Source organism: Camellia sinensis, chromosome 7 (genome assembly GCF_055761805.1).
Source record: "Camellia sinensis isolate YWXY chromosome 7, ASM5576180v1, whole genome shotgun sequence".
Lineage (NCBI taxonomy): Eukaryota > Viridiplantae > Streptophyta > Magnoliopsida > Ericales > Theaceae > Camellia > Camellia sinensis.
Genome location: NC_138967.1, coordinates 105,690,189 through 105,967,942, shown reverse-complemented (window position 1 = coordinate 105,967,942; position 277,754 = coordinate 105,690,189). Strand labels below are relative to the sequence as shown.

General features: G+C 37.9%; 4 protein-coding genes, 2 long non-coding RNA genes and 1 pseudogene across 7 annotated transcripts; 3 read left to right on the top strand and 4 right to left on the bottom strand.

Annotated features, from left to right (window-relative positions):
• The first annotated feature begins 14,037 nt into the window (after positions 1-14,037).
• LOC145794723 (uncharacterized) lies at positions 14,038-15,415 on the top strand. Its single transcript, XR_014334654.1, has 3 exons — positions 14,038-14,099; positions 14,371-14,418; positions 15,074-15,415. It is a non-coding gene; the product is annotated as an uncharacterized LOC145794723 (long non-coding RNA).
• A 19,125-nt stretch (positions 15,416-34,540) lies between these two features.
• Positions 34,541-35,023, bottom strand: LOC114304539 (uncharacterized). Its single transcript, XM_028249705.1, has one exon. The coding sequence runs from the start codon at positions 35,021-35,023 to the stop codon at positions 34,541-34,543; it is 483 nt and encodes a 160-aa protein (XP_028105506.1).
• On the bottom strand, positions 35,020-39,764 carry LOC114304531 (uncharacterized). The gene is made up of 3 exons (XM_028249698.1): positions 37,597-39,764; positions 37,292-37,455; positions 35,020-35,366 (listed from the first exon to the last, which is right to left on the bottom strand). The coding sequence occupies exons 1-3, from the start codon at positions 39,762-39,764 to the stop codon at positions 35,020-35,022; spliced, it is 2,679 nt and encodes an 892-aa protein (XP_028105499.1).
• A 93-nt stretch (positions 39,765-39,857) lies between these two features.
• On the bottom strand, positions 39,858-40,529 carry LOC114304521 (uncharacterized). Its single transcript, XM_028249688.1, has one exon. It carries the CDS (start codon positions 40,527-40,529, stop codon positions 39,858-39,860), a length of 672 nt encoding a protein of 223 aa, XP_028105489.1.
• A 31,337-nt stretch (positions 40,530-71,866) lies between these two features.
• On the top strand, positions 71,867-183,003 carry LOC114276299 (protein ACCELERATED CELL DEATH 6-like). The gene is made up of 3 exons (XM_082878964.1): positions 71,867-72,821; positions 88,436-88,968; positions 182,225-183,003. The coding sequence occupies exons 1-3, from the start codon at positions 71,960-71,962 to the stop codon at positions 182,819-182,821; spliced, it is 1,992 nt and encodes a 663-aa protein (XP_082735090.1). The 5' UTR covers positions 71,867-71,959; the 3' UTR covers positions 182,822-183,003.
• Positions 183,004-190,514: 7,511 nt separating this feature from the next.
• LOC145795235 (small ribosomal subunit protein uS19 pseudogene) lies at positions 190,515-191,750 on the top strand (annotated as a pseudogene). The gene has a single exon (XR_014335824.1). The product of XR_014335824.1 is annotated as a small ribosomal subunit protein uS19 pseudogene (transcript).
• Positions 191,751-216,856: 25,106 nt separating this feature from the next.
• On the bottom strand, positions 216,857-217,647 carry LOC114276208 (uncharacterized). The gene is made up of 3 exons (XR_014335823.1): positions 217,511-217,647; positions 217,326-217,385; positions 216,857-216,998 (listed from the first exon to the last, which is right to left on the bottom strand). It is a non-coding gene; the product is annotated as an uncharacterized LOC114276208 (long non-coding RNA).
• Positions 217,648-277,754: the final 60,107 nt, after the last annotated feature.

Here is a 277,754-nt window from a genome sequence, read left to right as displayed (position 1 = left end):
AAAATAGAGAGTTTTTTCAATATTATTCGTTCTTAGAGAGAGTATCTCTAGTTCAGATTTGTTCGTAGTTTGATCTTGTTGTTTGCACTTCTTTCCGATATGCTTCTCTGCATCAGTTGATGCAGATTGAAATTTATAAATTATATATTTTATTTTATTATTTTTAGTATTTGATTAAGGTTATTATTTAAGACTAGGATCTTTTAATTTTTTTTTTATTTAACTTTGCTACTTCATCTATTTTTTTTTATTTTACAAGAATATGATTGTTTGATCACAAGAATTATTTTTATTTCTTAAATTGTGTTTTCATTTTAAAGTATTCTCGACTAGTAAGAAACTATTAAGAATATATCTTTTCCTTTTTTAGATTTATTGATCAGCAAGAATTATTTTAGTATAAATAAATATGTAAGCCTTGGGGCAATGCAGTTGATATTTGATTAATAAACATAGAGAGTTTTCTCAATATTATTCGTTTGTAGAGAGAGTATCACTAGTTTAGATTTGTTCGTGGTTTGATCTTATTGTTTGTTTTTCTTTCCGATGCACCTCCTTGCATCAGACTATTTGTACAATTCATTATGCTGATTATTTGAAAAATATGATGCTATTTTAGAATTTCCATACCTTTCAAAAATATTCTTTTACTGTTGCTAAACATCGGCCCAAGCATTAATCATTGCCTTGAGCCATAAATTGAAGAGGCGTAATTTTTTTTTTTTTTTTTTTTTTTTTTTGTAATGCGTATATATTTTTGGATTTTATTAATAAGTATTTTAATATTGAGTAAGAAAATTTAAAAAGATTGTGTATTCTTTACCATACATACTTTTGTAAATAGTGGTACAACCATCTCAAGTTTCTTTAACAATTCTCTTAGGACAACGTTTATATCTGTTCCAACAAAACTAGTTATCCAGAAATTCTATCAAAACACTTAGAATGTAAAGGTGTGGTTAAGATTGAATTGGTAAATTGTGGGAGTCACATATAAAATGAATTAGATCACACATTGATATTTTGATTAAAATTCTCAATAATAATTCAAGGTATATAATATTACTTATGTTTTTTAAATATTTGTTTTGAAAATCTCTAGTCTCTCCCCTGTTTATTCTATCAATTTTAAATTTAGTGTTGAAAATTTAAAATAACTAGAGGATGACAATTTTTACAATATATTAATCTTAGAGTTTTTAAAACATGATAATTTCATTATATTTATAATTTAGATGTTTTTGAATTAATTTTTTTTTTATTTTATAAATAGGAGAATAGATACTTACAAAATATTATTAAGAGTACCTGTAACTATTTTTTTCACATAAAAAAGTTTTTCAAAATTAAAATTAAAATTTTTCTATTTTAATGTTGATTATATCACAAAAAAATATAAGTGGATTACCAATTTTATCAATTGAAAAAGATATGTTAGAAAAATTTGATAATGAAAATTTGATTAGTAATTTTGCATTAAAAAAAAGAAAGAAAATTAATTTAGATGAAAAATAATATTTAAATGTTAAAAAGTGTCATGTTGAAACTTTACCTTAAGTCCGTTTTTACACAAATCTCTGTTATGTTATCCATGTTAAACCATCTTCTTCTTTTTCTTTTTTTTATTTTTTTTTATTTTTATTTTTTATGTCAACATGTAATACTTTTGTAATGAATGCTCTGATAAATAGAAATGTGCTTTATCCTCTTATGTCTATGCATGTCAAGAATGTGGGTTTATATTGTATTATTTTGAGGGCATCACAACTTGGTATCAAAGCGCACCGGGTTTGAATACTTTGGGTACGTGAGAAGTGGTTAGTACCACAATAGGTTTGTCTCGCTTGTTAGAGACTTAGATGTAGTGTTATATGCTTATGTGATAACATGTTTACGTGACTACTTGGGTATGAGATTTAGTTTCTAGGATGTTGATTGAATCCTTGGGTTTCTGTGAGTCTTGTTGGAAAAGCACTTGATCAATGCTGTTTCTAACCGGAACTCTAGCTATGCCACAGGACTGTCATTATCCGGAAATGAAATTCATAAGTACTTATGTGATTATGTGCTTACGTGGAATGAATTATTGTTGTCCAAGTATTAGGACGCGAGGGAAATAGCTTCGACACATTTGTGAATGTGCTATGTCGGGTTTTGATGTAATTTTGGGTATGGACTGGCTATCGTCATACCGGGCTATTATTGATTGTTACCGCCAGAGGGTCACAGTATGTACCTTGAGCAGGGATTGTTTTCATTTCTTGGGGGATCGGGTTGGTAGTGTTTTGCCACCGGTGTATGATCCGTGAGGGTGGAGTGAGCTTAGTGGTCTTCTCGCTAGCCTTATGAGTAGTAAATGTGATGAGATCCAGATTGAGTTGCCGAAAGTGGTTTGTGAGTACTCGAACATCTTTCCTGAGGATTTTGTTAGTTTGCCACCCCATCGAGAGATCGAGTTCTTTATTGACTTAGTGTCTGGCACGACACCGATTTCCATGGCACCTTACCGTTTTGCCCTAGCCGAGTTGAGTGAGTTGAAGATTCAACTCCAAGAGTTGCTAGATAAGGGCTTTATTCGTCCTAGTGTTTCGCAGTGGGGAGCACCGGTCCTCTTTGCTAAAAAGAAAGATGGGGCTTTGAGACTTTGTATCGATTACCGGAAACTGAATCGGGCTACGGTTAAGAACAAGTACCCTATGCCCCGTATAGATGATCTATTTGACCAGTTGAAAGGGTCCCGTTGTTTCTCTAAGATAGACTTGAGATTGGGTTACCATCAGTTGAGGGTCAGGGAGGAGGATATCCTGAAGACGGCATTTCGTACGCGGTATGGCCACTATGAGTTTCTGGTGATGCCTTCCGGGCTCACTAATGAATCGGCAGTGTTTATGGATTTGATAAATTAGATCTTCTGGGAATTCTTAGATCGTTTTGTGGTCGTTTTCGTGGACGATATTCTGATTTATTCACCTTCAGAGGAGGAGCACAAGGAACACTTGAGAGTGGTACTTGAGTTGCTTAGGGCCCATAAGCTATACGCTAAATTTGGGAAGTGTGAGTTTTGGCTAAGAAAGGTCAAGTTCTTAGGCCATGTAGTCGTCGGGGAAGGGGTGTCTGTTGATACATACAAGATAGAGGCAGTGCAAGATTAGGCACAGCCTAAGAGTGTTTTTGAGATCCATAGTTTTCTGGGATTAGCTGGGTATTACCGTCGTTTTGTAAAGGATTTCTCCATGCTAGCTTCGCCGTTGACTAGATTGACGCGGAAAGGGGTCAAATTTGTGTGGAGTGAGACTTGTGAAAAGTCGTTCCAAGAGTTGAAGGATAGACTTACCACTGCTCCAGTTTTGATTATTCCGGAGAGAGGTTTGGGTTATGCGGTTTACTGTGATGCTTCACGAGAGGGTTTGGGTTGTGTGCTGATGCAAGAGGGGAAAGTGGTAACCTATGGCTCGTGGCAGTTGAAAATACACGAGAGGAGTTACCCTGCACATGACCTAGAATTAGCAGCTGTAATTTTTTCCTTGAAGATTTGGAGGCACTACCTGTATGGTGAGAGATTCGAGGTGTTCTCAGATCATAAGAGTCTGAAGTATCTGTTTACACAGAGAGACTTGAACTTGAGGCAGAGGAGGTGGATGGAGTTTATCGAGGATTACGATTTCGAGTTACATTACCATCCGGGGAAAGCCAATGTTGTGGCCGATGCCCTTAGTAGGAAATTCATTAGTGATGTAGCTTGTATAGCCATCCGGGAGTGGGAGATATTGGGTGCACTTGGCGAGTTTGACTTGCTTTTGGGTGAATCTGTTGAGGCTGCAGCCTTGTTTTCTGTAGTTACGCAGCCTACACTTGTGAATCGAGTGTTAGAGGCACAGAGAGATGACTTTGAGGTAGAATCCCTCCTGGAGAATATCTCCAGTGGGAAGGTTGAGAAGGGTTTGACTGCGTATCCCGTCCTGAGTGTGAGATACCGAGATCGTTTGTTTGTGCCGGAGTCTTGCTGAGAGGAAGTACTCCGAGAGTTTCATCATTCACGTCTTGCGGTGCATCCGGGAGGCACTAAGATGTATCGTGATTTGGGTCGCCAATTTTGGTGGCGCGGTATGAGGAAAGATGCGGCAGTTTTTGTATCGAAGTGCCTTACTTGTCAGCAAGTGAAGGCTGAACATCGGAGGCCAGTGGGTTTGTTACAACCCTTCCCTATTGCCGAGTGAAAGTGGGAGCATGTCACGATAGACTTCGTTGTAGGTCTTTCGAGGACTCGGCGAGGTAGTGATGCTATTTGGGTGGTTATAGACCGGTTGACTAAGTCGGCGCACTTTATCCCTATGCGCGTGAGAGATTCAGTAGATCATTTTGCCGATTTGTATATTTGGGACATAGTGAGGTTGCATGGGGTCCCAGTCTCGATCGTCTCAGATAGAGATCCGCGTTTTACTGCTAGGTTGTGGCAGAGTTTGCAGAGTGCCTTGGGCACCAGATTGACCTTTAGCATAGCTTATCATCTTCAGACTGACGGGCAGTCTGAGCGTACTATTCAGATTCTTGAGAATATGCTTCGAGGTTGTGTCCTCGACTTTAGTGGGTCGTGGGAGAGGCACTTGCCCTTGGTAGAGTTTGCCTACAACAACAGTTACCAATCGAGTATCAGTATGGCACCGTTTGAGGCCTTGTATGGCCGACCGTGTAGGTCTTCATTATGTTGGGCCGAGGTGGGTGATGCACCTTTGTTGGGCCCGGAGTTGGTATGGGAAACGACGAAGAAAGTTCAGCTTATCCATAAGAGGCTTGTTACAGCCCAGAGTCGCCAAAAGAGTTATGTCGATCGTAGAAGGAGGCCTTTGGCATTTGAGGTACGTGATCATGTCTTCTTGAAAATATCACCTAGACGGGGTTTGATGAGGTTTGGGAAGAGTGGAAAGTTGTCCTCTCGGTTTATTGGTCCCTTTGAGGTCCTTGAGAGGATTGGGGAGGTTGCATATTGTTTAGCTTTACCACCATAGTTGTCCGGGGTGCATGACGTGTTTCATGTTAGTATGCTTCGGAAGTACGATCCGAATTCGTCGCATGTATTGGATTTGACCGACTTAGAGGTAGATGAGGATGCCTCGTACGAGGAGAGACCGGTTCGGGTCTTGGATAGGCGAGATCAAGTCTTGCGAGGCAAGACGATACCCTTGGTAAAAGTTTTGTGGAAGCATCACGGAGTGGAAAAAGCCACTTGGGAACGTGAGTTAGAAGTCCATGGGAAATACCCGGACTTGTTTGTTAATGATTAACCATGTATTGGGAATTTTGTTTGTGAATGGATTCTGGAAACATTATATATGTTTTAGATTGTGAAAATGTTATAGCCATTGAATATGGTTCGGAAATGGAAGTTTATTTTAACATTGCATATGTTAATTCTATTTTAGAAATGCAAATACATTGTTGGCATTGAATATGTAATTGAACTGTGGAAAACTTGTGTTGAAATTTGTGAATTTCAAGGGAATGCATGTTGATGACGCATGTTGTAACATATGTTGTAATTTGCCTCATAAAAAGAGATGGAACGACCGGTAATGAGTCAAGTCGATAAATATTGAATTGTAATATTGTTGAGAATTGAGAAATCATATTTTTGAAATTTATTTATCTAATTTCGAGGACGAAATTCTTTAAGGAGGGGGGAGGTTATAGCGATCCCGGTTTTTCCTTCATTGTTTAATTGTATTCCGGACTTGGTTCCGTGGATGTATTGTTGTCTTATTCTCGTTTCCATCCTTTACTCTTTGTATATGAGTCTTGGGTCGTGTTGGGCAGGTTTAAAACAGGTTGGTTGTGTTTGGAAACCAAAGGTTGATGTCCAGATTTTGGGTTTCATGCTCAAGCGGGGCTTTTGACGCTCGAGCGGACCTGTTTGCATATCAGTCCGAAAACAGCTTTTTGGATCATTTTTTCGGGCCATTCTCTCTCTCTAACTTTTCAAAGCTTATGTATGATTATACTAGATTCATCTCATTAGTAAGATACATGTACATCAATTAGGTGGTGACTAATTATTGATGAATGCACCTATATATACAATGTATAGAAGACTAATGCTAATACATTGAATGTGATGGATTCATTATGAATGAATCTTAAAGATGCATTATGTATCTATTATGAATATGTAAGATACATTAATCTATCTAATGAATTCATTAATATAGAAGATACATTATGTATCATGAATGTATGAGATACATTAATCTATTTAATGAAGTTCATTGAATGAATAACTTGAGAGCTTCTCACTCTAGACTACAACTTCTCTATAAAATCATCTAGATCAAGTGATCTTCTACCTTGGTCCCTTTATATTAAGTGTGGGGTTTGGCTTGCTCTTCATTTTGATTAGAAAATTATTGGGTTTGGAGCACCTTCGAAATCTTTCATCTTCTTCATTTGGTCTCTCAATTTGAGATAGGGATAACCACTCATTTTTATGATCTTTGATATAAACTTTTGGTTATTTTGATTTAATGTTGAAGTTGAGTAATTTTGGCTGTTAGGGTTTCAAGATGTAAAAGAGGGGTTTTGTTATTATGACTCGTTCATGTGTATTTTGGGTCTTAAAATGATGGTATTGATGATTAGTAATGTTATTTGAGCCTTTGGGTCAATATTGGAAAAGGGGGGGATAAAAGCCCTAATTTTTGATAAATTAATTTATATAATAAATTTTGGAAAGTTATGGAAATATGAAATTGAGTTGGAAATAATGAAATTGGGTAGTTATGAGATGAAATTGTGTAGTTGGATTGATTAATCACTCACCTTTGAAATTATTGATAAATTATCTGTTTAATGCATTTATTATCTGTTTAGAAATAATTGCTTTGGGCTATCGGTGGAGGATAGTCTTGATTGTTGTAGACATTGCATGATGATTAGGTGAATTAAAACTAATCAGTTGAATATGTCATCGAATATGACGGTTGGAATAATACATCTAATTTGTGTATTGATTGATTATGTATATGATAATTGTTTATATACATTGTATTGTGTGGAAGGAGATAGGGGATGTACTCCACAGTTTGGGAGGAGATAGCGGATGAACTCCTAAACCGAATTTTATTTGTGAGGAGATTGGGGATGGATTCCATTAATACAGCAAATCTGTGTATCATTTATGAAGTATGAAGTGTTTTAATATGAGTTGTTATCTCATGTGAATTGTGAAGTATGAAAGTGTTTTATTATGAGTTATAATCTCATTTAAATTGTTGATATTGGAAAGGATCATGGACATACTTGTCATGGATTTGGATTGTGCTGTATGTTGGTTTATATGAGTTAAACATTTATCAAATGCTAATGTTTTAGTTATTGCTCATATTATGTTTAGCATATCTCTACTGGGCATTGGCTCACCCTATATGGGACATCATTTTCAGGTCCAGGTGATATGCCGCCTCCAAGGATGTAGCTTGGGAGGTTGTAGAAGCTGAAGGCTTCCTTTTTGTGATTATTTTGTGTGTTACATGTAAATCAAACCAATGGCTTATTTTGTGTTTTGAGTTAGTACTCTCTTTTTTGTAACCAAGTGTTGGCTTGGAAAGTTGTAAGCCCGTAGAGCATTTACTTTTGATGTCAACATATAATACTTTTGTAATGAATACTCTGGTAAATAGAAATATGATTTATCCTCTTATGTCTATGCATGTCAAGAATGTGGGTTTATATTGTATTATTTTGAGGGCGTTACAAAATTCCTCAAAAAGGGTTGTTTGGGCAGAAACATCCAGCCAAAACAATAGGCTAAAGTAACTCCCAAAATTCCCTCTCGTCGAGCAAATGACAAGTTGGAGTTGGAGGGCGTTGGATGTAATTGACCACAGCCAAGCTGCTCGATCGAGCTAGTAGGCCAGTGACCGAAAAAGTCACGTGGCCAAATGACCAAACAATGCATTCGATATAACTATGGTCGGCTGAAGCGATTTTGAAGGCAGAATATAAATTTTTAAATAGCAGATCAAATCAACCCGTGGTTAGCAGGCAGATCAAAGCAAACTAAAAATTTTAGCGGATTAGACGATATTTTGCACAAACCTACTCTCTAACAGCTAATTCAACTAATACAAGAAGAAAATTTAGCCTAAGGGAAAAAGTACGCAATCTTGAGCATTCATGTTGTTATTTTAAGAGTTTGCACCAATAATTTACTAACTTAAGTATCATAATGCCCCCGATTTGAATACCCTAGTCTGCAAGGACTCACTGTTTTTGTTACAAGTTTAGAAAGTGAGAGATTTCAAGGAGTGGGCTCAATTTATTGTCACTTCGACCAGTGTGACAGATTTTTTCCCTACACATACGCCTTTAACATTTTCTTTCATATAATTTTCTTCTTCTTCTTTTTATTTTTTTGCAAACTTTTATTCAACCTGTTCATTTTGAATTCATCTAAATCTTGTAACCTATATTTCATTAGATAAAGAATGCCTCAAATTTGAAAAACAAATTTAAGTTTTGCCCATGCCCAACCTGGAGATTTTATACTTTCCAAATGCTTCCAAAGTCATATATATTGCGTTTTTCAATATCTTTAATGTTTTTTTTAAGAGAAATTTTTTTTTTAAGGTACCTGATATTAAGATTTTATAAGATAAAAGGTATACAATATTTTCAAAATAGTTAAGGTTCCTCAACGTTTCTACTGACAAAATTTGATTCAGAGAAATTTCGCCCCAACTCAGAGAAATTTCGCTGATTTCACAGAGAAATTTCGAAATTTCTTTGAGTCAAGGCCGAAATTTCTCTGAGTCGGGTGAAATTTCTTTGAGTTAGACATAATTTCTCTGAGTCTAATTTTCTCTAAGAAATTGTTGACGGACATTAAGTAAAAAAAAAATTTATCTTGGACCTCTCGTACTACATAAAATTAGAGAGGGATGTTTCATTAATTTTCTCCGTTTTTAATTAATTTTTCTCTTTTTTTTTATTTATGTCTCTGAAGACTTCTAATACCATAAACCATAAATGGTATACTTATGTGAGTTTCTATTCGAAAATTGAAAATTTAATATGCAATGAATCAATAAAAAGTTATTTTTTCTTTCTCCAGTGTTGCTAGACACAAAATATGGTCACTTGCCCCTTTTTACCCATTCCAAAACATGGTCACAAAATTGAAAATTTAAGTTTTGCTGCCTTTTTATTTCACACTCAATATATGGTCAGAAACACTCTAATACCATGTCGTCTTAATTTCCATATGCTCAGAATTTTATTGTTTAATTTTTGTAACAAGAATTTTTGTTGGGCGGCTTTATACTCTTACGGGCCTTACTTTCCTCATTGTCTCACTTGGGCTTTACATTTTCACATCCTCTTATTTAGGAGCTTTCTCTTTTACACTCACTGATGATCCACTTAAACATCTCAACTCAAGGTTCTTGACTCACGTGAAATTCTATTTCCACTTTAATAACAAACTTTCCATATGATATTGAACTAAATTAATCCTTTTGAATTTTTCATGTTATCATTGTTGAGTGATCGCATGAGTTGAAACTGACCTTCTCCAATGTTGTAGCGGCTAACATGGATAGCCTTGAGAAACAATTAAAAAATTCACACTCTCCTGTTGGTGGCAACAATTATTATCACTATGACCTTTGCGGCTGGTATCACTGTTCCAGGTGGATATGACGACTCTGAAACTCACAAGGGCATGGCACTTATGGTTAAAAAAGTCTGCATTTCAAGTATTCGTGATCGCCAATGCTGTAGCTATGTGTAGTTCCATTATTGTTGCTGTTTTGCTCATATGGGCACAGTTGGGAGATCTTAATCTCGTTCTTGTTTCCTTGAAATTGGCTTCGCCATTGTTCGGAGGAGCTCTTATGATGCTCGCAATATCATTCATGACAGGTGTTTATCTAGTGGTGAGCAACCTTAATTGCCTTTCTTATGTTATTTGATCATGGGCTTAATCTCTGTCCTTGCCCTTTCCACGCTGTTGATTCCACTCTTACTACCAACTTCCGTGAACCATCGCATGCTACGCTACATCTTCTACTATCCATTTTCTCTTTTGCTATTAATCAGCAAAAGTGGTGTTGATGTCTGGTCTGTTGGTATTGGAAAACTCTCTTTTAATATTTTCAAACACGAAAAGTAAGTAAAATTATTGTAACAACCACATCATTCCTTTTGGCAGTCCATTAGAGATATGTGGATTTCGTGTTTGATTTTGTTTTTTGTTTTGTTTTGTTTTGTTTTGTTTTGTTTTTTTTCCTTCTTATTTATGAAATTTATTATGTATTTATTTCAAATATATATGTATTGAAAGTTTATTTGATATACTGTCTACATTTTGTGCTAGAACTATTTGGAGAATTGTGTTGATTTTGATTTTGTTCAAACACTCAACAGAGTGCGTAAACAATACACACTTGTGACTGATAAAAAATTGCACGATATATACATATGGGTGGGGTCATTACACATTTTTGGGTATAGAACTTGATATTTTGCACCAATCAGAATCTATGTATTATTCACAATGGTATCGCAATGGAACATGAATTATCTCAAACCATGTTGTTTAAGCATTCAATTTTGTTGATCAACACTCCCAAAATTATATGATGTATTGGGAGTAGAGTTTCCTCTCCCATGCTTTTAAATCAGTAACCATATAAATTCAGAAATTTATTCAAAATTATCAATTTATGTTCTAATTTTTTTTTTCATATATGACAGCACAATATCATTTCAACCTCAACCATACAATCATCATCTGGCCTAAAATCTAATAAATTTTTCTGGATAAAAGGGATTTCTGCTTTTGAATAGATAGGTAGGACCTTATCGTGCTAACTTGCAAATAATTACCACTAACAAATAACTAGTAGTCAACTTTATCTAAATTACCCCAATTTTAACTGTAAATAAAAATATATAAGTAATATAATTTGGATTGCTGCTATTGCCCCCATCAATAATTTTGGGCCCCTATTTTTTAGTTTTTTTTTTTTTTAATTACAATAATAATCTCATGTGAAATTATTAAAAAATACATTAATAATTTTGGAACATTTCATCTCTTAATTAAGCTCACATACCCATTACATCATGAGTTAGGGTTTATAAAAGTACTCATCTCCATCACCATCCATCTATCTTCTCCAAATCACATTTTCAAAACTTACCCACCCTCAAAACTTTAAAAATCCTTTAATATTCCGGCGACAACAGTGGCAACCATTTGATTAGATACACTTCTCCGACAATAATAATGAGTGAAAGTTTTTCTGGTAACTACAACTCTATGAGACGAGAGCAGTACAACAATAAAAGTTTAGAAGAGATTCATAACTTTGATGGGGTTGTTAGCTCAGATGAGATTAACCTTGTAAGAGTAAGTTTCTTAAAAAAAAAAATGACAAAAATAATAAAAATTGTTCATCCTTTTTTCAGCACTGAACTCCCGAACGTATGACCAAAATTTCGAGAACACGGGCCCGATCATTATTTATTTGTTTAGGAATAGGAAACTGAACATTTCTTATTTGTTCAGGAACAAATAATCGAAGCAGTAGTAGCTGAAGTAGGCAAACAAAGGAGGTCAGACCACCCTTGGCCGATCAACTGGAGGGTAAAATCCTGCCAAATTTTGCTCACACAAATAGCATACAAGTACAGTGAGACCATGGATGAATGACAGAAACCAACCAGAGAATCATGAAAGTAGATTGTGTTGTGTGTGTAAAAAGAGGTAATAGAAAAAAAAAATTAAACAGATTGACAAGCCTCATAATGAAGTAGAGAAGAAATTTCTTAATCACACAAATTTTTTCTACTAATTTTGGGAGGTTCCATCATTGTTGGTTTTGTTAGGGTTTTGAGAGAGGCTTTATGGGGTGTAAGGGTGTGCATTTGAATGGGTGAAATGTTTTTATAAGGATAATTTTAGTATTTTTTGAGGGGAGAAAAGAAATTTTAAGAGTTTTACAATTTATAAGTAGAGATCTAAAAAAACGGGGGTTCAAAATAATTAATAAGGTGTTAATAGTAGACTCATAATTTAATACCGTTGCTTCCAAAATTTTCCCATCTTGGGGGTTGCAACTTTTCCTTTAATTTAATTGATTGCTCAATGTGGATTACATGTAATTTTGGATAAATTTTAACTGTTTTATGTTTGGTCACTTTTCGTATTTTGCCTTTTAAACTTTGTATGTTTTTACTTTGATTCTTTATATTTCAAGTTTATCCCAATTACTCTTAAAAACTAATTTATGTTCAAAATTAAGCAAAAAATGTCATGACAACTGTCACATAATATCAAAAATATTATTATATTAAGATTTGAATTTATGTCAAACGTGCGAGTTATATGTAATAAAATATTTTTATCATTGGGCGAACTTTGACATGGGATAAACTAAAATTAAAAAACTTATAGAACATAATGTATTTTTATTTTATCATTCCTCAGTTCAGCTAATCCAACCTTGACGGTTATTCCACATACATAGCACAAACTTTTGCCACTCCTTTGTCCCTTAAGATTATTAGCATTGGCTTGGTAGTTGTTATTATGGTGTTTGCCATTTTGGCCTCTAGATTTAAACTTAAGGTTGTGTTTGAAAATTTTACCTTAAGGTCGAAAGTTATTCCTATTGTTGAAACTATTCTTGTTCCTATTCTCCACCACATTTACCTTAGGCATTTTCTCTTTTCCAGTTTCTAAATTTGATCTATGCTTCTCTTCCATCGTAAGTATATTGATTAGTTGAGTTAATGACAGATCTCCTTGCACTACAAGAAAATGCATTTTTGCCGACCATTTTTGGCTACCAAAAACAATTTAGTCGCCAAAAGTCACGGAATTGGCTACCAAAAATAATATTAGTCAGCAAAAGTCAACTTTTTAGCTACTAATTTTTTTTAGTAGGGGAATATTGATTATTGGCGACTAAAAAAAATTTAGTAGCTAAAAATATTACAATTGGCGACTAAAAAAACTTTTAGTAGCTAAACATATCCAATTGGCGACTAAAAGGAAATTTAGTAGTCGTAGAGGTACCTTTAGCTACTAAATTATTTGGTAGCCAAATGAAAATAAAAAAAATAATTTTTAATCTTTGCCGACCAAAATTTTGGTCGCCAAATGTTAACTTTCGGCGACAAAATTCCTTTTAGTCGCCAAAGACCTACCTTTAGCTACTAAATTATTTGGTAGCCGCATGAAAATAAAAAAATTAATTTTTAATCTTTGCCGACCAAAATTTTGGTCGCCAAATGTTAACTTTCGGCGACAAAATTCCTTTTAGTCGCCAAAGACCTACCTTTGGCTACTACATTTTTTGGTAGTCGAATGAAAATAAAAAAATTAATTTTTAATCTTTGCCGACCAAAATTTTGGTCCCCAAATGTTAAGTTTCGGCGACAAAATTCCTTTTAGTCGCCAAAGACCTACCTTTGGCTACTACATTTTTTGGTAGTTGAATGAAAATAAAAAAATTAATTTTTAATCTTGCTGACCAAAATTTTGGTCGCCAAATGTTAACTTTCGGCGACAAAATTCCTTTTAGTCGCCAAAGACCTACCTTTGGCTACTACAATTTTTGGTAGCCGAATGAAAATAAAAAAATTAATTTTTAAACTTTGCCGACCAAAATTGTGGTCGCCAAATGTTAAGTTTCGGTGACAAAATTCCTTTCAGTCGCCAAAGACCTACTTTTGGCTACTACATTTTTTGGTAGCCGAATGAAAATAAAAAAATTAACAAAATAGTTATTTTATTTTATTAATAACAATACCATTAGTCTCCACTTGAAAATTTGACAAAACAAAATAGTTATTTTTATTTTTATTTTTATTTTTATTTTTAGGTTGTACACCCACCATCCAAAATTATTAATATCTTATTTTATTTTTTATTATCTCAAAATATTAATTTAAAAAAAAATTAATTATTAAAATAATATGAATTTCTTATTTTGTCCTTTTTTTTAAATCCATTAATAATACAAAAAGTACAATTATGAAGAGGCTCTTTGTTTAGATGCAACACATTATGGAAATGTTGCAAGGTTTATTAATCATAGGTAAGTTCAACAAAACACAGAAGCGCATATGCCCTTGTGGCTTCCTCTTAATTATTAATGTGTTCTGATCCTTGTTGGTTGTTCCTCAGTCATTAACATTTGGTTTTACTCTGAAATTATCATAATTGATGTGTATATGTATATGATGGTAAGTTTTCATTTTCATCCATTAAGTTTTCATCCATTTTCATTTTCATCTACTCTTTTTTTCCCCCTCATTTGGTTGTGTTTGTTTCCTGAGAAATGTGTGATGGTGTTCGGTGTTTTGCAGATACAGGAAGTGATCCGAGGTACCAAGGACGCACTTTCTCTAGCTCAGGTTTGTTTACTCTCTCCAATGTTTGTCAAAATTTACTTACTAATTTTAGTTTTTGGTATGTGGGAAATTGAGAGATGTGAAAAGTTTTTGTTTTGTCCCTTTTAGGTCTCAAATTTGTAATTCACCAATTCATCTTCCACGAGAACATGTTCGGATTGCTGAAATCATGGCCTCAAAAATCTCAATTTTTTGATGATCATTAACAACCAATTACATGTTCCTGATTAAAATCTAATTGAACTCCAACTTAATTAACTTATTTATTTATTTATTTGTTTATAGCCTTGTTGCTTCTACCTAAAGTTTATTACCGGCAAATTGATTTGGGGAACATACAGACTGTGTTGAGATATGAGTTTACAATGAGTTGTGAACATGTGTTATTGTTTTAACTTCAAATGAGGTACTTTGTAAAGGTGGTTGGGAAATGGGAGTGGTGAGTTATATTATAGACCTTGTTTGTGGGTCTGAAAGTATAATTTCAGTGTTTGTATAATACTAACTTATATTAAAAGCATGTAGTGTGCATGTCTTAATTTATCCAAAACAGGTTGTATTGTTGTTCCTGTTGCTTTCTAAACTCCTCAATATGTTGAACAAGCACAATTAGGAACAGGTTGACTATTAACAATATATATTTTGCTTAATACATTAGTGTAGGTATTAGGTATATGTGGTGGTTGGTTGTGGACCTCTGGGAAGATAGCAAACACTTCAATGGCTAAGGATTGCTGGAGGTGGTGGACGAGAAGACCAAGGATTGATTGGTTTAACATGATTGTCAAAAGTCTCATTCATTATGAACTGGAGGAGAAGACCAAGGATTGCTGGAGGTGGTAGTCCCTTTTTATTGATTTTTATCTCATTCATTACAAAGTCTTGCATATAGTTGAAGGGGAGATTGAAATTGATTGATTGGTTTAACATGATTGTCAAAAGTATAGACATATCCTACTTTTATCAAACTCTCTCTTATACATTTAACCAATAGCATTTCTTGTAATATAAATTTTATAAACTAATAACAGGCTAGATAGTAGCCCTGGAAAGGACTCCTAGCTTTACTTAAAATTTAGGGAAATTATAACCAAAGTTGAAACTCCTAAAAATTAAAATTCCTAACAAACATGACTTTCTATGCAAGAGCTCGTTTATTGGCTAATGATGGGCTTTAAGTGGGCTGTTTTTGGAATCCTTGTCTTTCTATCCGTCTATCCTTTATTAACAGTTTGTGCCTGTTCTCAGTGGACAGAAGGAATGAGAGGAGAGAAACATGAAGGGGCATATATAATCAGTTAAAAAACTCATCTTAGGTCAAGGGCTCAAGGAACTGAAATGCATCTTTATGTAAGATGCACCTGTGCTTTATGAACTGTCTGACAGATTTGTGTAAAATGCATGTATTCTAGGAACTTTTTGACAGATTTTCATTTATTTATTTATTATATTACCCTATTTAGGGTTGTTATGTCCATTTTTCTAATGTCAAGAAAGAATGTAATGGGTTTTAAATAATTTATGGTTGGTGGCTTTTAGATATTGTAACCACATCTTTATATAAAAACTATTATATATATAACGTGGTAATATAAATTTATTTAATTCTTTTGCATGGATAAGATTGTTCAACATTATTACTATTTTTTTTTTAATATGTGCCAATTCTCTCTCTCACTCCTTCCTGTTTCTTTTCCTTTCTTTTCTTTTTTTTTTCTTTTTTTAATTTTTATGAATCTCAATAGGAAAATATATGTGTGTGTGAGGGAACTGACCTTGGTTGCTCTTCACTTTTGTTTTGTGTTTTTGATAAGATATATAAGGAGTCAACATGTACTGCTCTTGTAAACGATGCAATTTTTGGAGATCCAGTGCAGAAGGCAGAAGCAATGGCATTTCGTCGAGCTTTTGAGGGTATCTTCTTTTAGGAAAAGTAATTCCCAAAAAAGGAAATACTAACCACCCCATCTAATGGGGTATATGTGTAAAAAGTAGATTCGAATATGTAGAAAGTGTATAGAAATATATGAATTGTGTATTGAAATTCTAACCCTTTTGACATTATATGGTCTTTAACAAAATGCCCAATGGAATCTATCTTTCATGCCATTTCCACCTTTCCTTCTGCTGGGAACAGGGCACAATTCTCAAAATGAGCACAATTCTTTCTTTTGGTTTTGTAGTTAACTGTTAACAAATGTGTGCTAGTAATGGCTGTGTAGCATGCCTTGTATTACTTAGACACGTTGCTATTTAAGTGGATGGTCCAATTTTTGTCACTTTAATGTACATGTATTTTCTAAATGGTCCCTTTGGCCATTATATTGGATTTTACTTTAATTTTTGAGTTATAACTTAGAAATTGTGCTTAATGTGTAATTTTTTTTCTTCTTGCAAATGTGAGATTTGAGCTCCCAATTTGCATAGCTATATCTACCTGAGATTGAATGAAACTTGTAGATTTGAATGTTCAAGGAACTTGTTTGATCTCTCACATTGTACGTTAGACAAACAAATGAAAGTTGTAATATAAATGAATACAAGTTGTTTACAATTTTTTTTTTTTAAAAAAAAAACAAAAAAAAAATTATTTGGCTACCAAATGTTTTGGTAGCCAAATAGGTAATCAAAAGTTTTGGCTACTAATAATTTAGTAGCAAAAACATAACCCAAAACGTTTTTGTCACCAAATAATTAGTAGCTAAAAGATTTGAGAATGAGAGAAAGAAACTATTGGTGACTAATACTTTAGTGGCCAAAACATACCTTTTGCCGACTAAACTAAGATTAGTAGCCAAATGTGTGCTTTCAGCGACCAATTATTTAGTAGCTAAAAGTGATACCTTCCCCGGCCACAACAAATTAGTAGCTAAATGTGTACTTTCGGCGACCAATTATTTAGTAGCTAAAAGTGATACCTTCCCCGACCACAACAAGTTAGTAGCCAAATGTGTACTTTCAGCGACTAATACTTTAGTGGCGGAAACATACCTTTTGCCGACTAAACTAAGATTAGTAGCCAAATGTGTACACTTTTAGCGACTAAACAAATTTTAGTCGCCAATACTATCGCCGACAGGGTAAAGGCGACGAGTTTAGCGACGAAAAATTTTGGTCGCTAAATCGTTTCGGTGACTAAATAAGTGACTTTTGGCTACCAATATTTTGGTAGCCAAAAGTGACATTTCTTGTAGTGTTGTTTGTGCCTCAGACGCGTAGCAAAGTCATTCCAAGATGGAGGTAATTTATCGATAAGGCAAGACACTTTAAACTCCTCACTAAAAGTTGTCCCTTTCTTTTCTACTTTTCTAAGTAGTTCTTGAAACTCATGTATTTGGTCTCTTACAAGTTTGTCATTTTTCATTTTGTACCCATTAAAATTAGAGACAGTAAACCTATTAATACTAGCATCTATGGTTCCATATTCGGCCTCTAAGGTTTTCCATGGTTCTTTTGGAGTCGAGGTGGTTGACTGATACACATCATACAATTGATCAGACAAAACACTAAGGATTCTGTTATAGCAATGAAATTCAATTTGTTAGGGGACAATCAAGATCCAACAAAATCTTGATCTTCTATGGCAGACATAAAACCCAACACGGTCAACCAATATTTTGTTTGTTTTTACCATCTTTCAAAATTTTGTCCATTAAATTTTTCAGGTTTCACACTAATAGTTTTTTCTAAATTAACCATTTTAAATATTTAAAGAACAAGAGGGCAAAAGAGTATCTTAATAAGTAATAACAATAAAACAAATGCTAATGTTATTGAAAGTGTAAATTTAATTACCAACTATTTAAGGATAGATAAAAAGTGACAAGTTTTGATACATCTCAAATTTAAACAAAATAATACTAATCAAATATCATGAATTGTATGAAGTGTTCTATAACTCAGAAAAACTACACACTTTTAAATAATAATGTCGTATTTATCATATAAAAACTTACTTTACAACTTTTCTCTTTTTTTACAATAATAATAATAATAATGATAATAATAATAATAGACACCCAAGTCAAACAAGTTTTGTAACCCCCAAATAAACTAATAGAATAATAATAATAATAATAATAATAATACCACCCAAAACAAAAATATCGACAAGTCAGTAATTTTTCAAGTCAAATACACCAAAACATATTTTTTCCTTAACGCAGTTTCTCGGAAATAAAACAAAACAAGGAAACAATGGGAATGGTATTTGATTACTACGTCATAATTTTTTCCCTTTTTTAATGAAAAACCTATAACGACTTTAGATTGCACGGGAAATTGAACAATAATTATTTTAAATCAATTTTATAGAATAAAAATTTAAAACTAAACAGATTCTGAAATAAGTTTTGACAATTCAATAAAACTATATATACATATATATAATAAAATAAGAAGAAGATGAAGAAAAAAGGGTTTTAAAAATAGCCTGTGTGATTGTAAGAGGGACGTCAAAGATGTTGTCCTAAAGTCGTTATACGCTCTCTCCGTGCAGGTTTTAACGATCACAAACGACTCCAAGATACAACCCAAAACTTTACAAGAACTGACACAATGCACAGTTGGACCAGAAGAATTTGCCAAGAATGTATCGATTGCCCAGAAATATAGAATATTAAAATACAGTAAAGAGCAGAGAGAGAGAGAGAGAAAATAGAGAATGTTATATATCTTTTACTGAGTAAGAGTCCTATTTAAATAGGCTCTTTGATGTCTATTGGGAACAAACACACCATTTGTTTTGAAACCAAATACTTATTTAAAATTCAAACAAATAAGATGTTAAAAGAAATATATAAATAAATAAATACAAATAAAAAATAATGTAAAATAAAATAAAAATAAATACAAATTAGCTTGTTTGGTTTCGTTTTTCTAAAAACAGTTTTTAGAAAATTTTACTTTCTTATTTTTCGTATTTTTTTGTTTTTACTAATTTTTTTTAATATTTTAAGCAATTTTTTAAAAAAATTTTAGACACACTTAACATAAATACACATAAAAAGTATAATTTTTGTGAAAAAGTCTTTTAAAAATTCAATAAATACCAAAAATACAAAAAAAAAAAAAAAAACGAAAATTTAGTATATTTTTCGATATTTGTTAATTTTTAAAAATATTTTTTCACAATTTTTTCACTTTTTAGATACATCTAAGTAAGGTGAATCTAAAAAAGTAAAAAAAATGCTTAAAATTTTAAAAATATTCACTAAAAACAAAAAAAATACGAAAAACAAAAAACTCAGTTTTCAAAAAACTTAATCCAGAAATTCAAACCAAATAAATTTTTGAACCTTTTAGGAAATTTTCAACATGTACACACCCAAAAGAAATCAAACCAACATGAATGTCTAACCAAATTTCTATATTTCCCCCTACTCAAATTTCTTGCTTTTTGGTGCAGATCCTCATGGACAAACAGGCGAAGTGCACGTGTTCAAGTAAGCAGAAACAATTTTGAAATCCTACCTCATGACTTGCTAGTGTACAGATAATAATATGAATTGAAAAAGGTGGAAATGAAAAGGATATAGCAGATCTAACTAATCTTTTTTTTTTCTTTTTTTCTTTTTTTGTGAATGAACGTGTATGTGTAATTCAAATTGTAATAACTCTGTTTAGTTGAAAGAGTTTCAGCCAAGGTTTCCTCAAGCATGCTGTTTCACTCACTGCAGATTCGCAGAGGAGGCGCATTGTGGTTGACGGGTCTTGGATCTCTACGGACGATCGAACTGGTTTGGCGTGGGTCTGTTTTGATGAATGTAATCAGCTGGTCCATCAGAAAGCAGTTACAGGGCCACCAATGCTTTCCCCACAGCAAGCGGAAGCAGCAGCTCTGCTTCATGCACTGCGATGGGCGTTCCAACAAGGCATAAAGCATCTTCATTTGCAAACAGATTGCCAAGTTTTAGTTTTGCTATTACAAAATCAAGACCAGACTAGTGACTGGCATCTTCAATCTATTTTAAGTGATATTATGCATTGTAGTAGAGATTTTGACTACTTGTGTTAGAAAAGGTAGGTAGAGAGGTTTTTCAATCTGCACACTACCTTGCAACTGATGTAAGAAAACATTTTGCAGATTAATCTATTTCATATGTTGCTTCGTCGAAAAAAAAAAGAAGAAGAAAGCGTTTCAGCCAACTTCAGATGATACATACGTTGCCAGACAGAGCCTAGCATAGGTGTTGTGCTGCTGGTTGTACCTTAAGTTGTAAGATTGACCAAATATTTGAATTATGGGAGGAGATAATGACCAGATTTAAAAAACCTGATCTGATATGGGATTAGATGACTTGTGTAAATTAAGGGGAAAATATATAATGTGCACCACATGAGAAGAAATTTATGATTTTTAGCGGTGAATGTTACAAATGTTTGTAATATATGTTACGTCAATTTATAATAAAAGCTACAAATGGTGAATTAATGGTGTGTAAGTTAAAATAAAAGTTATATTTTTATGGTAACCAGTAGGACTCTGATCCTATCCATTTCCTATACGTAATGGAAGATTTCCATTACATGACTAATCACTATAAAATAAGAATGAAAATTTATAATTAATTTTTATTAAAAAAGTGTATTACACTCACCGTTGGATGATAGAATGAAACCTCTCCATTACAAATATGCAATGGAGAGGATCACAATCCTAAGCAGTGAGATATACTTTTTGCCGTGGGCAAAATTATGTAATATTTTTATGGAAAATTTACCTATAAATCCCATCTTGAGAAGTGAAATCCTGATGGTTTCAACCTTTACTGCATTCAGAAGAATTGGGAGGTGATGAGAAGTGAAATCCTCCATTTCATGCATGAGTTCCATAGTAATGGTAAGTTGGCCAAAGGGCTTAATAGTTCATTTATAACATTGATTCCTAAGAAGGACAGTCCAGTAGATTTGGTGGATTACAAGCCAATTAGTTTGGTGGGTTCAATCTACAAAATTCTAGCTAAAGTTCCATCTAGGAGAATTAGGAAGGTTTTGTCTAGGTTGGTTAGTGAGGTTCAGACAACATTTATTGGAGGAAGGTGTATTCTAGATGGAGTTTTGATTGCCAATGAGATCATTGAGTGGTGGAAATCAACAAAGCAAAAAGGGGTGATACTTAAGCTCAATTGCGAGAAGGCATATGATTCGGTCAATTGGGAGTTCTTGCTTTCAATGGTGTCTAATTTTGGGTTTGGAGAGAAATGGTTAGGGTGGATTAAGGAATGTCTATCCTCATCTAGAATATCAGTTTTGGTGAATGGGTCACCCATTGAAGAGTTTTCACTGCAAAGAGGGTTAAGGCAATGTGACCCACTCTCACCTTTCCTATTTTATTTGGTGGCTGAGGGGTTAAATTTGCTTCTAAATAGAGCTAAGATGTTGGGGTTGGTTAAAGGAGATTTGGTTGGGTCTAATGGTATGAGCATCTCATATTTGCAGTTTGCGGACGATACTATAATTTTCTGCGAGGCAGATCTGAAGGAGCTACTATTGATTAAAAGGATATTAAGGTGCTTTGAAGTGATGTCTGGCTTAAAGATAAACTTTCACAAAAGTGTAGTGTGTGGTGTGTGCATTTATGATTCTGAGGTGAATGATTTTGCAAGGGAGTTAAATTGTCAAAGTAAGAAGCTGCCAATTCTGTATTTGGGCATACCTTTAGGAGCCAATCCTAGGAGGAAGTCCACATGGCAGCCCGTGGTTGATAAAGTTAGGAAGAGGCTGTCTCTTTGGAAGAGGAAGGTGTTGTCTTTTGCAGGTTGACTGACTTTGATTAAGTTAGTTGTAGCCTGTTTACCATCATATTATATTTCTATATTTAAGATGCCTAAGGATGTAACGAAGACAATTGATAAGTTGCAGGCTATGTTTCTCTGGGAAGCAGTGAGGTTAAGAGGAAAGTGCATTTGGTGAGATGGTAGGAGCTTATTAAGCCCATAAAGCAAGGGGGTTAGGGGTCAGAAGTCTAAGTGAAATGAATTTTTGTTTATTACTAAAATGGTGGTGGCGATATGGTGTTGAAGACAAAGCCTTGTGGAGGGCTGTGATTTGTAGTAAATATGGGCGATATGGTGGTGGGTGGTGCCCTGATGTTGGTGAAACAGGTAATTTGTCTCCAATTTGGCAGGGTATTCAAGTATTGCAAAGGATTATCCTCAGGTGCTTGATTTTTATTTGGAAAACGCAAAGATGAGGGTTAGGAATGAAACAAGAGTCCATTTCTGGACTGATATTTGGTGGAATAGCTGTAGGCTCCGTGAAAAGTTTTCAAGATTGTTTAGTCTATCTGTCGCAAAGGAAGGCTCTTTGATGCAATACACTTTGTGTAAGAATTTATTTATTATTGATTGATTGTTGTATTGATGTGTTGTATTACAAATCAGAGTGGCATTATATAGGAGAGGGTTTGGGTAGTAGGTGTAGTGTAGTGGAGGTGGTAGGTGAAGTGGGTGCTAGTGGAGATGGTAGGTGGAGGAGTAAATTGGTAAATTCTAACAGCCCGCCGCAAACTCAAGGAGGATAGGAACTAACCAACTTGAGTTTGGAGAGAGTTACAAAACAAGAAAAGACATAAAAATAAAAAAAAAAGATAGGAGACACTGTATGGTCGTGTCAGACCGTTGGTGAAGACACTAAAAGGCGGTGTCATAACGTGGTAGAGGACACTGGATGGTGGGGTCATAACGATGTAGAGGACACTGTATGGTGACCGGAATCAATGTCGGGACAGTTTATGGGGTCTTGTCGGACCGTTGAAAAGGCTAATCGGAATCAAATGTCGGGACAGTTTATGGGGTCATGTCGGACCGTTGTAAAAGTTGCACCCTCAAAAGGTGTGCCCAATTTTTCAAAAGGCGTGCCATCAAAAGGCGAGCCCAATTCATCAAAAGACGTGCCGGACATGATGGCGAGGCACGTGGGCGCCTTGGCTTGCGCGTCCGTGTTGTCGGCTGGTGGGAAGAGGCGCGCGATGCGCGTGGCGGCCTCGGCTATAAGACAGAGGCTGAGGCTGAGGCAAAAAAACCTGCGAGAGAAATTCTGAGAGAGATTTTGGAGAGAGATTCTGTAACACTCTGTTTTCTGAGAGAGAGTTCGGAGAGAGATACTGTGTAACACTCTGTTGCCTAGAAAATGGCTTCATCGTCTTCCCGCGGGCTGCTCACCCTCTTTCCCGACCTCAACGAGTCAACGAGAGAGAGAACTGGTGCGGTGGCACTGGAAACTCAACCAAGCGCCCCGGAGTTTACTCCGTTGAACTTTCCGATGCGGTCTGTGGAACAAAGAATGGCAGGGCAGTCGGATGTGGAGGCCAATCAGTATACTCTGAAGGCATGTGTGGAAAGCATGACGGCGGTCACAAACTTGTCGAACCGGCTGCAGAGTAGGACAAATGAGGTGCAGCATTTAAACTCCCAGTTGGCTCTGCTCCAACGCATGTATAAGGATGCGCGAGCAGAGATAAGCGTGCTAAGGGCAGAAAACAAGGAGCTGAAGCGGAAGGCCACCGTGATGTTCCGATTTGGAGGACCGCCATATGCGGCAGTGGAGGAGCAGGGAGTAAATGTGCTCGGTGGCGTGGGAAACACGGAGGCAACACCGTCAAGGGCCGTCCAAGACGGAGGCAAGAAGAAGAGACCTGCAGTAGAGTAGAGAAGGGAAAAGAAAAAATCCCACTGGGGGTGTGGTTGTTTTGTGGGTGTGTCTCATTTTTTTTTTTTTTTTTTTTTTGTTTTTTTGTTTTTGTGTTGGATGTAAAATGGTGAACGGGGTGAGCCCCGACATGAATAAAAGGAGCGGTGTTTTTGTGTTATGGTTTGGATTTGTTTTTGTTTTTTTTTTTTTTTTTTTTTTTTGCCGTTTTTGGGTGAATAAGAAGAAGAATAGGAGAAGAATAATAATAGGAAAGAATATATATATATGTTGGTATGTGTTCGGGAAGAGAGAAGCCATGGAAAAGTGGTGGGTTGGAAAGTAGAAAAGGAGAGAGAGAATGAGTGGTGGGATGGTGTCAACATAAGCAATGAGCAGTCCATGGAATAAAAAAAAAAGAAAGGCGTGGATGGTGTGAGTGTGGTGTTGGGGTGTGGTAGAATAATAAAAATAAAATAAAACAAAATAAAGGTGAGTGGGTGGATAATCGCAGCTGGGCACCACTGATATCCATTGGGTGCTGTTCTGCATGGGTCAATGGTGCGGGGTGTGTGTGTTTATTCTTTGAAAAAAAAAAAAAAAAAAAAAAAACATGCTGGGTGTCCCCCCGAGAGAGAAGAGGATTTTGGGTTTGTCAATGGAGGTGCTGAGTGAGAGAGAGATGCCGAGAGAGAGGAGAAGGGCCGGTGCTGAGTCTCACTGCCTCTCAAACAATGGATATCGAGGAGGATATCCGGGCTCTGCAGCTTGATTTATCTGATGATGTGACGCCGACTCACGAAGTTGAAATACCCGATAAGATGGAAGAAGATTTGAAGGATGAGGTCAATGCAACCACTCAGCCAGTGCCAGTGGAGGCAAAAGGCATCATGGAAGTGAAATCCAAGGATGTCTCTGCTGCTGAAGGTCGATGACTCCGGCAAGGTTCAGCGGCTGAGGAAGGAGTGCCCCAACGCCGAGTGTGGTGCTGGAACCTTCATGGCCAATCACTTCGACCGTCACTACTGTGGCAAGTGTGGCCTCACCTACGTTTACCAGAAGGCCGGCGGTGACTGACTGACTGAAAGGCTCTGCTTCTGAAGGAGGGAGGCCATCAGGGATGGTTTCGAACTGGAATCTGCCATTGGAGAAGAAATTAAGGAAATTTGGGTTTGTCCGGCGGGCGGTCAAGGCGAGGTTGCCGCCCGCCGGTGAAGCGGAATTACTAAGTTGTTAACCTTGCTCTGATACCATGTAAGAATTTATTTATTATTGATTGATTGTTGTATTGATGTGTTGTATTACAAATCAGAGTGGCATTATATAGGAGAGGGTTTGGGTAGTAGGTGTAGTGTAGTGGAGGTGGTAGGTGAAGTGGGTGCTAGTGGAGATGGTAGGTGGAGGAGTAAATTGGTAAATTCTAACACTTTGAGTAGGGAAAGGACGGGGGAATGGAACCTGGCATTTGGAAGAGGGTTGCGAGCATGGGAAGAAGTGGAGGTTAACAGGCTATGTGAGTGGCTGAGTGCAGTTCCTATAAACAGGGGGACTATGGATGACTGTTTGAGGTGGGAGATTGATCCGTCAGGTCAGTTTTCACTGGCATCAGTTTGGAAATGGTAGCAAGTAGATAAGGGACCGAAGCTGCATGTAACAACTGAGCTGTGGCAAAATGTAGCCCCTCCCAAAATCCAATTTTTTGGCTGGTTAGCGTGGAGGGGAAGGGAGAAAACATCAGAATTCCTGCAGAGAATTGGGGTGTTGGGTGCAAATGCTAGCACACAATGTGTATTCTGTCAAAAGGAATCTGAGAGTGTAAGTCATGTTTTATTGCACTGCCCATTGATTTGGAGAGTCTGGTCTCGAATTATAAGATGGTGGGATATGTGGTGGGTAATCCCTGCGTCTATTAAGGCTTTGTTACATTGGTGGGCAGGGGCTTCGATTGAGAAAAAAGAGGTGGAGGTGTGGAAAATTGTGCCATTAGTCTTATTGTGGTCGATTTGGAGGTTGAGGAATGATGTATTGTTTAATGATGCTCATCCTAATTTTGCTGATTTGAAGGATATGGTGAAGACATGGATAGCGCTTTGGGCTAAGAGTAGGTTACTGGGTGTGAATTACACTGTGCATGATTTTGTTCATAATCTTCAACAGGTTAGACATTGTTTGAGGTGAAGGGTGCATGAATCTGGTTCTGCTGTGGCACTGCTGTGGCCTTTTGCTGGGCAGCATGAGTTGGTTTTTGCTATCAGTCCTGTTGCTACTGTGTAGTCTTGTTTGTGCAGTTGCTGAGTAGTGTACTGCTGTTTCGATTGGTGACTTATCAACCGAGGTTTTGTGCTAGCATTTGTTTATGGCCGTGTGTGAGTGCCAACCTTATTGGGATTTTCACATTGGTTATGATGCTTGAGCACTATTTCCTCTCTTTATTGATGTATCACTTTGTATCACCTTGTTTTACTTTGTGGCCATTAATAAAGTTTTTTTGCTGATAAAAAAAAAAAATAAAAAAATCCTATCTTGAGGATTGGTGATCCATTTAGTCCTAAAGATTTTTTTATAGACCAATTAGTCCCATTGATTTTGGAAAGGTAGATTTAATATATTATTTAAAAATTAGATTTACGGTTATACCCTTATTTCTATAATATTCCTTCTCTTGTTTTCTTTTGTGCTAGAAAGGTAGGTACACAATATATATGAATCAAATTTGGAATGAATTTTTATATAATTTTTTTTTATTGGGAAAACATTTCAAAAGGAATACAAAAATGACTTAAAATATCAGATTATTCAAACATTTCAAAAGGATGTGAGATTTTTCAAATATTTCAAAAGGAGTACAAAACTACTTGGTAAGTTTTGGCCAAATGTGTAATTTCAAACTGTAATACTCCAACGTAACACTCAAACATAATACTCCAATGTAACAAAAAAAAAACAAAAAATTTAGTGTAATACCCTAATGTAACACATAAAAAAACTCCTTACTATACTTTTTTCAAACGTAACACTCCAATATAACACTCTAAAAAAATTCCTTAGTGTAACGCTCTAATGTAGCACACAAAAAATTCTTTATTGTAACAGTCTAATGTAACAAACAAAAAAACTTGTTAGTGTATTTTTTCCAAATGTAACACTCTAATATAACATTACAAAAAAATTTCTTAGTGTAACACTCTAATGTAACACACACAAAAACTCCTTAGTATAACATTCTAATGTAACACACAAAAAAACTTCTTAGTATACTTGTTTCAAATGTAACACTCTAATATAATATCCTAAAAAAACTCCTTAGTGTAATACTCTAATATGACACACAAAAACTCCTCAGTGTAACATTCTAATGTAACACACAAAAACACTCCTTACTGCATTTTTTTCAAACGTAACACATCAATATAACACCCCAAAAAAATTCCTTAGCTTAACACTTTAATGTAACACACCAAAAAAACTCTTTAGTATACTTTTCTCAAACGTAACGCTAATGTAACACAAAACAAAAGTTTCTTAGTATACTTTTTCTAAACGTAATACTCCAATGTAATACTAAAAAAAAAAAAATGTGAGATTCTTCGAACCATTCTAAAAAGAGTACAAATATTCCTTAATAAGTTTGGGCAAATGTATAATTTCAAACTATGAGTGTTATGTTTGAAAAAAGTAAACTAAGAGTTTTTTTAGTGTTTTTGTATGTTACATTGAAGTGTTACATTTGGAATTATACTAATTAGAGTGTTACGTTTGGGAAAAGTACACTAAGGTTTTTTTTTTAATTTTTTTTTGTGTTACATTGGAGCGTTACGTTTGGAAAAAGTATATCAAAAAGTTTTTTTTGAGTGTTACGTTGTTACGTTCGGGAAAAGTACACAAAGAAATTTTTTAGTGTGTTACATTAGAGTGTTAGGTTTTTGTTCATAATGTGGGATTTGTTCTAGAATAAGAGAAGATCCAAAACTTCTATAGGGCAAATTGTCCAACTGTGTAATTTTACATTTTGTGAAACTCACTTTTATCCCTAAAAAATTAAATTCAAACATGAAAATGACTATCATTTTATGTAATTTCTACTTTAATGGGATCTTTGGATTCATAAGAAAAAATGAAAGACTAAATAATTCACAAGATCATATTTTGAGATTTGTTAGTATTTCACCCTATTTTTATTTATGTTACAAGAATTTGAAATGGTATTACGAAATGCATACCATATATACTTTTTTATGATGAGACATAATACCAACTCCCCTCAATTAAACACTAAAATATTTTTGAAGTTTTAAGTCCTTATGTTGTTTTGGGGTAAATTATAATTTGCACCCGTTAAAGTATTACTCAATTTTCACTTTGGTTCTTGTGCTTTAAATTTTTTGAATTTGAATGGTAAACTATTAAAAAAAATTTAATATTGTCAATTGCCATCAAATTTCCTAATGAAAAATGCCATGTTGCTCTAAATTGAATGGTTAGGGTGCCAGAGAAAATTATACCTCAACTCAATAATTAATTATGCTTCACTAATATCTGCATATGTGTCAACTGATCACATCTATGATTCAATTGGAATTGTAGTACACTAAAATACAGATTCTAAAATCTAGAAATCCCCTAAATATTGATTTGTGATTATTTATCAATTTTAATCAGTAAATAGCAATCCCAATCAAACAATTAAAGACAAATCAATACAATGATTTTACGTGGAAAAATCACAATTGGAGCGCCTCCAATTGTGATAAAAAAGCACGGGCAAAAGCCACAAAGCAATCCACTAAAAAGACATAAAGGAATTACACAGGTATACTCTCAATTGCCTAGCGAATCCACGTCCAAATTGAACCAACCCCTATGTGCTTTTTCCAGCCTCGTCTTTACCTCAGAATTGTCTTACCCAACGTTGAATTCACAACGCCGATGTCGAATCACGACAATGAGTCACTCCAGAATCCACCAAAGGTTCAGGCTTGAATTCTCCAGAATCCACCCAAGAACAACTCTCTCTTTTGTATAGAACAAACAAACTCCTTGATGTATGCTTATCAAAAGATGAGTTGAATACTCAATCAAAACATCAAGAAAAACTAGCAACATAGCCCCAGATATAAATTCTAATATCAAAGAAGAAGATCTGAAAGCATAACCCTAAAATCTGACTGAAAAACATATTTATAACAATCTGTTCCGCGATCTCCACTCGACGGCCTAAATGGCCGCTCGAGCGAACCGACACTCGAGTGCAGGAAATTCCGCTCGAGCTGAAAAATGCAACTGCCAGTATTTTTGCAAGCGATCAAACTTCTAGAACCAAGGATTCTCCGCTCGAGTGGGGAAATGTTCGCTCGAGCAGACAAGCAACTTCAAATGCATTTTTGCATTTTGCTTCAGGGGGCGCTGCCCCTCAACTCCGCCGTAGCGCTACCCCAGACCCGCCAAGGGGCGCTGCCCCCTGGACCCCAGCGAGCTGACTAGGCAGCTTGATTCAGCGAAGTGGCAAAAATGAAAGAACTATCTTCTGAAACTTCTCTGCAAAACACAATTAGGGTTGGACTCGCATCTGAGTACTCATAACCTCACTGAAATAAAAAAGCGAATAAAAGTACAATTGAAAGAAATTTTGTCAAACGGGATTGCAAAAAATAAAAACCAAACACATGTATTCGCATCGGTAGCTTTCTTCTTTGATGATGATAATGTTTGTCTGGTGCATTGGTAGCTTTCTTCTTTAATTATGATAATGTTTGTCTGGTGCAGTTATTGTGGTTGTTTGTTCATACCTCACTGTGCATTAGTGTGAATTATTAACTTTTCTTCCAAATTTATATTAAAAAAAAAATTATGGTGTGTAATTTTTCTCAACAGATAAATATAAAATAAATACTAAGATAATTCTTTCATCTAAAAAAACTATTACTAAGATAATTCACTAGACTAATAAAGAAGTAAAAGAAAATACACACACACAGATATATATATATATATAAATAACTAATTTTATTAATACATAAATTATACTCGTATAACAAATGACCAATTCTATTAATAAATAAATTAACAAATTTTAATGATATGAAAAATATTTTTCAGTTAATCATTTTGTTAATAAATAAATCATTAAATTAATCAACAGTTTTTAATGATATGATAAATGTTTTTCGACAAACAATTTTGATAATTTATTATCGCATAGGAGAGTAAGTTTTTTTATTATTATTTTTTTTTTCCATGAGTATTGTGTTAAATGAAAATTTATAATAAACGATCGTTGTAATTTCTAATATTATAGGACCGATTCATATTTTAAACAAACTTTATAGGTGTATTTCTAATTTGTTAAAAAATAAAAAATTTATGTTTCATAATTGACCAAAAATGTTTGCTTAATTACGAAAAAACCTGTTTTATGATTGACCAAAATATTCGCGTAATTACAAAAAAAAAAAATAATTGTTTCATAATTGACCAAGAATGTTTGCATAATTACAAAAAAAAATATTTACTCAACAAATAAGCCACCATTAATAAATTATTTAAAATGAAAGAGCAATGTCAAAAGAGAGAGAGAGAGACAAATCTCAAGCAATTAAGCAATTCTTATATATATATACATGATATGCGATACACTTATATGTATTATCCACACAGAAACACTAACACGGAGGACAACGACCAAACACAAACACAGAGAGAGAGAGAGAGGTGCATGACGTACGTTTGAAAGGGATACAATAATGAAGAATTTGGTTAGATCTCATATACATCGTCAACAGGATTTGTATATTAAAATTTGAAAATCACAAATCATTTTCGCTTAGTATAGATTGTGACCACTAAATTATATTAAATTACAGTTGATGCATGACCTATCTTACTATACACAATAGTAAAAATAATTATATAACATGATTTGAATAAAATATTTATTGCAAAAAAGATTTAAAAATTATATAATTGTTGGCTTATTTTTCCTACGAAGGAAATTATCATAAATGCGAGCGTGCCAATAAGGATTGAAAAATTCTTACGGATTAAATTCAAGCCAATTATCAAGCGATTGCGTTGACGGTTCTTTTGCCTCAACAAAGAGGACTTCAAAATTGCTAAGTGTAGAGAAAAGAAAAATTAAAAGAAGAAAGAGGGAGACGGAGAAAGATGATTGAGTGAACAATCAAAGTAATAATTACTTACTTCTACCCCTATGCTTTGAAAATGAAGTGCATAAAATGTGTTGAAAAAGAAATGTTGAAAATAAATGCTTCGAAAAGGAAGTACATAAAATAAAATATAGGAAATATAAATGACAAGAAAAATAGAAATCAATTATCTTTGATTTGAGTTTTGGATCCTTTACAATGTAGCCATTGATGGCTATTTATAGAGGAAAAAATGCAGCAATAATTACTTAGTAACTACCCATTTCTCCCATCTTCATCATTGTCTTGCCATGTGCTCTTCCACTCATCCACTTTGTTTTTCATGTTCTCCATCATCTCCATAACTTCTTTTAACTTCCAAATGAATAAAAGGATGCCATGTGTCTTGAAAATAATAACAATAATTATACTACTACTACTAATAATAATAATATTTTATGGTGCCAACAATAATTTATTCAAATCAAATGAGAACCAAAAATATTAAATACAATAAAAGTCCAATTATTTGGTCAGAGTTTTATCTCTACCTTAAGATAAAGAAATTAGTTCCTCATATCCATATAACTACCACACTTCAATATGTACAAACTAAACTCTTCCAATTTCCCTTTGTTTCTATTTTCCTCTCCTTTCCTCCTGGCCGAAACCTTCGCCTGCTTGGCCTCAGCTGTTGCCTGAGGGGGAGTGGTTGAGGTTGGGCTGCCGACACTCTTCTTTTTCTTTCATTTCTCTTTGACTTTCGTTGCTCCTCCCTTTCTTTCTCCCCTCCTTTCTTTTTATTTTTTTATTTAAATTATTTTATAATATAATATAATATAATATATGTAAAATATATTATTTATAATAATTTATGTATAAACATCTAAAATATATAAAAACACACAAAATTATAAAATAATACAAATTAATAGACTAATAAAATATATTTTAACGGATCAAATGTATAACATCTAGATTTCGATCATATACCATTGCTCAAATAAATTCATCTGGGAGGAAATTTATTTACTATGAATAATATTTCCAATTTTGTAAATAATTTAAATAAAAATAGGAAAATTATGTAGAAACTCATTTTTTAGACTTATTTTCTAGATTCAATAGTGTATAAATGAGAGATTGATTGAAAATTAGAAAAGACATAAGAGAGAGAGAGAGAGAGAGAGAGAGAGAGAGAGAGAGAGAGAGAGAGATTCTAATAGATTGCCACATCATTAAGTTTGAAAAATGAGTCTAATTTTTTAGCTAAAGTAGCATGACCAGAAAAATATATCTTTGGTATTGTACAATTTGACTTGGCTTCTCTCCAGTTTAATCATGGACTTGGGGTGTTATTTGAGTTCATAGGACCCATCACGAGTCTTGTTTGATTATTTGAATCGTTAGTTTTGTCAAGTCCTTCACGTATGTCATCTAAAAAATTAAATAGGTCGTTCTAATAATCAGAACTTATTTAATTCATTGCATTTGTCATTAAGAAAATAACTAATAAGTGTGATTTTAAAAATAGACCATCTAATATTTTGGTAACAATCATGATAAATTGAATAGGTTACGAAGTCTGATCGATCCAATTTTCTTGTGATATATGTGAAAAGTACAATAAAATCAGTGATTCAATTCATCAAAAAGGAGAGTCGTGGCGACTCTCGGAGGTTCCAACAACAACCTTCAATTCAAATCATGGACAAGAAGGGATCCAATTCCAATACAATTTTATATTGATTAGAAAAGTAATGAATTTCAACTTTAGTAAAATAGTGAGAGTGGGTTAATATTAATTGACATTTTCTAAAATATAAGAACATAGAGAACGTCATATTAGGGTGCACAAAATATTCAGTAATTCGACGAGATGAATCGATCGTTTTTGAATTAGGTTGGTTTAATTTTTGAGTACATTAATTTCCAAATCGTCGACTCGATAGATATCGAGTTAGTATATTAACTTGAGAACATAATTTATTTATCTATATATATATTATATAAAATTTTATTTGTATTGATATGTATTCACCTATACAATTAGAGGTGTGCAGAGATCCGACCCACCTGCCCAACCCGCCCGGACCGTTTGACTTGACCAAAAAAGGGACGGTTTCTACGCACAGTTTGGTCGGCTGCGGTTCTGTAAGTGCTGATTTTTCAATTTTCGGTTCGGGAAATGGGTATGGACATACCAAACCCGTCGAAACCGACCCGACCCATTGTCTTTGCCTTCTAGATTTTTTTATAGCCAGCCACATTGGTTTTGGAGATACAATTATTACCCTATGATAGTTGAACAGTGTATACCCACAATTTGTGTATAGGGTCCCTACCTATTAGAGCATCAGCATCAGAGTCGCTACAATGACTTTGACGCTATTGTAGAGAGCCAAACTATAAATATGTTGATGCATCAGAGTCGTTATAGGCTTCATTCATTTTGACAAAGCTACAGTTCCTCCTCTGATGAAGCGAGGAACTGTTCACAGGGTAATCAATTTTTTATTATATTTTCTGATGAAGCGAGGAACTGTTGTGGGCAGCAAAACTGAGCTGGAGCAAAGCTAGGGTCGTCCCCCCGGATGTCCCATAAGAAGAAGAAAATGCTGAAATTTTGCATAATCGGTCGACCGCCCAATTGACCACCCTAGCTCATGTGTTGCTACTGTTCTGTTGTTGCTTTGGTGCTGTCTTGGGTCTTATTTTATACCTGTTTTACCATCATTTTGCATTCCAAAAATATGGTTAAACACAAGGAGCATTTAAGGATTATAATGATTTAGTTAAACTTTTCCAATTCAATTATAATCCAATTTTCATTACTAAAACAAATAATTAAAAACATAATACATTTATTTGCCACAAAATAATTAAAACATGAAACCTTATTCCTATGACTGGCTATATAGTTGCCACAAGTGCTCAACAAGATCTGATTGGAGTTGAGAATGAATTGCTCTATTTCTGATACGGTGATTTTGTTGAATGAATTCCATAAGCTCGATTGTATGCTCATGTGACACTTGTGCCAAAGGGGTTTCATCGATTTGTTCAAAATCAATGTCTTGTGCTTCATTGTCATCTCGATCATCCTCAATAATCATATTGTGCAATATTATACAAGACTTCATAACAACTTTAATTGACTCAAGATTCCAAGATCGTGTAGGTCCACGCACAATTGCAAAACGTGCTTGAAGCACCCCAAATGCACGCTCCACAATCACATCCTTCCTACATGCCTCTTGGGCCAGAGCGAAATGTTTTTTCTTATTTCCTTGTGGACATGGAATTGTTTTCACAAACGTTGCCCATGATGGGTATATACCATCAGCAAGATATTATCCCATTGTATACTCATTATCGTTGATGGTGTGATTGACTGGAGGAGCACGCCCTTGAGCAAGCTCAGTAAATACAGTAGACCTTTCTAGTACATTGATATCATTATGAGACCCAGGTAGCCCAAAAAATGCATGCCATATCCAAAGATCATATGATGTAACTGCTTCCAAAATAATTGTTGGTTCATGGGTGTGACCAGTATACATACCTTTCCATGCAGCTGGGCAATTCGTCCATGTCCAGTGCATACAATCAATGCTTCCCAGCATTCCAGGAAAGCCACGACTTTTGCCAATTGCTAGTAGTCGAACAATGTCATTGTTGTTTGGTGACCTCAAATACTTATCAGAATAAATTTCAACCACTGCTTTGACAAAATAAAATAGACTCTTCATTGTGGTACTTTCTCCAATCCTCAAGTATTCATCCATAAAATCAGCTGCTACTCCATAAGCGAGCATTCTAAGTGCTGCAGTCATCTTCTGAAGGGAAGATAAACTGAGCACTCCAGCACTAGTTCTTTCTGGACAAAATGTGATTCATGAGCTTCTACCGCAGACTGAATACGGAGAAAAAGAGAACGTTTCATTCGAAACCTCCTCCAAAATACATTGAAAAGATATACTGGTGGATCAGCAAAATAATCTAGAAAGAGTCTTTGGTGACCTTGCAAAGAATTGCACCAAATGAATTTGCGGCGTTGATTAGAATTATGCCGTGATCTTGATAAACTATTGGTTGCTAGTCGTTGCCCTTCCATAACAGCTATCCCAATTGTCTCCAACTCATCGTCAGAGTCAGAGTCATAAAGAATCATATCGTCTAGTGAATGAAGATCCATATGGAGAAAATAAATACAAAATGAAATAGCAAAATTAGGCTGATCTGAATGAAATTTAGATCGTAATTTTTTTTATTTATATTGAAAGAATATGACCGTTGGAATATGACCGTTAGAATAATATGACTGTTAAAATATAGCCGTTGAAATATGACCGTTAGAATATAGCCATTGGAATATGACCGTTGGAATATAGCCGTTTTTAAAATATGACGGTTGGAAAAATATATATTTAAATTGAAAAAGATAAAAGAATAAAAAATAATATTTTAATGAAATAAAATTTTAAAATAGAGAGTTTGATGGAGTGTGTATATAAAAAAGAAGCTAGCTAAAATATAAAAGTAGATTTTGGGTTATAATTTGACTCAAAATTTGCTGAGGCTGATGTGGATTCTCTTACGTACCTAACCCATCTCACAATTCTCAAGAATAGAGAGAGACGTTTTGGCTGCTATACTCCTTCCAAGTTCCAAGTTCCAAGTTCCAACTTCCAAGATACATCCATCTACTATGGCGGTGTTTGGCAAGTTGGTTTTTGGATTTTTTATTTTTTATTTTTTCACTACAAGACAAATGTTTTACAAAACCAAAAAAAACCAATCCAAATAAAATATCACATCAAACCCCATAATCATTTCACTTTTTCTCTCACAAATATCACATCCAACCACAAAAAAACCCAACTATCTTTCCAAACACAATTTTTTTTTTCTCCAATAATATCCTACAACTAAAAAAACCTACAAAAAAATCCACTTCCCAAACACCCACTGTGCCTTTTCTGATTTTTAATCTAACCCAAATTATTATTTTATAGCTGTGTTAAACTCCTCTCATTCGTCATTCTCTACTCTCAATCTCTTCATGTTTTTGTGATCGTGAGTTTTGAAGGGTAAAAACCCTCACAATCTTGTTTTTGGTGGGTGAATGCATTTTTCTTCAAATCAGACTAACAAAAACACTAAGGTAAGGATTATGTATTTTGATTTTAACTCTTTCTTTACAATTCTCTTATCAATCGGTTCTATCACTTTAAACCCTAGACTTCTGTATTTTTATTTTAATTTTTTTCTTAAAATTTCTTTCATCAAGTAGGTCTATGATCCACTCTTGTGTATACTCTTTGTTTCTATTATGTAAGCATGTTCTAATGCTATTGGTTTTTTAATAATAATATTTCCTGTTACATAAGCTTTTGTTATGTCACTAGAAAAACAAAAAAAATGTTATGTTATGTTTCTCTCATACTCTGTTTACATTAATAATATTTACTTTCGTTGAAAAAAAAAATACTCTTTGTTTTTTAATTTTTTTGAAATCAAACTCTTATATTTTTGCTTTTATGCTTGGCCCTTTTTTTTTCTTTTTTTTTTTAGCAAAAATAAATTTATATATATCAGGTTAAAGTCTATTCATTTCTTTATTTAGCTTTTATTTGAATTTGATTATTTTTTTAAGAATACTATTTTTTTTAGCATGATATGTTTTGTGTTCTGGAAATTTTATTTTATTTTATTGTTGTTTAAGCATGCTCTCTCTCTACTTTCTAAAAAATTAAAAAAAAAATATTTGCATGCTCTTTGATCACTTTATTTTTCCAAAAATCTAAAAATGTAATTTTTTCAACCCGTCAAACTGCCCGGACTCACCCACCAACCCGTTTGCCATGAGCAGTCGATTTAAAAAATATGAACAGTCAAGATTGGTTTATTTTTTTATTTTTTATTTTTTTATTTTTTTGATCAGCAAAATGAAAATATATAGATGATAAAGCAATATACAATCAACAAAACAACAACAAAACCGGGGGGGGTCGGGGGTTACAAAGTTTGGCGAGGAGCCAATCAAACACCCGAACTCCAAAACTGAAAAACTGAACAAGAGACAAACAAACAAAACAAACAGCAGCAAGGCGAAATTGCAGCTGAGGGCCTGAGAATTAGCACAGCAACAATCCTAACATCAATCCAAACATCAACACCTGCTGAAGGCCTAACAAGCATAAACCAAACAGAGCAACTCTGCAATGCTGGAGCTTCCTGCGCAACAATTTCTGGGCCTGAGAATCTGCACTAGTGGACAGCGGACAGCCATTACACAGAATCTGCTAACAGATTTACCTGCTAATTGACGCACTGCCTGATCTGACGGAGGTTTTAGACAAGGTCATGGATTGAGTAGTCGACCCTGAAGGACCACTTCACCCACAGAGCGATCTGCAGTTTCAACCTCTCACTTAGACCTGCAAAATCTGGATTAACCCCCTTAAATCTGCACTCGTTTCTTAACTTCCATACAGACCACATCAGTAGTGCTGGAACAGCCTGCCAAGCTTTGTGAACCCAAGACTTCGCTTTACTCCATGACCAGCATTGAAGCAAACCCTCAACAGAACCCGGGATGACCCAATGCTGATCCCACCAACTAGCCATGGCTGCCCAGCACTTCCAAACCTGTGGGCACAACAGCAGCACATGCTCCAACGACTCCACAACAGATTGACAAAAAACACACTGGGTCTCTACATTGGGAGGGAGAACCCCAATCCTCTGAAGGAAGAGAGAAGTCTTAATGCGGCCTCTCCAAGCAAGCCAGCAAAGGAACTGCATCTTGAGAGGTGCCAGGCTTACCCACACCCCAGCTGGCACTCTCAATTCAGGGCCTTTAGTTGCACCCCACCAACTCCACACCGATGATGTTGAGAACTTACCAGATGTTGATGCTAGCCAAGAGCAAGAGTCTTCAGATTCAATTCTAAGATCAGGAGATGAGTCCAGGAATGCAGTCAGCCTCTGCAGCTCCTCTTCCTCCCATGCCAACAACCTCCTTCTGAACTGGAGCTGCCATACCCCAAGTTTCTTCTTGGCACTAATTTGCTGTAATGTTCCATCCTTCTCAGTGGATAGACTGAACAGTCTAGGATACTCCTCATTCAGACTTCTACCATTGAGCCAAGCATCCGACCAAAACTGGATCCTTCTCCCGTTTCCCACTGATAGCTTGAAGTTCTGGGAATAAAACTCACCCAAAGACTGGTTATTTAAATTGAGCTGCACAATATCCTTCCATACAGTAGACGCCCCATCTGTGTTGGACAAAGTTGGTGCCCAATCCCCTCCTGAACGCCCATACCTTGAGCAAACAACTGATTTCCACAAGGTTTTATCCTCTGACCCAAATCTCCACCACCATTTTAACAACAAACAATCGTTCACCTCACCCAAATCTCTCACACCCAAGCCCCCTTGACTTTTATTCTTAGTTACCTCACCCCAATTAACCAAGTGTACACACCTCCCATCCTTTGCTCTTCCCCACAAGAAATTTGATTGAATTTTTGCCAATGCCTTAGCAACCCCCTTAGGCATCTTGAAAATAGAAAGAAAGTAAGTAGGCAAATTGGAAAGGACTGATTTAATTAAAGTCAAACGCCCAGCAAAAGACAGCAGCTTACTCTTCCAAGATGACAACCTCTTGCTCACCTTTTCCAGTATTGGGTTCCAAGTGCACTTCCTCTTTGGGTTAGCCCCTAGAGGCAAACCTAAAAAGTTGAAAGGTAAGTTCTTCAATTGGCAATTCAATCTTAGAGCTAAACCCAACATTTCATCTTCTTGGAAGCCCACACCGCATATAGCGCTTTTGTGATAATTTATTTTTAATCCAGACATCACTTCAAAACACCTCAACACCCTCTTAATATTAAGCACCTCCTCGTGATCACCTTCACAAAACACTATAGTATCATCTGCAAACTGGAGGTGAGAAATACGCAAATCATTACCTCCCACAGAGGCTCCTCTAAACAAGCCCTTCTCTACCGCCCTTGCTAGTAAGAGGTTAAGAGCTTCCGCTGCAATTATAAACAAAAAAGGTGATAGGGGGTCGCCCTGCCTTAGCCCCTTCTGAGGCTGGAATTCCTCTGTAGGAGAGCCATTAACCAACACTGAAACCCTGGCTGTAGCAATCCAACTCCTCATCCAAACTATCCATTTCTCTCCGAAACCCAGATTATTCATCATCGACCACAGAAACTCCCAATTGAGTGAGTCATAAGCTTTTTCAAAGTCCAATTTTAGGATAATGCCTTTCTTCTTCGATCTTTTCCAAGCATCTACAACTTCATTAGCTATTAGCACACCATCTAGGATTTGCCTCCCACACACGAAGGCGGACTGAACCTCGTTGATCACTGCTGGCAACACTCGCTTAAGCCTCCTTGAGAGCACTTTTGCCAAAATTTTATAGACTGAGCTCACCAAACTGATAGGTCTATAATCCCCCAAGCCTATGGGATTAACCTTCTTAGGAATAAGAACTATGAAAGAGCTATTAACCCCTCTCGCTAGCTTACCATTTTGGTGAAATTCATTCACCATACTAATGATCTCCCCTTTCAAGATTGACCAGCAGCTTTTAATGAAATTAAGGTTAAAACCATCTGGGCCTGGGGCTTTGTTCCCATCGCAATCCTACACAGCTTCCCAAACCTCATCTTCTGTGAAAGCAGCTTCCAAACTACCAACATCCGCAGGGCTAATAACAGCAAAAGGGCCAAGAAGTTTTGGCCTTAGCTTCCAATCCTCAGAGAATAGTTGACTGAAATGCCTAACCACTTCCTGCTTGACCTGAACTGGATCCTCCACTCTCCTTCCCTCCACTACAACAGAGTCAAGCAAATTCTTCCTCTGCCTTCTGCTAGCCATAATGTGAAAGTACCTAGTGTTTTTATCACCAGACTGAGCCCACATCTGCCTAGACTTTTGGTGCCATAGCCTCTCCTTGCTTCTACCCAGCTGCCACACCTGGCTCCTTACTTTTCTTCTTCTCATCAGTTCCACTTCCTCTAGAGATCTAGACTCTGCCTTCAAGTCCCATTCATGAAGCTCCTCCTCAGCCTTCTGTAATTGAGTATCAATATTACCAAACACAACCTTGTTCCACATCCTTAAGTGGCTCCTAAGCAGGTTTAGTTTTCTTATCACTCTAAACCCTGCCCACCCTTGAACTTGAGCTTCCTCCCACCTTTTCTTTACCTCTGATATGAAGGATGGATGAGATAACCAGGCATTGATAAATTTAAAAGGCTTTGGTCCCCAATCCCTACCATCTTCCTGTATCAAAATGGGACAGTGATCTATCATGTTCGGTTAGGTTATGAGTAAGGATCAAACCCGACCCGAACTGAACCGTGCACAGCCTAATGAACAGTGCACAGCCTAATTACAATGTTCTTGATTTCATATTGGTCAAGGTGAAGCCAACGAAGTACTGAAAACTAGATTACAATATTATTGATTTCGTATTGGCCAAGGACAAGTGAATGCAGGAAGTATTGAAAATTTAAGTTCAATTCCACAATAGTTGATTTTATGTTATTAACTATGTTACCGAATTTAATTTATATTGATTGCTAGAATTGGAATTTTTTCATCGGTAAAAATAAAATTTATTGTTAAATAAAATTTATAAATAAAATTCTTGTTTTTTTTGTGTGTTGGTTGTGACTCACTTTATATCATAACTCAACTAATATTAGTCAAACACGCCTAACCAAAATTAAAATCACAGTAGGTTATAATTGAATCATAACCAACACCACAACGTATCATAACCAAATACCACTTAAAATATAATCAAAAATCTTTTTGATCATAATCAAAATAACAATCACAATAGATTATAAAGTCATAACCAACATTTCCTATTTTTAATACTAATATATAGGGGAAGGAGGAGGATCCCCTCCAGTCCAGATTTTAGACTGGAGGGCATTATTTGGGCTCATAGGGTCCACTACGGGTCTTGTTTGGATAATCTGAACCATTCATTTTGTTGGACACTTTGTGCATCCCCATAAAAAATTAGGTCAATTTGATAACTGTAATTTGTTCAATTTATCGCGTTTTTAACCAAAAAAATTTGTGTTTTTAAAAATAAATCATAACTTTTTTTTGTTAAAAACGCGATAAATTGAACAAGTTAATCGGATTGATCTAATTTTTTGTGTAGATGAAATACACAAAGTGCCCGATAAAAATAAATAGTTTGGATCATCAAAATGGAGCCCATGATGGGCCCTACGGGCCCAAACAACGCCCTCCAGTTATTAGATTGATTTAATTTATTTTATTATTTATTTTATGAATGAAATGTTCGAAATGCTCAACAAAATAAACAATTTAAATTATTGAAACAAGACTATTGATCCCATGGATGCAAACAGTCTGTGGAGAGAATCCTCCTTCTATATACTAGTTTAAAAAGGTTCGTGCAAAGGCACTGGCTATTATTATAGTATATTTAAGTTTTGTATTTTGATATTTTTTTTAAAATTAAAATTTTAATCTGAGCGGATCGTGTTTTTGTTGCCGTGAATTTTTTTGGCTTTCTCCTTGTTGCTTCAAGAGATAAGGATTTCTTTATTCCTTTTCAATACTTTCCTTATAGATAGACATGTGGTAGATTTATTGCATCAAAATCATGTTCATTATGGATTTCTTTGAAAATCATGAAAGGGGATCTTGGGTTTGAATATTTAGAGTTGAAATTGTTAAATTGATTGTTGTTTGGGTTAATTGGGGAGTAGTTTAACATGTTTATGTTGAAAGAGAGAAAAAGACCTAATTTAATATTTTGATTTAGTGAATTAAAAAGAGATAAAGTTGAATAATGTTGTGTTTTGTTAACATGGATTGTGAAATTGTGTTAATAGCTGAAAGGGAAAATTTACCATGGCATTGGAATTAATTTAATAGTTTAACATGTTTGGTCGGGAAAATATGACTTTTCGCGATTAAAATGTTTTAGCTACTAAATGGATTAGTTGCAGTAATTATATATTTAGCGACCAAAAATTTAGTCAGCAAATAGAGCTTTTTCCCGACTAAGAAACTTTTTAGTCCCTAATTACTTTTCGCGACCCTCAATTGGCGACCAAGGTGGCAACCAAAAAAATTAGTAGCGGATAAATTTTGTCGACTAAAAATGGACTTTTGCCGACTAAATTTTTTGTCAGCAAAAGTGCGAGTTCCTGTAGTGATTATTTTGGATTAATCATGTTAAGTTGCGTAGGGTTATGGCTTTGATATCCATCGATTTAGTTTTGTGAAATAAAGAGAATGGATTTTGGATAAAGATTGGAGTATGTGAACTTGGAAAATTAGAGAATTGATTTTCGAAAAGAGAAAGAAACCATGATGTTTTGTAAATTCAGAAATGAACTTGAGGTTGGATTTTGAGCACTTAAATTATTGTTACTATTGTTGGACTTAAGGTCTTGTGAGAATTGGATCATGGTTTTACGGGCATTAACTACATATGCTTAGATGTTTTGTCCTTGGTCATCGGTGGAGGATGACATTGTGATGTTGAATAGATTTTGTGTATGTAATACACTCGAGTTATCTATGCTTGTTGTATATTGTGATAGTTGGAAATGTGCACACGCTGAGAATAAGAGGTACCATTACCTTCTGAGTAGCGCTTGGAGAATTGGCTGCGCTTACAGTGAGAGGTACCTTTATCTTCCAACTAGCACTTAGAGAATTGGCTGTGCTTAGCATGAGAGATACCAGTACCTTCTAACTAGCGCCTGGAGAAATTGGCAGAGGTGCCATTACCTTCCAACGGGTGTCTGGTAAATTGGTAGAGGTCTCATTCCCTTCCAGGTAGTGATTGATAAATTGGCTTATGTTATGAAATGTGTATCATTGGCTTACCATGCTTAAGGCAGGTAGAGCAGAGTTTTGTTTATCATATTTGTCTTAGTGTATCTATGTGTATCATGTGTTATGATGGTTATGGTTCAGAAAGGTCGGGTTGTCTTATATGTTGAGTAAGTAGTCATTGGGTGTCTGTTGTACTCATCTTCGTGTTAGATGTTTATGTGTACTATGAGCATATCAAATTGATTGTTGAAAGTATCTCTTTAACTTGGGCTTTAGGCCGGAAAATGTGGGGAAATGTGTTGGAGACGGACATAGGTTATGTATTGAGTTTGTAAGTAATATAAGGAAATCGGATTTTGTGAGTATATATATTTTGAAAACAAACGACTGTTACATGATATACATATATATATATATATATATATTATGGAAAAACGAGAAGGAAATGTGAACGGTCTGTATTGTTGAACGAAATAGATGATTTTGGGAAAAGTACTTATGTAAATATATACTTTGGTACAAACCATCACATTATTTAAATAGTATGAGTTGGAGTATTCATGATCATAGCTATCTGTAAGTTGTTATTGTTTAGGATCATGTTGGGATCCCTCCTGGACTTTATGCTCATCCCTAGTAGCTAATCCTTTTCTGGTGAATGTTGAGAAGTAGTTCAAGATCGAGGATCTTTTTTATCTGGTGGCCACGGGGCATTTTATTTGTTTTCGGAATGCTATTGTTGTAAAAGGGTTGAACCCTTCCGTTTGTATGTAATGATGTAGGTCTACAGGCAACTTATTTACTTATACCTCTTTTTGCATTCATTGTGTATTCGAATGAGAGAACTTTATTTTATTTCTTCTTATAAATGTATAAAACCTTCATTCGTTATCTCTAAAATTGTATTATACTAATGGTTTTGGTAATGTTATCTGTGAAATAAAAGTGGGGCGTTACATTTTCTCAATAGACAAATATAAGACAAATAGTAAAATAATTCTCCAATCTAAAAAAAACTACTAAGATAATTTACTGAACTAATAAAGCAACAAAAAAAATTAAAAAATACACATATATATACAGATGACTAATTTTATTAATACATAAATCATACTCGCATAACAAATAACCAATTTTATTAATAAGTAAATCATTAAGTAAATTAACAATTTTTAATGATATGAAAAATATTTTTCAATCAACCATTTTGTTAATAAATAAATCATTAAATCAATTAACAGTTTTTAATGATATGAGAAATATTTTTCAATAAATAATTTTGATAATTTATTATTGCATAGGAGAATAGTTTTTTTTTTTCCCATGAGTATTGTGTTAAATTAAAATTTATAACAAATGATAATTGTAATTTCTAATATTATATGACTGATTTGTAACGCTCTCAAAATAAACCCATTAATCAACCAACAATAGCATGCTTAGACATAAGAAGGTAAAGCATAATTGTATTCCATCAGAGTAATCCTTACAAAATGTATTACATGTTGACAACAAAAGTAAATGCCCTAAAGGCTTACAACTTTCCAAGTCAACACTTGGTCACAAAAAGGAGCACTAGCCCTAAACAAAGAAAGCCCTTGGCTTGATATACATGTAATACAACCAAAACACAAAATGGTCCAACAGTCCCAAGCCTCCCAAGCTACGTCCTTGGAGGTGGCATGCTACCTGTACCTGAAAGTGATGTCCCATCTAGGGTGAACCAAAGCCTAGTAGAGATATGCTAAACACAATATGAGCAATAACTAAGACATTAGCAATTTATAAATGTTTGACTCTCTCAAACCAATTCATACACCACTTTCATTACATGACACATGTGTCCGTGTTTCATTTCATTTTCCATTTCTTATCAAGTTCACAACTCACAACTACGGCTCAGAACCTGGCCAACAATTTACATGAGATAGTGACTCATATTAAACATTTCCCATTTCACAATAGATAAGCATACTAGCCATATCAACATTTCAACAGATAAGCATATGAACTGTATCTACACTTCCACAGATAAGCATATGAGCTATATCAACACTTCCATAGATAAGCATATGAGCTGTATCAACACATTAACTGATAAGCATATGAGCTGTATCAGCGGAGTCCATCCTCTATCTCCTCCCAAACAATATCCGGTTTAGAGGTCCATTCCTTATCTTTCCCTAAACCGTGGAGTACATCCCCTATCTCCTCCCACACACACAACGTATATACACAAAGGTCATATATATAATCAATCAATACATAACGTTAATGTATTCTTTCAACCGTCATACTCTATGACACATCCAATTGATTAGTTTTAGCTTGCCTAATCATCATGCATTGTCTACAACAATCAAAACTACCCTCCACCGGTAGTCCAAAGCAATTATTTCTAAACAGATAATAAAAGCACCAACAGATAAAATATCCATATTTCCAAAAGTTAGCGATCAATAAATCCAACTTCACTAATCCATCTCATAATGAGCCAATTTCATTATATTCAACTCAATTCCACAATTTCTCAACAAATGTCATTAATTACACTAATGACCCAAATATACCCAACATGGCATAATTCCCCTTATTCTCAATATTGACTCCAAGAGTCCACATATTACCAACAACATCAACATACGCATTTTGAAACCCAAATACATGTTTATGGTCCAAAATAATCAAAACCCTCTTTTCAAAAATATACATTTGAAACCCTAGTTTCCAAAACCCAAACCATTTATACAAAAACTCAATATCTAGGTCAAAACCCATAAGAGTGAGTAGGAATCCCTACCTCAAATTCAGAGCCCAAGGAAAGAAGATGAAGAAAACCAAAATGCTCCAAATTCCAAGATCCACGGATCAAAACGAAGGCCTCGACAAAGGAAAGGAAAGCACTCTAACTAGATTAAACCCTAGAGAGAAGGGAGTTTCTAGAGAGAGAGACTCTCAAAAACGTTTTTGGGAAAGTAAGAGAGAGAGAGGAAGTGTAGAAAATGATTAAAAAATGCCCAGCTGCCCTCTGTTATACGACATTCCCGCTCGAGTGGAAAACACAATGCTCGAGCGTCAAGAACAAAAAACTAGGTCCGCTCGAGCGCAAGAAGGCCCGCTCAAGCACCAAGACACAAGAATAAAGTACATCCGCTCGAGCGCGAAAACCAGTCCACTCGAGCGTAGATTTCCCCCTCCTAGAACTTACACCAAAAATGTACTACCCGCTCGAGCTCCAACAAGCCCGCTCGAGCGCAGGAAATCCGCTCGAGTATAGAAATCACACTTGCAGAAGTTTTGCAGTGCACGAAAATACTGGGAGTGTGCAATCTCCGCTCGAGCGCTATATGACCCGCTCGAGCAGAACGACCAAAAACCTGGCAACTAGATTTTAGACCAAGGCTCAACCCACCTGCTCGAAACGTACCCAACACATCCTAAAACTCGAACATAAGGAATTAAAGGATGACAACAAGGTATGCAACCACCAACTCCACGGAACCAAAGTCCGGAGTACAACAAACACAGAAAGGGAAAACCGGGATCGCTATAACCTTCCCCCCTTAAAGAATTTCGTCCCCGAAATTAAATACAAGTTTTTCAAAAATAAGATTTTCTCAATTCCCAGCATATTTAAAATGTGAAATTTAACAACTCGATCCATTACCGGTCATTCCATTTCTATTCAAGAGGCAATTCACCACATATCTCAATATGTATTAACAACATGCTTTCCTCGAAATTCAACAATTTCTACATACATGTTTCACAATTCTATATCATATTCAATATTCATGATATATCTCCATTTCTACAATACATTCAACATATACAATGTTATAACAAACTTCCATTTCAAGGCAAGTTCTACGATACTTCCAAAAATCAAAACATTCACAACGTTTTACAACTTAAGACATATATAATGCTCTTAAAGTTCAATGATATTACAAAATTACCAATGCATGGTTACACATCAACAAACAAGTTCAGATATTTCTCGCGGACCTCCAACTCACGTTCCCAAGTTGCTTCCTCCACTCCGTGATGTCTCCACAAAACCTTCACCAAGGGAATGGTCTTGCCACGCAGGACTTGATCTCTCCTATCCAAGACCCGAACTGGTCTCTCCTCATACGAGGCATCCTCATCTACCTCTAAGTCAGTCCAATCTAACACATGGGACGGATCCGGCTCATACTTCCGAAGCATACTCACATGAAACATGTCATGCACTCCGGACAACTGCGGTGGCAAAGCTAAACGATAAGCAACCTCCCCAATCCTCTCAAGGATCTCAAAGGGACCGATAAACCCAGGGGATAACTTTCCACTCTTCCCAAACCTCATCAAACCTCGTTTAGGTGATATTTTCAAGAAAACATGATCACCTACCTCAAACGCCAAAGGCCTCCTCCTACGGTCGGCATAACTCATTTGGCGACTCTGGGCTGTAACAAGCCTCTTACAGATAAGCTCAACCTTCTCCGTCGTCTCCCTAACCAACTCCGGACCCAACAAAGGTGCATCACCCACCTCGGCCCAACAAACTGGAGACCTACACGATCGGCCATACAAGGCCTCAAACGGTGCCATACCGATACTCGACTGAAAGCTGTTGTTGTAGGCAAACTCCACTAAGGGCAAGTGCCTCTCCCATGTCTTGCAAAAGTCAAGGACACAACCTCAAAGCATATCCTCAAGGATCTGAATAGTACGCTCGGACTGCCCGTCAGTCTGAGGGTGATAAGCTGTATTAAAGGTCAACTTAGTGCCCAAGGCACTCTGCAAACTCTGCCACAACCTAGCAGTAAAACGAGGATCTCTATCTGAGATGATCGTCACTGGGACCCCGTGCAACCTCACTATGTCCCGAATATATAAGTCGGCAAGATGATCTACCGAATCTCTCACGCGCATAGGGATAAAGTGCGTCGACTTAGTCAACCGGTCTACAACCACCCAAATAGCATCACTACCCCGCTGAGTCCTCGGAAGACCTGCAATGAAGTCCATAGTGACATGCTCCCACTTTCACTCGGCAATAGGCAAGGGTTGCAACAAACTCGCTGGCCTCTGATGCTCGGCCTTCACTTGCTGACAAGTAAGGCACTTTGTCACGAAAACCGCCACATCTCTCTTCATTCCCCGCCACCAGAACTGCGACCCAAATCACGATACATCTTAGTGCCTCCCGAGTGCACCGCAAGACGTGAATGGTGAAACTCTCGGAGTACCTCCTCTCGGCAAGACTCCGGCACAAACAAACGGTCTTGGTATCTCACACTCAAGTCGGGATACACCGTCAAACCCTTTTCAACCTTTCCACTAGAGATCTTCTCTCGGAGGGATTCTACCTCAAGGTCACCTCTCTGTGCCTCTAACACTCGAGTCACAAGTGTAGGCTGCGCAACAACAGAAAACAAGGCCGCAGCCTCAACAGATTCGCTCAGAAGCAAATCAAACTCGCCAAGTGCCCCCAACATCTCTCACTCCCGGATGGCTATACAAGCTACATCACTAATGGACTTTCTGCTAAGGGCATCGGCCACTACATTGGCCTTTCCCGGGTGATAATGCAACTCAAAATCATAGTCCTCAATGAACTCCATCCACCTTCTCTGCCTCAAATTCAAGTCCCTCTATGTAAACAGGTACTTCAAACTCTTATGGTCCGAGAACACCTCGAACCTCTCACCATAAAGGTAGTGCCACCAAATCTTCAAGGAAAAAATCACAGCTGCTAGTTCTAGGTCATGTGTAGGGTAATTCTTCTCATGAATTTTCAGCTGACGTGAGCCATAGGCAACCACTTTCCCCTCTTGCATCAACACACAACCCAAACCCTCTCGTGAGGCATCACAATAGACTGCATAATCCAACCCTCTCTCCGGAATAATCAAGACTGGAGCGGTGGTCAATCTAACTTTCAACTCCTGGAACGATTTTTCACAAGTCTCACTCCACACAAACTTGACTTCCTTCCGAGTCAGTCTAGTCAACGGCGAAGCTAGCCTGGAGAAATCTTTCACAAACCGGCAGTAATACCCAGCTAATCCCAGAAAATTGCGGATCTCAAAAACACTCTTAGGCTGTGCCCAATCCTGCACTGCCTCAACCTTGGATGTATCAACAGACACCTCTTCCCCGGATACCACATGGCCTAAGAACTTGACTTCTCCTAGCCAGAACTCACATTTCCCAAACTTGGCATATAGCCTATGGGCTCTAAGCAACTCAAGCACCACTCTCAAGTGTTCTTCGTGCTCCTCCTCAGAAGGCAAATAGATAAGAATGTCGTCCACGAAAACGACTACAAAGCGATCTAAGAATTCCCAGAAGATCTGGTTCATCAAGTCCATAAAGACTGCCGGTGCATTGGTAAGCCCAAATGGCATCACCAGAAACTCATAATGGCCATACCGTGTACGGAATGCCGTCTTCGGAATATCCTTCTCTCTGACCCTCAACTGGTGCTAACCCGATCTCAAGTCTATCTTAGAGAAACAACGGGAACCCTTCAACTGGTCAAACAAATCATCGATGCGGGGCATAGGGTACTTATTCTTAACCGTAGCCCGATTCAACTTCTGGTAGTCGATACAAAGTCTCAAGGCACCATCTTTCTTTTTAGCAAAGAGGGCCGGTGCTCCCCACGGCGAAACACTAGGACGAACAAAACCCTTATCTAACAATTCCTGGAGCTGAATCTTTAACTCACTCAACTCGGCTGGGGCAAAACGATAAGGTGCCATAGAAATCGGTGCCGTGCCGGGCACCAAATCCATAGAGAACTCGATCTCTCGGTGAGGTGGCAAACTAACGAGATCCTCGGGAAAAACATCCGAATACTCACAAACCACTCTTGGTAATACAATCTGGGTCTCATCACACTCACTACTCATGAAGCTAGCAAGTAGACCACTAAACTCACTCCGTCCTCGCGGATCATACACCGGTGGCAAAACACTACCAACCAGATCCCCCAAGAAATAGAAACACTCCCCGCTCAAGGTACAAACTGTGACCCTCTGGCGGTAGCAATCAATAACAACCCGGTATGACGATAGCCAGTCCATACCCAAAATAACATTAAAACCCTTCATGGGCATAACAACAAAAGGAAAAGGAAGCCTACGGTCGGCGACCTCTATATCACAACCTCTACATCTGTGTTTCAAAATCAATTCACCCCCAACAGGTGACACTACACAAATAGGATATGCTAATAGTGCCAACTCCAACTCCAAAACAGATGCAAATGTAGCAGATACAAAAGAATGGGACGCACCCGTATCAATCAACACACTAGCAATCGAGTTGCAAAACAGAAAGGTACCTCTCACAACTGATGGAGCCGGTACTAGATCCTGCGCGGTAACAGCATACACGCGCCCTGTAGGCTCCTGATCCACCTGCTCACCTCTAGGAGCAAAAGACTGCTGCACAGACTGGGATGACGAAGCTCCCAGATTGGTCCTCGAGGCCTGCACAGACTGAGCTGGCTGAAAACTCTGCGTCTGCCTAGAACCAGACGCTCCTGATGTGGCACTCAACTGTGGGCAAAACCTCTTCAGGTGCCCAGGCTGACCACACTGATAACAAGACAAAGGCTGGCCCCTACCCTGACTCTGGCCCTGAGGTCGAGCCGAAGAAGAAGCAGCTCGCTGACCCCCTCCCTTCTATAGGCAAACTGAAGACTTGTGACCCAGCTGGCCACATGCGAAACAAGTTAAGCCTCCCTGATTACCTCTCCCAAAGCCTGTACTCGGCACTGGGAAGGTCGATCTAGCCAAACCACCCTGAGACTGCTGAGGGTTAGAACTCCTCTGTCTCCTGCCATCACCCTGACCATCTTGGCTCCTCTTGGAGCCTCTCTGCCCTTCCTCCTCCTCCTGCATCATAATCTCCATATGAGCTGCAGCATCCACCAGACGTCTATACTCTCGAATAAAAGACCCTCCAACCCTCAACTTGAGTCCACACCTCAACTTCTGCTCAAACTCAAAGCAACGGCGTTTCTCAAACGCCACAAGTTCAGGTGCGAACCTGGACAAGCTAGTAAAAGTAGCCTCAAACTCGACCACTGACAAACCCTGCTGTTTAAGTTGGCAAAACTGCTCGCTCAGCTTCTCCCTGGCAGCCGAAGATAAGAATTTCTCCTGGAAAGCACCTACAAAAGCTTCCCACGCACCACCAACACTGCCCTTCTCGTACTTCCACCACTGACCCGCATCTCCCTTCAGTTGGAAGGACGCCAAGGTCACCTTTAAAGCCCCGTCCTCGATGCCAAGCATTTCGAACGTCTTCTCCATCTGTTCCAACGACTCGTCAGCCTTAAGTGGCTCCTTCGGATCCCCAACAAACTCGTCCGGGTTAGACCGGAAGAATTCCCTTTTCAGGAAAAAAGGCCCTGCCTCAGTAACGTGGGCCTGATCCTGATTCCCTGCTCTGAGGATACCCAAAGCTCCTGCTATTTCTCGGGCCAAAGCACTCATAGACTGCTGATCCGCTGGCTCGGCCACATTGGCCTGACCAACTCCCTCCTATTGTGCCGGAATATCATCCGGTAAAGGCATCTCCTGTCTACCACGCCTGCCACGTCTCCCTCCACGTCCTCGTACTTGTCCTGACATCCTAATAAAGGTGACAAGAACATTAGCACATTCATAAATGTGCCGAAACTAAACACCCACGTCCTACTATATGGACAACTGTAATTCACTCCACATAAGCACATAAACACATAAGCACTTACGAATTTCATTTCCGGATAATGATAGTTCCGAGGCGTTACTAGAGTTCCGGTTAGAAACAGCATTGATCAAGTGTTTTTCCAACAAGACTCCCAGAAACCCAAGAATTCAATCAACATCCTAGAAATTACATTCCATACCCACATAGTCACATAAGCATGTTATCAATTAAACACATAGCATACGACACTACATCTAAGTCTCTATCAAGAGAGACAAACCCATTGTGATACTAATCACTTCCCACGTACCCAAAGTATTCGAACCCGGTACACTCTGATACCAAGTTGTAACGCCCTCAAAATAAACCCATAAATCAACCAACAATAGCATGCTTAGACATAAGAAGGTAAAGCATAATTGTATTCCATCAGAGTAATCCTTACAAAATATATTACATGTTGACAACAAAAGTAAATGCCCTAAAGGCTTACAACTTTTCAAGTCAACACTTGGTTACAAAAAGGAGCAGTAGCTCTAAATAAAGAAAGCCCTTGGCTTGATATACATGTAATACAACCAAAACACAAAATGGTCCAACAGTCCCGAGCCTCCCAAGCTACGTCCTTGGAGGTGGCATGCTACCTGTACCTGAAAATGATGTCCCATATAGGGTGAGCCAACGCCCAGTAGAGATATGCTAAACACAATATGAGCAGTAACTAAGACATTAGCAATTTATAAATGTTTGACTCTCTCAAACCAATTCATACACCACTTTCATTACATGACACATGTGTCCATGTTTCATTTCATTTTCCATTTCTTATCAAGTTCACAACTCACAACTACGGCTCAGAACCTGGCCAACAATTTACATGAGATAGTGACTCATATTAAACATTTCCCATTTCACAATAGATAAGCATACTAGCCATATCAACATTTCAACAGATAAGCATATGAGCTGTATCCACACTTCCACAGATAAGCATATGAGCTATATCAACACTTCCATAGATAAGCATATGAGCTGTATCAACACATTAACTGATAAGCATATGAGCTGTATCAGCGGAGTGCATCCTCTATCTCCTCCCAAACAATATCCGGTTTAGAGGTCCATTCCCTATCTTCCCCTAAACCGTGGAGTACATTCCCTATCTCCTCCCACACACACAACGTATATACACAAAGGTTATATATATAATCAATCAATACATAACGTTAATGTATTCTTTCAACCGTCATACTCTATGACACATCCAATTGATTAGTTTTAGCTTGCCTAATCATCATGCATTGTCTACAACAATCAAAACTACCCTCCACCGATAGCCCAAAGCAATTATTTCTAAACAGATAATAAAAGCACCAACAGATAAAATATCCATATTTCCAAAAGTTAGCGATCAATAAATCCAACTTCACTAATCCATCTCATAATGAGCCAATTTCATTATATTCAATTCAATTCCACAATTTCTCAACAAATGTCATTAATTACACTAATGACCCAAATATATCCAAACATGGCATAATTCCCCTTATTCTCAATATTGACTCCAAGAGTCCACATATTACCAACAACATCAACATACGCATTTTGAAACCCAAATACATGTTTATGGTCCAAAATAATCAAAACCCTCTTTTCAAAAATATACATTTGAAACCCTAGTTTCCAAAACCCAAACCATTTATACAAAAACTCAATATCTAGGCCAAAACCCATAAGAGTGAGTAGGAATCCCTACCTCAAATTCGGAACCCAAGGGAAGAAGATGAAGAAAACCAAAATGCTCCAAATTCCAAGATCCACAGATCAAAACGAAGCCCTCGACGATCAACACAACTTTTACAAAGGCCAAAGGAAAGGAAAGCACTCTAACTAGATCAAACCCTAGAGAGAAGGGAGTTTCTAGAGAGAGAGGCTCTCAAAAACGTTTTTGGGAAAGTAAGAGAGAGAGAGAGGAAGTGTAAACAATGATTCAAAAATGCCTAGCTGCCCTCTGTTATACGACATTCCCGCTCGAGCGGAAAACACAACGCTCGAGCGTCAAGAACAAAAAACTAGGTCCGCTCGAGCGCAAGAAGGCCCGCTTGAGCGCCAAGACACAAGAATAAAGTACATCCGCTCGAGCGCGAAAACTAGTCTGCCCGAGCGTAGATTTTTCCCTCTCTGAACTTACACAAAAAATGTACTACCCGCTTGAGCGCAGGAAATCCGCTCGAGTGTAGAAATCACACCTGCAGAAGTTTTGCAGAGCACGAAAATACTGGGAGTGTGCAATCTCCGCTCGAGCGCTATATGACCCGCTCGAGCGGAACGACCAACTCGAGCGGAATGACCAAAAACCTGGCAACTAGATTTTAGACCAAGGCTCAACCTACCTGCTCGAAACATACCCAACACATCCTAAAACTCGAACATAAGGAATTAAAGGATGACAACAAGGTATACAACCACCAACTCCACGGAACCAAAGTCCGGAATACAACAAACACAGAAAGGGAAAACCGGGATCGCTATAGATTCATATTTTAAATAAACCTTATGAATGTATTTGCAATTTGTTAAAAAATAAAAGATTTATGTTTCATAAGTGACCAAGAATATTTGCATAATTACGAAAAAATCTATTTCGTAATTGGCCAAGAATGTTTGCGTAATTACAAAAAAACCTGTTGCATAATTGACCAAAAATGTTTGCTTAATTATGAAAAAACCTTCACTCAACATATAGGTCACTATTAGTAAATTATTCAAAATGAAAGGGAAAAATTGAAAAGAAAAGACGAACCTCAAGTAGCTAAGTGGTTCTTACGAAAAAACTTTCACTCAACATATAGGTTACCATTAATAAATTATTCAAAATAAAATGACAAAATAAAAAAAAAATAAAAAAACAAACCTCAAACAATTAGCGGTTCTTATATAAATACTAGAAACCAAGAGTGTTGAGTACTTCTTTTCATTTCATCCCACCCCCTCTCTTTCTTTTGAGGGCACACATGCCTTCTAACTTGTGAGAGAGAGAGAGAGAGAGAGAGAGCTTCATTACAATGAGTAGAGATCCATTAACAAAGAATCCTCATAAGTCCTTTGCGGGGGCACAGGATTCTCTTTTACCACCTCTAAATTTGCCAGCCTTTCTACGACATGCAAGGTCAACTAGAAAGCTGATGACTTTTTATTTATTTATTTTATTTTATTTTATTTTTTTAACAAGGGAACCTCTCTTCTCTAATGGTGCCCCCCACTTGGATGATTAAGATCATTCATTGTGTTGTCTTGGCATGTAAAAATTACTCGAGAAATGATATTTGTTGTTAGATATATTTAATTTTTTTGAAAATTGTTAATTTTTTTAAGTCTTTTTTTTTTTTTAATACAGAATCATTTAGTACAATGGTATGTGTAGCTGGTTTCTCGTGCTCCTCAGAGGGGTTTAGTCTCCTCGGGTACGATAGCTCTACAGTTCGGACTCCCGTGGTTCTGAATCTGGTTTCACAAGTGTAATGTGAAATAGAAAAACCAAATGAAAGTCCAAATCAGACAAATCTTTGAAAAATCTATTTACAATAAGAAATGCCAAAAATGGATTGTATTGTCAGATTTCAAAGTCGACACCTAAATATTTTTAGAAAATTTAGAAAACTCAGGACTCGTGCCAAAGGCTATTTGTCTATCATAACCAAAGTGTCTCGGTTCGGGAACTTAGGTATGAGAGTGGAAGGTCATGAATTGAGCACCCCATTCATCTGATCAAAGATCGACCTCTACTAATCATGATGTGATTTTTATAGACAGTATGTGCTCATGTTCTGATTATTATTCTAACTTACTATGTGAGGCACTTAAGTATAGATTATGTCATCCACTTTAGAATGTTTTGATTTCATGTTTGTTTAAAAAGAGTTTTGAATATGTGCTACTTGAAAAAGTAAGCTCATATGTACATTAATCAAGATCATCCCAACTTAAGCGAAATAGCCTTCATCCACAGGCATTCAAAGAGGTATTTCAAATAAGCACGTAGCCTCATGGTAGTATACTTGATATGACAACACAAATATACATGCAATATGCTAAAGAAAAAATGCTCACCTAGTACTCAACCGAGGCAAGCAAAAGAGAAGAAAATAATTAGAAAAACGCATGTTCCTAATATGCAAAGTGACTAATGCAACACATACAAAATGCAACTACGAGGTTCGATTATTTAACATGTCATATGGATCAACTCAAAGCATGCGGTAACGCATGTATCTAAGTAAGTAGGAAATGACAACAATGTTAGAATGATGGACCGAACCCAATGCATGCGAAAATGGATACAACACATGGCAATGATATGAAACGAAAAAATATAATGCTACCACGATAAACATGTAAATAAAAGGGAGAAAGAAATGGGGGTTAGAAGACATGCACAATATTATAAGTGTTATAAATTTTCCCAGAAGACATATAATATTACAAGTGTTACAAATTTGCCCTCGTACATGCAGGTCTGAATGAATATCTTAATTAAACTAATTATTACAACACAGAATGAATTAACTAAATTAATTATCTATTACAAGTTCGAATGATGCTAACTAATTAATTACAACATACTAATATTAAAACACTAATTTAAAGGACTTGGATGGGAAACAAGGAGCCGCACGCACACAACCGAGAACATCCTTCTGAAAACCTCTCTATTTGCTGCCAAAATCTGCTCTGTTTGCAATCAGAAATTTATTCTGTTTTTGGCCTAAAATTCTGCTCTATTCTGCTATAAAAATGCCACTGCCTATACAAAATAGGTGGTCAGCTGGCCTTGAAAAGTGGTCGACCGTACAGAGTTGTGGCCGGCCAGCCACTACTTTTGGGAAATGCCCTGATGCCACGGAGTTGAAACAGAGCGAAAACAGAGTGTTTCCAAGTGATGTTTATCCTCTCTGCCCTTCCCTATCATAAAGATGATCAAGGGAGGGGTAGATTCAATTCACAAATCATCAATTATTGCAAATTGGTTGCGTGATGATCTTTAAACCATCAGGACAAAAGCTCAATAAAATGAAATGAAAGATATACCTATCATGGAGTTACCTCAAGGGAAGGGGTAAACATTGCTTCATGAACCATTAAACATCACCAAAGAGTATGTAATAATTCAAGACACAATAGATTCAATATAACGTCCGATTGAACCTAACCCAATTTTATTACCTCTTTTTACCTCTTTTACTCTAATTTTATTAGCTCATTTGACATTACCTTTTCATTTCTTATCTTTTCTTCCTTTTTGTCCAAAAGTGTGATGAATACGTCCACTAAGTCCAAAAGCAAGAAAGAGTATCAAGCATTGACTTAACCTAAGAAATAATCTTTTCAAGCCCTTTTCTATGAGGCAAATTACAAAAGAAGAATCAAACTCATTTACAAGCGATGATGAATTCTAAGTCAAACCCAAAATGAGCGATAATGACTAGTTAAACTCAAAAAGAGAAATAATGACTAATCAAACCCAAAATGAGCTATAATGACTCCAAATCCAAACTTGGTAATAAGCTATAATGACACTTTCCTTTGTGATTTCTAAGGGTCTAACTAGAAAGTTAGTCCCTTAGAAATAATGCACCAACAATAAAGAGAAGTATCAAACGAGAGATCACACTTAGTATAAGAGAGATGTAATGCCCTGGTAATGAACCTCTGAAGAGATTAAACCATTTAGTATAAAGGGTCTCTTTCTTATGCCTTGAGCGATAATCTTTTGTTTGATTCAACTCTCTAATCAAAAGAAACAAAGAATGGAGGGAGATTGTAGAGATGATTATGCAAAGGTGACCACAATGGTATGAACATGTATGAAAGTTATAAAAAAGTGCAAGAAAAGACTATCAACTCAAATGGATTGGAAGCTATGGCCTATACACCAATCCATGAGGACTTACAACAACACAAAGATAATATTCAAAGCATAAATTAAATAAATACTTAAAACAGCCCCTAAATAGCACAAAATAGTGCTGAAAATTATTTTGAAAATGGTAGAAAGCTTGAACAATAATGGAAGGAAACAAGCCTAGTAAGCAAGCCAAAAAAGGGTGACTAGCCCCTCAACCTTTGGAACTCCAAATCACATATTTTAATCCTTTGAAAACAGTCCAAAAAAGTGTATAAACAGAGTAAAAAAGAAAAGAAAAAGTAGTATAAACAAAGGCAAAGGTGGCCAAAACTTATACCTCTTGAAGAGAGGATGCTCTTGGTTAAGCAAACTTGATTCAAAGCACTCTCATGTATCTAAAAGTAGGCTCAAAATCTCAGTAGGAAGCTTCAAGTTTGAGCTCCAAAGGTGTATCTATCTTGTATCTATAATTGAGAGAGTAGAGAAGATGGCTTGGATTTCACTAAGCTCTTGAATGAATTTTTTCAACCCCAAAACCTGAGGGCAGGCCTTCTATTTATAGAATTTAGCCTTCTTACGTCGGAAATAGCTGTATAGGGACAGCTGGTGCAAAGCATAGGCATGGGGACAGTTGGCATCTGTAAAATATTTGTTGTCGCTAAACATGGCCGGTTGGCCATAAAGAGGGATGGCCGACCAATCAAATTTGGCCTGCCGGCCATTTGTCAGCTTGCAGCTGTTTGGTTGGTCAAGCTAAATGAAAAGTGGTTTTGATCAAAAAAATGGTGTAAGGTTTTAGACTTGAAAGGTTTTTGAAGCTCAAAAGCGAATTCCTCTTGCTGAAAATTCGAATGATTGCTCAGTGTAACGTTTCATCATTGAGTACTCAGAACAAAGCGCCCAAGTCTTAAGGGTGTTCAAAATGGGATGTCTACAGTATGTTAATAGGTCATATTATTGTGTATATAGTTTTTAGTTAATACATCATTATTTTTAAACTATTTTATTTCATCTTTTATGCGTATTTACGGGATAAATGTTATGTGTATATATATATATGGATGCCAAATAATTGATCAAAAATTTAAATAAAATATTCTAAGATGGAGTTTGACAATTCATTTTTTAATATATATATATATATATTATTTTTTTAAATCTATAAAAACTAATGAGTTTTGTAATTGTTAAAAAGTTATTTTATTTTATTTTATTTTTATGAATAAAGTTTTGAAATCTTTTCACATTCTTGTTTTTTGGTGAAAAAGATACATGGTGAAAATTTTGAAAGTAAAAAAAATATTTTTTTTAATGAAATCAAATTAAAAAAATTTTGGACTTTTTTTTTAAACTAAACACTGAATATTTAATTTGTGTTTGGATTATAAATTTGAATAAGAATTTGAAAAGAGAAATAAAATAAATAAAGAAAATGTGAATGAATTTATATTTTACTTACTTTTTCTCTTCCTCTTTTAAAATTCTTATTAAAATTTATAACTTAAACACAACTCCAAATATTGACAAATGAAACTTAATATTACATAGTAGCCCTTAAACTATTGTCCGCCATTGCTTATGCTCTTGTCGTTTTCTACTTTACAAGAAGATGAAGTTAAATCATGGCTAGTTTGACTAAAACTTTGGAAAACTCAACACATTAAGGGTTGGTTTGGAAAGTGGGTTGACTTTTTAGCTTTTTGACTTTTTTTTAATTATTTTAACCTAAGGCAAAAAAGTCTCGTTTGGAAAGGGTTTTTGGTTTTTGTTTTTGGGTTTTTTTAGCTTTCTTAGAGAAAGAATGTAATAATTATAAGTTGGATGTAACGTTTTGTCTTATTGAGCTAAAAAATCTTTTTTTTTTTGTGACCAAAATAACCAAAAAAGCCCCAAACTTAGAGCTCGTTTGGGAAGTTGAAATTTGGGCTTTTTTTGGGCTAAAATAGCCCTAAAAAACAAAATAGGTTTTTTAACTCAATAAGACAAAATATTACATTCAACCCATAATCATTATATTCTTTCTCTCACAAAAAAACCAAAAAAAGCTAAAAAAGCCAAAATTCCTTTCCAAACGAAACTAAAAAAATTAAAATAGTCAAAAAGCTAAAAAAACCAATCACATCCTACTTTGTCTTTTTGCTTTTAGCTTGCAAAGGCCCTTTCCAACCTCATCCTACTTTGTCAAAATTGGTCAAAAAATCATTGACAGCTAGTTTCTATGTTTGGGTACAATTTATTATATAAATATAATAAGAAAAATTTTAGGCTGTGTTTGGTGGAGCTCTAGAACGTTGATTTGAACATGATGTTTGTTTATGATTTTTCAAAATTAATTCCACCCTTACTTTTGAAAACGCGGTCGAAAGCGGGAAAATTTGGGCTAATCGGTCGTTCGGCCGGTTGACTGGAACAATGCAAATTTTTTTTTTTTTTTGACACATGTTAATTTTTATATATTCAATAAAAAATATTTTTCGAATTAAATTTTTTTTTATGAGTTTTAATAGAATTTTGAATTGTGTGTTTGGTTATGAGTTATAAATTTTTGTATCAAATATCATATGTCACATCAAAAATTCTCCATTCAATTCAAAATTCTTTTCAAAATTCATTCAGCAAATAAATTTTCCACACTCAAATTAGAATTTCAAAACTCACAAACTCAAAATACAACCCTTTTTTCAAATCATATTTGGAAAACTCTATCAAACGCAACTTTAGTAATCCTGCATGCTCCTAAGCTATTGCTCCAATGGTATCCAATCTTACCTAATAAATATATATATTTGTAACTTGATCAGCATGTGAAAAGATATGATAGAATGAGAGAAATCAATTCTTATATTTTGTTTTCTTTATAAGAAATGAAAATTTTGAATGATATAATAGACCTCTTTGATTTGTTGAGTAAAGAGATCAAGACTTATGATTAAATATAAAAAAGATGATTGTACAATAATAGAAGTTTGTAATATGGCCCCTAAGAAAGTCCTTATAAATTGCACAAAAAAAGAAAAGAAAAATTGGCAGTGAACCTCCACTTGCAGAATGAGAAATATATAATGAGAAATGAAGAGGAAGCTATTAGGGGTTTAGGAAAAAAAAACAAGGTTTTGTGACAACATCTTACCAACCAACTAAAGATAAACATAATTAAAATGTGGTTAGTAAGCTAAAGTGGGATAATAAACAAAAGTGACAAAGCAATTAAAAATAAAATAAAATTTGGGAGTACACGCAAGAACTTTATTCATTGTCGTCTACTTGATTAGTGCAAGTGTCAAGTGATAAAGACCATTTAAGGGTGGTAATTAATGTCGATTATATGTAAAATTTGAAAATAGATAAAGTATATATTAAAATTCGGGTAAATTATACTAGCAGTTCTTATAGTTTGGAGCTTGTGTCACTTTGACCCCTGACTTTTCAATTGTGACACATTTGACCCTCAATTTTAAATCTTGTTTCAAATAAGGACAATTGAAAATACAATTGCTTAATTTCATGGGCAAAATCGTGGATTTGATAAAATATAAATTAATTTGACAAAAATAAATATCAAAAAATATTTTTGAATTTTTAAAAATTATTTCTACCCAACAAAGATAAAATTATCTAAACTTAATAATTTTTTTAGATATTTATTTATTTGCCAAATTAATTTTTATTATGTGTTCGGATGATGATTATGTAATGGGTGGATGTTGGGATTTTAATGTATAATCGATGTATTTAATATATGAAATATTTTTAATTTTGGATTTTTTTTGATTTAATGGATTCGTTTAATAATGATATCAAAGTTGTCGTCGTATTTGACTTTTGAAAAAATAAAAACTAATTTAATGAAATAAAAACAACTACCCATTACATGATCATCATTTAAACACATAATAAAAATTAATTTGGTAAAATAAATAAATAGATGTCTAAAAGATTTATTAATTTTGCATAATTTTATCTTTAGTGGATAGAAATAATCTTTAAAAATTCAAAAATATTTTTTTGACATTTATTTTTGTCAAATTAGTTTATATTTCATCAAATTAACGATTCTGCCTTTGAAATTAAACAATGGTATCTTTAATTGTCCTTATTTGGAATAAGATTCAAAATTCTATGTCAAATGTGTCACAATTGAAAAATCAGAAACCAAAGTGACATAAACCTTAAACTATAGGGACTATTAATGTAAATTGCCATTAAAATTCTAACTATTTTGATATTATTAATAATCAATTCAAATGACATGTTTTGCGACCCTATATACCGCATAATAGCAACACTATGGATGATCAGGAATTTTGAAAGAGAATGAAAAATCGTTTGAAACGAGCTGAAATGAAGAAAGTGATTTTCAATTATCTATTCAAGTTGAAATAACTTTTTCAAACTTAGTAAGGGTATGATCCTTACACTCTCTGATTTGTTGAGTAAAGAGATCAAGACTTATGATTGAATATAAAAAAGATGATCATAGAATAATAGAAGTTCGTAATATGGCCCGTAAGAAAATCCTTATAAATTGCACAAAAAAAGAAAAGAAAAATTGAACCTCCACTTGCAGAATGAGAAATATATAATGAGAAATGAAGAGGAAGCTATTAGGGGTTTAGGAAAAAAAACAAGGTTTTGTGACAACATCTTACCAACCAACTAAAGATAAACATAATTAAAATGTGGTTAGTAAGCTAAAGTGGGATAATAAACAAAAGTGACAAAGCAATTAAAAATAAAATAAAATTTGGGAGCACAAGCAAGAACTTCATTCATTGTCATCTACTTGATTAGTGCAAGTGTCAAGTGATAATGACCATTTAAGGGTGGTAATTAATCTCGATTATATGTAAAATTTGAAAATATATAAAGTATATATTAAAATTCGGGTAAATTGCACTAGCAATTCTTATAGTTTGGGGCTCGTGTCACTTTGACTCCTGACTTTTCAATTGTGATACATTTGACACCGAATTTTAAATCTTGTTCTAAATAAGGACAATTGAAGTTACCATTGCTTAATTTTAAGGGCAAAATCGTGGATTTGATAAAATATAAACTAATTTGACAAAAATAAATGTCAAAAAATATTTTTGAATTTTTAAAAATTATTTCTATCCAACAAAGATAAAATTATGTAAAATTAACAATTTTTTAGATATTTATTTATTTACCAAATTAATTTTTATTATGTGTTCGGATAATGATCATGTAATGGGTGGATGTTGAGATTTTAACATGTAATCGATGTATTTAATATATGAAATATTTTTAGTTTTGGATTTTATTTTTTTTGATTTAATGGATTCGTTTAATAATGATATCAAAGTTGTCGCCATATTTGACTTTTGAAAAAATAAAAACTAATTTAATGAAAATAAAAACAACTACCCATTACATGATCATCATTTAAATACATAATAAAAATTAATTTGGTAAAATAAATAAATAGATGTCTAAAAGATTTATTAATTTTGCATAATTTTATCTTTAGTGGATAGAAATAATCTTTAAAAATTCAAAAATATTTTTTTGACATTTATTTTTGTTAAATTAGTTTATATTTTATCAAATTAACGATTATACCCTTAAAATTAAACAATCACTACAAAAAAAGGCATTTTTTGCGACGGTAAAGAGCCGTCGCAAATGCCCCGGAAGCCGTCGCTAATACTTTTTGCGACGGTAATTTGGCTTTTTGCGACGGTAAGGGGGGGTCGCGACAAAGGGGGTTGCAAAAGAACTTTAGCGACAGTAAGTACCGTCGCTATTAGTTTCTGCGACGGTAAGGTGTGTTTTTTGCGACGGCACTTTTCCTGTCGCCAATAATGGAAAAAAAATCAGTTTTCGCGACGGCACGTAATTCCCGTCGCTAAAAGTGAGTTTTTGAGACGGCAACATTACCGTCGCTAAAACTCTGGCATCTTATAAGTATTGGCGACGACAACGGTTACCGTTGCTAAAGGTGTCTTGTAAATTCCAATTGCACAGCTTTTGCGACTGTGTTGGTGCCGTCGCAAAAGCCTATTATTGTTTTTTGCGACGGGTTCTTCTCCCGTCTCAAAAAAAAAAAAAAAACTGCTGAAAAATTATTAAAAAAATTAAAATAACCTGTATTAGATAAAAAATAACTATAAAAAAATCGAAAAATTACAGAATAATATAAATACGTACATAAACAAAAATTGACAAATAATGAAAATTAATAATATTGTTCCATTCATAGCAATACATAAATAAAAATTCATAACAATAAAAATTATGCCACTACATAACGTCGCATAATACATACATAATGTTGCTCACAAATTTAAATAACATAAATCAAAATCAAAACCAAAAGTTTTCGTCTTCATTCGTTCGTGGGTTACAAAAACAAAAATTGGTCATAATCTTGATACGCCCGCATTCCAGAAGAAGCCAACTGCTACTCAGGAAATATCTGAAAAAAACAAGATAAAAATAATTAAAAACCATATAATGGTGTTAATATTTTAATTATAGAAAAATATAAAAAAAAATTGACTACTATATAATTAGAAAGATAGTTTAGTAAATAATTTTGACTGGACCGAAATCCGGCTCTAACTCCCAAACCGGGAACCCGATTCGAGCCCCGTCTTCTCCCACAAGTCTCTCGTGCCTAGGCGGTCGTGTGTGCCAAGTTTCGTGCTAAACTGATGCGGTTTGGTGATTTTGGGGCATTAACTCTTCGAATTCAAGTTTCTTAAGGAAGTAGTTTGCCTAAAGTGAAATCCGGCTCTAACTCCCAAACCGGGAACCCGATTCGAGCCCCGTTTTCTCCCACAAGTCTCTCATGCCTAGGAGGTCGTGTGTGCCAAGTTTTGTCCTAAACCGACGCCGTTTGGTGATTTTGGGGCGTTAACGCCTTGAATTCAAGTAAAGAATGCAAAGATGCATTTTAGCTTAGAATGCAAAGATACATTTTATACCTGATCTTCTGGTGGTGGTGTATATGGATTCTCGTTTTCTGCAGATTCCCTAAATGCCCGGTGGCCACTCAATGCATCAGGAACCTATGTTAGTCAGTGCATAATGTGTTAATCATATTCGAATTTCATACATAATCTTGAGTGAAAATTGAACTATCAAACAATTGTGATGTTTATATGGAACCTGTCTGTTGGGATCCACACTCGCCCCCTGTGACACAAGGGCCATCATCTCAGCTCTCATCTGCTGCAAATGTGTAGAGAACTCTGCTCGCAGCTCCTCCCTCAACTCATCCCTTAGCTTAGCACGAACCTGCTGCGTGATCTGATCAATAGTCGATGGCTGGGGTGTTGACTGTGATGGCCCAGCACCATCTTTATACACCACTCTCCGAGGCACGATTCTCCCGTATGTGCGACAATATCCATGTCTGTCATGACCTATCAACTCATGGAAAATGGCATTCCTAGCCTCCAAAGTCCGACCATCCTCAGGTAGCATAGAGAGTTGACGATTAAACTCATCCTGTATTGAATAAGACACACAAGTATACGCCAAATTAAGATGGTTGACACACAAAAAATAAACTTTAAATACAATCAAAGGTGTTTGGAAACTACCAAGGTCTGGATAATCTCTGGGTCATCTACTCTACGTGTCATAAGCCAAACATTCATCTTATCAGTAGACTCCCCCTTACTGGTCATCTAAATTTTTTTTAGAAATATGAAAATTAGAATCCAAATAATTTGCAAATATACAATGTTTATTTATATACAAAAATAAAACAATAAAATGTAAACCTTATGCCGTATCTGAGAGAAAGTAGTACGCCCTGTGGTATGAGCTATGCCGTGAGCTCGCCGATTTTTAGCGTTCCTACTTGCAATTTTCTATAACAAGTTCAACAAATGTAAGTATGTAAATATGATTTGTATGTTTACATATCATAAATATAACGTAATTGTATACCTCAGCATCGGAAGTACGCCAATACTCCACAAGTTGTTCCCACTGGCTTGGCACAACGTTCATAGGAACATCATCCTTCAGATTAGGATCAGAGCTTCTAGGCTTGAAATACTTAGCCTTAAGCTTGTTCTTGTGATCCTTCCATATGCTGTTGTAGTTTTTCATGCAGATTGGCTTGTACTCCTCTGGATATATATTCAAATTGTCCTATAAAACACAAAGTTTAAGGCTAAGTATAACACAAATTTGGAATTCGAATTTGTGGACAAAAATATACTTTTACCTTCACATCCTTCCAGATAGCATCAACAATATCATCAGGCACACTGTACCAGTCAACAAAAGTAAGAGGAACAATGTTACCATTCCGGACAATAATGCCAAGTTGAGTAGTTAACTTGGCCACGTTATCCCCTATTGGGCAGTAATTTCAATCAAATTGTATGTGCAGCTTTTTACCAGTACCCCACTCTTTAATGCCCTTGGCACATCCTCTACCACGCCTAGTCGAGGTTGATGAAGAACTAACATGACCTGCGATATACAATAATAATAAACAATATGCAATGGTAACAACCAAATGCAAATTTAAATAATGTGAATACAAATCATATCAAATAAACCTGATGTGGGCTGTGAAGAAGTCGAAGGGTCTGCAAAATACAATGAGAATAAACAAGTTATATATAATGAGCATAAATAAATGTATGTGCAAATAATTTTCATGCAAATCAAAGCAAATTTAAATACTTACGGATGGCTCATAAGCTGATGATGATAGCTGCTGTGGTGCCACTGATGGTGGATGCACCGATGGTAGGCGTGGAGGCTGAGTACATGGTAGCTGTTGTGGTGCCACTGATGGTGGTCGATACGGTGGTAATGGCCCCTCAGATGGTGGTGGCACTAATGGCCCCTCCGATGCTGGCCGATGTGATGCCTCCTCTAATGGTGGTGCTACTGATGTCCTGTTATGTAGCACATCAGACATCATGCGCCGGGGATGATCAGGCTTCCTCTTCCTTTCCATAATAATCTGCAAGCAATATAACATTAATTGACATTAGAAACATAGACAATGGTTTGTCATCAACTATAATATGACATGAATTGAACTAATACAATTACAAAGACAAAGTAAATTAAGAAATTGATGATTAACTACAACCTTGGCCTTAATTGAATTACTAATGTTGATTACATATTAGCCTATTTGAACATCAATTGTTTCCCCTTCTGCGGCTTCCCTCACCCAACCAACTTCTTCATCACGAAGCATTATATTTTCTTCCAATTGTTGGCTCATGTATGGCTCGATTTGTGGATCAGTTGAACTCATATCAAATAAACCTCTTTGAGACATCTTCACCACGACTTGCCAGTCTGGTTGTAACGGGTCTGCAACATACCAAACTTGCTCTGCTTGGGACGCCAAGATGAAAGGTTCATTGGTAATTCGATCATCTCGGTACAACAAATGATTGAAGTTCACCAACGTGAAATTGAAGACATCTTCTTTCTTTCCGTGAATGTTGTCAATCCAATCACACTTAAACAACACATGTTTCTTCTCATTGGAATATCGAATCTCAACAATATCTGTCAATTGTCCATAATAGTACACAGACCCCAGACGAGGATTCTTGTCTTTTCGACTAGCATAACTTATGGTATCTGCCTTCAAAGCTACACCACAATTTTGTGTGGCTCGACGATCATCCATGGCCTTTACTCGATACCGAAACCCATTCAGTATATACCCGTTGAACCTCCTTGCCAGGTTATGAGGAGAATAATCTCTTCAGAAAGTATGACATCAGTAGTCCTTTGCAAAGTTTGGACCTATTTAACACGAAAATGTAAAATTTAAAATGTAGATCGACTTAAGTAACTAGAATCTATAGAGTTAAATACATACATGTTCCTTAAACCAAATGTGAAAAGTTTCAAAATGTTAACGCCGAAGTTGATGACCTATTTAATACTTTGCAGTCTCTGCATTTGGACCGAGCTGGGGTTCAGATGCATGGGGATCAGGCCCCTGTGGTTCATTACCCTCAACACTTGTACCGGCATGTGGATTTCCCATAGCCCCTTGTATCATTCCAATCATATCATCTCCAATGTCTAAATTAGCTAATGTTTCATTCTCTCGATTACTATGCAGAGATATGTAAGATTCCCCATGATTAATCCAATGTTTGTATTTTTTAAAAAAACCATTCAAAATCAGATGCTCCCGTACACCATCTCGTACAAAATAGTATCGATTCTCACACTTCCTACACGGACAACTGATCATCGAACCTTCAACCCTATTGGTGTAGGCAAACACAAGGAATTCATCAATCCCATTAATGTATTCACTCGACATCCTATTTGGCAAATCAATCTAACTCTTATCCATCATCTGTACACATCCACAAGAATATCTCACCAAAGTAACTCTAAATATAATACCTACACATAAATATTCACTCGACATCCTATTTGGCAAATTAACGAAATGTCTAAAATTCCTATTTAAGGTTTAAATTAATTAAATTAAAAATTTAAGATTTATTTTATTATAAGGGTTAAAATCCTGTTTTTTTTTTTTTTGTATTTTTTTTATTTTCTCTTAAATATTTTTATGACTTATTTAAACATTTGCAATTTAAATTTGTAATCGAACCATTACATGTGTATGATATCAAAAATACAAAAAAAAAAAAAAAGAAATTCTATCATAATAAACAGATTTATTATGGTACTGTATTTTAAGATTATTGTATATATAGACAGATTTATATAGACATCTCTGAAATCTGTTTATTGTATTTTAAATAAACCAATAAACAGATATATATAGACATCTCTGAAATCTGATTATTTAAGATTATTTTATATACAATAAACAGATTTATAAACCAATAAAATAGATTTATAAACAGATTTATAAACCATAATAAACAGATATATATAAACCAATAAACCAATAAACAGTTATTTAAGATTATTTTAAATACAATAAACAGATTTATAAAAAAAAATTAAGATTTAAATACAATAAACAGATTTCAGATTAAGATTAACTGATTTATACATATATAGACAGATTTATATATATATAGACAGATTTATATATATATATATATATAGACAGATTTCAGATAAACAGATTTATATATATATATATATATAGACAGATTTCAGATAAACAGATTTATATATATATATATATAGACAGATTTCAGATTTATATATATATATAGATTTATATACATTGCATATATATACAGATTTATATATATAGACATTCATCTATATATAGACATTCATCTATATATATATATATATATATATATACAGAGACCGAGAGAGAGAGAGAGAGAGAGCATACGCAGAGCGAGAGAGAGTCGTCGCCGGAGCACCACTACTTGTCGCCGTCGCCGTCGCACCACCGCTGGCTGGCTCGCCGCACCACCGCTGTCTTGCTCGTAGCCCGTTTGAGAAATTTGGGGGTGAAGTTAGGGATTTGGGGAGGAAGGATCGAGCAGCAACAGGAAAAAGAAGAGGGGGGATTTTTTTATTTTGACTTTTTGCGACGGTATGCTGTAGACCGTCGCAAATAGAAGGCAGTAGTTCGTAAAACGGCGTCGTTTGAATTAATACTTTTTTGCGACGGCAAATTTCCGTCGCAAATGAGATATGCCGTCTCAAAAAAAAGGTGTTTTGCGACGGTTTTCTTTACCGTCGCTAATACTTCCACATTTCCGACCCCTCCGCTTAGTTTCATTACCGACGGGTAAGTGCCGTCGCTAAAGGCTATTATTTGCGACGGGTGACGTTACCGTCGCAAAAAACCGTTTTTTGCAACGGGGGGCGCGGCGTCGCTAAAAGCTCCGTGTTTTTTGCTATGTTTTCCTGTAGTGAATGGTATTTTCAACTGTCCTTATTTGGAACAAGATTCAAAATTCTGTGTCAAATGCGTCACAATTGAGAAATTAGGGACCAAAGTGACACAAGTTTTAAACTATAGGGATTGTTATTATAATTTGTCATTAAAATTCTAACTATTTTGATATTATTAATAATCAATTCAAATGACATATTTTACGACCGTATATACCCCGCATAATAGCAACACGATGGATGATCAAGAGTTTTGAAAGATAATGAAAAATCGTTTGAAACGAGCTGAAATGGAGAAAGTGATTTTTAATTATCTATTCAAGTTGAAATAACTTTTTCAAACTTAATAAGGGTATGATCCTTACACTCTCCATTTTAATGTGAAATATTATTAAGAGTTAAATAAAATAAAAAAAAAAGATGGGTGATTTTTCAGAAAGTCCAATTCCTAATTGTTATATTCCATTTAATCCATCTTCTTTTTTAATATTCCATTAGGTCTTGTTTAGAATAATATAACCAAATCACCCTTCCAACTTTTTGTGCATGTTTTCATTTTGAAATTAATACACAATAAAAAAAAAAAACAAAAGTCGTTCATTCCATGGAAAAAATATATCCTTATTCTAGGGAGAATCTCTACATTTCAGGAATAAAATCTTTCCCTTACTCTATAAAGAAAATATTTCCTTCATTCTATGGAGAAAATCTCCCATTTATTCCATAAAAAAATCTCTTACATTCCTAAAACTATAAATCTTCTACCTTTTGAAAATCTCTCATTAAATGTTAATGTGAACTTTCATATTACAAATGCATACTGATAAATAATATTCCCTCATAGGACCATACGCTGTGAATATTCACATTGTTTATGCTAGTGTATGACTATTTTTTGATGTGAATATTAACATTAATTGTGAATTGTTGTGAGTAATACATGATTAATGTTGTCATGTTATTTTGGTATTATAGAGACATTGTGAATTTTCACATTGTTGGTAATTGTTTGTTATTGTGTGCATATAACCATTCACGAATGTTGATGTGAACATTCACATCTCTATGTTATATTACTAAGATGCACAATATGTTCTGACCAAAATATCACATTGTTATTTATGCTTATATGACTATTTCTAAATGTAAATATTAACACTGATTAAAGATGTGATAATCACAACACCGATGCGAACTTTCACACCATGTAATAATCATGTAAAAATCATGAAAACTCATACAATAATTAGTAATATGTGAATGTGAACATTCATATTATGCAACAATCATACAATCATCAGTTTACATTGCACATCATGCAACTATCACATGTTTCTAATGTTGAGGTTCACATCACCAAATTCAAAACATTAAAATCTAATAGTCCACAATAACAATGACTTTAGTGGATATGCTTGCGTTCACATTCACAAAAATATCTAATTAATAAGCATATATATATATATATATATATACACAGATATATAATACTATATCATTCCATCTCGAAAGAAAAACTCAAATCTAACTTTAATAAATTATTAAACAGTTCTGATCATACATCCTTACCAACACATACCTATATGTAGTTGCAAAACAAAAACAGTGCTAACCTTGCCCCTATGATATCTGGATGGAAGAAAATAGAGTTTCGAACTACAACAATAGAAAAACATAGAGTTTTGAACTATAACAGTGGAAGAACACAGAGTTTTGAACTGAAACAATAGAAGAATGATGATGACGATAATGATGATGATAATGAGTTTCTTCTAGGTTTTTTCTAGTTTGTTTCTTTCTTTGATGATCATCACCTAATTCATCTCTCTCAGTTTTGTTGTTTTGTGATTTTCCCCAATTCTCAAACGAGCAAATTAGAGAGAGAGAGAGAGAGAGAGAGAGAGAGGAAGTTCTTTGTGCTGCAAAATTTTTTTTCAACTATGTTTTCTTTTCAATATTATAATTTAATAATATATATTTAGTTTTTAAAGAAACCTAACCCACTAATAGGCGGTGTTTGGCAAGATTTTGGTTTGGGTTTTTTTTTTTTTTTTTTTTTTCACTAAAAGACAAAGTTTTTACAAAATAAAAAAAAAACAAATCCAAACAAAATATCACATCCAACCCTATAATCATTTTACTTTTTCTCTCACAAACATCACATCCAACCACAAAAAAACTCAATTATCTTTCCAAATACCAAAAATTTTTTATCTAATAATATCCTACAACTTAAAAAACCTACATAAAAACTCACTTTTCAAACACTCACATAGTAAATTATTCAAAATAAAACAACAAAATCAAAAAGAAAAGAGGAATCTCAAGCAATTCTTATATATATAGATATAGATATATATATGATAGGCCGGCAGTTATATGTATTAACCACACAAACACTAATAGAAGGAGGACAACAACCAAACACAAACACACAGAGGGAGCGAGGTGCTAGGCCGTGCGTCTGACTGTATCTGACACACAGATGGAAATAGACAACAGATCAGGTTTTATTAACACAGAGGAGAGAGAGAGAGAGAGTGGTGCAAGCCGTACGTCTGAAAGAGATACGATGGCGACAGGGTCTCCAACGGTGTTTGTAAGGACTTTGCTTGCAGGTGAGATACAGATGCATGCAGACAGGGGAATGGATTTTACAAAAAAAAAGGATCGGTATACACATGACAGATACGAATATAAGGCGTCTGATTTTGGGAGATCTAATTCTATGGATGCTGCAATATACAGGGCAGCTATAGCTGGAGACATCCATGGCCTGACAACAGCACTACAACAAGACCCCGAACTCAATCTTGTCAAACAACTCACCCCGCGAGACGACACGATTCTTCATATCGCCGCAAGACTAGGCCATCACCATCTAGTGAAACCAATCCAAAGTCGCTGCCCAGACCTTTTCAAGAGCAAAAACTGCAACGATGATCATCCTCTACATCTTGCTGCAGCTGGTGGTCATCTGTCTATAGTCGAGTCTTTGATCACTAATGCTTTCCAGTTTGCAATTTCTTCGGGCCGAGCAACTGAAGCAGGGGTGCAGGAGGTTTTAAATGTCATAAAAGGGCAAAATAAACAAGGGAATACTCCATTGCATATGGCCGTAAAGGATCATCGATACGAGGTGGCCTTGTCTTTGTTTTTGCGGGCTGCATCACGTTCATGTTTTCCGAATCTGGAAAAAAAGTCACCCTTGTCTATGGCCGCTGAAGCAGGGTATCAGGAGCTCTTTGAGCTTATGATGCAATACGTTGCTTCGAATGTTGACGCTCAAAATATGCTCAAGGATGGCGAACCACTCCTGCATGTTGCTATTACAGCAAGGAACAAGGGTAATTCAATCTTTTACCACTATTTATTTCTTTATATATAACATGCTGTTTTGTATAACTCAATTTCATTGATTCTAATTAATTTGAATGAGCTTTTCTCCGGTCCACACATAAGGTACTGTTGGGCTTCGTGACTTATTATGACTTCATTTCGATGATTTGAAATATTTGCTTTTCTCTGGTCCACATAAAATCCACATAGGGTACTGTTGGGTTTTGTATGGCTCATTATAAGAGTTATTTTCACGATTTGAACTATTTATTTTGTTAGATTTTATATGTACACAAAAATAATATTGATTCTTTAATTATATTTACTATGTAATTTTATTAGATATAACTTCACAAAAACGAACAACAGTATAATTTTAAAAATTGACCATTCAAATTTTTGATGAAAAATATAAAAAAATTATATAGTTATAATTATTGGATCAATTTTTATTTTTTTTAGAATAATCTACACAAAATCTGACAAAATGAATGATTTAAATTACCGCTTCATGGTGGCTCCCATAAAGCCCAACAACGGAATAAGCTCCCTTCATATCTCATCTCTCCATATCTCTCCATACTCGTTTTGTAAGTTTCAATTTGGACCTGCATCAATGATCCGAATCATCTATCTCGTAGACCCCACAATAAAGGTCATTCATGGACAAACTCAACTATACCAAAAAGTTGTAAATACAAAAATAAATCGCATTTTGTTTTATAAAATGAATGGTTAAATATAATTAAATTTGAACTATCTATTTTATAAAACAAATTGTGATTTGTTTGTAGTTGTTTGATGAAGCTAATTTTTTGCTTGGATGACTTTCATTGTAGGGCCTACAAAATAGACGGTTCGAATAATCAGCACATGTCCTAATTAAAACCCATAAAAAGAATATAGAAAGATATATAAAGATGAGATATGGAGGGAGTTTATAACTCAAAAATGAACTAAAGACAAACTTGAGCCAATTAATTTATAGTTCTATAATTTATTAAAAGTGAGGTTTTCTTCTATACACAATACTTAGCGATGTTGTTGAGGTCCATGACGGAGTAAAACCTTACAACAATACTAAAATTTCAAATTTATCTACTCCGAATTTATTCCAAAACAAAAATTAATGGTTTAAATTCATTTCACTTGTGAACCCCACACTTTATCAATTTAATTTTCATTACATATATCCATTCTAGGACCCTAATTCTGGGATCCCAAACTTTTCCAAAACTTTAATACAATGGTGATATTACGTCATTATTCATACGTTGTATCATCATCCAATAATAATATACCACATAAAAAAAGTAAATCTCACCATGTAATTGTAACCACCTATTCAACTCATCCCACTGATTGACAGATATACATATAGTAGGCCTGAATACACATACATGGGAGGTAATAATTGATTTGACATGGTATAACTGTTTGATTGAATTTTTTCTTGTCCATCACGGGTTTCCTCCGATTTAAACCATTCATTTTTGTTGGGGCAAAGCATCTTCAATGCTTACTCTTTATATCTATATATACTAAATTTGAGTAAAGATTTGCATTAAAAGTTTCATCTGATACCAAGTGTTCCAACGCTAAATTTTCAATTTTCATCAAATAACTAGTTGATCGGGAGAATGTTCGAGCGGTTGACCGACTTAAGTAAATTTCTCTTCATTTTTGCAAGCACAAGGTTGTTTGGGAGAACAACCGATCGGACATCCGGTGTACGGTTACCTGCCACAATAATGGCTACCTTCTCAATTTGATGAAATGCTCAAGTCTCCCTCAATTTGATGGAAGTTTTTGGTTTCTCCTAATTTGATATGGGTTTGAGTTCATGATTAGAGTAGTAAAACTGTACTTATTTCATCAAATTTAAATTTGATAGAAAAAAAAAAAAGAGAGTAAGCGTTAGAAATGCTCTCATGCATGCTAAAATCATATTGATCTACTAATCATAACGAAATTATGAACGAAAAAAAATAATTTTTAAAGTATACCATCTATTTTTTTTTGGGAAAGAAATGTGATGAAATGATAAGCTATGTTTATAAGATACACACATAACTTAGCAAAATGAACTGTGATTGTTGGACTAAGACCCATGGCAATCTCACAAGTCTCAGCCACACCTCCAGTCAAGCCTATGTCAAATTAAAATTGCTCTATATCTCGTATCACTGAGTGCATCATTGAAAAATAATCGGCGATTAAAAAATAAAGGGTGAAATCCGTTTTATCGGATGAGGTCATTTGTACTTTATCCCTTATTATTTAGAAATAATTATTTTAGTTTTGGACTAAAATACAATACTAACACTATTAACAAAAAATGTAAATGACATTAATACCCTTCAATTTATTTATTTATTTATTTATTTTTCCTTTACCTTTATATTTCTCATTCTATCTCTTTTGTTATACAATTAATTTAATTTGATCATATAATTTTTCCAACTTCTTAACTCTATTTCTAATTTAATCTCATAAATTACATTATAATATATATATATATATATATATAATGTAATAAAATATATACAGATATATATAGGGAAATTTTTTTTAAGGTCCCTGATATTAAGAATTTATAGCATAAAGGACACTCAATATTTTCATAATGTCTAAGGTCCCTCAACATCAATCCAGAGAAAATTCGGTCCAGAGAATTTCTCTGGACTTTCCAGAGAAATTCTCTCCAGATATCCAGAGAAATTCTCTTTATCCAGAGAAAATTCAGATAGTCCAGAGAAAATTTAGACATCCAGAGAAAATTCAGATGGTTCAGAGAAAATTCACACAATCTAGGAGACTCTGCATCATCGTGCATTTTATATGTTCTTTTACAAATATCTTTTCATGAAGGGTTGCTATCAAAATTCTGTTTGCTAATCCTAGTGCTCTTTGTAGATCAAGTCCAACAAGATGAGGTGGTTGACAGTAAGATCTTGCCATACCTTAGCATAAACAAGAAAGAGAAGAAGTCATTCCCTAGACTTCTAGAGAAAATTCAACTTCAAAGAGAAAATTGGTCCAGAGAAATTCTGGACTTTCCAATTTCTCTGACATTCCCTAGAATTCCCACTATAAATTTCTCTGGCCTTCCATTCTCTCCAGAAAAATTTCCCTTCTCTCCAGAGAAATTGTAATGTGCTTCATCTTGTTTGAATATGCTGTATTGTTGATATTGATTCAGAATTTCTACAATTGTTTGGGAAATTCCTATCATTTTCTTTGAAAGAATTCAATAAATTTTTGTTGTACTTATCTACATATTTTCCAGGGTATATCTATCCTTACCTAATTCTAATGGAGAGTGGGAAATATACGGAAGGCCAGAGAAAAAAATTTCTCCGGAGAGAAGGGAAGACCAGAGAAATTTGCAATAGAAAGTCTAGGGAAGGTCAGAGAAATTTAAAAATTTCTCTGAAAAGTCCCTGCACCAATTTTCTCTGTGAAGTTGAATTTAGCAAAATCAACAATTATTACCAGCTCTACAACCTGAATTTTGTAGAATCAAATATCAATTATTGAATATAAGTAGTCTCGCTAAGAAGAGTTGGAGAAACTTACTAGTTATGAGATAAAAAAAAGAGGTTCTCCCAAAATCCAAACCAAGTTAGAGGAGATTTCTATTTGCTTGTTTCAGGCCTGTCAAAATGTTCCATTCCGTACATGAGTTTGTCATTGACAATGGATAAATTCTGAAATGCTACTGAAATGATAACAGTAAATCATTTTTTTACAAGAAATCAGTTGGCTCATATATATGCACATTATCACAATTCACAAACACAATAAAAAGAGTGGGATTCTACTGGAGAGAAGGGTACACATCATCAATTTGCTTCTTCCCAAGTCCGACCCCTCTCTCTCTCTCTCTCTCTATATATATATATATATATATTTATACAATCAAAAAATATTTGCCATATTTATGATTTTAACTTTCGAAGCACTCAACACAACTTTCAACTCCCAATCGTCGAGCTCCCAACACAACCTCTACGATGCAGCGTCGATTGGATTGTTCTGAAAAGTTGTCAAGATGTTCCGATTCACCTCTTCGGAAGAAGCAATGATAGATGAGATAGGACGACTGGCTCTGTGAGTGGCTGAGCTGACTTGATGTTCCGCTGGAGATATCGACGGGACGCCGCAAAGATTGTCGTTCACGATGGTGATTCCAACTACCTTCGCTGCTACTCTCATGGCTCCACCCCTTTCCATGGTTGCGATTGATCGAAACCTAGAACAAAAAAATATATGTAACGATTTTATAATATTTCATAGAGTCAAATTTCTCTGTGATATATGAATGTGGGAGTTGAAGGACCTTAGACATTATAAAATAATATTGTGGATCTCTTCCATTACTAAAAATGGGAGAGGGACCTTAGACTAATTTTCCCATATATATATATATATATATATCTAACTCTCTGAATATATGTATATTATAAAATATAAGTATATTATATATATATTTATATGTATGTATATCTAACTCTTTGAATACACACACACACACACACACATATATATATATATATATATATATATGTATATATATATATGAAGGAAAAAGATACGGGTAATCATATTACCTGAAGCGGAAATATTTTGGATTAGATGCTTGAATTACGAGTTTTATCTGGAAAATCCTTCGTCAATTAAGAAGCTACTAGAGTTTCTTAATGTATTATCCACACTCCAAATCTCAAGGTTGACCTAAGAGGGAAGAAAAAAGATGGAAATATCTTGCAGAGATTTTTTTAGTAAACTCCCACAACAATAATACTTATATATATATATATATATATATATATATTCTTCTCTATATCAGATATATAGAGATTCTCTGTTTGCAGAGGTGGAGTTGTAATCTCCCATAACAACTCAAACATCTCTTTAGATAATTTTCTTAATTATCTTATACTCCCTCCGTCCCAAAATATTAGCCCCTTATTCTATTTTTTATTATCCAAAAATATTAATCCATTTTTACAAATCAAGTACAAAAATAATATAAATTTCTCATTTTGCCCTTCTTTTAAATTCATTAACAAAAGTACAATTATGACATTGATATTCTCCAAAAAATGTACTATCAAAGGATCATTTTGGAAAATTAATTTATTTAAAGTGCAGTAATTGTACTACTAAAAAAAGTTGGATTTCCCAAAAGGGACTATTATTTTGGGACTGAGGAAGTATTATAAATCATGTGAATTATCAATAACCCATATGGACACTCCATGGGTTATGCATCGAATCAAATCTAACCCAATTTCCAACATCTCCTACTTGTCCACATCGTTGGTTATATTCACAACCGTCATTTCTCAATCTCTCATTCAGTCCACTCATCATATGGAAAAATGAAGCGTGCGACCTAACGAGAAGGTATAAAGGTATGAGTGCTATATTAAGCCATTATAACCTAACATAACACATCACTCGAAATATCTCGTCCACACCCCATATTCATTGGATCACACCAGATCAAATATTTTAAAAACCCCTCGTAAGTCATAGTTCATAAACATGCTTGACATCAACAATGCATTTGTACTCATGATTATATTGTGATCTCAAATCCGACACAATCGCCTGGGCAATAAGTTACAATACAATGGTATGATTTTCAATAATCTTTCCTAGCCACTCATGTCAATTCACTCAAACTTGGCCCCTTTCCCAAACATGGTCCTTTGGATTGTATTCATCATGACCCTTGGATGCCATGCTAAAGTAATGACATCAAGTCATCACTTCATGACATAGTTCCAGGTTCAAGGGTATAGAGCAGGGATTTGTCTAGTCACTCCCTTAAACATACAGTATGATATGTATGTTATCGCGGAACTCCCACTAGATTGGGTTTGTTACTCTCTAACGTCATACGAATCTTAGTGTAGTTGCTGTACAAGCACCTAACTTGAGTTTCTTAGCATATTCGCTTATCAAGCGCCTATCTAAGACCTTACATTCAGCTATATTTAGGCTTCATGAAGCTGTAGATGACTTTATGTTTGACTTTTTAAAGTCTCATCTTAGCCAATGCTAAGGCGACGTCTAATAATAAATCAGTTTTGTTCACTTCTCAAGTCACAAAATATTTACCTCGCTCGCTCTCTAAGCGCCAAGATAATTAATATCTCATTCCACTCGCTCTACAAGCGCTAGGGTGATCGCTAGTGTGAGAAGGCCGATCTAAGCCTGGTAACATCATATACAATGTGTGCTAATAGTATCAATTAAGCCATAAAACCATATGAATAAATAGTCATGCATTAGATACTCATAAAATATCTAACAATGTCAATGATGTATCCAAAGTATGTCAAATCCCACGAAGTCCTAAACTCTTAACTTGAGTCAGGACAGTATCTCTTGCAGTGGATCAACCACCATCCTGCTAGTGGAGATATATTGTAGGACTACCCTCCCTCATATAATCACACCTTGAATAAAGTGAAAACGAATGTCGATGTGTTTTATCCTACCAAGACGCTTAGGATTCCCTAGAATATGCTAAAGCTGTCATACTATCAGTATGGATCATAACGGCTTCATTTGCAAGAGTCATGATCCCAATGCGTTGTAGAAATCTCCTCAACCAAATAGCCTCTAGCATTATTGCTGAACAAGCAACGCACTCTTACTCTGTCATGGACAAAGATGGTGAAAAAACATGCTCTTCACTGCTTGTCAATGAATAAGTCCTCAGTTAATCTAGTAACGACTGACCACCCACTACAAAACATATGTTTGGTCAAGAACATATCATAACGTATATCAAACTACGAACTGCACTCGCATAGGGAACCTTTGCGATTTGTTTATTTTCCTCATCTATTCTTAGGGCAAGAGTCAATGCTCAGATTACGTCCCTTCTCAATCGGATTGTCAATGGGTTTGGAATAGTGCATCCAAAACTATTCTTAGATCCTCTTAATGTAAGTCTCTTGAGATAAACAGAGAAGTCTCTTAGAGCGAACATTTCTCATAACCTGATTAATTACATAATTTGTGTGATGGCCCCAAATTAATTAAATTACAACATTTCTCATAACCTGATTAATTCGAAATCTTTCCAAGCCAAACAATAACATTAATCTCAAAAGTCCTCTTTTCCATTGAACTACATATCAAATATTACAATTTTCATATTCTTGTCTTACTAATAATATCATTACATAGTTCATGAAAGTAGAGAATAAAAATAATAATGCCTTAATGGCGTACAAACATCAAGGCAAGGCCTTGTTACAATAAAATGGACACGAGGTCCCAAACACATACGCTCGAAGCTTCCACATAATACATCCACGAGCCTTCGTGCCCCAACAAAACGAAGAAGTCCACCTCCTTCTCATAGGGGTGATTGCACAACATTAATTCATGAAATTGTTAGATAGGAATAAGCTAGATGCTCAATAGAAATATTTCTAACAAAGTATTTAATTATTTGAAAATCCATACGGCATTATCACAACCAAAACATTTTCTTGTTTAACTCATGTTAATGGTTTAAGATACAAAACTAAGATATTAAAATTTCCATGAAAATTACACTTCAACACTGTGGGGTAAATACACCATGAAGTCCCTATAGAGAGTCCCAATATATATATATACATAGGTTTATATCCAAAATATCTCCACATTTGCCGGCTATTAATATGGCAAGGAATGGGCACCAAAAGTCATCCGTTTTTTCCATTTTTACCAACTACAATACTGCAGGACCAGTGGACACCCAAAAATATTTTCCCACATTCGTCCAGCGATATGCACAGACAAGGCAATTGGGCACTTTGACTCCCCACGCAAGTACCACATACAACATAACTCAAACCAAACCCGACTCACTACCCAAACTCCCATGTTATTTACCACCCCCTTAAACAACCTTTCCAAGATTTCCACAAATTTCAAGAATTTATACATCCATGAAAAGAAAGGTATATGTCACCATTCAAATAATTGAGCTATTATGTAGACACAATCTTTGTATTTCCAACAAAAATCTCAAAAGCTTTTAATTTCACGAGTCTCAAATCAAACTACATCTCAATCTCATAGTTCAATCATAAATTTAAAGAATTGAAAGTTAATTCCATTTGAGCATATCATTGTTCAATTTCGAGAATTAGGGTTTTTATTAAATTTGGGGCTTTTGCCCCTCCATAATGTAAAATGTTATTTTTTAACTAAGGTTTTCATAATCCACAAACATTAATATAAGTTTTGAGAAAATATAGGAGAAATTCCCTTTTCAAATAAAAACCCAATTTTTGTAAACTCAAACATCAATCATAAAACCAATGTCACAATAATACCAAATAAACATCCTCAAAGTAAAGAGATACAAAGTTAAAAGTAATCCTACCTCCAAGATGAGAGTAGAGATGCCAGATCAAGAGGATTCTTTCGAAAATTCAAAATCCAATCAATTAAAAATGTTGATCTTCATTTGTTCTTCATCTTTTATGTAAGATCCATGGTGGATTATTGGTGAAAAATTGATGAAATCAAGGTTTTGAGGTCTAGGGTTTTGGGTATGAAGGAGAGGGAGAGAAAAGAGGAAGAAAGAATGGAAAATTAGGGCCAAAAACTCACTTTAAAGTGCTTGATATCGGACAGACCACTCGAGCTGTTAAAGCTTGGCTCGACAGTGAAAAGAAGGTCCCAGAATCTTTGAAATTCGTGTAGGCCACTCGAGCAATCAAAAGTTCGCTCGAGCGGACTTGTCTCCAGCATAGGTACCCGAATTTCAAACGGACATAACTCCCTCGTCCAGACTCCGTTTTAGGTCATTCTTGTGTCCAAATCGAAACCCCAGAAACAAGCTTTCCAATCATTCTAGCCTTAAATCCAAATTCAAAGTGTAGAAAGATAAAGGGGAAAAAGAGTGAAGGCTACTCAGGGGACAATTGTCCGAATCAATGTTATTGGTTCAATTTTACTTTACTATTATGATACCACCTCAATTAATATTCCAAAATGAACCAAAGAGGCTCCAAGTACAATAATAAGAGTGTCAAGAGCAATCCCACTAGTCCAAGAAGTACAAAGTGTTACAATTTGCCTCTTTCATGTCCTTCATTTCAAAAATAGAAGACGACCACTTCTGATTGGCGACAATTATATCCATGTGATTTCCAGCTAACAATATGTCATCACCATACAATGATACAATGGTCTTCCTCCATGATCTCAAACCTAGTCGAAATGATGGTTTTTTGGAATCCAAAATACCATTATCTAGACGATCGCTTTAGGTCATAAATGGAATGTTTGAGATGGCATGCTTTGTACTTTTGTCCATTGACCTCAAAGCTTACTAGTTGATCCCTATTGATCTCCTTGTCCAGTTCTCCATTGAGAAATGCAGTCATAATATCCGTTTAGAAAAGTTCCAAAGCCAAATGTGCGACAATAGCTAGAATTAGACGAATGAGGGCAAATCTCACCACTGGAGAGAATGTTTATACCCTGTCTTTGGGTATAGCCCTTCACTATGAGACGAACTTTTGAATCATCATCCTTGTGCTTAACTTTTAAGACCCATTTGCGCCTAGGTAAAAAGTCAACCAACTCCCAAATTTGGTTAGAACTCATTTCATCCTTCATAGCAATCATCCACTCACTAGTATTCAGTGAAACTAATGCTTCCTCATTGGAAGTAGGCTCATTAAGATCCAACAAAGCACACATGAAAGATTTCCCCTCAATATCATAAGATGACGAGGAATGATTCCTCGTTTACCTCTATGTAGTTGGGATCCTTATTGAGTCATTTTCTAGTGAAACACTTCCAGTAGAAGGTAGATCACTCCTACTATCTCTGGCTATTTTAGGATGAGTCTCTAATTCTCCACCCTTGCCAAAAGATGGTGTGGCTTCCTTAGACTCCTGCAACTCAAATAGTACAAGATCTTTCTTTACTTCATCAATACTAGAAAATTCACTCTCAATGAAATTGACATCTCGCGACTCACTTTCAATCATTCCACTACAAGGATGTTCACTATACTTTACATAACCCTTTGAGCATTCTGAGTATCTAACAAACACTTGTTTATTTGCGTTGAGGCCTAACTTCCCATTCTTATAAGAAGTATTATCAACAAAACCCGTACAACTCCAAGGCTTCAAATGCTTCAAATCAGATTTTGCGCCATTTCATAATTCGTATGGAGTCGTTGCAAATGAGTTTGAAGACACATGGTTAAGGATGTAGGCAGGAGTCATAAAAGCATCCCCCAAAAAGATATAGGGATGTTGACTTGTGCCATCATTGATGTAACCATTTCCAGCAAAGTACGATTATGTCTCTTTGCTACACAATTTTGTTACGAAGTGTCTGGAATCATTAACTGCTTATGTATACCCTTTTCCTGACATAGTTGCTATAATTGAAATGATAAATATTCATGCCCTCGATTTGTTCGAAGGATGCTCAATTTCTTGTCTGTCTGATTCTTAACCAATGCAATAAAACACTGAAGCAATCCAATGCCTCAAATCGATGTGTGAGATCAAATAGACATAATTGAACCGTGAATAGTCATTAGCAAATATAAGGAAATAAGAAGCACCATGGCATGTCTTCACATTTATAGGTCCGCAAATGTTAGAGTGGACTAACTCTAGAAGACATAAAGTCCTAGGTGCCTTTCCAGAAGGCTTCCTACAGGCATTTCTTGCAAAACAAGGCTCGCATACAGGAAGACTTACATTAGCAAGATGCCCCAACAGGCCTTCTTTACTTAGTTTAGTCATTCTATCTTTTCCTATGTGATGAAGACTAGTATGCCAATTAACAGGATTTTAATGTATCATTATCACAAGACATACAAGATTATGAGGAAATATCCAAATTCAGCATAAATAAACCATTGGAAAGAAAACCTTGTCCATACAAGCCCTTATTCAAATAGGAATCCAACTAACTAGTATTAAAAACAAATCCTAGCAAAGTAATAACTGATAAAAGATTATAGTAGACACAAAGTGCGTAAAGCACATCATGGTGAAGTAAAGTGCACCTCAGACGCGTATTGAGCTAGTAAGAACCAACCCGAAGGACATCCTCTCGAGTTATATTACCCAAATTAATGTACTACTTGCCCACAAGTATTTTTTTTGTAATCCACGAACTCAACTCTTTCTTTGACTTTGTGGTGGGTTGCTTATGAGTTCTACAATCCAACAATGGAGAGAATTAGCAACACATACATGTGAACAAACACAAGTATTTAAAGAGTTAAGTGAAAGGTCTACATTTTTTGCATCAAGGCATTCTCGAGCAAAATGACCTCGCTTCCCACAGTTATAGCACTTGACTTTGGTCTTGTTTTTATTTCCAATGCGCTTGCCTCAATGGCGCTTCCCCACATTATCTCTCTTAGGACCAAGGCTACTAGCTGCACCATCATGTTTTCCTTGTTTGTTGCGCTTAGGCCTGAATGCCTGATGCAGCCCTGGTTGGGTGACAAGGACAGTGCTATGGTACGACCCAGGCACTTCGCTTCAAGCCCGTATTGTTTAAATTTCAAAATAAGAGCATGCAGCATGGTTGCAGGTGTGGTTTCATATGTAATATTTAGTTGATTCTAAATGTCATGAGCAATGGGGTTTGTCTCAAACTCCCATATGAGATCATTGTGCATGCTGCTAAGCATAGTATAGCGCTTGCATTAATCTCCCTTGACCCAATTCTGATGGGTCTCCATGTCATGGCAATGTTGGGCAGTGGTTCTTTCTTTAGATCAGATCTTAAGAGTAGTCAATTTTTATATGACTTCTTGTTTGTTAAGCGAATATTGGATTTCATCTTTGATGAGGTCAGTAACAACATTCTTAGAGGCCATTTCACTACATTGATTGCACAGGGTTCAACATTAGCACACTTTTAAGAATTTTATTCCCCAAAACACAATTGGCATACAATATTTCCACTGACTACAGAGATAGAATTTCGCTAAGCTCATAATCATCTCCCTCTATGTGAGCTAAAATATGACACCCAATTAATTTTGAATAAAATTATGTAAGAGGCAAAATCATCTCTTAAATCCACAACATTACACCATGCATAATATATATGAGTCCAAAAATGCGCTACACAATTTTGTATGTGGGCTCCACTTGAAGCCCTATTGGTAATATGGTGTAACATGTTAAGGCAACGTTGAAATGTATTGGTGACAATGAAACACTTCCCCTTACATGGCTATGGAAAAATATATCCAAAATAAATAAATAACTACAACACAAAAGAATCATAATATATTGATTCTAATAAAAAAATAATAATAATAACTTGGGGAAGCCACTTCACTAATACATTTGTGGGGCCTACCTTTAACAATACAAAAATAAAATAAATAAACATGTGCACAAAAATTACCAACATTACCTCCATTCATCAAAACATACATCAATAATAAATGAATGACCAAATGATAGAGGTCAAAGTACAATTCCTACTAAGGAAAAGAGTATAGTCATGAAAAATTAGGACTTAAAAAACACATATTAGTTCTCAACTAATATATATTAAAAAATCAATAAATTAATTTCACAATTTAATAGAACAAAAATAAATGTTAAAACAACCAAAAAGGAATTAACAAATTATGCATGATAATTGATAAAACAGAAAAAGAATTTTCAGAATTTTTTAAATCTTTCTGCAATTTTCAGAATTATATTTCTAATTTTTTGTAATTTTCAAAATTAAAAAAATATAAACAAATGAGAATATATGAAGATAATTCAAAAATAAATAATTTGAGGACTCATAGCCAAATAGAAAAATAGAACATGTAGTGAGGATCCCCCACGCGCTGCGAGTGTAATACACACGCCTCAGGACACGTGCCATGCACCTTCACGTGCTTTGGCTGTTGGTCTGCACGTGTGGAACGTGCAGGTGCATCCACGTGCACCACGTGGCAACCTTCACGTGTGCGCTTTTGCATGCTGATTACATCAGTTGCACGTAGTGCACTGGTGTCATCACGCCAACATCTCGCCTTGTTCTAAGGTGCACCGCGCCGGTCCCAGCCGCACGAAGTCAACTTCCACGTTCTGCTGATGTCATGATGACATCAACCTTCGACTTTCAAAATCTCTGTTTTTCTCAAAATTTATCAAAAATAGCGATTTTGGCCAAAAAAATCTTTGAAAAGCCATAACGTTTTTAATTTAACTCTGATTAAAACCCATTTTATATGGATGGAAAGCTTACAAAGAGTACTTTCAAAATATGTAACTTTCAATCACAAAAAACAAATTTTTTTATACTGATTTTTGAGATAAAAATATATGCTCTAATGGAGTTTTAACAAAATTAGGGTTTTCAAAATCTTTTTTAACATGCCAGGATATTCAACAATGTTTAAGCATATAATATTGAATTAAACATGAATAAATCAAATCTATGGCATGCAAATCATGAGGCGAAAACAAGAAATAATGTCTCTGATACCAATGATGGGAAAAGATGCAGGTAATCATATTACCTGAAGCGAAAACAGTTTGGATCGGATGTTTGAATTATGAGCCTCGTCTAGAAAACCCTAGCTACTAGGTTCTATAATAGTGACCTAAGAGGGAAGAATAGAGAGAGAAATATTTTGTACAGATTTTTCAAGTAAACTCCCACAACAATAATACGTATATTATCTTCTCTATATCAGATATATAGAGATTCTCTACTGATAGAGGTGGAGTTGTAGTCTCCCACAACAACTTAAACACCTCTTTAGATAATCCTCTTAATTATAAATCATGTGAATTATCAATAACCCATGTGGACGCACCATGGGTTATGAGTCGGTTCAAATCCAACCCAATTTCCAACAATATACATATAGCCAAAGATCTTATGTGGTTGATTACCTTTTAAGAAAGAACAAACTCATCAACAAACAGAGGAAACAAAAATATAAAATAAAATAAAAAAGAGGAGCATAATGTTTCATTTCTCCTAATAAACTTCATGGGTTTATGAATCAGCATTCAAGAAATCAGGATGAGAACATGTGGGCCTTGAGATACGAAGAATAAAATAGTGACCGCCAACTTCGGCCAGCGGGGATGCCAATGAGCCCCTCCCTTTCACACAGGAGGATTTAGAAACCTCGTGTTTATTTGTGTGTGATGCAGTGATATGCAGCTACTATATATGTTTGGCCCCTGCAAATTTTTTGACCGCAACAAAAACATAATCCTTCCCACATAAAATAGAATTGAGCCTAGTCAAAGCATAACTCAAGACTTATAAAAGTGGGGCCCAGTAAGCAGTAGTTGCTAGTAGTTTTAATGGATTTTATTAATGTGTGTTTTAAAGCACATATTAAAAAGTTTTATAATATTGTATATTTCGAATGAAAGTGTAATAAAAAAAAATGTATAATTTATCTCTTTTAACATTTGTCTTAAAGACATACGTTAACAATGCCTATTTTTATTAAACTAATAAAAAATTTATATAATTTTACAATTTTTATTTTTTTTTTAAATTTGACTACTTGGAGGTATATATTTTATTTTTTTAGTCAATAATGTTTTATTTCAACCATTGTAAAAATTAAGCTTGTTGGCCAGTTGAATTTGTTTTTATAGCACAATGAAATAATCAAATTATTTTAACCAATCTAATGGGATTTGTTTTCAAAATTTTAATGCTTCACTTGCCCATTTTCTTAATAAATTTACACACTCTCTACTTTCTCTTCGCCCTTGTGAAGATCAAGGGATCGAGAAAGAGACCCACTCCTCCGCCACTTCCTTCATCCCCACATTTGATTAGTTTGCTTGTTGCTCCATCTTCGTCACAGACATCGTCGCCGTCCAATCCATCGCCATTGAGTTTGCTTTAGATATGCTTCAAATCTTTTTTCTATTATTATTTTATGGTTTTCGCGACAATCGGAGCAGAGGCGGAGGGAGATAGAGAGGGGAAGGGGGAGGGAAGGGGAACAATTGGGTTTCAAAAGAAGATGGTGAGTTGAGAAACCCCAAACCCAGATGAGAAAGTGGGAGTTTTTCGGGTAAATAAAGATTTTCTAGAGAAAATCTTGAAATGGATCACTAATCTTTCTGGGTTTGGTGATTGAAGATGAAGAGAAGGGTAGAAATGTATTTTAATATTTTCATTTTATCTTAATTTGAAAAGAAAAATAGGCCCACTCTCAAATATGGTGAGTGTATTATAAATAGCTTGGACGAAAAAAGTAATCGTTGCACTTTACTCCCAAACCACAAGAAGGCTAAGTGGTTATTTCTAAATGATAGGGAGTAAAGTATAACTGGTCTAAACCATAGGGATAAGGCGGATGTTGCCCAAACTTAAAAAATAATGATAATGATGATATATAACATAGCTGTTGATTTATGATTGCATGTCACTCCAGTAAAGTGAACTATTCTATGTTAATTTAAATATTATTCAACAATTAACCATAATGCCATTAATTTGGTTCAACTTGAAACTGACTCCTTCTCCTCCTCCTAGTGATGTTGCAATATTTTATTTTATTTTTATTTCCTAATGAATTGGGGTCTTAATCTTTGTTTTAAAAAAAAATTGCAGTTCTTCTTGAGACAGCATTGAAGTATGTTTCATCTCTTTTGGATGCACCTGACATAAGAGGGAAGAAACCTCTCTCATATGCAGCATCCATAGGTTATGTTGATGGGGTTTGCTACATCCTAGACACATTTGTTGATTGCACATACAAAAGAGACGGTGATGGGTCTTATCCCATTCATGAGGCATCGAGCCAAGGCCATATTGCAGTTGTTAAGGAGTTTCTACGACGTTTTCCAGATTCAAGAGAGTTGCTAAATGAACAAGGACAAAATATTCTTCACGTTGCTGCTGAGAGTGGGAAAGCCAACATTGTTAGTTATATGCTTAAAAACCATGAGCTTGAGATGCTTATCAATGACACAGACGAAGATGGAAACACCCCATTGCTTTTGGCCACGAAGAATGCTCATGCTGAGATAGTGAGCATTTTGACATGGGACAAGAGAGTTAGGTTAGAGATAATGGATCGCAATGGCTTTACTGCTTTAGAAGCTGCTCTCAATTACGTGGGGCACACTCCTTCAATTCACCAGGTATTATTATTATTATTATAATTAATGATTCGTCTATACAATTTTTTTCATCTCAATCTGTCTGAATGAGATTCTTACCTGTAAGAATCTCAATTATATAGATTTGAACCGTAAAAATTGTGTAGATGTAGTGGTGCTATATTATTATTATTATTATTATTAAAAGTAGGGCAAAATTAAATATGAAACCAAAAAAAAATATCATCATGAGAAATTGGTAAATTTAACTTGGTTCGGCCAATATAGCCTACGTCCACCGATCTTTCCTGTTTGTTTATTATATTATTCATGTGATTAAGGGTTATTTTGGATATGACTTAGAGCAACTCCAATTATACTCTTCATTTTTCACTAGCTATATATATATATATATTATTTATTTTACCTAATTCCTTTTTTATCTATGCACTCCAACTTTACTTTTTATTTACCTATCTATAGACACAAACTATTTAAAGACCTTCAAAATCTCTTCAAATGTAGTTGGCCTTGAAATTTTTTGTTAATATAGTTATTGTAATAGCTAACATAGTTATTGTAATAGTTAGTTCATTAGAGTGACTAAAATATGCTGATGCTAACTATAATAGCTAACATGTTTCATTTAAAGAGTCCCTTAGAGATACTCTTATAAGCTAATTATTTTACTTATTACGAAAAGATGTGTAGAAAAAAATAGAGGTGATATTAATCAAATAAGCTAATAAACTAATTTTTTTAGATGTTGCCAAAAGAGAATTAAATATTATCTACTATCACTAAAATAATAATGGTTACACAAAATATATCCAAATAGAGGATTTATATAAAACCAACTGATATGAAGTAATGTTTCTTTCTTTAAGAAGATTCTAGTTTTCTACGGCCGGTAATTTTTTGAAGCATCAGATGTAGTATAATATTTCAAATGGCTTGTCTCTCCCAATATATAACAACCTGACTATATGTCGTGTTGATTTAAATTGTTTCTGCATAAGAAGTTAAACCCAAAATTCTGTAGTACAATTGTGTATTTAAATAAAGTAAGTAGATTTATATTTAATTAAATTACAAAATAAGAAATCATGGGACTAAATCATACAACATGATGAATAGAAATATTCAAAAAAAAAAAAAAAAAACACTGAAATAGAATAGTATTGGAAACAAACCAAAACCTGTGTGATACCATAATCTTCTTAAAACAGATTCGTCACCTCATCGTTGGTGCTGGGGATATGTCAGCGTCTGTCACCCAGGATATGACGGTTAGAACCAGCTAACGCAAAAGTACCTTCTGTTTAACTCCGACGAATTGACAATGATAGCACTCTCTTACACAGGAAGAAGAATACAGAAGTACATTGACTGTATAATATGAGAGCCAAAAATTTTGTGCTCCAATCAAAGAGGATGGTCTCCTGTTATACACAATGGGGGAGAGAGGAGAAGCGTTCCAACTATGAAGGCAGGTAACAAATGCAGCCAATTACTCATACAAAACTGATGGAGTAATGCACCAAAACTGATGGGACATATGTGTAAGTTACACACAATATACACATGTATGTATATATATCAGCAGCTACCTAACAGACTTTGCCCAAAAAGATTAGGTTGGTGTACCACCAATTTAGCCCAACTGAAACCTAATCCATTCCAACAAGCCTCAAGCCTTAAACTCAAGCCCAAGTCCCAAGATCCACGATCCACAACCCACAACCCATGGTTCATGAACCACCAACTCGAACTCAGCTCCGGCCCAGTCTAGTCTGGGCGAGCGGTGCGCACTTACGAGCTCGCATGTGGCAATTGTTTCATAACTAACTTGGACCATAGTTTGGCCCAAGCCCATCCTCGAAGCATCCATAACTCCCTTCCTTTAGAAAATTTGGATGCCCTAAAAGGCTCATGCCCTTATCCAAAGTTTGAGATTTAAATACCTATCAATGCTTTCCTCTGCAATCAATGTGGGATAAGTAGTCATACACTATTCCCAATACCTCATTCATGAGGCCAGCTTTATCAGACAATTTCTGATTCAATTCTCAATGATTTTTGGTCATTCTTTTTGTGGTGTAAAGATTTTGTTACAAAAAATCTAAACCCATTTGATCCCACTTCAACTGGTGGTTGGGACCTACTTTAATTTCATATTAAAGTCATCATAAAACTTTTTTTTTTAACAATCCCTCACATGAATAAAATTGACCGAAAAAAAAAAAACAGATAATGTTTAAGAGCAAAGACTTGGAGAGAGAGCACATAGACTAACCCTGTATTAGAAAAGGTAGCTGTTGGCCTTGAACCTTTCATAGTGAAAGCCTATCGGATTTAGTGACTGACCAGTGAATGTGACATCTTGAATTGTTCTGCCGTTCATGTAAACCCAGACACCAGACTTCACATAAGAGTTAGTCCAACCATTATTCTTGTTCTCACTAGTGTGTTTGATATGGCCATGGAATACTAGCCTGGTTCAGTGAGTGCTTTTAAAGAATTCGGCCTTGTCAATTCTTAAAGAACCGACCCCACTTTGCACTCACATAAGTGACCTATATAAGATATCTCACTATACAACGGTTGACTATTCACATCACTTAGGTCATTAAAAGCAATAGCTTAACTGTCCACCCTGTCAAGGTATCACTGTATAAAGGAATGGATAATAAGATTTACCTCTTCAGTGACTCACCGGTTACACGCAGTTAGGTTATCCTTTTGAACCTAGATCTTGGGTTTTCCGTTCCGGCCACATTAACTAAAGGCCTCAACCCCATTTCTCTTTTTTTTTTTTTTTTTGATCAGCAAAAAGAAGCTATATTGATGTAAAATAGCACAAGGTACAAAACAATACACCAATAAAGAGAAGGGGAGAGCAGGAGCATCACAACGAGCTGAATGATCCCAACTAGGTTGGCACCAAAAAACTCGAACTATCATTTGCTAGCACCCCCGAGTTGGAGAGAAACCAACAAGGAAGAAAGAAACCAAAAACAAAGAAAAAGGGACACCAGCTGCAAACTTCACCAGCTAAGCTGAAAACAATTCTCTTTGATCAACATGATAGGAAGCTCCTAGCGATGACTTCTCTCACAAACAAACAGCCCGAAGCACAAGACAGCACAAGACAGCAGGATCACACAGACCAAAGACCAGACCAGCAGCAGACCACTGGCCAATCCAATGCAAATTACACTGGAGAAGCCACTGCCATTGAAGAAACCTTGATCCACATCTTGACAGCCCAAACACCAAACCAGGACAGGTTCATCTTGATCCACTTCTGGTACTGTGACTAATAGTTAACATGACTAGCATATGGTCTGGTCTATCTATGTGATGGTTAGCATTAGCATTAGATGCACCCCCCACAATACATGAACCAGACTATTCATCAAGCATTATTTTCCCCACCAGCAGCCTACAAAGGTTTGAAGCATATCTGAAGGCAATCCATAACAACATAACCCTGCTGCCTAATTTGCACTCCTGATTTGCACCAACTGATTCAGCATCTGATCTGATTCCATTTGAACAAATAATCATCAACTGAGAGAGGAAAGTCCTTTGAAGTAGCTTTAAGCCAAAGAACAGTTCTGGTTTTGATGAGATCATATAGACCGAAGGAATTGGGCTGAGACAAAGAAAAGACACACTCGTTCCTATGTTTCCAGAGAGACCACAGAACCACTAAGGGTATTGCTCTCCAGATTTTCTTCTCGAGCCTCTTTAATTTTCCACCCATCCACCAGTAGAGAAGACCTTCTTGACGACCACTACAAGAAATTTCACTTTTTGTGACTAAAATTTTAGTCGCCAAAAGCCTTATTTTAGTCGCCAATTACTTTTGATGACTAATATATTTGGTCGCCAATAGTTCATCGAAGAAGACAATCTGCGACTAAAATTTTTTTGGTAGCTAAAAGTGACCAATCGGCAACTAAAACTTTAGTCGCCATATATTTTTTAAAAATAATTAAATATATTTATTTTTTACTTTTAGCGACTAAATTATTTAGTAGCCAATTGAGCATGTATGTTTGGCGACTAACTATTTGGTAGCCAAAAGTTTCACTTTTTGAGAATTGATGACTAAAAATTTAGTAGCCAAAAGTTTCCTTTTTACAATTGGCAACTAAAAGTTTAGTAGCCAAAAGCCAACATGTGATATTTGTTTAGTCACCAAAAGATCTCATTTAGTTTTTATAATTTGTTCTGTAATATTTTTTGCATCACCTGTAACCTATGCACGTACAAAATCATTCATCAATTCATCCATTCATTCATTCAATTCTTATCTATTCAATAAAAATATTTCTCCACAACCTGTACCATTCAATTTTCAACCATATACAAAACTTAACTATTAACCGTACATATCAAAGAAAATACGAATCCATAAACATAGTATAATCCACCAAATACATATACTATCCAAACCAACAATTAAAATCCAAATTTAAAAAAATCTTAAGAACAAAACATATCAGGTGTATATGTTTTCCATAAACAAAAATGTAATGTAAATTGCGCCCATGTAAACATCACATTCTCGTCATCTTCATCTAGGAACTTGAACTAATTGCATTGCACATTTGTCTTGTCATCCTGCATTACATGACAATATCAATTAAGATGACATAAAAATTGGTAATGCATGTTATTTGAAATACAATTATAATATTACTTAAAACAAGAAGCCCATACAAACATGAGACAAAACAAAGAAACCGTATGCATCAAGTTGGTCATTGCCCTATGCAATATCCATATACTTCCTGAGCATATCCACAAGCTTATACTCTTTCAAAATAAAAAACCATACCAAATTATGGGACTGTGACCATCTAAACTAAATTATGTTTAATCATATAGTAAATGGAAAGAACTAGAGCAACTACCATTGATGAGAAGAAGCTGACTAACCTCAATTTGATGTCTACCACAATAAGTAAATAAATAAAGAAGAAAAGAAAGAAAATAAACATATTTGATATTTTGTATTCCAACTGCACATATGATCATCAACAGTAAATTACTGAGTTGTTGAGCAAAATCATGTTAAGGACTTGCTTCCAAACTCAAATCAACTCAAACTTTAAAAATAAAAAAAAAAAAAAAAAAAATCACTTCAACTCTAGCATCACTCAAATGAGTGGTGCTTTCTACAAATGTGTGTTTGCAAAAGTCTTATGTCCACACACTAGGCTTGGAAACTGTGCTGAAGCAGTAACCTATACTTATCACAAACCTTCAGGTTGTCCAAACAAACAACACAATCCACTAACTAATTTATAATAATTAAATAAAAAAAAAATCAACTTTCAACAAGAGCATCTAGCAAATTGATACAGAAATGCAATATTAAACTGAAGAACAAGTAAACAAGTGCCTAACAAATCACACCAACTACTCCTATTTCAAGTACCAAAGTCTTATTATTGTAAAAAAAAGCGCTCAATCAAAACACAACTACTAATTTTTTAGGAAAATAAAAACAAAACACTAAACTTTTTTAGGCAAATCAATACAACACCCTAATATATATCAAAATAACCTATTAATGAACACCAACTCAGTTCAAACAACTTAGTACATGTTCGAGCACCAATTACACTGTCAATAAGTTAGGCTGTGGCTTAGAATTTTGAGATGCCTAAGACACATTTTATCAAACAGTTTGAAGGCAAGAAAAAAAAAAGAAAAAAAAAAAAAACAAATCAAGAATAAAAAAGAAAAAAAAAAAACAAGAACAAATTAATGAACCTTCCTTGTAATTGAAGTAGAGGCAAAGAGAGAGGTGGGTTTTGTTAGGGATAATCAATGATTCCTCACAAGTAAATCAATCAATGGGAATAAAAACTAATGCAGAAAAATTAAATCAGAAGCAACACAAGAATTTTTACGTGGTTCCCTCAATGTGAGGTACGTCCACGAGATCGAAATCTGATTCCACTATCAACCAAATAAGTTTCAAACGATTACAAACGAGACACGAATGGTCTCACAAACCACCCTTAGGTGAATTCCAAATAATCACAAATAAACAAAGAGGAAAGACCTCACCAAATAGATGAACCAAAATCTTCAGAACCAGAGTTGAAGAAGACCCAAAAATAACAACCCAAATCAATCAAAAAAAACCTTGGAATTTTCCTTTACACCACTAAATTGACTGCTGCTCCACAAAATAATTCCAAAGCCACGAATTGATTGATTAACTACAGTATAGCAATGGCAGCACTATTCCACTGAATTGATTTTCCAAAAAAACGTTCTGCCATAGCCTCATGGAAACATATAAACAATATTTATATATTGTGAATCTTGGGTTTATTATCAAAACCTTAGTTGTTTCCAAACTGAATTAGGTCTCCACCAAATTAGATATAATATATAAAAATATATTATAACTAATACTAAACCAAATTAAAACTCTTTTAATAAGCCATTGGGTCCCACACTCCAATAAGGAGGTATACCCAACAATTCTCCCCCTACCGACTTAGGTGGAGACATCAACCATACCCGCAAAAGTTCGACACTTCAAATGTTTGTCCCTCAACAAAGTCTTTGTCAACATATCCGAAATATTATCATCTGTGTGAACCTTTTCGAGTTGCAACAATTTCGAATCTAACACATCACGAATCCAATGGTATCTCACATCAATGTGTTTCGATCTCGAATGAAAAGTAGAATTTTTACTCAAATGAATAGCACTTTGACTATCACAATAAAGCACATACTTTTCTTGCTTTAAACCCAACTCTTGCAAAAATTTCTTCAACCATAACTCTTCTTTGCAAGCTTCTGTAATGGCAATAAATTCAGTTTCGGTAGTTGAGAAAGCAACACATTTTTGTAATTTAGATTGTCATGCCACAGCTCCCCCTGCAAAAGTCATCAAATACCCCGAAGTAGATTTCCTAGAATCAATGTCACCGGCCATGTCAGAATCTGTGAACCCATCAAGCATCGACTTACCATCCCCAAAACATAAACACACCTTCGAAGTCCCTCGAAGATACCTTAGAATCCATTTTACCACTGCCCAATGTTCTTTACCCGGATTAGAGAGAAAACGACTCACCACACCAACAGCGTGAGCAATATCTGGCCTTGTACAAACCATGGCGTACATCAAAGAACCAACTGCTGAAGCATAAGGAACTTTCAACATCTCTTCCTTATCTTTCTCACTTGTAGGACATTGATTCGAACTAAGCTTGAAGTGACCCGCAAATGGACAACCAACCGGCTCCGCTTTATCCATATTGAACCTCTCAAGAACTTTCTCAATGTAGCTTTCTTGAGACAACCAAATCAGCCCCTCTTTGCGATCACGAACAATTTTCATACCAAGTATTTGCTTTGCCGGTCCCAAATCTTTCATAACAAAAGATTTACTCAACTCTAACTTCAACTTGTTAATCATGGTAGAATCTTGGCCCACAATTAACATGTCATCAACATAAAGCAAAAGAATAATAAATTTACCATCCGGGAAATTTTTCACAAACACACAATGGTCTGAAGTGGTTTTAGAAAAACGATTATTCATCATGAAAGAGTCAAATTTTTTGTACCATTGCCGCGGGGCTTGCTTGAGGCCATACAAACTTTTTTTCAATTTGCAAATAAATTTCTCTTTCCCTTTCTCCACAAGACCTTCTGGTTACTCCATGTAAATTTCTTCTTCAAGATCACCGTGAAGAAATGCGGTCTTCACATCAAGTTGTTCAACTTCAAGGTTCATACTTGCAGCTATGCCAAGTACAATCCGAATAGAAGACATCTTCACAACTCACGAGAAGATTTCATCAAAATCAATACCTTTCTTTTGCCCAAAGCCTTTCACAACAAGACGTGCCTTGTACCTCAGATTCTTGCCATCGTTCTTCAATTTGAAAACCCACTTATTTTTCAGAATTTTCCTCCCCTTAGGCAACTTCACTAAATCATAAGTGTGATTTTCAAGTAAGGAATTCATCTCCTCTTCCATTGCCTTTTTCCAATCATCTTTCTTTGCATGCTTAATTGCTTCTTGGTAGCTCTCGGGCTCCCCTTGATCAGATATCAATACAAATTCATTGGGAGGATACTTTCTTGAAGGTTGTAGGTCCTTTGTAGATTTCCTCAACTCAAGTTGTGGTGGCAGTTCTTGAGTTGGATGCTCTTCCTCAATTTCTGGCTCAACTTCATTAGGATTAGCATCATCCTCCACATGTTCAATAGGTGGCTGCACATCTCTCCCATTTTTATCATCAACTAAAGATGAAGGAGATGGATCCATGTCAATGACATCACTAGTTTTTGGCTCCGGTTGATCACCTTTGCCAAAGTCTTCAATTGTTTGGTCTTCAAGAAACACAACATCACGGCTTCAAATGATTTTCTTGTCGACCGGATCCCACAATCTATACCTGAATTCATCACACCCATAGCCAAGAAAAATACATTGTCTTGACTTGCTATCAAGCTTGGACCTCTCATCTTTTGGAATGTGAACAAAAGCTTGGCAACCAAACACTCTCAAGTGCTCATAAGATACATCTTTACCGGTCCAAACTCTTTCTGGAACATCACCATTCAAAGGATAGGAAGGAGACAAATTGATCATGTCAACTGTTGTCTTCAATGCCTCACCCCAAAAGGATCTTGGCAATTTAGCTTGTGAAAGCAAACACCTTGTTCTTTCCACAATGGTGCGGTTCATCCTCTTGGCAACTCCATTTTGTTAAGGAGTCTTCTTAACTGTCTTTTGATGCCGAATACCTTGGCTGCGACAATACTCATCAAATGGCCCAATGTATTCACCACCATTGTCTGATCGGATGCACTTCAATTTCTGCCCTGTTTCTCTTTCAACCATGGCCTGAAAATGCTTAAATACTTCTAGAACTTGATCTTTAGTTTTTAGTAGAAAAGGCCAAACTTTCCTTGAATAATCATCAATGAAAGTAACAAAATAAAGTGCACCACCATGTGTTCTAACTTTTAAAGGACCACAAACATCCGAATGAATCAACTCCAAAACATTTTCTTTTCTAGAAACAACATTTTTATGAAAAGAAACTCTGTGATGTTTACCCGCCAAACAATGAACACAAGTTTTGAGATGTGTACATTTCAAACCGGGTAGAAGCTCTTTCTTGAACAATACTTGCAGCCTCTTTTCACTCATGTGGCCAAGCCGCTTGTGCCATAATTCGGTAGAAGTATCATCTTCAAGTGCATTGACAACACCTTTACAAATTTTTCCTTGCATCGAATAAAGTGTATGAGTCTTCTTGCACTTAGCCACCACCAAAGAACCTTTTGTGAGCTTCCATATTCCATCACCAAATTTGTTGTTGAAGCCTTCATCATCTAGCTTCCCAATAGAGATCAAATTGAGGCGAATGTCGGGAACATGCCTCACATCTTTAAGCAACAACTTGCAGCCCAAATTTGTTTCCAAGCAAACATCACCCATACCAATAATCTTGGGCAAACCTTCATTACCCATTCGAACAAAACCATAATCTCCTTCGGTGTAGGTAGTGAAGAAATCAACTCGAGAAGTCACATGAAAAGAAGCACCGGAATCAATCACCCAATTGCTCTCTTGGCCCACAAAATTAATACAATCATCTTCACAAACAACCATGAGATCATCGGTAGTAACTGCCGTTGTGTCTTCTTGCTTCTTATCCACACTTTTGTCACGCCTTTTCTCCTTGTTCTTGAGCTTTCGGCATTCTCGCTTCATGTGCCCTTTCTCATGGAAATAATAACACTCAATGTCTTTCTTTGAAAAAGAACCATCTTTTGATTTGTCACGGCTTTGATCACGACAATGAGGAGTCTTACTCCTCCCCCTTGTTTTGCTTCGGCCTCTCACAACAAATGCTTCCGAATGAGAGGAACCCGCTGATTTTCTTCTAGTTTCTTCATTCAACATGCTACTAGTGACTTGGCTCATTGTGACAACTCCATCAGGTGCCGAATTACTAACCGTCACAACCAAGGTCTCCCAACTTTCGGGCAAAGAACTAAGTAGCATCAAAGCCAGTAACTCATCATCAAAAACAATTTTCATAGAAGCAAGTTGGTTAACAATACTCTTTATTTCATTCAAATGTTCCGGAATAGGGCTTCCCTCTTTATATTTTAAATTAACCAACTTACGAAACATAAAAGCTTTATTTGTGGCTGATTTCCTGTCATAAAGACTCTCTAATTTTTTCCATAAATCATGTGCCGAAGTTTCAGTAGCAACATGATAAAATACACTGTCATCAATCCATTGACGGATAACACCAACGACTTTTCGATTAAGCCTCTTTCACTCATCATCTTTCATACCTTCAGGTTTGCCACTATCACCCTCAATAGGCCCATACAAATCTTTACAAAATAATAGGTCCTCCATTTTAGTTTTTCAAGTTACCCAATTACTTCCATTGAAGCTAGACATGCGACCCACATTCCCCTCCATTGATTTACACAAATAAATATACCAAAATAAACCGTAAGCTCTGATACCAGTTCTTAGGGATAATCAATGATTCCCCACAAGTAAATCAATCAATGAGAATAAAAACTAATGCGGAAAAATTAAATCAGAAGCAACACAAGAATTTTTACGTGGTTGCCTCAATGTGAGGTACGTCCACGGGATCGAAATCCGATTCCACTATCAACCAAATAAGTTCCAAACAATTACAAACGCGACACGAATGGTCTCACAAACCACCCTTAGGTGAATTCCAAATAATCACAAATAAACAAAGAGGAAAGACCTCACCAAATAGATGAACCAAAATCTTCAGAACCAGAGTTGAAGAAGACCCAAAAATAACAACCCAAATCAATCAAAAAAAACCTTGAAATTTTCCTTTACACCACTAAATTGACTGCTGCTCCACAAAATAATTCCAAAGCCACGAATTGATTGATTAACTACAGTATAGCAACGGCAGCACTATTCCACCGAATTGATTTTCCAAAAAAACCTTCTGCCACAGCCTCATGGAAACATATAAACAATATTTATATATTGTGAATCTTGGGTTTATTATCAAAACCTTAGTTGTTTCCAAACTGAATTGGGTCTCCACCAAATTAGATATAATATATAAAAATATATTATAACTAATACTAAACCAAATTAAAACTCTTTTAATAAACCATTGGGTCCCACACTCCAATAAGGAGGTATACCCAATAGGTTTGGATGGACTCGCTATTTTCATAGACTTCACTTGAAAAATTGCAAGCCCCAGAAGTAGAGGTAGAGAGGGAGGTAGGTATGTAAATGAGGAGGCTATCAACTTGTTGCTTCACAGGCTGAGTCTCTAAAACCCATCTCAAGCACAACCTTTCACAGGTACTCTCTTCGATTGCTCTGTTTTTTTTTTTTTCATACGTATCAAAATTTCTGTTCACAGATTCAAACGCTTACACCCAAAATTTTTTTACAGAGAGAGAGAGAGAAAGGAAGAGGAAGAGGAAGGGGAAGGGGAAGGGAAAGAAGAAGAGAAAGAGGAAGAAAAAACACCAACTGTCCTTGGTGTGCGATGTGGTATTGTCGAAAGTTGGAGATGGGTGCTCGTATGCGGCGGTTGCTGGTCAGAGATGGGTGCTCCTTGCGACGGTGGCAGGCAGCTCTATATGGAATGAGAGAAAGAGAGATGAGAGAGGATGAGAGAAAAGAGTGAGAGCGTGAGATATTTTATACAAATGGTTATTAGTGACTAAAATTTTTTAGTCGCTGAAAGTATTTTATAAATCCCTCCAAAATATTTGAAATGTCTCCCTCCAAAAATTTTAGTTCTTTGGCGAGTAAAATTCTTTTTTTGTCGCTAAAAATAAACTTTTGGGGACCAAAATTTTGGTCGCCAAAATTAAAAAGTAATTTTTTATTTTTTATTCGGCGACTAAATGGTTTTAGTAGACAAAACTCAATATACGGCGACTAAAATTTTTGTTTGTCGCTGAAAATAAGATTTTGGTGACCAAAATTTTGGTAGCCAAAGGTAACAAATAATTTTTTATTTTCCATTCGGCGGCTAAATGGTTTTAGTAGCCAAAACTCAATATACGACAACTAAAATTCATTTTGTTGCTGAAAATAAACTTTTGGCAACCAAAATTTTGGTCACCAAAGGTAAAAAATAATTTTTTATTTTCCATTAGGCGACTAAATGATTTTAGTAGGCAAAACTCAATATATGATGAGTAAAATTCTTTTTTGTCGCCAATTTTGGCATTTTTAGCAACTAAATTTTTTTTTAGTCGCCAATAACCAATATATCGCCACTAAAAAAAATTAGTAGCTAAATATTTATTTTTACCAACTAAAAAAATTTTTGGTTGCCAATTCTATAACTTTTGGTGACTAAATTTTTTTTAGTCACCAATTTTGGTCGCCGAAGGTGCATTTTGTTGTAGTAGACGTTTCTACTAACTCTTGAGCTAACCCTTTGGTTAGCAGATCCGCAATGTTATCCTTAGACTTTTCATAGTCTAAAGAGACAATTCCATTAAAGAGCAATTGTTGTATGGAATTATGTTCACGACGGATATGTGTAGAATTTCCTTTATACATGTTACTCTGTGCCTGACCAATTGCCAATTGGCTATTACAATGAATACAAATAGCGGGCATAGGTTTTAGCCATTGTGGAATATCTTCAATGAATTGACGAAGCCATTCAGGTTCTTTAGTTGCTTTATCCAAAGCAATAAACTTACATTCCATCGTTGATCTCAATATACACTTATGCATGGAAGATTTTCAAGACACGGCTGCCCCTCCGAAGGTAAACACATAACCAATAGTGGATTTGGAATCCTTTATCCAATTTGCGTCACTATACCCTTCTAGTACTACTGAGTATCTAGTATATTGTAACCCATAATCTCGGGTGCAGCGGAGATAACCTAATACCTATATAATGCCTTTCTAATAAGTAGTATTAAGATTACTCATGATTTACTAAGCCTGCTAACAGAGTAGACTATATCTGACCTAGTACAACTCATCAGATACATCAAACTCCCAATGACCCAAGAATATTCTAACTGAGAAACACTCTCACTATTATTCTTGGTCAAATGTAGACACAAGTCTATCGGTGTCCTTGATACACTCGTATCTGATTTATCAAATTTCTCAAGTATATTCTCAACATAGTAAGACTGAGAAAGTACAATATCACTAGATGTTCTGTTAATCTTAATACCTAGAATCACACCTGCAAGACACATATCTTTCATGTCAAATTTAGAGTTTAACAATCTCTTAGTAGTTCTAATCATTTTATCATTACTATCAACAATGAGTATGTCATCAATATATAGACACAAAATGACATAACATCTGTTAGTATCTTTCACATATACGCATTTGTCACACTTATTGATTTAAAACCCATTTGACAACATAGCGTTTCTCAATAGTTTTTGGTCATTTTTTTTTTTTTTTTTATGGTAGTGTAAAAATCTTGTTACAAAGAATTTAAATCCATTTGATCTTATCTCAACTGATAGTTGGGACCTAGACCATAAAGCCATTTTTTCCAAGAAATTCCACCATAGAAGTACCCTTACAAATTGCCTAAAATATTTTTGTAAAAAGACACAACACAAAATAACGACAAAACCATATAAATGAGAGACTCTTTCATTGATCACACACACAGCGTTTGGTTCTGAGAATGTTCAACACAAAGAGAGCTAATTTATACAAGATGAGAACAACTCAATTGGAAGTATGATCTACAAAACACTTTCACCCCATGCATTCATTCATGACATGAAATGCACGAACCATGTTTATCAATCTGATATTGATTTTTCTCCTTCACTTTTTTCACCATCCACCCATCTTCAACATATGCAACTATTTGTATTTATAGTTCGCTATTTATGTATTAACTTAACAACCATTTGCTTGCATGTGAATATTGAGAACAATAAATAAGAAAATATTAAGTATATTTTAATATTAAAATACACAAACTTCAACATTATTATCATATGTTCGCCCAGTAGTCATAAATTACAAGAGCCATGATAGAGATCCCCTCCATTCACCACCCCCACAGACACGTGGCGGGTGGTGATTGGAGGAGCAGGAAAAAAAGAAAAAAGAAAAAGAAAATGTAACCAATGAGAGAGAGAGGGGGTCAAAGGGGGTGGGGGGCAAAGGGGGCATGAAATATTTTTGAAATTACAATTCATATACGGTAGGCACAAATCATACTTACACCATGAGGATCTCAATCCCACGAGGATCATCTTCTTGTCATATGTATATTTAGGATAACTCACATAAACATAGTTATTAAAATAAATCATTTATTTCATTTTAGTCCGCAATATTTTATGGAACAATTTGTGAAAAGTTCACTTATAGAACCATAGATTATTTTGTTTAAGATTTAATCTTTTTTGTGATAAAAATTTTTAATAGTGAGAAAGATAAATTATTCATTTGAAGGATTTTTTTTTCCCATTTTTATCCCACCGTCGCCAGATTTCGTCAGCTGATCGCTAAAAATTTTATTATAGCCGAAGGTGGCTGACGGTAGAAAGTGGTGTCTGCTGGCGACAATGGTGGTAGTGGTGATATGAATAGATAAGTAGATTAGGTAGACAATGAAAAGATAAATAAATGTGGAAGGATAATATGGTTAGTTAAATTATTATTATCCTTTTGGCCCGAAAAGAATAGAGTTTGAGGCTATTACATCAGAAGTTTTAAAATTGAACCACTGGCTTGAGTACCTAAATTTAATTTGTCCTTAAACTTTACACAATCCCATCCCTTAACTGATGTCTTAAAAAAAAAAAAAAAAAACGAAAATGCTGAAGTCACAAGTTAATTTTGTATGTATTGTGTTTCTAATTTGCTGAATCATTTCCAAAAGTTTCAATTTTTGCTTGTGTTTCGTTGTGTGAAGACCCTAAAATGGTTGAGAGCCAAATAAAATAACATAAATGTATTTTATTTTATTGTTTTAGTATTTGATTAGGATTATTATTTAAGATTAGGATCTTCTAATATTTTATTTATTTAAGTTTCCTACTTGGTTTATCTTCTTATTTTTTAAGAATAAGATTGTTTGATCACAAGAATTATTTTTATTTCTTAATATTGTATTTTTCTTTTAAAATATTATTGACTAGCAAGAATATATCTTTTCATTTTTTAGATTTCTTGATTACCAAAAATTATTTTAGTATAAATAAAGATATATGCTTTAGGACAATATGGTTGATATTTGATTAATAAAAATAGAGAGTTTTTTCAATATTATTCGTTCATAGAGAGAGTATCTCTAGTTCGGATTTGTTCGTGGTGTGATCTTGTTGTTTGCGCTTCTTTCCGATATGTTTCTCTCCATCAGTTGATGCAAATTGAAATTTATAAATTATATATTTTATTTTATTATTTTTAGTATTTGATTAAGGTTATTATTTAAGACTAGGATCTTTTATTTATTTATTTATTTATTTAAGTTTCCTACTTCGTTTATTTTTTTAGTTTACAAGAATAGGATTGTTTGATCACAAGAATTATTTTTATATCTTAAAAGTATATTTTCATTTTAAAATGTCCTTGACTAGCAAGAATATATCTTTTCCTTTTTTAGATTTCTTGATTAGCAAAAATTATTTTAGTACAAATAAATATGTAAGCCTTAGGGCAATAAAATTGATATTTGATTAATAAAAATAGAGAGTTTTCTCAATATAATTCGTCGGAGAGAGAGTATCTCTAGTTCGAATTTGTTCATCATTTGATCTTATTGTTTACTCTTCTTTTCAATACACCTCCTTGCATCAGGCCGTTTGTACAATTTATTATGCTGACTATTTGAAAACTATGATGCTATTTTAGAATTCCCATACCTTTCAAAAATATTTTTTACTGTAGCTAAACCTCGGCCCAAGTATTAGCCATTGTCTTGAGCCATAAATTGAAGAGGGTAATTTTTTTTTTTTTGGTAATGTGTTTATATTTTTAGATTTTATTAATGAGTATTTTAATATTGAGTAAGAAAATTTAAAAAAAATTGTGTATTCTTTACCATACATACTTTTGTAGATAGTGGTACAACCATCTCTAGTTTCTTTAACAATTCTCTTAGGACAACGTTTATATTTGTTCCAACAAAACTAGTTATCCAGAAATTCTATCAAAAAACCTAGAATGTAAAGGTGTGGTTAAGATTGAATTGGTAAATTGCGGGTGTCACATATAAAATGAATTAGATCACTCATTGATATTTTTGGTTAAAATTCTCAATAATAATTCAAGGTATATAGTATTACTCATGTTTTTTAAATATTTGTCTTGAAAATCTCTAGTCTCGCCCCTGTTTATTCTTTTAATTTTTAATTTAGTTTTGAATATTTAAAATAACTAGAGGATGATAATTTTTGCAATATATTAATGTTAGAGTTTTTAAAACATGATAATTTCATTATATTTATAATTTAGATGTTTTTGAATTAAAATTTTATTTTTTTATTTTATAAAGAGGAGAATAGATACTTACATAATATTATTAACAATATTAACAATACCTGTAACTATTTTTTCTACATAAAATAGTTTTTCAAAATTAAAATTAAAAAAAATTCTATTTTAATGTTGATTATATCAGAAAAAATATAAATGGATTACCAATATTATCAATTGAAAAAGATAAGTTAGAAAAATTTGATAATGAAAATTTAATTAGTAATTTTGCATATAAAAAATAAAAAAATTTAATAATTTTAGATGAAAAATAATATTTAAATGTCAAAAAGTGTCACGTTGAAATTTTACCTTAAGTCCGTTTATACAAATCTTTGTTATGTTATCCATGTTAAACCATCTAATTATTATTTATTATTATTTTTTTTTGATAATTCAAGGTGTCTGGCTTAGTTTACGCGAATCTAGACTAATCTCTGTGTTATCCATGTTAAACCATCTATTTGAAACCCATTGACTATGTTTTGAACTTTAGCTACCTACCTAAATTGCTATTGCAAGATTATTGTGAAAAAACTATTAGAGAGAAATTCAGTTCCTCACTTTGGTTTGGAGCTTCACACCCAATATTATTTTCATTCCAAACATAGTAATTGGTACTGTCACTCTCCGTTAAGGTTAGAAATGGGTAGTGCCAGGTTTATGAACGCCTTTTCATCTTCAGAGTTCAACTCATTTTTTTTCTTTTTCTTTTTTCAACTTTTCCACACAACCACGCTATGGAAGGCAATTCTAAACTGCAGTAGCCAAATAGAAATACGATGGAACGTCCAAGAAGAAAAGAGCCAAAAGTCATAGAAACTTTTGAAATAGACTAAAGAGATAGAATGATTCTAATATGGAAAATTATAGATACTTTCATGAGAGTACCATGTATTCATGCGCCCTAACTAATCATCAATTATTATGTCTCCTCATATTTCTCAATTATTCAATACAATACTACATTTATCCATCTTCTCCATCAATTACAAAACTATAGAATACCACGTGGTCATATTTTAGGATTACTCAATGAACACAAAATTTAGCAGCTCAATTAATGAGATGCATCGTTTTAGGGAAAATGATAGTTGCAAGCCAATGGTGTGTTGCAATGTGGTGAGGAAGTAAAAAGGCATCACTTGAAAGGACAAATATTAAAGAGGCATCTCCAAATGACTCAAAAATATTTGAAGTCCAAGCAAACGCTTGGATGCTTGGTTGTAACATTCGAAGTGCAAACAAAGGCTCGAATGATTAGATATGACACATCACAAAAACTACAATAGTGGCTTAGAAACAAAAGTTCAAAATTCCTTGAAAAGGGCTTGGGCAGAAACATCCAGCCAAAACAATAGGATAAAGTAACTCCCAAAATTCCCTCTCGTTGAGCAAATGGCAAGTCGGAGTTGGAGGGCATTTATGGGATGTAATTGAGCGCAACCACGCTACTTGACGAAGCTAGTAGGCTGTACGGGACATAAATATTCGCCTCGCTCCATACTTCCTTGTTACCAAGTTTGTCACACTTCGTTAGAACTCCATTGCACTGTAAACAAAATGAAGGTGAGCTACCTGGCGGGTGGGTTTTGCCGGAAAACCCCTCCAACGATCCAGTTAGGTTTCTTGGAGAAGAGAGAAGGCAAAACACTGTAGAGAGAGAGAGAGAGAGAGAGAGAGAGAGAGAGAGAGAGAGAGAGAGTTTGAAATTGCTTACCTCTAACGTCTACATGCTCCTCATTTTCAAGGCTGACTATGCAGCCTCAAGGATTGTGGGCGCACTACCCCTGCTGTCCTTTATTGAATAGGCGACTGTGCTCCCCTCTACCTTTCTTACACGTGTAGAGACCAAAACCACCAAACAGTGTTTGTCGCACCACCAAATGGTAGTGACGCATACTAGGAGTAGATTCCTCTCTTCTTGTAATTGGTCCACATGGAATACTAGACTGAACTATTACTTGGCGACAAACAGCACCAACTCTGACTTCCCTAATAGCAGGTTAAGTCTGATCTGTTGTTCCCTCAACGTCAAGGCCGAATTACGTCAATCTTGATCACCCTAACATCGGGTTAAATGCGGGCAACCGATAGCTCGGTCACTACGTAGCTCGCATCCCTTCAGGTTGGTCGAACGAGGGCGTACTGTCTGCCCTTTCGGTTAAGATAATCCCTTTGGCCACGGTGATGAATCTAGCTTGGCCGCACTGAGTGTCAATCTTGTTTGGTGTGGCCCAGAGCGTATGCCGTTCGGCCTTTGCTCGGTCCAACACCATTCACATGTTGATCCAGGACCAACGAACGACGCAACCATGCTATACCTAGACCGGCCCAATGCTCGGCGTAAATCCCCCTCTCAATTGCCCCTTCATTCCATCCCCGCTAAGGATGATTGGGATTACCTTTCATTACCGAGCTATTAATTTTGTTCAGTCTTTGAGACTTGTGTCGGTTCTCTTGTCGTCGATCAGTCAACCGCACTGATTTCCCGTCAGTCGTACTAATAACCAGTCATCTCCTTGCCACGTGGCATTCCCCCATTCACTTCGTGCAACCCCATAGCTGTTATCATTATGTTGAAAATTCAAAAGGTTGTCATCCTTTGTTTTCCCCCATGTATACGCGCAAGAAGCCAAAAAACCCCCCATTACTGTTCATATTCTTTCCTGCTCAAAACCCTAAACCCCTAAGCTTCTGCCACCATCGTTGTCGCTGCCATTGCTCCTGCAAATGCTGTTTCCAGTGTTTTCTATCATCTAGGACATTGCAGCAGCGGACAAGGTTGATTGAACCTCGATTTGGCTCCTGAATTCGTAAGTTTTCCTTGTCCTTTTCTTCTTTGCACCATTGTTCTTCGTGTTCTTCAAGTTTTTTCTTATCTGGGAATGTCAATACCCTGCCAGTGCCCCTTTTTTGGGGTAAAACTAGTAGGTGTTTATAGAAATCAGGCAAAATTGAAACAGAGAGCATGTGTAGGGCCTCCGTGCCCCTTATTTCCTTGAGTTTCATATGCAGCTTTGTGTTTAGGATGAACAACACAAATTCTGGATAAAACCGAGCAAAATTCCACTTTTAGATCTAAAAATAGGATTGAGCCAGGCTAAAACTAGTTTGTGGTCTTGCCAAGAGGCGGTGACCGTGTTAGGAGCTTGTAGGGACACTGAACCGAGATAGGAACCCGAATATTAGAGACTAAGGCCCAAGACCGACCTAACACCCCCAGGTTCTGAACTTAGCTATCAGGCTTCACTCCAATAGCCGAGCTAAAATGCTCTTTAATCTTGGAGCCGTGCGGAATATGCCCGCGCCAACACTTGCACTTGATTTCTATTATACAGATCGAACTAGGGCCAACCAGGCACACATCAATATCATAATCGGTGAAGCTCAAAGACCGAGCAAATAATCACCAGAGTCTATTACCGAGCTATTATCACATAAAAAATAAGACGGGGGTAAATGGGAAAATGCCGATTTATGGTTAGTTCACTAGGCGCCATTGCCGAGTTCTGTAGGGGGTTCAACATTCTAGACAACGTCCACATAGAGCTGGCCAAAAAAAGAGACACTCCCTGGGATAAATTGGATGCCTACCCCTTCACGGTCATGTCCATTGTGAAAGGCGACCTACGATTCCCGGTCCAACCCCTAATCTGCGAATTTTTAAGGCAGACTAGACTGTGTCTGACCCAAGTGTCCAACAATACTTATAAGATAATAAATGGCTTGGCCATGCTGAACCGAATCCTCGGTTTGAACTTTGGAGTTGTCGAGATGTTCCACCAATAAACACTTAGTAAAAATAAAGGAGGCTTTTGATGGTACCTGAAGGTTAGAAAGGGCTGAGCAAAACTCATAGAGGGTAACCTGGACAAAGAGTTGAATGATGAAGACTTCCTGTGGGTGTTTAGAAATTGTGAAGAAACAGGGGCGCCCATACCGGGATGGTATATACGCAAAAATTTTGAAAGCACCGGTGAGCAGGATAGCACAGTTTTCTATTTTTTGTATTTGATTTGTTTTTGCCGATCTAACACTTGCAATTCCATGCAGATTACAAACTGTTGGCAGATAATTATTGTCGTGCCAACCTGGAGGCTCTCGGAGTTGCTCTGCGGTATCCGGCCGAGGAGTGAGAGCCTTAAAAACTATTCGGATGCGAACCAAGCTACCAACACACTACACCGCGCAAAAGCAGGGTCACCGATTTTCTTCATGCCCCCTCTCCAGAGCCGGATCCAACCCTTTCGCCAATCAAACTTGTTTCCCTAACCGCCGAGCAGGAAATGGCCAAAATTCGTGCCATCAAGTCCATGATTACTGGAGGGCTGAGTGATTCCGAACCGGCTGAAGGGGTAGGAGGCCAATCTTCCAAGACAGCTGTGCAGGAGGAAGGACCAGTTGCCAGGGAGCAAGTTGCTGGCCGGTCGAAGAAGAGGCCAATGTGAACTTCAACCAATCAGCGTTTGGTCGATGAGGACTCAACCAAGCTTCCATCTGCTGATCTGGGGGAGCAAACTAAAACACTAGCTGAGCAATCTGCACATCTCACTGCCTTGCCAGTCTGGTCACCTAAGCTAAAATATAAAGGCTGCGTAGTGATCACAATCGACTTCGTCTATGCTGACAAGGAATACTCGCTCGGCTTTAGTATGACCAAGGGTTTGTTCCTTCTAGCCGACATGAAGAGGCATGACGAATTGTCTGATCTGAACGCCTTGAGGTTGGTAGCAAAGTCAATTGTGCTGGTAAGTAAGCGAGCCTCTTTGTTACCAAGTTCTTGTTCGGTAGGTACTGATGTCTTCTTTGTTGCAGGCCGAACAGAAAAATGATCTTGCCCACGAGCGCATGGTCTTTGTGCGGCAAAGTCTGTGGGAGGCCATAACCAATAATAAGGCCAAAACGGCTGAGCTGGACAAACTGAAGGCTGCTCAGGAGGCAGTAGTGACCAAACGGGACCAGCTGGGCGAGCGGTTGGTAAAGGCAACTGAGGAGAAGCAGAAGGCCCTGCAAGCGAGCAAGGCCAGATACATCACCAAGCTACGCAAGCTTCGTAATGCTTACAAAGCCGAACAGCAGAAGCAAGTCGACGATGCTGAAGATCGTAGCTATGTTGAGGATGAAAAAACATATGAGCGGCAAGTTGAAGCAATGAAGGACATATTTTTCCAGTGCAGCTGGAAAGCTGCTGCGGAAAAACTTTGCCTCTTGCAACATTCTGATATGTTCAAGAATCCTCCAGCTGCTTTCATCCCGGCCCACATGCAGCTAATGCCAATGCCATGCAACAGAAGCTCATAGAAGCGGCAAAACTTGTAGCTACGGCTGATGTGTCTACCGCTTAACCAGCCGACCTAAATCCGTCACTGGTGGGGTCTGAGGAAAAGACCAACCCAACCAAGGAGGATCCCGAGCTAGAAGATAATGCCATGCTCGACGCTGAGGAAGAGGCCGAGGAAGAAGTTGTGACCAAGCCAACGCAGTGAATGTGGATTAAGCTCTCTCTTGTTGTTGTTGTTATTTATTTATTTATTTTTTGTAACGGGGCTATGAACCCCACTTTTGTAACCAAACTATTTTATGAATGAAATATTAGCTTCTTTTTGGTTACCATACACATTTGTCTTCTTTAATTTCATTTCCTTGTATGAATGACTATAATGCTACCTTGTATAATGGCTAAGATAAAACTTCTTGGTTTAGGTCGGTCATGTTAAATTTGCACGAATGTGAAGTGTACTTGGACATGCCGAGCTAATTTCTATTTAGACAATACAAACGTGAAATAACTTTTTACTTAATAGACTTAGCCAGTTCAAACATGGGGAAGCATAATGTCTCCCCGAGTAGATATCATCTCAGCAAAAGGAGTAAAAAGTTGGCTTTGAAATTGAGTCAGTTTCCCCTCGATAAGCAAAATTAGCTCGGGGTAACGAGCAAAGTCAGCTCAGTTTCAAATCAGAAGTTGGATAGAACACCAACTTTCTCCTCGGCGAGCAAAATCCACTCGGGGTGACAAGCAAAGTCAGTTCAGTTTGAATCAGAATTTAGGCATAACACCAATTTCCTCCCTGGCAAGCAAAATCAGCTCGGTCTCAAATCAGAAGTTGGGAAAAACACCAACTTCCTCCCTGGTGAGCAAAATCGGCTCGACAAAGAATGAGCAAAATCAGCTTTAAACAAGCGATCTCAATTAGGGATATCACCAAATGTTAGCACGGCGGGCAAAGTCAGCTTGGATTGAGCGAAGTCAGCTCAGTCTTGTGCCCTAAGCTGGTCTTAACTTTCTGCACGGTGCACCATTGCAGCTGAGGCTGAATTACCCCTAGTACTCAGTAGTTTAACACAACACTTTAACACAAAAATGGGGAAGGATAAGCATAAGCACATAATATATGAGAGACATGTGGCTTTTTTCCATTGCTCATCAAACATTACATATAATGCCAGCAAGCCAAGTTTGAATAAGGAAAAAGAATTACATTTCAGAAATAAAATAGCTTGAGGTTGCCCGTATTCTATTGTCTTGGGATAGCTCTATCGTCCAAGTCCTCCAGATGGTGTACCTCTTTTCTAGCCAGGCCAATTATCTTGTATGACCCTTCCCAATTTGCACCCAATTTGCCCTCTCCAGGGACCAGTGTGTTGCCCATTACCTTCCTCAAGACCTAGTCCCCAACTTTGAATAGTCGTGGATGCACGGTCTTGTTGTATTTCTTGGAGAGCTCTTGTTGATAAGCCGCAATGTAAATTCGCACAATTTCCCTTCTTTCTCCAACTAGGTCCAACTCCAGGGCGATAGCTTCACTATTTAAGTCTGGCTCAAACTTTTCAAATCGGATGGTTGGCATGCCAATCTCTAGGGGTATGACCGCCTCCATGCCATAAGCTAGGGTGAATGGAGTTTCCCCGGCTGAACGTCTTGGGGTAGTTCGGTATGCCCAGAGCATGTTGGGGAGTTCCTCAGCCCACCCCCCTTAGGCTTTCTCCAACCATTTCTTTAGCTTGTCCAAGATAGTTTTGTTTGAAGATTCAGCTTGGCCATTTGATTGGGGGTAAGCCGGTGTAGAATTGTTGAACTTAATCTTCAACTCTTCACAAAATTCGTAGAAGAGTTTCACATCAAACTGCGTATTGTTATCAGAGATGAGGGCCTTTGGGATGTTGAACCGGGTAATGACATTCTGCTAGACAAACTTCTTTATATCTTTCTCCTTGATGGTAGCCAACGTCTCAACTTCCACTTATTTAGTGAAGTAATCAGTAGCAGTGATGAAGAATTTGTGGTTGCCTGGAGTGGTTGGAAGCGGTCCCATAATGTCCAGCGCCCAAAGTGCGAATGGCCAAGGACTCGTTAAAGGGAGCAACTCTCTGGCCAGCTAGTGGATCTGGTAAGCAATTTTTTTACATTTTTTTTCATTTGCGAACGTATTTCTGTGTGTCGGACTGCATGCACAGCCACCAATAGCCTTGAGAAATTGCTTGGTATACCAATGATCTGCTCCTAATGTGGCTGTCACATATGCCTTCATGAATTTCAAAGAGGAAAGCTTCAACCTTACTGGAATGGATGCATTTCAGGTACAGCCCAGTAAAGGACTTCCTATATAAGGTGCCAGATAGAGAGAACCAAAACCGCTCTGACTTGGCCCTTATCTTATTGGCTTCCTTCTTTTCGGCAGGCAGGGCTTGATCCTTTAGGAAGACGATGATATGATCCATCCATGATGGTTGCAGGACGGTATAGGGTACTTCAAGCGCTTCTGGTTCTTCGATGCTAGGTCGGGGTAAAAAATCGATCATCAAAGGATTGGGAAAGGAGGTTTGCATAGATACCAGACCAGCTAATTTGTCGACTTGACTATTCTCCTCACGGCCTATTTGCTTCATTCTTATTGCGGCAAATTTTTTAATCTCAATGCATACCAATGTTTGATACTTGGCCATCCTTTCATTCTTAGCCTCATATTCCTCAGAGACCTGATTGACCACCAGTTTGGAGTCATTGAATACCATAATCTTTGATGCCTTCATTCGTAGAGCACTCTTCAGGCCGGCGAGGAGGGCTTCATATTCTGCCTTATTGTTGGATGCTGGGAATCCAAGTGTGATAGCATGCTTTATGGTTAGTCCATCTGGAGAGGTTAATACAACCCCCAGCTCGGCGGCATGTCTATTGGAGGCTCCATCAACGAAGAGCTACCACATCTCGCCAATGAACAATTTCCAACAGTCGGATGGGTTTTGAGAGTTTCTGAAATCTGAGGCACAGGTCGGCTCTGCAAGCTGCTTTCCTGCATACTCATGTATCTTGTCATTTAGTAGGTTAGTTGGCTCTTCCTCTGCTCGCCCAGTACTGTCTTGCCTTTCTATTACTTGTACCTCACCCCTCTTCTGCGGCATTGAAACAACAGGCTGTGCCAAATCCACAGTAGCCAAATCAATAGGACAAACAGGGCGAGTGCTAGGGGCAAATTCCGCCACAAAGTCGGCCAGGGCTTGTGCCTTGATGGCTGTTCACAGATGAAACTTGATGTTGTACTACCCCAGTTTTACCGCCTACTTCAAAATTCTACCTGTAAAATCCACCTTCTTAAAGAGCACCTTGAGTGGAAATTCCGTCAACACTACTATTGTGTGGGCGTGGAAATAGTGCGCCCACTTTCTGGAGGTCATTATGAGAGCTAGATCCAAATTTTCAAGCAACAGATATCTCAATTCGGCTGGGAGCAATGTTTTGCTGACATAGAAAATAGGAAGGTGCAGAATCCCGTTAGTTTGGACGAGCATCACGCTCACCGCGTGCTGAGAAATAGCCAAGTATAGATAGAGCTCTTCACGTGGCTGTGAAGTGACCAGGATTGGGGCAGAAAAGAGATATGTGTTTAGGTCCATTAAAGCGCGGTCGCCGTCGTGGTCGCATTCTGCATCGCAGAAAAACTTGGCTTTTAAAGTCTTGAAAAAGGGCCTGCAATGATTTGATGACCGGTTGATAAATTTATTTAGCGCGACTACCATTCTGGTAAGATGTTGCACGACCTTTGTGGAATTTGGTCGTTCGAGCTCTTGGATTGCCTTGATCTATGAAGGGTCAGCTTCAATTCCTCGTTTGGTGACCAAAAAGCCCAGAAATTTTCCAGTTCCCACTTTGAAAGCACACTTAGAAGCATTCAACTGCAACTTGTGGCGCTTGAGGATGGCAAACGTATCAGCTAGGTCGCCAAGGCGCTAAGATTCTTCCTTACTTTTGACTACCATATCGTCGATGTAGGCCTCTATGGTGCGGCTAAGTAAAGGAGCAAACATTTTGGTCACCATCCTTTGGAATGTTGCCCTAGCATTCTTAAGGCCAAAGGGCATGACCTTATAGCAGTACAGGCCTCTCGGGGAGGTGAAGGATGTGATCTCTCGGTTTGGTTCGTACATGACTATTTGGTGATAGCAGCGGTACGCATCAAGGAAGCTAAACCTTTGGTGTCCAGTGGTAAGATCCACCTGCTGATCAATTCATAGGAAGGGAAAGCTATCTTTGGGGCAGGCGCGGTTGATCGTCTTGTAATCGATGCATACTCGCCATTTCCTATTTTTCTTTGACACCATAACCATGTTAGAGATCCACCTTGGGTATTGCACCTCTTCAATCGCCCCAGCCTCCAGTAAGTTTTTGACTTCCTCCGCCACTACCTTGACATGGTGTAAAGCCGAGTGCCGAGTTCTCTGTATGACTGACCGAGCATTTGGAAAGACATTCAATTGATAGCAAATGAAGCCTGTGTCGACGCTAGGTATATCGTAAGGCATCCACACAAAGATCTCAATATTGGGGACCAGAAAGTTGACATAGCCCATTTGCTCGGTGCTGAACAATGACGAGCCCAAGAGAAAGAACTTGTTCGGATCATTCTCATCGATTCGAACCTCCACTAAGTCTTTAACTGATTTCTCTTCACCTTTTCATCCCACATCTTCCAGGACCTCCTTGCCTTTTGGTTCTTCTATCATCTGGACAAAGCCCTTTACCGTCCAGTTGCCATTGACCGCGACGAAGCATTATTTCGACAGGATTGGTCTCTCTAAACTTCTTCAATTTGCCCTGTTGAGCTAGGGAAGCGCATGACCTGGTGATAAGCTGAAGCCATTACTTGCATGGTGTGTAACCAACCCCTTCCCAAGATTAGATTGTATGTCGATAAGACCTTCAGCACCCAGAACTTCACTTATTTTGTTATTATCCCTGCTTTGACCGACAAAATGATCTTCTCGATCGGCCATTCCAGCTGTGAGTGAAAGCCGACCAAAGGAGACGTTATGGGAGCCAAGTCCTTGTTCACCAACTTCATCTGCTTGAATGCATCATAGTACATGATTTCGACCGAACTGCCCTGGTCGAATAAAATTCGCTTGATAACAAAATCCTTGACATGAAGTGTTACTAACAAGGCATCGTTGTGAGGGGTTTGAATTCTCTTAAATTCTTTACTGGAAAAGGTCATGATGTCTTGTATCTTAGTCTTCCCTTTCTTTACGGTGGGCTGAATGGATAGCACTTCTCTCATGTGCTAGGCCTTCTTAATCATTCCCCTGAGCTCGCATACTCGAGCTGGTTCTATGATACCATGAATAACATTGATAACTCCTTGAGGCACTGTGTCCAAGATGGCTAGCCCATTTGGCTCGGCTTGTCCTTGTGAAGCAACCCTCATACCTTCGTCTATGTACTGGTCCAAGTGTCTAGCCGCAACTAGCTCTTCCAAGTGTTGTTTTAAAGGCACGCAGTCCTCCATGTGGTGTCCCATTTCTTTATGGAAAGTGCAGCGGTACCTTGAGTTGAAACCCCTCTGTGCATCCCCTAATTTTGCTGGCCAACGGACATATGGCTCTCCTCGGATTTCACTGAAGATGCTATAAATTGAAATCTTAAAAACAGTGGTGATACCGGTTTGTGCCTTTAATTTTCTCTTGGCATCTTCCTCTTCGTTATGAGGAGCATTAGCTTGGTCATTCCCACAGCCTTTGTTTCTATCATTGCGACTAACACCACAATGTTGTTCTCTAGCTCGGTTATCCTCCTACCCCCATTGAGTGAACCTTTCCAGCTACTCGTCTGTCTGCTGCAACTGGATTTGCTTTCTCGGTTGTGGTGGCGGTGGCGGTGGCAGTGGCGACATTATCTTCAACTCGGATGTGCTCGTTAATCCACCGTATCAACAATTCCATAAGCGAGTCTCGCAGTTTATGTCCAACTGGTAGGCTTCGCTTATATTGGGACAATTTAGTGGGGCAATCGAGGATCTCATTGTAGGTCTCCCAATAGTTGGCATTGTATGCCTTCAACGAACTACCCAACTCTATCTTGATGCCCAGGAGGTGGTCAACTTCCTTCGGTGTTCGAGTATTGGTCTTGAATCTGGTGATGAAGGCTACCGCTAGCTGCTACCACCCCTTGATACTCCCTTCCGGGAGCCTTTCAAACCACTTCAGGCCCAACTCTCCTAAACTTGCTGGGAATATGTGACACATCGAGGCATCATTGCGCCGATGGCTTGCCATTACTTGCCGGTAATGACTAACGTGCATGTACGGATTCGTCTTTCCATCGTATAACGTGAACTTACGTTAATGGAATCCGACGGGAAGGGGTGTGCTCTCAATCTCAGGAGATAGCGAAGTGGCCATGAGTCTTGCCAAGTGTAGACGTCCCCGAACGCCCCGGGAGGAACGAGCTCCCGTTCCGTTCATTTTTGGGGTCACTACAGCTCAGGACTCTCGAATTTGTCACGGTTCTAAGTCTGAACCAAAGAGTCCAAATCCGGCAAATCGTTTTGAGAAAAACAGATTTTTGAAAGAAGTGCCAAACGTGGACTGCTTTGCCAGATACAGAGTCGCCACCTAAATGTTTTTTATGGGAAATTTAGGAAACCCTGACTCGGTGCCAAAGGCCACGTGTCCGTCATCACCAAAGTTGCCTCGGCTCGGGAACTTGGGTACGATTGGGGAAGGTCACTTCGTGAGCACCCCCGCTCGCCCAGTCATAGACCGGCCTCTACTAACCATGATATCTATTTTTGAAAACTTTGTATGTCCTTATTCCGGTTATTAGCCTAGGTTACTATGTGATGCGCACAGCATACAAGTATGGACTGGGTCGCCCGAATTGGAACAAAACATTTCATGCTTGTTTATTTGAAAGATGGTTTGCTACTCGCAAGTAGGCTTAAAATGCAGATTTTGCCACCCTCGGGTGGGCTTAGAAAAGATGGTTTTGGCACTATCTAGTGGGCTTAAAACAAATATTTGATGAATTGTCCCAATCCAAACGACCCAACCTTCACCCACAGGCATTCAGGCAGTTATATCATATAAGCACATAGCCTCATGGTAAGCATGCTATTCATGGCAGTCACTCACACGCATGCAAGGATGCTAAAGCATAAAGCTTACCGAGTACTCCAAGCCAAAACAGAAACTCATTAGAAATCATGCATGAATCCTAAGTATACAGAAATGCCTAATGTAACACATGCAAAATGCAACTATAGCAGGCTCGGCTACTCTAAGATGGCATATGAAATGCTACAACTATCATGTATTCAATTCGGAATTGAAAATACAATGCAGTTAGTATGATGCGCCGAGCCCGGTGCATGCAATACAGATGAATGATGCAAACATGCTGTCATACTGTATGCTAATTTAAACATGCCCTAATCTAACCATCATAAGCAGGTAAATAAAAGGGAAGAAAGACGTGGGGTTGGAAGACATACATCACACTCACGCACACTTATTACAATTATGCCCTCGCGCAGAGGGTCCAAATAAATATACAGTCCCAAATGAAAGAATATTACAGTCCAAATATTACAGTCCAAATATGTACAAATTCCTAATTAATTAATGAATTAACTAAGAAAGTAAATAAAACTGGCATGCAAGCCAGGGATTGCCTTGCTTCTGATGGATGATGCATGTCCGGGTTGTCTTGTGCGAAAATCTACCGGGATGCCCCAATTAGCCTCTGTTTAGCAGTTATTCTTGAAACGCGTGCCAAGTCCCGAAAAGTTGATGATTCTTCATTTTGCCTTGAAGACCAATGCTTTTGTTGCTTCTTGGACCAACTTTGATGACTTTAAGCTGCTGGAATTCCTCCCCTTGCTGCTGGAATGGAGGGGTGATGGTAGAGCTTGAAGATGATGAAGAAATGGAACCCAAAACTTGAAAGAAATGGGGTGATATGTATGTATATGCTCCAACCAATCCTTCTAACCCCTTTTCTTGAGTTGGGAGGCCAGCAAAAAATGCAAGAGAGGGAGAGAAGACCTTATGCCAAAGTGGAGGGAATTGAGGCTCTTGTTCCCCCACAAAATATCCCCCGGATATAGATATTTTCTGGGGGAAACAACTGTACAGCTGTAAAGTGTGCAGAGAGAGGAACATGGCCGGCCCATTATTTTTGTTTCAGGTGGCCGGCCGGCCACCACCCCTAGCCGGCCGGCTAGGGCTCAAAAAGGCCAAGTGGCTTTAGTGGCCGGCCACCACATATTGGTGGCCTCCCAGGTCCCCTCTTCACAACCCTGTGGTTCGAATTTGGAAACTCTAAAACAGGAGAGAGAACAAGCCATTTTGAGGAGGGGTTCAAAAGGTTCAAATGGAATTAATGACCGGCCATAAACTTTTAGGGTCCTCCCATGTGTGTACATCACAAATATGTGGTTCAAAGTTCAAGAAAGTGGCCCAAGGGTGTTCAACATTGGCTCGGAAGGAGGGGTTCAAAAGGGTCAAGAAATATTAGTGGCCGGCCATGAACTTTTAGGGTCCTCCCATGTGTGTACATCACAAATATGTGGTTTGGGTTTGAAGAAAATGGCTCCAAGGTGTTCAACATTGGCCCGGAAGTGCGAAAAACGGGTGTCGGAGGGCGAAAATGGAACATAACTGGTTGCCAAGATAATTGCTGGCCTCTCACCCTTCTATGGCCTTCCCGGTGATAAAACAGAGGTACCTGCCAAAAATGAACAAAAACCGATACAAAACGAATGCTCGGGGGCCAAAACACGCAGTTCGGGGTCCCGAAAATGGGCTGTTAAGCACCGAAAGTGGTGTTCGGCCACGAAGTGGGTTTCTCAGACCCCAGTGTCCCTCAAAAGGGAGAAAATAAGATGTATGCCAAAATTTAGAGCAAATGCAGATGGTTAAGCGGTCCCGAACCGAGGCACACGGCCAACGGTCCCGAAAAACCGGAAACCGGGCTCCGAAATGGGCAAAATGGCCTGCAGCCACAAAATGTAGCCCACGGCCACTGAGAGATGGTCTATTGGACCTCTCCCTCCCCTCAGGGAAAGAAACAGAGAAAACCGAGTCTGGTTCACAAACCGAGGCAAGGCACAGAAGAGGGTTCGGAAGTCCGGAGGCAGGGCTCGCAGCCAAGACTCTGAAACTTCTAAACGAGCATATTATGCAATATCACCAAGTGCTCAACTGGTGACGTCTGAGTCTCAAGGTCAGTCAAAAATGGGGTGTCTACAGTTGCCCCTCTTTGACAGAACTCGGAAGTCATAAGAATGACGGGAGTGAATGTCAAAGCCCAGAGATGACCCATTTTTGACAAGGCCGAAGACTTAGACAAAGTAGACAAGATAGACAAAGATGTGCCCGCAGGCAGGGGCAAAATGCAAATGATATGCAAGAAGATTTTGAAGATTGGACTTCTACGCTACGCGAGGCCGGTTTTGAAAGTTGGACTTATACGCTACGCGAAGCCGGTTATCACTCATGATCATGCAAAGAGAGCTGTAATGAAGCAATTATGCAAAATAAATGCAACATTTTAAGCGAATGCTAGGCAAGCAAGTAAACTCGAGCCAAACTACACCTCGTGCAGAAAGGATGTAAGAAAATTATGAAATTCTCACTGCAAATACAGTGTGCATGTGTGATAGATACACAGAGCGAACATGTGATTGATACACAAAAAGGTGAACACAAAGTGTGATAGATGCACTAAGTGAACAAGTATGATAGATACACAAAGCGAGAGTGTGCGATTGATACACAAAAAGGTGAGCACAAAGTGTGATAGATGCACTAAGTGAGCAAAGCGAGTGTGTGATAGATACACTATTTGAGCAAAGTGTAATTTATATACAAAGGGTGAAGTGAGCAAAGTGTGATGGATACACACTAAAGATGAACACAAAGTGTGATAGATGCACTTAGTGAATCAAAGTGTGATTGATACACTAAAAGCGAACACAAAGTGTGATAGATGCACTATGTGAACAGAGTGTGATTGATACACTAAAAGTGAACACAAAGAGTGATAGATGCACTATGTGAGCAGAGTATGATTGATATACTAAATGTGAACACAAAGTATGATAGATGCACTATGTGAACAAGTGTGATGGATACACAAAAGGTGAACACAAAGTCTGATAGATGCACTTAGTGAACAAAGTGTGATTGATACACTAGAAGCGAACACAAAGTGTGATAGATGCACTATGTGAACAAGTGTGATGGATACACAAAAGGTGAACACAAAGTGTGATAGATGCACTTAGTGAACAAAGTGTGATTGATACACTAAAAGTGAACACAAAGTGTGATAGATGCACTATGTGAACAGAGTATGATTGATATACTGAAAGTGAACACAAAGTGTGATAGATGCACTTAGTGAACAGAGTATGATTGATATACTGAAAGTGAACACAAAGTGTGATAGATGCACAATGTGAGCAAAGTATGATTGATACACTTAAAAGTGAAAAGTGTGATTGATACACTAGAAGTGAACACAAAGTGTGATAGATGCACTATGTGAACAGAGTATGATTGATATACTGAAAGTGAACACAAAGTGTGATAGATGCACAATGTGAGCAAAGTATGATTGATACACTTAAAAGTGAAAAGTGTGATTGATACACTAGAAGTGAACACAAAGTGTGATAGATGCACTATGTGAACAGAGTATGATTGATATACTGAAAGTGAACACAAAGTGTGATAGATGCACAATGTGAGCAAAGTATGATTGATATACTGAAAGTGAACACAAAGTGTGATAGATGCACAATGTGAGCAAAGTATGATTGATATACTGAAAGTGAACACAAAGTGTGATAGATGCACTTAGTGAACAGAGTATGATTGATATACTGAAAGTGAACACAAAGTGTGATAGATGCACTTAGTGAACAAAGTATGATTGATACACTTAAAAGTGAAAAGTGTGATTGATACACTAGAAGTGAACACAAAGTGTGATAGATGCACTATGTGAACAGAGTATGATTGATATACTGAAAGTGAACACAAAGTGTGATAGATGCACAATGTGAGCAAAGTATGATTGATATACCGAAAGTGAACACAAAGTGTGATAGATGCACAATGTGAGCAAAGTATGATTGATATACTGAAAGTGAACACAAAGTGTGATAGATGCACTTAGTGAACAGAGTATGATTGATATACTGAAAGTGAACACAAAGTGTGATAGATGCACTTAGTGAACAAAGTATGATTGATACACTTAAAAGTGAAAAGTGTGATTGATACACTAGAAGTGAACACAAAGTGTGATAGATGCACTATGTGAACAAAGTATGATTGATATACTGAAAGTGAACACAAAGTGTGATAGATGCACTAAGTGAACAAAGTATGATTGATACACTTAAAAGTGAAAAGTGTGATTGATACACTAGATGAATGAAGTGTGATTGATACACTAAATGTGAGAATGTATGTGATAGATACACAAAATGAAAGAAATGTGATTGATACACAAAACGAGAATGTGTGTGATAGATACACAAAAGTGAATAAAGAAAGTGTGATGGATACACTAAAGAAATGATCTTAAACGAAACTTCTTTGAATGAACCGTACATACAATATCGTGCATGAATGAGAAAGAAACTTGATAGGTACAATGCAATACAATGCATGATGTTTAAGGAACGCAATAAACAAGCATAACGGCGTTTTAGAAAGCACCTCATGGGGTGAGTGGCGATGAACTGCTCTACTCTAACGGGGATCTCCCCTCGTGCTCTTCGAACACTTACCTTCAACTCACAGTACAAAGGCTCTGAAATACTGACAAGGATTCTTCATGTAGAACACTTTGGACTCTGCCTTTCTTCCTGATCATATTCACAACTTTCCCTATTCTCCAACGGGGTGACAGACTAGGTTGGTTCGGTATCCAGAATTGAGGTGTATACAAGCTATCTCAACCTATGGGGCTTCCATACAGATTTCAAGCCGAGGACACGCCTCTGGGTATTTAAACCAGACTTTAGTCCCGGAAATCCCGAACCTTTACGTTCTAGGCATCAGCCATTCGAACTCTAGTTTCCACCGTTGCAGTTGGTCTCCTAGGAACTCATTGCGAACACAGCCAAGATGCCTCTGGCGGGGAATGGTACTCAGGGAGAGCACTTTTGATCGCCATTTTGGCTTGAAGCAGACTTGATCTTGAGCTTAAGGTAGAGGCACACTCATACTTCGGAGCTTTGGCAAGACTTGAAGGGGTACACACGGAATGTAGTCTTGGAACTTACTGAAGTTAAAACAAACTCAGATGCTCGACATTTCCTCTTTTGCTTTTGCTTTGTAGTCTGGAACCCATATAGCTTCAAATAGGTCCTAGTTCTACTGTTCTCACATGACCTGGGTTGAATCCTGCGATTTTATGAAAGAACGAAACTTGTTTTGCACAGATGTGGAGAACGGCACGACACTCAGAGCGCAAAACGATTTTATTTTGGAATTGATAAATGAGCTCTCGACCGGGTATCGAGCCTACGACTGAACACAGCAAAACGACTCAACAAGGAAATAAAAGGCACACAACCTAGACACATCGAGTAACACTCGAAACGACTCAAAACAAGAATCGAGATAAAACAAAAAGACACGACACTCAGACGTGCACAGGGAGCCTGTTTCACCGGGTAGTGTTTCCCATCCTTTCTCATTTGTGGTTCTCACATCACTCGGCCCTCAAGCTCTGTTTTTCTGAAAAAGCCCTCTTCTCACTTTTCCTCTCATCGCACATCTCTCTATTCTTCAATCTCTCATTTTTCATCCCTCCCCTGGGTGGTTGATGGATGAACAGCAAATTGTGGGCTCGTGCCCCTAGCATTCTGCTAGATTCTCTTTCTTCCACTCACAGCTAGTGAATTCCTCCCACGAAAAGGTTGTGCTATAGCTGGGTGTGTAGCAAATCTGCAGCTAACATCAGTTGATGAAGCTTTGTTGGGGAGTTTGGACGTGATAAGATCTGTCCAGATGACGGAGTGGAATATCTTGCCCCATTCTAGTTCATGCTTCGCACTTGGCTTGATACCTCGTTGCTTGGAGGATGTGAAAGCTTTCAGCCATTTTGCTGTTAACTTCAGTTGTGCCCTATTCTGGCAGGTAGAGTGCCCTTCTTGGCAAGTATGTGGACAATGGGAAAGACAGGAAGCCTGACTCAACTGTGCCCCTAGTTCATCATTTTGACCATTTTTTGTTTTAGTTTTCTCCCAAAAAAAAAAATTTGACCAAAATGAGAGTTAGATTAACGCGCTTGTTCGAATTTCTGATTTAAAATCATGCAAGTCAGGCCATGAGCACTGAAAATTTTCCTCTTTTGGGTCCAAGAAATGGTCCAGTTTTAAAAATGGAATACTTTTCGAGAAGATTAGTCAACCTTAGTAAAAATTCTCAAAAACTATTTTTGCAAACGACCGACGCTGAATGAGCACGAAACCTACCCTTGAGACGCACAACCTCGGATCCATAGCAATGGAAAATTGCCCCTTGTCTGAAGGACACTGCATGGCAACGGAAAGTTGCCCCTTGTTTGAAATGACACTGCGGCGTTTTGAATGGCAACGAAAAGTTGCCCCTTGTTTGGATAGCACCGCAGCGCATTGTAGTCCGTCCTCAGAGTGATGAACACAATCCGTCTCTCGGATACAGAGAAGGCAAAGATGATCAAAACCATTACATGGACACAATCGAATTATTTTACGGCTGGACTTCAGAATGAAGTTGCCTACGTATCCCAAAGATGGGAATCAAGCCTCACGTAGTTCGGGGTTAAGGTACACTCGGGTATTAACCTCTCCTTTTTAGGCTCTAACTTTTGCTAAGGCGCCCGTTGCGGGTTTTCGACCTTGCGAGCTTTGTTTTTCTTTTCTTTTTCAATTCTTTTCATTTCTTTTCTTTTGATTTTCTTCTCTTTTTTGCATTTTTCTTCATTTTTCTTCTTTTTTGTTCTTTTTCTTGCTCTAACTTTTGCCTGGGTCGCCCTTCTGGGTTTTCGACCCAGCGAGCCTCTCAAGGGTAAAAGTGTAGCTTTGTCCATGTCAAATGGTTTTGAGATCCTGAAGTCATCTGAATCCAGGAGAATGGCTGTTGTTTTGCTTTGTAAGCTTCTTCTGATGAGATCTGATCTTCTTGACCTGACTTTCCTGGCCTCTTGTTCGAGGGCTGCTTCAAATCCGGCCACACAGGCCTCACATCATAGTTGACCATTGAACATTCTGAATTCAAGTTTCAAGGTTTGGAAGCGAAGGGGTTGAGTCTCGAGGCTGAGAGTGATCCTAGGCTGCACAATCTCAGGAGCGATTCCACACAGGTCTTCGCAGGACCGCGCAAAACATTTTGTTTTTGAAAGTTTTTAAGAAAGCGAAAAATCGCTTGCGCTGAAGATAGTGTAGAACCAATCTGGATCAAGCCAGGATCCTTCTCAGTACTCACGCTAATAAGCATGATTTCATTCATTAAGGGCTTAGCACGCCTCTCTTTCTCTCAAATGATCAAATTTTTGCAAAACCCGAGGAATTACTTCCTCTTCGTTTTCACCGCAGTGTTCAAAAAGTTTTTTTAAAAAACTTAGGTCAATGCAATGATTTTGGGGTGCAGAAGAGTAGGCGGAATGTATTGCCATTTCATTCAAATCCCGGCGCAACTAGCACAGGGCAGAAGCAAACACAAGAGCGTGAAAAACCACTGCTATTTCATTCAGAATCTGTTGGCACAACTGGCTCCCTGGCAGAAACAGACTCAAAACAAAACGAAAAGACAAACACAAAACAAAATGGTGATGCCCGAGGAAACACCCCCTGGAATCACCTGACCCCTATACAACAGGACTGACTCGATACAACAAGACAGACCCAAAACAAAAGAGATTGACTCAAAACAAAACGACAAGACTGACTCAATACCCAAGTCAGAATGTAGCATTCGCCAACTGCTCAAAACGGTGCGTGCCATACGCTATATCTGGAGTAAACTGAACGCCGCCCGTAGGTGGTTCATCCCTCGACCACATCACATTATCCCCTACAAGTTCACTGATCAAGCGCCGATAGACTTTGCAGGATCTGGTGCGGGGATGACCCCATTGTCAAATAGATCTTGTACATCATGGCGCAGACGAAAGCAACTGTCGGTGTCATGACCGGTTTGTTGATGGTAGGCGCAATATTTGGTATGATCATGCTTTGCAGGGATAGGATCGGGTAAGGGCCGTTGTTCCAATGGCTTCAGATGTCCTTTTCGGATTAAGGCCTCTAGAGCTTTTGACAAAGGCATATAAAGCGGGGTGAAAACCCTCTTGACTCGGGGTGGATATTTGGTTCCTTGTGAGCTATTTCCGGACGCACCGGTGAATGGGGTAGCTGTTTTTGATACGGTGGTAGCCACCATGCCCACATCAGAAGATCTTGCAGCTGCATCACCACTGGTGGTCGCATTCGAACTGCGGGAAAACACCCTCCTGGGCTGCTCCTTCTCCTGGTCAAAAAGGCCCTGCTTCATAGCGTCTTCGATCTGTACTCCCATCTCATGCAAATCTGAAAAGGTAGGAAAGGGGATCACAATCATTTTCTGCATTAGCTTGGGTTGGAGATTGCGCACAATCATCCGTATTTGATCCTTATCCGTTGGCCTAATGGTCATCATTGAGGCTTTGGCTCTCCAGCGGGTCACGAATTCTGAGAAGCTCTCCTTCGGCTCCTGCCTCATCATCTCAAGATCACGGGTCATAATCTTGATTTGGGTATTGTATGAATATTGTGCGACGAAGGCCTTGGCCATCTCCTCCCAGCTTTGTTTCACTGAATCCTCTAATTTGGCATACCAGGTGACTGCAATACCCGACAGGGTCCTGCCAAAAAGGGAGAGCTTCTGTAATCTTACCAAGCCCATCGGGCGCAAAACATCTGAAAGCAAGCTCAAGTGGACCATGGGATCTCCTGACCCATCAAAACGGTCGATGTGAGGCATCTTGAACCTGTCCGGCAGAGTTACAGCTGTGTCGGTGTACCCGTCCTCGATGCCCGGGATGGACTTTACCCCTTGGGATTTTTTGAACAACTTTTCAAGCTTGCTCAACTTCAACGCTGTGGGGTCGACCTCGAACTCGGAGGGAGAGTCCGGTAGATTGGTAGGTGTTTTGGATAGTTGAGGTAAAATTGGGGGCAGAGCCGGCCCGCCTGGAATGTCCGTATCATCCTGGACATTTGGCGTCTCCCCAGGTGCTGGAGCTCCTGCTGGGGGAGGAACTTATTGTGAAGCGGATGCACCGCTTTGCTGTTGTAGCTTGGTGATGAGCTCGGCCTGCTGAGTCATGATCGCAGCCTGCTGTTTGGCAAATTCCTCCTGACGGGCAGCATCCTGCTGCATGAGTTTCATACTCTCTTGCATCTGGCGCATCATTGCCTCCATCTCTGATGTGTTCTGCTGATCCATCTGACTGGTTGGTATCTATCCCTGTAGTAGAAACTGAGACCTCAGCCTGACTGTTCACTGGTGGGGTGGATAAGGGCCGCTGACCTGGTAACTGCTGAACCGGTGATTTGTGCCCGACTAGCCCTTTTAGACTGCCTCTGGCAAAGGAACACTGATTGCCCTTGAACTAAATCTCTGACCTGACAAAGTCTATCAGCACAAGTTCGATGAACCTCGGGGGATATCAGAGCCTTCTGAAGCTATGGTTCCCAGACTACCCCTAGCAAAAGAGAAAACAGACAGCATCTTAGCTTGATTCCATCTAAACAGATACGAGCATAGTTGAATGAGTGTGCCCTCTACTGAATTCTGCCCCAAAATTCGGCCTCAAAATCTGAGTCTGATACCGACAGGTAAAGCTGACTCCCAAATATTGATAGTAATGCCCGCAGGCCTGATGCCCAGACTTGCAAACTGATACATGCATTCCTGTAGGGACACACCCTAAAAGCACATAGCAAGCAAGTGAGAGCTAAAACACCCCTATGGTGGGGTAGGGTTTCCCTGTCCTATTTTCTCAGGAGCTAGGGTTTCACTATGCACGCAGCGGTTTCAAACAACCTATACACGGGTAAGCAACCTGTCCTAGTTTGGAATGGTCACTATGGATCCGAATATGCACTAGGTCGAATGGTCAAAGAGGGTGCCCCTGTAAAACCGGGGTTTGTGTTCCCATACTGGCAGAGCCCACAACCGGTCAGCCTTATGGTCATGCCTTGACAAGACAAGCCTCCGGCAAACCGTTCAGGAATAGCAGATGGCAAACATGGTGTCCTAGGCGCACCAATGCAAATGCAATGCAAAGAATCACACAAGTGTAGTCAAAAACAGATATCACGAGTTCGAGTCAAGTTCTCTAAATCCCCAGCAGAGTCGCCAGAAACTGTAGACGTCCCCGAACGCCCCGGGAGGAACGAGCTCCCGTTCCGTTCATTTTTGGGGTCACTGCAGCTCAGGACTCTCGAATTTGTCACGGTTCTAAGTCTGAACCAAAGAGTCCAAATCCGGCAAATCGTTTTGAGAAAAACAGATTTTTGAAAGAAGTGCCAAACATGGACTGCTTTGCCAGATACAGAGTCGCCACCTAAATGTTTTTTATGGGAAATTTAGGAAACCCTGACTTGGTGCCAAAGGCCACGTGTCCGTCATCACCAAAGTTGCCTCGGCTCGGGAACTTGGGTACAATTGGGGAAGGTCACTTCGTGAGCACCCCTGCTCGCCCGGTCATAGACCGGCCTCTACTAACCATGATATCTATTTTTGAAAACTTTGTATGTCCTTATTCCGGTTATTAGCCTAGGTTACTATGTGATGCGCACAGCATACAAGTATAGACTGGGTCGCCCGAATTGGAACAAAACATTTCATGCTTGTTTATTTGAAAGATGGTTTGCTACTCGCAAGTAGGCTTAAAATGTAGATTTTGCCACCCTCGGGTGGGCTTAGAAAAGATGGTTTTGCCACTATCTAGTGGGCTTAAAACAAATATTTGATGAATTGTCCCAATCCAAACGACCCAACCTTCACCCACAGGCATTCAGGCAGTTATATCATATAAGCACATAGCCTCATGGTAAGCATGCTATTCATGGCAGTCACTCACACGCATGCAAGGATGCTAAAGCATAAAGCTTACCGAGTACTCCAAGCCAAAACAGAAACTCATTAGAAATCATACATGAATCCTAAGTATACAGAAATGCCTAATGTAACACATGCAAAATGCAACTATAGCAGGCTCGGCTACTCTAAGATGGCATATGAAATGCTACAACTATCATGTATTCAATTCGGAATTGAAAATACAATGCAGTTAGTATGATGCGCCGAGCCCGGTGCATGCAATACAGATGAATGATGCAAACATGCTGTCATACTGTATGCTAATTTAAACATGCCCTAATCTAACCATCGTAAGTAGGTAAATAAAAGGGAAGAAAGACGTGGGGTTGGAAGATATACATCACACTCACGCACACTTATTACAATTATGCCCTCGCGCAGAGGGTCCAAATAAATATACAGTCCCAAATGAAAGAATATTACAGTCCAAATATTACAGTCCAAATATGTACAAATTCCTAATTAATTAATGAATTAACTAAGAAAGTAAATAAAACTGGCATGCAAGCCAGGGACTGCCTTGCTTCTGATGGATGATGCACGTCCGGGTTGTCTTGTGCGGAAATCCACCGAGATGCCCCAATTAGCCTCTGTTTAGCAGTTATTCTTGAAACGCGTGCCAAGTCCCGAAAAGTTGCTGATTCTTCATTTTGCCTTGAAGACCAATGCTTTTGTTGCTTCTTGGACCAACTTTGATGACTTTAAGCTGCTGGAATTCCTCCCCTTGCTGCTGGAATGGAGGGGTGATGGTAGAGCTTGAAGATGATGAAGAAATGGAACCCAAAACTTGAAAGAAATGGGGTGATATGTATGTATATGCTCCAACCAATCCTTCTAACCCCTTTTCTTGAGTTGGGAGGCCAGCAAAAAATGCAAGAGAGGGAGAGAAGACCTTAGGCCAAAGTGGAGGGAATTGAGGCTCTTGTTCCCCGACAAAATATCTCCCGGGTATAGATATTTTTTGGGGGAAACAGCTGTACAACTGTAAAGTGTGCAGAGAGAGGAACATGGCCGGCCCATTATTTTTGTTTCAGGTGGCCGGCCGGCCACCACCCCTAGCCGGCCGGCTAGGGGTCAAAAAGGCCAAGTGGCTTTAGTGGCCGGCCACCACATATTGGTAGCCTCCCAGGTCCCCTCTTCACAACCCTGTGGTTCGAATTTGGAAACTCTAAAACAGGAGAGAGAACAAGCCATTTTGAGGAGAGGTTCAAAAGGTTCAAATAGAATTAATGACCGGCCATAAACTTTTAGGGTCCTCCCATGTGTGTACATCACAAATATGTGGTTCAAAGTTCAAGAAAGTGGCCCAAGGGTGTTCAACATTGGCTCGGAAGAAGGGGTTCAAAAGGGTCAAGAAACATTAGTGGCCGGCCATGAACTGTTAGGGTCCTCCCATGTGTGTACATCACAAATATGTGGTTTGGGTTTGAAGAAAATGGCTCCAAGGTGTTCAACATTGGCCCGGAAGTGCGAAAAACGGGTGTCGGAGGGCGAAAATGGAACATAACTGGTTGCCAAGATAATTGCTGGCCTCCCACCCTTCTACGGCCTTCCCGGTGATAAAACAGAGGTACCTGCCAAAAATGAACAAAAATCGATGCAAAACGAATGCTCGGGGGCCAAAACACGCAGTTCGGGGTCTCGAAAATGGGTTGTTAAGCACCGAAAGTGGTGTTCGGCCACGAAGTGGGTTTCTCAGACCCCAGTGTCCCTCAAAAGGGAGAAAATAAGATGTATGCCAAAATTTAGAGCAAATGGAGATGGTTAAGCGGTCCCGAACCGAGCACACGGCCAACGGTCCCGAAAAATCGAAAACCGGGCTCCGAAATGGGCAAAATGGCCTGCGGCCACAAAATGTAGCCCACGGCCACTGAGAGATGGTCTACTGGACCTCTCCCTCCCCTCAGGAAAAGAAACAGAGAAAACCGAGTCTGGTTCGCAAACCGAGGCAAGGCACAGAAGAGGGTTCGGAAGTCCGGAGGCAGGGCTCGCAGCCAAGACTCTGAAATTTCTAAACGAGCACATTATGCAATATCACCAAGTGCTCAACTGGTGACGTCTGAGTCTCAAGGTCGGTCAAAAATGGGGTGTCTACACCAAGTCTCTATTTATTGATGCTGGAACCACCATTCTGGGTGGCAGCAAGGCCACTTCCTCACTGCAGCGGATTCTAGAACTTAGCCTTTGTAACGTGTAGCTTACTTTTCGTGCTCCTTTCAGATATGACTAGCCCTACAATTCGGACTCCCGTGGTTCTGAATCTGATTTCACAACTGCAATTTGAAATAGAAAAAACACAAATGAGTTCAATTCCAGCAAATCTTTTGGAAAATCAATGTTTGAATCAAATGCCAAAAATGGACTGCTTTGCCAGATTACAGAGTCACCACCAAAATATTTTTGAGAAATTTAAGAAACCCATGACTGATGTCAAAGGCCATTAATCCGTCATCACCAAAGTGTCTCAGCTCAAGAACTTAGGTATGAGAGGGGAAGGTCATGAATTGAGCACCCCACTCACCTGATCAAAGATCAGCCTCTACTAATCATGATGTGACTTTTTCTTTTTACATTATATGCTCTTGTTCTAATTATCATGCTATTTTTATAGGGTGATGCACACACGTATAGACTAACTTGTAAAAGTTGGAACGCTTTGATTTCATGTCTGTTGAGAATTATTTTGAATACGCATCAATTGAAAAAGCGAGTTTGTATGTACATTAGTCAATTTATCCCAATTTGAACAATTAACGTTCATCCACAGGCATTCAAACAGTTATATCACTTAAGCAATTAGCCTCATGAAAAGCATGCTTGGTATGGCGACAATCACACGCAATGCAAGATACTAAAACAATAAACACTCACCTAGTACTCCAAGGCAAGCCAAACAAAGCAAAATAATTAGAAAACATGCATGCTCCTAAATAATGCAATATGATTAATGTAGCACATACAATCATGCAATTAATAGGCTCGACCACTAGCATGGTATATGAACCAATTTAAGGCATGCGATAAATCACGTATTCAAGCAATGATGAATTTGAAATTGACATTGGTTAGTATGATGAGCCGAACCCTAATGCATGTGAAACGAGTGTATGCAAACATAGGAATGCTAAGTAAACATGATGCTCTACACTACTATTATAAGCAGATAAATAAAAGGGAGAAAGAAATGGGGATGGAAAACATACACGATTATTACATATTTGCCCTCATTCAAGAGGGTCCGAATGAGTGCCCGAGGGTCCGAATTAAACTAACTATTACAAATTCAAATAAATGAATTTCATTAATTAAACTAAGTAACTAGATATCTAAGTTATCAACTAGCTATGCAAGTTATTACAACATGGGCATTATGAGAATAATAATAACTGCATCACGAATATTACAACAATAATAATTACAATAATAAGTTTGCTTCAAGATTACGTACAACAATAATAATTGTAATGAGGAACTTAAACAATAGCAAGGGTGCACAACGACCAGCATGCACAGTGTCTAGAAACTACCCTGTCTACTCAGACTACTTTGTTTCACCCTCAGCCACTGCCCTCTATTTATGCCAAAAGGTCTCTGTTTACCAAGCACTGGGAGCCGGCCGGCCCCAAATGAGATCCGGCCGGGCCCAAAAAGAGCCAGCCGTACCCTAATTTTGTGCCAAAAAAGTTTTTGTGCTCTAAGGTGAGAACAGTGCAGACAAAGCCTTTCTAGGCCCAGTTTGTCCCTTTTGCACTCCTCCGTCATGCAGAACTTAAGAGAAGAATGATTTCGAGTTCAAAACCACCAATAAGCACAATTTGATGGCTTGACGATTTCGAGCACGTTTGGACAAAAAAAATTGATAAATGCAATGAATAATGACCACCCTTCCTTCCTATCATGAAGGCTTAAGGAGGGAAGTAGACACGCTCTAAATCTAATCAACATATCATGGATTGATAAGTGACAATTCTTGGAGCAATGGACTTAGCATAATGTCCGGCCAAATCCAACCAACTCAAAACCTTTTCTTTATGTCGATTTCATTGATTTTAAACCAATTTTATTAGTCCTTTCCATTACATAATCAATTTGCCCAAAGTGATGGTTAAGTCCACTAAATGAGAAGAAATGTCAAATGCGAAGTGACTCATGACATGAAAATGAGGCTACCTTGACGATGAACCTCTGTAGAGATTAAGGAATTGAGTATAGATCTCTTTCTTATGCCTTGAATAACAATCAATCGTTTGAAATAACTCTCAAATAAAAGAAAAGAAGAAAGGAGGGAGGGCACATAAATGATTATGCAAAGTTGATTATTAAAATGAAGCTCTTTACATGAAAACTAGATAAAGAAAGCTATCGACTCGAATGACTCGGTGTCTAAGGCCTAAACAACCGAAGCCATGATGACTTACAACACAACAAGCAAAGTATTCAAAGCATAAACTAATTAAATAAATTAAATAGCCCCTAAAACCAAAAAAGCAGTGACAAAACAGGCCAAAAAATAAGCCGAAAATAGTTTGAAAAGCTAGAAAAAGTAAGCAAAGATTAAAGAGAACAAAGTTAGTAAGCGAGCCTAAGGAAGGGTAGCTAACCTCTCCACCTTTTACAACTTCAATTCACATATTTTAACCTCTGAAAATAGTCCAAAAATAGCCCAAAAACAGTGGCTAAAATCATGTTAAAAGAGCACAAAAGATAGGGAAAAATAAAGAGATACAAAACTAGTAAGCAAGACTAAGGAGAGGTGGCTAACCCCTTCATTTTTGAGACCTCTAAATCATGTTTTTCAGTCCTTTTAATCTCTGAAAATTAGTATATAGAGACAAGAAAAAAAAGAGGAAAAGAGTAGAAGAAAAGTAAGGAAAAAGGTGCAAAGTTGTACCCCTTGAAAAGAGAGGATGCTTGTAGTTAAACAAACTTGATTCTAAACACCCTCAAGTTTCTGAAATTTAGTTTGAAATCTCAACAAAGAACAAGCTCTAACGGTGTATGTATTGTGTATGTATTGTTCAAGAATGTTTGAAGGTCAAAGGAAGCAAGAATGATGGTTTTAGCTCTCAATCTTCTTCAAAGCCTTTAGGAAAATCTTTTGACCTTTAATTCTGATTGCAGGGGGTCTATTTATAGAATTTGAGCCAATTTGGTCAAAAATATCATCAAATAAAGCTAGCTGTTCAATTTCCGACAGCTGTCTGTTTGGTGCTATTGAGAGCCAGCCGGCCCCAAAAACAGCTGGCCGGCTCTAAAAGTCACAAATTCACTATTTTTCATTGAAAGCCGGCCGGCTCTAAATGGACCCGGCTGGCTCCAAAAATTTTCAATTCTGGCCCGACTTCAAATGGCCATACTTCCCTTATCCGGACTCGATTTTGGGTGATTCTTGAGTCTAAATTGAAGCCCCAAAAGTCTACTTTCCAATGGTGGTAGCCTCACATCTAAATTCTAAGTGTGAAAATAGATAGACCTAATTTAGTAAATGCAACTCATTTCTGTCTTAACGATTTGATGCCCAACCTTTTTGCTAAATTAGTTTTCTTTCCTCCCCTCATATTTCCTTCAACTCCAAACCTGTGCATAAGATGTTTTTAAAGATTTTTCAAAGAGTTTACCTCCCTTCCATGTATCTCCACTTTGTCCTTACTTGGCTTACCGAAAAGTGTAATATTTTAATTGAAATGCGAGCCTTGGAACATCGTAGAAATATTTGGAAAAAATATTTTGAAAGGAGGGTTTTAAGGTTTAAAATAGTTTTGGTCGAAAATGGGTTGTAAGGTTTGGGATTAGAGCTTGAATCCAAATTTCTACATTGAGAATTCAAAGGATTGCATAGTGTAACTTTCATCATCAGGAGTTTGGAATAAAGTGCCTAAGTCTTAAGGGCGGTCAAAAATGGGGTGCCTACAGTTGCTCATTTTTGACAGAGCTCAACGTCATGAAATGACGTGAGTGAATGTCAAAGCCCATAGATAACTCATTTTGACAAGGCCGTAAGACTTGGGCAAACAAACAAAATGCTGATGTAGTTGGTTGAACTTGAAGGTTGCTTACATATCCCTTTGCAATGAATCAAACTAGCGTAATTCAAGGACATGATGCAAATAATACACAGCAAAATGCAATAATATAATCAAACCACAAGTAGTGTTTACCACACAAATATCGTAAATGAATAGGGATGCAAAATCAAACTACGTTTTATATAGAAAAGACGTGACGTGGGCACAAGCCAAATGACGCCTAACACAGGCTAAGTGACTATACCCTCAATACTGGTCTCAGCACAGCATGGGTGCTTACACATAACAGAACCATGTTTTAATGTGAAAGGGGTGTGAGCACATGCAAAACTATGTTTTTCGTAGAAAGAGAAAGAGTACAAGTAATTGGGTGGTATGATACAAGTAAGGAATGATCTGCTGGGGAAAGATAATGATCCTAAATGCTGAATGCAACAAGACAAAGTACGATACAATGGATGTCATGGATGAAATGAATAAGAGGCGCAGACGTCTTACCTAGAAAGGGCATGGACACAAAACAAACCATGTCTAACACAAAAAAGGTGCTGACACCCTTAATATTGACCTCAGCGCAACATGGGTACTTACACATGACAGAACCATGTTTCAACGAGGGAAAGGTATGAGCGCATGCCGAACTAAGCTTAATAGGGAAATGATGCAAGCAATAAAATGGTATGATGTAATGGGTGTAATGGATATTGTAGTAGATGTACGTGATAGATGTTTATATGCAATGTGATAAAAGTATGAGATAATAAATATGATGTAGCAACTAGGAAGCAGCGCTTTTAGAAAGTACCTGGTAGGGGCAATTGGCGATGACTTGCCTTATGCTACTGGGGATTTTTTCCTTCTTCTTGCTGAGTTTCCAAACCACAGGTACTACTTTTCCTCCTAGCTATGGTTACAACTTTCCCTATTCTTTATCAGGGTGACAGACTAGGTTGGTTCAGTATCTAGAATTGAGGCGCATACAAGCTACCTCAACCTATGGGGCTGCCATACAGATTTCAAGCCGAGGATACACCCCTGGGTATTCAAACTAGACTTTAGTCTCAGAAATTCCAAACCATTGTATTCTAGGCATCGCCATTCAAACTGTAGTTTCCACCGTCTCAGTTGGTCTCCTAGGAACTCACTACAAACACAATTAAGTGGCTATATCGGATTACCTAAAGCCGTTCGGGAACAACAAACACCAAACGAATTGCACCTTTAGAGGATTTAAGGTCTCCTAGACCCAGTGAGTGCACAAGACAGTGAGAGCGAGGTAAATACACCAAACCATGCTATGTAAGTGCACCAAACAGTGCTATTTGGCTGCACAAGTCAGTGCGATGGGGATGAATGCACAAAATAGTGCTACATGGGTGCACAAGACAATGCGATATGGGTGTACAACATAGTGCAATATAAGATCAATGCACAAAATAGTGCGATGCAAGGTGCACAACATAGTGCAATACAAGGTGAGTGCACAAAACAGTGCGATACAAGGTAAATGCGCAAAACAGTGTAATGTAAGGTGCACAAAACAGTGCGAACTCAAGGTGCACAAAACAATGCGATACAAAGTGTACAAAACAGGATTGTGAGATACAAAGTGCACAAATAGTGCGATACAAGGTGCACAAAACAATGCTATACAAAGTGCACAAAATAGTGCAAACTCAAGGTGCACAAAATAATGCGATACAGAGTGAATGCACAAAATAGTACGATACCAGGTGCACAAAACAGTGCAATACAAAGTGAATGCACAAAGTAGTGAGATGTAAGGTGCATAAAACAGTGCAATCTCAGGGTGCACAAAATAGTGCGATACAGAGTGTACAAAATAGTGTGAACCCAAGGTGCAGAAAACAGTGCGATACAAAGTGAATGCACAAAACAGTGCAATACAAAGTACACAAAACAGTGCGAACTCAAGGTGCACAAAACAATGCAAACTCAAGATAACAGTGCGATACAAGGTGCACAAAACAGTGCAATACAAGATGAATGCACAAAACAGTGCGATGCAAGGTGAATGCACCAAATAGTGCGATGCAAGGTGAATGCACAAAATAGTGTGATGCAAGGTGAATGCACAAAATAGTGTGATGCAAGGTAAAGATGCATTATGTGCAAAGGGAAATGAACAGTACATAGAGTAGTGCATCATGTACCTTATGAAATGTAGGGCAACTTGCTATAATTGATTGAAATGTAATTGAAAAACCCAGTGGAAGGTAACTCAATGCACAGAACAAAGTCAATAGTGAGAGTAACCAACTAGACAATTCAAATCAACTAGAGTGTATAAGCATGCATGCATAATCCAAAACACATGTATTAATCAGAGGGAAGATGGCAATCTTAAGAGAGTTTTGAAATAGTCAAAGACAACTTTCGAAAGCTGAATCATATCAGAATCATCATGGGGGTAAACTACCCTAATCTAGGGGAGAGTGCCCGATGAACGGCTCTGAGCAGATTGAGAGAAAGGTTGGGTTCATGCCCCTTGTTCAATTGATGGCCCGATCAGATGCACTGAAAATTGCCCCAAGTGTCCAGTCATTGGCCACCAGTTGGGTTCATGCCCTTTGTTTGATGGATGGCCCGATCAGATGTATTGAAAATTGCCCCTAGTGTCTAGTCACTAGTCACCTCTTTTAACATGATACAAGCACGTGTAATGGAGATCATCAGATCCTGGAACGGGTGCCAATCAAACTTATGCTTCTCTTTTGTCCTAGAATCTTGAAAACTTACTCCAATCCTCTCCAAAGTAGTGACGGATTCTTCACAAATGTTTTGCAATGAACATGGGCGTGATGCCCCTTTTATAAGCACTTTTATTCTGTTTATGAATTCCACACATGGACTTGTTTTTGAGCTTGGGGCGAGCACGCTTGTATGGAATTTTGGCGATGCCACTCTGTTAGAACTTTGAGTGACAGACATGCTAGGGTGACTCGATGAAGAGCACTTTTGATTGACAAACACGCTATGGTGACTTGATGAAGAGCGCAGACTGAGACAAATATTGGACACGACATAACAGAACTCACAACTGACCCAAAAGCGAAAAAAGACTCATGGTGACTGGTCATTCATAGTGCCCTTAGTATTACTCACGTTCCCTTTAGAACTCAATTTCGCAAAACCCAGGTTGCGTTTGGTTGTGTTTTGTTAATGTGATTTGAGAGTATGAGTTGTATTTTGAGTTTGTGTGTTGTAGAATTATGATTTGAGTGTAGAAAATTTGTTTGGTAAAGAGTTTTGAAAATAGTTTTGGAAAAGATGTTTGATTTGAGTAGGGAATTGTTGATGTGATATTTTATATGTGATACAAAAATTTACAACTCATAACTAAACATACAACTCAAAATTATTTTAAAGCACATTAAAAATTAAAAAAATTTCAGAAAATATTTTTCCCAATTATATAAATCAATTGCAAAAAAAAAAAAAAAAAAATTTGTGCAGCGGAGGACATCCGGGCGGATGTCCCCAAGGACGTTCGGGCGGTCTTCCCCTGGCCAAAATTTTCACAAAAAACGCGGCTGTGATACAAAGCTCTCTGTAGAGGTTTTGAAAGTTGATTCCAAACACACAACCAAACATCATACTGAAACACACCTGTGGAATTACGTTTTGAATTCATAACCAAACAGACCCCCAAGTTTCAATTCCTTTTCGTTTCTCAAGTTAGAGATTCTATTGATAAGTTCAAGTGTTGAAAATTTATCCACTTTTTTATTCGAGCTAGTTCTTCCTTACCCAACGCAAGTATATGATATGCACAACAGTCGATGTAGCTCATGGATTGATGTGAAGCTGGTGACATGAATTAGGCAAGATGATCGGGTTGAGATGAATAAGATGGATATGGTTGAGACCGAACTTTAGGATGAAGTTACCTACGTATCCCAAGAATGGGAATCAGGTCAACAAAGTTCATGGCTGAAGTTCACTTGGGTATTGACACTATCTTTTTGCGCTCTAATTTTTTGCCAAAGTCACCCTTTCGGATTTTCAACCTTCCGAGCACTGTTTGTTTGATTTCTCATTTTTCTTGCTCTAACTTTTGCCTAGGTCACCCTTTGAGGTTTTCGGCCTAGCGAGCCTCTCAAGTATAGCGTTACAACACTTGTGGTGAATTTGATCAATAGTCATCCTTGCCTTAATACTGAAACTGGCTTCAGCTTGATTTGAGCTCGGTTCTCCATTCTTTTATGCATGCCTTCTTCCTTTATTTTGCTTCGTTTTCAAAGTTGGCTCTTCACGCAATGTGGTCTCGCAGTGTGGTACCTGTACGCATTGGCTTCCCCAAATTCAGACAAAAGTTCCCTTCCTCACAGTTGCTTGGATTTCATTCCAATGAATACCCCTGGCTTGGCGGTTAACTTTTTCCTTTTTCCTTTTTTTTTTCTTTTTTTCTTTTTTTCTTTTTTCCTTTTTTCCTTTTCTTTTCTTCTTTTTCCTTTTCTTGTTTTTTCTTTTCTTTTCTTTTCTTTTCTTTTTTGCTTTTTTGCTTTCTCTTTTGGTTTCTTTTATCCATTTCTTTTTGAAGTAATGAAAACACCAGGGAGATAAATTCTATGATTGTAAGGTCTAAAAGCTGTCTGGTGCTTGCCAAAATGATCGCATGATCACCTAAAGGTGAAGGAAACCTCCAGGACAGTGTAGAATACCATGCACAATTCTGAACCTATCTTCGCAATTTTACAAAAGAAACAGTTTAAATTTTTTAAATCATGAAGGGCTTTGCATCGATAAGTCAAAATTCACTCAAACCATATGGGGGATCCTTCTCAACACTCGAGTTTATTAACGGAATCTCATAAAATGTTTTTCTGAAGTTTTTCTATTTTCAAAAGGTCACACATGAATTACTGTAGGCACAATAAAATGATCAAAAACTTGACTCCCGCTTTTCTATTTAAAACATAGACCTAAAGGCACACGAGAGTGACTCGAAGGAAAAGACTCAACTGACACAACGACGCAAGGAAAAATGAAGAAAAAAAAAAAAGAAGCTCCAAACTCAACATACAACTCAACTATTTATAGGACATGACTCAAAACAAAATCAGCATCCTAGACACAAAAGGGGTTTTCACTCTCTAAGTCCATCGGCCGAATTCAAAAACAACTTCAAGTAACCCATGGGAGGGTCCAAACCTGCCTTCAATTCAACAATACTAACATCCGCACACAGTAGGATTGATTTCAGACTTTCAAGCCGAGTCTCAGCGATCGATCCTCATAATTACCCCGGTTGTCCCCACACATCTTCTTGACCATACTGACTGGGGTCAAGGTTAGTTATTGGCAAGCCGTGGATGGGATTTATGTTATGGAGTGGCAATCTATTGCAGTTAGGGAGAGGTTTACTAACAACTTTAGGATTTTCAGGTGAGGTGATGACCTTGTTGTCAATTAAGTCTTGAATTTCATGGCGAATGCCAAAGCAATGATCAGTATGGTGACCATACTACTGATAGAATGTGCAATATTAGGTAGGATCATGTCTAGGTGGGAGAGGGTTAGGGAGAGGTCAAGAATCGAGAGGTTTGAGATACCCTTTCTCCATCAGTACGTTCAATACATAGGTTAGTCTTATATGGAGATGGGCGAAGGTTCGTTTTTTGGAGGAGTAAGTATCAGGTTTAGAAACATTGGCAAATGGGTTAGTGTTGGCTGGGTATTCATGGGCTTGGGACGGGAACCAGGATGGGTGTTTCTAGTAAAGCATCCCTTTTCATTGTTTGCCTCCTCATTCAAAATGCTTTCAACTTGAGCAACAGAAGCGTCATCCGCAGTCTTTGTAACAACTGCAAGCACTTGCTGCTTATTCAACCCTTTGACCTCCAAAGTTTCAATAGCCCACTGAAGATGTGCATAGGGATCAATACTTACCCTGGACTCATTCTTGCTACTTGCTTTGACCTTGGTCGCTTTTGATTGGCCTATTCCACTTTCAGTTTGTCCTAAGATTGAAGAATTCTTTGACAGGGTCAGAACCCTAAAGGTTAAATCTGCCACCATTCCTTGAAGGTCTTCAATCATTCTTAACATCTCAGCAGCAGTGGGCTTGGCCATTTGGCGCTCTTGGTGTGTTCGAACCGAAGTGGGTGTATTCATCATGCACAAATCGGTACTATCAACAACGAACACCTCTAGTTTGGGTAGATGGGATAGAGTGATATATATACTGGGGTCGAAGGAAGGAGGTAGTGTGTGGACGAGGTTAAGTTGAGGAGGAGGTACTTGGTCACAAATGGAAAGTGGGTTGGTAGTAACATTGGGTTCTTGAGATAGAGCTATTGTCTGGTAGTCAATGAGATTCTGAACCTCATAACGAAGGCAGTAGCAACGATTGGTGCCATGACCGCGCTGCTGATGGTACACACAGTATTTAGTGGGGTTATGTCTAGCAGGGAGTGGGTCAGGAAAAGGTTGGGGATAAAGGGGTTTGAGATACCCTCTTTCTATCAGGACTTTTAGTGTGCTAGTTAGGCTCATATAGAGGAGGATGAAAGTTCTGTCTTGAGCTCGAGTTAGGCTGGCTATTTGTGGGTTGGTATTGGCAAAGGGGTCAGTAGTTTTGGGATCAATGGCGACGGTATTGATTTCAATGGGTTTAGGAATAGTGCTGCTGCTAGCATCGGTACTCCTGGAAAACACCCTCCTTGTTGGTTCGTTTGTTCTAGGAATAATCCCTTTGTTAAATGCGCTCTCAATCTGAATCCCTAATTCATGCAAATTTTTGAAAGTGAACAGTGGAGCGACTATTAACTTTTGTAGCATATCAAGCTCAAGGTTCTGTACCACTATCCGCACTTGGTCCCTCTCAAAAAGTCGATATGTCATTTGTGCTACCTTTGCTCTCCACCGTGCAACAAATTCCATAAAAGGTTCTTTAGGATTCTGATGGGTTGCTTCAAGTTCTTGGGCGATCATTTCAATTTGGGTATTATAAGAATACTGATTGACAAATGCCTCAGCCAAATCTTCCCTGTTCTACTTCACTTTATCCTCTAACTTGGCGTACCAAATGGTTGCTATACCCAATAGGGTTCCTCCATATAGCGAGAGTTTCTGAGCCTTAGTCAAACCCATCGGTTTTAGGATGTCCAAGAAAAGCCGGATACGCACCATAAGATCTCCAGACCCGTCAAAACGGTCAATGTGTGGCATTTTGAATCTATCTGGGAGCCATTCAGTAGCCTCGGTGTACCCATCCTCAATGTCGGGTATAGAGCTAATTCCCTGTGCCTTTTTGAATTACTTTTCAAGGTTAGCAATTTTTAACAAGGTCCGGTCAAGATCATTAATATCAAGGGCAAAAAAGGCCCTATTAGGCTGCACTAAGTGTTTGAAAACTCAAGCTTGAGCTAATCCTTGTTGAGGATCTGGACCCTACAAATCTTCAGCTAGCGGAGGTGGTTCAAAGTGCGGCTAGGTACCCAGGACTAGATGTGTGGTAGATGCCCCAAATAGCCATTGCATTTTAGCACTGGTCTCATCCTGCATGGCAATTCCCTGGTTTTGGGCCGTTATCATGGCCACAACTTCTTCTGGACTCTGTGCTATCATGGGTCTACTGAGTTGTCAATTGGGGAAATGGATGGGTATAAGCTGAGATCTAACTAACAAGGATTTTGACCCAGTTATACTGGATATATTTAGACTGGATTAGTCTAGATGGGTTCGACTTGATTGGGTTTTTTTAGAATGGGTCTTTTGGCATTTAGATGGATCTTTTCTGAGTTGGCCTTTGGGGATCAAATGGATTGGACCTTTGCTGAGTAGGGTTGACTGTGATGGGTTAAGACTTTTCGGATCGGATTGCGTTTGGCCTTTGCTGAGTTAGGTATTGCTCCTTCTCTGGCTTAGACAAACCTTACATTTAAAACAAATGCCCCATTAGATCAGGATACTAGCTATGCTGGTCAAAACAAAGCAAGATATAATTTTTGGCCTTGGTTATGGTATTTTTCCACCATATCAAACATAAACCTCTGGATTTTGACCCAAATTTGAAAGGATTCACTTAAATATTAAGGCTCTCCAAGATCACACATTTCCAAAGATTTCACATTGTGCACAAAAGCATTCAAAACACCCCTATGAGAGTTTAGGGTTTCCCTGTCTTAGATTTGGAGTGATCTACAACTTTACTATTTAAACAAATGGTATCACAACAACCTAGTAAATGGGAGGGCATCATGTCCAATGTTTGAAAAGTCACTATGGCCGACTATATGCAGCTAGGCCGATTGGTCCAACAGGGTACCTCAGCAAGATTACCTAATATACCTCTCACACCTAATACTGAGAAGTGAAAGGAGGATCAAGCGGTACGGCGATAATCCAGATCCAAGGGTTGTGTTTCCAACATGGCAGAGCCCATGACTGGTCAGCCTATGACTGGTCAGCCTTTTGGCAAGCTTTTGGGGAAGCCTCCGGCAAGCCGTCCAGGAAAAGCAGATGGGAAACACAGTGACTTAGAGTAACAATGCGAATGAAATGCAAAGAACATATATATGTAGACAAAATTTCACATCATGAATTTCAAGTCAAGTTCTCTAAATCCCCAGCAGAGTCGCCAGAAACTGTAGCTTGTTTTTCGTGGTCCTTTCGGATACGACTAGCCCTACAGTTCGGACTCCTGTGGTTTTGAAGCTGATTTGACAAATGCAATGTGAAAAAGAAAAAACACAAATGATTCCAATTCTGGCAAATCTTTTAGAAAATCGATGTTTGAATCAAATGCCAAAAATGGACTATTTTGCTAGATTATAGAGTCACCACCAAAATATTTTTGGAAAATTTAGGAAACCCGTGACTCATGCACTCATGCCAAAGGCCATTAGTCCGTCATCACCAAAGTGTCTCGGCTCGGGAACTTAGGTATGAAAGGGGGAGGTCATGAATTGAGCACCCCACTCACTCGATCAATGATCAGCCTTTACTAATCATGATGTGACTTTTATTTACATTATACGCTCTTGTTCTAATTATTAGGCTATTTTTACTAGGTGATGCACACACGTATAGACTAATTCGCAAAAGTTGGAACGCTTTGATTTCTGTTCGTTTGAGAATTGTTTTGAATACTCATCACTTGAAAAAGTGAGTTTGTATGTACATTAGTCAATTTATCCCAATTTGAACAATTAGCCTTCACCCACAGCTATTCAAACAATTATATCACTTAAGCAATTAACCTCATGGAAAGCATGCTCGGTATGGCGACAATCACATGCAATGCAAGATGCTAAAACAATAAACACTCACCTAGAACTCCAAGGCAAGCCAAACAAAGCAAAATAATTAAAAAACATGCATGCTCCAAAATAATGCGATATGACTAATGCAACACATACAATCATGCAATTAGTAGGCTCGGCCACTAGCATGACATATGAACCAATTCAAGGCATGCGATAAATCACGTATTCAGGCAATGATGAATTTGAAATTGACATTGGTTAGTATGATGAACCAAACCCTAATGCTTGTGAGACGAGTGTATGCAAACATAGGAATGCAAAGTAAACATGACGCTTTATGCTACCATTATAAGCAGGTAAATAAAAAGGAGAAAAAAATGGAGTTGGAAGACATACACGATTGTTTAATACTTGCCCTTGTTCAATATGGTTCGAATGAGTGTCCAAGTGTCCGAATTATGGTAACTATTATAAATTCAAATAAATGACTTACATTAATTAAACTAACTAACTAGATATCTAAGTTATCAACTAGCTATCAAAGTTAATACAACAAGGGCATTATGAGAATAATAATAACTGCATCACGAATATTACAATAATAAGATTGCTTCAATAATAGGTACACCGATAATAATTACAATGAGGAACTTAAACAATAGCAAGGATGCACAACGACCAGCATGCACAGTGTCTAGAAACTGCTCTGTCTGCTCAGACTGCTCTGTTTCACCCTCAGCCATTGCCCTCTGTTTTGCCAAAAGGTCTCTGTTTACCAAGCATAGGGAACCGGCTGGCCCCAAATGAGATTCGGCCGGGTCCAAAAAGAGCCGGCCGTACCCTAATTTTGTGCCAAAAAAGGTTTTTTTGCTCTGAGGTGAGAACAATGCAGGCAAAGCCTTTTAGGCCCTATTTGTCACTTCTGCACTCCTCTATCATGGGGAACTGAAGAGAAAAACAATTTCGAGTCTGAAACGACCAATAACCACAATTTGATGGCTTGATGATTTCGAGCACGTTTGGACAAAAAAAATGATAAATGCAATGAACGATGACCGCCCTTCCTTCCTATCATAAAGGCTCAAAGAGAGAAGTAGACATGCTTTAAGTCTCATCAACGTATCATGGATTGATAAGTGACAATTCTCGGAGCGATGGACTTGGCATAACGTCTAGCCAAATCCAACCAACTCAAAATCTTTTCTTTATATCGGTTTCATTGATTTTTAAACCAATTTTATTAGTCCTTTCCATTACTTAATCAATTTGTCCAAAGTGATGGTTAAGTCCACTAAATGAGAATAAATGTCAAACAAAAAGTGACTCATGACATGAAAAGGAGACTACGCCGTGACAATGAACCTCTGTAGAGATTAGTCCATTGAGCATAGGTCTCTTTCTCATGCCTTGAATAACAATCAATCGTTTGAAATAACTCTCAAACGAAAGAAAACAAGAAAGGAGGGAGGGCACATAAATGATTATGCGAAGTTGATTATTGAAATGAAGCTCTTTACATGAAAACTAGATAAAGAAAGTTATCTACCCGAATGACTCGATATCTACGGCACAATCGAAGCCTTGAGGACTTACAACACAACAAGCAAAGATTAAAGAGAACAAAGTTAGTAAGCAAGGCTAAGGAAGGGTGGCTAACCCCTCCATGTTTTACAACTTCAAATCATATATTTTAGCCTCTGAAAATAATCCAAAACTAGTCCAAAAACAGCCCAAAAATAGTGGCTAAAATCATGTTAAATGAGCACAAAAGATAGGGAAAAACAAATGGATAGAAAACTAGTAAGCAAGACTAAGGAGAGGTGGCTAACCCCTTCATTTTTGAGACCCCTAAATCATGTTTTTCAGCCCTTTTGAATTCTGAAAATCAGTATATAAAGACAAAAAAAAAAAAAGAGGAAAAGAGTAGAAGAGAAGTAAGGAAAAAGGTGCAAAGTTGTACCTCTTGAAAAGAGAGGATGCTTGTAGTTAAACAAACTTGATTCTAAACACCCTTAAGTTTCTAAAATTTGGTTTGAAATCTCAACAAAAAGCTCCAAGAACAAGCTCTAATGGTGTATGTATTGTTCAAGAATGTTTGAAGATCAAAGGAAGCAAGAAGGATGGTTTTAGCTCTTAATCTCCTTCAAAGCCTTTAGGAAAATCTTCAAACCTTTAATTCTAAGTGCAGGGGGTCTATTTATAGAATTTGAGCCAATTTGGTCAAAAATATCTTCAAACAAATCCAGCTGTTCAATTTCCACCAGCTGTCTGTTTAGCGCTATTGAGAGTCGGCCGACCCTCAAAACAGTTGGCTGGACCCAAAAAAGGCCGGTCAGCTCTAAAAGCTACAAATTCACTATTTTTCATTGAAAGCCAGCCTGCTCTAAATGAATGCCGGCCGCTCAAAATAGACTCGGTCGGCTCAAAAAATCTGCAATTTTGGCGTGACTTCGAACAGCCATATCTCCCTCATCCGGACTATTTTAGGTGCTTCTTGTGTCTAAATTAAAGCTCCAGAAGTCTACTTTCCAATAGTGGCAGCCTCACATCTAAATTATAAGTGTAAAAATAGATAAGCTTAATTTAGTGAAGGCTGCTCATTTCTATCTTAACGGTTTGATGCCCGACCTTTTCCTAAACTAGTTTTCTTCCCTCCCCTCTTATTTCTTTCAACTCCAAACCTATGCATAAGATGTTTTGAAAGATTTTTCAAAGAGTTCACTTCCCTTCCATGTATCTCCACTTTGTCCTTACTCAGTTTACCAAAAAGTGTAATATTTTAATCAAAATGCGACCCTTAGAACATCGTAGAAATATTTGGAAAAATATTTTGAAATGAGGGTTTTAAGGATTAAAATAGTTTTGGTAAAAAATGGGGTGTAAGATTTGGGATTAGAGCTTGAATCCAAATTTCTTCGCTGAGAATTAGAAAGATTGTACAGTGTAACTTTCATCATCGGGTGTTTGAAATAAAGCGCCCAAGTCTTAAGGGCAGTTAAAAATAGGGTGTCTAGACAATGCCAGCACTCTTTAGGCCTCTCTATGGCATGCTCGTTCCTCTAAGATGTCCCTCAAGTCCTCCGAACAGGCGGAGTAAGAGTATCTCGACGTCGTCGACAGACGTGGAGGACGATAGCTGCTGTCATGTGTACATGATTTCTCCATCAGTGGATCGGAATCGCCAATGTCGTAGCTCCTAGTGATGGAGAGCGACGGGGTTGGGTGCGCTGACTGTGGTTTCCCACTCCAGCAACACCCTTCCCTTTGATTTGTCGCTTCAACGTCTCTATCTCAGCCGCCATCTTTCGAATGAGGGCGTCCTAGTCTTTGCGTTTGTGCTTCAGGCATTGAACATATGATTCTCTTCGTCGCCAGTGCCCCTCAGGACTCTGCGAATGCTCAGTGCTCCTCGCACTTTTGTCTCGCACATCTCTAGGTAGCCCTCTAGAGGAGGTCTCCAGGCCCGCCATGGTCGAAATGGCAGGAGGGTCATCTCTTCTCCGGACTGACTCTAGAGTGATACTGTCGACGACGAACAGCTATGTTTCGTTGATGTCCGCCATGGGAAACAGTTAAAAAAGCTTGTAGAACAAGGTTTGTCTGTCAAACAACTTCCCACAGACGGTGCCAATTGTACGAGAGAGAAATATTTGTCTCGCTCTGTACTTCCTTGTTACCAAGCTTGTTACACTCCGTCAGAACTCCATCGGACTGTAAACAAAATGAAGGTAAGCTATCCGACGGGTGGCTTTTGCCAAAAAACCCCTCTGACGGTCAAGTTAGGTTTCTCGAAGAAGAGAGAAGACAAAGCACTATAGAGAGAGAAAGAGAGAGAGAGAGTTTGAAATTTCTTACTTCTAACATCTGCATGCTCCTCCTTTTCAAGGCTGGCCATGCAGCCTCAGAGATTGTGGGTGCACTACCTCTACTGTCCTTTACTGGATAGGTGGTTGTGCTCCCCTCTACATTTCTTACACTTGTAGAGACAAAACCACCAAACAGTGTTTGTCTCACCGCCAGTATTGACGCATACTAGGAGTGGATTCCCCTCTTCTAATTATTGGTCCATGTGGAATACTAGACCGAACTATTACTTGGCGATAAACAGCACCACCTCTAACTTCCCTAATACCGAGTTAAGTCTGATCAGCTGTTCCCTCGGCGTTAAGGCCAAATTACATCTATCCTGATCTCCCTTACACCGAGCTGAATGCGGGCGACCAGTAGCTTGGTCACCACGTAGCTTGCATCCCTTTAAGTTAGTTGAATAAGGGCGTACTGTCCGTCCTTCCGGTTAAGATGATCCCTTCAACCATGGTAATGAATCTAGCTTGGCCACACGGAGTATCAATCTTGTTTGGTGCGGTCCAGAGCGTATGTTGGGTAACCTTTGCTTGGCCCAACACCATTCTCGTGTTGATCCAGGCCTAATGGACGATATAACCGTGCTATACCTAGACCGGCCCAAAGCTCGGCATAAATCTCCCACTCATAGGCCAGTGACCGAAAAAGTCACGTGGCTAAATGACCAAACAATGCATTCGGTTAAGCGTACAAACAAGTATGCTAGTTGAATAGGCAAACCCAAGCAAGGGGTGGACTAAGTCAAAATTGAGCCCACAAAGTGTGGGTTTATAGTCATCTCTTCTAAGAAAATCACTGGATAAAGGACATTGATCTTGTGGGCAAGTGGTTATGAAAAACTCTCAACTATGCGCAGTCCGGTGCGATATGTTTTGAGAAAAAAATTAAAACCAAACCATAGATAATAGATTGACAAATTTGATATTTGTAACCAAATTGTTGTTTGGGAGGTTTAGTAGTTTCAACCTATTAATTAATTGAAGAATAATCTTAAACAATTATCAAGTATTTTGTATAATATATAATACTAATTTACATAATATTTTTCATATATATAATACTAATTGATTTTACATAATATTTTTTGTATATATAACACTAATTTGCACCAAATTTCACATCTCAAATTTCTCTCACACTAATTTTTACTTTAATATTTCATTGAAAGTGTGGGAAAGTATTTTGTGAAAGGGACCACGTGGCTAAGGTGGCACCGAGATGCCAGTCGAGGTGACATGTGGATTGGCCATGTTTTGTCGACGCGATCACAGCATTGTCGAGATGTTCTACAGTAATGTCGGGATCCCGAGATATTCAGATAAGGGACAAGAGTCATATAATAGAAGAGACTCTCGATCTGGATACGAATAAAGCTCTTGAGGAGTTTATTCATATCTAGTTGAGAGTCCGATATGAACATTGAGCTTGAGTTCTGTGATGTGAGACTTCTAGGACACTAGGTCACTGCTGGATATAAAAATGAGGCACCCTCATGGGTCTAAGGTATGCTTTACTTGTGAGTTTAAGTACTGTTTTGATATCTGTGAGAGATAAGATTTACTGACTTTATCGTTAGAGTGCCCTTGGGTGGATGAACCGCTGTGGTACTCACATTGTCTTGTTAGCAGGTTGTTGGTTCAATCTATTCTGTAGGTGCTCTTCGATTAACTTCTCTGTTTGGTTGTGCGGTCAAAAATCAATACCCACAATTTGACACCGCCCGTGGGAACTTAGTAAGGATAGATGGCCAACAACGGATAAGAAGTGAGAATTGGGGACGACATCCATAGTGAGGAGGAGGAACATGTGGATCCTAATGCCAAAGGAGAGAATGATAATGAAAAAGTGCAAGAATGGAATCCTGGGACGAATGATGTCGGCAAGTGGCGCGCAACGGCCCGAAGAAGGGAGGCCAAGATTAGTATTACCATGAAGGCGATCTACAGGTGTGGAAGGATAGGTGCTTGAGAAAAGATGAGGAACTGAAGAGCATGGCGGACAAGTTGACAAACCTACACACGGTAGTCAACTTCATGACACAAAACAACATGATGCAACCATCGTTCCCATTACAGGACACGCCGGCACAAGCAGCCAAAACTGATGTCCAAAAAAAAGGATAGAAGATAGTCCCAGTTGTGCCACAACATGGCAAGGGATATGGAAACCCACATCGACCAACTCACATCGACCATCACGGGATGTCGGGCAAACAGAATTAGTACGAGGCGAGTCACAGAGGACAACATAGACCAAGGGAACCTATGTTAGGGTATCTCGGCAGATCCAAGAGCAAGGCTCAATTTTGAGGATGCAATGAATGAAGGGAAATCCAAGAGAACGCACAATTACACAAGAAGTAGCGCACCGAAAAGGCTGAAGTCTATTGATAGTCGAGCCCCCAGACGAACGAAGGAGGACCTGAGAGATTACCTCTAGAGAAAGAGGCATAACGTCGAGATCACATCCAATGTCGAGTCGAAGACGCCATTCTCGGTGGAGTTGCATGCGTTCGAGGCGCCGAAGAGGTTTAGCATGCCAAGGTTTCAAGTTTATGATGGTAAGTCCAACCAAAACTTTCATGTTTGCTTATATTTAAATTCAATGGCTCTGTGGAGTGGGAATGAGCAACTGTTGCGCAAAGTATTCCTATCGTCGTTTAGGGAAATATCATCAGATTGGTTCCATAAATTGCCTAAAGGGAGTGTAAAGAGTTGGGAAGGCTTGGCTAGGATGTTTGTGGCGAGGTTTGTTACAAACAAGTTGCAGCCACTGAGGGTAGACTCCTTATTGGCTTTGAAGATTAGAGATTACAAAGGCCTCAAGGCGTAGATACTATGAGGTTTACAACTGGATCTCGGCTTATAACTAGAAGCTGGCAGTTGTTTCTTTCAAGAATGGGCTAGATGATGATTCCCTGCTTCAGTAATTACTTGCAAAAACCCTACCGAAGAGCATAGAAGAGCTCATGGCACAGATTGAGAAGTAACAATGATAAAGTAATTATCTTCAATTAATTCCAATTTCTTGTACAAAAGAGTAACATATGCAGATATACATTCAAAAGTCTAATCCTGAATCTATAGCATATGTTACATAGTAGAATGAAAGGTAAATAATTAAGATAATGCCCTAATGGCTTACAACTTTCTAATACAGTACTTGGTTACAACAAAATTGATTTAAATCCAACACATTTTAAGCCATTGGCTTGTTCAAAAATAAATACAACATATATGTAAAATGAAGCTCCTGCTCCAAGTCCTCCCAAGCTATTGCCTTGGCAGAGGCATATCATCAGTACCTGAAAACGGTTTTCCTACATAGGGTGAGCCAAAGCCCAATAGAAACAATCCAACACAGTATATGAATCTTAACAGAGTTATAAGGTGTATGCATATGCGATGCTCGTGCCAAAACATTTTATATCTCTTTCAAACCATGCAATGCATGGTCTATATCACAATTCATAAAACATTTCCTTTCTAATACAAAACAAGATTGTGAATACAACTCTGTGAATCTCTAAGCACGTGTCGGCAAGTAGACTATACAAGTACTACCAATTTGTCATTTTACTGGTATTAACTGGAAGGCTCGACAACTTTCCGCACGGATTTCTGGTCTTTCACCAAGGACATACAGGGAAACTTAACATTTTAACCACACCTCCTACCCAAATTCGCCAAGTATTCACCATTTTTTTGAAACAATATACATTTTCAATGTGATAATATACAACAATGCCCAATGCAAATGGATGAGAAAATAGTTTCAATTCATTTAGTTCTCATGCAATTTCTATAACAATCATAGTTATCCTTCACCGATAGCCTAAAGCAGATATCTCTAAACAGATAAATAAATTTCAAAAAGATAAACTTTCCAAATCACAAGATGTGAATGGTAATACATACTCAACTCCATAGTACGTATCAACACCGACCCAATTTCACAATTTCAACATCAACTCCATTTACCAAAACAAAATCAACATTTAAGATTCTTAGGGCAAAACCTTCTTTTCTTTATAAACCTTTGTCAAGGTAAAAATTTATCTTTTCATCATGTCTCAACAATAATGTCTATCCACAATCATTTTTGATAAACCATTTGAAAACCCTTTTTTTTTGTAATCAAGTCAAAACCCTAGGTTGTTCAAAAATTCATTTTTTCACAATGTTATTTTGTAAAAACGAATAACTAAGTTAAAAATCATAGAGAAGTGCAAAGAAATCCCTACCTCAAGCTTAGAGGGTGGAAAAGAAGAAGTTGGAAAAACTTAATGTCAACAAAATCACGAACCACTTGGATCAAAAGGAAGCCCTTGAGACGATCTACAATCTATCTCAAAGGATTAAGGTGAAAGGATACCTCTAGGTGAGAACATCTAAGGATCTAAGTGGGAAAAAGTTAAGTTTAGAGAGAAAAGAGAGAAATCACAGGTAAAGAGGAAAAAGAGAAACAACTAATGAGGAAAAGTGTCTTTGGGTCTATTTATAGTGACTAGGTATTAATAAAATAATATCTTCAAAGCTAAATGAAATGAACAAGTCAAAAATCCCTAAAAAGTAGCGCCTAATCTGAACAAAAATCTAGAAATGACTCATAGGGGTTGACCCTCGAGACAGTGGTGTCGACCTTTAACAAGAAAAGCCGAGACACTAATGTTTTACCGTAGACAAGGGTCGATCCTCGAAATCAGTGGTGTTGACCCTATTTTTCAACAGACAACCCAAAACAAAACAGCAAGGGAATGGTCGACCCTCAGAACCCGTGGTGTCGACTCTATATTTCAGTAGCGATTTCTAGGGTTGTGCTGTAAACAGTATTGACACCACTTATGGACTCGCCTTTTTCGCGCTCCCTGCCTTTCGGAAAGGGCTTGAAAAGAAGGCCTCACAGTTCGGACTCCCGCGATTTTGAATCTAGTCTCACAAGTATGTGAAACTGATAAACATCAAAGAGTCCAAATCCGACAAACCTTTTTGGAAAATCGATTTTAAATTAAATATTGCCAAAATTGGATTGTTTTTCCAAATACAGAGTCGCCACCTAAATATTTTGTTTTGGGGGAAATTTAGGAAACCCTGACTCGTGCCAAAGGCCACGTGTCTGTCATCACCAAAGTTGCCTCGGCTCGGGAACTTAGGTACGAGAGGGGAAGGTCCTGGAATAAGCACCCCTGCTCGCCCGATCAAAGATCGGCCTCTACTAATCATGATGTGTTCTTTTATAAACATTATGTGTTCTTATTCTGGTTATTAAACTAGCTTTATTATGTGATACACACAAGCAAGTATAGACTAGTCGCAAGACTTGGAACAATTCAACTCATGTTTGTTTTGCGAAAATGGTTTGAATTTGCCACCCTCAAGTGGGCTTAAAAGATGCGGATTTGCCACCAAACATAGTGGGCTTAAAACAGGATTTGCCACTTAACAAAGTGGGCTTAAAACTCACATTCGTTGAATCGTTCCAATTCAAATAACAAGCCTTCATCCACAGCATTCAAACAGTTTAGCATTTAAGCACATAACCTCATGGCAAGCATGCGAAACATAGCAACATGGCAATCACACTCATGCAAGTATGCTAAAGCATAAAACTTACCGAGTACTCCGAGCCAAAACAAAAACTAGTTAGAAATATGCATGATCCTAACTATACAAGATGTCTAATGCAATGCATGCAATGATGTAACTAAATAGGCTCGGCTACTTATATAGCATATGATCGATTTGAACAACATGTGCTTAAACTCGTATTCAAAGAAGTATTGAAACGACAATGCAGTTTGAATAATGCGTCGAGCCTCGGTGCATGCAAGATAAATGAATGGATGCAAACATCCAAGCATAAAGTATGCTAATTGAAAATGTCCCTAATCTAACCATCAAATGCGATTAAATAAAAGGGAGAAAGACGTGGGGTTGGAAAAGATACACACACGCATGCACACTTATTACAACATTATGCCCTCGTGAAGGAGGGTTCGAATGAATAAGAGCTAGCCAACTAGCTACGCTAATTAAGCTAACTATTACAAAACGAAACTACTTAACTAACTTATTCCAAGCTAATTAAATATTACAAACCGAATTAAGCTAATTACTTACAAGACGAATTAATTAACTAAATAGTTACAACACTTGTATGAATGAATTAGGTACAACTAACTAATTAGCAAAACAAGTAAATGGCCTCAAGGGGTGAGGGATGCATGCATGCTCAACTTCTCCACTCGAAAATGCCACCACCTTGCCGTTGTAGCTTCTATTTGCACATGTTTGATCACTGAAAATTGCACCAACTTCCAGAACACTTCTACTCTACCTTAGGAACACACTGAGCAACTTTCTTCATTGATGGCCGGTCGGCTACCAATGGTGGCCGTTGGCTACTGCGGGTGGCCGGTCGGCTACCCCTGTCGTGAATTTCCTTTTTTGCTACAACAGAGAGCAAACAGAGGCCAAGCAATGTATTCTCAAGGAGTGTATGTACTGCTACCCTCCTTATCATCACACAAGCTTAAAGGAGTGTAACTCTTGGCCCTTAAACCATCAACCATGCATTTTCCATGCATGATGGCTAAGGCACCAAGCTTGTATAAGCTTAATGAGTGCAAAACAAGACTCAACAAGACCACCACCCGATCATGCATGATCAAGGGTGATGGTGACCAAGGAAAGTGGCACATTTCATCACTTTGAATATGAAATATCCCATTTTCTTCGTGTTCGAATTAACGTCCGACTCGAACACATGCAATGCAACGCAAAAGATGCTTATCTTGCACACTTTTACATGTCCAATTTTGTTTACTCATTTTAATTATTGAAACCATTCTTTAGTCAATTAGTCCATTGGTGAGTGTCTTCTAAAGTGAAAGAAGTGTCAACCAAGGGGTAGCTCAAGGCATGTGGGAAGCTTCATGCCGTTGGTAATGAACCCTCAAAAGAGGATTAAACCATTAAGCATGAGCCTCAACCTCAAGCCTAAACAACCCTAAGGTTGAAACAACCCTCAAACAAATGAAAAACTGAAGCAAAGAGAAAGGTTGCAGAAATGTTAAGTGCTGGAATTAGGCATGAAAAAACATTAAAACATGCAACCAAGACACACAAATGATGCTCAAAGCCTAGAAACACTAAGCTAGTGCATGGACTTACATTACAACTATGCAATACAAAGCTCAAATCACCCAAACAGCCTAAAATAGAGCTAAAGCAACCCAAAACAGTGGCAAAAACATGTTGAAATAAAGTTAAGTTAAGCTAGAAAAACATGCTAACTCATGAAGCTAACTTGGCATGCCAACAAGACACAAGGAAGGGAGGCTAACCCCTCCAATTTTGGACTTCAAAAGTTGGTTTTTACCACTGAAAAACCTCTGAATTTTAGTGGTTGAAAGGCCCAAAAAAGTTGTTTTCAAAGTGATGAAAAGATGGCACAAAAGCTTAACGAGCAAAGAGACAAGAAGGGTGGATAACCCCCTAACTCAAATGGGGCTCAAACCACCACTTTTAGGTCTCAAAAATAGAGGTTTTTTCATTTGAAAACTAGGCCAAAAATAGTTTGAAAAGATGGCAAAACAAGTGTGGAAATTAAGCTAGCAAAGAGATGTTTCTACCTCTTGAAGGGAAGACACAATTTAGGCAACAATTCAATCCAAATTCAAGCTAAAATCACCTTCTAGAGCTCAAAGAGGGTCTCAAGTAACCTCAACTCAAAGATAAGCAACCTTGTTTAAGGGTTGATAGGCAAACTAGAAGTGTATCTCTACTTAAATGCACAAAAGGGCAAGAGAAAGAGAATTGTAAAGAGACAGGATTGTAGAGAGAGAGGCCCCCAAATCTTTCTAACCTTGAAAAAAATAGAGAAGGGCCGCTATACATAGAAATATATGAGCCTTGGTCAAAAATATCAACAAAAAAGACAGTTGGAGCGTTTGGGAGACAGCTGGAGGAAAATATCTGCAAAATCTGACCTTTTGGACACCTGTGGCCGACCGGCCATCATTGGTGGCCAAAGGCCATCACTGGTGGACATCATCCATCACTGGTGGTTGACAAAATGAACTTCTGGCCAACACATGGGCGACAAGCTCCACTGGTGGCCGACAAGCAAAAACTGGTTTCTGGCCCTAACTTCAAACAGACATATTTCCTTCATATCGACTCCTTTTTAGGTAATTCTTGAGTCTAAATTGTAGCCCTGGAAGTCTTCTTTCAATGGTGGAAGCCTCACATCAAAATTCCAAGTGTAAAAAAAAGATATGCCTCTTTTAGTGAAGACTGCTCAGTTTCGGTCCTAACCAAATTCATGCCCAACTTCTTCTCCAACTTGGTTTCTTCCCTCCTCTCCAATTTTATTCAACTCCATACCTCTAACAAGATGTTTTGAAGATTTTTTTCAAGAGTTCATTTATTTCCACTTTTTCCTTGCTCGGTTTACCGAAAAGCCCAACATTTAACGAAATACGAGCCTCGGAACATCGTAGAAACTTTTTCAAAAATATTTTGAAAGAGAGGATTTTAAGGTCTAAAATCATTTTGGTCAAAAGGCTTTGGTCCAAAAAGGGGTTATAAGATTGGGATTTGAAGCTCCTCTTGCCGAAGAAATCGAACCTTTGCACAACATAGCCTTTGTCCTGTCTTCGTCTTTGAACAATCAACCTAAGGCCCCCAAGTCTTAAGGGCGGTCAAAGATGGGGTGTCTACACCACCCAGGCTGGTATCGACTCGAGAGGCCAATCAACAAGGCAAGTGTCGACACCACCAAGAATGGTGTCGACCCCAAATTTTAGTAGCCACTCCAAAACCATAGCAACAAGGTGGTGTCGACACCACCAAGACTAGTGTTGAGCCTAGGAGTAGAACAAAACAAAGAAAAGAAGGTAGTGTCGACACCACCAAGGATGGTGTCGACCCTCAAAGCCAAAACCCAACAAGGAGAGAGGGATGACGACCGCTACGAATATGGTTTCCCTGATTCAAAAGCAATAAATGGGACGGGTCTAAGCCCGAATCGCTATAACCTCCCCCCCTTAAGAAATTTTGTCCCTGAAATTTTAAATTAATAACCAAAACTATATTTAAACCAATTACAACAATGATAGTAATTACCAGTCATTCATTCTCATGACCATGATAAACACGTTCTTTTTACTGAATATACAATTCACATTTCCAAAACAAATACAATGTTTATATTATGTTAACATAACAAAGCTTCAATACATGTTCAAATATCAACAAATAGGTGCGGATACTTCTCACAGACTTCTACCTCACACTCCCAAGTTGCTTCTTCAATCCTGTGGTGTCTCCACAACACCTTCACCAAAGGAATTGTCTTGCCACGCAAGACTTGGTCTCGAGTATCTAAGACTCTAACCGGTCTCTCCTCATACGAGGTATCCTCATCTACCTTTATCTTGGTCCAATTCAACACGTGTGATGGATCCAGCTTATACTTCCGAAGCATACAAATATGAAACACGTCATGAACCCTAGAAACTTATGGTGACAAGGCCAAACGGTAAGCTACTTTTCCAATCCACTCTAGGTTCTCAAAAGGCCTAATAAACCTAGGAGACAACTTTCCACTCTTCGTAAACCTTATTAAACCTTCTCTAGGTGATTTTTTCAAGAAGACGTGATCTTCTACCTCAAAGGATAACGGTCTCCTCCTACGGTTGGCATAGCTCTTCTGACGACTCTGAGCCGTGACTAACCTCTTACGAATAAGCATAACCTTCTCCATCATTTCCTGGACTAACTCAGGACCTAACATAGGTGCATCACCCACCTCATCACAACACACAGAAGATCTACACGGTTAGCCATACAAGGCCTCGAACGGTGTCATGCCGATACTCGATTGGAAGCTATTGTTATAGGCAAACTCCACTAAAGGAAAATGTCTCTCCCATGACCCCTTGAAGTCAAGAACACAACCCCAAAGCATATCCTCCAAGGTTTGGATGGTACGCTCTGATTGTCTGTCAATCTAAGGATGATAGGCGATACTAAAAGTCAACTTAGTGCCCAAAGCGTTCTGTAGATTCTGCCATAACCGAGCCATAAAACACAGATCTCTATCTGAAACAATAGTCATAGGAACTCCATGAAGCCGAACAATGTCTCTAATATAAAATTTAGCCAGATAATATGCAACAATGCCCAATGCAAATAAATGTGAAAATAGTTTCAATTCACTTAGTTCTCATGCAATTTCTACAACAATCATAGTTATCCTTCACTGATAGCCCAAAGCAAATATATCTAAACAAATAAATAAATTCCAAAAAAAAAAAACTTTCCAAATCACAAGAGTGAGTGATGATACATACTCAACTCCACTTTCCTCATCAACATCAACCCAATTTCACAATTTCAACATCAACTCCATTTACTAAAACAAAATCAACATTTAAGATTCTTAGGGAAAAACCCTCTTTTCCTTATAAACCATTTCCCATGGTAAAAATTCATCTTTTCATCATGTCTCAACAATAAATGTCTATCCACAATCATTTTCGATAAACCATTTGAAAACCCCTCTTTTTGTAATCAAGCAAAAACCCTAGGTTGTTCAAAAATCCATTTTTTCACAATGTTATTTTGTAAAAACAAATAACTAAGTCAAAAATCATAGAGAAGTGTAAAGAAATCCTTATCTCATGCTTAGAAGGTGGAAAAGAAGAACTCGAAAAAACTCAATGTCAATGACATCACGAACCACTCGAATCAAAAGAAAACCCTTGACAAGATCTACAATTTGTCACAAAGGATCAAGGTGAAAGGATACCTCTAGCTGAGTAGATCTAAGGATCTAAATGGAAAAAAGTTAAGTTTAGAGAGAGAAGAGAGAAATCACGGGTAAAGAGGGAAAAGAGAAACCACTAATGAGGAAAAGTGCCTTTGGGTCTATTTATAGTGACTAGTTATCAATAGAATAATAACTCCAAAGTCAAATGAAAAAAACAAGTCAAAAATCCCCAAAAAGCAGGGCTCAAGCCGAACAAAATTCTGGAAATTACTCTTAGGGGTCAACTCTCGGGACAGTGTTGTCGACCCTCAAGAAGAAAAGCAGAGACACTAACGTTTTGCAGCAGACGAGGGTCGACCCTCGAAATCAGTTGTATCGACCCTATTTTTTAGTAAAAAACCCAGAAAAGAAAATAGCAAGGGAAGGGTCAACCCTCCGAACCTGTGGTGTCAACCCTATATTTCAGTAGCGATTTCCAGGGTTGAGCTGTAAGACAATGTCGATGCCACCCAGGCTATTGTCAACCCCAGAGGCTAATCAACAGGGCAATTGTCGACACCACCAGGATTGGTGTCGATCCCAAATTTTAGTAGCCACTCCAAGAGCACAGCAACAAGGTGGTGTCGACACCACCAAAACTGGTGTCGACCCTAGGAGTAGAACAAAACAAAGAAAAGAAGGTAGTGTCAACACCACCAAGGATGGTGTCAACCCTCGAAGACAAAACCCAACAAGGAGAGAGTGAAGGACGACCACTACGGATATGGTTTCCCTGATTCAAAAGCAATAAATGGGCCTGGTTTAAGCCTGGATCACTATAAGGGAAAAACACGCGAGGTTGCCCTAGGTACTGGCAACACCTTCATTACCACCACCACAAAAGGAGGATGGACCTCATGTAATTAATTTGATTCACTCAAAGGTCAATGAGAACGAAGTACGAAGGGAGACTCAAAGGGTAAGGCACCTGCAACATGTCTATCAGGTGCAACAGAAGAAGCCCAAAATGAATGAACATCATAGACTGATGATTTCTTTTACTAAAGAGGACTTAGATATGGTGTAGCATCCAAATAATGATAAATTGGTGGTAACTTTGAAGGTTGGAGATTGCTAGGTGAGGCACATCTTGGTTGATTAGGACAGCTCGTGTGACATTATGCATGTTAGATGTTACAAGGAGCTTGGTCTCTACAAGGATGATTTAGAGCAATCTAACAGCCCTATAGTCGGATTCAATGGGATGCTGACATGCCCCTAGGAGCCATGAGTCTACTAGGATGGTAAGTACAGAGTTACTGTGATAGATACTCCCTCCACATACAATATCATTTTGGGAAGACCTTGGTTGCATGCAATGAGGGCTATTCCCTCAATGTTGCACCAACTGTTATGATTGCTAACTGAATAGGGGATTAAAGAAGTAAGGGCGGACCAAATACAGGTGAAAAATTACTCCATGGCAGCAATGAAGAACACCTGCAATGTAAGAGAAGTAGAGATTACAGAGATTGAAAGCGAAAACCACGAGGTCTTGGATGATGTCGGCAAAAAACCCGCCGACAGGAGCGAAAAACCCTTAAAAAAAGTTCTTATACAAGAAAGAGATGAGGAGAGAATCTTTATACTCAACTCAAGCTTAATCGAGGAAGAAGAAAGGCAAATGGAAGTCTTCTTGAGAGAGAACATAGAGGTGTTTGCATGGACACCCTATGAGATGCCGAGGACCAGCCCCGAGGTCACCTGTCACAGACTTAACGTGGATAGGTTAGCTAAACCTATCATGCAGAGAGCAAAGAAGCCGATATTGATACATGTGGAGGCAATAGAGGAAGAAGTGGACAAACTACTTGAAGCACAGGCAATCTGAGAAGTAAACTACTCTACCTGGCTATCCAACATGGTGGTGGTAAAGAAGAAAAATGACAAATGTAAAGTCTGCGTGGACTTCACATGCCAGCACAAGGCTTGTCCCAAGAATAGCTTCCCTTTGCCCAAAATTGATCAGCTGGTGGATGCCACATCAGGGCATGAGAGGATAAGTTTTCTGGACGCATACAAAGGGTATCACCAGATAGCAATGTCTACCTCAGACGAAGAAAAGACAACATTCATCACCCCCAAAGGACTCTATTGCTAAAGAGTAATGCCCATTGGGCTAAAGAATACAAGAGCGACATATCAAAGATTGGTCACCAAGATGTTCAAACATCTAATTGAGAGGACAGTGGAGGTCTACATTGACGATATGGTTTTCAAAATTAAGGAACCTGAGAATTATTTGGCCGACTTGAAAGAGGTCTTTGACATATTAAGAACATATCAGCTTCGACTCAATTCCTCGAAGTATGCATTTGGAGTTGGATTCGGTAAGTTCCTGGAATACTTGGTAACTAGAAGGGGAATAGAAGCGAGCCCAAATCAAATTAAGGCCATCCTTGATCTGAAGAGCCCGACAATAGTGAAACAAGTTTAGATTTTGACCGGCAGGGCAGCAGCCCTGAACAGGTTCATCAACCGAAGTTCAGATAAATGCAAACCATTTTTTCAATTATTAAAGAATCCCAAAGACTTTCTGTGGAAGGAAGAATGTAAAGTTGCCCTGACCGACTTGAAGAAGTACCTGACAACCCCACCAGTGTTGTCAAACCCGGTACCAGGAGAATAATTGTTCTTGTACTTGGCAGTTTCTGACCACGTCGTGAGTGTCGTGGTCACCCAAGAAGAAGAATGTGAGCAATAGGTAGTGTACTATGTGAGCAAGACACTGGAAAATGCAGAAACCAAGTACCTACCTCTGGAGAAGTTAACACTAGCTTTGGTAATGGCTTCGAAAAATCTAAATCATTATTTTTAACCTTATAGAATTGTGGTGCTAACAGAACATCCCCTAAAGTCTTTGCTGCAACATGGAGACTTCACAGATAGAGTAGCTCAATGGGCTGTAGTTCTAGGTCAATATGACCTAGAATTCAGGCTGCAGACAGCAATCAAGGGCCAAGTTTTGGCCTACTTTTTGGCAAAGTTTACTCCAAGCGCGATCCCAAGACGGGTATCGGTGAGCGCGACCTAGGATGTCCAGGAGAGAAAAAGGAAAACCAATTAGGGCCATGGAACGCTAGGCCGGCAGAACAAAAGAAGAGAGAAGAATGGCTAAAACCCTGCAACATTTACATCGGCGATTCATTTCGCCTATTCGTCGATGGTAGTTCAAACCAACAAGAAGAGGAGACAAGAGTGGTCCTGGTGTCATCGGATTGGCGAATGATAGAACAGTCCATCCGTCTAAGGTTCAAAGACTCAAACAATGAAGTAGAATACGAAGCATTGATTGCTGAACTGAAATTGGCAGCAGCTGTGGAAGCCGACAAGGTGGTCGTTTTCTGTGACTTCCAGCTTATTGTAAAACAAGCGACGAGCGAGTACACAACTCAGGATGAGAGGATAATAACCTATGTTAATGAGTTTGTCAAGTTGTTAACACACTTCCAAAGCTACCGGCTGCAGCTGGTTAGTCGAGATGATAATAGTCATGCTGACGCCTTTGCTAACCTCACCAGTGCGATGAAGTCAGGTGAGGCAAGGACAATAATTATGGATTATTAGTCAGGCCCAAGTGTACAGCCTCTGATAACAGAATATGAAGCAATGTGCATCGAGGTGGGTCTAACCTAGATGGACACCTTAGTAATGTTTCTCAGAGATGGCAAGCTGCCAGCTAACAAAGGGGAAGCATACAAGACTAGGCTGGAGTCGGCCAGGTTATACCTATCGGCAAAAGGCCATCTGTACAGAAAGTCTTTTACTGGCCCTTTATTGCTATGTGTACACCAATTCCAAGTAGAGGACTTTTTGTACGAGATCCATAAGGGAGTATGTGGAAGCCATGTTGAGGGCGGATCACTTGCTCACAGGGTTGTATCACAGGGATACTAGTGGCCTTACATGTAGAAAGCTACTGAAGCTTATGTACAGAAGTGCGAAAAATATCAGAGGTTTGCATCTTTAATACACCAGCCTGTTGGAGATTTAAATCTCGTATCCAGTCGTTGGCCATTTTCCCAATCGGATACGGACCTTGTTGGACAGTTTCCCCAGGCAATTGGACAGAGGAAATTCTTGCTTATAGTAAATGATTACTTCACAAAGTAGGTAGAGGCTGAACCCCTCACCAAAATCCGAGATGTGGATGTGAAAATTTTTATCTAGAAGAATATAATTACCAGATTTGAAATCCCAAGAGCCATAGTAACAAGAAATGGCTGGAAGCTACCAATGGCAAATGGGTGGAAGAATTGCCCAATGTCCTGTGGGCATATCGAACTACGCCGAGAAGATCTACTAGAGAATCTGTTTTTGCCATGGCATATGGCACTGAAGCAGTCATTCCACTGGAGATCGATATCCCAGGAACCAAAACCTAAGGAGTGGAGAATGGAACAAACGAGGTAGTCCTTGCCTGAGATCTTGATCTAATAAAAGAAAAAGAAGAAAGAGCAGCAATTCGGTTGGGGGCATACCAACAACAACTTGCTCGGGCATACAACAAAAAGGTCAATCCCAAGAAGTTTCAGAATAGGGACCTCGTCCTAAGGAAGGTTGTTAGCAATAAGAAAGATCTTGATCTAATAAAAGAAAGAAAAGAAAGAGCAGCAATTCGGTTGAGGGCATACCAACAGCAACTCGCTAGGGCATACAACAAAAAGGTCAATCCCAGGGAGTTTTAGAATATGGACCTCGTCCTAAGGAAGGTTGTCAGCAATAAGAAAGATCCCAGGGAGCGCAAGCTTGGCCCAAACTGGGAAGGACCATATCGCATCATCTCAGTCACAGGTAATGGCGCTTACCGGTTTGAAGACATTAACGGCCAGAGTTGCCAAGACTGTAGAACACCAGCAATTTGAAGTTTTTCTACCATTAATTTCTATTTTTAGAGTTTTCTTTGTGTAATAGATTATTAGTCGAAGTATTAATGAAACCCTAGTTTGATTTTGCTTTACGAAAATGTTGTTGAAATTTTTTACGATAAGACTAAAAACTCTTAAGGCGATGTTCCTATGGTGAACAAGACGATTAACTTAGACTTTCCATGACGATAGAGTTGAACTAAGTCAACGATGTCTGAGCATGAAACATGACGATTAACTTAGACTTGCCATGATGGTGGAGTTGAACTAAGGCTGCGATGTTTCATCATGAAACATGACGATTAACTTAGACTTGCCATGATAGTAGAGTTGAACTAAGTCTGCGATATTTCATAATGAAACATGACGGTTAACTTAGATTTGCCATGACGGTAGACTTAAACTACGTCGAGCATGAAACATGACGATTAACTTAGATTTGCCATGATGGTAGAGTTGAACTAAGTCTACAATGTTTCATCCTGAAACATGACTGAGAGGGAGATTTATGATCTGAGATTGGGCCGTGACTTTAGCCGGATAGATTTGGGCCGAGGTATTGGGCTCCAAGATCAGGCCGTGATATTGCTCGATAATGGCAAAGCCCATGTGGAACCGAGTTATCTGATCTCGGTTCCGCGAAAGCTGGACAGGTGGAGGAACAGCCTAGATAAGGCTCCCCAGCTCATGTGTTGCAAGGTTGTAATGCATGCACCTTAACCCGATAGGAAGGCCTGTGCTTGGAGCTTGGCCGAGAAGGTCTTTGGCTGACCGGCGTTACCAATCTCCAGCTCAGCTTCGTCGGAATACAGTTGAGCACGGCTGGAATTAAGCCCGGTAGTAGGAAACTACGACATCAACTGCACTTGGGCATGTTTAGTATGGCCATTGATAGCCGAGATAATGTTGCCCGGCTACCATGCTCCCAGCAGAGTGGGCAGGCAGTTGGGTTAGGTGATGTATAGCAAGATTTGTGCTGACAGATGGGATAACAGAGCCACGTGTCGAGAGACCAATGGGAGTAGATTTGGGGCGCAGAAGGGTATATAAGCATGTCTGCCCCCCCCATACGCGATACAAGAACACTTTGTAAGGAAATTCTTACACTCAAACACTCCTCTCTCTCTCTCTCTCTCTCTATCCTGAGGTGGGCGCTAACTTGATCGTCGGAGGGTTTTTCCAGCCACACACCGCCGGGTAGCTTACCGTTATTTGCTCACAGGTGACCGAATAGAAGCGGAGCTTGGAAGAAAGGAGTACGGGCTTGCCTGAATATTTGCTCCCCGCACAATTGGCGCCGTCTGTGGGAACCTTGACAGACAAAACCTTGTCTTCCAGGCTCGTCTGATCGCCGTCCATGGCGAACAACGGCGAGTTTCCGTTGTCTGCCATAGACGGAGGCACCCCAGAGTTCACCCGAAGGAGAGAAGGACCTCCCGCCATCCATCCAATGGCGGACTTGGAGACACCCACCGGAGGATAGTCAGGAGACGCGCGGGATAAGCGCGGAAGAAGTTATGGTCATTCACAAAGTCCAGACGGTCATCGGCGGCGGAGAGAATCACATGCCCGACGTCTGGAACACAAGTTGAGGGACCAAGACGCTATCATCCGACGAATGGTGGCGGAGATGGAGGAGCTGAAGCGGCATGTCAAGGGAAAGGGTGTAGATGGAGTGGTAGACCACAGTGAACGCACCCCATCCCGTCATTCAGGCAGTCAGAGTCAGCGATACACTCCATCCATTTCCATTACCAGAAGTTACAAGGTTGGTGATTTAGGTGTGCGCGCAAAAAATTCCAGTGCGCAGGATAGCACCTACCAGCCCTCGCGTCCGGTGACGACGTCGATGTACTCATATTCCGCTCACTCAGAGGATTTGCGAGCAGTCTTGAAGGAACGAGCTCGTCGGCGGGAGGCTCAGAGGGTGCCGGTGTTTCAACGGCTATCCTATGGGGTTCACGCCAGCGAGGAGGTCGAAATGTCTCCATCCCGCCAAGTAACGCCACTCTTTGTAGATACGGACTTGGCCAGGCTGAGCGCCACCCCTTTTTCCCTGGAAATAGAAACAACACCGCTTTCGGCAAGCTTCCACCAGCCTAAGTTTACACTCTACGACAGAAAAACCGATCCTTACGTGCATATAAGCCACTTCCGACAGGTTATGGCCGGACATAGGCGAAATAACGGACTTATGTGCCTAATCTTCCCGTCAAGTTTAGGGAGCTGGGCTTGAAGTGGTTCGAGAGGTTTCCGGAAGGGAGCATACAAAGGTGGCATCAGTTGGTCGAAGCCTTTGTGACGCGCTTCAAAACCAATACAAAAACACCAAAGGAAGTCGATCACTTACTAAGTGTCAAGATAGAACCGAGCGACACACTGAAGGCATACAACTCTAGGTATTGGGAGACCTTCAACGAGATCTTGGATTGCCTAATCAACCTTGCAATCACGCAATACAAGCGTGGTCTCCCGGTCGGACATAGACTGCGGGACTCGCTTACCATGCACCAGCCGGCGTCCATAGGCCAACTCATGCAACGCATCAATGAGCATATTCGAGTTGAGGATGATGCGTCGGCGTCTATCGCGAAGTGAGTTCCGGCAGCGACAGACAAGAAGGCTGGAAAAGTGCATATAGTCAGACAAGAGTCCGGCCGATCTACTGACCGCGCTGAGGAATCGGACCGTGGATCGAATCGGAAAAATCGGGGTAGAGGACGTCAGAATGACCGGGATGACTACCCACGGGATGACGCAGCCGATGCAAACAGGAGATTGAAAGCAAGGACTGGCATCACCACGGTCTTTAAGATTCCAATTTATCGCATACTTAGCGAAATCCGTGCTGAGGAGTATGTCCGGTTTCCCGCTAAGTTGGGCGATAGACAGAAGGGCTTCAATCCGAAATACCGTTGTACATTTCACCAGGAGCGAGGCCACCGAACAGAGGACTGTTTGCCTTTGAGGCAACACTTAGAAGAGCTAGTCGCAGCCGGGCACCTGGATCTTTACATTGATGGGGGCGTTAAGGCAAATCAGGTTCCGGTTAATCCGCGGGGACCGGATGACCGAGATGCACCTCCTCAAGGGGTTGTGAATGTCATCCACGGCATAGTGGAACCGGCGCGTGTTTGCGAGCTCCGTGGTATGATCAAGAAGGCAGAGCACATGAGGGAAGTTTTGTCAGTTCAGCCTGCGCCCAAGAGGGGGAAGACGGAAACGAAAGATGTGATCAGTTTCTCCTCAAGGGACTTGGAGCGCATTCAGACATCGCACAATGACGCCTTAGTAGTTACACACTGCGTCAAAGATTTTGAAGTCAAACGGACTTGATCGATCAGGGAAGCTCGGTCGAGAACATGTACTACGATGCTTTCAAATAGCTCAAGCTCCAAGATATGGATTTGGCCCCGGCGACATCGCCATTGGTTGGTTTCAACTCACAACCGGAGTGGCCTTTGGGAAAGATTATCCTGCCGGTCAAAGCGGGATCCGTGGTCAAACAGGTGGAGTTCTGGGTATTACCGGTGCCATCTACTTACAATTTGATCCTTGAAAGGGGGTGGCTTCACGTTATGCAAGCCGTGGCATCGACTTTTCACCAAGTAATGAGATTCCCCTCGGCTATGGGGGCAATCGAGGAGATTTGGGGCGATCAGGTCATGTCAAAGCAGTGCTTTGTGGCAGTCAACGGAAGCCGGGCTACCAAAGGATTTGTTCAAATGATTGAGGGACCGGAGGACCAGGGTCTCTTGGATGATGTGGGCACCAAGGCCGAGGACAAAGCTGTCGAGGAATTGGTGGAGGTGCGAATTGATACAGAGCGGCCAGACAAATTCTTCTTGCTCGGCTCAAGCCTTACAGCCACAGAACGGACCGAGATGTTTAAGTTTTTGATGGCCAACATCAAAGTTTTTGCATGGTCGCCTTACGACATGCCCGGCCTTGATCCAAGTTTTATTTGCTATCATCTCAATGTCTTCCCCGGAGCCATGCCAGTCATTCAGCGAACAAGAAGATCGGCGCTGCATCACGCCGAGGTAGTTGTGGAGGAAGTCAAGAATTTGCTGGAGGAACGAGCAATTCAAGAAGTGCATTATCCTCGGTGGATCTCAAATACAGTGGTGGTACCGAAGAAGAATGGGAAGTGGCGGGTTTGCATTCATTACAAGACCGTCAACCGAGCTTGTCCGAAAGATAGCTACCCTTTGCCTAGAATTGACCAACTTGTGGATCTGACGGCTGGACATAACAGGCTAAGTTTCTTGGATGCCTACCGCGGCTATCATCAGATTGCCATGCATGGCCCCGACTGAGAAATCACCTCATTTACTACACCAAGGGGACTTTTCTGCTACCGAGTCATACCTTTTGGTTTGAAGAACGCCGGGAAAACTTTTCAGAGGATGGTGACCAAGATGTTTGCTCCTTTGCTGGGCCGGACAATGGAAGCTTACATTGATGATATGGTGGTTAAAAGCCGGCATCAGGCAGATTATTTGTCCGACATGGCCGAGATGTTCACCATTCTTAAAAAGCACAAGCTACGCCTGAATGCGTCTAAGTGTGCCTTCGGCGTGGGATCTAAAAAATTTTTGGGATTCCTAGTCACGAACCGAGGTATCGAAGCAGACCCTACACAAATCCAAGCCGTGCAAGAGTTAAAACAGCCTAGCTCAGCGAAAGACGTGCAGCATCTGGCCGGAATGGCCGCCGCGCTTAATCGATTTATAAGCCGGTCATCAGATCACTGCCGCCCTTTCTTTCAGTCCTTAAAATCAAAGTTCTCCTGGGATGAAAAGTGTGACTGAGCTTTGGCCGAGCTCAAGGCGTATCTGTCTTCAGCGCCACTGTTGGTCACACCGGAGCTTGGAGAAGAACTCTATCTTTATTTGGCTATATCGCAGCATGCAGTCAGTGCGGTGCTTGTCTGGGCTGAAGGAATCAAGCACCTCCCCATCTTTTATGTCAGCAAAACTTTGTTACCGGTAGAGTCGAGATACTTGCCGTTGGATAAGCTTGCTTTGGCATTAATGATGGCTTCAAGAAAGTTGGCGCACTATTTCCATGCACATACCATCATCGTCTTGACCGAGTTCCCCCTCAAAGCTTTATTCGAGCAGGCAGACTTCTCCGGTCAGATTCTTAAGTGGGCGGTCGAGTTGGGACAGTTTGATGTGAAGTTCCAGCCGCGCACTGCCATCAAAGCCCAGACTTTGACCGACTCCGTCGCCGAATTCTCACCTGGAACTCATCCGGTATGCCCGGTCGATATTACCGCAGCAGATGATAAGGTGCATGCAAGACCATCCGAGATACAACCAGTTGGTGGAGGTAGCGACGCGGAGTTTGCGCGCATCACTAAAGCACCCTCTGTTTGTACGGTTTTACCACCCGGTAATGCGATGACGGAGTTGAGTATCACCGACCAACCTGCTCTGTTCGGTCCCATATCACCAAGGGGGGAAGAAATGGAACCACACAGCTTAGAACCTGCGGCCGGCATAATACCGCAACCTGGTGATTCACCTACGGACTTGAGCATTGCAGATCAACTTGCTGAGTCCGGTGCCGAATCATCAAGGGTGACTGAATTGGAACCAATCAACACAGAACTTGAAACCGAACAGCCGATCAGTCGTGACCCCATCAACCTTTAAGCCTCTCAGGACCCCGCAGAATGTTGGAAGCTCTTCGTGGGGGAGATGTGGAAACATTTTGTTGATGGAGCCTCGAACCGTCACGGCGCCGGGCTAGGTATAGTTTTGATATCACCAGACGGATTGACAATTGAACACTCTATCACCCTTGGCTTCCCAGCATCCAACAATGAGGCCGAGTACGAGGCGCTTTTGGCTGGTCTCAAGAGCGCGCTTCAGATGCAGGCATTAGAGTTAATGGTTTACAGTGATTCCCAGCTTGTGATTAACCAAGTTTCTGGGGTCTACCAGGCAAAGGATGACAGAATGATAAAGTACCAAGCTTTGGTCAGGGACCACATCAAGCGATTCCAGGCGATCAGGGTCCAACAGATCGGCCGAGAAGAAAATGACCGGGCAGATGAGCTGGCCGGCCTGGCCTCTATGGTCGACCGCTCATTTCCCAACCCTCTTTTGATTGAATTCCTACCGAGACCCAATATTGAAGAAACCGGGCAGACAGAAGTATTCTACGCAGAGCTAGGTCCTTCCCGGATGGACCCTATCATCGTTTTTCTCGGAGAACGGACTCTTCCAACAGACAAGAAGAAAGCACACAAAGTGCGTGTAAAGTCGGAGCGGTTTTGGCTCTCTCCTTCAGGCGTTTTGTACAAAAAATCTTTCACCAGTCCTTACCTGAAGTGCGTGCACCCGAGTAGCGTGGAAACCTTCCTGTATGAAATTCACGAAGGCATCTGTGGCAGTCACATTGGGGGCAGGTCCTTGGCCTACCGAGCTATTTCACAAGGCTATTGGTGGTCGTGCATGCAAGCCGACGCCCAGAAATATGTTTGCAAGTGTGAAAAGTGCTAGAAGTTTGCACATCAAATCCACCAGCCGGCTAGAGAACTTCTTCCCCTCACCAGCCCTTGGCCTTTTACAATGTGGGGGTTAGATATAGTGGGACTGCTCCCAACAGCACCAAGCAACCGCAAATTCTTCATCGCGGCAACAGACTACTTCACCAAGTGGGTTGAAGCTGAGCCTTTGGCAACAATTAAGGAGAAAGACATGAAGCAGTTTGTCTGGCAGAATGTGGTAACACGGTTCGGCGTCCCCAAAATTTTGATCTCTGATAACGGCACCCAGTTTGACGGTCGTCTATTCAGAGGGTTTTGTGCAAATTTGAAGATTGAATTCTACAACGCCACAACGGCTTACCCACAGTCCGACGGTCGAGTCGAGGCGTCGAACAAGACCATTCTTGACGGGCTGAAGAAACGGCTAGAGAAGGTGAAGGGAAAGTGGGCTAAGGAACTCCCCAGCGTCCTCTGGGCATACCGTACAACCCCTCGGAGGTCGACCGGGGAAACTCCATTTGCTTTGGCTTATGGCGTGGAGGCGGTCATTCCATTGGAAGTTGGCATGCCCACTCTCAAAAGTGAAAGTTTTGAGCCTGAGCTGAACGCCGAGGCCATTGCTCTGGAATTGGATCTGGTGGAAGAGCGCCGGGAACAGGCTCTTATCCATGTGGCCGCCTACCAGCAAGAGCTCTCTAGGACGTACAACAAGACGGTGCACCCCAGACCGTTCAAGGTGGGTGATTGGGTCTTAAGGAAAGTTATGGGCAATACCCTGGTGCCAGTAGAAGGCAAGCTAGGTGCAAATTGGGAAGGACCCTACTAGGTAACCGGTTTGGCGGGCAAGTGGGCGTACCACTTGGAGGATTTGGATGGTAGAGCAATCCCGCGGCCATGGAATGTGGCCAATCTCAAACTGTACTATTTCGAGCTTTTGTTTTCTTTTTGTGCAAAGGAATTTTTTGCCTTACACTTCAGAATGTAATTCTTTTTGTCAATGTATAGAAGTGTCTTCTTTGCCTTAGCATTTTGATTGATTGCTTTGAATACTTGAGATTCTCAACCGAGATGATTTACTCCGGTTGAAGGAGTTGATGGTTTGTTCAACTCAGAGATTCCAACTGAGATGAGTTACTCCGGTTGAAGAAGTTGATGGTTTGTTTGACTCAGGGATTCCAACCGAGATGAGTTACTCCGGTTGAAGGAGTTGATGGTTTGTTCAAATCAGGGATTCCAACCGAGATGAGTTACTCCGGTTGAAAGAGTTGATGGTTTGTTCGACTCAGAGATTCCAACCGAGATGAGTTACACCGGTTGAAGGAGTTGATGGTTTGTTCAATTCTATCAAAATTAAAACCGAGATGGTGTATTCCAGTTATACAAGATGTTTTGTTCAGTTCAGGCACGCTCAACCATGATGGTGTATTCTGGTTATACAAGATGTTTTGTTCAGTTCAGGCATGCTCAACCATGATGGTTTAGTCTGGTTGAAAGAATTAGTGATTTGTTCAACTTTGTTGTTCCCACCGAGATGTTTATTCCGATTGAAGAAGTTCCTCAATTTTACTAAATTTACCGAGATGTTAACTCCGGTCAAGCTAGTTGGTGATTTATGCAACTTAGTGATTTAAACCGAGATGTTTTGCTGAAGATAGAGTTCGAGAAAACCGTGCAAATACTTGATGAAATTAAAGATTTTCATTGATAGAAAGTTAATACGAAAGGAGGGGCAAAGAGCCCGGTTACATGTGCAAAGCAAAAAAAAGCAATAGAAAAAAGAAAACTAAGCTAAGGGGGAGAGATTGGTGAATTCATCATCTGGAGTTGTCTCCAAGTTCACTACTGGAGATCGGTCTTCAACACCGGGCTTAGTTTGGCCGGGCTGCTCCTGTTCTGGTTGCTCCTCTCCGTCAGTATCTTCCCCGGCCTCTTCCTCTTCAAGCCCTTCCTCGGCCTCAGCCTGCAATGCACTGAAGACGTCATTGGCATATGGCACGAGGTAGGCCGGCAGGGAAGCAGGAGGTGGGATGGCAAAGACATCAGTATCAGGACCCTGACCGAGATGCTCACAGGCAGACTTCCAACCCACTTTGAAGTAGATGTCTTGGGTAGCGAAGACCTGCTTCTTGTAGCTTCCCTCGACTTCTAGGAAGCCGGCGTTGTTTGCATCTCGACAGTCCTTCTTCCTTGACTTTTTCAGAGCGTCCAGCTCGGCCTGGAGCTCATCGCGCTTCTTCTCGGCCTCGTCAAGCTGACCGTGCAACCTGTTGTTGTCAGCATTGGCGATTTGGAGAGCTGCTTTTGCCCGGCCAAGCTCGGCTTGGAGGCTCTGGACTTGGCTGGCTGTGTCATTTGCCTTTTGCCGAGGTCTGTGGATGTGTTCCATTACCAGGTGCTGCTTTTGGATAGCCAGCAAGAAACGAATTTGATTAGTGAAGGAACCGGGCAAACACTTGTAAAATTTCAGTGGAAGTTGGATCCTTACCCTGGTCATGGATTTCACTGCTAATTTCACCAACCGGGTGTCAGGGATGTGATCGCTGCTAACCACGTCACATGGTAGCAAAAGAGCTTTCGAGAGGTCAAAGGCCAACAAGTGCTCCTTATCGCCCTTGACAGAAGCATTTGCCGAGATATCTTGGCCCCGGTGCTTGAGCTGTGGCTGCCATGGTGGAATGGGATCAGCAGTGTTGGTGGGCTGCTCGGTTGTTAGCTCGGCAATCAGCTCGACAGTTGGATCTGCGCGAGGTCTTTTGCCTACTTGGCGGGGTTGGCTGGATTGCCCGGCAGCTGGAGATGCCAGGGCAACCACAGGGCTGCTGGATTGACCAGCAGCATGAGACAGGGGAGAAATGCTTGGTATTTCGGCGGATGTGGCTGTGAGGAGATTCTTGATGCGGCTTCTTTTAGCCATCTCTTGTTCCTCGGTCAATCGGATTAGAGGAACGTCTGGCAGATTTGGGTCTAGAGGAGGAGTTGGAGCGCGAAGAAAGTCTGTAACTTTACTTCGGCGTGGAGCTGAGTATCTGTAGGTTGGAATGTAACCGAGCAGCTCGTTGCAATCTCCGTGGCGATAGCGGAGCACGGTCCAAATTGCCTCTACGTTGGGAAATTGGTAGTTGGCTTGCAAGGCTTGGATTGCTGCAAAAGAAACAAGAAAACTAGTTAATTACAGAATAAAGAAGGTAGGCTGACCGAGCAAGTTTGAGCGGCTTACATGAGGAACCGAAGTTCTTGCTTATAAACCAGCCCGGTACGTCGGCTGTTTCGTAATTGCCCGACACTCAGAAAAAATCGTCGTCGTGCAATTCTTTATCCGGGGTGCCAGTTACAATTTTCTCCTTGCCCGGTCTGATTTTCAAATAATAGGTTAGGTCGTCACCGGTGTGACCCATCGTGTATTGCCTTAATATCTCGGCTAAACCTAAGTTGGTGCCTAGCCGGTTGTTTAGTTCATGGACGCCGTTGATAATTCGGTAAGTGTTGGTGGACACTTGTGTGGGTGCCAGCCCGGTGCGGCGGAGGAACTCGGTGATAAGTGGGTTGAGTGGGAAGCGGAGGCCTCCTTCGATGATAGATAGCACAGTGAAGGGGCATTGTTCTGATCTGCCCCAAGGCGTTGTTTGCTCTTCTGCAAGCTCAAGGTGGACGTCGGCCGGGATGCCGTAATCCTTCCTGAACACGGCCAAGGCAGCCGGAGTATCTACGAGGAAGCGGAATTTCCCCATTTACGACCGGCTAAATTAGCTCAACTGTGGTTTGGCACTATCTGGTGATTTGTGGCTGCTCGGTCTTTGGGAGCCTCAAGAATGGTCAGTGGTCCCCTTGGACTCTACAGGAAAAGGAGGGCAAGTGTAAGAGGGAGCGCGGTCGCGCAAAGCGAGCTTGACTTTAGCTCGGTCGTCTAGAGTGCCAAACCACCTCGGTCGTAGAGGCTAACCAAAGAGCTCGGCCGCCGAAATAGACCAGATTTTAGCCCGGTTGAGCGGCCAAGACCTTAATTATCCTGGTTCTTGTTATGGTTAAGTCTAACAGGTTATTTGCTCGGTCGGGATGGTTTTTTGGATCAAACGAAGACCTGGAGCCCGGTCCACCCCAGTTCTTCGAAGTTCATCAGCGAAAATGAAGAACACCATGAACAGTGGGAGGTTTGGGATGATTTCTATGGCCTATGTCCTAAGAACTACATTTTATTGCCCTATTGTGTGAAATATCAAGGAAAATAACAATAACAAGGGTTGGAGGGCTTACCAATATGGAGCAGTGGCTGCTTCTTCTTCGAGCGCGAGTTCAGGAATGGCAGAGGAGAGGCAAGAGCTCTGGGTTGCTTGGAATGGCAGTGAGTCAATAAGAGCTCAAGGAAGATGAGGGGGGAATGTTTATAGAGGAGACGAAACCGCCCAAATTCAAATTCTGGCAAGACGGCGGGTTGGCTGCTCAAGAACCAATGGCAGCCCGCCACGTGTCCCCATTTATGATGACATCAGAACTGAAGAGACATGTTGAAGAGTTGAGTCAACTGGGCTACTTTTGAAGAAGAGGGCGTCAACCGAGGAGTATAACCGAGCAAGTTTGCAGACAGGAATGTCAACTAGCCCGGTCACCATTTCGCATTCTGAGGACCGAGGAAGTGTTATCTCGGTCGACATAAGTAATCCCAGTCACGCTTTTGCGGACAGAATTAAGGGGCAATTGAGAGGGAGATTTATGATCTGAGATTGGGCCGTGACGTTAGCAAGACAGATTTGGGCCGAGGTATTGGGCTCCAAGATCAGGCCGTGATATTGCTCGGTAATGGCAAAGCCCACGTGGAACCAAGTTATCTGATCTCGGTTCCGCGAAAGCCGGACAGGTGGAGGAACAACCTAGATGAGGCTCCCTGGCTCACACGTTGCAAGGTTGTAATGCACGCACCTTAACCCGGTAGGAAGGCCTGTGCTTGGAGCTTGGCCGAGAAGGTCTTTGGCTGACCGGCGTTACCAATCTCCAGCTCAGCTTCGCCGGAATACAGTTAAGCATGGCTGGAATTAAGCCCGGTAGTAGGAAACTACGACATCAACTACACTTGGGCATGTTTAGTATAGCCGTTGATAGCCGAGATAATGTTGCCCGGCTGCCGTGCTCCCAGCAGAGTGGGCTGGCAGTTGGGTTAGGTGATGTATAGCAAGATTTGTGCTGACAGATGGGATAACAGAGCCACATGTCGAGAGACCAACGGGAGTAGATTTGGGGCGCAGAAGGGTATATAAGCATGTCTGCGCCCCCCATACGCGATACAGGAACACTTTGTAAGGAAATTCTTACACTCAAACGCTCCTCTCTCTCTCTCTCTATCCTGAGGTGTGCGCTAACTTGATCGTCAGAGGGTTTTTCCGGCCACACACCGCTGGGTAGCTCACCGTTATTTTCTCGCAGGTGACCGGATAGAAGCGGAGCTTGGAAGAAAAGAGTGCGGGCTTGCCTAAATATTTGCTCCCCGCACAATGACGATTAACTTAGACTTGCCATGATGGTAGAGTTGAACTAAGTCTGCAATGTTTCATCATGAGACATGACGATTAACTTAGACTTGCCATGACGATAGAGTTGAACTAAGTTAGTGATGTTTCAGCACGAAATAAGGCAAAACTGGCCATGATTAGGTCAATTGGTAAGAAAAGTCGAGGTAATTAGTATTCTTGGTGCGCTAAGGTTAAGCCTTAAGGGCTTCATTTGGACGAGCCAAACATGATGAGCTCGGCCAGAAGTGTCTAAGTAAGACTTAGGCGATAATCAAGCGATGCGTCCTTAATGTGAACATAAGTAGTACTTAGGTTCACATTAGGGGTTAGGATGATTTATATTCGAGGTATTCTAATCCGAGGTGATTATTCAAGTAAGTTGCACTTAGAAGTATTTCAAAGAATCTAAGTATGGAAACATATAAGACAAAAAAGATATAGAAAGCATACATGAAAACAACATTCAACACTCAGAAGAAAAGAAAGATTTGCATCTAGAAGAGAAAGGAAACTTGTTTAGTTATATCAAATAGGCACTCAGTAAAAGTATTCAAAAATGGAGAAAAGGGTAAAACTATTTAGCAAAAAGGAAAAACAAAGTCCTAGGAGTTAGGCTCTGGAACATTGATCACTGCCTGATCCATCTCCGCAATTGGTTGTGTTTTGACCTTGATGGAGAAGCTGGCAGGCATTTTGGCTTCAGCATCGGCCTTGGCATCAGCATCGATTTCACGAAGGGTTTTCTCAAGGCCCTTGTCAGCTGCCTCAACCTCGGCTTCAGTGATGGCCTGGTTTGCAGTGAAGCTCTTTGTGATCTCATCATTATCCTTGCCAGTCAGATCTAGGACCTAGTCATTTAGGGTGGGGGACTTGGGCCTAGCAGTATTAACGTATGTTTCTTCTTCCTCATATTCTTCTTCATTCTCCATGAATTAAGCTAGAAAAGGAGGGAAGGGCACTTGGAGCTGGTTGGGATCCCAAAGTGGAGAATCTTTAGGCACCAAAAGCTTATCTAGGGCCGTTGTCTAGCAGAGATAGAAGCCTCAGTTGCAAGCCAGGTTGACCTGCTTCTTGTATTGCTCCTTGACGTTGGCTTGGCCCTCAGCATACGCATTTTCATCAGCTGCCTTGATCTTGGCATCCTTAGAAGCAAGAGCCTTGGCAAGAGTCGTCTCGGCCTTGGCAGCCTTCTCAGCAGATGCTTTGGCTATGGCCTGTACTTTCTACTCAACCCACCTGGCCAAGTTATACCTATCTAGTAGTTTCGTCTTCACCATCTCGGCCTGGTTAAGACGATGAAGGTGGTCAGTGGCTTCCTAGGTCTTTTTGAAGAGATCTTTCTTCATTAACTCAGCCTTGTAGGCAAAGGCTCATGCTGGATGGACTGCAAAATGGAGAAGATATATTAGTAAAACAATGGAAATAATTCTAAGTACAGAAAATATTGAACTGAAAATAAAAGAAACACTTGCCACAATAAAGATCTGCATCATATAGGCAAAATGCTCATACTCGTTGAAATCACCTATTGCCTGCATATCGGCGGGAAGAAGTGCGGTGGAAGACAAAGCAACGACAGCCTCGGGTTGGTAAGCCGCACTCTCACTCAACTTGATAGGGTGACTATCGATGGCGATGTCAGGGATGAATGAATCAGATGAGTATTCAACAGCTGAAGGTCTCGGCCTTTTCAGTTGTAGTTCATCGGCAGAGTTAACAGAGGCTTGCCTCTTATCGGCCTCAGCAAATTTGGATATCAAGACTACATCCTCCCGAGCATTCTCTTCAGAAGGAGTGACAGTGACCTTAGCCTTGGCCTTGGCCTTTTTCATCATTTGGGCTTGTGAACGGATGAATGAGAAGGGGTTGATTGAGCGGTCAACACATCGGGCAGGCCAGAGAGCAGATCGTCGGCAACAGCAAGTTTATGGCCCATTTTCTCTGACGAGACGACGATTGTGACACCGGTGCCGAGTATGTATGTATGAAGGACAATTGATGGGTCAGCAAGATCGTGCGCTGGCTGATTGAGATGCTTTCTACTCCTGGTTCTGCTTGTAAGAGTGTCGTTAGGACGTTGGCATCATTTTCGCTGCGACGGCGAAACGTGATGTGAGGAAGTCGACATTGACAGTTTGTTGGCTGGTTGGGAGCTGGATCCGTGATCCGCATTAGGAGAGACGGTTAGGGTTGATACAGATGGACTCTTACTTCTTCTTGGAATGTTAAAACACAGCAATTTGTAAGTAGCTATGTAGTTTAACAGAAAAAGGGCTCTCCTGATCAGGATGGGCAAATTGAGGAGCCTCTTGAGATCGGCTCTAAGAACGTAGAATTTTTGGAAATCCTTGTCAGGATGAGGAATAGCTGCAGGAAAATCGTATATGATCAGCAAAGCAATGAAACAAAAAGTGTAAAAATGTGCGTTCCAAAGAATGACTTACTTTTGTGATCCCTTTGGATGCTTCTGGGGAGTGGGAAAAGATGGAGATTGTCACCTTGAGCAAACACCCAGTTTCCTGAGACGATAAGGTAGTCCTCTCCAGTGCCCTTATTGGAATCAGGGAGGTTGGCAATCAGCTTGTATTTTGTGGATCTCGGCTTGACGTAGTAGGTAACGTCATTTTTTGACTCAAAGGGGCACATAGTATAGCAAAACTGGACATCTTGGAGGTTAGGTTGGGCTCTATGTCGGCGGTTAAGCTCGACTATCCCATTGATTACACAGAATGTTTTGATGGTTAGCTGCATAGGGTTCAGCTTATAAAAGTGGAGCGTTTCTCTGAATAGGATGTCTAGTGGGAACCTAATTCCCTCTTCAATGATGGACACCATAGGGAAAGACATGTAATTTTCTCCTGGCATTATGGAATCATTTTCTCTATCTAGTCTAATATGGACACCGGCAAGGATGTTGAATTCTCTGTAGAAGACTTCTATCTTCGCAGGGCTATTTACCCTCTATTTGTGCATACCTATGATTTCGGCTTTGGAGGTTTTTTGACTTTTCTGAGAGAAAAAAGGGTTTAGAATGGATTTTTAGGATCCTGGTGAAACTCAAAGGCGAATTCTATTGCAATATTCTTAGTGTATATAGTTCTAACAAATCCCAAGCCTAAATCTAAGGAGCATTGGGAAAAAAAGACAGGGATCTTGAAAGTGTATAATAAGGATTTAGAATTGAAAAACATGAAAGTTGGAGAATAGAAGAAGAATGAGAAGATTCAGTACCAATGTGCAAGAACAAAGGAAGAACAAAGAAACAAACTATAACACATGCAGGCAGGCGTAACAAAAAGAGTTAGATAAAATGTAGGTTTGATTGATCAGATAGTGATACAGATGCAACTACCCATGTAATGAATGCGGAGTGCAACAATCAAAAGCAAAAATATGTTCAAAAACAGTAGGGAAATCAAAACTAAAATGAAGAAAAATTAGGGACTTGTAGAATATGGGCTAGGAAACAGATGCCAGTAACGTACTCGCCAGAGTTGGTGGTTGTGTTTGATCAGAGCCAAATGCTGATTTTGTTACCACAAATTGTGAACGGAAGCAGCCGTAGAAGGGTTTCAAGGTTTGGCTATGGAATCTAGAGAGAGAAGCTCTGAATGAAAAGAGGGAAAGAGAAGAATGCGAAAGTGAAAAGATGGAGGAGAGAGAGAAAGTTTTGTTGAAATTTGAAAAGGCCAAAAAACTTGATTGCTTGGGACGACATGCATGTCAGACGGCGTGGAAAAGGAATGAAAAGACACATCTGATACATGATGGGTACGAACCAATAAGAAGGGGACACGTGGAAGAAACGATTGAAGTAATAATGCGTAACAGCTCATGCGCAGTTGAGACTCTTGAAAGTCATGAAAAGGATATTGACCTCAACTAGCCAAGAGATCTCGATTGAGATAATGATCTCAGTTGAGATGCTTAAAGAACTTGGTTCTTGATTCTTAATGAAGGGGACAACTGAGTCCTGGCTACTTGAAGCCGATGAGTCATGATGGCAGTCGGAGTGGTACCAGCGTTTTGGCCGACATGTTGGGTGGACAAACAATGTAAGTTCTATCACCTCAGATTGTCAAGGTAATAGAACTCAGGGGGCAGTTATAAGGATGTATTTTACGAAAGGCACCACGTGACTAAGGTGGCACCGAGATGCCAGCTGAGGTGATACGTGGACTGGCCATGTTTTGCCAAGGTGATCACGACATTGCTGAGATGTTTTGTTGTAGTGCCGGAATCCTAAGATATTCAGATAAAGGACAAGACTCCTAGATCAGAAAAGGCTTTTGGTTTGGATAAGGATAAACCTCTTGAGGAGTTTATCCCTATCTAGTCAAGAGTCCAAGATAAACATTGAGTTTGAATCCTACGAAGTGAGACTTCTAGGGGACTAGGTCACTGCTGGATATAAAAATGAGGCACCCTCGTGGGTTTGAGGTATGCTTTACTTATGAGTTTAAGTACTGTTTTGATATCTATGAGAAATAAGATTTACTGATTTGATCGTTGGAGTTCCCCCAGGTAGATGAACCACCGTGGTATTCACATTGTCTTGATGGCAGGTTGTTGGTTCAATCTATTCTGCCAATGCTCTCCAACTAAGTTCCCTGTTTGGTTGTGTGGTTGGAAATCAACACCCACAGAAAGTATTATATATATATATATATATATATGTGTAATAACTATGGTGGGACAGGGCATTTTCGACGGCGGCATATAGATTTTAAACAGCGGATCGAATCAACTTGTGGTTAGTGGACAGATCGATGTAGATTAGGAAATTTTAGCGAATTAAACAATATTTTGCACAGACCAGCTCTCAACGGCTAATTCAACTAATACAAGAAGGAAATTCAGTCTAAGGGAAAAAGTATGCAATCTTGAGCATTCATGCTGTTATTTTAAGAGTTTGCACCAATAATCTACTAACTCAAGTATCATAATGCCCCCGATTGAATACCCTCGTCAGCAAGGACTCACTGTTTTTGTTACAAGTTTAGAAAGTGAAGGAGAGTTCAAGGAATGGGTTCCATTTATTGTCATTTTGACTAGTGTGACAGATTTTTTTCCCCACATATGCACCTTCAACATTTTCTTCCATATAATTTTCTTCTTCTTCTTCTTCTTCTTCTTCTTCTTCTTCTTCTTCTTCTTCTTCTTCTTCTTCTTATTTTTTGCAAACTTTTATTCAACCTATTCATTTTGAATTCATCTAAATCTTGTAACCTATATTTTGTTAGATAAAGATTGCCTCAAATTTGAAAAACAAATTTAAGTTTTGTCCATGCCCAACCTGGAGATTTTATACCTTCCAAATGCTTCCAAAGTTATATTTATATATATATTGCCTTCTTCAATATCTTCAATTTTTTTTTTTAAGAGGAATCTTTTTAAGATCCCTAATATTAAGATTTTATAAGATAAAGGACATATAATATTTTCACAGTAGTTAAGGTCTCTCAACATTTCTACTGACAAAATTTGACTTAGAGAAATTTTACCCGACTCAAAGAAATTTCGCTAATTTCACAGAGAAATGTGATCATACCAGAGAAATTTCAAAATTTCTTTGAGTCGGGGCCAAAATTTCTCTGAGTCTAATTTTCTCTATGAAATTGTTAGGGGACCTTAGCTACTAAAAAAATATATCTTGAACCTTTCCTACTACACAAAATTAGAGAGGGATGTTTAATTAATTTTCTCTGTTTTTAATTAATTTTTCTCTTTTTCTTATTTATGTCTCTGGGGATTTCTAATACCATAAAACCACAAATGGTATACTTATGTGAACTTCGACATTCGAAAATTGAAGTTTTAATATGCAATGAATCAATAAAAAGTTATTTTTTTCTTCCTCCAGTGTTGCTAGACACAAAATATGGTCTCTTGCCCCTTTTTTTTTTCCATCCCAAACCTTTCTTCTCTAGGTTTTGCTGCCTTTTTATTTCACACTCCGGCCTCATTTGAGAACATACTATTTTAGTAACTTCTTAGCTTTTTTGTTAAAATATGAGGTAAATTTTTTTTATATGTTTGGAATTACTTTTTGATTTTTGACGAAAATATGTGTAAAAAGTAGAGAGAAAATTAAATCTTTGACTTTTGGTATAAGTTATAGATTTTTTGATTTTTTAATAACTTTAAAATTATTACTTACCAAACGACACCTCAATATATGGTCAGAAACACTCTAATACCATGTTGTCTTAATTTCCATATGCTCAGATTTTTATTGTTTAATTTTTGTGACAAGAATTTTTGTTGGGCGGCATTATACTCTTACGGGCCTTACTTTCCTCATTGTTTCACATGGGCTTTACATTCATTTGCACATCCTCTTATTTAGGAGCTTTCTCTTTTAAACATCTCGAGGTTCTTGACTCACGTGAAATTCTATTTCCACTTTAATAACAAACTTTCCATATGATATTGAACTACATTAATTCTTTTGAATTTTTCATGTTATCATTGTTGAGTGATCACATGAGTTGAAACTGACCCTCTCCAACGTTGCAGCGGCTAACATGGATAGCCTTGAGACATGCTGGTGCACCACGAGGGCAGCCAGAGACCATCGAAACAGAAACAAATTCAAATGTCGAGGCCTACAAGGATAGGATTAACACTCTCCTGTTGGTGGCAACAATTATTATCACTATGACCTTTGCGGCTGGTATCACTGTTCCAGGTGGATATAACGACTCTGAACCTGACAAGGGCATGGCACTCATGGTAAAAAAGTCTGCATTTCAAATATTCATGATTGCTAATACTGTAGCTATGTATAGTTCCATTATTGTTGCTGTTTTGCTCATATGGGCACAGTTGGGAGATCTTAATCTCATACTTATTTCCTTGAAATTGGCTTCACCATTGTTCGGAGGAGCTCTTATGATGGTCGCAATATCATTCATGACAGGTGTTTATCTAGTGGTGAGCAACCTTAATTGGCTTTCTTATGTTATTTTGATCATGGGCTTAATCTTTGTCCTTGCCCTTTCCACGCTGTTGATTCTACTCTTTCTACCAACTTCCTTGAACCATCGCATGCTACGCTACATCTTCTACTATCCATTTTCTCTTTTGCTATTAATCAGCAAAAAGTGGTGTTGATGTCTGGTCTGTTGGTATTGGAAAACTCTCTTTTAATATTTCAAACCAAAAAAGTATGTAAAATTATTGTAACAACCACGTCATTCCTTTTGACACTCCATTAGAGATCTGTGGATTTTGTGTGTGTGTGTATGTTTTTTTTCTCCTCATTTATGAAACTGATTATGTATTTATTTTGAATATATATGTATTGAAATTTTATTTGATATACTGTCTACATTTTGTGCTAGAACTATTGGGAGAATTGTGTTGAGTTCGATTTTGTTCAAATACTCAACAGAATGTGTAAACAATACACACTTGTGACTGATAAAAAATAGCATGATATATACATTTGGGTGGGCTTATTAAATTTTTTTGGGTATAGAACTTGATATTTTGCACCAATTAGAATCTACGTATTATTCACAATTGGTATCGCAATGGAGCATGAATTACCTCAAACCGTGTTGTTTAAGCATTCAATTTTATTGATCAACACTCTCAAAATTATGTGATGTACTGGGAGTAGGGTTTCCTATCCCATGCTTTTAAATCAGTAATCATATAAATTCATAATTTTATTCAAAATTATCAATTTATGTTCTAATTTTTTATTTTTTTTTTCATATATGACACTACACAATATCATTTAACATCAACCATACAATCATCATCTGGCCAAAAATCTAATAAATTTTTCTGGATAAGAGGGATTTCTGCTTTTGAATAGATAGGTAGGACCTTATCGTGGTAACTTCTTTCAAACAATTACCACTAACAAATAACTAGTAGTCAACTTTATCTAAATTACCCAAATTTTGTCTGTAAATAAAAATATATAAGTAACATAATTTGGATTGCCGCTATTAACCCCATCAATAATTTTGGACCCCTATTTTTTAGTTTTTTTTTTATTACAATAATAATCTCAAATGAAATTATTAAAAAATACATCAATAATTTTGGGATATCTCATCTCTTGATTAAGGCCACATATCCATTACATCATAAGTTAGGGTTTATAAGAGCACTCACCTCCATCACCATCGATCCATTTTCTCCATATCACACCTTCAAATATACCCACCCTCAAAACTTTGAAAATTGTTTGGCGGCAATATTTCGGCAGCAACGGTGGCAACCATTTGATTACATACACTTCTCCGACAATGATAATGAGTGAATGTTTTTCCTACAACCACAACTCCATGAGACAAAAGAAGTACAATAATAAAAGTTTAGAAGAGATTCATAGATTTGATGATATTCTTAGTTCAGATGAGATTAGCCTTGTAAGAGTAAGTTTCTTGAAAAAAAAATGACAAAAATAATAAAAATTGTTCGTCATTTTTTCGGGACTGAACTCCCGAACATATGACCAAAATTTCGGGAACACAGGTCCGAACATTGTTTATTTGTTTAGGAAGAGGTAACCAAACATTTATTATTTGTTCAGGAACAAATAACCGAAAACAGGCAAACAAAGGAGGTCAGACCACCCTTGGTTGGTCAATCGGAAAGTGAAATCCTGCCAAATTTTGCTCACACAGATAGCATGCAAGTATAGTGAGACCATGGATGAATGACAAAAACGAACCAGAGAATCATGAGAGAAGATTGTGCTGTGTTGTAAAAAGAGGTAATAGAAAAAAAAATTAAACAAATTGACAAATCTCGTAATGAAGTAGAGAAAAACTTCTTAATCACACAAATTTTTTCTACTAATTTTGAGAGGTTTCATCGTTGTGGGTTTTGTTAGGATTTTGAGAAGAAGGCATTTTGGGGTGTGAGGGTATACATTTGAATGGGTGAAATGTTTCTACAAAGATAATTTTAATATTATTTGAGAGGAAAAAAGAAATTTTAAAGGTTTTACAATTTATAAATAGGGACCCAAAAAAATGGGAGGTCAAAATAATTAATGGGTGCTAATAGCAGACTCATAATTTAATACCGTTGCTTCCCATCTTGGGGGTTACAACTTTTCCTTTAATTGATTGCTCAATGTGGATTACATATAATTTTGGATAAATTTTAGCCGTCTTATGTTTGCTCACTTTTTGTATTTTGCCTCTTAAAGTTTGTAAGTTTTTACTTTCATCATTTATATTTCAAGTTTATCCCAATTAATCTTAAAATTAATTTATGTTCAAAATTAAACAAAAAATGTCGCATAATATCAAAAATATTATTATATTAATATTTGAATTTATGTCAAAGATGTGAGTTATATGTAATAAAATATTTTTATCATTGGGCGAACTTTGACCTAGGATAAACTAAAATCAAAAAACTTATAGAACACAATGTATTTTTATTTTATCATTAATCTAAATTTTTAATTTATTTTATTACATTTATATCTTATTTAAAACTTAGAAGATACAATTAATACCATAAAGAAATTGAAATAGATTTTTGGTCATAACTCCTTCCTAGAGCTTGTTTTTCTTGAAAATGACAAACTCTAATTTTTTTTGGTTCGTAAGCTCCTCAAAAATAAAGAAATCCTCTAAGAAAGACAAAAACTTTCAGATTTATATTTTGTACGAAAAATTTAACCTTCACACACACACACACACACACACACTCTCTCTCTCTCTCTCCTCTCTTTCTTCTCATGATGCTCTATTTTTTAGATAGTAAAATTTTACTCTGATTTTAACCAGATTTGAGGCAATATATGTGATCTATCTATCTATCTCTCTCTCTCTCTCTCTATATATATATATATATATTTATTTTACGGCATTTTTTTTTCCATTATCAGTTTGAATATTGATTTTGAGGTCTTAAATGAAAATGTTATTTTAGTACGTTCAACAGTGAAATAGTAAAATTTTCTTATTAACGTTATTAATTCAATGTTTCAACTGATTTATTAATTAATATCTATATAAATAATGGTAATAATTATAGTAAGGCCTCACTTGGGAACAAGCTATTTTAGTAACTTTTTAACTTTTTACGAAAAGATATGCAGAAAAGTTGAGAGAGTGATGTGACAACCTATAGTGAGTACTTTGCTTTCTAGCTAAAACATGTAATTGTCAAACTAGACCTAAGTGTGGTGGTTAGTGATAACGATTGCAAAAAATCATTATTTATATGTTTAAAGTAAACAGTAAAATTCTACTATTCAAATTAACAGAGTAAAATTTTACTATCTAATAGGGTAAAATTTTATGTCACCGAAGAATCTTGCCAAAAGGACAAACTTTATTGCCAAAAAGAAAAGCTAAAAATATTTAATTCATAAAGGACAAAGTTCAAAATATTTAAAAAATATATGACAATAATACCCTCAACTTCTATCATTTTCTTACATTACCACAACCACCACCAACCATGGTTGTCATCATCGCCAGCCATCATTGATCACCCTCGCTGGAGACAATTTCCTAACGACCACTGTCGATCGAGGAAAATTTTCTGGCAAGATTCTCAAGTGACAATAAAATTTTAGTAAAATTTTACTCTGTTAATCTGGACAATAAAATTTTATGATTTACTTTAAACATATAAATAGTGATTTTTTGCCATTGTTATCACTAACCACCACACTTACTATAATTATTACCATTATTCTCAGTCAGAATATTAGAGTAAAATTTTACTCTAAAATTTTACTATTTTGCTATTAAATGTACTAAAGTAACATTTTCGTTTGAGATCTCAAAATCAATATTCAAACTTATAATGACAAAAAAAATGCACTAAAATAAAAATATATACATATAGAGAGATAGAGAAAAAGATAGAGAAATAGAAAGATAAACAAAGCACATATATTACCTCAGATTTGGTTCAAATCAGAGTAAAATTTTATTGTCTGAAAAATAGAGTATCATGAGGAGACAGAGGAAAGAGGGAGAGAATATAGATATGAGATGATAGATCTTAGATCTGATGTCTTGGAGGCGAAAGATGACGATGGTGGTTGTCGATGATAGTGACATTGAATGGCGTTGATGGTTAAGATGGCGGTGGTGGCAATGGTGGTGACAATGACGAATGGAGCCGGTTATTGAGACAGTGGGGGTGGAGACGATAGAAGAGGTAGAAATGGTGGTAGTGGTGGTGGTGGTATAGACGGTGGTGATGGTGGTAGAGAGAGAGAGAGAGAGAGAGAGTGTGTGTGTGTGTGTGTGTGAAGGGGTAAATTTGTCACACAAAATATAAATCTGAAAATTTTTGTTCTTCTTACAATATTTCTTTATTTTGGATGAGTTTACAAGGCAAAAACTTAGAGTTTGTCATTTTGAAGAAAAACGGGCTCTAAGAAGGAGTTATAGCCAAAAATCCATTTTTATTTATTTATGGATTTAATTGAAGAACGCCAAGATCGAGCCTTTGTGACTAAGGCACGATATCAGCAATAACTTGCTAAGTTATACAATCAACGAGTGCATCTGCGTCGGTATACCCCCAGAGAGTTGGTCCTTAAAAAGGTACTACCCTGCTGCTAAGAATCCTGCAGACAGTAAACTCAGCCCGAATTGGGACTGCACATACTAGATCAATTCTATCGCCGGGGTAGGGGCATATCAACTCCCCGACATGAACGGCAAAAAGTTACCTTGGCCATGGAATGCTACTATCTTCACAAATTTTATCATTAGTATTGATGGTTATGTTAATTTCTTCAATCCTCATAGTAATGTTTGTCAACTTTTGTGTATATTACTACCTTCTATATATACAGTCAATTAATGATACAAGACGTTATTTTACTTTCTTGTTTATTTAATTGTGATAGCCTTACTTTCATTCAGCTATTGAATCTGGAGGGAGATCTCTTCGTGCTCGGCACAACGTGTCATTATTTAAGCCTCTGAATTCGGAGCGGTCTTTGTGCTCGGCACGATGCTCCATCACTTTAGCCTCCGAATTCAAAGCGTTCTTCATGCTCGGTATGAAACGCCATCATTTAAGCCTCTGAATTCAAAGCGCTCTTCATGCTCAGCATGAAGCACCATCACTTAAGCCTCCAAATTCATAGCGCTTTTCATGCTCGACACGAAGCGCCATCATTTAAGCCTCAGAATTCGGAGCGCTCTTCGTGCTCGACACGAAGCGCCATCATCTAAGCCTCTAAATTCGGAGCATCCTATAAAGCATGATTTTTACTTATAGTATGTACTTTAGAGACATAATTGGTTTGACGAATGCAAGCAAACATAATTGAATTTTTATTAAGAAGACATCATTGCATTATGAGTACATTTATCCTAAGGCCGATCGGCGTCCTAGTTACAGAAGTTGAACCCAAGAATCAAATTGGAGTTTATTACGCCGATTATCTTTTCTCAGGGTGCGCGGCCTCCTCCTCACCGCTTGTTTTCTCAGCGTCGTAGGCTTCAAACAACATTGCGTAACTCTGGTATAATGGCAACATAGAATCTACACCCGCCACTTGAAATGCTTTGGTCTATCCATACTTGAAGCCACGATTTTCACATCGGCAAACGTTGTCAGCCAGCTTCTCCATTGTCTTGTCAATACCAATCTTTCTTCATTCAAAGAAGCCCCTATTATAAGCTCAGGTCTCTATTGCAAAAATGCTAGCAATATCATGATCGGCTATCGCACGATCCCTGAGGCGTTGTGTAATTGTGTATTTTGGTGTTGTCCCCGCCAACTTCAACTTAGCCACTCCAACTTTTCGAACCTCGTTCTTTGCCTGCTCTTGGGCTTCCTCAAGTCGGCACTCCACGTTCTAAATCCACCCATCTTTTTGTTTAATCTATTTTTCGAGCGCGATGAAAGGTCATGCCAACTTCATACACACTGTAGAGTCCTTTGATGGCTCCTTGGACCCTTTTTCTAAAGACTTCATAGTCTCCCTCATTGGTCATCTTTAGGGGGCAAGATTTGCTGCGTGAATTCAACTGCCACAGTCGGGTCGTGGATAATCGAATCGGCTTCGGTCATGGGCTTATTTCCAATAAAAAATGAGAAGCTTAATGGATGTGGCAGCCTACTCGGCTCATTCTGAGGTGGGGCATGACCACTGGTGGTTCTATTATTTCCTCTTTTCTGGACCCTACTTCTGGGAGATCTGCTTTATCTTCTAGGCGATCGACGTCTGTTTAGCTCCTCCAGTCCCACGGTCCCCTTGTGAACAAAATCACTGGGCGCTTCTTGGCTCATCTTCGCGTCTAGCTCCGCCAAACTTTTCCCTGTTCTTTGCTATTGAAGAATAGCCTTCCTAACATATATGATCCTGCGAGCTTTGAAGATGAAAAGGGTTTCTTCTGCGTTTGTTGTTGCTCCGGTAAACTGTTCGCGAGACCTGAACCTCTTCGTTGAATGTAATGAATCTATTTAAAGCAACCAGAGTAATTATAGGTTGGCTGAGCATACCGCTTTATATTCATTATAGAGGCACTACTTTCGATGCCACCCAAATGACTCCATGTATGCTCCGTCCCTTTATTCATTAGCACACCGCAGATACGTATCATTCGTGGTCGGTCCATTTTTGGCATACCTTTTTTTCGTTCTCGATTGGGGTTACAGTAGATATATGAACCTACTCAGACTCAGAGAACACGCTGCCTATCACGTTCAATTATTTGGCTTACAGTTTGCCTTCGTTCTCACCGGGGCAGGGGTGGACATATGAATCTACTTGGCATACACATTGCCCTGCCTGTAACTCGGCAGGAGTCATTGTGTCGATCTCAATGCATTCGTTTCCAACCAGGACAGGGGCAAATATATGAATCTGTCTGGCACGTGATATACCCTATTTGAGAAACAGAAACACAATTATTCAGCCTACAGTTTGCCTTCGTTCCCACTGAGGCAGCGGCGGATATATGAATCTACTTAGCATACACCCTAAAAAAATACATATAAGGAACGAGAAGCCAACTATCAGAAATAATTATGGCACACTAACAACATTTACGCAACAACTTGACTGTTGCTGCTGGAAATGGTATTGTTCTCTACATCTTCACCCTCTATTTTTTTTAACTTTAGTAGTTATTCTACTGTTCCTAATTTTGTTGTGTTTACTCGGTTCTGAATGTTTCTGTTCACACTTTTGAATTGGTACTACATAACAAAATAGATTAATTAAGCTAGAAAAAAAAAAAGTATCAAGGATTTTTGGAACTTTTGTTTGGCAAGATGAGTTGACTTTGAGCTTCTGTTTGGATCTGAGGGAAGGAAGCCATGGAACATACTAAATGAAAAATGATTGGGAGCTCTAATAAAGGGGCTCTAATGGGAGTGGACCCCACTATAATGTGATGTTTTGGCCTTGGTTTTATTTGTTTTATTTTTTTTAGAATAATGCTTGGGACCCCCTTTTGGGGGTCATCCCCTCAACCCCCCTTTGCCACGTGGCAGGGGGTGATTGGTGGAGCAGGAAAAAAAAGAAAAAGAAAAAGAAAAGGTAACCAATGAGAGAGAGAGGGGGTCAAAGGGGGTGGGGGAAAAAGAGGGATGAATCATTACTCTTTTTTTTATTCCCTGCCACATCATTAGAGCTCAATTAGAGCTCCAAAATTAGAGGGATGTATCATTGCTCTCCCAAAGCCCACCCATTATACAATGCCTTTGGTAGTGGAAGTGTGTCATGTATAGAGAAGTTTTTAAGTTCATTCAAAATGACATTTAAGGAGCTCTGATTCTGCACTTGCCAAATATGTCTCAAGCAATTCTTTTCCCATCCGGGATTAATTTGAAAATCGATTGTAGTTGTTAATGTACACTAAACCTAACCCACTACCCTAACCCACTACATTCACTCCACTAAACCTAACACACTTACCATCTCCACTACCACCCACCACCTCCACTACCATCCACTACCACCACTCACTTACCTCACACCTCTCCTATATAATAGCTTGTAACATACAAATCAACATACATCAATCAACATATCAATCAATAACAATCAATATTACATAAATTTCAACATGGTATCAGAGCGGGTTTAGAACCTAATATTTTTCGCTTCACCGGCGGACGGCAACCTCACCTTAGCCGTCCGCCGGACCTCAACCTATTCCTCTTATTTTCTATACATACCTTCACTCCGCTGCTCTCTCTCTCGGCAACTCTCTTTTCTGGGCAAAACCCAGCTTGTTTTTTTTTCCTGGTCCGAAACAATCCTGTTCAAGCCTCATATCCACCACATGGAATCAAGCCATAACTTCAGCGAGGAAGAACACGGACAGAACCGAAACTTCACCGCCGCCTTCTCCTCTGGCCAACGCCGACCATGCCACAGACACCACCACTGCCATCACCACAGCAGCCACGGGAAGCACCACATCACAGCCGCGTCTCATCGTTCCTCTTCAGATTAGGGTTTGCCGATTCTTTCTCCAGCCATGGCGGATGTTGAAATGGAGATAGCAGCAGGACAACCGAAGAAGAGGACATTCAAGAAGTTCAGTTTCAGGGGCGTCGATTTGGACGCTTTGCTCGATATGTCCACAGATGAGCTTGTTAAGCTCTTTACCGCTCGAGCTCGCAGAAGGTTTCAGAGAGGTCTGAAGAGGAAGCCCATGGCCTTGATCAAGAAACTCCGCAAAGCGAAACGGGAGGCTCCTCCTGATGAGAAGCCAGATCTTGTCAAAACTCACTTGCGCAATATGATCATCGTGCCCGAGATGATTGGAAGCGTTATTGGTGTGTACAACGGCAAGACCTTCAATCAAATTGAGATCAAGCCTGAAATGATTGGTCATTATCTAGCTGAATTCTCAATCTCATACAAGCCAGTCAAGCATGGAAGACCTGGTATTGGTGCCACACACTCCTCAAGGTTTATTCCTCTGAAGTGAAGCATCTCTCGGCCATCTAGTTATAAAAGCCCGTGGATAGACAATCTATGGCTGCTTTCAAAGATGAAGCACACATACACACACACACTTGCACTACACCAACCTATTTTAATATTTTACCATCCACTTTGCTGAACACTGCGCACTTTCTCATTCTCTTTCTTCTTATTTTTATTATTCTCACATGGCCATCACATGACCAGCTTCACATGGCCATCACACAACAGAACCCCTTTCTTTTCTTTTCTTTTCTTTATTCTCCACTCACCAAACCTTATCATCCCCGTTGCTCCACTTTTTCTCTTTTCTTTTATTTTTTTTTTATTTATTTATTTATTTTATTAAAAAAAAAAAAAAAAAAAAAAAAAAAAAAAAAAAAAACACGGAGGAAGAAGACGAACTGCAAAATTTTATTCATATCGGGCCTCACCCCGATCATCATTTTACACAAAAAAAAAAAAAAAAAAAAAAAAATACAAACAAAACAACCACCGTGGGATTTTTCTTTTCCCTTCTCTATTCTACTGCAGGTCTCTTCTTCTTACTTTTATCTTGGGTGTCCCGTGCCAGTCCGGTCTCCGTGTTTCCTTGTCCACTGGGCACGATCACTACTCCCTGCTCCTCCACTGCAGCATATGGCGGCCCTCCAAATCGGAACATCACGGTGGCCTTCCGCTTCAGCTCCTTGTTTTCTGCCCTTAGCACGCTTATCTCTGCTCGCGCATCCTTATACATGCGTTGGAGCAGAGCCAGCTGGGAGTTTAAATGCTGCACCTCATTTGTCCTACTCTGCAGCCGGTTCGACAAATTTGTGACCGCAGTCATGGTCTCCACACATGACTTCAGAGTGTACTGATTGGCCTCCACATCCGACTGCACCGCCATTTTTTGCTCCACAGACCGCATCGGAAAGTTCAGCGGAGCAAACCCAGCGGTGTTTGGTTGAGGTTCACTGGCCACCGCCCCAGTTCTCTCTCCTGTGGACTCGTTGAGGTCGGGAAAGAGGGTAAGCAGCCCGCGGGAAGACGAAGCCATTTTTTCTGGGCAACAGAGTGTTATAGAGAGTGTTACAGAGTATCTTCTCAGCAAAACCTTCTCAGCAAAACGAAGAGTTTTTCAGAGGATTTTCGCCAATTGTTTGTCTTCGCCTCTGCCTCAGCTCTGTCTTGGTTAAATAGCCGAGGCAGCCACGCGCATCGCGCGCCTCTTCTCGCCGACAAACAGGCACGCCTTTTGATGCATTCGGGCACGCCTTTTGATGGCACGCCTTTTGAGGGTGCGGGCACACCTTTTGAGGGCACGACTTTTGAGGGCTCGATATCTACATCCATGTATATTTTTTGGGCAGCCTATATACACACTCATACAGTGTCTTCTACACCGGTCAGCTTTATCAATCCCTTTGTTTCAACCTCAAATAGGTTTCTATCTTCACACCTATTTGAGTTTGAGGGGGGGTTATACACAGTATCATGTATAAGTCGCTCATGGCGCACTCCCTAAGTCGCCCCCTTGGTGCACCACCACAACCTCTTGCTACATCGGTCCGACATGACCCCGTAAACTGTCTTCTACATCGGTCCGACATGACCCCGTAAACTGTCTTCTACATCGGTCCGACATGACCCCATAAACTGTCTTCTACATCGGTCTGACACGACCACACAGTGTCTGCTACAACGGTCCGACATGACCCCGTAAACTGTCTGCTACAACGGTCCGACATGACCCCATAAACTGTCTGCTACATCGGTCTGACACGACCATACCGTGTCTCCTATCCTGTTTTATTTATCAGTTTATTTTTCTGTTTTGTGACTCTCTCCAAACTCAAGTTGGCTAGTGCCTATCCTCCTTGAGTTTGAGGGGGGCTGTTAATGTACACTAAACCTAACCCACTACCCTAACCCACTACATTCACTCCACTAAACCTAACACACTTACCATCTCCACTACCACCCACCACCTCCACTACCATCCACTACCACCACTCACTTACCTCACACCTCTCCTATATAATAGCTTGTAACATACAAATCAACATACATCAATCAACATATCAATCAATAACAATCAATATTACATAAATTTCAACAGTAGTTTTCAATTCCATTTGCATTTCTGCCTTGATTATTACTTGGGAATCGTTTGCTGAAGACTTTCAATAAATTGCAGGATTTGGTATTGTGAGAGATGTGGGAAATGGAACCGATGGGAAAGAAAGTGCAACAAGTAGGTTGAATAATCATATAAACTTCTCGTCTAGGCCTGCTTCTTGCTCAAGGTTCATGCCTCAAATCACTGAAAATTGAAACGAAAGCATAGAGGCGACTAGTAATAGCAGCAATAGATTTTTTGTACCCAGCTTTGAAAATGAGTCTTGGAATGATTCCAGGTTTACTGGCCTAAAAGGAAGCAGAGATGGTGACGAGGCAAGTTTTCTGGTTTCAATGCATTGGAAAGTCATATGTAATTGTTACTGTTTCCACTTGAGCTTGTTTGTCACTCAAAATTGTTTTTTGTCACTCAATTTCAACAATACTCTGTCCCCTGTAAGATCCGGGCCAAAAGAAGCTGTGCTTGTCACCCACGAAGCATTGCAGAGAGGTTAAAAGGGATTAATTTCTCAAGATGTTCTTGTGTTTCTTTTGGGCGGGCCACGTCACCCAATGTAACAATAATCATTTGTTTGTTATGCCTTTCGGGTTTTGGTTCCAGGTGAGAAGAACAAAAATTAGTGATAGAATGAGGAAACTACAAGAGCTTTTCCCAAACATGGACAAGGTACATAGCAACTTTTTATTGCGCGGGATCCTCTGTCCGAAGATCTGTCTGTCCGTTCCTCTATATCAATGCACTCACACAGCTGCATTATGGTGTTTGGTTGAGTTTTCAGAATCCATTTTCTGAATGTTTGGTGAAAAAATAAATAAATTAATAACTCGTTATTTTTAGTTAGTTTTTTCAGAATCTGATTATTATTTTTTGAAAATTAAAAACTCATGTGTCTGTTTAGTTTGATTTTTCAAAAATTATTTTTAGATAAGTTTTTGTTTACTCTTAGTGAATTTTTTAATTAATTTTTTATATTTTTTATATGTACTTAATCAAGATGTATCTTAAAATTAAAACAAATTGGCTAAACTATTTGAAACAAATCACGAAAAATAAACGAAAAAACAAACAAATAACTGTGTGCATTTTTTTTGGATTTTCGTTTGTTTTTGGTGAATTTTTTTCATAATTTAGTTAAACTTTTTACTTTTTTAGATGCATCTAAAAACTAAAAATAATTGACTAAAATATAAAAAAAGTTCAATAAAGATAAACAAAAATCTGTTTAAAAATAGTTTCTGAAAATATAATTTTGCCAAACTTTTTAATAATTTTTTTTTTTAAATTCCAAAAAAAGAAAATTCTCAAAACTCAACCACACACACTGTCCAGCTGCTGCTTTCTAGATTCAAGTAGCCATGCACATTTCACTTGAAAAGTAGTCCATAATATAATAATAAACTCAAATAATCTTCTTCACTGTCTTTCAATTGGCAGCAAACAAACACAGCTTCGGGAACAGCTTAAGGTATGTACACACCCAAAAGAAATCAAACCAACATGACTGTCTAACCAGCTTTCTATATTTGCCCCTACTCAAATTTCTTGCTTTTTGGTGCAGATACTCACGGACAAACAGGCGAAGTGTACAGATAATAATCTGAATTGAAAAAGGTGGAAATGAAAAGATATAGCAGATCTAACTAATCTTTTTTGTGAATGCACATGTATGTGTAATTCAAATTGTAATAACTCTGTTTAGTTGAGAGAGTTTCAACCAACTTCAGATGATACATGCGTTGCCAGACAGAGCCTAGCATAGGTGTTGTGCTGCTGGTTGTACCTTAAGTTGTAAGATTGACCAAATATTTGAACTATGGGAGGAAATAATGACCAGATTTAAAAAACCTGATCTGATATGGGATTAGATGACTTGCGTAAATTAAGGGGAAAATCTATAATGTGTACCACATGAGAAGAAATTTTTGAATTTTAGCGGTGAATGTTACAAATGTTTGTAATATATGTTATGTCAATTTATAATAAAAGCTACAAATGGTGAATTAATGGTGTGTAAGTTAAAATAAAAGTTATATTTTTTATGGTAACTGTGGAGAAGTGGGTTTGGAAATACTCCAAAATCCAGTTAGACGTTATTGATTCTCTGATTGCTACTTGAAAAAAGAATGAACACTCCGGTCAAGGGTGCCGAAATTAGCACTCCGACGGACAAGTTAGTATGCTCTCTAGTTTACTTCTATCTCAAGTTATTTTATCTATTCTCACATACCTTTCTTTTGTTGATGCTACTCTTTTTATATTACCCTTCGGGCCATGGGTCGGGCCCACCCCTAATCTCTCATTTGATGACTTACTCAGCCTTCTGATTACGTGTTGGTTCCCATTCTGCTCTTCATATGGCCAACTATACTCGACCTTAAATTATAGCCGGACCGACTTCGGCCAGATGTTTTCAAATTCCTTGGCCTTCCTCAACACATCATTATTTGGACCCCACAATTGCCTCCCAAACATCCAACTAAAGCCAATTATTCGGCATATTTGGTTTTAATATATGGAAAGTCAAAAATACGGCGCTTGCACTCCTTCCAATACGAAAGCGTCACATTAACCATGGTTTAGAAATCATTACAATTTCTCACCACTTCATACGCATTGTTCATTTAATGCGATATGCAGCCGCGCTGTCCCTTCGGATATTTTTTGAATTTGCAAAGCTCTTTCGAATTCACCTCTGCAACTTCACGACCTCTGCAACTTCCATCTGCTCCCCATGGTCCTTTCCTCTCTACCTTGTAAGTTCTTCTCTTCCTTGCATTTCTTCCTCATTTCAACTCTCATTTTCCTGTTTGTTTTTAGTTTAGAGTATTTTCCTTTCTGATTCGGATGGCGAAACATTTGAAAGCTCTTCTTTCCACATACCGAGTTTCCGCTTTTCAACGCCATTTTTACATTCCAGATGGTGTCCATCTGTCACTGGTGGCAGATAGCGTACTCGACATGGAGAGGACCGATGAGAGCACGATCATCTTTCCTCTCCTGTTAATCCCTGAGGATGGAGTCTGTTTCCCCCTTCATCCAGTTTTGAGGGTTGTCCTTCGTTACTGGGGTCTACTCCCTTCACAAACCAACGTAAACTTCTACCAAATCATAATGGGAATAGTAGAACTAAACCGCCGACTTAGGATTAATCTAGGAATCCCTGCTATTCGGCATTGTTATGCCTTGGCGAAATCATTTGGTCGGCAGGGACACTACTTTCTCAAGGCCAAGGACACTGATGACCATCTTGTGACTATGCTTGCCAGCTCTAGTAAGCGTGTTGACGATGTAATGGTTGTTGTCCGAGGCAACTAGGAATTCGGCGAAGGCGAAGATCGCCTAGATCCTGTGCCTAGACAAAAAGGCGAACTAGGTGGCCGTATAGTCCCATTTCTATGTGCATTTGTTATACATTTATCTAGCTTAGATTGCATACACTTACCGTTTCATTTGTGCAGGAAACAACTTGAAAAAGGTATTTGTCTCGGCCGACGACCCTGTGCTCCAACAAATCAAAACTGCACTCCAATTCTTCGGCTGTCCAAACCTCCAAAAGCAAGGAAGGGCTGCTCATATCTTATTGTGATACGAGCCGATGTACGTTACTTTTTCGGCCGCTGATCACATTCTGATTCCAAAGGGAGAACAACAGTTCACGGCACTCATTTTCTCAAATTTCAAGAACCTTAGAGAGATTGGTCTTGAAGTTTGGGATTCAGAGCAAGTCGCTGAGCAGGTCGCCGAACAAGTCGTTGAACAGCCAGATCAGTCCAACTTGGACAAATCTGACAGTCTGGGGGAGGAGGTTGATGCGACTCTTAATTTGGCCTTTGAGAAAACCGGCTTCAACTTTCCGTCCACTTTGGGTCGAGTCGACGTATCATTAGAAGACGATATTTTCACTAACTTAGAAGACCTTCCCAGCACAGATCTTGAGAACATGGCTGGGGAGTCGCTCGCGCAAATGGCTAGAAGAACCCCCACCTATTGTGGTTGAGCCTTCAAGATCAATCTTCAAGCCCCCAGGTCTGAACCCCCACCTATTGTGGTTGAGTCTTCGCCGCCTGCTCCTGCTGAAGAAACGGAATAGATTGTTATAGCTGAAATAGAGCAAATTATCATTGATCAATCGGACAATTTAGTGGCCAAACAGAGGGGGGAAAAACGCCCCACCAAGCACAAAGTCGACTTTTCAAAAAATCAAACTGATAAATGGCCGCGCGTAGAAGAGTCGCAGGACTTGGATGCGCCGTTTATCATACAACCAAAAATAAAGAACATGCCAGTTGCTTTAGATGCTTCGGCTTTGAAGGACGCCACCGTGGCCTCATCGATTTCTCTGCTGATTGACAGAGCAGCGTTCCGTGCAGAGCCAGATGTGGTGTCAATAGCATTAGCTACTCAATCGGCGATATTGGTACCTAACTTAGGAAAAATATTATGTTCCTTTTTATGCCAGCTATCTTATTAATCCTTTGTTTACAGGCGGCAGGCAGGATCGCAGAAATAGGTCGTCGTCATTATGACGTTATCAAGCAAATCGGCCTGCTTAAAGCCAAACTCAAAACTGAAAAGGGCAAGGCTGAAGAGGCCTGCCTTAGAGCCAAGTCCGAGGCGGGAAAAGCGGCTGAAGAGTAAGCCAAGGCTAATGCCGAGGAAGAAAAGGCTAAATATTCAGATCAACTCAGGCAGACCGCCGAAGAAAGGGCGAACGCGAGTAAGGCCGTGCTCAAGTTGGCCAAGGAGATGATTACCAAATTGGAAGCCGACTTGGCATAATCGAAGAAGGGAAAAGAAATCACCGACTCCGAGATCTCCAAGGCGTTCCAAGTCGGAGAAAACGCCGCCCTAGAAAAATATGTGAAGAAAGTGCCTAAGTTCGAAAATTAGGGCTTCAAACACGGCTGGCTCAAAGCTCTGGCAGCCACTAATGTGACATTGGAGTAGCCAATTCCATACAAGCAGCTAGAGGTTGAACCACTAGAGTCTGATCCTGAAGAATGAGCCCCATATATCAATATAATTTTGCTTTTTGCTTTTTGTTTGGTGTTTTTCTGTATGTAGTTTTTGTAGATTGTTGCTTATTTATTTTGTTTAGAAGTTAAATATAGGGCAATTTTCATGTGTAAAATGACGACTGTTTGTACTCAATTTATTAATGAAAATCACCTTTTTGTCGGTCTTCTGCATATGCTAACTATTAGCCAAGTATGATGTAACTTTATTCGATAATAACATAATCGGCCATAACATAATCTCTCTGCATGTGCCAATCAATAGCCAAGTATGGTGATGTAACTTAATTCGGCAATAACATAATCGGCTATAACATAATCTTTCTGCATGTGCTAATTAATAACCAAGTATGGTGATGTAATCATATGGACAAGTCGTTCCAAAGACGAATAATCATGTCTTGTATCAATTTGAACATTGAAGATCCAAATAAAACGTACAGCATGTAATGCCATATTGAATATAATATGCCGATCAGAGGAGGCATTGTTAATATGTTTATCAATAGAGGTCGAATATCTTACTGCATTTGCCCTTGCCCTAGCTGATCAATGAACAGAATCGTCGAATACTTGTGGTTCATGGATTGGGTGCGGCACAATAACTTGTTGGCACAATGCATTACAATTAAGCCGAATAGATTTATTAATATGTCCTTGCCCCAGCTGATTAGTGAATAGAATCGTCGAATACTTGTGGTGCATGGATTGGGTTGTGATAACCCTGTTCCGTATTATGTTAATTGGTCCTCATTATGAATGTGATTATGTGTTTGATATGATTTTGAGTGCCATTATGTGAAAATATGTGGTTTTGAATTTCTATCTGTTCACTGTAGGAATATCTGTTTGATTATCTGCTTTGGAATTTAAATTGAAGGCCTTATCGGCCATGGAACCCGAAATTGATTACGTCATTGTGATTAGCGTAATTTTTAGAGCCTACAGTGAAATTTAATTGAAAATTGATTCGGATCAAATTAATCAGATTAAATTAATGGGTAAGTGCTCAATTATTTAACATTAAAATAAAGTATTTGAGAGGGGGCTTTATAAAGGCCATTATATGTTCAATCCTTCTCTTTTGTTCAATATTTGGCTGATTTCAACTCTAAGAAAAGAGATAGGGCCGGCTAGAGAGAGAGAGGGGAAGCAATTGGAGATTTGAGCAAGGAACTTGAATAACTTGGAGATTCAACTAGAAATTGTGAAGAATTGAACCTCTAGGTAAGTAAATTCATGGATGTTTACTTGTAATTTTGTGAATTCAAGGTTGAATAATGATCAAGAGCATGAATTAAATTGATTATGATGAAATTGAGTTGGTTTTGTTGAATTGGAAGTCAATAGATGCATGCATGTAGGAAATTGCTATGAATTTCCATGTTTGAGCATAAAGTGGGTAATCCATGTTGAATTTTGGTTGAAATCCATGTATTTAATCATCTCTTCACCAACTAAGTTGAGAATAATGGGTATCTCCCACATGCATGTGCAAATCATGGAGGTGTGAGTGTTGAATGTTTGAATTTAATATGTTGGTGATGAGTTTGGGTTCATTTGAGTCATGCATGTAAGTAATTCTTGGAATTGAGCTTCATAATGTTGTAATTTGGTGTTTATACCATGTTGGTATATGTATATGTGAAGTGTGAGCCAAAATCATGCATTTAGAGCCTTTGAATATCAAGTTGAAGCTCAAGAACATGTTCTGGATTTTCCAGAAAATTTGATGTCCGCTCGAGCGGGATAACCTCTGCTCGAGCGTGAAATTCGTGCTCCCAGTATATTTTTGCAGACAAGGTGTCCGCTCGAGCGGGGAAGTTCACGCTCGAGCGGGGAGCTATGTAAACAGACCTTCAGCTCGAGCGCCCGACTTCACGCTCGAGCATAATTTTGATGCATTCAGAACTTTTGCAGACCTCATGGGTCCGCTCGAGTGGGGAAGTCCACGCTCGAGTGGGAATCCTGTTTTCTGAAATTTTAAAAAGGGAATTATGTGTTCTGTTTTCTGTTCTCTTCCACTTCTAAGTGCTCTTAGGCATACATTGAGCATTGTAAATGAGTCAGAAAGATAAGAAAGAAGCCTAAAGAGAGATATGTGAATTAAGAACGGATTGGACTGTTTGTGACCCATTGTGTTCATGGAATGTGTAGGGTCGAACTCCAGGGAAAAACACCCAGCCGATCCCTATGAGTAATATCTTGATAAAGATATCTGAAGTATGTTATTGTAACAAGCCCGCGGGGGACCTCGCTACAGTTCGGACTCGATTTGTAGTCACGGTTCTAAGTCTGAACCAAAGAGTCCAAATCCGACAAATCGTTTTGAGAAAACAGATTTTTGAAAGAAGTGCCAAACATGGACTACTTTTCCAGATACAGAGTCGCCACCTAAATATTTTATTTTGGGAAATTTAGGAAACCCTGACTCGGTGCCAAAAGGCCACGTGTCCGTCATCACCAAAGTTGCCTCGGCTCGGGAACTTGGGTACGATTGGGGAAGGTCACTTCGTGAGCACCCCCGCTCGCCCGATCAAAGATCGGCCTCTACTAACCATGATATCTATTTTTGAAAACATTGTGAGTTCTTATTCCGGTTATTAGCCTAGGTTACTATGTGATGCGCACAGCATACAAGTATAGACTGGGTCGCCTGAATTGGAACAAAACATTTCATGTTCGCTTTTTCAAAATGGTTTGCTACCCGCAGGTAGGCTTGAAACATTTGATGATTTATTCCAATTTAAGTAACCTAACCTTCACCCACAGGCATTCAGGCAGTTATATCACATAAGCATATAGCCTCATGGTAAGCATGCTATTCATGGCAGCACTCACACGCATGCAAGGATGCTAAAGCATAAAGCTTACCGAGTACTCCAAGCCAAAACAGAAATTTCATTAGAAATCATGCATGATCCTAAGTATACAGAAATGCCTAATGCAACACATGCAAAAATGCAAACTATAGCAGGCTCGGCTATTCAAAACATGGTATATGAGATGCTACAACTATCATGTATTCAACTTGGAATTGAAAATACAATGCAGTTAGTATGATGCGCCGAGCCCGGTGCATGCAATACAGATGAATGATGCAAACATGCTGTCATACTGTATGCTAATTGAAATATGCCCTAATCTAACCATCATAAGCGGATAAATAAAAGGGAAGAAAGACGTGGGGTTGGAAGACATACATCACACACACGCACACTTATTACAGTTGTGCCCTCGCGCGGAGGGTCCGAATAAATAATACAGTCCCAAATAAAAGAATATTACAGTCCAAATATTACAGTCCAAATAATGTACAAATTCCTAATTAATTAACAAATTAACTAAGAAAGCTGTAAAACTGGCATGCAAGCCAGGGACTGCCTTGCTTCTGATGAATGCTGTATGTTTGGGCTGCCTTGCGCGGAAATCCACTGGGATGCCCCAATTAGCCTCTGTTTAGCAGTTATTCTTGGAAAGCGTGCCAGACTCCGAAAAGTTGCTGATTCTTCATTTTGCTGCAACAGAGAGCAGGAAAGGGGCATAGCAATGTATTTTTACAAATATATGCATGCCTCGATCCTCGTGCCACCAATCACGCATACCGAGGCATGATGGCCGAGGAGTCGAATTGCACAACTCAATATAGAATGAATGCACATGAAAACACAGCTAAAACCTAACTCCATCATGGATAATCCGGAGTGTCGGTGACCGGGAATTGAGACACATTCCGTCACTCGGAGTACGAAATGTACCTCGTTTCCCGTGCCCGGGCTAACTCCTATTCCGAACACGATGCAATATGCATGACATGCATGAAATGCAACTAAGATACAATCCTAACATACACAATGCTATGGAATGACATGTCTCGAAATACGTGCACACGGGCACGCAAATCGAGAAAATGACAGAATGCGATCTAAGATACAACCTAGTATGCACTATACTGTAAAAATGAGATGCCTCGAAATGCGTGCACACGGGCACGTAAACCGAGGCAATGGCAGAATGCGATGCAAATGACATGGAAACATGATATGGGCTTATACTAACATGAGAGAGCCTCAGCCACACTCACATAGGATGCCGATAGATAAAAAATGAAGTGCCTCGAAATGCTTGCACACGGGCACGCAAACCGAGGCAATGGCATACACAATGTAAATACATGGAAAATGCAACATGGACTTATACTAACATGAGAGAGCCTCAGCCACACTCACATAGGATGCCGATGGATGAAAATGAAGTGCCTCGAAATGCGTGCACACGGACACGCAAACCGAGACAATGGCATACGCAATGCGAAGGCATGGAAAATGTGATATGGGCTTATACCAATATGAGAGAACCTCAGCCACACTCACATAGGATGCCGATGGATGAAAATGAAGTGCCTCGAAATGTGTGCACACGGACACGCAAACCGAGACAATGGCATACGCAATGCGAAGGCATGGAAAATGTGATATGGGCTTATACCAATATGAGAGAACCTCAGCCACACTCACATAGGATGCCGATGGATGAAAATGAAGTGCTTCGAAATGCGTGCACACGGGCACGCAAACCGAGGCAATGCAACAATGCGAACTATGGGATGGGAAATAATATGCAAACATGGTAATAGAATTTAAGCACTGAAATGTGGGGGAAAACAGCCCCGAAACGAGGCGAAAGTACACCCGATGCACGGAATGGTCCCGAAACATAAATTTTGGCACCCGAAATGGCCTATAGCTATACCAAACATGCACAATTGGCACATGCAATGAATAGACAGAAGCAAGGCAGCCCCTAAATATGCACTTTTCCAGTTTATAGCATGGCCAAACAGCAAACCAAGACAGGGCAAAACTAGCATGCAAGAAATGGCCCTAAACATGAGATTAAGAAGCAACTCACATCTGATGTCCTCAAACAGGTTAGGGCCCTTCAACAAAGTTGAAGAGGGGCCCAAAATATGATGTTTTCCAGAACTATAAAAACCCCAAAAACAAACACAAGTATGGCTGCACTCCTATGCAAGAAAAAGGGCCAAAATGTGGCCAAAGAGGCAAGTGGTATATGAAAAGCCCAAACTGAAAAATTCCCTTCTACAACATTGAAGAGGGACCAAAAATAAGCATATTTACAGAACTGTAAAAACTCCAAAACAGTATACAAACATGCTAGAAATGCAATGCAAAATAAGGCTCAAAAGAGGCTATAACATGAGGTATGCAATATATTCCACAAACGGCCAAAGACCCTTAATGAAACATGAAGAATGGGCCAAAATAAGACTATTTTCAGAACTGTAAAATGGCCAAAAACAAAAGCATGATAGGCTAACAAAACATGCAAGAATGGGGACCAAAAGAGAGATATAACATGAAGTGACATATGGAGGTCCCAAACCATGAAAGGTCCTAAATGAAACATGAAGAATGGACCAAAATAAGACTATTTTCAGAACTGTAAAATGGCCAAAAACCAAAGCACAATAGGCTTCCAAAGCATGCAAAAATGGGACCAAAAAGGGAGTATAAAGGCAAGTACAACATGGAAGTCCCAAACAGTATTGAGCCCTTCTTCAATGTTGAAGAGGGGCTCAAAATAAGCCTATTATCAGTTTACAACATGCTCCAAAACAAATCACACACAAGCTAAAAATATCATGCAAGAAAATGACATTTTAGAGGGATAATGAAGCAAGTGCAAGATGGAGGGCTCAAACAGGGTTGATCCCTTAATGAGACATGAAAATGAGCTCAAAATAAAGCCACTTTCAGTTATGGCCGGAGCTCAAAGAAAAAAGCATAGATGGCTAAGAAATGTTGCAAAGAAAAGCTCAAAAAAAAAGGGAAATGGCAACTCACCCTTGGAGACAAGTCTTTTGTTGCTTCTTGGACCAAGTTGCAGCACCGTTAGCCTTTGAGAAGCCCTCCTTGTTTCTGGAAATGAAGTGGTGATGGTGGTGCTTGGTGGTGATGAAGGAATGAAGTGTGGAACTTGAATGTTTTAGGGTAGAAATGAGAGAAGGAGAGGGGAAGCAATGCAAGACTTGGAAGCAATTTTTTCTAACCTCTAATACAAGTGCTGGCCTTTGGTTATATGGACCAAAAAGAGGGGCCAAAGGTGGGGGAAAAGGAGGCAAGCTTTCCCCCACAAAATATCCCCCGGATTGGGATATTTTCTGGGGAAAACAGCTATACAGCTGTAAAGTTGATGTTGCAAGGAACATGGCCGGCCAGGTATTTTTGTTGCAGGTGGCCGGCCGGCCACACCCCCTAGCCGGCCGGCTAGGGGTCAAAAGGGTCAAGTTGGTTTAATGGCCGGCCACCACATAATGGTGTCCTCTCATGTGTGTACAATACAACCCTGTGGTTAAAAGTCCAAGAAAGTGGCTCAAGGGTGTTCAACATTAGCTCGGAAAGAGGGGTTCAAAAGGGTCAGGTGGAATTACTGGCCGGCCACCAACTTTTAGGATCCTCCCAAGTGTGTACATCACAAATAGGTGGTTCAAAGTTCAAGAAAGTGGGCCCAAGGTGTTCAACATTAGCTCGGAAGGAGGGGTTCAAAAGGGTCAAGTAACATTAGTGGCCGGCCACCAACTTTTAGGGTCCTCCCATGTGTGTACATCACAAGTATGTGGTTCAAAGTTCAAGAAAGTGGCCCCAAGGTGTTCAACATTAGCCCGGAAGTGTGAAAAAACGGGCGTCGGAGGGCGTCGGAGGATATATAACTGGTTGCTGCAACAATTACTGGCCTCCCACCCTTCAGTGACCTTCCCAGTGATAAAACAGAGGTACCTGCCAAAAATGAACAAAAATCGTTGCAAAACGAATATTCGGGGGCCAAAACGCGCAGTTCGGGGTCCCGAAAATGGGCTGTTAAGCACCGAAAGTGGCATTCGGCCACGAAGTGGGTTTCTCAGACCCCAGTGTCCCTCAAAAGGGATTAGAAAGGAAGTATGCCAAAAATCAGAACAAACGGAGATGGTTAGGCGGTCCCGAACCGAGGCACACGGCCTGACAGCTCCGAAAACCGGGAACCGGACTCCGAAATGGGCAAAATGGCCTACGGCCACCAAATGTAGCCCACGGCCACTGAGAGATGGTCTGCGGGACCTCTCCCTCCCCTCAGGAAAAGAAACAAAGAAAACCGAGCCTGGTTCGCAAACCGAGGCAAAGCACAAAAGAGGGTTCGGAAGTCCGGAGGCAGGGCTCACGGCCGCAACTCTGAAACTTCTAAACGAACACATTATGCAACATCACCAAGCACTCAATCAGTGACGTCTGAGTCTTAAGGTCGGTCAAAAATGGGGTGTCTACAGTTATTTGTTCAATTACTTACTTTCACATAAGCCTTGTAAGTTCGTTATATTGAATTGGGGACAAATATTTATTATGCCATGTGATTGGGCCAAAGGCCGTCCGATACGAATGATAGTCTAATACGAATGATAGTCTGATATGAATGATAGTCAGACATATGAATGAATGGCCCAAAGGCCGTTGGACAAGAATGACTGGGCCGAAGGCCATCGGATATAAACGAATGGGCCAGAGGCCAGTATGATCTGAATGATAAATGAATGGGCCAGAGGCCAGTATGATCTGAATGAAAGTACGAATGGGCCAAAGGCCAGTTTGACATGAAAGTACGAATGGGCCAAAGGCCAGTCTGACATAAAAGTGTGAATGGGCCAAAGGCCAGTTCGACATAAAAGTGTGAATGAGCCAAAGGCCAATTTAACATGAACGATAGTGTGAATGAATGAATGAATGAATGAATGAATGAGCCAGAGGCCAATTTGACATGAATGAATAAATGGGCCAGAGGCCAGTATGATCTGAATGATAGTATGAATGGGCCAAATGTCAGTTTGATATGAAAGTATGAATGGGCCAATGGCCAGTTTGACACGAATGAAAGATAAATGGGCCAGAGGCCGTATGACATGAATGAATTGGGTCCGAGGCCGTATGATGTGTTTGGGACCGCAATCACTTGACCTATATTTGTACATATGTTAGATAGAAATGTGAATTGGGCCCAAGGCCATTTGAAACATGTTGTTCTAAATACCATTTGTGTAACTTCTTTATTGATATTATTCACTGGGTTTCGCTCATGCTCATTCATGTGCTTGTAGGTGAGCCAAGTGAGGTCCAAACCCAGCCTCAGTGAAGTTTGGGAGGAACAACCAGGTTTTAAAGAGTCAGCCCTTGCGTCTTACGCACGAGACTCGTCTTCGCCCTTTTTTATCCTGTTTTATTTTGTCATGTTGGCAAGGACTTTGAATACGTCTGTATATAGTTTTCGTGGGTTGACTTAGACTTGTATGATCCTGTCTGTTCAGAACTTTATGCTACCATATTTTCTTATGTGAGTTATTAATATGCATGTGTATGGTTTGTTATAATGTGCCATGTAAGCACAGCTCTATGCACAAAGTTTTAAATTTTGCTTCCGTTTGGCCCCTTTACTCTAATGAGTTATGTCTGGTTTGGTTTGAGGCTGTAGGTAATCTCAGGATTATTGGCCGGTTATGTCCTTAACCCATGGGGGTGGGTTCGGGTCGTGACATGGGTGAGGCACAGTAATTTTTTAGCGCAATGCATTGCAATTAAGTCGAATAGATTTATTAATCTGTCTTTGCCCCAGCTGATCAATGAACAAAATCGCTGAATACTTGTGGTGCATGGATTGGGTGGGGCACAGTAATTTGTTAGCACAATGCATTGCAATTAAGCCGAATAGATTTATTAATCTGCCCTTGCCCTAGCTGATCAATGAACAGAATCACCGAATACTTCGGGTGCGTGGATTGGGTGGGGCACAGTAATTTGTCAGTCCAATGCATTGAAGCGATCGCTTTGGGAATGCTACAACCGTAATTAATACGTGAGATGGGGCCTAAGTGCACGTGAATTCTGTGATGTTTTCAAATACAATCGATTGCAAGAGTGAAAGGAACATAGTGTCAAACTGAGGAAATTTGGATGTCAAGAATAATATTCTTCAACAACAGAGGGGAAAATAGGACACTAACTGAACTGGACTCAGAAATGAATCAAGGTGGCAAACCTACGCGAACGGGAAACAGGACGTCAGAGGAACGCAAAAGGTGCCACTCCCCCTGTCGTCGAAGTAGATCTCCAAGAGAGAGCTGGGCAGGGAAGTCACCTAGGAAGGAGATGCAGCAGTGAGGGAGCTCCTCCCGTTCGCGAAATGAAACCAGCAGGACACCACACCAGTTGAGTTTTTTAGTCTTTGTTGGGAATAAATCGATAACGGAAGCGGATTCAATTATCCACGATCCAAATGTGGCAGTTGAGTTCGCGCGACAGATTTTTTCACCCAAAGTCCAGCAATCAATGGTCGGTCGGCCCGATTACGAAGTTTTTCGGGAGGGCGTCCATGGAGCGGTAAATGGACTATACACCTCCTATGAAATTGGCATGCGTCTGCGTGCCGCACGAAGAGAGATAGAGCAGAAAGACAGCTGCATTCGGAGCTGGGAAGCTCGTGCAGAGAAAGCCAAGAACAAGTTGAAGAAAGCTAAGGCTTCTGAAACGCAGTCGGTGAGTCAAATGAACCCGATTGTGGCAAAAAGAGTAAACCTGTGTCTTCTGGATCATGCGATTGCCGACCGATATACGACGAGCATGTTCGCAAGAGAAACAATAAGAATGAAGGCCTATGAACAAGGATGTCTGTCAGTGCAAAATCATGGATTTAAGCATGGATAGATCAAGGCTCTGCATGCCGCGGGTATCGATTCGGCGTCACCTCTGTATAATAATTACAAATTTCCTTTCGAGGCTTATGACACCAAAAAATCTGACAATGAAGATAGTGTCGAATAGACTTAGATATCAATACATTATTGTACTTTTGAATTCGTCAAAAAGTCATGTATTTGTGTTTATTTAATGAAATAAATATTTGCTTTATTATTTCGATTCATGTTTGTATCTACTTGTGACAATCGTATATTGATCCATGCCATTCTATTGTCAAATTTGGTCTTTTCGAATTCGGATGGTTACCCGGTTGTTCGGGCTTTCGAACTATGGGCGCTCCGAATTTGGAGGCTTATTCGGCCCAAACGTAACATCCACGTAAGGCGCTTCGAATTCGGAGGCTTATTTGACCCAAACGTAACATTCACACAGGGCGCTACAAATTTGGAGTCTTATTGTCTTGGCCAATCATAATATCCATGAAGGACGCTTCGAATTCGGAGGCTTATTTGGCCCAAACATTACATCCGCTCAGGGCACTCCAAATTCGGAGTCTTATTGTCTTTGGCCAAGTGTGATATCTACGATGGGCGCTCTGAATTTGGAGGCTTATTCGACCCAAACGTTACATCCACATAGGGCGCTCCGAATTCAGAGTCTTATTGTCTTTGGCCAATAATGATATCTATGAAAGGTGCTCCGAATTTGGAGGCTTATTCGGCCCAAACGTTGCATCCACACAGGGCGCTCCGAATTCAAAGTCTTAGTGTCTTGACCAATCGTGATATCCACAAAGGGTGCTCCGAATTCAGAGGCTTATTCGGCCCAAACGTTACATCCACGCAGGACACTCCGAATTTAGAGTCTTATTGTCTTGGCCAATCGTGATATCCACGAAAGGCGCTCCGAATTCGGAGGCTTATTCAGCCCAAACATTACATCCACGCAGGGCACTCCGAATTCGGAGGCTTATTCAGCCCAAACATTACATCCACGCAGGGCACTCCGAATTCAGAGGCTTATGTTCATTATTAAACCATTATTAACGAGATTGCGATAAGAAAGGGCATTGCACTGGGAAATTGAAAGATCTGTGCATAACATATCAGCAAAAATTTGAAACAAACTAGCGTGCCGTACAAGTTGGCTTAGTGATAAAATTTATGCAAATGCGTAGAATTCCAAGGCGTGGCAAACTTCTCCCAGCCATGTCTTTGAGCCGATATGCCCCAGTTTCGGCGATTGAATCAACTTGATAAGGGTCGTCCTAGTTGGGGCCTAATTTTCTATCTACCGAATTCTTAGTAGCAGGAAGCACTTTCTTGAGGACCAATTCTCCAGGCATATAGCGACGCAACTGCACGCGCTGATTATATGATTTAGCGAGCTGTTGTTACTACCGCACCATGCAAGCAAAGGCACGATCTCGGCGTTCTTCAATCAGAGTCAAGTCTAAGGCCAACATCATGTCATTACAGCCCATGTCAAAAGCCTTGGATTTCATCATGGGTAGGCCGATCTCCAGGGGAATAATTGTCTGGGTTCCAAAGTACAAAGCGAACAACGTTTCCCCAGTGGATCGCCTTGGAGTAGTGCGATGAGCCCACAACACACTGGACAACTCTTCGACCCATCTACCTTTAGCTTTTTCCAACCTTTTCTTGATGTCGTGCATGATGATTTTATTAAAGGCCTTTGCCTGACCATTGCTTTGTGGATATGCTGGCAAGGAAAAATAAGGCCAAATACCATACGTGTTGCATAATTCTCGGTAGACGCCACAATCAAATTGAGTGTCATTGTCTGAGATGAGTGCTCTTGGTATGCCGAATAGTGTTATGATGTTTTTCCATACAAAACGCTTAATATCGATATCACAAATATGCATCAAGGCCTTTGCTTCAACCCATTTTGTAAAATAATCTGTTGCGACAACCAAGAATCGCTTGTTCCCTGGAGCTCATGGTAGTGGTCAGACAATATCGAGTCCCCATTGAGCTAACAGCCAAGGACTGATGATAGAGTTTAATTCCTCCGGTAGAAGATGAGTTAAAAAGGAAAAATTCTGGCATTGTTTGCGTTTCTTGACATAATTCTCGGCATCTGTTCGCATGGTCGGCCAATAATATCCCTGTGTTACAGCTCGGTGGGCCAATGAGCGTCCTCCAGAATGGGCACCACAGCTACCTTCATGTATTTCAGTTAAGAGTTCCTCAACTTTATCTGGGTAAACACATTCTAAGTACAGCCCATATAGGGAATTTTTGTAAAGCTTTACTTGTGGATCCAAGTAGTATGTCAGGGCTTTATTTCGCAGTTTGTGGGCTTTCTTCTTGTCCATTGGGAGTTGTTCTGAGGAAAGGAATACGACGATAGGGTCCACCCAACTTGGTCCTGGTTCAATGATATTAATCTGAACTGGTTCAGAAGAGGTAATGCTCGGCTCAGGGATGTACCTTACTTCGATTGTCTATTTGGTTTCTGAATTGATGGCAAAGGCTAGGCAAGCAAGGGCATCCACATGCATGTTCTGATCCTTGGTTATTTGATTCAATTCATGGTGGTCGAATTTTGCGAGCAAGGAATTCGCCGTTGTCATGTAGGCTGCCATGCAGTCATTTTTAGTTGCATACCCCCCTTTCAACTGATTGATGACTAGTTTCGAATCACAGAAAACAAGCAACCGCCGCGCACCGAGGTGAAGTGCGTTCCGAAGGCTGGTTAGCAATGCTTCGTATTCAACCTTATTATTTGATGCATCAAAGCCCAATTTAACCACCTGCTCAACAATTACCCCTTCAGGGGTCATGATTACTATGACTGCCCAACTGCCACGTTGGTTGGATGATCCGTCACAGTACAACTGCCAAATGTGTCCAACATATATTCTTCAGTAGGGTTTAGGTTGCACTTGCTCGGACTTGAAGTTGGCAAGGCATCCTGTGAATTCGGCTACAAAGTCGGCGAGCACTTGCCCCTTGATGGTAGTTCTAGGCAAAAACTGGATATCATACTGGCCGAGTTCCAAAGCCCATTTCGAAATGTGCCCTGATGCTTCTGCGCTACGGAGCGCTGACCGAAGGGGATAGTCCGTTAGTGCACCTATGGTATATCCCTAAAAGTAATGCATTAGTTTTCTTGTAGCCATAACGAGAACAAGGATGAGCTTTTCCATTGGTAGATAATGTGTTTCGGCATCGGACATTGCTTTGCTTACATAGTAAACTGGTCGCTGCTCCCTGAGTTCCTTCCTTAAAAGTATGACGCTGACCGCCCAGTCAAATACCGCTAGATATAAAATGAGCGGATCGCCTGCCGAGGGGGTTGCCAGGAATTGTACTGATCGAAGATAAGTTTTCAAGCCATCCAAGGCAGCCTGGGACTCGGGGGTCCATTCGAAAGCTTTGCCTTACCGAAGTGTGTGAAAGAATTGTCGGCAGCGATCTGTGGAACGACTGATAAACCTGTTGAGCGTGGTGGCCATTCCCATCAGCTTCTGAACCTCTTTAACAGTCTGAACCTCTTTAACAGACTGAGGAGAGCCAAGTTCTAGAATTGCTGTGATCTGCCTTTGATTGGCCTCTATTCTACGATGGTTCACAATGTAGCCGAGGAATTTTTCGGATCCAATGCCGAATGCACACTTTGAGGCGTTCAATTTCATTTTTCACTTTCGAAGAATGCTGAATGTATCTGCCAAATCAGCTAAGTGGGCATGCTTTTCCTTAGATTTGACCACCATGTCGTTGATGGATACTTCCATGGTGCGGCCGAGCTATTCCTTTAACATGGCAGTAACTAGTCTCTGGTAAGTTGCCCCTGCATTCTTCAGTCCGAAAGGCATGACCTTAGTCCTTGGGGCAAGCTTTGTTTAAATCCGTAAAGTCCACACAAACACGCTAAGATCCATTCTTGTTTACAACCACGGTATTGGACAACCATGTAGGATAGGTTACTTCGCGAATTGCCCTGGCATCCAACAATCGGTCAACTTCTTCAACAACGGCCAAAGCATGCTCCGCGACTGACCGCTGACTTTTCTGAATAATTGGCTTACATTTTGGATCAACGTTTAAGCGGTGTTGGGCCACAGATGAATCCATCCCTAGCATCTCGTATGGTGTCCATGCAAACACGTCGAGGTTGCCGAGTAAGAAGGATACAAGCTCGTGCTTGTCAACTTCGTTCAAGGAAGTGCCGATCATGAAGAACTTGTCAGGACTTCCATCAATCTCAATCCGATCCAGGTCTTCAGTTGCCTTTTCACTGGGGATCTTCCTAATGTCCTCGAGGCCCTCCCGATTCGGTACTTCAATCGAATTCACTTGTAGTTCCTTTGGTCTCCTTGCAGCAGCAACAAGGTAGCATGCCTGTGCCGATTTTTGAAAACTCCGAATTTGTTCAATGCCATACTCAGTCGGAAAATGAAGTAATTGGTGGTAGGTGCTCGGCACAGCTTACATGGTATGCAACCAAGTTCTTCCCATGATGAGATTGTATGGTGAAGGAAGTTTGACAACTAGAAATTCTATGTCTACTAATTTGGTGCTTGCCCGAACTAGTAATGTGATTTACCCAAAGGATACTCGGGGTTAGCATTGAAGCTGCATAATGGGTAATCAGCCGGCGACAAATCTGAGTCGATGAATCCTTGTTTAACAAACGTTTTGTAATACATTACTTTCAAAGTGCTTCCCTGATCAATGAGAACACGTTCAATGGTGAATATGTTCATGCGTAACTTGATGACGAGGGGATCGTTGTGGGGAAGAGTTACCCCAATCAAATCAGTGTCGTCGAAACTAATCCTTCCAGTTTCATGGGGCCATTTTGCTGGTGTGATCGGCCTATGAAGGCTAGGTTGCAACTAAATTGTCTGTGTCTCGACTAACGGCGGCAGGCTATATATCATATGAATTACACCAAGTGGAGGTGAATTTGGCCACAAGGCTACCATGTTCGATGGATTATTCTTTCGGACGTGTTGCGCCAGTAGGCCGTCTTGTACCAGTTCTTCCAGGTGCTCCTTCAGTGCATAATAACTGTCGGTGTCATGACCATGGTCCGTGCGGACTCACACCACTTGTCCCTTCTCCTTGTGTTGGGAGGTCCTATCATTTTGGGCGGCCATTAAAAGAACAGAAAGTGTTGAACTTTCGACAAAATCTTGCTGACTGGCTCTGTTAACTCCGTGTACTTTTTGTCCGAGCGTCTTGTGCGCCTGCTATCCACTTGATATTGTTCATTCGATCGGTGTGAACATTGATCACTTGATCGGCATGAGTCACGTCTTTTGTCTCATTTAGCCCAATTTCACAGTTTGGGACTCGTTGATGGCACAATGCTTATAGGCTGAACAATTCCAGGCGGAGCCATCTTAACGGATTTCTGTCCGGATTTGACCCGCAGGGCATCGTCTTCCACCTTACAATATTCTTCGACTTTCTTCATTAACGCCCAAACTGTTTTGGAGGGTCGTCTGGTCAATAAAATACGGAAGGGACTATCAGGATGTAATCCCATTTTAAAGGCGGTCATGGCCATGGAGTCAATGTAGGCATTGTCTACAGGTTAAAACATTCCTAATAGCGTACCGAATATTCACGAAGGGTTTCTTCTAGTTTAATTTGCATTGCCCAGAGAGAATCGGCTTTCTTTGGCTAGATTTCATTGGTGATGAATCTTGCCTTTAAGGACTTTTGGAGTTGATGGAAGCTTTTAATCGATGCCAACTCCAATTTATAGTAACCATCTAATGGCCAGTGGTCCCAGACTGCTCAGAAACATTCAACACATGAAGGCTTCATCATCAGCATGCAGTGTTATCGCTTGTTTATAATGACTAATATGGTCAGTGGGATCTGATTTTCCATCATACAGGGTGAACGACGGTGCTTTGAACTTTTTGGGTAGCACTGCCCTTGCAATTCGTCACACAAAAGGATCATGCTTGTCTTCTTCATCCGAATCATCACTTCTTCTCCCTCGCTTGTGCCGTACATACAGACTTCCTTCGGATGAGCTGAATACATCGGCTTGTCCCTTCTTTTTGGGTTCCAGGGATGGTGAGTCATAATCACTGTCATTATCGTGTTTCTGAAGTCGACGTCGTCGATCATCTTTCTTTCCTGAAGGTCGACCCCGGTCGTAGCATGCGGCCTGCTGGGATTTGGCTAGCTCCAGGGCCAACTCTTGGCACAGGCGCTCGTTCTCAGCCATCATGTTTTTCAAAAGATGTTCATTTTGCTTTGCTTGATCCATGATTGTCTGCATTGTCTCTTGCACTGATGTTGAGGGTGAGGTCTGAGCTATTGAGTCGTGGTGCGGTGATATTCTCCGGTCCAAGAATCTTTCTTGGAGTGATGTCATCTCTTGGCGTAATGTCGTTAGCAACTACCAGAGGATCATCTGTTACGCCCGCCATGGATGTGTTTGAGTATTTCCACAGACGACGCCAATTGTGGAGAAGTGGGTTTGGAAATACTCCAAGATCCAGTCAGACGTCCTTGATCATCTGATTGCTACCTGAAAAAGGGATGAATACCTCGGTTGAGGGTGCCGGAATTAGCACTCCGATGGACAAGTTAGTATGCTCTCTAGTTTACTTCTATCTCAAGTTATTTTATCTATTCTCACATACCTTTCTTTTGTTTACGCTTCTCCCATGGGTCGAGCCCATCTCTAATCTCGCATTTGATGACTTACACGGCCTTCTGATTGCGTGTTGGTTCCCATTCAGCTCTTCATATGGCCGACTGTACTCGACCTTAAATTATAACCGAATCGACTTCTGCCAGATCTCTTTAAATTCCTTGGCCTTCCTCAACACATCATTATTCAACCCCCACAGTAACAAGTAAGACTTTGATCCTATCCATTTCCTATATGTAATGGAAGATTTCCATTACATAACTAATCACTATAAAATAAGAATGAAAATTTATAATTAATTTTTATTAAAAACACCACTACAAAAATAGATAAAGATTACACTTTTTTTTTTGTGATCTATGTTATTTAATCACACTTTTTAAGTTTTGTCAAAATGTGATCTTTGGGAGCATGAATTAGAAATGGTCATTTTTAATCACACTTTTTAAGTGTGATTAATAACATTTAAGATCACATCTTTTAAGTGTGATTAATAACATTTAGATCACATCTTTTAAGTGTAATTAAAAACTAATAAAACCTGTGATAATAAGTATTTAGATCACATCTTTTAAGTGTGATTAATACCTAATAAAACTTGTGATTAATAATAAGATAAGATCACACGTTATATGTATTTCTCATCATAGTTAATGTGTGTGATAAAAAAAGAATTCGACATATTTAAAGAATAATCAATATTATTTTTGTACACGCATTTCAATAATGTAATACATACTATGTGTTATACTTTGAATCACAACCACATTGAATGCGATAATGTCATATATTTCATAAATGAAATTTAAATATGTTCAAAAGTATATACAAAGGAATTAAATAAAAAGTTTTAAACTGTGCTTACATATATTAAAAAATAAAAAATAAAAACTTGAAAAACTAAGTTCTTGAATTCTTTGACCATATTTTGCATCTCTAAGAAATTTCTGACCTGAAAAATGAAATCACAAATTAATTCAGAAACCGCTATGAAGAAACTAACTATTTGTAGAGATTGTCTTAGTCTTACAAAAGATAAAGTCCGGCTGAGATGGCTACTGGTAAGAAATTCACAAAGATGTGTGTTTGGATCAAAATAATCGAGATTAGAATTGTTTTGATGGAAGGTTAGCAACTCAGGCTTAAGTCATTTAAAAATTAATGTTACATTAAAACTATAATTTTTTAAGTCTAATGGCTACTGGTACTACATGGTTAATAACAATAGTGTAATGTAAAATTAATGTAATGTAAGAATAACATCAAACTACCAAAAATAAGAAAATATTTTCCTTTCCAAAATTACAAAGAGTTGGTGAAACAAACCAGATAGGATAACCTGAATAACAGTACACTTTCTCCATAGCATTTTATAGTTCAAAATAGAACAACAGAAAACATATATATATATATATATATATATATATATGAAACGCATTGAACAAATGGAAAATGCTAGACTCATAAATAATTATATGCAAACTTATCTATAACATAAAATCTAGTGTTGAAATATTCTTTTTTAATGCAATCAACCATGTAGCACCAGTAGTCATGTTGATAGAAACATCCATTAGAAGCATGATATTTTAGGTCTAGGCATTTAACTAGTTAATGGCAGAGGTTATTGAGTCCCCAATGTAGGATTCACTATTCAGCAAGGTCAATCCAAAATATAAATTAGAAACAAAATTACTATAGGAAAATATAGGTGAGCACCAAATAAGTGTGCCAAAATATAGGAAGCTAGAATGTTGTCAATCCTACCTGGAGCAGTCACAGATTGAGGTGGTTAAGCGACATTTCTCATTGTAGTAGAATCATCCCAAAGGCATATGTGATACATAGATTGTAGAGTTCACTATGAAGAAACATCAATCCAAAATATAAATTAGATAACAAAATTACTTCAGGAAATACAGGTGAGCACCAAATAAGTGTGCCAAAAAACAGGAAGCTAGAATGTTGAGTTAGAGTGACACACATTCGCAAGAATTATTGCATGAATGTTAAATCAAATATCATTATACTCAATCTCCCCATACAAAATTTTCTAACATGTGGTGATATGACATTGAATGTGTTTGCTAGCAATTCGTAGTATTGCTTTCATAATAATAATGCATAGGCAAATCATGAAAATCATAGAGAGAAATTCACAAGCTAATAAGATCAATAAAGTTAGTACCTGTGAGCTTTGAACTTCAGACTTGAATTTGAACAAAGTGGACTCCTGAATCATTACACTCTACAAAAAAAAAAAAAAAACACAAAGCACCCACAAAAGAAAGTCAAATTAAAACAAGAAAATTTTCTAACTTTTAAATAACCCAAAAATAAAAAAAATTCATGAATATATCAGAAGTATCATACTTTCTGCATTTCAGGCTTGGAAACAAAAGATTGGGCCACATTTTCCAAGTTGTCCTTCAAAGCTTCAGTAACAACTTAGGCATGTCAAACACTTGTTCAGCACAATAATCAAAATACAAAAGAAATTTACTTCTAGAAACTCAAAGAAAAATTTCTTATCACCAGAACCAATTCAGTTAGTTTCATATCCATTTAAGCAATACTTCCAAGGAAATAATCTTTGTCAACCGCTATAGACAAAATTTTAGAACTCAACTCAGTGCAAGAAGTCCTTAGTCTCAACTAAAACCTAAGTTCCACAATGTTTTAGTAATCACATATGAAGTTTTAGCATAAAAGAAAATTGTTACCTAATGAAAATGGTATAATAATCAATCAGTTACGGAAATCAACCTAATGGGGAGGAGTTTGTGGTATTCGAATGCCTCTTCCTTGGCCTATGCAATTCTCTTCTTCTCTGCAATCCTAGCTCGCTTCCTCTGCAGAGTCAGTGGAAAACACAAGCAACACCCTGAGCAATACTTAAAGTAAAATAGACTTCAAGCAAGAAAACTACTGATGGAAATATTCAATATCTAACTTTATAGTAGTTAGGAACCTAAACTTGAATATATACTACATCACTAACACATCATCAATGTGAACTAAGCATCTACTAGATGCCATCTCAAGTAGGCTAAGAATTTCTTATTTCAATACCTAACTTTGCAGTAGCTATAATAACCACAGAAGTTGTCCCATTTCCAATTTCTTGGTCTTGAAGCTCAGCCAAATGGATGCTTTAATCTTCCACCTTTGCAACAGGATGCTCAACATCTAACATCTTGAGTATTATAGCACCATCATTAGTAATTGTTACATCACCAATATCATCAACTAGCATTTGAAACACAAAATCAACAGATGAAGTGTTAAGGCATATGAAACCCTCTCAAATATTTTCTATATTCCAAAATGTATGCCATGAATAGCTTATAGCTATGTCTAAGAACTTTATTAATGGGACATTTTTGTCATAAATTACCTTGATCAGCAAATTAAACAAATCTGTAAGTTAGATGGGCACTTGTACATGTAATTATAATAGGAGTTAGTTCTAATAGGTAACAACCAGATCCAATTCCTTGGTAACTCAGCCTTCATATATTTCATTTCATCAATCTGACCAAAAAAAAAACTAAAAATGTTACATTAATAACAAATTAATGGTCATGTGACGCCTAAAATTTCCATATTAACACAAGGGAATATACTCTTTACCAAAAGACCAAGTTACCCGACCTGCTAGTGAGTGGAGTGAGAGTGGGAGAGTGTCCTTCTCTTGTCCTTGATGAAAATATCTTGGAAGTGAGAGCACCTACAGAGCACTAAAATTAGTTTTATGCATTAACTATTACATAGAGCCATATTTAGAGCAAAATCAAGCTTCCATGATTCATATTTTCTTAATGCATATTTTGCATATATTTATAATAATAAAAAGAAAATTTTAAACAATACAAGAGGTAGCGCAATGGTAAGTGCCTTACGTTTTGAACAAGTTAAAGGGGTTGCTAGTTTAATTCTCAATCCATTCACCGCACAGATAAATGTTTTAATTCTTATGTGTGTTTAAGTCTCCTAAAGCCACCAACTAATAGGATGCTTGCAAGTCTACAATAAGCCTGGTCAAAATCCATAAAATATTCAACTAAAGAGCGGCTTGATATTGGATCGGCACTCTTACTCATCAATTTGTGCTCTCAAATTTTTGAATTGCTGAATTCAGCCCAAGTTTGTGAAAGCACTATTGAGAGTGCAGTGCATAGTGCCATGGTCCTATTTGGACAAAATAGAGAACTTGGATCCACAATGGAAAGTATGAAACTAATCCGCTTATATTAAAACAGAAAGACAACAAACAAATTGTCTACAATGTGATCTCTAAAAATAAATTGACAAGGTGGTACAAAAGAAGACCAATGGCCGAAAGTACATAGAGCCCAATTCTCAAAGAGTTTTTTGGCTCCTTTACTTGTGGTTTTAGTAAAGGGTGTGCTTATAAGTGAGAGTTGAAGCTCAAGAAACTAGAAATGATTAAAACTCAAGACTCGTTCCATATAATTAAGAAGCCTAACACCTTCTCAATAGGGTCAAATACTTGCACAGTTCTACTTATTTTCCAGTAAGAAAACTGCATAGAAATTTTGAAACTTGTGAAGTTGAATTTTCTTTTGGTAAAACAACAGTAAGAATTTGGTACTGTCAACAGTAAGAATTTGGTATACTATTAGATTGCTTATACCATTATGCCTTTACACTATTGGATTGATCAAATTAATTGTGATTAAAATATCAATCTAATTTTTTTTTTATCACACTTCCAATAAAAGTAAGATATTTGTATTTGTCAAAGTGTGATATTTAACTATTTTTGTAGTAGTGAATACTGATAAAGAAAATAGTACATACAAATTACCCCCTCAAATACACTTCACAGATTTGCCATTCATTGAACAACAAAATTCCATCCTTTCTAATCACCAACCATGTCCAATGTTAAAACAAAAATTATAAGTAGTTACTCACACAGCTGCCACATATATCTCTATACCTCTACATATGCACACACACACACATATATATATATATAATAAATGACACAGATAGAGGTCGGGAACATTTATATAACTGCAAAAATGAACCGAGAAATAATTTGTTCCAAAAACATCACACTAGCATGCTCAAATAACCACAGAACCACATCCAAATATTTAGTTCAAGTAATGATATCACCAAATTCAACACCTATTTTTAACAATTAATATATAAATGGGCAGCAAAACAACTTGCTTACCAAAGACGGTCAACTTTAGAAACATGGTCATAATAATAGACAAACAATGTATCACAAAAGGAAAGATTCATCAGTCTTAATTAAGGGGTTTGAGCAAGTACTACAGAACATCAAAAAGTGATCTTTTTTTATTAGAATCAAAAGTGATCTAACCACTCCAAAATACCGCAATGTCAACAACTTTGAAACAATAATCATGGCTGCAGACTTCAAAGATCTGAAGAATGAGTACAAGTGGCAACAGATCCAAATAAATAAAAAATCAACTTATATTGACTTTCATTATTTGATCCCCTTTACCACCTTAAAAAGCAAACTTGTTATGCAATTAAGATAGAAAATTCAACCATTGATATTTGGTATAAAATAAATCTACAAAACAGAGGCTCAGAAAGAGTAGATGATTTGTGCCATGTCAATCATCCATCACTAGATTTCACAAGAAAAAATATATATATATATAGATAAGACAAAAAGTAGAACAAATCGGTCACTTTTGGACCAAGGCCAAAAACAAAGCATCTTCCTTGTATGATGTATACAATAAGTAATGAAGAGGTAAACAAGATGTCCTCAAAAACTTCCTCAAAAACAAGACCATAATTATCATACTATTGGTTAAAAAGTTGGAAACCAAAATGAAAAGCCAGTGTCGCAGTTGTAATGGCATTTGGGATTGCCCACGGGTAACTTAGTTGAACAAATAAATTAGATCATTTAACACTTACATAGTAGTGTTTGATGTAAGAATATCCATAAAGTGGCCCATATGCCACATGTTTTATTTATTTATTTATTTATATTATATATATTTAATTTTTTTAATGACTAATTAATTGGTTTAATGACTAATAGGTAACTAATGTCTGTTGGTAGAGATACATGTATCGTGTGAAGTCATCAATAAATGAGATAAAATATCTCTGACCATTCAGACAAGGTGGAGTAAATGGTCCACAAATATCAGTGTGTATGATTCCAAGAATTTCCTCACTCCTTTTGGCACCTTTACTGGTCTTGTTGGTCTGCTTTCCCTTTATGCAGTCCACACAAATACGAAAGTTGGTAAAATCAAGAGTCGGAAGGACTTCATCATTAACCAACCTCTTTATTCTCTCAATGGAGATATGTCCCAATCTCCTATGCCAAAGAATAGAGGAGGACTCATCACCAATATTACGCTTAATGCCAATATCACCATGCAAGGTTAAAAGATTTTGTTCAAAAACAGGATCTAAATTTAATTTGTACATACCATTAATTAAAGTACCAAATCCTACAGAAACAGAGTCTTTAAACAAACTAAAATTTGCACCAACAAACTAAAATTCAAATCCAAACGGTACTAGTTTAGAAACAGAAATTAAATTTTTAGAAAAAGATGGAATGTAAAAAGTGTTTTCAAGATCCAGAACAAAGCCATTCTTTAAAACAAGTCTGAAAGTTCCAACAGCTTCGGCGTGCGAACGCATCCGATTGCCTGAATAGATGCCTTGTTCACTTCCCGTCGATTTCTTTAGGCTGAGGAAGCCTTGCATGGTATTGGCAATGTGAATTGTAGAACCTGAATCAATCCACCAGTCATATTGATGAGTATTAACAAAATTAGATTCATAACACACAAGAGATATGAGATTACCTTTCTTCTCAATCTCTGAGCATTCCTGATAGTTTGTTCATTAGGGTGCTTGCCAATGCTTTGTTAGAACTAACAAATTGCTCTTCAATAGCCCTCACGTAGTTCTTGACCTTATCAGATAGTGGGATTGAGCCTCTAATGCTCTGGTTGATATGTGACTTTATGAGCATTAGGCTTAAGCGATTAGATCGCTCCCACTTATCATAAGAACTCTTTTCTGCAGCGGAACTCTCGTCCGTGGGTTCAGGAGGTTCATCCACACGGAGTGCCAGATCGAGGTCCATGCACCCTAATGTTAGAAAGATTTTGTCCTTCCAGTCCGAAAAATTATCACCGTTCAAGAATGGAATACAAGAAGACTCATTAGACAGTACAGAGGTAGAAATCGCTGCAATTACGAAGAACATTATTAATGCTTTGAAATAGTAGCTATAGTCTGAATCAACCAATGTCAAATTCAGTAACAAATCTAAACCTTCCTGTGGGTAGAGGTCACTAAACTGTATTAGATTTGCTATTACTTTATAATAAGACTAATGGGTTCCGAAATATGTAAGGAAAAGAAAACTCATACGTGTGGGTTTAGAGTGTTCAATCCCTTTAATACCCAATCCATTATCTTATTCCAATTAAATTTCATAAATAATTACTTTCATGTGGGACCAAGAAATTATTTATAAAACATAATTGCAATGTAAAAATGCCAAATTAATTTTTAACTTTATGTGATCAAAATACTGAGGATCACATCTTTATGTCTGAAGATGTTGTGGCTACTCTTAAAACAGAATAAAATTTTTAAATATGGCATAATTTATTAATGTGAGCAAATCCTTATAGTCACAACAAATACATAATCTTTCAATGCACATAATGTATAATACATACAATCAGAGTAATATCACATGAAAAATCCCAAGACCAAACAGATGTAATTCAACCTTATGCTAGATTTTGCTTAAAAATTGGACCAAAATAAATTCCATAAGCCCAACACATAGTGCATTCATACTCTTATTTCACATGAATTTTCAATGCATGAATAATTACCTTAATGCATGTAATATAATATTACATTATTTTAGATAACATGCCAATGAATCTCAAAAATTATAAAAACTAAAAGAACATGTTATAATTCACTGTATGAGATTCAATTAAATTTGCTTACTATTTAAACATGAAATGATAATAAACAAAACATCCTTAACAGCATGTTAAAATTTCTTTATGAAAATTCTAGAAATAAATTCAAGTCTTTCATGCCTTTTTAAAATAAACCAAATAAATCCAAATAAAAGTATGAGAATTTCTAGATTTTATACAAAATCAGATTAAATATTTTGCTCTTTAATGTGTGTGTCAAAAATAATAGTTAATGACACACAACAAGTCTCCTAAATAAAATAAATTCAGAGTAGAAGAAAATTCTAAATAAATGTAAATACCACTAGCACAAATCACGGTGGACTCTACTATTGCAACAGTGCTACCTTTTTCTTTAATAGTGATATTCAAAAGTTATGCAATATAAATTACTCATTCTAATTCTACAATGATTCTGAATTGTTAAATTTTATGGTGTGAATTAATATACAAATATCACATGTATAGAATAGGCTTGATTCGATTCACGAAATTGATAATAGTTTGATGTAAGAATTTGAAATAAAAACTAAACAACATAATAGAAGGTTGGCTCTGATACCAATTGTGAGAATTAAAATAATTTTAATTCAGAAAGAAGAATACCTCCTGCCATGATGTTCAAGCCTTTGAATTTTTATCCTTAAATGATCAAATCTTGAATGTATAAAAAGCCCTCACAGAACACTCTTACGGAACCATATGGAAAAAGTGAAAGGGATAGAGTTTCAAGCCTATTCTATTCACAAAACAACGTCTGCGTTTGATGGCTATCACAGGCATATATATAGATAGGCTTGGACCCATATCCAAGTGTAACTCCTTATAACTTCCCACCATCAAGAAGCTTTGAAAACCGCTGTGTATATCTTAAACAGGGTTCCATCCAAGGTTGTTCCCAAAACACCGTTTGAGTTATGGAAAGGATGGAAGCCAAGTTTAAGACACTTACACGTTTGGGGTTGTCTAGTTGAAGTGAGGGTGTATAACACACATTTAAAGAAATTGGACCCCAGAGTAGTTAGTGGTTTTTTCATAGGCTATGCGGAAAACTCCAAGGGTTACAGATTTTATTATCTTTCAAATTCACTTAGAATTGTTGAAGCCAGAAATGCTAAGTTTATTGAGGAAGTTGACCCTATTGGGAGTTACCCTCGAAAGATAGAGTGGAAGGAATCACGGGATCAGAATACAACACCCATGAATATAGGTGAATTTGTTGTCTTTCAAGATAATCAACCCGATAGTCTTGAAAATCAACAAATTCAAGAACTTCCACCACAAGAGGAACAAGTCAACATAGAGCCTGTGGCTCAAGTCCCAATTGAGACTACAGAATTAAGGAGATCCTCACGAGCTAGAAAGTTAGCAATTTTTGGTGATTATTTTGTATACTCAATGGAATCTGATTTTGACATCGGACCTAAAGATGATACTATTTCATTTTACAATGCCATGAATATGGATAATTCTAAATTATGGTATGATGCCATGAAGGAAGAGTAGGAATCTATGGCTAAGAATCAAGTTTGGGAAATTGTCGAGTTGCCTAAAGGAGTTAAAGCAGTTGGCTGGAAATGGGTCTATAAGACCAAGAAAGACTCAAATGGCAACGATATAAAGCCAGACTCGTAGCTAAAGGTTTCACTCAAAGAGAAGGCGTCGATTATCATAATACATTTTCTCCGGTTTCTAAAAAGGATTCATTTCGAATTATCATGGCATTAGTAGCTCATTTTGATTTAGAGCTAAAACAAATGGATGTGAAAACGGCATTTTTAAATGAGGATCTTGAGGAAGAAGTATACATGAACCAACCTGAAGGTTTTTCTTCTGATAAAGATAGTCACTTAGTTTGCAAGCTCAAGAAATCCATATATGGACTAAAACAAGCTTCCCGACAGGGGTATTTAAAGTTCCACAATATTATTACTTCATATGGTTTTACGGAGAATGTTGTGGACAACTGTATATACCTTAAGGTTAGTGGGATAGCAAATACATTTTTCTGGTTTTATATGTGGATGACATTTTACTTGCATCTAATGATTTGGGATTGTTGCATGATACTAAACAATTTCTTTCTCAAAATTTTGAAATGAAGGATATGAGTGAAGCTTCTTATGTCATTGGCATAGAGATTCACAGAGATAGGTCCAAAAGTACATTAGGACTATCTCATAAAGCCTACATTGAAAGAGTTTTGGAGAAATTCAAGATGAGTGATTGCACTCCTAATGCAGCGCCCCTTTTAAAGGGTGACAAATTCAGTTTAAGTCAATGTCCGCAGAATGATTTGGAAAAGGAACAAATGGTTAGCATTCCCTATGCATCTGTCGTAGGCAGTTTAATGCATGCTTTGGTTTGTACATGACCTAACATTGCATTTGCAGTTGGGATGCTTGGAAGATACCAAAGTAATCCAGGAATGGAACATTAGAAGGCTGCAAAGAAAATCATGAGGTACTTAAAGGGAACCAAGGACTACATGCTTACTTACAAGCATGTTGACTGTCTTGAGGTGGTTGGATATTCAGACTCGAGAAAATCCACTTTAGGATATGTCTATCTGCTAATAGGCGGTGTTGTTTCATGGAAGAGCGCAAAAAAGACGATAATTGCATCGTCAACAATGGAAGCAGAGTTTATAGCCTACTTTGAAGCAACCTCACAGGCTATTTGGTTAAGGAATTTTATCATAGAGCTTCGAATTGTGGATTCAATTTCTAGGCCATGAAAGGTTTACTGTGATAATTCGGCTACGGTTTTCTTCTCTAACAACAACAAAAGTGGTAGCCGAAGCAAGCATATTGACATAAAATATCTTGCTATTCGAGACCGTGTTAAGAAGCAAGAAGTCAGCATTGAGCATATTAGTACCGATATGATGATTGCAGATCCCATGACCACAGGTCTTTCTGTAAAGGTGTTTTCAAAACACATTGAGGGCATAGGACTGATTGGTTAGCTCAATAATTTTTCTAGTTGTTGTTTTATTTTGTTTTGTCATGACATTTTGATTATTATTAGTAAAAAGTATCATTTTGTGCACCTAAAGTATTTGTGATGCTATGCAGTCCATTGGACTATTTGATCCATAGGGATCATTGGACCCAGAATAACTTATTAGAAGTTATTCATAAAGAATGACACCATATAAAGTTGAGACTGTGATACAATGTAATACATGGAAGGAAATACTTAATTGATAGAGTGTGTATTATACCTCTAAGGTTTGGGTATTTTTATTTAATGGCCATCATCAGTTTGTTAGTTACCCGACAGTCAACAACGTGTGTTATATATGCCAAGTGGGAGAATGTAACAATATCCATAAAGTGGCCCATATGCCACATGTTTTATTTATTTATTTATTTATTTATTTATTTATTTATTTATATTATATTATATTATATTTTATATATTTATTATATATATTTAATTAGTTTAATGACTAATTAATTGGTTTAATGACTAATGGGTAACTAATGTCTGTTCACTATCCCATATGGTGGTTTCATGGGACTTTACAACTTCCCTGATAGTGGGAAGTTATAAGGAGTTACACTTGGATATGTGTCCAAGCCTATCTATATATATGTCTGTGATAGCTATCAAACACAGACGTTGTTTTGTGAATAGAATAGTCTGAAACTCTGTCCCTTTCACTTTTTCCATATGGTTCTGTAAGAGTGTTCTGTGAGGGCTTTTTATACATTCAAGATTTGATCATTCAAGGACAAAGATTCAAAGGCTTGAACATCATGGCAGGAGGTATTCTTCTTTCTGAATTAAAATTATTTTAATTCTCACATTTGGGTGGCCTGGTGCACTCTAATAAATAACCAAAGCTGTTCTCCCACCAAATATAGTACATACACTTCACAGATTTGCCATTCATTGAACAACAAAACTACATCCTTTCTAATCACCCACCATGTCCAAAGTTAAAACAAAAATTATAAGTAGTTACTCACACAGTTGCCACATATATCTCTATACCTCTACATATGCACATAAATGACACAGATAAAGGCAGAGAACATGTATAGAACTGCAAAAATGAACCAAGAAATAATTTGTTCCAAAAACATATATAATTATAAGATTGTGATTAAGCTTATAACCTAACCTTGAAGCAAAGCAGAATTCAAACATTCAAATAAGAGTCAAAATCGATCAACCATATAAAATCCATTCCATTTTAAAAATAAAAAATAAATCAAGAGCTAGAGTTTTACCAAATAGAGATGAAATATTTAGAGAATAGCAGGAATTGGTGAGCTGAAAATGGTGAGAATGAGAGGCAAATCGAAAAGTTAATAGAGGAGACAAGCAAATCATACCAAAGAGAGGGTAGATTGGGAGGGGGGAAATCAGAATGAACTTTGGTTCGTCTTCGTATAGCAGTTTGAGAGCCGATGAGGGAGAAGGAAGACATCAGTGAGGGAGAATGGAGACGCCAGTGAGGGAGGAGGGAGCGAGTAGTGAGGAAGCAGTAGCCATGTGACCAGAGCAGAGAGAGGCGATGTGCCTGTGTGAGTGTGAACCTAACCCTAAAATAAGTCAAAAAGATAAAGACACACAGATATATAGAGAGAGGGGTATGATACTAATATATATAATCACACTTATTCAAAATGTGTGATTAAAAAAAATATTATCACACTCATTGAATTAAGTGTGATTAAAAAATTATTTTAATTTTTTTAATCACTTTTAATAAAAGTGAGATATTTTTAATTCTTTATATATGATCTTTAATCACGTATTAATTAGAAGGTGTGATTAAAAAGTATATATATAATCACACTTAATTTAAAAGTGACATAAAAAATAAATATTATCACACTTAATCAAATTAAGTGTAATTAAAATATCAATCTAATTTTTTTTATCACACTTTCAATAAAGGTGAGATATTTTTATTTGTCAAAGTGTGATCTTTAACTGTTTTTGTAGTAGTGAAAAGAGTATTACACTCACCGTTGGATGATAGAATAAAACCTCTCAATTATAAATATGCAATGGAGACGATCACAATCCTAAGTAGTGAAATATACTTTTTGTTGTGAGCAAAATAATGCTATATTTTTATAGAAAATTTACCTATAAATCCCATCTTGAGGAATGGTGATCCATTTAGTCCTAAAGATTTTTTTATAGACCAATTAGTCCCATTGATTTTGGAAAGGTAGATTTAATATATTATTTAAAAATTAGATTTACGGTTATACCCTTATTTCTATAATGTTCCTTCTCTCGTTTTCTTTTGTGCTAGAAAGGTAGGTACACAATATATATGAATCAAATTTGAAATGAATTTTTATATAATTTTTTTTATTTGAAAAACATTTCAAAAGGAATATAAAAATGACTTAAAATATGAAATTATTCAAATATTTCAAAAGGAGTACAAAAACTATTTTGTAAGTTTTGGCCAAATGAGTAATTTCAAACTGTAACACTCTAATGTAACCAAAAAAAAATCTTAGTGTAACACCCTAATGTAAACATAAAAAAACTCATTACTACACTTTTTCCAAGCGTAACACTCCAAAAAAACTCCTTAGTGTAACGCTCTAATGTAACACACAAAAACATTCTTTATTGTAACACTCTAATGTAACAAACAAAAAAAACTTGTTAGTGTATTTTTTCCAAATATAACACTCTAATATAACACTACAAAAAAATTCCTTATTGTAACACTCTAATGTAACACACAAAAACTCCTTCGTGTAACATTCTAATGTAACACACAAAAAAACTTCTTAGTATTGTAGACACCCCATTTTTGACCGACCTTAATACTCAGACGTCACCGATTGAGCGCTTGGTGATATTACATAATGTGCTCGTTCAGAAGTTTCAGAGTCACGGCCGTGAGCCCTGCCTCCGGACTTCCGAACCCTCTTTTGTGCTTTGCCTCGATTTGCGAACCAGGCTCGATTTTCGCTGTTTCTTTTCCTGAGGGAGAGGGAGAGGTCCCGCAGACCATCTCTCAGTGGCCGTGGGCTACATTTTGTGGCCGCAGGCCATTTTGCCCATTTCGGAGTCCGATTTCCGATTTTTCGGGACCGTTGGCCGTGTGCCTCGGTTCGGGACCACCTAACCATCTCCGTTTGTTCTGATTTCTGGCATACTTCCTTTCTACTCCCTTTTGAGGGACACTGGGGTCTGAGAAACCCACTTCGTTCCCGAATGCCACTTTCGGTGCTTAATAGGCAGTTTTCGGGGCCTTGAACTGCGCGTTTTGGCCCCCGAGCATTCGTTTTGCATCGGTCTTTGTTCATTTTTGGCAGGTACCTCTGTTTTATCACCGGGAAGGCCGTAGAAGGGTGGGAGGCCAGCAATTGTTTCAACAACCAGTTTTTGCTCCTCCGACGCCCGTTTTTCTCACTTCTGAGCTAATGTTGAACAACCTGGGCCCTCTTTCTTGAACTTTGAACCACATATTTGTGATGTACACACATGGGAGGACCCTAAAAGTTGGTGGCCGGCCACTAATTCCGTTTGACCCTTTTGAACCCCTCCTTCCGAGCCAATGTTGAACACCCTTGGGCCACTTGCTTGAACTTTGAACCACATATTTGTGATGTACACACTTGGGAGGATCCTAAAAGTTGGTGGCCGGCCACTAATGTCACCTGACCCTTTTGACCCCCCCCTAGAAGTGGCTTGTTCTCTCTCCTGTTTTAGAGTTTCCAAATTCGAACCATAGGGTTGTGAAGAGGAGACCTAGGAGGCCACCTTTTTGTGGTGGCCGGCCACTAAAGCAATTTCACCTTTTTGACCCCTAGCCGGCCGGCTAGGGGGAGTGGCCGGCCGGCCACCTGCAAGCCCAAAAAGTGGCGGGCCATGTTCCTTGCAACACACACTTTACAGCTGTATAGCTGTATCCCCCAGAAAATATCTCAATCCGGGGGATATTTTTTGGGGGAAAACTTGCCTCATTTTCCCCCACCTTTTCCCCACCCTTACACCCTCTTTTTGTTCCTTATAACCAGCTGCCAAGCCTTTGCATTAGGGGTTAGAAAAATTGTCTTCAAGTCTTGCATCCAAATCTCCCTCTATCTCTCTCATTTTCTCAAAAACATCCAAGTTCTACACCTCATTTCTTCATCAACACCAAACACCATCACCACGATTCCATTTCCAGCATCAAGGAGGGTTTCTCAGAGGCAAAAGGTGCTGCAACTTGGTCCAAGAAGCAACCAAAGAGTGGTCTACAAGGGTGAGTTGCCATTTCCCCTTTTTGAGCTTATTTTTGGTATCATTCCTTAGCCATATATGCTTTTTGCTTTGAGCTCCGGCCATAACTGAAAGTGGCCTTCTTTTGAGCTCTTTTTCACTTTTTCTTAAGGGCTCAACCCTGTTTGAGCCCCCCATCTTGCACTTGCTTCAATGTCTTCCTTAAATACTATTTTCTTGCATGCTTTGGAAGCCTATTGTGCTTCGGTTTTTAGTCTTTTTACAGTACTAAAAATAGTCTTATTTTGGTCCATTATTCATGTTTTATTAAGGGCCTTTCATGGTTTGGGACCTCCATATGCTACTTCATGTTATATCCCTCCTTAGTCCCCTTTTCTTGCATGCTTTGGCAGCCCATTATGGTTTCATTTTTGGGCATTTTATAGAACTAAAAACAGGCCTATTTTGAGCCCCTCTTCAACATTGAAGAAGGGCTCAACACTGTTTGGGACCTCCATGCTACACTTGCCTTTATATTCCCTCTTTGGTCCCCATTTTTGCATGTTTTGGCAGCCTATCATGATTCTGTTTTAGGCCTTTTTACAGTACTAAAAATAGTCTTATTTTGGCCCATTCTTCATGTTTCATTAAGGGCCTTTGGCTGTTTGATGAATATTTTGTATACTTTGTGTTATAAGCCACTTTTGAGCCTCATTTTGCATTGCATTCCTAGCATGTTTGTATACTGTTTTGGCGTTTTTATAGTTCTGTAAATAGTCATATTTTTGGTCCCTCTTCAATGTTGTAGAAGGAAATTTTTCAGTTTGGGCTTTGCATATACCACTTGCCTCTTCGGCCACCTTTTGGCCCTTTTTCTTGCATAAGAGCTTAGCCATATCTATGTTTGTTTTTAGGGTTTTTACAATTCTGTAAAGTGGCTTATTTTTGGCCCCTATTCAATGTTGTTGAAGGGCCCTAACCTATTTGGAGTTAGCAGCTGTGAGTTGCTTCATAATCTCATGTTTAGGGCCATTTTTGCATGCCATTGTTGCCCTATCTTTGCTTGCTGTTTGGCCATGATTTTTAATGGTAAAATGCTTATTTTGGGGCTGCCTTGCTTCTGTCTTTTCATTCCATGTACCAATTATGCATGCTTTGTATAGCTGTAGTTCATTCTATGTGCCTAATTTTGCATTTCGGGAGATATTCCATGCATCGGGTGTGTTTTCGCCTCATTTCGGGGCTGTTTTCCCTCACATTTCATTGCTGAAAATCCATTAACATGTTTGCATATCATTTTCCATGCATTTGCATTGCATATACCATTGCCTCGGTTTGCGTGCCCGTGTGCACGCATTTCGAGGCACTTCATTTTCATCTACCGGCCTCTTATGTGAGTGTGGTTGAGGCTCTCTCATGTTAGTATAAGTCCATGTTGCATTCTATATGCCATTTCCATGCCATTGCATTGCATATACCATTGTCTCGGTTTGTGTACCCGTGTGCACGCATTTCGAGGCACTTCATTTTCATCTACCGGCCTCTTATGTGAGTGTGGTTGAGGCTCACTCATGTTAGTATAAGTCCATGTTGCATTCTATATGCCATTTCCATGCCATTGCATTGCATATACCATTGCCTCGGTTTGCGTGCCCGTGTGCACGCATTTCGAGGCACTTCATTTTCATCTACCGGCCTCTTATGTGAGTGTGGTTGAGGCTCTCTCATGTTAGTATAAGTCCATGCTGCATTCTATATGCCATTTCCATGCCATTGCATTGCATATGCCATTGCCTCGGTTTGCGTGCCCGTGTGCACGCATTTCGAGGCACTTTATTTTCATCTACCGGCCTCTTATGTGAGTGTGGCTGAGGCTCTCTCTCATGTTAGTATAAGTCCATATCATATTTTCATGTCATTTGCATTGCGTATGTCATTTTCTCGGTTTGCGTGCCAGTGTGCCCGCATTTCGAGGCATCTCATTTTTACAGCATAGTGCATACTAGGTTGTATCTTAGATCGCATTCTGTCATTTTCTCAGTTTGCGTGCCCGTGTGCACGCATTTCGAGGCATCTCATTTTTACAGCATAGTGCATACTAGGTTGTATCTTAGATCGCATTCTGTCATTTTCTCGGTTTGCATGCCCGTGTGCACGTATTTCGAGGCATCTCATTTTTACAGCATAGTGCATACTAGGTTGTATCTTAGATCGCATTCTGTCATTTTCTCGGTGTGCGTGCCCGTGTGCACGCATTTCGAGGCATCTCATTTTCATAGCATTGTGTATGTTAGGATTGTATCTTAGTCGCATTTCATGCATGTCATGCATATTGCATCGTGTTCAGAATAGGAGTTAGCCCGGGCACGGGAAACGAGGTGCATTTCGTACTCCGAGTAACGAAATGTGTCTCAATTCCCCAATCACCGACACTCCAGATTATCCATGATGGAGTTAGGTTTTATTGTGTTTTCATGTGCATTCATCCTATATTGAATTGTGCAATTCGACTCCTCGGCCATCATGCCTCAATATGCGTGATTGGTGGCACGAGGATCGAGGCATGCATATATCTGTGAAAATACATTACTATGGCCCTTTCCTGCTCTCTGTTGCAGCAAAATGAAGAATCAGCAACTTTTCGGAGCTTGGCATGCTTTCCAAGAATAACTGCTAAACAGAGGCTAATGGGGCATCCCGGTGGATTTCCGCGCAAGGCAGCCCAGACATATATCATTCATCAGGAGCAAGGCAGTCCCTGGCTTGCACGCCAGTTTTACAGTTTTCTTAGTTAATTTGTTAATTAATTAGGAATTTGTACATTATTCGGACTGTAATATTTGGGCTGTACTATTCTTTTATTCGGGACTGTATATTTATTCGGACCCTCTGCGCGGGGGCAAAACTGTAATAAGTGTGCGTGAGTGTGATGTATGTCTTCCAACCCCACGTCTTTCTTCCCTTTTATTTACCCGCTTATGATGGTTAGATTAGGGTATATTTCAATTAGCATACAGTATGACAGCATGTTTGCATCATTCATCTGTTTTGCATGCACCGGGCTCGGCGCATCATACTAACTGCATTTGTATTTCAATTACGAGTTGAATACATGTTAGCTGTAGCATTCCACATGCCATGTTTAGAATAGCCGAGCCTACTATAGTTTGCATTCTTGCATGTGTTGCATTAGGCAATTATGTATACTTAGGATCATGCATGATTTCTAATGTAGTTTCTGTTTTTGGCTTGGAGTACTCGGTAAGTTTTATGCTTTAGCATCCTCGCATGCGTGTGAGTGACTGCCATGAATAGCATGCTTACCATGAGGCTAAATGCTTATGTGATATAACTGCCTGAATGCTTGTGGGTGAAGGGTAGGTTATTTGGATTGGGACAATTCATCAAATGTTTGTTTTAAGCCCACTAGATAGTGGCAAAACCATCTTTTCTAAGCCCACCCGAGGGTGGCAAAATCTGCATTTTAAGCCTACTTGCGAGTAGCAAATCATCTTTCAAAAATAAACATGAAATGTTTTGTTCCAATTCAGGCGACCTGGTCTATACTTATGCTGTGTACATCACATAGTAACCTAGGCTAATAACCGGATTAAGGACACACAAAGTTTTCAAAAATATATATCATGGTTAGTAGAGGCCGATCTTTGATCGGGCGAGCGGGGGTGCTCACGAAGTGACCTTCCCCAATCGTACCCAAGTTCCCGAGCCGAGGCAACTTTGGTGATGACGGACACGTGGCCTTAGGCAACGAGTCAGGGTTTCCTAAATTTCCCAAAATAAAATATTTAGGTGGCGACTCTGTATCTGGCAAAGCAGTCCATGTTTGGCACTTCTTTCGAAAATTTGTTTTCTCAAAACGATTTGCCGGATTTGGACTCTATGGTTCAGATTTAGAACCGTGACACAAATCGAGTCCGAGCTGTAGCGAGGTCCCCCGCGGGCTTGTTACAAGTATACTTTTTTCAAATGTAACACTCTAATATAATATTCTAAAAAAGCTCCTTAGTGTAACACTTTAATATAACATACAAAAACTCCTCAGTATAACATTCTAATGTAACACACAAAAACACTCATTACCGTCCTTTTTCCAAACGTAACACTTCAATATAACACCCCAAAAAAATTCCTTAGCTTAACACTTTAATGTAACACACCAAAAAAACTTTTTGGTACACTTTTCTCAAATGTAACACTAATGTAACACAAAACAAAAACTTCTTAGTGTACTTTTTCTAAACGTAACACTCCAATGTAATACTAAAAAAAAAATGTGAGATTCTTCAAACCATTTCAAAAAGAGTACAAATATTCCTTGGTAAGTTTGGGCAAATATATAATTTCAAACTGTGAGTATTATGTTTGGAAAAAGTATACTAATAAGTTTTTTTAATGTTTTTGTGTGCTACATTAAAGTGTTACGTTTGGAAAAAGTATATTAACGAATTTTTTTATTTTTTATTTTTTGTATTACATTGGAGCGTTACATTTGGAAAAAGTACAGCAAAGAGTTTTTTTTTAGTGTTACGTTGTTACGTTCGGAAAAAGTACACGAATAAATTTTTTAGTGTGTTACATTGAAGTGTTACGTTATTGAAGTGTTATATTAGAGTGTTAGGTTTTTGTTCATAATATGGGACTTGTTCTAGGATGAGGGAAGATCCAAAACTTCTATAGGGCAAATTGCCAAAATGTGTAATTTTCCATTTTGAGAAACTCACTTTTATCCCTAAAAAATTAAATTCAAACATGAAAATGACTATCATTTTATGCAATTTCCACTTTAATTGGACCTTTGGATTCATAAGAAAAAATGAAAGACTAAATAGTTCATAAGATCATATTTTGAGACTTATTAATACTTCACCCTATTTTTGTTTATGTTACAAAATTTTGAAATGGTATTACGAAATGCATACCATATATACTTTTTTATGATTAGACATAATAGCAACTCCCCTCAGTTAAACACTAAAATATTTTTGAAGTTTTAAGTCCTTATGTTTCCTTGGGGTAAATTATAATTTGCAGCCGTTGAAGTATTACTCAATTTCCACTTTGGTTCTTGTGCTTTAAATTTTTTGAATTTGAATGGTAAACTATTAAAAAAAAAATGCAATATTGTCAATTGCCATCAAATTTCGTAACGAAAAATGCCATGTTGCTCTAAATTGAATGGTTATGGTGTCAGAGAAAATTATACCTCAAATCAATAATTAATTATGCTTCACTAATATCTGCATATGTCTCAACTGATCACATCTATGATTCAACATACTGGAATTAAAATACATATGTATTTGCATTGGTAGCTTTCTTCTTTAATGATGATAATGTTTATCTGGTGCATTGGTAGCTTTCTTCTTTAATTATGATAATGTTTCTGGTGCAGTTATTGTGGTTGTTTGTTCATACCTCACTGTGCATTAGTGTGAATTATTAACTTTTCTTCCAAATTTATATTTAAAAAAAAAAATTATGGTGTGTAATTTTTCTCAACATATAAATAAAAAATAAATACTAAAATAATTCTTTCATCTAAAAAAATTATTACTAAGATAATTCACTGAACTAATAAAAAAGTAAAAGAAAATACATACACACACACACACACACACATATATATATATATATAACTAATTTTATTAATACATAAATTATACTCTATAACAAATGACCAATTTTATTAATAAATAAATTAACAATTTTTAATGATATGAAAAATATTTTTCAACTAATTATTTTGTTAATAAATAAATCATTAAGTTAATCAACAGTTTTTAATGATATGATAAATATTTTTCAACAAATAATTTTGATAATTTATTATCGCATAGGTGAGCAATTTTTTTTTTCCTTTCCCGAGTATTGTGTTAAATGAAAATTTATAATAAATGATAGTTGTAATTTCTAATATTATAGGACCGATACATATTTTAAACAAACTTTATAGGTGTATTTGTAATTTGTTAAAAAATAAAAAAATTATGTTTCATATTTGACCAAAAATGTTTGCGTAATTACGAAAAAACCTGTTTTAGATTGACCAAGAATATTCGCATAATTACAAAAAAAAAAAAAAAAAAAAAAAAAAAAAAAAAACTGTTATATAATTGGCCAAGAATATTTGCATAATTACGAAAAAAATATTTACTCAACAAATAAGCCACCATTAATAAATTATTTAAAATGAAAGAGCAATGTAAAAAATTAACTCAAAACAAAACAAAACAAAACAAAACAAAAAGACAAATCTCAAGTGTTAGGTCCCTTTATTGTCAAATCCGGATACAAAACTTTGTGTTGAACAAGTTGTAACTTTCTCTATGTTTTTGTCTTTCCCGCTCGAGCGGGACCATTGGCGCTCGAGCGGATATTGGGGTCTCTCAGTATTTTGTCAGGTCTGTAAAAAATACTGGAAGGTGTGATTTCGCGCTCGAGCAGGTCATCAAGCGCTCGAGCGGAACTCTGTTTTGTCACACGCAGATTTTGCTGAAGCCGCTCGAGCGGGATGTTGGGCGCTCGAGCGGAGATCGCGGACTCAGGTTACCTATTTATACTTGTTTAGGTTGTTTTTAGGGTGGACTTTTCCTAGATCTTATTCAAGAGTCCTAGGGTTTTGTTTGAAGTTTTCTTCTTAGGTTTTTGTGGGTTTTTCCTTGATGTTTTGAGAAGAGTTCTTCACTCATAATCTAAAGATACATACATCATGGAGTTAGTTACTTTAAATTCAAAAGAGAGTTCTCTTCGGTGGATTCTGAAGATTCAAGCGTAGAGTTTCAAAAGGCGTTTGATTCTGTACATAGTCGTTAATTCGACAAGTGAAGTTGTGGATTCAACTTCAGGATTGATCAGTTCCGAGACGAAGGCGTGGTGAAAGAGTTGCAGAAGATTCGAAGACAAATTGACTGAGTTGGGTAATTTGTGTATTATCTTTGTAATCTTTCTTTCTTCATAGTGGATTGATTAGTGGCGTTTCGCCCGTGGTTTTTTATTACAATTGAAGGTTCTTCAATTGTAGTTTTTTTCACGTAAAAATCGTTTGTGTCGATTTATTGTTTATTCCGAAAAACAATCTAAATCACTTTCGTAAATGCTAGTTGATTTAGATTGTATGTTTTGAATAATTGGGATTTGGAATATTTTAATCTTGATCTAATCACGAATCACTTAGGATTTTCAATTGGTATCAGAGCGGGTCACCCTTTTTTTAAAAAAAATATAGGAGTGTGATTTTGTATGACTAGCAATAGGGATTCTATTCGTGAAGGTAACTCGACCCATAGACCTCCTTTACTCGATGGTACAAACTATTCTTACTGGAAAGCTCGTATGAGAGCGTTTTTAAAATCCATCGATGAGAAAGTTTGGCACTACGTGATCTATGGGTGGAGTAAACCTACTATCACCATTGATGGTGTTGATATTCCTAAACCCCTTGATAAATGGGACACGACTGATTATCAAAACTCGAGTTGGAATAATAAGGCTCTCAATTCCCTGTTTTGCTCCGTCACACCTGAAGAATTTCGTCGTATCTGCACGTGTGAGGTAGCAAAAGAGGCTTGGGACATTCTTGAAACGATTCACGAAGGTACTACTTCTGTCAAAAGGTCAAAACTTCAACGTCTCACCTCAGCCTTTGAAACCCTTTTTATGCGTGATGATGAGACGTTTGATGATTTCTATGCAAAACTTAGTGATATCGTGAATTCCTGTTTCACACTCGGGGAAAAAATCCCGGAAGCTAAAGTTATTGGAAAAATTTTGAGGTTCTTACCCGAGAGGTTCCAATCAAAAGTGACAGCCATTGAGGAGGCTCAGAATGTTGATACCCTCAAGCTTGATCAATTGGTTGGAAACTTGCAGACTTATGAAGCCCACCAGATTTCAAAGAAAAAACAAAAAGAAAGTGTGGCTTTCACTAGTGCTCATGAGTCTGCAAAAACTCCGGAAACTGAATTTGATTTAGAGTCTGAGATGACGGCTATGTTTACTAAACAATTTAAAAAAGAAAATTGAAGAAAAAGAAGCCTAATTTCAGAGACCCTATTTCAAAAGACAAGAGTAATGAAAAACCCAAAACTTTTCCACCAAAACTTGCTCCAAAAACTGAAAAGAAGATTGTAAAGGGGCAAGGGGTCAAGTGCTATGAATGTCAAGGGTTTGGTCACATTGCCCTTGAATGCCCTTTGAAAAAGAATCGAAAGAAAGTCTACACTGTGACTTGGGATGATGAAAGCGGGTTGGAGCAAGAACCCGAAGAACCTGAATCTGGAGAAGACGGGGATAGTGCTTTCATGCCATTTTGGTCCACTTTCACTCAACCTCTTCCAAAGCCAGAGGAGTTAGCTCGTGGTCAGAACCTGCATCATGCTCCCACCTTTGATGGGAGTAATTACCTGTTTTGGAAAATCAGAATGAGGGCTTTTCTGAAAGCTTTTGATCCAGAAGGCTGGCAGGCCATTGAAGAAGATGCAGGCAGGGCTAACAATCCGAACAGTCAGAGAGCCCTTATCACTATTCGTGGAGCAATTTCTACTGAAGAACAGCAACGGGTTGTTCATCGCACAAAGGCTAAAGGGACATGGGAAATTTTGAGCCAATTCCATGAAAGAGGAAATTCACATTCACCACCATCCAGCAACCTTTCTCTCTTAGTTGCTAGACTGGATGAGGTCAAGGAGAATGAAGAGCAAAAAGAGGATGATGAAACATCTGAAGACAATGATGAGATCAATGGCGATGAACTACAATAAGCCTATGAAAAGCTATATGAGGAATCTCTGAATTTGTCCAAAATCAACAACAAACTCTCTCTCAAGCTCAAAACATGTGAGAGTGAGAATGTCGGGCTAAAAGGAGAACTTGTAGCAGCAAAGCAGAATATCATCAAGATCTCGAGTGACAGGCAAGACTTATGTGGAAAACTTCTATCCTATGAAACTGAAAGGAATGAACTCCTAAAAGTGTATTCCACATATGAAGAAAAGCTTGAAAGTCTTGAGATGTCACAAGCTACATTGGAAGAGATAGTCTGTCAAAAAGATGAAGAACTCCGTGTTGCTAGAGCCACTATTGCCATGTGGAACAAAGGTTCCAAATCTTTAGAAGACATCCTCGGGTCTCAACAAATGGGTTGTGACAAAAGCGGGCTAGGCTATGGTGCAACAGCTCACAAGGGACAGGCCTCCACTTCATATGACATGAAGACTCAAGCAAAGGGAAAGTTGAAGGTAGACCAGGCTGATCTCTCTCTTCATCTACCTAAAGTTGGTAAGATTAACAAACGGGAGGTAAAACTTGTTTTTATTTGTCATCACTGTGGTAGGTATGGCCACATTCGTCCTTATTGCTTTGAATTGTTTGGTAAGGTGTCTCAAAAGGGTAGAAATTCGAAAACTTTTTGGGCTAGGAAACAACCTTATATGTCTAGGCGGAATACCAAGAGTAAAAAGATTTGGGTGAGAAAAGATGATTTGACTTGTTTAGTTGTTCACACTGCTCTAAAAGCACGTGATTCACACATGTGGTATCTTGACAGTGGGTGCTCTCGTCATATGTCCGGTAACAAATCCTACTTCACCTCCCTTGAAAAATATGAAGGAGGAATTGTTACTTTTGGAGATGGCGGCACTTCTAGAGTCATTGGTAAGGGCCCTATAAGTGTTGCTGGTCTTCCTAAGCTCGAAAATGCTCTTCTTGTTGATGGTCTTAAAGCAAATCTTTTGAGCATTAGTCAAATGTATGATTCCCATCATGAAGTAATGTTTTCAAAAAATAAATGTGAAATTTTGGATAAAAAGGGAAATACTGTCTTGCATGGGGTTTGCACATCTGACAACTGCTATGAGATTGTTACTACTAATGACCTCACTTGTCACTCTGCCATCATAAGTAACATTGATTTGTGGCATCAAAGATTAGGTCACATGAATTTTAAAGACCTAACTAAGATAGCCAACAAAGAGCTTGTGAGAGGAGTACCTAAACTGGGTAAGAATTTGAGCCATGTGTGTGGACCATGTCAACTTGGAAAGCAAACCCGTGCTCCTCATAAAAAAGTGAACAGCTTTACAACCAAACGTCCTCTTCAATTGGTTCACATGGATTTAATGGGTCCTACTCGCACTGAAAGCATCGGAGGTAAAAGATACATTTTTTTAACTGTTGATGATTTTACTCGATTTTCGTGGGTAAATTTTTTAAGGGAAAAATCTGATACGTTTGATGCTTTCCAGGCCTTAGTCTTTAAAATCCAAAATGAACAGGTTGTTTCCATTGGGCGTATCATAAGAATCCGAACTGATCATGGTCGTGAGTTTGAAAATAGTTCGTTTTCGGATTTTTGTGATATGCATGGAATTAAGCATGAATTTTCTGCACCTATCACTCCACAACAAAATGGAGTTGTTGAGAGGAAGAACAGGGTTGTTCAAGAAATGGTCAGGGTCATGCTCCTTAGTAAGAAACTTCCTCCAAAGTTTTGGGCTGAAGCCCTAAATATTGCTGTTTATGTCATAAATCGCGTGTATTTAAGGCCCGACACTTTACAAACTCCATATGAATTGTGGAAGGGATTGAAACCTAATGTAAAATACTTCAAAACTTTTGGGAGTAAGTGTTACATTTTCAAAGATAGAGAGCCTTTGGGCAAATTTGACTCCCGAAGTGATGAAGGTATTTTTCTAGGGTATTCAACCACTAGTAGGGCTTTTCGAGTCTATAATCTGAGAACTTCATCTTTAATGGAATCTATCAATGTGGTTATAGAAGACATAGGTACCCCTACTCCAACAACAAACGAGGATGAAATCTTGGATACTGAACCACAAAACCAAGGAGAAGCTGAGGTCCAATCACAAGAAATTGTTACAGCACCATCCTCACAGGTAAGTTCAAGTCCAAAAAGTGCTCAAAGGGACATCACACCTGTTGCATCTGTCACCGCAAGTCCTAAGCTTAAACCATCAGCAAAGGTGAAACTGAATCATCCAGCTCAACAGGTGATTGGAAATGTCTCGGATCGAATGAAAACCCGAAGACAGATTCGGGATGAGGTATCACATATGTGTTATGTTTCATTAATTGAACCTAAGAATGTTAAAGAGGCCTTGCTAGATGATAGTTGGGTCAATGCTATGCATGAAGAATTAGGTCAATTTGAACATAACAAAGTATGGAGTCTAGTTCCCCAATCTAGAGACATGAATGTGATAGGTACCAAGTGGATCTTTAAAAATAAATCTGATGAGAATGGTACTGTTGTTAGAAATAAAGCTAGGTTGGTTGCTCAAGGCTACACACAAGTAGAGGGTGTTGACTATGATGAGACGTTTGCCCCAGTTGCACGTCTCGAATCTATTCGTGTCTTGCTTGGTGTTGCATGTTTTCTTGGATTTAAATTGTTTCAAATGGATGTGAAAAGTGCCTTTCTGAATGGGTACTTAAAAGAAGAGGCATATGTTGAGCAACCAAAAGGGTTTGAGGACCCTAAATGTCCTAATCATGTCTACAAGTTAGACAAGGCTTTGTATGGGTTGAAACAAGCCCCTCGGGCTTGGTATGATAGACTTACTACCTTTCTTCTTGATAATGATTTTCAAAGGGGTATTGTGGATAAGACCTTATTTGTGAAACATACTAAGTCTCATATTCTTCTTACTCAAATTTATGTTGATGATATTGTGTTTGGATCCACTGCTGAACATCTTGTGAAATATTTTTCAGATTGCATGACAAATGAGTTTGATATGAGCATGATGGGAGAGTTGTCTTATTTCTTGGGTCTTCAAATTAAACAGTCTCCTTCAGGTCTGTTTGTGTCTCAGTCTAAGTATTCGAAAAATCTTGTGTCCAAGTTTGGTCTTGAGTCTGCCAAACATGCACGCACTCCCATGAGCACCAGTCTTCACCTTTCCAAAGATTCTTCCGGTACTGATGTTGATCCTACCCTTTATAGGAGTATGATAGGGAGTCTTTTGTATCTGACAGCCAGTCGTCCTGATATTTCTTTCAGTGTCGGTGTTTGTGCCTGTTACCAAGCCAGTCCTAAAGAGTCTCACCTTCTTGCGGTCAAATGCACCATTAAATATGTTAATAGGACATTGGGGTATGGGGTTTGGTTTTCTACTGATACTACAGCTGAAATTAGTGGTTTTTCTGATGCCGACTGGGCAGGGTGTGCTGATGGTAGGAAGAGTACATCCGGGGGGTGTTTTTACCTTGGGAATAATTTGGTTTCCTGGCATAGTAAAAAGCAAAATGCCATCTCTCTTTCGACTGCTGAGGCTGAGTACATTGCTGCAAGGAGTTGTTGTGCACAAATGCTGTGGATAAAGCAAATGCTTCATGATTATGGGATAGAACAGAACACTCTCACTCTTTTCTGTGATAACATAAGTGCCATAAACATTTCAAAAAATCCTGTCCAACACTCTTGTACCAAACACATTGACATTCGTCATCATTTTATCCGAGAGTTAATGGAAGAAGGCCTTGTTGTTCTTGAGCATGTTCCCACTGAGCATCAAAAAGCTGATATTTTTACAAAACCCCTTGATCTTCTTCGGTTTGAGTTCCTTAGAAAGACCTTGGGTGTCATGCTCGATCACTAGAGTGTTACTTGTTCCTTGAGTAGGTGTAAGTGTTTAGCCTTTTGTATGCTTGGATGTCATAATCTCATTGTCATTGATATATGTTTTTCTTGCATCCAACTTTTTATGTACACTACTCATGCTGCTTACAAGATCTCATTGTTCATTGGTCATAGCTCATTTTTAATGCCCATGCTCATTAACCTCGTGCTCTCATTCTGTACACATCCTTGAGATTAATTGCTGCAGGGGTTTCCGCACAAGTGATCAAAGTTCTCTATGGACCACTAACAGTGTTTCTTGTACTTTTATAGTGGAATTGACCGATACTAGTATATCATGGGTGATGTTGAGTCTCTTAACCATCTATCATCTGTTTTCACTTCCACGGTTTCTCCCTCAGTTCCTTGAAGTCTGGGCATTAGGAAAAGGCTACCTTAGAGGCACCAACCAGGCCATCCTTTATGATTTCATTCTTCTCTAGTTTGGTTTCCATACTCTTGAGAGTGAATGCCACCAGTGAGTGCCCACAAGAAAGAAAAATTCAAAAAAAAAAAAAAAGGGACTCATTGATTGAGGGGGAGCCTCCGCATTTACTCAACAAATACCCCGTGATTCCTAGTGGTTTGACTTTTCTCTGTATTGCTGAGTTACTCTTGGTGGAGGTCCAGCCATCCAATCACTACGAGGATTAACTCTAGTTTAGTGACCTCTCATGGATTGCACACACACACTTTTTTTTTGTGAGCTCTCATGTTGGATTTTGAGTTGTACATTCTCATATAGCTTATGATCATTGATTATATTTTATCCGCTTTGCTCAGAAGAAAACTTCAAACAAAACCCTAGGACTCTTGAATAAGATCTAGGAAAAGTCTACCCTAAAAACAACCTAAACAGGTATAAATAGGTAACCTGAGTCCACGATCTCCGCTTGAGCACCCAACATCTCGCTTGAGCGGCTTCAGCAAAATCTGCGTATGACAAAACAGAGTTCCGCTCGAGCGCTTGATGACCCGCTCGAGCGCGAAATCACACCTTCCAGTATTTTTTACAGACCTGACAAAATACTGAGAGACCCCAATATCCGCTCGAGCGCCAATGGTCCCACTCGAGCGGGAAAGACAAAAACATAGAGAAAGTTACAACTTGTTCAACACAAAGTTTTGTATCCGGATTTGACAATAAAGGGACCTAACAATCTTGAGGAGGCTATGACCCGGCGGTTGGACTTTATGGATGCCCGCTTTGATTCGTTTGATGGTTGCCTTAGTCAGTTGGAGCAGACTGCAGTCCACACTACGTCTCAGCTGGCCCATATCATTATCTTACTTCAGCTTCAGCAGCCACCACCTCCTCCTGGTGCATGATTCCTTGATTCCCGGTCAAAAAGGGGGAGAGTTTGGTGATATATAGTGGTTCATGGTGGTGTGAACAGTGGTTCATGGTGGTATACATTTTGGACATTTTTTTTGGTGGTATATTTTTTGTTAGATGGATATTTTGTTCTTATTTGGTTATGTTGGATGGATACTCTTGTTAATATTTGAATAGTTATCTTTCTATGTATGTTTTGATACAGTTCCGCAAGTTTTGTGTTTTCTGGTATGTTGCTAGCCTTTTCACAGGTAAATGTTGGATGAAGATTGGATATTGGATGAAGATTGGATGGATGGATTGATACTTGGCAAGAGTGTTTGATTATAGAGTTGTTTTGAGTTTTTTTGTTCCCTTTGTTTTTTATTTTGTCTAGTGCGTGTGTTTAGGGACAATTGTTTAGAAAGGTTTTGTCCGGGAATTGACAAAGGGGGAGATTGTTAGGTCCCTTTATTGTCAAATCTGGATACAAAATTTTGTGTTGAACAAGTTGTAACTTTCTCTATGTTTTTGTCTTTCCCGCTTGAGCGGGACCATTGGCGCTCGAGCGGATATTGGGGTCTCTCAGTATTTTGTCAGGTCTGTAAAAAATACTGGAAGGTGTGATTTCGCGCTCGAGCGGGTCATCAAGTACTCGAGCGGAACTCTGTTTTGTCACACGCAGATTTTGCTGAAGCTGCTCGAGCGGAGATCACGGACTCAGGTTACCTATTTATACCTGTTTAGGTTATTTTTAGGGTGGACTTTTCCTAGATCTTATTCAAGAGTCCTAGGGTTTTGTTTGAAGTTTTCTTCTGAGGTTTTTGTGAGTTTTTCCTTGATGTTTTGAGAAGAGTTCTTCACTCATGATCTAAAGATACATACATCAAGGAGTTAGTTACTTTAAATTCAAGAGAGAGTTCTCTTCGGTGGATTCCGAAGATTCAAGCGTAGAGTTTCAAAAGGCGTTTGATTCTGTACGTAGTCGTTAATTCGACAAGTGAAGTTGTGGATTCAACTTCAGGATTGATCAGTTCCGAGACGAAGGCGTGGTGAAAGAGTTGCAGAAGATTCGAAGACAAATTGACTGAGTTGGGTAATTTGTGTATTATCTTTGTAATCTTTCTTTCTTCATAGTGGATTGATTAGTGGCGTTTCGCCCGTGATTTTTTATTACAATTGAAGGTTCTTCCATTATGGTTTTTTCCACGTAAAATCGTTTGTGTCGATTTATTGTTTATTCCGAAAAACAAACAATCTAAATCACTTTCGTAAGTGCTAGTTGATTTAGATTGTGTGTTTTGAATAATTGGGATTTGGAATATTTTAATCTTGATCTAATCACGAATCACTTAAGATTTTCATCAAGCAATTAAGAAATTCTTACATATATAAATATATGATATGCTAGACACTTATATGTATTGTCCACACAGAAACACTAACACGGAGAACAACGACCAAACTACACACAGAAAGAGGTGCAAGCCGTACGTCTGAAAGGGATACAATAATGAAGAATTTGCTTAGATCTAATATATATCGTCAAGAGAATTTGTATATGAAAATTTGAAAATCACAAATCATTTTCACTTAGTACAGATTATAACCACTAAATTATATTAAATTACGGTTGATGCATGACCTATCTTACTATTAACAATAGTAAAAATAATTATATAACATGATTTGAATAAATTATTTATTGCATAAAAAGATTTAAAAGTTATATAATTGTTTGCTTATTTTTCCTACGAAGGAAAATAGCATATATGCGAGCGTGCCAATAAGGATTGAAAAAGCCAATTATCAAGCGATTGCGTTGACGATTCTTTTGCCTCAACAAAGAGGACTTCAAAATTGTCAAGTGTAGAGAAAAGAAAAATTAAAAGAAGAAAGAGAGAGACGGAGAAAGATGATTGAGTGAACAATCAAAGTAATAATTACTTACCTCTACTCCTATGCTTTGAAAAGGAAGTGCATAAAATGCTTTGAAAATGAAATGTTAAAAATAAATGTTTCAAAAAGGAAGTATGTAAAATAAAATGCAGGAAATGTAAATGACAAGAAAAATATAAATCAATTATCTTTGATTTGAGTTTTGGATCCTTTACAATGTAGCCATTAATGGCTATTTATAAAGGAAAAAATACAGCAATAACTACTTAGTAACATTTCTCTCATCTTTATTCTTGTCTTGTCATGTGTCCTTCCATTCATCCACTTTGTCTTTCATATTCTTCACCATCTCCATAACTTCTTTTAACTTTCAAATAAATAAGAAGATGCCACGTGTCTTGAAAATAATAACAATAATAATATTAATAATAATAAGAATAAAAATATTTTATGGTGCCAACAATAATTTATTCAAATCAAATGAGAACCAAAAATATTAAATACAATAAAAGTCCAATTACTTAATCAGAGTTTTATCTCTGCCTTAAGATAAAGAAATTAGTTCCTCCTGGCCGAAGCCCTCGCCTGCTTGGCCCAGCTCTCGCCATCTCCTCTTTCATTCTCTTCTTCTTATTCCATTTATAGATGAAAATTGAAATATCTGCAAAAGAAAACAAACAAAGTAATCTAAATATAACAAACAAAGTAATATAAATATATTAATAATAATATATATAAATTATTGAGGGAGAGTGGTTGAGGTTGGGCTGCCGACACTATTCTTTTTCTTTTATTTCCCTTTCTTTTCTTTACTTTCTCCTTGGCTTTCGTTGCTCCTCTCTTTCTTTCCCCCTCCTTTCTTTTTTTTTTTCTTTTTTTGCTTAAATTATTTTATAATATAATATAAAATATGTAAAATATATTATTTATAATAATTTATGTATAAACATCTAAAATATATAAAAACACACAAAATTATAAAATAATACAAATTAATAGACTAATAAAATATATTTTAATGGGTCAAATGCATAACATTTAGATTTCGATTATATACCACTGCTCAAATAAATTCATCTAGGAGGAAATTTATTTACTATGAATAATATTTCCGATTTTGTAAATAATTTAAATAAAAATAGGAAAATTATATAGAAACTCATTTTTTAGATTATTTTCTAGATTCAATAATGTATAAATGAGATGATTGATTGATAATTAAAAAAGACATAAGAGAGAGAGTGAAAGAGAGAGAGATTCTAGTAGATTGTCACATCATTGAGTTTGAAAAATAATTTTTTAGCTTAAGTAACATGACCCAGAAAAATATATCTTTGGTATTGTACAATTTGACTTGGCTTCTCTCTGGTATAATCATGGACTGGGGGTGTTGTTTGAGTTCATAAGACCTATCATGAGTCTCGTTTGATTATTCAAATCGTTAATTTTGTCAAGCCCTTCACGTATGTCATTTAAAAAATTAAATAGGTCGTTCTAATAATCAGAACTCACTTAATTTATTGCATTTGTCATTAAAAAATAACTAATAAGTGTGTTTTTAAAAATAGACAATCTAATATTTGGATAACAATCATGATAAATTGAATATGTTATGAATATCTGATCGATCCAATTTTCTTGTGATATGTGCAAAAAATACAATAAAATTAGTGATTCAAATCATCAAAAAGGAGAGTCGTGGCGACTCTTGGAGGTTCCAACAACAACCTTCAATTCAAATCATGGACAAGAAGGGATCCAATTCCAATACAATTTATATTGATTAGAAAAGTAATGAATTTCAACTTTAGTAAAATAGTGAGAGTGGATTAATATTAATTGACATTTTTTAAAATATAAGAACATAGAGAACGTCATGTTAGGGTGCACAAAATATTCAGTAATTCGACGAGATGAATCGATCATTTTTGAATTAGGTTGGTTTAATTTTTTAGTACATTAATTTTTAAATCGTCAACTCGATAGATTTTGAGTTAGTATATTAACTTGAGAATAGAATTTATTTATCTATATATATTATATAAAATTTTATTTATATTGGTATGTATTTACTTAATTAGTCTATTATGCACTTGTCCAACCCGCCCGGACCGTCTGACCCGACCAAAAAAGGGACGGTTTCCACGCACAGTTTGGTTGGCTGCGGTTCTGTAAGTGCTAATTTTTCAATTTCCAGTTCTGGGAACAGGTATGGATATACCAAATCCGTCGAAACCGACCCAACCCATTGTCTTTGCCTTCCAAATTTTTTACAGCCAGCCACATTGGTTTTGAAGATACAATTATTACCCTTCGGCAGTTGAACAGTGTATACCCACAATTTGTGTATAGGGTCCCTACGTATTACCTAACCCATCTCACATCTCTCAAGAATCAGTGGTGATTAAGAGCTCTAATAAGAGCACTAGTGACGTGACAATCTAAAAATAAAAAATAAAAAATAAAACAAAACAAACAAAAGCTAAAACATCAAATCACACACTGAGGCTCACAGGTTAGAGCTCTTTTAAAACTCACAATTTAGAGGTTTGAAGCATTTTTCCTCAAGAATAGAGAGAGATGTTTTAGCTGCTCTACTCATTCCAAGTTCCAACTTCCAGGATACATCCATCTACTATGCCTATTATTGGGAAGAAGGTTTTGTTGCTTTTTTGGTTAAAATAATCATAAAAAATAAAATAAGTTTTTTAACTCAATAAGACAAAATATTGCATCTAATCCATAATTATTATATTCTTTCTCTCACAAAAAAATTAAAAAAACTAAAAAAGTTAAAAACTCTTCCCAAACCAGACTTTTTAGCCCTAAGATAAAATAGTCAAAAAAAATAAAAAACCAAACCCACTTCCCAAACGTAGTCATCTGTCAGTGTAGGTACTGTGCCACGGACAGCTATGTGTCGGCTGTTAAATTACAATTTTGCTCCTTTAGTTAATTTTGAAAAATAAAAAGTTAGGGGCAAATTTGTCATTTTAACTTTAAACATCATTTCAACACATTTTTCAATACAACAATTCAAATAAAAATTCATCTCATCTTCCCAAACACAAAAACTAAAATAGCCTACTAAAATAGCCAAATAGCCAAAAAGCCTAAAAAATAGCCACTTCCCAAACGAAGTCTTTGTATCCTTTTTTTTTCTCTCTCTCATGTAGCAATATCTACAGACTATTTTTCCCCCTCTCTCATAAAGAAATTAATCTAACCCAAATTATTATTTTATAGCTATGTTAAACAACTCTCAATCGCCACTCTCTACTCTCAATCTCTCCATGTTTTTGTGATCTTGAGGTTTGAAGGCTAAAACCCCTCACAATCTTGTTTTTGGTGGGTGGATGCATTTTTCTTCAAATCAGACTAACAAAAACACTAAGGTAAGGATTATGTATTTTGATTTTAACACTTTCTTTATAGTTCTCTTATCAATCGGTTCTATCACTTTAAACCCTGGACTTTTGTATTTTTATTTTTATTTTTTTCTTAAAATTTCTTTCATCAAGTAGGTCTTTGATCCACTCTTGTGTATACTCTCTGTTTCTATTATGTAAGCATGTTCTAATGCTATTGGTTTTTTAATAATATTTCCTGTTACATAAGCTTTGTTATGTCACTAGAAAAACAAAAAAATTGTTATGTTATGTTCCTCTCATACTCTGTTTACATTAATAATATTTGCTTTCGTTGAAAAAAAAATGCTCTTTGTTTTTTAATTTTTTAATTTTTTTGAAACCAAACTCTTATTTATTTAGCTTTTATGCTTGGCCTTTTTTTTCTTTTTCTTTTTTTCAAAAATAAATTTATATATGTATTAGGTTAAAGTCTGTTCATTTCTTTATTTAGCTTTTATTTGAATTTGATTACTTTTTTTAAGAATACTACTTTTTTTAGCATGATATGTTTTGTGTTCTGGAAATTTTATTTTATTTATTTTTTGTTGTTTTAGCATGCTCTCTCTCTACTTTCTAAAAAAAAATTGCATGCTCTCTGATCACTTTATTTTTCCAGAAATCTAAAAATGTAATTTTTTCAACCCGCAACCCACCCCGGATCCGGCCGCCAACCCGTTTTCCATGAGCGGTCGATTTCGAAAATATGAACAGTCAAGATTGGTTTATAAAACTCTAAACCGATCATCTTTGGTTAGGTTGCGAGTAAGGGTCAAACCCGACCCGAACTGAACTGTGCACAGCCTAATTACAATGTTCTTGATTTCATATTGGTCAAGGTGAAGCCAACGAAGTACTGAAAACTAGATTACAATATTATTGATTTCATATTGGCCAAGGACAAGTGAATGAAGTAAGTATTGAAAATTTAAGTTCAATTCCACAATAGTTGATTTTATGTTATTAACTATGTTACTGAATTTAATTTATATTGATTGCTAGAATTGGAATTTTTTTTATCGGTAAAAATAAAATTTATTGTTAAATAAAATTTATAGATAAAATTCTTGTTTTTTTTGTGTGTTGGTTGTGACTCATTTTATATCATAACTTAACTAATATTAGTCAAACACGCCTAACCAGAATTAAAATCACAATAGATTAAAATTGAATCATAACCAACACCATAATTTATCATAACCAAACATCACTTAAAATATAATCAAAAGTCTTTTTGATCATAATCAAAATAACAATTATAATAGATTATAAAGTCATAACTGACATTTCCTATTTGTAATACTAATATATAGGGGAAGAAAGAGGATCCCCTCTAGTCAAGATTTTAGACTGGAGGGCGTTATTTGGGCCCATAGGGTTCACCACGGGTCTTGTTTGGATAATCTGAACCATTCATTTTGTCGGGTATTTTGTGTATTTCATCCTCAAAAAATTAAGTCGATTTGATAATTGTAATTTGTTCAATTTATCGTGTTTTTAACCAAAAAAAAATTGTATTTTTAAAAATAAATCATAATTTTTTTTTGTTAAAAGTGTGATAAATTGAACAAGTTACAATTATCGAATTGATCTAATTTTTTTGTGTAGATGAAATACACAAACTGCCCATTAAAAATGAATAGTTCGGATCATCAAAATTGAGCCCATCATGGGCCCCACAAGCCCAAACAACGCCGTCTAATTATTAGATCAATTTAATTTTTTTTTTAAATGAATGAAATGTATGAAATGCTCAACAAAATAAACGATTTAAATTATTAAAACAAGACTAGTGATCCCACAGACTATTGATCCTCCTATATAATAGTTTAAAAAGGTTCATGCAAGGCACGGGCTATTATTACAGTATATTTAAGTTTTGTATTTTGATAATTTTTTAAAAATTAAAATATTATTCTATGAAATTCAATAGAAGAAATAATTAGATATATGATAGAATTATGTGGTATAATATGTATCATTTTTTGATTTGTTATTCACCCAGTGATGTAGACTCCAATTCTATTACCATATCATCTGAACTTCTAGGAGTTCACGTTCTTCGCTCGAGCGACGGTTTTACCGCTCGAGCAGTCTGCTCAAAGTCAACATATTTAAAAAGGCATCTTGGTGCATTTTTCTCTATTCTTTTCTCTCTCCTTTTCTTCTCTTCCACTATTTTTGTGGGTTTCAAGTTTTCTAGCTTGGTTTTTGTCTGTTTCTACTCATTTTCTACCCATAATTCTATAGATCAAAACGTAGAGAGTCGCGAAAGTTTCATTTTAATCTGAGCGGATCGTGTTTTTGTTGCTGTGAATTTTTTTGTCTTTCTCCTCCTCACTTCAAGAGGTAGGGATTTCTTTATTCATTTTCAATATTTTACTTATAGATAGACATGCTGCAGATTTATTGCATAAAAATCATATCCATTATGGATATATTTGAAAATGATGAAAGGGGATTTAGGGTTTGAATATTTAGAGTTGAAATTGTTGAATTGATTGTTGTTTAGGTTAATTGGAGAGTAGTTTAACATGTTTATGTTGAAAGAGAGAAAAAGTCATAATTTAATATTTTGACTTAGTAAATTAAAAAGAGACAAAGTTGAATAATGTTGTGTTTTGTTAACATGGGTTGTGAAATTGTGTTAATAGTTAAAAGGGAGAATTTACCATGGCATTGGAATTAATTTAATAGTTTAACATGTTTGGTCGGGAAAATATGACTTTTTGCGACTAAAATGTTTTAGCTGCTAAATGTATTAGTCGCAGTAATTATATATTTAGCGATCAAAAATTTAGTCAGCAAATAAAGCTTTTTCCCGACTAAAAAACTTTTTAGTTGCTAATTACTTTTCGCGACCCTCATTGGCGACCAAAGTGGCAACTAAAAAAATTAATAGCAAATAACTTTTGCCGGCTAAAAATGGACTTTTGCCGACTAAATTTTTAGTCCGCAAGAATGCGAGTTCTTGTAGTGATCATTTTGGATTAATCATGTTAAGTTGAGTTGGTTTATGGCTTTGATATCCATGGATGTAGTTTTGTGAAATAAAGAGAATGGATTTTGGATAAAGATTGGAGTATGTGAACTTGGAAAATTAGAGAATTGATTTTTGAAAAGAGAAAGAAACCATAACGTTTTGTAAATTTAGAAATGAACTTGAGGTTGGATTTTGAACACTTTAATTATTGTTACTATTGTTGGACTTAAGGTCCCATGAGAATTGGATCATGGTTTTACAAGTATTAACTACATATGCTTAGATGTTTTGTCTTTGGTCATCGGTGGAGGATGACATTGTGATGTTGAATAGATTTTGTGTATATAATACACTCGAGTAATCTATGCTTGTTGTATATTGTGATAGTTGGAAATGTGCACACGCTGAGAATAAGAGGTACCATTACCTTCCAACTAGCGCTTGGAGAATTGGATGTGCTTAGAATGAGAGGTACTAGTATCTTCCAAATAGCGCCCGAAGAATTGGTTGTGCTTAGAATGACAGGTACCAGTACTTTCCAGCTAGTGCCTAGAGAAATTGGCAGAGGTGCCATTACCTTCCAACGGGTGTTTGGTAAATTGGTAAAGGTCTCATTCCCTTCCAGTTGGTGATTAGTAAATTGGCTTGTATTATGGAAAGGTGTATCATTAGCTTACCATGCTTAAGGCAGGTAGAGCAAAGTTTTGTTTATCATATTTGTCTTAGTGTATCTGTGTATATCATGTGTTATGATAGTTATGGTTCAGGAAGGTCGGGTTGTCTTATATGTTGAGTAAGTAGTCATTGGGTGTTTTTTGTACTCATCTTCGTGTTAGATGTTTATGTGTACTACGAGCATATCAAATTGATTGTTGAAAGTATCTCTTTAACTTGGGCTTTAGGTCGGAAAATGTGAGGAAACGTGTTGGAGATGGACGTAGGTTATGTATTGAGTTTATAAGTAATATAAGGAAATTGGATTTTGTGAGTATGTATATTTTGAAAACAAACGACTGTTACATGATATAAATACATACATATATATATATATATATATATTATGGAAAAACGAGAAGGAAATGTGAACTGTTTGTATTGTTGAACGAAATAGACGATTTTGGAAAAAGTACTTATGTAAATATATACTTTGGTACAAACCATCACATTATTTATATAGTATGAGTTAGAGCATTCAAGATCATAGCTAGCTGTAAGTTGTTATTGTTTAGGATCATGTTGGGATCCCTCCTAGACTTTATGTTCATCCCTCGTTGTTAATCCTTTTTAGGTGAATGTCGAGAAGTAATTCAAGATCAAGCATCTTCTCTATCTGGTGGCCACGGGGCCTTTTATTTGTTGTCAGAATGCCATTGTCGTAAAGGGGCTGAACCCTTCTGTTTGTATGTAATGATGTAGGTCCACGGGCAAGTTATTTAATTATACCTCTTTTTGCATTCATTGTGTATTCGAATGAGAGAATTTTATTTTATTTCTTCTTGTAAATGTATAAAACCTTCGTTCGTTATCTCTAAAATTGTATTATACTAATGGTTTTGGTAATGTTATCTGTGAAATAAAAGTGGGGCGTTACATTTTCTCAACAAACAAATATAAAACAAATAGTAAAATAATTCTCCAATCTAGAAAAAAAACTACTAAGATAATTTACTGAACTAATAAAGAAGCAGAAACAATACACATATATACTAATGACTAATTTTATTAATACATAAATCATAATCGCATAACAAATGACCAATTTTATTAATAAGTAAATCATTAAGTAAATTAACAATTTTTAATGATATGAAAAATATTTTTCAATCAATCATTTTGTTAATAAATAAATCATTAAATCAATTAGCAGTTTTTAATTATATGAGAAATATTTTTCAATAAATAATTTTGAGAATTTATTATTGCATAGCAGAATAGTTTTTCCCCCCCTGAGTATTGTGTTAAATTAAAATTTATAACAAACGATAATTGTAATTTCTAATATTATAGGACCGATTCATATTTTAAACAAACTTTATGGGTGTATTTGTAATTTGTTAAAAAATAAAATATTTATGTTTCATAATTGATCAAGAATATTTGCGTAATTATGAAAAAACCTATTTCATAATTGACCAAGAATGTTTGTGTAATCACAAAAAAAACCTGTTGCATAATTAACTAAAAATATTTGCTTAATTACGAAAAAACATTCACTCAACATATAGGTCACAATTAGTAAATTATTCAAAATGAAAGGGCAAAATTGAAAAGAAAAGATGAAACTCAAGTAGCTAAGTGGTTCTTATCAAAAAACTTTCACTTAACATATAGGCTACCATTAGTAAATTATTCAAAACAAAATGACAAAATAAAAAATCGAACCTCAAACAATTAAGCGGTTCTAATACAAATACTAGGAACCAAGCATGTTGAGTACTTCTTTTTATTTCACCCCACCGCTCTCTCCTTCTTTTGAGAGCACACATGCCTTCCCACTTGAGAGAGAAAGAGAGAGAGAGAGAGCTTCATTGCAATGAGTAGAGATCCATTAACAAAGAATCCTAATAAGTCCTTTGTGGGGGGATAGGATTCTCCTTTACCACCTCTAAATTTTCCGGACTTTCTAGGGCATGCAAGGTCAACTAGAAAGCTGATGACTTTTTCTTTTTCTTTTTTTTTTTTTTTTTTTTTTTTTTTTTTTTTTTTTAAGGGAACCTCTCTTTTCTAATGGTGCCCCCCACTTGGGTGATTAAGATCATGCATTGTGTTGTCTTGGCATGTAAAAATTACTCAAGTAATGATATTTGTTGTTAGATATATTTAATTTTTTTGAAAATTGTTAATTTTTTAAATTCGTTTTTATACAAAATCATTTTGTACAATGGTATGTATAGCTGGTTTTTCGTGCTCCTTGGATGAGTTTAGTCTCCTCGGGTACGATAGCTCTACAGTTTGGACTCTCGTGGTTCTAAATCTTGTTTCATAAGTGCAATGTGAAACAAAAAAAACACAAATGAGAGTCCAAATCTGACAAATCTTTGAAAAATTTATTTACAATCAGAAATGCCAAAAATGGACTATATTGCTAGATTTCAAAATCGCCACCTAAATATTTTTGAAAAATTTAGAAAACTCATGACTCATGCCAAAGGCTACTTGTCCATCATAACCAAAGTGTCTCGGCTCGAGAGCTTAGATATGAGAGGGAAAGATCATGAATTGAGCACTCCACTCACCTGATCAAAGATCAGTCTCTACTAATCATGATGTGATTTTTATGGACAGTATATGCTCATGTTCTGATTATTATGCTAACTTATTATGTGAGGCACTTAAGTATAGATTACGTCACCCACTTTAGAATGTTTTGATTTCATGTTTGTTCAAAAACAGTTTTGAATATGTGCTACTTGAAAAAGTAAGCTCATATGTACATTAATCAAGATCATCCCAACTTAAGTGAAATAGCCTTCATCTACAGGCATTCAAAGAGATATTTCAAATAAGCACGTAACCTCATGGTAGTATGCTTGATATGGCAACACAAACACACATGCAATATGCTAAAGCAAAAATGGTATCCTAGTACTCAACCGAGGCAAGCCAAAGAGAAGAAAATAATTAGAAAAATGCATGCTCCTAATATGCAAAGTGACTAATGCAACACATACGAAATGCAACTACGAGGTTCGGTTATTTAACATGTCATATGGATCAACTCAAAGCATGCGGTAATGCATGTGAAAATGGATACAACACATGGCAATGATATGAAACAAAAAAAAATTTGATACTACCACGATAAACATGTAAATAAAAGGAAGAAAGAAATGGGGGTTAGAAGGAATTGACAACAATGTTAGAAGAACGATAGACGGAACCCAATGCATGTGAATATGGATACAACACATGGCAATGATATGAAACGGAAAAATATGATACTATCACGATAAACATGTAAATAAAAGGGAGAAAGAAATAGGGGTTAGAAGAGATATACAATATTACAAGTGTTACAAATTTACCCTCGTACAAGAGGGTCCAAATAAATATCCTAATTAAACTAATTATTACAACACCAAATGAATTAACTAAATTAACTAGATATTACAAGTTCGAACGAAGCTAACTAATTAATTACAACATACTAATATTAAAACACTAATTTAAAGGACTTGAACGGGAAACGAGGAGCCGTACACACACAACCGAGAACATCCTTTCAGAAACCTCTCTATTTGCTGCTAGAATCTTCTCTATTTGCAATCAAAAATCTATTCTGTTTTTGGCCTCTAATTCTACTCTGTTCTGTTATAAAAATGCCACTACTTTTGTACAAAATAAGTGGTCAACTGGCCTTGAAAAGTGATCAGCCCTACAGAGTTGTGGTCGGCCGACCACTGCTTTTGGGAATTGCCCTGATGCCACAGAGTTGAAATAGAGCAAAAACTGAGTGTTTCCAAGAAATGTTTATCCTCTCTGCCCTTTCCTATCATGAAGATGATCAAGGAAGGGTACATTTGATTCAGAAATCATCAATTATTGCAAATTAGATGCGTGATGATCCAAACCGAAGGCACAAAAGCTCAATAAAATGAAACGAAAGATAAATAACACCTCATCCCTATCATAGAGTTACCTCAAGGGAAGGGATAAACATTGCTTCATGAACCATTAAACATCACCAAAGAGTATGTAATAATTCAAGATGCAATAGGTTCAATATAACGTCTGATTGAACCTAACCCAATTTTATTACCTCTTTTACTCTAATTATATTAGTCCCTTTTACATTACCTTTTCATTTCTTATCTTTTCTTCCTTTTTGTCCAAAAGTATGATGAATACGTCCACTAAGTCCAAAAGCAAGAAAGAGTATCAAGCATTGACTTAACCTAAGAAATAATCTTTTCAAGTCCTTTTCTGTGGGAAAAATTACAAATGAAGAATCAAACTCATTTACAAGCGATAATAAATTATAAGTCAAACTCAAAATGAGCGATAATGACTAGTCAAACTCAAAATGAGCAATAATGATTAATCAAACCCAAAATGAGCGATAATGACTCCAAATCCAAACTTGATAATAAGCTATAATAACACTTTCCTTTGTGATTTCTAAGGATCTAACTAGAAAGTTAGTTCCTTAGGAGTAATGCACTGGCAATAAAGAGAAGTATCAAACGAGAGATCATGCTTAGCATAAGAGAGATGTAATGCCCTAGTAATGAACCTCCGAAGAGATTAAACCATTTAGAATGAAGGATCTCTTTCTTATGCCTTGAGCAATAATCTTTTGTTTGCTTTAACTCTTTAATCAAAAGAAACAAAAAATGATGGGAGATTGTAGAGATGATTATGCAAAAGTGACTACAATGGTATGAAAATGTATAAAAGCTATAAAAAAAAGTGCAAGAAAAGACTATCAACTCAAATGGATTGGAAGCTATGGCCTATATACCAATCCATGAGGACTTACAACAACACAAAGATAATATTCAAAGCATAAATTAAATAAACACTTAAAACAGCCCCTAAATAGCACAAAACAATTCTGAAGATTATTTTGAAAATGATAGAAAGCTTGAACAAAAATGGAAGGAAACAAGCCTAGTAAGCAAGCCAAAAAAGGATGGCGAGCCCCTCCACATTTGGAACTCCAAATCACATATTTTCAGCCTTTGAAAATAGCCCAAAATAGTGTATAAACAGAGTAAAAAGAAAAGAAAAGAGTAGTATGAACAAAGGAGAAGGTGGCTAAAGCTTATACCTCTTGAAGAGAGGATGCACTTGGTTAAGCAAACTTGATTCAAAGCACTTTTAAGTCTCTGAAAGTAGGCTCAAAATCTCAGTAGGCAGCTTCAAGTTTGAGCTCCAAAGTTGTATTAATCTTGTATCTATAATTGAGAGGGTAGAGAAGATGACTTGGATTTCACTAAGCTCTTGAATGAATTTTTTCAACCCCAAAACCTGAGGGCAGGCCTTCTATTTATAGAATTTCACCTTCTCACGTCGAAAAATAGCTGTATAGGGACAGTTGGTGCAAAACATGGGCATAGGGACAACTGGCAACTGTAAAATATTTGTTGTCACTAAACATGGCCGGGCGACCATGAAGAGGGATGGGCGACCAATCAAATTTGCCCTACCGGCCATCTGTTGGCCTGCAGCTGTTTGGTTGGTCAAGCTAAATGAAAAGTGGTTTTGATCAAAAAAGGGGTGTAAGGTTTAGACTTGAAAGGTTTTTGAAGCTCAAAAATGAATTCCTCTTACTGAAGATTCGAATGATTGCTCAGTGTAACGTTTCATCATTGAGTACTCGAAACAAAATGCCCAAGTCTTAAGGATAGTCAAAATGGGGTGTCTATAATATGTTAACAGGTCATATTATTACGTATATAGTTTTTAGTTAATACATCATTATTTTTAAACTATTTTATTTCATCTTTTATGCGTATTTACGGGATAAATGTTATGTATATATTTATATATATATGGATGCCAAATAATTGATCAAAAATTTAAATAAAATATTCTAAGATGGAGTTTGACAATTCATTTTTTAATATATATATATATATATATTTTTTATTTTTTAAAATCTATAAAAAGTTATGAGTTTTGTAATTGTTAAAAAGTTTTTTTTTTTTAATAAATAAAGTTTTTAAATCTTTTCACATTTTTGTTTTTTTGGTGAAAAAGATACATGGTGAAAATTTTCAAAGTAAAAAAATTATTATTTTTTAATAAAATCAAATTAAAAACTTTGGACTTTTTTTTAAACTAAACACTGAATATTTAATTTGTGTTTGGATTATAGATTTGAGTAAGAATTTGAAAAGAGAAATAAAATAAATAAATAAAATGTGAATGAAATTATATTTTACTTACTTTTTATCTTTCTCTTTTTAAATTCTTATTAAAATTTATAATTTAAGCACAACTTCAAAAATTGACAAATGAAAGTTAATATTGTGAGTGTTTGGGAAGTGACTATTTTAGAGATTTTTTGACTTTTTGACTATTTTAATAAGTTATTTTAGTTTTTGTGTTTGACAAAATGGTCATTTAACTGTTGTAGGATGGCAGTCATAGACTCAACCTACACTGTGTTGGTGACAGTGTAGGCTGTCCGTGTGACCTAGCCACTATTTTTTTTTAAAAAAAATCAATGGGTTAGCAATAGCCGGTAGTCACAATTCCCAAGCATCGCCATCACATAGTAGCCCTTAAACTGTTGTCGACCATTACTTAAGCTCTTGTCATTTTCTACTTTACAAGAAGATTAAGTTAAATCATGGCTATTGACTATAACTTTTGAAACCTCAAAACACATTAGGGGTTAGTTTGAAAATTGGGTTGGTTTTTTGATTTTTTAATTTTTTTGGCTATTTTAGCTTAAGATTAAAAAGTTTCGTATGGAAAGGGCTTTTGGTTTTTTTTTGTCTTTTTTAGCTTTTTTGTGAAAAAAAAATGTAATGATTATGGGTTGGATGTGGTGTTTTATCTTATTGAGCTAAAAAGTCTATTTTGTTTTTTGTGACTAATATAGCCAAAAAAGCCTCAAACTTAGAGCTTGTTTGGGAAGTTAAAATTTGGGCTGTTTTTGGCTAAAATAGCCACACAGAAGAAAAAAAAACCATAAACAAAATTAACTTTTTAATCTAATAAGACAAAATATCACATCCAACCCATAATCATTACATTCTTTCTCTCACAAAAAAACCAAAAAAGTTAAAAAAGTCAAAAGTCCTTCCCAAACGAGACTTTTTAGCCTCATACTAAAATAACCAAAAAATTAAAAAGTCAAAAAAGTAACCCACTTTCCAAACCAATCCTTAGCTTCCCAAACGAAACCTAAACTATCTCATGAGATAAGAGCTAGAAATTTACATCATGGGGGCTTTGAAGAGTGGATCTATGACCTAGCTAGAAGTGACACACACCTATAATAATCACTTGTTTGGCATGGTTTATTATTAAGCATCATTCACTATGTTTGGTTGTTGTTTTCCAAACTCAATTTTTTGAAAATCTTAGAGTATTTGTTTGGTTATTTCAAAAATTGAGTTCACTTTTCAAAATGATATGTTGAGGATTTTAAGGAGAGAGACAATTTTGAATATATATATATATATATATATATATATATATATATATATATATATATGTTGAGGATTTTTCAAATTGGAGTTTTCCTTCAATTTAAGGAGAGAGACACTTTTGGAAAAAAAAAATTATCACATGAAAAAGTACTCTAATCTTATATGTGTATATCAACAATGATAGAGACCACTAATTTTGGAGCTTTAAAAAGACCACTAATGACATGGCACTCAATAAAAAAAGAAAAAAAATACAACACCAAGGCCAAAACATCAAATCATTCATGGTGGGGCCTACTGCCACATCATTAGTGGTAGCACTAATTAGTGCTCCCACTCATTTTCCATGTGCATATATGTGTGTGTACATACTATATATGTATAAAAACATAATTTGGTATGTAACCATTTATGGGGTATATATCCTATCATTAAATGTGTATTTTATCATAAAATTTTCACTTATTTCAACTACAGAAAACGAATTTTTTTTTCTCTAATTGGCATTAAAAAATTTCTTTCATAGAATTAAATTTTCATAAATGTTATGCAAAATAAATTTGTAAACAAATTTATGATTTTGTAAATAAATTTAAACATAAATTTGCAATTTTTTTTTAATGCCAATTTGTAAAAAAATTACGTTTTCTGAAAATTACGCTTTTTGCAAATTTGTAAATAAATTTACGTTTTTCGAAAATTTGTAAATAAATTTCAAGAAATTACGATTTTTTTAATGCGAATTTGTAAATAAATTTTTCGCATAACATTTATAAAAATTTAATTCTATGAAAGAAATTTTTTAATGCCAATTTGGAAAAAAAAATACGTTTTCTGTGGTTGAAATAAGTGAAAATTTTATGATAAAATCACAGTTAATGGTAAGATATGTACCCATAAATTGGTACATACCAAATTATATTTTTATACATATATAGCATGTACATATATATATAACTAAGATGAGAGTATTTTTTAATGTGATAAATTTTTTTTTAAAATCGTCTCTCTCCTTAAATTGGAGGGAAACTTGAAATTACAATGATGCATTTTTTTTAAAACCAAACAAAGATTCTTTTTCAAAATAGAGTTTTCAAATCACTTTTTTTAAAAAAAAAATTCAAAAAAATAGTACCAAACATAGTGACTACAAATTTTTTTCTTTTTTCTAAAATATAGTGTTTTAAGAGAATAATTATTATGATATTGCACAAAAGATAAAAATGTAAAAGTAATGGTTTATTGTTAAGCATCATTACTCAACCATGGTTCATTTGGCATGGTTTATTATTAAGAATCATTATCCAGCTTTTAACCCACTTCCCCTTCTCATAAAAAAGTTAAAAAAAAAAAACTAAAAAATAACTTTTAATTATCTTCTCAAAACACCTCAAAGTCAGCTTTCCCTGATATATTCTATTCAGAGAAAATATATTTGAAAGAACTCAACCATGCATAGGAGTGTAAAAATAGCCCGCAGCCTGTAGACGGCTCGAAGCCTTCCCGCGGCCCGAGATGGGCTCGATCTGTTTAGGCCCGCTTCGACCTAGGCCCGAGCCCAGCCTAAGCCCCTAGGCTAGGGCCTGGGCCATTGTTTTGAAGCTTGGTCCGGCCCATCGGCACGCTTAAGGCCCACTTAGGACCCAACCCGAAGCCCGGCCCACCTAAGGCCCAGTGTGTTTTTTAATAAAAAATAATAAAATTTTGGTAGAAAAAAATTTTAAAAACAAAAAAAAAGGTTAGGCTCGCCCAAGCCCGATGCCAGGCCCAAGGCCCGTCCAAGACCCGAATACCCCTGGGCTTTAGGCTTGGACTTAATTTTTTAGCCCGTGAACTTGCTCGGCCTGAATTTTAGCAAGAACTTGCAAGACCCGATATAGGCCTGACCTGGCCTGGCTCGAGCCCGAGTGAGCTGGGCAGATTTATACCCCCTAACCTTGCATGCATATCATCCATTACAGTGAAAAAATTCAACTGTTTCATCAACTTTTTTTCAATCATGATTGCATACGTGTGTGGTGTTGATCATCACATCTCTCACAAAGTCAAAACCTAATCCATGCAAGCAAACCATGTGGGGTCCAATCTAACACATCAAACTCCATGCCCCACCATGCACACTCATATCCTTTATTTTACACTATTGCTCCTTTTATATTTTATTATTTTTTTACTTTGGTTATTAAAGTTTTTTTTTTTTCTTCAGTTTAACCATTTATATTTTAAGGCTTTTTTCAATTTATTTTAAAAATTAACTTATGCCTAAAATTAGACAAAAATGACATATTGATAATCAAACCTAAATCTCAATATAAGAATTTTTTTTTTGGTTATATGACGGTTAACGTAACGTTTCTGTTTAATTTTGAACATAAATTAATTTATGAGTAAATTGAGAAAAAATTAAAATATAAAAGGCCCAGATGAGGCAAAAATAAAATTCAATGACCAAAGTGAAAAAATAACCAAATATAAATGAGTCAAAGGGTAATTTACCTATTTATCAAAGCAGTTATGTACCCAAAAAAAAAAAATGTGTGGTGTTTATTAAAATTTTATATGATGTGAATTATATTTAAAATTAATTTAATTCTTATATTTTATTTTTAGAATATTTTTGAAATAATATTTAGGTGTGTAGTAGTATTTATGCATCCCAGAAACAACATTATGTATCTTTATTAGTCACAAGTGTTGAAGAATCTTGCTAAAATTTTATTAATGACGTCGGCAAAAAACAAGTCAAATCTCAATGATAGAAAAATTTCAAGTTATAAGTGTTCCAGGGTCTTGGTAATGTTTTGCCCTCATGATCTTCAAGCTGATATGCCCCATTGCCCAATACCGAGGTAATCCGGTAGGGTCCTTCCCAGTTTGGGGCAAGTTTGCCCTATTTAGGATCCTTCTTGTTGCCGACAACTTTCCTCAGGACTAGGTTGCCGACTTGAAACTCTCTTGGATTGACCTTCTTGTTATAAGCTTTTGCAAGTTGCTGCTGGTATGCTGCAAGCTGGATTAGAGCTTTCTCTCTTCTTTCTTCTAAAAGATCCAGATCTCGGGCTAAGAGTACATCATTAGTCCCGTTTTCTACTCCCTGGGTTCTGATCCCAGGGATGCCGGCCTCCAGCGGAATGACAGCTTCCGTGCCATAAGCCATGGCAAAGGGGGATTCTCCTGTTGATCTTCTCGACATAGTTCGATATGCCCAGAGTACATTGGGCAATTCGTCTACCCACTTTCCTTTTGTTGCCTGTAGCCTCTTCTTTATCCCATCCAGAATTACTTTGTTGGATGCTTCTGCTTGCCCATTGCTTTGGGAAAAACTTAGTGTTGAAAAGTAGTTCTTGATTTTGAACTTTGCACAGAAGCTCTTAATTAGCTTACTGTCAAACTGTGTTCCATTATCGGTAGCTGTTGCTCTCGGAATCCCAAATCTGGTGATGATGTTTCTCCATATGAAGTTCTTGACATCCACATCTCGGATCTTGGCAAGAGGTTCTGCTTCTATCCATTTTGTGAAGAAATCTGTTGTTACCAGCAAGTACTTTCTTTGTTCAGTTGCTTGGGGAAATTGCCCAATGAAATCCATGCCTCATTGGGCAAATGGCCAAGGACTGGATACAGGGTTCAGGTCAGCAGCTAGCTGGTGTATCAAAGGTGCAAACCTTTGGCATTGTTTACATTTTTTTCACGTAGGCTTCTGCATCTTTTTGCATGTAAGGCCACCAATACCCCTGGGTAATGGCCTTGTGAGCTAGTGATCTGCCCCCAGCGTGGCTTCCACAAATTCCTTCGTGAATTTCATATAAAAAATCTTCAACCTGCAAAGGGTGTACGCACCTTAAAAGGGGTCCAATGAAGGACCTTTTGTAGAGATGTCCCTCTGCTGTCAAACTGAACCTTGCCGACTTCAATCTGACCTTGTGTACCTCCTTGTGGTCTTCTGGCAGCTTTCATTCTTTTAGGAATGCAACAATTGCATCCATCCAACTTGGTCCCATGTCCATACACATTGCTTCGCGCTCTGTGGTCAATGGTTCGATGCTTGGGCCCGACAAGTAATCAACCATTTTGGTCCTTGCTTTTCCAGGTTGTACTGCACTAGCTAGGTAGGCCAATGCATCGGCGTGGCTGTTATCATCTCGGCTTACCTGAAGCAGTCGGCAGTTCTGAAATAGGGCTGACAACCTGATGACCTCCTTCGCGTAGGCCGACATTCGTTCATCTCGGGCTGGATACTCGCCTGTTGTCAAGTTAACTATCAGTTGTGAATCACAAAAAACTATTACCTCATCTGCTTGTACTGCTGCTGCCAGCTTCAGCCCTGCAATGAGTGCTTCGTATTCTGATTCGTTGTTTGAGGCTTTGAACCCCAAACGAATGGACTGTTCCACTATCTGTCCATCTGGAGATATAAGCACTACTCCTGCCCCCGCTCCCTGTCGGTTTGAACTCCCATCAACGAACAGTCGAAAGGAGTCGCCGATGTAAATGCTGCAGGGTCTGATTTTTTCTCTTTTCCTTGTTCTTTCGCCTTCGACTGAGCTTCTCATTGCTTGGTTGGACATCGTTCATCCTGGCTCAACGGAGCCTGATGTTCTATGGATTCTGGCGTGAACTCGGCCACGAAGTCGGCCAAAACCTGGCCTTGGCCTGTACTCCAGGTCATACAGGCCTAAGGTGACTGCCCACCTGGCTATTCTTCCTGTCAGGTCTCCTTGTTGTAGTAAGGACTTCAAGGGGTGCTCTGTTAGCACCACAATTTTATAGGCCTGGAAGTAATGGTTCAACTTCTTTGAAGCCATTACTAAAGCTAGTGCCAATTTCTCTAAGGGTAGATACCTCGTTTCTGCATCGGCTAGGGTTTTACTTACATAGTAAACAGCCCTCTGCTCCCCTTTTTTCTTCTCGGATTAGTACTGCGCTTATCGCATGTTTTGAAATGGCTAAGTACAGGAACAACTCCTCCCCAGGTTCTGGATTTGAAAAAACTAGAGCTGTGGTCAAGTACTTCTTTAGGTTGGCCAAAGCGGCTTCGCATTCTTCGGTCGACAGGAAGTCTGTGGCTTTCTTCACCAACTTGAAGAAAGGTCTGCACTTATCTGAGCTTCTGCTGATGAATCTGTTCAGGGCTGCGGCCCTTCTAGTTAGCATCTGCACCTGTTTTGCCGACGTCGGGCTCTTCAACTCTTGGATGGCCTTGATCTGATCTGGGATGGCCTCGATGCCCCTTCTTGTCACCAGGTATCCTAGAAACTTACCAGATCCAACTCCAAATGCACATTTCGACGCATTTAATTGGAGCCGATATGTTTTAAGGATTTCAAAGACTGTTTTTAGATCGGCGAGATGACCCTCAGGCTCCTTGGTCTTGACGACCATGTCGTCGATGTAGACTTCTACTGTTCGGCCAATCAGGTGTTTGAACATTTTGGTTACCAACCTTTGGTAAGTTGCTCCTGCGTTTTTCAACCCGAAAGGCATTACTCTATAACAGTACAGGCCTTTTGGGGTGATAAACGCGGTTTTCTCTTCGTCTGGGGGGTACATGGCTATCTGGTGGTACCCCCTGTAGGCATCTAGGAAGCTCATTCTTCCATGCCCAGAAGTGGCATCTACTAGCTGGTCAATCTTGGGTAGAGGAAAGCTGTCTTTGGGACAGGCTTTGTTGAGGCTGGTAAAGTCTACACAGACCCTCCATTTACATTTCTTCTTCTTTACCACCACTGTATTGGATAGCTATGTCGGGTAGTGAACTTCTCTAATGGCCCTGGCCTCCAAAAGTCTGTCTACTTCTTCCTCTACTGCTTCGACGTGTATCAATGTCGGTCTTCTGGCTCGTTGAATTACTAGTTTGGCCGACCTGTCAACATTCAGTTTGTGGCAAGTGACCTCGGGGTCAATGCCAGGCATTTCGTAAGGTGTCCAGGCAAACACCTCAATATTTGCTCTTAAAAAAGTTTCCAACTCTTTTTCCTCTTCTTCAACTAAGCTAGAGCCGAGAAGAAAGAAGCGTTCTTCATCCCTATCCTGGACAAGGATTTTCTTCAGTGCCTCTTCGCTCTTTTCGGCTGGCTCCTTACCGACGTCTTCTAGGACTTCCATGTCCTCATCTTCAATTTTTGCCTTTTCTGGCTCTCGTATGCTGCAGGTAGATTTCATTGCTGCCATGGAGCAATTCTTCGCCTGCAAGTGATCGCCTCTGATTTCTTCTATCCCATGCTCTGTTGGGAATCACAATAGTTGATGTAATGTTGAGGGAACTGCCCCCATTGTATGCAACCATGGTCTTCCCAAGATGATGTTGTAAGGGGAGGGTGTGTCGATTACGGTGAACTCTGTTGTTACCTTCCTGGTGCCTGCTTGTACCTCTAAGTTGGTTGTTGCCAGTGGCCATGTCGGCATTCCATTGAACCCGACCATTGGGCTATTGGATTGCTCCATATCGTCTGGGTGAAGGCTGAGTTCCTTGTAACATCGAACGTACATGATGTCGCAAGAGCTGCCTTGGTCAATCAGAATGCGTTTTACTTGGCACTCCCCAACCTGGAGGGATACTACTAAGGCATCATTATGCGGATGTTGTACCATCTCAAGGTCGGCTTCTGAAAAGGACACTACTGGTTCTTGACGCTCTTCTGCCCGATGTCTCTTCTCCCCGACTTGGTAGATATGTTGCAGGTGCTTCACCTTCTGGGTCTCCCCTCTAATTTCGTTCTCGTTGACCTTCGAGTGAATCACATTGACTACTCGAGGTCCTCCTACCTGAGGTTGTGGTGCTGGGGGAGGCGGAGCTGCTGCTGCCTGAGGCAATCTTGCCTGTTCTTCCCTTGTCCTGGCCTCATCGATGAGGTCTCTCAGATGGCCTTGCCTCACCAGTTCTTCCAAGTGTGTTTTCAGGGCTCTACAACCCTGAGTCGTGTGCCCATCTTCATTGTGGTAAGCACAATGTCTGCCAACGTTCCTTCCCATAAACTCTCTTGGTGCCTTTGCTAGTGTTCTGAAATAGGGTTGGTTCCAAATCTGGTCCAGGACTTTGAGAATCGGGATTCGGAACACAATTGTTACTGCTTGTGTGGCCCTCAGTTTTGCCTCTTGTTTGCTCGATCCATTGTTACCTCGGCCTCGCTTTGGCGAGCCGTTTCCTTTCTCTTGCTTTATCTCCTTAGTCCCCGGCGTGTCTTCTTCGGCTCTGGCGTACTTCTCGATTCTTGCCATGAGCTCTTCCATACTTTTTGGCAATGTCTTTGCCAAAGACTTTCGTAGTGGACAGTTATTTTTCAGGCTGTTTTTGAAAGATACGACCGCCACCTCTTGATTACATTCAGGTATTCGATTGAACACCTCATAGTATCTTTTTGCATAGGCCCCAAGGCCGTCATCCTTGCTAATCTTCAGGGCCATTAGTGCGTCCACCCTTAATGGCTGCAGCTTGTTTGTCACGAACCTGGCCACAAACATCTCGGCCAGGCCTTCCCAAGTCTTCACGTTTCCTTTCGGTAATTTGTGGAACCAATCTGATGCAATCTCCCCGAAAGATGAGAGGAACACTTTGCAGAGCAACGACTCGTTCCCACTATATAATGCCATTGAGTTCAAATATAGTCCAACGTGGAAGTTGGGGTCTAACTTACCATCGTATATTTGAAACCTTGGCATACTGAATCTCTTTGGCGCCTCAAACCTGTCTAATTTCACCGAGAATGGTGTCCTCAGCTTATCTGGGGAGGTTACCTCGGCGTCGGCATTCTGTTGCTTCCTCTTGAGGTAATCTCTTAAGTCCTCCTTCGTCCGTCCAGGAGCTCGGCTATCTCCTGCTTTCAATCTTTTTGGTGTGCTACTTTCAGCTTCGTGGTGAGTCCTTTTCGACCCTTCTCCATGAGTTGTGTCGAAGCACAGTGCCTGTCCCTGAACATTCTGATGTCCTTTGGGGTCTGCCTCCTTTGTGTGATGTGTCCTCCGTGATTGTTCTCTTCTTGACTCTCTTCGTCCGACTTCCCTGGAAGGTCGGTGAGAGTATCTTTCGCTCCCGTTGTGCTGAGAGGCTACGGGGATTGTTTTCTGCCCTCTCTTCTGGCATTGGCCGCTGGAATCGGCGTGTCCTGCAGCGGGAATGGTGGCTGCATGACGTTATTTTGCATCATGCAATTGACGACCGACTACAGGTCTGCCAATTTGTTTGCCATCTCTTTGACCTCTTCGTCCCTCCGTAGGCACCTATCCTTCCAAACCTGGAGGTCGTCCTCGTTATAGTACCTGCTTTGATCTGGTTTCTTTGGTACGTCACTAGTCTGGTCGGCGTCTTTTACTCCGTGAGCTTGCTCATGAGTTTCTGCGTTGGATCTGTCTCCTTCGCCATCAAGGTCAATAGGTCTCCCATTGCCAGTAGGAGTGTCGTCTCCAATCTTTTCCTTCTGTCCGTTACTGGCCATCTATTCTACTTTCTTTCCCACAGACAGCGCCAAATTGTGTGAGTGATTTTCCGATCACACTGCCCAACTCAATATTCAGTTGGAGAACACTGGCAGAATAGATGACACCTGGCTAACCTGTAACAGAAAGAGAAGATTCCGGCGGTGGTTCGTCTACCCGGGGGCACTTCGACGATCAAGTCAGTATATCTCTCAAAGATAATCAATAGTGCTAAACTTTCTAGCTTGAGCATAAAAAGCATGCCTTAGACCCATGAGGGTGCCTCTCTTTTATAGTTACCTCAATCCTAATCCCAATAGAAGCCTGACTTCTATAGATTCCAGTTCAGTACTTACTTTGGACTTCTCAAGAGATAAAGATAAACTCCCTAAGAGCTTTATCCTTATCTTGGCTAAGTCTCCTCTTTATTCTAGGACTCTTGTCCTTTATCCCTTATCCGCTTATCTCGGATTCTGACATCTTCGGAGATAACCTCGGCCTAACCGAGATGACCTTGGCATAACGACCAGGACACGTGGCATATCGGCTGACACATCGGCGTCACCTTGCTACGTGTTGGTACTCAAAAATATATCCCCACATGAACTATAATGGACACCCAGAAATTATTTTAAGATAGATTTTCGTTTGTTTTTTCTTTTTTTTCCCCATATTTTAGTCTCTCTCTCTCTCTCTCTCTCTCTCTCTCTCTCTCTCTCTCTCTCTCTCTCTCTCTCTCTCTCTCTCTCTCTCTCTCTCTCTCTCTCTCTCTGGGTACTTTTTAGATACATCAAGGATTAGATGCATGTAAAAAAATAAAAAAAGCTTAACAAAAATATGAAAAAAATATACTACAAACAAACAAAAACCCAAACAAAAATGCACACAAATTTTTGTTCAAATTTTTATTTGTTTTTAGTGATATTTTTAATATTTAAGTCAATTTTTTCCCCCTATTTTTTAGATGCATCTTGATTAAGTACATCTAAAAATCACAAAAAATTGACTAAAATATGAAATAAAAAAATTCATTAGAAATATCGAAATCTAATCTAAAAATAGTTTTGGAAACCAAACATAAATTTTTAAAAGTAAATGAATAAGTAATTTTTAAAATTTATTTTCAAATTATAGTGGAATGAAATAAGCAAGATAACACAATATAATTTTATTTTGGCATTACCAGTTTTTTACATAGAAAATATTTAAATTTTAAATTTTCTGGTATAAACCAAAATAAATCTGAATTTAGATTAAGAACAGTTTTTTTATTTTTTATTATTTTTATCAACAATACATGCATGATGCATCAAGAAAGGCATTTGGGCCGGAATTGGGGCCCAAAAGAGAAGTCCGATCCGAAGATGACATGAAACTGTGATGGGTTTGCCCTGAAAGCCTCTGCAAATCTGTATGCACCTTGAAGCTGGACTCCACATATCCAATTTGGGGCCCAACACTCGAAGAGTTGGGCTAAGCCATAAGCTGCACGTTGGACGAGGGCCCAAACACTCCTACATTCCCCATTTTTCTATTTTTTTATTAGAAAATGCTATACGTTCCAAATTTTCTACCAAATAAACAGTAATGATACATCTCTTAATTTTGAAGCTCTAATTGAACTCTAATGATGTCGCAGAGAATAAAAAAATTTAAAAAAAGTCAAAACATCACCATCACTGTGGGGCCCACACACTTAGAGCTCCTTTAAACCTCCCAATTTAGACCTCTCAAACATTTTCACTAAGGCCAAGTTTGGCAAGTTGCCAAAAAGTCAAAAAGTCAAAAAGTTACTCAAAAAGTTAAAAAATTATCACTATTCACCAAAAGTCAAAAATTACGGATGCACAACTCTCAATCCTAATTTTCCCCTACACACTAATTTATACAATTTTTTAATACACATTTTTTTTTTATAAAAAGTCAAAAAGTTAACCCAAACATCCATATTTTTTTTCCTCAATTTTTTAATTCAAAAAGACAAAAAGTGCACTTATTTAGGACACCCCAAACAACTCATAAATAAATGATCAAATGTCTTACATGGGTGTTGACCCTATACTTGTGGACCTCGTACCTATGTGAGACATTTAATCATTTATTTAATAAAAAATTGGTACGTCTAACATTGTCTCTTTTTCTTTTTTCTTTTTTTTTTTTTTTTTGAAACCTGAGGCATCAGTATGGTGAGGGCCGCCAGTTCATTGGGATCCAAATCTGAAAAATGCTAAAATCTTGAAATTTAAATTCATTCACAATGACAAGATAAAGGAGTGTGTAACAAATATAAAGTTGACATATTCTATAATGTCATTGTGAGACTTAAATTTTGCGTTTCAATATTTTTCATAAAATTACCACAAAAAAAAAAAAAAAATATTGTAAGAAGAATAAAGATGAAAAGAAAAAAATTATCAAGGAAGTCAGGAAATTCAAAGTAATACTATACCAATTAGTTAAAAACTAATTTGGTGGAAAAAAAATAAAAAAAAAACACTCATAATTTTCATGTGATTTGCTCTTTTCTAGAATGAAAATATCTTTTTGATATATTTTTTTTCTCAAACTAATTTTTGTTTTCCAATTTTTTATTTCAAAAAACAGATTTTGAAAATCCAACAGGGTGTGGTTTGCAAGACCTGGAAAACATTTGTTAAATTGATTGGGTATATTCCCAATACACACAAAGAACAAATGATTTTTTTGGATTACCGAAAAAATAAGGGGCAAAGGAATTAATCAAAAATCTGTTGTGTATCAAGGGCTCCTTCTCGATATAGGATCGGTATTTCACTAACCCATTAGACAAAACTATTCGTTCACTTTTTTGACCCTCTAGAAAATTAAATTTTTTTATTTTTCTAGATTTCTTATCATAATATGCAAACAGTAATGATTCAGACCCCCACAAAACATCACCTCCATAACCCCTACTCATTTGTGATTGGTCTAAGTAAGAAAGAGAAAGGAAAAAAAAAAAACAATGTAAATACATCATTGATCCACATCACTATGGAAGTAGTGAGAGTCTTCCCAAAAAGGGATCCCAAATATTTTTCATATGCAAAACACTCTGCTTGGTGTTTAATTTCTTAGAAATGGTAATCTACTTTACATCATAGTCCAAGTCAATGAGATGGTGAAAGATGTTCCACACCAAACACTGATAGATAATCATAAAATAATTTGAAGTCCTTGCTTGAAAAAATTCTTTAGAATTCTAATTCTTGAATTCTAAAGCGTTCTAATGAGTTGGTAGTGAGCCTCACCCACTGTGATGTAATGATTTGGTCTTGGTTTATTTGTTTGTTTTTTCTTCTTTGTCATTAGTGCTTTATTAGAACATCAAAATTAGTACTCTAAATCATTGTTGGTTTCCATAATGCGCTTAAAAGCTAATGTTTGAAAAGAAGAATAAAATAAAATAAGTAGCATTTTGCCTTGACATGCTAACAAGATTTCAGAAAAAAAAAAAAATAAATAAATAAATAAATAAATAAAATTCACTTAATTTTGGTGAAATGTGATTTTTTTATAACAAAATATTATATTATTGGTAAGCGAGAAATATGAGAAGAAGTCACATTACATTATGGTGGGATTTGAACCCCGCTATTAAATCGTGTTTGATTTGCAGATAGAATAGAATTAAATAAGATAAATTATTTTGAAATACCTAATTCCCATGAGAATACTTTACGCATTTTAAAACAAAAGCATTTTACAGAATAAGTTATTCATCTTGGAGGCCAAATTATCATGTATAGAGGGAATAAAAAAATTAAGATAATGCGATATAATTTTATCTTGGGGTTACCAACTTTTAGAAGGTTTTTTTTTTTAAACTCCCTAATAATAACAATTTTTTGCATAAAGGACATTAAAAAATGTAATACTGCCTCAGGTCCCTAACCAAAATATTCGCGCATTTTATCAATTTCTTGGACCAAAATACCCTACGTCTGTTCATCTTCAGATGAGTTGATTTTTTTGACCTGAATGGTGCAATTTCAATGCGTGTTTAAACCTTTTCAATCTCAATTTTTATCATTTCTGGTTGTAGGAATGAGAGATGATTCAAAGGAATTTGCGTTGGAATTGTTCGATGCTCTGAGCAGACGACGAAGGTTGAATGTTGACAAGATCAGCAGAGATGAGCTTTACGAGTATTGGTCTCAAATCACTGATCAGAGCTTCGATTCTGACTCCAGATCTTCTTTGACATGTATGCATTATTATTTTTTCTTTTCAAAAAAATTTAATAGATGTATATATATATACAATCTGTTGCTTACTGTCTTGACGAGTATATATATGATAATTAATCAATTAAGACTATTTGCAACCATAATCAAATAGTCACTCTTAGTTATCTTATCTATGGTTGCAAACATATACAATGTCAGCACATATATATATATATATATATATATATATATATATATATATATATATATATCCAGTGTTGAATATAACATCTTCAGGTTCAAAATTTCTCTGAGTGTTGAATATAACGTCTTTTGATTTTTTGAGTTTAGTAGAATTAGAGTTGTTTTTGGAAAAGCAATATTTAGACCCCTACTTGAAGAATATTGGAAAAAGAAGCTTGAGGAAGAGGCAGCAGTAGAGGAAGGCTTAAAGTGATCTAGAGAAATTTGAATTTTCTCTGGATTCAATCTAGAGAAATTCATACCATTAAGTTTAAAGAAAATCTATCACAAACTCATAGAAAAACTATTAATTTGTTTGTGCAGGAAATTGTGATTGAATCAGCATCAGCAAAACCAATGACAAATTGATCAAATCAGAGTTTTATCGTTCCAGAGAAATTCTGGACTAGAGAAATTTGAATTTTCTCTGGGTTGAATCTAGAGAAATTCCTTGGAAGTCCAGAATTTCTTTGCTTCCAACTGATGATGGGTTGCTTTCCTTCCAACTGTCAAAATTGAACTGCTTTCTGTGCATTTGGGGCTTCTTATTGAAGCTTCTTGTGTTCTTGTTTTTGTAAATTTCTCTGGCTTGCTACATTTGTGTTTCTCTATTGTGTAATTTTATCTGGCATGTTTATGTTTCTTCATTATTTTCTCAAGCAAATTATCTGTGGCTTACTACTCTATTGGTGTGGCTAATTTTCTCTGGCATTTATAATTTTCTCTGGCCAAATTACTTTTCTTATTTGTGTGTCTAATTTTCTCCGGCAGCATTTATAATTTTCTCTGGTCACATGATGTTTATGTCTTGTGTCTAATTTTCTCTGGCATATTTATTTTGTTCAATGCTCCATTTCCTCAAAATTTCTCTGTTGTGTAATTTTCTCTGTCATGTTTATGTTGCTACCTTGTAATTTTCTCTGTTGTGTAATCATTGCTACCTTGTAATTTTCTCTGGGATTTAATGTTTATGTTTTCATTCTATAGAAATGGCAAAGCGCAGAAGTAGCACAACCCCAAAAACCCCGAAAAAGAAACCAAAAGTCTCTGTGTCTGCGTCTTATGATCTTAGATCAAAACGCAGTAGCAGCACCAGAACACCACAAAAAAAAACAAGTCCAAGTTGAAGAAGCAATAAGCATCAAGATCAAGACACCAACTTTAAAGGTGATTTTCACTCAACTACAAGCTTAATATTTTCTCTGTCATTTTCAATGGATTATAATAACAAACCTACGATTTTCTCTATACTACAAAGAAAAGTCCAGAAACATGAATAGTGCAAAAAAAATAAATAAATGAAAAGTGCAAAGAAAACATATCAGAAAACTTTGAAAAGTGCAAACATATAAAAACACAACATATAAGTCCAGAGAAATTTGTAATACTTATCATTTGTAATACAATCATATGATTTTCTCTGGACTACAAAGAAAAGTCCAGAGAAATTTGTGAACTTATATTCACTTTCAACATAACAAAAACAAAAACACATTAACATCAAGAGACAAAAATATATTAAACACAAGCACATAAAAAAATCACAGAGAAGATTTGTTATGTTCACAAAACATTCAATTCAAAAATTTTTAAAAAAAAAAACAAAACACTTACTACTCTATTGCTACGTCTGTAAATTTCTCTGCCTACTTACAATTTTCTCTGTGATTTTCACTGCACTACAAGCTTACAATTTTCTCTGTGATTTGAGTTCAATTATAGTAACAAACCTGCAATTTTCTCTGCACTACACAAAAAATGCAAAGTGAACAAAAAACAGAGCACAAAAACGCAGAAAAACAGAGCACCAAAAAGCAACTCATAACCATGTTGACAGAGAATGAAAAAGCAACTCCAAAAATCAAAATCAACTCCATCGAAAATTCATCAATAACAGATAATGAAAAATTAATTTCAAAAATCAAAAACAACAACACTGAGTTCGTCTCTCTCACATTGATCAAAACTAAAAACAAAAACCTAATTCAACATCTACACAATCAAATCAAATCAAAAATTGAAAACTTATCTAATTCAACTCCACATGAAATCAAATCAAACACGATGAACCAGATTTCAACTCCTACACGATCGATCAACACCTACAAACAGCGAACATGATTTCAACTCGTACAGGATTTCAACACCTACAAATAACGAACAGGATTTCAACACCTACAAAAACCCTAGAAAATCTCCACAAAAATCTGAATCGTCAAGTTCATCCTCACGTAATTTCCCACAAAATATCAATATGATCTTTAGCTGCCAAATTGAAAACAACGTATATTATAAACAAGGGTAAGACAGGTATTTTACACTCTAAAATAACATTGAGGGACCTTAGGCTACAAAAGAACACATTGTGGACCTAATCCATTACTAAAAGTTAGATAGGGACCTTAAACCGATTTCCCCCTTTTAGAATGCTATGCATTAAAAAAAATATTTAATATTTAAATTTGGTGTAATGTAAATTAAAATCAATTTGATAACACGTTTTAAATTAAGAACATTTTTTTTTTTTTTTTTTGGGTAGGTAGTATGCATTTGTAGGGCTGCAAATGAATTGAGCTGTTCTTGAATAAACTCGGCTTGGCTCGGTTTGTTTAGTAAACAAGCCGAACTCGAGCTCGCACATGTTCGGCTCGTTTATCTTTATTTAAATTATATAATAAATATATTACTTATATATTAAATAATATATAACTATATATAAATAATGGTATAAATTTATTATTTATATATTAAATAATATAAATAATATTTTTTATTTAAATAATATAAATAATATTAAAAAAAATTACCGAGCCAAGCTGAACTTGAGTTCTATTAATGTTAATGAGCCGAGGTCGAACTCAGTAAACAAACTCGATAAGTAAATAAGCTAAGTTCAAACTCGGCAAAGCTCGGCTTGGCATGGCTTATTTGCAACCCTATGCATTTGTCAACAATAATATACATGAATCAAGAAAGCCATTGGACCCAAAAGAGAAGCTTGATGTCCGATCCGAAGATGACATGAGAATATCATGGTTTGGGTTAAGCCCGGGGAATTTATTTATATCAAATAAAATAAAATAAAAAAATCATTAAATATACCCAATTCAAATTTTGAATTTTTAATTCTTATTATATTTTAATAGTAAATTTATTAATAAGAACAATACATATTAAATTTTAATAAAATATATTTTTTTCTCATGGTACACTCTAATTACATATGCGTATCTTTTATCTTTTTTCCCAAGTTTTAATTGTTTTCTCTTTTTATTCTTTCTCACTCCAAAACTCTAAACCACCCCACCAAAACTCACAATTATTATTAAATCATCGCTTCTTATCATTGCGAATAGAAAAAAGTTTGAACAAAATCAAACAATGAACGAGAATAATAATGCAAACTGTTTTTTAAAACAACCCATCAAAGAAGAAGTAAGTATTCACATAAATATTAAAATACACTTATTGATTTTTATTTTTATTTTTTACGTAAAAATGAATTTCAACCTATTTATTGTCATTATTGTTTAGACTTTTAAATCCTAACAAAGTCAATATTTTCGGATATAAAAGTCCGAACCAAATAATATTGTTCAGCATTGTAAATCCGAACATAGTAACTTTGTTTTTATTTGGATTCACCTTAAATAGTAATTTGAGAAAAATTATATGTTGTACTGAAAGAAACATAAAACTCTAAATAATTGAATAAAATGTATTGATAAGTACTTAATAATTTTTTAAGTGTAAATAGAATCCCCCGCTAAGCCCATAAGTTGCACGTTGGAAGAGGGCCAAACACTTCTGCATTTGATATTTTTTATTTTTTTATTTTATTTTTAACTTGAGTCCTGCCCCAGTGGCAAGGATGTTAATGTTGGGATCGGGGATCCCGCCCAAGACCTTCCAGAAATTATACCAAGTAGAAAAACACACCCACACAGAAGAAGACACCATATTTAACGTGGTTCGGCCTTAAAGCCTACGTCCACGGGAGAGTAACCGGTTATCACTATAACAATGGAGAGATTACAGAAAGATTATAATAGGGGAGGAGCTCACACTTTCCTCACTCACCCACTCACCCGTCTCCCTCTCTCACACCGAGAGAGACGGTCTCTCCACCTCACATCTCTCACTCTCTTCTCTCTTGGTTCTCTCTATTTGTCTACTCTCCTCTCAACCTCTATTTATACATATCATGAGGGAAGGTAGCT

Bases quoted from the DNA above. Each gene is read 5' to 3' on its own strand.
- LOC114276299 (XM_082878964.1), top strand. From the start codon at position 71,960: ATGGAAATAGACAACAGATCAGGTTTTATTAACACAGAGGAGAGAGAG. The intron at 72,822-88,435 runs GTAATTCAATCT...AAAAAATTGCAG, and splicing joins TATTACAGCAAGGAACAAGG to TTCTTCTTGAGACAGCATTG. The intron at 88,969-182,224 runs GTATTATTATTA...CCAACGTTGCAG, and splicing joins ACACTCCTTCAATTCACCAG to CGGCTAACATGGATAGCCTT.
- LOC114304521 (XM_028249688.1), bottom strand. From the start codon at position 40,529: ATGATAGATCACTGTCCCATTTTGATACAGGAAGATGGTAGGGATTGG.
- LOC114304539 (XM_028249705.1), bottom strand. From the start codon at position 35,023: ATGACTGCAGCACTTAGAATGCTCGCTTATGGAGTAGCAGCTGATTTT.
- LOC114304531 (XM_028249698.1), bottom strand. From the start codon at position 39,764: ATGGTGAATGAATTTCACCAAAATGGTAAGCTAGCGAGAGGGGTTAAT. The intron at 37,456-37,596 runs GTGGGTGAAGTG...CCACTAGTGCAG, and splicing joins TTGAAACTGCAGATCGCTCT to ATTCTCAGGCCCAGAAATTG. The intron at 35,367-37,291 runs GTTTGTTTTGTT...TTCATTCACTAG, and splicing joins TGCAATTTCGCCTTGCTGCT to ACGATATGATTCTTTATGAC.